Genomic DNA, 288358 nt, shown 5'->3' with positions numbered 1-288358 from the left:
GCAGTTTTCCAAAATGAACATGAGTAAGCCAAAATCCATCTGGAAAAGCATTTTGCGCACTGACGAGTCCAAGATAGAGCTTTTTGGTAAAGCCCAAAATCTTCTGTTTATTGAAAATGGAATGAGACCTACAAAGAAAAGAACACAGTTCCTACAGTCAAATATGGTGGAGGTTCAAAAATTTTTGGAAGTTGTTTTGCTGCCTCTGACACTGGGTGCCTTGAATGTGTGCAAAGCATCATGAAATCTGAATATTACAAAAGGATTTTAGATCGCAATGTAGTGCTCAGTGTCAGAAAGTTGGATTTGCTTACAAGGTCATTGGTTTTCCAGCAGGACATACTTCAAGAAGCCATCAGAAATGGATGAAAAAAGGAAGATTCTGAAGTCGCCAGCAATGAGTCCGGATCTAAATCTGATTGGACATTTGTGGAGACATCTTAGAATTGCTGTTAGGAGAAGGTGCCTTCCAATATGAGAGACATGGAGCAGTTTTCCAAAGAAGACTGGCTCTAAATTCCACTTGAGTGGTGCAAAAAGTTTATTGATGGTTATAGTAAGTGATTGATTGCAGTTATTTAAACCAAAGAGTGTGCAATCAAATATTAAGTTGAGGGTCCCAATAATTTTGTCGTGCCCAATTTTGGAGTTTTGTGTAAATTTATGTCCAATTTGTGTTTTTTTTCTCTGTTTATTTTTGTACTGTTTCAATACACACAAACAAAATAAACATGTTTCTGACAAAAACTTTAATTGTGTTAATTTTCTAGAGAACACTTCATTTCCTGGAGCAATTTAAAGGGTGCCAACACTTTTGGCCATAATTGTATGAAGTAATTTCTTTCAACTGCAGCAAAATGTTACAAGTGGTTGAAAACTACTGTTTAGTAGAGATGAGCGAACCAGTCGTGGTTCGGCTTGAGTTCGGTTCGCCGAATGGAGGTCTCGTTCGAGTTCGGTTTGTCGAACGTTCGACGAACCGAACTCGAACCGCATAGGAAACAATGGCAGGCAATCACAAACACATAAAAACACCTAGAAAACACCCTCAAAGGTGTCCAAAAGGTGACAAACAACTCACAACACAACATAAACACATGGGAAAGTGACAAGGACATATACTTATGCGAAAACAAAGGAACTGGACAAGGAAAAAGAGGAGGAGACACAGATATGAGTATATGCAAGGGAACGTCGATGCCATTACTGCGCAACTTGAGCCCTGCTCATTTTAGGTTTCCAATCTGGATAAATTGCCTGAGCTCACCACGTACGCCTTGGGGATCTTGTTGTGTCCCGCAGCCAGCGTTTTCTCGGAACGTGTCCTCAGTGCTGCTGGGGGTGTGCTGACAGCTAAGCACACGCATCTGTCCACTGACAATGTGGACAGACTAACGTTCACCAAGATGAACAAGTCATGGCTCTCAGAGGACTTTTCTTCCCCTGGCTCAGCCAGGGGAGGCGAAAGGCACGTGTATTTTTGAGAGTGCTTCATGCAAAGGATCTTTTTCATCTTGAAAATGGGGTCAACTGATGCCAGTCAAGTGGGGTGTGTGTGGCCCAATTAGTGGAAACGAGGTAGACTGTGGTTGGAGTCCCCTCGCTTTTGAAAAAAGAACCAAGATGAACAAGTCATGGCTCTCAGAGGACTTTTCTTCCCCTGGGTCATCCAGGGGAGGTGAAAGGCACGCGTTTTTTTGAGAGTGCTTCATGCAAAGCATCTTTTTCATCTTGAAAATGGGGGTCAACTGATGCCAGTCAAGTGGGGTGTGTGTGGCCCAATTAGTGGAAACGAGGGAGACTGTGGTTGGAGTCCCCTCGCTTTTGAAAAAAGAACCAAGATGAACAAGTCATGGCTCTCAGAGGACTTTTCTTCCCCTTGGTCATCCAGTGGAGGTGAAAGGCACGCATATTTTTGAGAGTGCTTCATGCAAAGCATCTTTTTCATCTTGAAAATGGGGGTCAACTGATGCCAGTCAAGTGGGGTGTGTGTGGCCCAATTAGTGGAAACGAGGGAGACTGTGGTTGGAGTCCCCTCGCTTTTGAAAAAAGAACCAAGATGAACAAGTCATGGCTCTCAGAGGACTTTTCTTCCCCTGGCTCAGCCAGGGGAGGTGAAAGGCACGCATATTTTTGAGAGTGCTTCATGCAAAGGATCTTTTTCATCTTGAAAATGGGGTCAACTGATACCAGTCAAGTGGGGTGTGTGTGGCCCAATTAGTGTAAACGAGGGAGACTGTGGTTGGAGTCCCCTTGCTGTGTTTTACATGCTTTTAGAAGGGCATGACATGGCTTAGAGCTTGACTTTCAGCATCTGCAAACTGTTGGCTACCAAAATGCTTCCTTTCCAACCTTTTTAACCAAGGATTTTCGAGACCTTATGCCCATCGCAGTGCCCCAAGAGCCGATGCCCAGGCGCCACTTCTTCTCCAACAAAGGCGTGCACGCGCTACACCAGCATGTCGCACCAAACATCACCACTTCTTTGAGAAACTGTGTGACAGGGTTCATTTCACCACAGATACATGGCCCAGTAAGCATGGTCAGGGGCGTTACATGTCGCTGACTGGGCAATGGGTTACTATGGGGAGAGATGGAGAAGGGTCTGCTGTACAAGTCTTGCTGTCCCCACGAGTTGTATCAATCCTTCCTCTGTATGTAGAAGTTAATACACTGCTTCGGCCTCCTCAACCTCGTGTGGGTCCTTCACCTCGGCCCAAACCCTGTGTGGTCAGGGCACCCTTCCTTGTAACTGCGCACAAAAAAAACCACACACCTCCTTACAATGCTGGCAGCAGAGCTCAATGCCATCATGCGGTAAAAAGTTTACTTTGAAATGTATGGGAAATGTGAGTCACACCGCTGAGAAGTTGTGGACGGTTAGCTCTGGAGACCGAGTTTCATCAATGGTTGTCTCCACTCAACCAGCAGCCAGGGAAGACCGGGTGTGACAATGATGCCAACATGGGTGCGGCCCTTCGCCGTGACAATGTGACACATGTGCCTTGTGTGGCTCACGTGTTGAATCTAATTCTCCAGCAATTTCTAAAACACCTTCCCGGCCTACATGGCCTTGTGCAGCGGGTACGCTCGCTATGTGCTCACTTCCATCGTTCGCACACAGCAGCTCAACAACTTTCATCGCTCTAGAAGTCTTTAGGTATGGTGGTTAAACGCCTGAAATGCAATGTGCCGACATGCAGGAATTTGAATCTGCACATGTTGCAGCGTTTGTGGCAGCACCGCCGAACCCTGCTGCAATACGTTATGACATATAGCCTGGCCTAACTTGATCCAGAGGTGGTGCAGATCACGCTGCTGGAGTGGTGTCAGATCAAGGACCTATGCACCCTTCTACACAGTTTACAAATGTCGACGAAGATGTTTAGCACTGGCAATGCCATTCTCAGTGTGACAATTCTGGTCATCTACAAGATGGAGCACACTGTAAGCATTATTCGGAGTTAGGTGTTGGGACAAGAGGAAGGGGAGGAAGTACTGGAGCAGTCATATGCGGAAGGGATAACAAGATCTACGAGGTCCAGATGGTCAGCGGCACCTAGGCGGCAGCCACGGTGGGGGAGAGGGATTAACAAGGGCGCATAGCATCAGCAAAAAGTGTTGAGGAAGGTGTAGGAGCCCATGAAGAAATGGAGGACGAACTGGCGATGGGCATGGGAGACTCAGCAGATGAGTGAGAGCTTGCTCACATTTCGATTGTGTGAGGTTGGGGGGAGAGGGCAGAGGAAGGAGGCACGATTCTCACCTCTCTGCCACCAACACACCAAGGACTTGGTCCTCCTGGATGCACAAGACACATGAGCGCCTTCTTGCTGCACTACCTACAACATGACCCTCGGATTGTACGATTTCGAAATAATGCTAACTACTGGGTTGCCACACTGTTAGATCCCCGGTACAAGACAAAATTTGGCAAAACAATTCCTGCCATAGAAAGGGACGCACGTATACAGGAGTATCTGCAGAAGGTGGTACGCAATCTTCGATCTGCTTTTCCACTAAACACCAGTGCTGCACAGAGTGAATCTGAACGCTTTGTCATGGATAGGAGGAAATGGTCTTTTACTTGTCCACATCTGAGGGACCGAGGGCTGGCTGCTGTGCTGAGATGGCATTGAGTACGGTGTCCCTGCATAGTTGCTCTTTTGGTCATATACAAAATGAGTTGAAAAAGGACAGATGCTGGTGGAAAGGGGAACAGGTGTGTTTGAAAGGGGAAAAAAGTTTTGGTCCGTGGGTTTGGTGGTTAAGCAAAAGTAACATTTGCTGAAGAAACACCATCTGTTACGGTGGGACTGGCAGATTTGGATAAGGTGGTGTATACTATGTTACCGCTATATAACGAAAATTAATAAGAAAAGAAAGAGAAAGGTATATATCCCCATCAGCAGTCAGTGTCCACCATGCTCCCAGATGGAAAAGGAGAGGTTGGCAACTGGAAGGTTAGGTGGAGGATACAGAGCTGAGTGGCTATGAAACTAATAGTAGCCTGAACCGAGTTAGACGCTACTCGGATCTCGAGACTGGGAGCCCTGTTAGCGTCACAGGTTCCACACGCCCACCCAGCCCAGGAACTCCCTGTTAACATCACAGAGGCCACTGAGTAAGCTGACCGTGTGCATTGGGGCCACACCTGTGGACAGCAGGTGCCTCAGCAGCAGCAAGCCTGTTAATGCCACTGGGCTGCACAAGCAGGACTGGTAGGACAGGAGCTGGTCTTAACCGTTCTGCGTTACCAACTGTGATGGCGGCCTGCATCGACGCCCTATCCCTGCCTACCTCTGGCCTAAAGCCACAATGGGTTCAACACATGGAGGTGTGCTCTTTCGGAGCTTAATAGAAGACTGCGCACCTCCTTGTTGGCTCCAGCCCGTTTTATAACCTGGGTCCGCCCCAAACCAGGGTGGACCACAATGCACCTCCTGGAGACAAAAGCAGAGTGACACGTCATGAGTGGCATAACTAGCGTCCTATTTGGAACCGCAACTTCAATAATGACCTCATGGCTGCCACGACACAAACACCTCACCAGTCATCGTCTGACCATCAATAATGAGGTGACAAGTCATAGGGGCGGGCCTCTGCAAATCATTTGGGAGTGGCCTGGCCACATCATCAGGACACCTGATGCCCTGTGGTCTATATGGGCCCCCTACATCAGGGGAAGAGCCAAAGAGTTAATTACCGGACCTAGTCTCTGATGCAGTAAGTGCCTGAGCATGCTCAGTAGCATGAAATACAGTCTCTGAACAAAGACTATCAGCTTTAGCATGGTGTCTAGGCACAAAACAGTTAAAATACAAATGGTGTGAACACTGCTTAAACGAGTAAATGGTACTCTGAGGTGCTAGTGAGGGGACCAAAGTCCAAAATATGGAATTATCATTAAAGACACTGCACTCTCGTCAAGATGAGGTAGGAGTAAAGAAATCAACAGATTCGTTTTTTCATATGCAAAAATGATGGTGTGTTTATTTACAAATAATGTAAGTGGGAGGGTCTAAGGGGACGTTTCGGCCCAAACATGGGCCTTCTTCACGCCAAGTCACACTGGAAAAGGGGAAGAAAAATGGCAGTCACTATTTACATATATCACAAGGGGTACATATTTACAAATTTACAAACATTTAGATGTATATACAAAGTGAAGATATGTCATGCCACAATTAGATTTTCAGTGACTAGAGTAATAACATATTGGCAGACATAATGACGGCTTTTTTCAGAGCATTGTGAGAGATGAAATAGTAGTAGTAACACAGGAGCAGGAGAGATGAGATATGAAAGAAAATGACAAATAGCATACCTCCATATAAGGAAGAACTGTTTTTTTCAGAGAATTGTTGGTGCAGGGGTAGTGATAATGAGGAAGTCATCCCTGGGGATATTGATTTTGGTGGTCACAGAATACAAGTCCTGTAAGTAGAGGGTATGTCTATAAGGGGATCAAGTTTGTAGATAGAGTAAATGCAACACTATAGGGGAAAAAAAGGGATTACCTTACTGGTATTCTCAAAAAGTCTACTGTTACAGAATGACTTGTAGAAGAAGGGGAGTTTTGTGGCTCGTAGTCCCTTAAAAATGAAACAAACTGTAATCAGTACGGTAAAAGGTAGTATACTATGCTCCCATACAGTGCATAATATGTTGTTGCTAATACCTTGGATTTGCAGTAAGTAGTGCACGTAATGTGCTGTGAGAATTCACTTAGACAAATAAGGAGCTTATTCACATCTGAAATAATGATGTAAGGTTAGCAACAACTAAGTATCATGGGAGAGGAGGAACAGGCAAGGACATAACATTGGTGGCAGTTCATGGAGTGATACATATTAACTGTGGATTTCAAGATGAATACATGGGGGAGGGTTGCAGACTCCTCTAAAATGCAAAAGGAGGAATGTTGTATTATAAGAGTAAAGGTGCAGGAGATTAGGAGGAAGAGAATTAGTTGCATACCTTAGGCACAAAACAGGACATAGACCCGGCACGGAGTGCAAGTACCTGTGCAAAGAGGCTTTTCGCACTAAGTGTGGGAGCATGCGCTGTATCCCGAAATGAAGACTTAGCCTCAGGAATGGCACAGTCAGGCTGAGCATACTCACTAGGCGAAACACTGTAGTTAGGCTGCGGCTAGGGTAAATCGGCACACGCATGCGCACTAGCTGCCTCTCCACACTTAGACGTGGAGGAGAAATTGCTCTTCGGGTGTGGACTTGGAGATGCTGTCTATGAACAGAAGGAAAAGCTAAAGGTGTGTGTTACAGCTAGGAGCCACCGCGGAAACACTTCGTTCAATTGTAAAGGGAGTCATTTTGGAGTTTGGTGAGGAGTACCGTAACGCCAGTGAGCAGCATCCTGTGCCACAGACCAACATTCTTACGGTGCTGTCTATACTGCTTACTGTGAGAGGAGCGTAAAGTCTGTATTTCTGGCAACTGGACATCACAGTACCCGTTTACGGTAGGCTGTGCCCAGACAATAATGCGGGCACGCAACACTTTGTTTTACTAGCAAAACACATATCTGTTCTGGGTAGGCCGACTATTTTTAGACAATAATACTTTAAATCATAGAGGGACAGCGACACATGTTTGCATTGACTGTTGCTTTTCAAGATTTCCATGACTGTGTTGCAGAGCTGTGTGGTTTGCATTCACACTGTTATCATCTGCCTTATCTGTGAGGCTTCAGCTAACAAGGGTATTCAGGGGGGGGTAATGTGTTTTGTCTATGTTTAGGTAGATAACTGGTAAGCACTTGTGATGCGCCACTGGTAAGTCGTGTTCGCACACACACACACGCACAAACACACAATTACTGCTACGCAGAGGGATTAGCAGGTAGTAGGCAACAGAATAGATTGTTCAATTATTTAAATTGTATGCATGGTTCTTATTGTTTGTTTTGGTAAAGTTAAACAATCATTTATCAACCCAACTGACTAGAGTCCTTTTCCTGTTGCCTGGTTTTGCTGCATACTGGGGAACCCACCCTGTACACGACTTAAAATGAAGCATAAGTCGCAATGTGAATTTCACTGTGCTACAATGCGGCCTAGCGTGCCTGTTCAACCACCGCCTGCCCCATCAAGTGCATCTGCGTGCTCTTCATCCTCTGTGACTGTGGGGACAGCAGTCACACATGGTTTTTCACACTGAACTTCCACCCTTTTACACGCAACAGAGAGTGTGATTGGCAGGTCATCACCTGTTTTGGAAGTGGAAACAGATGGTATTGTTGAGCTGTCAGACATCGAGAAAACCAACATTGGATACAGGCTACATTATATCCACACCTGCACCTTCGTCACAGATTGGCTGGACTACCTGCAGTCAATAATTACATTCCAGAAATGGAAAGGAGTGTAGAATGCACATGTGTTGTACCTTGCTTGGCAGCAAAGGAACACTGACTTAGTATTACAGACAATTTTAGGAAGGCAGAAAAAGAGTCAGCTCTTTGGGCAAATTAAATAGCGTGGCCAAAGTGGACAGGTGGGTACAGTGTCTGTGTTTTGTGGGTACCAGGACAGTAAAGGAAGCCTCACTTTCTATCCCTCCGAATGATCAAATGCAGCAAGGAATTCCCTGAGTTTGCTATGAAATTAGCGTAGCAAAATGTGCATGAGGGTGTCATGCAGAGGTGCTGCAAATAGCTTTTCACCAGTGGGACACTAATGGAAGTCCAACAGCCACTTTTAGGATGCCACTAAGTTTACTCAGTGTTTGCTAGTATAATGGCGTAGTAACAATGAGTCTGAGTGTGCAATGCAGAGGTGCTGGAAATAGATTTGCAATAGTGGGACACTAATGGAAGTCCAACAGCCACTTTTTGTCTGCCACTAAATGGCAGCATTTTTGCTATTATTATAGCTTATTAAAAACAGAGCAGGAGGGTGTCATGCAGAGGTGCTAGAAATAGCTTGGCACCAGTGGGGCACTAATGGAAGTCCAACAGCCACTTCTTGTATGCCACTAAATGGCAGCATTTTTTGCTATTATTATAGCTTATTAAAAACAGAGCAGGAGGGTGTCATGCAGAGGTGCTAGAAATAGCTTGGCAGCAGTGGGACACTAATGGAGTAAAACAGCCACTTCTTGTATGCCACTAAATGGCAGCATTTTTTGCTATTATTATAGCTTATTAAAAACAGAGCAGGAGGGTTTCATGCAGAGGTGCTAGAAATAGCTTGGCACCAGTGGGGCACTAATGGAAGTCCAACAGCCACTTTTTGTATGCCACTAAATGGCAGCATTTTTTGCTATTATTATAGCTTATTAAAAACAGAGCAGGAGAGTGTCATGCAGAGGTGCTAGAAATAGCTTTGCACCAGTGGGACAATAATGAAGTCCAACAGCCACTTTTAGGATGCCACTAAGTTTCCTCAGTGTTTGCTAGTATAATGGCTTAGTAACAATGAGTTTGAGTTTGCAAGGCAGTGGTGCTGCACAAAGATTTGCACCAGTGGGACACTAATGGAAGTCCAACAGCCACTTTTAGGATGCCACTAAGTTTCCTCAGTGTTTGCTAGTATAATGGCTTAGTAACAATGAGTTTGAGTGTGCAAAGGGCAGGAGGGTACAGTGGCAGGGTTGTGGGTCTGGGTAGAGGAAAGGAAGCCTCCCTTTCTATCCCTCCTAATGGGGAAATGCAGCGAGGAAATCCCTGACCTTAGCTACACAGACGCTGTCATCTTGTGTAGCTGTTAAAATCTGTTTTCACGGACCTGACTGTCACCTATGGCTCTGACCCTGCCGGTATTAGCCCTTACAAGGGCTGAAAGAAACTTCTATCCCTATTCTGTATAGCGCTGTGTATAGAGCGTACACAGCAGTATCGGAGACAGGAGCTACGCCAGCGGTGACTGACACCAAGACGCAGAAGGCAGATAATGGCGTGCTGGAGGAAAATGTCCATTTTTATAATGCAGGGACATGTGACATGGACATCCTATCACACATGCCGTTGCTTCTCTGGCTAAAAGTCCACTTAGCTGTGTATGTGTCTGGGATTGGCTGACATGCTGGCCCGCCCCACTACACGCGCGCGCTTAGGGAAGGAAGACAAGGGAAAAAAAAAAAAATGGCGATTGCCATTATCCAAACAGCAGTGATCTGAATGCGCTGTTCCCGCACACTATACACTGAAATTTCATAATAGTGTGAGTCACAAAGTGACTTACACTATTACAGCGGAAAGCCAGCTAGGAATTAGCTTGTCTTTTTGCTGCTAGAACCGTTCTCGAACGCATCTAGAACTATCGAGCTTTAGCAAAAAGCTCGAGTTCTAGTTCGATCTAGAACAGCCCCCAAAATCACTCGAGCCGCGAACTGGAGAACCTCGAACCGCGAACCGCGCTCAACTTTATCCGTGACGCCACCCACGGTTTGTGGTGAAGGTGGGCACCACCGCTGCTGGTGACGGGGATCACGGGAGCGTTGTTAGGGAGCAGCTGAGATGTTTTTCCCCCCGTGGGTAGGGGGTTGGTGGTCCCGGGGCCCGGTTGAGGTGTTGGGGAAGCAGGGCTGGCAAGGTGCAGGGTCGCTTGGACTGCGCAGCGCGGTGCCAGCCAGCACGGTAGTACTCACTCAGCCACAAATGGATGCCCAGTCTCTGGTAAAACAAACTGCTGGATGGACGGGTCCCGCAGCTGGCTGCTGTGGCTTCTCCCGGACGGTTGGTGGTGGCTGCGTTTCCCTGCACCTTTTGTGTGTGTTCGGTCCCAATGGCTTCCCACCAGTAACCCGCTCCCCAGCGTGGATATGTGCCAGAGGAGCCCTTTTGCCCGCAGGCTCTGGCCCTGGGAACTCTAGCTGAGGCGGTAGCTGTATTTCCCTTTTGCTGTTTGGACGGTTGCCTTCAATCGGGTCTTGGCTGCTAGGAAACCCCTGGCGTTCTGGTCACTAACGAATTTGACCTGTTTAACGGCGACTCCAAGCCTGGTCGGGGTTCGCAGGCCCTGCCGGTTTGTGCTGGCTTCACTTCGCTCCCCAGTTCGGTACCGGTGGGCCACCGCCCATCCCCAGTCCTACGGTTCCACGTTGATCTGCCTCTCCTGCAGATGGCCACCACCGTCTGCCAACCTTGCTCTTGGTGCCTGGGCCACGTACCCGGACACGGTCAGTTTTGCTCCTCTCCTACCACTTCCCTAACTCAACTCCAACTCAACTCCAACTGGCTTCTTTTCCTGCCTCCAGGACTGTGAACTCCTCAGTGGGTGAGGCCAACCGCCTGGCTCCACCCCACCTAGTGTGGACATCAGCCTCTGGAGGGAGGCAACAAGGATTTGTGTCTGGCTGATGTGCCTATCTCGGGGTGGGGGGTGTTGTGTTGTAGTCCCTGTGACGACCTGGCTAGTCCAGGGCACCACAATGCACTATGGGTTAGGCAACTATGTACACTGTGTGCCTCATTGCTGCCATGGGGAAAACCTTTCTCAATATGTTGTACAAGCCTATTTTGATTCTCCAGCATGGTTGTGTCCCTTTCCAAGTGGGAAGCATGTGGCTAAACTCACTCTTGAACCAGGGATCTAACAGAGTGGCCACCCAGTAGTCAGCACTATTTCTAATCATAACAATATGGCCATCATGTTGCAAATAGTGCAGCAAGAAGATGCTCATGTGTCGGGTGCTTCCATGAGGTCCAAATATATGGTGTGTTGGTGGCGGGGTAACACTTAAGCTTGCTTCCTCTGTCCACTCCCACCAAACACAGACAGTAGAGAGGGGATCAATATCTTCTTCATATCCTGACTTTTCAAAAACTATCACCTCTTTCTCCTCATCCTGCATTTGGTCCTCATCTCTCTGCACCTTCAATAACAGTTTGTGTGGAACCCAAGCCCCCCTTGACCACTGTACTACACCCTCCCATGCCACCCACCTGTGCTTTTACAGTCTAGACCTTAGATATATTGATATCCCTTGCGCATCCTCATCTTCCTCTTGAACCACCACTTCCTCCCGCAGGCTATTTAAACTGTGCTTCCGCATGTAGATGACCAGAATAGTCATGCTGATGTCAGCATCATCAGTGCTAACCATCTTAGCAGCCAGAAAATTTGGCAGAAGGCTGCAAAGATCCTACATCTGTGCCCACTCTGCAAGATTGATTTGCTCCACACCTGGACTGTGTTGGCCCCGGCTATGGGACATTAAATACTGTACAAGGGGTCATTGCTGCTGCCACAGTGGTTGCAACATGTGCAGAGTGGAATTCTGATCTCTGTACACATTGCATATCAATTGGTTAACCAGTAGGCCTAGATACCTCTGTGGTGCTGCAAGTTGATGAGGCGTGGGGTGCAAACAGCAGAAGTGAGCACACAACAACTGTACCTTCTACAGCAGTGCATCCAGGCCAAGATAGTGTGCTAGAAATTACGTTACAGCAAGGTTGTGGACGTGAGCCATGCAAGGTACATGTGTGAGGATACCCCGGAATAGAGCCGCCACTATGTTCTAAGTGTTATTGCACATGACCTTCCCTGGCTCCAGATTCAGTGGAAACAGCCATTGCTGAAATGGCATGGATAGCTTTCCACAACTCTGCAGCTGGTTGACTGCATTCTCCATTGCATTCTATTTTAACATTGTCTGATTGCAGTGAGCACTGACTGCACTGAATAGAGAAGGTGAGGAATTCTTTCTGCTCTGTTGGAATGGGTGTCATATTAAGGGAGAGGTTCAGTGTGCAAGTGGAGGCCGTACATGAGGTGGAAGAGACAAGCAGTAGATAAAGTGGTAGATACAGAGGTTTGTCCTGAAAGCCTGGGGGATTTCAATAATGGCAGAATAGCACCTTTCACCCTGGCCTCCATGCTACCAGAGTGACCCAGTGCACAGTCAAGGAGATGTACAGTAATTTCCCTGGCCATGCTTGCTCATTTAGGTGTCAGTGGTGAAATGCACCACTTAGTATCAGATACAAAGTTTTTCACGGAATAGCTGATGTCTGTGAGATGCTGGTGCAGCGAAGGCACAGGTTTATTAGAAAAGTAAGGGCAACTAGTTTTGAGGGAATGCGATGGTTATCAGCTTTCAGAAACTGCCGCTATCCAACGGGTAGAAAGGCAGTATTTGTGCATCAACTAAGTGCATCTGTATGTCTACTTTAATTCTCCTAGACTGTATGTATGTATTTTTTCCTTACAGTATTGATTAAAGTCTCCAAGAATAAATGCATGAAAAAACATGATAAAAATGCAGCTTGGGCATACAGCCTTAGGCCTGCGACACACATCCGTGCTGCCGGCACGTGTTTGTCATTTTTTACACGTACCGGCGGCACGGAGACACGTTAACCAATGCTACCCTATTGTAGCAGGCACACACACGTAAAACCACACGGAACGTGTGTCCGTGTGCGTTTGTACGTGTGTGCGTTTTTCAAAGCGCTGACATGTCAGTGATTTCTCCCGCAGCACGGGTGTCACACGGCCCGCACCCGTACCACACGGGTGTAGTGTGGATGCGGTCCCGTGTGACACGCGCCGGAGAAAACACACATGTCAGTGAAAAAAAAAAAAACATTAACTCACCTTCTCCAGCCCTCCTGTCTCTGCCGCTGCTGCCTCTTGCTGCCGACCGCCGCTCATTATTCTCATTGAATATTCACTTCACTGCCTGGCAGCAGCAGCAGCGGGGAGACGGGAGGGCTGGAGACCGAGGATCAGCACCACGGACAGCAGCGCGGACATCAGGAAGGACCAGGTGAGTATGTTAATTACCGGTTCTACGTGTGCTATCGCGGATAGCACACGTAGAACACACGTGTCTCGCACGTACCAGAGACACGTACTTACCTGCACGCAACACGCAGGGAAAATACGTGTCTCTCGGCACGTGCGTGAATTTCACGTGAGTGTGGCAGAGGCCTTAGGGGTACTTTGAACGCTGCAACATCGCTAGCCGATGCTAGCGATGCCGAGCGCGATAATACCCGTCCCCGTCGAACATGCGATATCTTGTGATAGCTGCCGTAGCGAACATTATCGCTACGGCAGCTTCACACGCACTTACCTGCCCTGCGATGTCGCTCTGACCAGCGACCCGCATCCTTCCTAAGGGGGCGTGTCGTGCGGCGTCACAGCGACATCACACGGCAGTCATCCAATAGAAGCGGAGGGGTGGAAATGAGCGGGACGTAAATATCCCACCCACCTCCTTCCTTCCGCATAGCCGGTGGAGGCAGGTAAGAAGATGTTCTTCGCTCCTGCGGTTTCACACACAGCGATGTGTGCTGCCGCAGGAACAAGGAACAACATCGTATCTCCTATTGGTGCGACATTATGAAAATGTCCGACACTACACAGAGCACCGATTTAAGACGCTTTTGCAATCATTTATCGGCGCACCTAGGCTTTACACGTTGCGACGTCGTTACCGACGCCGGATGTGCATCACTTTCGATTTGACCCCGACGATATCGCAGTAGCGATATCGCAACGTGCAAAGTACCCCTTACTGTCGCTTTTACTCATTCTCATCTGGACTACTTAAACTCTCTACTAATAAGTCTCCCACTTACTAAACTCTCCCCTCTCCAATCCATCCTGAATGCAGAAGTCAGGACCTGATGCTTGTATTCTGTGCAACTGATTGCATTGGTTGCCCCTATGCTATAGAGTACATTATAAACTTATCACTTCAATTGCCCCACTCTACATCTCCTCCCTCATCTTTGTCTATCACTCTACCCATTCCCTCCATTCTGCTAATGATCTATGACTGACATTCTCTATAATCCAAAACTCTCACTACCATCTTCACGATTTCCCACAAGCTGAGCCAATTTTCTTGAATGCAATACTAAGAACAATTTGCTTAATTCGCAATACCCACATTTTTAAGTGTGCCCTACAAAAAAAACAACATTTCTTTAGAGTGGCCTATCAACTCACCTCACTTATCTGATTATTCCTCTTTTTGCCCTCATACAGTTTTGTTTCCAATTCTCATTCTTTTTATCATCTGTATACACCCTCCAAGCACTTAATAGCACTCTGTATTTGTACTTGTACATGTACTGGCTGTTAAACGGTTCATGCAGCGTAATTTTCATTCCCTATATATTATATTGATGGCTGGACCATACAACAAAAGCACATTTTACCATTTACCTTTTGTGCCTCCCATATTTCCTCATAGAGTGTATGCTTGCGAGCAGCTCCCTTACTTTTCTTGATATTTGTTGACTTGTGTTACTCTATAATGTCTCACATTGGCTGTACATGTTCCATTTGAATGGTAAAGTGCTGTGGAATATGTTGACGCTATAGAAATACATTTTTTACTGTTTATATTATTTGTTGTTCTCAGAAATCACAAATTTAAATGTGCATAGAGACATTTTCCAGCATACATGCTAAGACACGAACGTCATTATTTTTGCATCAGTATTTCATCAGTATTTGTATCCTAAATCCAAGAATGCCTCCACTGGTATACAGTGATTTTAGTGCAAACAATGTCTGAATGGTTTTTGTTATTACGGTTATGGTGCTAAGAATATGACTTTTGGTTTTGCCAGATTGGCTCTTGTTTTGAAGATATTTAATAGTTAATTAAGTAGCGCAACACAATTGAAATGCATTCAGAATTATAAGAGTATTCTTACTAGAATTAGTAAGTAAGTAGTCTAAAATCATACAAAGAAACAAGTTAAAACTATCTAACAGTGACAGGAAAATGTTATGTATGATTTGATTAATACGATATTAATTAATTGTTATTATATCAGTGATTCAAAAATCACTGTTTATGCATGCTGCTTTTATATGTGTCATCAGGACAAACACATTGGAGACCCCAACATTAGTCTGCCGTTAAGTGTACGTCCCATCTGCTATGATGTCTATGTCCCATCTAATATGATATCTCTCCTCGATCACCTTCATATCCTCTTGGAACATTTTGCTTTGTTCCTCACTGAAGTCTTCAAGGTAGGCCTAAGCCACAAGGTGAGAAAAATGGTGTGAGTGGAGTGCGATAAAAAAAATCGCATTCCCCTCGGACCAATATTAGCCTGTGTCAGCACACATGAGCGATTATTTTCTCAGCCCTAATCGGACCAAGAAAACAATCGCAGCATGCTGCGATAGTAATGCGAGACTCTTTCTCTCACACCCATTCAAGTGAATGGGGCGAGAAAAAAATCGCACTGCACTCGCGGTACACCGGTGTACCGCTAGTGCAGTGCGAGAATGGCAATAGCCGGCTACAGAGGAAAGAGGGAGAGAAATCCCTCCCTCCCCTCCTGAGTGCCGGCCCACCCCCCGCAGCTGAGGTCTGCTTGCACGAACGGACCTCAGTCGCAAGGACACACGCATGACAATCGGCTCTGCTGTACTGCCAGCGTGAGCCGAGTGTCATGCAAGAGGATCGCAGTAGTCCCCGTTTGGCCCCAGACGTAATCTGGAAATCTGTTTAAATGTCTATGGAGATAGTGCATCTTTATTCACATATTAATTCTCAAATTTCTGAAACTATTGAGAATATTTTGCACCAATTCTTCATAATTCTCTGCTCTGTCATTTCCCATGTAGTTCACAAGAGAAGCATCACTCTTCCAGGCCAAGGCATCAGTGTCATTCATGCATGTGGTAAAATTGGAATCATTTACCAGTTTACGAATAAGAGGACCATCAAATATTCGAGCTTTTAGTTATTCCAGGCTCTCTCTAAGGAATGATCTAGAAATGAACCTGAAGCAAATACCGATTTGTCCAAAGCCCTAACCCATTGATTCATTAACCCTAGCCTAATATGAAGTGGTGGGAGAATAATTCTGTACTTGTCCGCCAGCGGCTTGTTGATGATATTTGCAGCACCAACATCATTTCTTCCCTTGTAGGCTATGACACTTTTGTCCAGTGAACTTACTTTGCCTTACTATTCCAGAGGCAGTTGAAGCATTGGTGTTTTGTGTATCCAGACTAATGTACAAACAACAAGCTCACCATCCTCAGATCAACACAAATTGACCACGATGTTCATGATAATGGATTTTCTGTTATATGATTTTTATATTTGTATAATCTTCTCTAAGTTTTGAGTGGAAGAGATGCATATTGGTTACTATTGTGCAAGATAACACATTTCAAGCTACTGATGGAGCTGTCAAAAACTGCCAGTGTTCTCTTCGATATTCCATTAGATCCATTTGAAGTACAATTCTTGGGATATCATTGCAGGATACAAGTTATTTCTCTTGGTTGAAATATGAAAGAAGCCTCTTCTCTTGTCTGATGAGCTGTAATTTTAACTTCTGCCTTTATAAGATTTTGTTCTTTTAAGGGCGCTTCACACGCTACAATAAATCTTACGATGTGTCGGCGGGGTCACGTCGTAAGTGATGCGCATCCGGCATTATAAGTATGATTGTAGCATGTAAAACCTCCGTGCAATTGCGATTGAACGAAAATCCATTCATTGCATGCACGTCATTCATTTCTCAAAAATTGAACATGCGATTGTGCAATCTTGCCGAGGCAGCACACATCACAGTGTGTTACACCCCGGGAACATTGAACGACAGCTTACCTCCGTCCACGGCTCCCGCCGACAATGCGGAAGGAAGGAGGTGGGCGGGATGTTTACGTCCGCTCATCTCCGCCCCTCCACTTCTATTGACCGGCTGCCGCGTGATGTCGCTATGACGCCGAATGTCCCTCCCACTCCAGGAAGTGGATGTTTGCTGCCCACAGCGAGGTCGTATGGACGAGTAAATATGTGTGACAGCTTTTAATCGATTGTGTGGCACAGTCAAAAATTTAACGTGCCGCACATACGATGGGGGCGGGTCACATCGCATACGATATCGTATGCGAAATTGAAAGGTGTAAAGCAGGCTTAAGTCAGGACACTAAAAGTTTAGATGCTTGCCTGGACAGATTTAAAGGCCCCGTCACACTAAGCAACATCGCTAGCAACATCGCTGCTAACGAACAACTTTTGTGACGTTGCTAGCGATGTTGCTGTGTGTGACATCCAGCAACAACCCGGCCCCTGCTGTGAGGTCGTTCGTTGTTGCTGAATGTCCTGGGCCATTTTTTAGTTGTTGCTGTCCCGCTGTGAAGCACAGATCGCTGTGTGTGACAGCGAGACAGCAACAACTAAATGTGCAGGCAGCAGGAGCCGGCTTCTGCGGAGGCTGGTAACCAATGTAAACATCGGGTAACCAAGAAGCCCTGTCCTTGGTTACCCGATATTTACCTTTGTTACCAGCCTCCGCCGCTCTCACTGCCTGTGCTGCCGGCTCCTGCTCTGTGCACATGTAGCTGCAGCACACATCGGGTTAATTAACCCGATGTGTGCTGTAACTAGGAGAGCAGGGAGCCAGCGCTAAGCAGTGTGCGCTGCTCCCTGCTCTGTGCACATGTAGCTGCTGCACACATCGGATAATTAACCCGATGTGTGCTGTAACTAGGAGAGCAAGGAGCCAGCGCTCAGCATTGTGCGCTGCTCCCTGCTCTGTGCACATTTAGCTGCAGCACACATCGGGTAATTAACCCGATGTGTGCTGTAACTAGGAGAGCAAGGAGCCAGCACTAAGCATTGTGCGCTGCTCCCTGCTCTGTGCACATTTAGCTGCAGCACACATCGGGTAATTAACCCGATGTGTGCTGTAACTAGGAGAGCAGGGAGCCAGCGCTCAGTGTGTGCTGCTCCCTGCTCTCTGCACGTGCGGTGGTAACCAAGGTAAATATCGGGTTGGTTACCCGATATTTACCTTAGTTACCAAGCGCAGCATCTTCCACGCGGCGCTGGGGGCTTGTCACTGGTTGCTGGTGAGTAGAGATGAGCGAACCGGTCGCGGTTCGGCTCGAGGTTGGTTCGCCGAACGGACCTCCCGTTCGAGTTCGGTTCGTCGAACGTTCGACGAACCGAACTCGAACTGCATAGGAAACAATGGCAGGCAATCACAAACACAGAAAAACACCTAGAAAACACCCTCAAAGGTGTCCTAAAGGTGACAAACAACTCAAACACATTGGAAAGTGACAAGGACATATACTCATGCGAAAACAAAACAGCTGGACAAGGAAAAAGAGGAGGACACACAGATATAGGCATGGCACGCCCTTCTAAAATCATGTAAAACACCGCAAGGTGACTCCAAGCGGAGTCTCCATTTTTTCCAAAAATTGGGCCACACACACACCCACCCCTTCAGTGGCAGCAGTTGTGCCCCAGTTGTACACTTCACAGCTACATTTGCATCAAGCACATTCAAAAATACGCCATTCTTATCCATCCCCAGGATGACACCGGGGTAGGTAGCAAAGTCTTTGCTGACCCATGACTTGTTCATCTTGGCTTCTTTTAAAAACAATGTAAGCAAGGGTTACTCCAAGCGGAGTCTCCCTTTTTTCCAAAAATTGGGCCACACAGACACCCACCCCATCAGTGGCAGCACTTGGGCCCTAGTTGCAAACAGGATGTTTTGATTTGCATCAAGCACATTCAAAAATACGCCATTCTTATCCGTCCCCAGGATGACACCGGGGTAGGTAGCAAAGTCTTTCCTGATCCCAGCTCTGTTCATCTTGGCTTCTTTTAAAAACACATCAAGCAAGGGTTACTCCAAGCGGAGTCTCCCTTTTTTTCCAAAAATTGGGCCACACAGACACCCACCCCATCAGTGGCAGCACTTGGGCCCTAGTTGCAAACAGGATGTTTTGATTTGCATCAAGCACATTCAAAAATACGCCATTCTTATCCGTCCCCAGGATGACACCGGGGTAGGTAGCAAAGTCTTTCCTGATCCCAGCTCTGTTCATCTTGGCTTCTTTTAAAAACACATCAAGCAAGGGTTACTCCAAGCGGAGTCTCCCTTTTTTTCCAAAAATTGGGCCACACAGACACCCACCCCATCAGTGGCAGCACTTGGGCCCTAGTTGCAAACAGGATGTTTTGATTTGCATCAAGCACATTCAAAAATACGCCATTCTTATCCGTCCCCAGGATGACACCGGGGTAGGTAGCAAAGTCTTTGCTGATCCCAGCTCTGTTCATCTTGGCTTCTTTTAAAAACACATCAAGCAAGGGTTACTCCAAACGGAGTCTCCCTTTTTTTCCAAAAATTGGGCCACACAGACACCCACCCCATCAGTGGCAGCACTTGGGCCCTAGTTGCAAACAGGATGTTTTGATTTGCATCAAGCACATTCAAAAATACGCCATTCTTATCCGTCCCCAGGATGACACCGGGGTAGGTAGCAAAGTCTTTCCTGATCCCAGCTCTGTTCATCTTGGCTTCTTTTAAAAACACATCAAGCAAGGGTTACTCCAAGCGGAGTCTCCCTTTTTTTCCAAAAATTGGGCCACACAGACACCCACCCCATCAGTGGCAGCACTTGGGCCCTAGTTGCAAACAGGATGTTTTGATTTGCATCAAGCACATTCAAAAATACGCCATTCTTATCCGTCCCCAGGATGACACCGGGGTAGGTAGCAAAGTCTTTGCTGATCCCAGCTCTGTTCATCTTGGCTTCTTTTAAAAACACATCAAGCAAGGGTTACTCCAAGCGGAGTCTCCCTTTTTTTCCAAAAATTGGGCCACACAGACACCCACCCCATCAGTGGCAGCACTTGGGCCCTAGTTGCAAACAGGATGTTTTGATTTGCATCAAGCACATTCAAAAATACGCCATTCTTATCCGTCCCCAGGATGACACCGGGGTAGGTAGCAAAGTCTTTCCTGATCCCAGCTCTGTTCATCTTGGCTTCTTTTAAAAACACATCAAGCAAGGGTTACTCCAAGCGGAGTCTCCCTTTTTTTCCAAAAATTGGGCCACACAGACACCCACCCCATCAGTGGCAGCACTTGGGCCCTAGTTGCAAACAGGATGTTTTGATTTGCATCAATCACATTCAAAAATACCCCATAATTAACCGTCCCCAGGATGACACCGGGGTAGGTAGCAAAGTCTTTGCTGACCCATGACTTGTTCATCTTGGCTTCTTTTAAAAACAATGTAAGCAAGGGTTACTCCAAGCGGAGTCTCCCTTTTTTCCAAAAATTGGGCCACACAGACACCCACCCCATCAGTGGCAGCACTTGGGCCCTAGTTGCAAACAGGATGTTTTGATTTGCATCAATCACATTCAAAAATACCCCATAATTAACCGTCCCCAGGATGACACCGGGGTAGGTAGCAAAGTCTTTGCTGACCCATGACTTGTTCATCTTGGCTTCTTTTAAAAACAATGTAAGCAAGGGTTACTCCAAGCGGAGTCTCCCTTTTTTCCAAAAATTGAGCCCCACACACACCCACCCCTTCAGTGGCAGCAGTTGTGCCCTAGTTGCAAACAGGATGTTGTGATTTGCATCAAGCACATTCCAAATCCACAAGCATTTACTCTCCCCAGGATGACACAGGGGTAGTAAATTCCTTCTGGATCCATGACTTGTTCATTTTGATGAACGTCAGTCTGTCCACATTGTCACTGGACAGACGCGTGCGCTTATCTGTCAGCACACACCCAGCAGCACTGAAGACACGTTCAGAGACAACGCTGGCAGCTGGACACGACAAAATCTCCAAGGCGTAACTGGAGAGCTCTGGCCATTTTTCTATGTTTGAAGCCCAAAAGGAGCAAGGCTCCAGTTGCACAGTCATGGCATCGATGTTCATTTGGAGATACTCCTGTATCATCCTCTCCAGCCGTTGAGTATGTGTCAGACTTGTTGTCTCTGGTGGCCTTGCAAAAGAGGGTCTAAAAAAATTATGAAAAGATTCCATAAAATTGCTGTTACCGGCACCAGATACGGTCCTACTGGTACGGGTAGACTGGTGAAGATGACGAGACCGTCCCATGTTTGTCAAGTTACAACTGGGAGATTCCCTCCCTGCACCTGCACGGTTGTTTGGTGGAAAAGCCGAGCTAAGATCGAGTAACAGCTTCTGCTGATACTCCTGCATACGTGCGTCCCTTTCTATGGCTGGAATTATGTCACAAAATTTGGACTTGTACCGGGGATCTAATAGTGTGGCAATCCAGTAGTCATCATCACTTCTAATTTTGACAATACGACTGTCATGTTGGAGGTAGTGCAACAAAAAGGCACTCATGTGTCTTGCGCAGCCATGCGGACCAAGTCCACGCTGTGTTTGTGGCATAGAGGTGCTACCCGTTCTTTCTTCCTCTGACATCTCCCCCCAACCTCTTTCAACTGAAATTTGACCAAGGTCTCCCTCATCCGCTGAGTCTTCCATGTCCATGGACAGTTCGTCCTCCATTTCTTCATGTTCTCCTGCACCTTGCTCAACATTTCGCCTGCTACTATGCGCCCTTGTCGATCCCTGTTCCCCATGGTCCCATGCCTGCTGCGTTGGTGATGATGAACGTCTGGACCTTGGTGATGTTGTTGTCCCTTGCACATATGAATCCTCCTGTAGTTCCTCCCCTTCATGTTGTCCCACCCCCTGACTCCGAATAGTGTTTAGCGTGTGCTCCAGCATGTAAATGACTGGAATCGTCATGCTGATAATGGCATTGTCAGAGCTAAACATATTCGTCGCCATGTCGAAACTGTGCAGAAGGGTGCATAGGTCCTTGATCTGAGACCACTCCATCAGGGTGATCTGCCCCACCTCTGCATCTCGTTGGCCCAGGCTATACGTCATGACGTATTGCACCAGGGCTCTGCGGTGCTGCCACAGTCGCTGTAACATGTGGAGAGTTGAATTCCAGCGTGTCGCCACATCGCATTTCAGGCGATGAACCGGCAGGCCGAAAGACTTCTGTAGCGATGCAAGTCGCTCAGCTGCGGCGCTTGAACGCCGGAAGTGAGCAGACAGTTTTCGTGCCCTGTTCAGAAGGCCATCTAGGCCGGGATAGTGTGTTAAAAATTGCTGCACGACAAGGTTCAACACGTGAGCCATACAAGGTACGTGTGTCACCTTGCCCAGGCGAAGGGCCGCACCCAGGTTTGCAGCATTGTCGCACACGGCCTTACCAGGCTGCAGGTTGAGTGGAGACAACCATTTATTAAACTCGGACCGCAGAGCTGACCACAACTCCTCAGCTGTGTGACTCTTATTACCAAGACATGTCAAGCTAAAGACCGCCTGATGCCGTTGCGCTCGGCTGCCAGCATAGTAATGAGGCGTGCGTGATTCCTTCTGCGCAGTGAGAACGCTGGTGGCCTGACCAGGCAGGCTTGGGGCGGAGGTGGAGGACCCAGATGAGGTGGAGGATGCAGAAGCTGTGGCGGAACTTGGACAGACAGAGGATTGACACACAAGTCGTGGGGACGGCAAGACTTGTGCAGCAGACCCTTCACCATCTATCACCATAGTTACCCAGTGCCCAGTCAGCGACATGTAACGTCCCTGTCCATGCTTACTGGTCCAAGTATCGGTGGTGAAATGCACCCGTTCACACACAGAGTTTCTCAAGGAAGCGGTGATGTTGTGTGCGACATGCTGGTGTAGCGCGGGCACACCTTTCTTAGAGAAGTAGTGGCGACTAGGCATCTGGTACTGGGGCACAGCGACAGACATAAGGTCTCTAAAATCCTGTGTGTCCACTAGGCGGAAAGGCAGCATTTCGGTAGCCAACAGCTTACAGAGGGATAGAGTCAACCTCTTAGCTTTGTCATGGGTCGCAGGAAGTGGCCTTTTATTTGACCACATCTGAGGGACAGAGATCTGGCTGCTGTGTGTAGACGGTGTTGAGTAGGGTGTCCCTGGAAAAATGCAGGTTTGTGAGGAAAGTGCAGGCGGAGACATGATGTTGCCTTCATCCAACGTTGGTGCTATCGATGTCTGAGAGAGCTGTACACACTCACTTGTTTCCCCTTCCAAACCAACTGACGACCTTACAAGCAAACTGCCTGTTGCGGTTACAGTGGTGGAAGTTTTGCGTGGAAAAACAGGTGTGACAGCTGTCCCCACAGTCCTAGAAGATGAAGAGCGCGCGGATGCACTGGAAGGGGCGGGCGGTGGATGGTTCGCTCCGCTAGCCGGCATTGCAGCACGGTGAGCTTCCCACCGGGACTTATGATATTTATTCATGTGACGATTCATGGAAGAAGTTGTCAAACTGCTGAGGTTTTGACCTCTACTAACAGAATCATGACAAATGTTACATATCACATGAGTTGGGCGATCTTTTTCGATGTGAAAAAAGGCCCAGGCTAGGCAAGGCTTAGAGGCCATGCGACCTGTTGATCCACCCCGAATAATGCTCATAGGCAGAGTGGTGGCTGAGGATGCAGTTGTAGACGTGCTACCAGTGCTCCGACTCTGTCCAGGAAGGCGCAAGGTAACTTCGTCGTCGGTTGCATCCTCCTCCACCGCCTCTGTTGACCTCCTCGAGTGCCTGACTGGGGGTTGACAGTAGGTGGGATCTAGAACGTCATCATCAATTGTTGTGTTCGCACTCCCCTCCCCCTCAGACCGAGCCTCTTCTTGCCCTGACCGAATATTTAAGTTGTCATCCCAATCGGGTATCTGCGTCTCATCTTCATCAGTATGTTCCTCATTGTCTATAACCACAGGTGTTACAGTTTGTGACAAAGGGTCAACATTATGCTCAGAAACTTGGTCCTCACGGCCTGAATCTGAGTCACAAAGGTTCTGGGCATCACTGCAGACCATTTCCTGTTCTGTACTCACTGTAGCTTGGGAGCAGACCTCTGATTCCCAGGCTATAGTGTGACTGAACAGCTCTGCAGACTCAGCCATCTCAGTTCCACCATACTGTGCAGGGCTGATGGAGACTTCAGAGCTGGGAGAAATCAAGTGTGATTGGGATGACAACTCAGAGGAATGGTGTTTTTTGGATGCGGTACTTGAAGTGGCTGAGAGGGCACTTGTTGGACCACTTGAGATCCATTCAAGCATTTTCCTTTTTTGCCCATCATCTACCTTTGTTCCTCTTGTTCGTGTCCGTAAAAAAGGGAGAACATCGGATTGTCCACAATAAGTAGTAGACATCTTACTTTTGCTAGTAGATGGTCTATCTTCAGCAGATGATAATGGAGCTTTGGCACCTTCCCCACTGACAAAACCTTTTTTGCCTTTTCCACCACGCCTCTTCCCCTTTCCACCAGCATCTGTCATTTTGCCACTCATGTTGATTGCGACAAGATTGTGGACTGAAAATGTGGTAGTAAAAATTGAGAGGTGGTGAAGATTGCAGTGGTGGTCCAGCTTTATTAACAGCAGAATAATAAAGAATAAATATCCCTGACAATGTAACTTAGTTATAATTCGTTGGAGTGTGCAACGCAGGCAGATGCGCTCTGCAAATGTCTTGGCACTAGTAGGACTATAGCAAAGTCCAATAGCCACGTATAGGATGCCACTAGGTACACTGAGTGTGTGCTAGTATAATGGCTTAGTTATAATTAGTTGGAGTGTGCAACGCAGGCAGACGTGCTGCAAATGTCTTGGCACTGGTGGGACTATAGCAAAGTCCAATAGCCACGTATAGGATGCCACTAGGTACACTGAGTGTGTGCTAGTATAATGGCTTAGTTATAATTAGTTGGAGTGTGCAACGCAGGCAGACGTGCTGCAAATGTCTTGGCACTAGTGGGACTATAGCAAAGTCCAATAGCCACGTATAGGATGCCACTAGGTACACTGAGTGTGTGCTAGTATAATGGCTTAGTTATAATTAGTTGGAGTGTGCAACGCAGGCAGACGTGCTGCAAATGTCTTGGCACTAGTGGGACTATAGCAAAGTCCAATAGCCACGTATAGGATGCCACTAGGTACACTGAGTGTGTGCTAGTATAATGGCTTAGTTATAATTAGTTGGAGTGTGCAACGCAGGCAGACGTGCTGCAAATGTCTTGGCACTAGTGGGACTATAGCAAAGTCCAATAGCCACGTATAGGATGCCACTAGGTACACTGAGTGTGTGCTAGTATAATGGCTTAGTTATAATTAGTTGGAGTGTGCAACGCAGGCAGACGTGCTGCAAATGTCTTGGCACTAGTGGGACTATAGCAAAGTCCAATAGCCACGTATAGGATGCCACTAGGTACACTGAGTGTGTGCTAGTATAATGGCTTAGTTATAATTAGTTGGAGTGTGCAACGCAGGCAGACGTGCTGCAAATGTCTTGGCACTAGTGGGACTATAGCAAAGTCCAATAGCCACGTATAGGATGCCACTAGGTACACTGAGTGTGTGCTAGTATAATGGCTTAGTTATAATTAGTTGGAGTGTGCAACGCAGGCAGACGTGCTGCAAATGTCTTGGCACTAGTGGGACTATAGCAAAGTCCAATAGCCACGTATAGGATGCCACTAGGTACACTGAGTGTGTGCTAGTATAATGGCTTAGTTATAATTAGTTGGAGTGTGCAACGCAGGCAGACGTGCTGCAAATGTCTTGGCACTAGTGGGACTATAGCAAAGTCCAATAGCCACGTATAGGATGCCACTAGGTACACTGAGTGTGTGCTAGTATAATGGCTTAGTTATAATTAGTTGGAGTGTGCAACGCAGGCAGACGTGCTGCAAATGTCTTGGCACTAGTGGGACTATAGCAAAGTCCAATATCCACGTATAGGATGCCACTAGGTTCACTGAGTGTGTGCTAGTATAATGGCTTAGTTATAATTAGTTGGAGTGTGCAACGCAGGCAGATGCGCTCTGCAAATGTCTTGGCACTAGTAGGACTATAGCAAAGTCCAATAGCCACGTATAGGATGCCACTAGGTACACTGAGTGTGTGCTAGTATAATGGCTTAGTTATAATTAGTTGGAGTGTGCAACGCAGGCAGACGTGCTGCAAATGTCTTGGCACTAGTGGGACTATAGCAAAGTCCAATAGCCACGTATAGGATGCCACTAGGTACACTGAGTGTGTGCTAGTATAATGGCTTAGTTATAATTAGTTGGAGTGTGCAATGCAGGCAGACGTGCTGCAAATGTCTTGGCACTAGTGGGACTATAGCAAAGTCCAATAGCCACGTATAGGATGCCACTAGGTACACTGAGTGTGTGCTAGTATAATGGCTTAGTTATAATTAGTTGGAGTGTGCAACGCAGGCAGACGTGCTGCAAATGTCTTGGCACTAGTGGGACTATAGCAAAGTCCAATAGCCACGTATAGGATGCCACTAGGTACACTGAGTGTGTGCTAGTATAATGGCTTAGTTATAATTAGTTGGAGTGTGCAACGCAGGCAGACGTGCTGCAAATGTCTTGGCACTAGTGGGACTATAGCAAAGTCCAATAGCCACGTATAGGATGCCACTAGGTACACTGAGTGTGTGCTAGTATAATGGCTTAGTTATAATTAGTTGGAGTGTGCAACGCAGGCAGACGTGCTGCAAATGTCTTGGCACTAGTGGGACTATAGCAAAGTCCAATATCCACGTATAGGATGCCACTAGGTTCACTGAGTGTGTGCTAGTATAATGGCTTAGTTATAATTAGTTGGAGTGTGCAACGCAGGCAGATGCGCTCTGCAAATGTCTTGGCACTAGTAGGACTATAGCAAAGTCCAATAGCCACGTATAGGATGCCACTAGGTACACTGAGTGTGTGCTAGTATAATGGCTTAGTTATAATTAGTTGGAGTGTGCAACGCAGGCAGACGTGCTGCAAATGTCTTGGCACTAGTGGGACTATAGCAAAGTCCAATAGCCACGTATAGGATGCCACTAGGTACACTGAGTGTGTGCTAGTATAATGGCTTAGTTATAATTAGTTGGAGTGTGCAACGCAGGCAGACGTGCTGCAAATGTCTTGGCACTAGTGGGACTATAGCAAAGTCCAATAGCCACGTATAAGATGCCACTAGGTACACTGAGTGTGTGCTAGTATAATGGCTTAGTTATAATTAGTTGGAGTGTGCAACGCAGGCAGACGTGCTGCAAATGTCTTGGCACTAGTGGGACTATAGCAAAGTCCAATAGCCACGTATAGGATGCCACTAGGTACACTGAGTGTGTGCTAGTATAATGGCTTAGTTATAATTAGTTGGAGTGTGCAACGCAGGCAGACGTGCTGCAAATGTCTTGGCACTAGTGGGACTATAGCAAAGTCCAATAGCCACGTATAGGTTGCCACTAGGTACACTGAGTGTGTGCTAGTATAATGGCTTAGTTATAATTAGTTGGAGTGTGCAACGCAGGCAGACGTGCTACAAATGTCTTGGCACTAGTGGGACTATAGCAAAGTCCAATAGCCACGTATAGGATGCCACTAGGTACACTGAGTGTGTGCTAGTATAATGGCTTAGTTATAATTAGTTGGAGTGTGCAACGCAGGCAGACGTGCTGCAAATGTCTTGGCACTAGTGGGACTATAGCAAAGTCCAATAGCCACGTATAGGATGCCACTAGGTACACTGAGTGTGTGCTAGTATAATGGCTTAGTTATAATTAGTTGGAGTGTGCAACGCAGGCAGACGTGCTGCAAATGTCTTGGCACTAGTGGGACTATAGCAAAGTCCAATAGCCACGTATAGGATGCCACTAGGTACACTGAGTGTGTGCTAGTATAATGGCTTAGTTATAATTAGTTGGAGTGTGCAACGCAGGCAGACGTGCTGCAAATGTCTTGGCACTAGTGGGACTATAGCAAAGTCCAATAGCCACGTATAGGATGCCACTAGGTACACTGAGTGTGTGCTAGTATAATGGCTTAGTTATAATTAGTTGGAGTGTGCAACGCAGGCAGACGTGCTGCAAATGTCTTGGCACTAGTGGGACTATAGCAAAGTCCAATAGCCACGTATAGGATGCCACTAGGTACACTGAGTGTGTGCTAGTATAATGGCTTAGTTATAATTAGTTGGAGTGTGCAACGCAGGCAGACGTGCTGCAAATGTCTTGGCACTAGTGGGACTATAGCAAAGTCCAATATCCACGTATAGGATGCCACTAGGTTCACTGAGTGTGTGCTAGTATAATGGCTTAGTTATAATTAGTTGGAGTGTGCAACGCAGGCAGATGCGCTCTGCAAATGTCTTGGCACTAGTAGGACTATAGCAAAGTCCAATAGCCACGTATAGGATGCCACTAGGTACACTGAGTGTGTGCTAGTATAATGGCTTAGTTATAATTAGTTGGAGTGTGCAACGCAGGCAGACGTGCTGCAAATGTCTTGGCACTAGTGGGACTATAGCAAAGTCCAATAGCCACGTATAGGATGCCACTAGGTACACTGAGTGTGTGCTAGTATAATGGCTTAGTTATAATTAGTTGGAGTGTGCAACGCAGGCAGACGTGCTGCAAATGTCTTGGCACTAGTGGGACTATAGCAAAGTCCAATAGCCACGTATAAGATGCCACTAGGTACACTGAGTGTGTGCTAGTATAATGGCTTAGTTATAATTAGTTGGAGTGTGCAACGCAGGCAGACGTGCTGCAAATGTCTTGGCACTAGTGGGACTATAGCAAAGTCCAATAGCCACGTATAGGATGCCACTAGGTACACTGAGTGTGTGCTAGTATAATGGCTTAGTTATAATTAGTTGGAGTGTGCAACGCAGGCAGACGTGCTGCAAATGTCTTGGCACTAGTGGGACTATAGCAAAGTCCAATAGCCACGTATAGGTTGCCACTAGGTACACTGAGTGTGTGCTAGTATAATGGCTTAGTTATAATTAGTTGGAGTGTGCAACGCAGGCAGACGTGCTACAAATGTCTTGGCACTAGTGGGACTATAGCAAAGTCCAATAGCCACGTATAGGATGCCACTAGGTACACTGAGTGTGTGCTAGTATAATGGCTTAGTTATAATTAGTTGGAGTGTGCAACGCAGGCAGACGTGCTGCAAATGTCTTGGCACTAGTGGGACTATAGCAAAGTCCAATAGCCACGTATAGGATGCCACTAGGTACACTGAGTGTGTGCTAGTATAATGGCTTAGTTATAATTAGTTGGAGTGTGCAACGCAGGCAGACGTGCTGCAAATGTCTTGGCACTAGTGGGACTATAGCAAAGTCCAATAGCCACTGATATAGAAGGGTTAATAGTTTCTCTTTTTCTTTATTAAAGATTTATTGTTATTAGTAAGTATATCTGATGGTAGTTCATAGTCATTATGGAGCCTACGGAATAAGAGACAGACTCAAGGATTATTATGGTTTCTAAATGTTCTTCTTATCTCATATGCATGACTCTACATTTTTGTTTTGCTAAAACTTAAAGGTCATATGAACAATTAGTAAAGTTCAGCTCGAAGTTTTTTTCTTTTTCTTTTGCAATATCACATTGATCTGTAAATGGTATAAATAAACTGTACTTTGATGAAATAAACAGAAGAAATTGATCATGCCCACATGGATGCTGGTCTTTTCTCTCCGAGCGCTCGATCTTGATTAGGTCTGAAGAGGCCTAACTCAAGAGGACCTCACTGGTGATCCCATAAGCTGACTTGTGACAAAACAGAACAGCTACAACAGTTTGGTGCCCAACGTGGAGCCGTGGCCAACCAGCCTATTCGGAAGAAGTTTTGGGGACTCTTGAGACAGTGAAATTTCAGCTGCAGCAAGGTGAGAAGCTTTATTCTTACACTTCATTTCACTCTCTCTGATTTCCCGAATATTCTGGGTAAGGCTGTACACACGGTTCAAGAACTCTGGCATCACCAGTGAGTATTGTTTTTTTCATGCATGTCTGAATGAGAGTTGAAATATAGAGTAATAAGATAATCTGTTGTCCATCCATTAACTGATTGCATAGAGTGCATAGCACGGAATTTGGGACAGTCTCTGTATAATTACATTTGCTGTGTTGCTGTGTTTTGTGTTTTGCTTTGGTCATCTTTGCATCTTTGATGGGCAATACTCTGGTCTAGGGATATGTGTTCATAAGTGGTTTCATATTAATGCCTAGATAAAGTAGGGAGGCAATAGGTTGTTGTATATTGATGAGAAGCCTCTGAATAACAAAGTGACAAGTAATTGTGATAAGAGACTTGGTGAAATAATATGTATGTATAAGTCTAATGGTTATATGTCATACTGTGGACTGTGAAAAGATGTTCCGGTTGTGAAATGTCACAGGGCATAGCCATATAGAGTATTTGAGTGGATACCTGACATATGTATTTTTTCCCATCAGTATCAAGAGCGGTTTAGATAATTTTATTTGCATGTGAGGTTAACTGATCCTTGGAAGGTGTATTGTTACCTATGCTTCTGGAATCAATGAATGAGTAAGACAAGTGGTCCTGGGATCTGTCCTTATAGTGAGATATTGTGTGTTTCTTCCCCTCAAAATGGGGATGAAGGTTTTATAGTAAAGTAGAATATTAGTGCTGTGAAGGTATATAAGTGGTCTCAATTTTCTGCAGGGATTGTGTATTATACCAGTGGGTATTAGGATTGTGTTTTGGAAGCTGAATCTGAACGAGATAAGACTCTTGCTAAACAAACTGTGCGCTGCTGACATTCTTTTGGGAGGGGTCAAGTGAACAGCTGCGCGATTTTCTGCCCTCTGTGAGAAGTCAGCTCTGTTAATTGTTTTGGTTTAACTCTTACGTTTGTTGCTGAAATACTTTGTAAAGGACCAGCATGGAGTAGCCAAACTGCACACATCAGGTCAAGTGGGTTAGAGAGCCGTGTGGCCTTCCCACTTACATGGAGGTGGTCTAGCAGGTGAGAGGACTATCACACCTGGTCCTTCCTGCTTTAGTCATCTGGTCTATTGGGTGAGAGGTGTTTTTAACCCTTCCCAATACGCCCTACAAGTGTAGCAGGTGAGAGTGAATGCTGATTGAGCCTTCTTGCTACCACTTGAGAGCCCATTCTGACTTGCCAGGAGACGTGTGGCCTGTTAACAAGGTTCAGGGACACTGAGAGGGCATTTGCAGAAAGGTGGACTGTGTGGGAATAAGTTGAAGCCATGGGCAACTTGTTCAGTGTGCAGCGTGGGGCTCCAGCAGGATCCAAAACAGCCAAACAGATAGTGCAAGAAAGAGAAGGCAAAGAAGCAGTGAAAAATGTCAGACCGATACTCAAAAAGGCAGACATGCCAGAGTACGGATGTTTGGATGTTGAGAAATGGCACAGATTCAGGGAAGAAAAGAGAGGTTGGATAAAAGACAAGAGGGTAGAGCAACAAGTAAATAAATGGTGTCGTGTGGCTGAAGAGGTGCAGCATTGTGGATATAAAGAGACCACAGCGGGAGATAAGGTGTATTATGAATGTTTTAATGCACCAAAAGCAGGAATTGTGACTGCTACCGCCCCCCCTTCTCATAAGCAGAAACCCAGACCAGATGAATGGACTTGTAAACATTGTAGTCAGAAAAACCCAGACTGGAGAGGTACTTGTGCTACATGTAATGTTACTCGCCCTAAGCGGATTGCACTAAATCCTGTTCGAACCAGATCACATGTGATGACAGAGGACGCTGACACTGAGACAGAGGTAGTGAAGGAATTGAGTTTTGCGGAGGAAGCTGACGGTGAGGAAAGGAAAGAACGCGCTGGGACCAGTACAAAAAAATCAGATACATCCCGACCGAGGAAGGTCACAAGAATCAGACAGACACAGGAATATTACCCCTGGAGCCCCTCTGACCAGCTAGCTATGTTGAAACAGTTACCTGACCCTGAAAACCAACCTTTCCCATTTTACAGGCAAATACAGACAATACAGGTGACTTATAAATGCACTTGGGCAGACCTCGAGAGTTTGGTGACTGCAAAAGCAGGTGACGTGCTGGGACACATAATTAAGACGCATACTGATATGATGAAGGAGCAATCATGGGTCATGGACGTTGAGTCTGAGAGGTCTGGAATGACGTACTGTGAGGCATTGAAAGGATGGGCTACAAAGAAACAAACAGAGCAGTCTGTACTGATGACTGACGTGACACAGCAAAAAGGGGAGAGTATAGAGACGTACTTTGGGAGGTTACAGCTGAAGTGGACAGACATGGGGTACAGTGCAAGAAACGACCTTGATATCAAAATATTGGTGAATGCATTCATTGACGGTATGAATAAGTTTTTACGAGAAGCAGTACAGACAGCCAGACCTGAGTGGAGAAACATGGACCCAACAGACCTTCTGCAAGTAGCTAAGGGGGTTGAACTGACAAAATGCAAGCGACCAGTTATGTATGCTAGAGCACAAGGAAGACAGTGGAAACAGAGGGGGGGGGGCACCAGGTGACCGAGCGACCGTACAGTGCTGGAATTGTGGACAGAATGGACATTATGCCAGACAGTGCAAAAACTCCAAAAAGGAGAGTGAGCAGACTGATTTCCCTCCTCCCTTGCCTCTGACCTAGGAAACTGGCAACCCAGTGACAAATGTGTACCCTGTTTTCGTTCCCTCAGGACCTGGTCCCACCTTACTTACGACCATAACCATGCCAGGGGGGAAAGAGGCAGAATTTTTAATTGACACTGGGGCAGCCGGCACTGTGGTACATAAAGACCTGATAAAGCCAGATATGATCACTGACGAGACTGTGGAGTGTGTTGGGGTGGAGGGATTGGTGTCTGAAACTCCCTTGACAAAACAGATGAAGCTGAGATTACAAGATAGCCAGGAAATTCTCACAAAGCTTATTGTTAGTGAAAACACTCCTATGAATTTGCTGGGGGCTGATGTGTTAAGTGCTATCCAGGCTACCATACAATACACCCCAGAAGGTATTACAGTCACAAGTCCCCTCTCTGACAAACACTTGTGCAAGATTGCAGCAATGGTGTACATGTCCAAATCTGCGAGAGTGTCCGATACCAGAACTAGTGAAGACATAGCAATGCAACAAGTTCCAGACATTGTATGGGCAAAGGGAAAAACTGATGTTGGTCGGCTTCCTATTCCCCCAGTCATGATAAAATTAAAAGAGGGCTCCACTCCTCCTTGTTTAAAACAGTATCCCTTAAGTCCAGCCAAATCAATGGCCCTGACCAGAGATATAAGAGAATATGTGGAAGCAGGGGCTCTAGTACAAAGGTCCTCCCCCTGTAACACTCCCTTGTATCCAATCAAGAAAAAAGGGCCCAAAGGTTCCCCTGACACGTACAGAATGGTGCATGATTTGAGAGCTGTCAATGCTGTCACTGAGAGTGTAACACCAATTGTTCCAAACCCACATACCTTACTGTCACAAATCCCAGGGACCTCCAAATGTTTTACAGTAATTGATTTGGCAAATGCCTTTTTCTCAGTGCCTCTACACCCTGACTGTCAGTATCTGTTTGCCTTCACACATGAGGGGAAACAGTACATGTGGACAGTCCTCCCGCAAGGAGGAATGAATTCACCTACCATTTATTCTACAGCTATGGCAGGAATTCTGGAGCAGTGGCAACCGCCTCATCCACAGGTTACGCTATTGCAGTACGTGGATGACCTTTTGCTCTGCTGTCCAGACCAGACGTCCTGCAAGGAAGCCACAATTTCTTTGTTGTGTTTTCTGGCAGAGAATGGTTGCAAAGTTTCACGTGAAAAATTACAGTACTGTAAGCAAAAAGTAACATTTTTGGGTCACTGTATCTCTGAAGGTACGAGACACCTGACTGAGGAGAGAAAACAAGCAGTCCAAAATCTCTCCTTACCCAGGTCCCACCGGCAACTGCGCACCTTTTTGGGCTTAGTGTCATACTGCAGGCCTTGGATAAGGTCTGCCTCGCAAATGATGCAACCCCTCTATGATTGTCTGTCATCTGACCCCTTTGACCTCACTCAGGAAGCTATTGATTCCTTTCATTCCCTTAAACTACTCATTGTATCTGCCCCAGCCCTGGGTATTCCAAATTACGATCAACCATTTTTCTTGTTTTGCACAGAACAGGGAGGGCATGCGACAGCCGTCCTCACACAGCAACATGGTGACAAACAAAGACCAATAGCTTACTACTCAGCGCGATTGGACCCAGTTGTCAGAGGGTCACCCACGTGTGTCCGTGCTGTAGCGGCTGCTGCAGTACTGCTAGGGAAAGCTTGCGAGATCACATTGACATTTCCCTTAACAATTTACTCCCCGCATGACATTCATGCTATACTTGTGCAAGTCCAACCAAAACACCTGTCTATGGCCAGACAGCTCAGACTTGAATGTGCCCTTCTGATTCCTGAGTATGTCACCCTCAAGAGGTGTAATGTTCTGAATCCAGCCACCCTTTTGCCAGTAGATTCAGAAAAGGGGGAATTGGTGACAATGGTAGCAAGTGAGGATGAATACTTTGACATGACGCACGAGCATGACTGCATAGAGCTGATGAGTCAGGAGACAGCAGGTTTTCCACATGTCTATGATACACCTATTACTAATGCAGATTTTGAGTTTTTTGTAGATGGCTCCAGATACCACCTGGATGGGAGATTCTACACTGGATATGCAGTAGTATCCTCGCATGAGGTAATCCGAGCTGAACCACTCCCGCCGCACATGTCCGCGCAGGAGGCGGAGCTAACAGCGCTCATTGAGGCGTGTAGAGCGGGGTCAGGTAGGAAAATTAATGTTTATTCAGACTCAAAGTATGGATTTGGGATCTGTCATGATTTTGGCCCTATCTGGAGAAGTAGAGCTTTTCTTACGTCAGCTGGTAAGCCTATTAAAAATGCAGAATTGGTAAAACAGTTAATGGAGGCACTAATGTTACCAGTCCAGGTTGGCATCATTAAGGTGAAAGCACACACAAAAGGTGACTCACTGGAGGTAGCGGGCAATATAAGGGCGGATGCGGCTGCGAAAGCAGCGGCAAAGAGGCCTAGGGATCAGAGGATAGTGGCAGGGAGCCAGCAAGTCCCAGCCACAGTGAGTCTGGATGTCCTGAAATCCCTCCAGCATCAGGCTGCCCAAACAGAGAAGGAACACTGGGGGAAAATGGGAGCTGGGCTGAACTCGAATGGAGTATGGGAAAGTAAGGACAGGTTGTGTTTACCAAGGTCCCTGTTCCCTATGATGGCACAAGCAACACATGGCCCCACTCACGCCTCAAAAAGTCACATGTGTAACCAGGTGAATGCCTTCTGGATCGCTCCTGGCTTCAGTTACGTAGCCTCCAAACACGTACAATCCTGCATTATCTGCGCACAACACAACCCAGGTAAAACAGTAAAAGTCCCTAAGAAAGCAACACCCAAACCGCTCTATCCGTTTCAACGACTGCAAATAGACTACATACAACTACCCAAGGTAGGAGTGTATGAATACGTCCTGGTATGTGTAGATCTCTTCTCAGGATGGGTTGAGGCCTATCCAGTAAAATGTGCAAATGCTAAAACAACTGCAGAAAAACTGATGAAGGAACTAGTCTGTCGGTATGGCATCCCAGAAGCCATAGAAAGTGACAGGGGTACACACTTCACTGGAGAAATAATGAGGGACATTATGCAGGCCCTGGGAATAGAGCAGGCATTCCATACCCCTTATCATCCACAGAGCAGTGGAAAAGTAGAGAGATTAAACGGGACACTTAAACTAAAAATTCAAAAGGCCATGGCAGAGACAGGAAAGAATTGGGTAGAGTGCTTATCCCTGGCACTCTTTTCAGTCAGACACACTCCAAATAGGAAGACAGGCTTGTCTCCTTTTGAAGTCCTTTTTGGTAGTGCCCCAAAAACAGGTCTCTACTTTCCACAAGTGTTACAGATGCAACACGGCACTATGACAGCCTACGTCCAGGCCTTACAGGAAAGACTTAATGTGGTGCATAAACATGTCTTTTCATCCATTCCAGATCCCAATGCAAGTGCAGATGTGCATCAGCTGAATCCAGGTGATTGGGTGGTCGTGCGCAGACACGTGAGAAGGAGCCTAGATCCACGCTTTGATGGCCCATTCCAAGTCCAGCTGACCACATCCACCTCAGTGAAACTTGAGGGAAAACCCACCTGGATCCACGCCAGTCACTGTAAAAAGGTCACTCCACCGGCAGAATGACAGTCTTGCTAATTATCCTGCTAGGTGTAGCAGGGTTGCTGCAACAAACAAAGACACTGAGCGAACTTTTTAATACGGACTGGGATAATAAACTCATTCGCCACCATATTTCTCTTACTGAGGACATGGAGGGAGAAAAGCCAAAAGACTGTTGGATCTGCACACACAGTCCTATTTCTTCAAAGACTATGCCTTATTTAGCCTTACCTCTGGAACCACAGGAGGTATTGGTACCAGACGGTATACACAATGAAACCTGGACTCAATCTAGATTTTTGGGAGAAGATGTACCTCGTGATGTATCTGCTACATTGACTATAGTTGGATGGGTCACTAAACCCTGGTTCCAGCTAAATATCACTCGACCCGATGGATACTCGTGGTGGATGGAATACGATTCAGACATGGGCATAATTGCCAAAATAAAGACTAAGATTCCTCATTCGGGCCCCATTCCCCATGATGGATTATGGTTCAGTCTTCAATACAATGGTGTTGGAAATTGTGGAGAAGACAATAACTGTTTCTATATACATACACATGACTCAACCAAGGACAATGAGACAGTATATCAGAAGGGTATTGAGGGCTGTACATCATCATTTATTAGACGGACTTTTAGGAGGGAGCGGGGTAGCTGTATCTCGGGTATGACCGGAAAACAAATGAACAATACGTGGTGTGCTCATAAAGTCATGAAGGGGCTTCTGAATCTGCTTTATTGTGTACAAAGTCAAACTCACTTTTGTATTTTCCCAGAGGGAGTGTTTTTGGTTTGTGGGAATCGTGCTCACAAGTGGGTGAGCCCTGACATGAGAGGGGTTTGCACACTTGCCAGACTAACACCAGCCACTTTCATAGTTCCTCATAGTGAAGTAGATGTAGCAGCTGTCCCAATTCATACCTTGTATAAACGAGCAGCAGATAATAAACCCCGGCCAAATGGTAGGCCTCATGTAGTAAAATTGGGAAAAGCAAATAAGGTATTTAGTGCTATTTTCATACACCCTTTCTTAATGCAAATGTGGGACAAGCTAGTAGAGTCCACTGACTACCTGGATGATCAAATTTTTCGGGTTCTTGAGATTCTAAATGCTACCAATGCTATACAAAAACAATTAATTGTAGTCACTAACCAGCATACTATAGTGCTAGACTTTGTGACAGCAAAAGACGGCGGAATGTGTCAAATAATTGGTCCTGCCTGTTGCCATTACATTGACCCTGCAGGCAACCTCCAGGTTAGAGCAGATATACAGAAAACAAGTGAACTTAGGGATAAATGGTTAAAAGAGCACGATGCCAACAAGGACTCCTGGTGGGGAAATACATTTTCTTTTATGAATCCAGCCAATTGGTTTAAAGGCATAGCAGGTTGGGTTTCTGGCATTATACAAACCTGTATGCAAATATTGTTGTTCTGTCTACTGCTTTATATAGCTGTAAAAACATTGATATATGCATTACCTAAACTATTGAATAATGTATGTTCTAAGAGTCCCAGCATTGAACCCTCTGTAGTTTACTACGGACCCCAAATGGCCTCTGCTGACCGGGAGTAGGTGTCCACACTGAGGGTGGATGGGTGAAGTGGTAGGAAGACCCCTCATGGGTACTAGGCCCATGAGCCAGCAGCTCCTGTTTGGACGCCTACTGACCCTGTAGTGAAGGTTAAACCATTTACAAAAGGGGGAAATTGATATAGAAGGGTTAATAGTTTCTCTTTTTCTTTATTAAAGATTTATTGTTATTAGTAAGTATATCTGATGGTAGTTCATAGTCATTATGGAGCCTACGGAATAAGAGACAGACTCAAGGATTATTATGGTTTCTAAATGTTCTTCTTATCTCATATGCATGACTCTACATTTTTGTTTTGCTAAAACTTAAAGGTCATATGAACAATTAGTAAAGTTCAGCTCGAAGTTTTTTTCTTTTTCTTTTGCAATATCACATTGATCTGTAAATGGTATAAATAAACTGTACTTTGATGAAATAAACAGAAGAAATTGATCATGCCCACATGGATGCTGGTCTTTTCTCTCCGAGCGCTCGATCTTGATTAGGTCTGAAGAGGCCTAACTCAAGAGGACCTCACTGGTGATCCCATAAGCTGACTTGTGACAAAACAGAACAGCTACAACACCACGTATAGGATGCCACTAGGTACACTGAGTGTGTGCTAGTATAATGGCTTAGTTATAATTAGTTGGAGTGTGCAACGCAGGCAGACGTGCTGCAAATGTCTTGGCACTAGTGGGACTATAGCAAAGTCCAATAGCCACGTATAGGATGCCACTAGGTACACTGAGTGTGTGCTAGTATAATGGCTTAGTTATAATTAGTTGGAGTGTGCAACGCAGGCAGACGTGCTGCAAATGTCTTGGCACTAGTGGGACTATAGCAAAGTCCAATAGCCACGTATAGGATGCCACTAGGTACACTGAGTGTGTGCTAGTATAATGGCTTAGTTATAATTAGTTGGAGTGTGCAACGCAGGCAGACGTGCTGCAAATGTCTTGGCACTAGTGGGACTATAGCAAAGTCCAATAGCCACGTATAGGATGCCACTAGGTACACTGAGTGTGTGCTAGTATAATGGCTTAGTTATAATTAGTTGGAGTGTGCAACGCAGGCAGACGTGCTGCAAATGTCTTGGCACTAGTGGGACTATAGCAAAGTCCAATAGCCACGTATAGGATGCCACTAGGTACACTGAGTGTGTGCTAGTATAATGGCTTAGTTATAATTAGTTGGAGTGTGCAACGCAGGCAGACGTGCTGCAAATGTCTTGGCACTAGTGGGACTATAGCAAAGTCCAATATCCACGTATAGGATGCCACTAGGTTCACTGAGTGTGTGCTAGTATAATGGCTTAGTTATAATTAGTTGGAGTGTGCAACGCAGGCAGACGTGCTGCAAATGTCTTGGCACTAGTGGGACTATAGCAAAGTCCAATAGCCACGTATAGGATGCCACTAGGTACACTGAGTGTGTGCTAGTATAATGGCTTAGTTATAATTAGTTGGAGTGTGCAACGCAGGCAGACGTGCTGCAAATGTCTTGGCACTAGTGGGACTATAGCAAAGTCCAATATCCACGTATAGGATGCCACTAGGTTCACTGAGTGTGTGCTAGTATAATGGCTTAGTTATAATTAGTTGGAGTGTGCAACGCAGGCAGATGCGCTCTGCAAATGTCTTGGCACTAGTAGGACTATAGCAAAGTCCAATAGCCACGTATAGGATGCCACTAGGTACACTGAGTGTGTGCTAGTATAATGGCTTAGTTATAATTAGTTGGAGTGTGCAACGCAGGCAGACGTGCTGCAAATGTCTTGGCACTAGTGGGACTATAGCAAAGTCCAATAGCCACGTATAGGATGCCACTAGGTACACTGAGTGTGTGCTAGTATAATGGCTTAGTTATAATTAGTTGGAGTGTGCAACGCAGGCAGACGTGCTGCAAATGTCTTGGCACTAGTGGGACTATAGCAAAGTCCAATAGCCATGTATAGGATGCCACTAGGTACACTGAGTGTGTGCTAGTATAATGGCTTAGTTATAATTAGTTGGAGTGTGCAACGCAGGCAGACGTGCTGCAAATGTCTTGGCACTAGTGGGACTATAGCAAAGTCCAATAGCCACGTATAGGATGCCACTAGGTACACTGAGTGTGTGCTAGTATAATGGCTTAGTTATAATTAGTTGGAGTGTGCAACGCAGGCAGACGTGCTGCAAATGTCTTGGCACTAGTGGGACTATAGCAAAGTCCAATAGCCACGTATAGGATGCCACTAGGTACACTGAGTGTGTGCTAGTATAATGGCTTAGTTATAATTAGTTGGAGTGTGCAACGCAGGCAGACGTGCTGCAAATGTCTTGGCACTAGTGGGACTATAGCAAAGTCCAATAGCCACGTATAGGATGCCACTAGGTTCACTGAGTGTGTGCTAGTATAATGGCTTAGTTATAATTAGTTGGAGTGTGCAACGCAGGCAGATGCGCTCTGCAAATGTCTTGGCACTAGTAGGACTATAGCAAAGTCCAATAGCCACGTATAGGATGCCACTAAAAAACACTTAGTGTGTGCAAGTATAATGGCTTAGTTATAATTAGTTGGAGTGTGCAACGCAGGCAGATGCGCTCTGCAAATGTCTTGGCACTAGTGGGACTATAGCAAAGTCCAATAGCCACGTATAGGATGCCACTAGGTACACTGAGTGTTTGCTAGTAAAATTGCTTAGTTTAAAAAAGTTGTAGTGTGCAATACAGGCAGACGTGCTCTGCAAATGTCTTTGCACTAGTGGGACTATAGCAAAGTCCAATAGCAACGTATAGGATGCCACTAGGTACACTGAGTGTTTGCTAGTAAAATTGCTTAGTTTAAAAAACTTGGAGTGTGCAATGCAGGCAGATGTGCTCTGCTAATGTCTTTGCACTAGTGGGACTATAGCAAAGTCCAATAGCCACGTATAGGATGCCACTAGGTACACTGAATGTTTGCTAGTATAATGGCTTACTTAGAATGAGTTGGAGTGTGCAGAGGACAAGAGGGTACAGTGGCAGGATTGTGGTGCTCTGGGTAGAGGAATGGAAGCCTGCCTTTCTATTCCCTCCTAATGGTGAAATGCAGGGAGGAAATCCCTGACCTGGGCTACACAGACGCTGTTGCTGTTTGCAGGACCTGTCACTTATGGCTCTCTGACCCTGCCGCTTTGAGCCCTTAAAAGGACTGCTAGAATGTGCTCTCCCTAAGCTGTCTAACGCTGTGTATGCAGCGCATACAGCTGTATCGGCTATAGGACTCAGGAGGACGGAGCTGCGACACTGATGTCTGACACCAAAGACGCAGAAGGCAGATAATGGCGTTCGTGAAGAAAATGTCCGGTTTTATAATGCAGGGACATGTGACATGCAGATCCTATCACACATGCCGTTGCTTCTCTGGCTCAAAGTCCACTTAGGTGTGTGTGTGTCTGTGATTGGCTGACATGCTGGCCCGCCCCACAAGACGCGCGCGCTTAGGGAAGGAAGACAAGAAAAAAAAAAAAAAAAATGGCGATCGCCATTATAGAAACAGCAGTGATCTGAAGGCGCTGTTCACGCACACTATACACTGAAATGTGATAATAGTTTGATTCACAGAGTGACTTACACTATTACAGCAGAAACCAAGCTAGGATTTAGCTGTTTTTTGGCTGCTAGAACCGTTCTCGAACGTTTCTAGAACTATCGAGCTTTTGCAAAAAGCTCGAGTTCTAGTTCGATCTAGAACATGCCCCAAAATCACTCGAGCCGCGAACTGGAGAACCACGAACCACGAACCGCGCTCAACTCTACTGGTGAGCTCACCAGCAACTTGTGTAGCGACGCTCCAGCGATCCCTGCCAGGTCAGGTTGCTGGTGGGATCGCTGGAGCGTTGCAGTGTGACATCTCACCAGCAACCTCCTAGCAACTTACCAGCGATCCCTATCGTTGTTGGGATCGCTGGTAAGTTGCTTAGTGTGACGGTACCTTAAGTCTTGAATCAGGTCATTGAATGCTTTTTGGCTTAACGGTTGAGGCCTCAAAGAGCTTCCCTCAAATTAACTTCCCCTGCTACTACCTGCAATACACTTCAATTCCTGCCTCTCTTCAGAGACTGACAGTGGATGCGCTGGTAGTCTGCTAAACACTAGTATGGGACCATCATTGCAATGTAGAATAGATCACCTTGCTGATTACAAATAAGGTTAATCCCACTGAGCTTTCTTCTAAGGGCATATCAGTATGCTGCAGTTTTGTCGTAACCAGAAAAATGCACACCATGGCCCAAAAACGCATCTTGTAGCAAAAATAGCCCATTAAAATGCATGCGTTTTTGGTGCGTTTTTGATGCATTTTTTGACCATGTGTTGTTCATGTGGTTTTTTTTTTATCACCAATGGGTGAAAAATGCAAAAGGATACCCAAAAATAATTGACATGTTGCATTTTTGTGGTCTTCACAAAAATGCAGCCAAAAAACAGCAACTTGTGTACAGCAAATCTGACATCTCAAAGACTTTGCTGGGGAAGTAAAGGCATGCAGTTTGTGGTGACTAAAAGGTTACCAAAAGATGCACTAAAACCTTATCAAAAACTGGAGCGTGCTCATGGGGCCTTACAATTAAAGCTTGTAATCTTTACAAAACAAAAATATCAATCATCATGGGGGTTTCTTGGTTCTCTCCATATCATTGGCACACAAAGGTTTAAACTTTTTTTTCACCAGTTATTCACTTACATAGGTACACCATACATGTTCTGCAAACCATATGTGGAGCCTAAGGCGGGCTTTGCACGTTGCAACATCGGTAACAATGTGTTACCGATGCTGCAGCGATAGTCCCGCCCCCGTCGCACGTTCGATATATAGTGAAAGCTGCCGTAGCTATTATTATCGCTACGGCAGCTTTACACGCACATACCTGCCGTGCGACGTCCCTCTGGCCGGCGACCCGCCTCCTTCCTTAGGGGGTGGGTCGTGCGGCGTCACAGTGACGTCACACGGCAGGCGGCCAATTGAAGTGGAGGGGCGGAGATGAGCAGGATGTAAACATCCCGCCCACCTCCGTCCTTCTCATTGCAGCCGGGAGGCAGGTAAGGTGAAGTTCCTCGCTCCTGCGGCTTCACACACAGCGATGTGTGCGGCCGCAGGAACGAGGAACTACATCGTACCTGTCGCTCCCCCGGCATTATGGAAATGTCGGAGGCTGCAGCGATGATACGATGACGACGATTTTGCGCTCGTTCATCGTATCATCTAGGATTTACACACTACGACATCGCAAGTGACGCCGGATGTGCGTCACTTTCGATTTGACCCCACCGACATCGCACCTGCGATGTCGTAGTGTGCAAAGCCCGCCTAAGACTTATCCTGGTCTCCAAGCTGTACTATGATATTTCTTCTGTGTTTTTCAAGCATGTGCTCTCCACAGATGTAGCAGAATACATCAGGATTGTTGATGCAGGCTTTTCTTGACGAAGTCATAGGTTTTACATGTATTATTATACCGTATTTTTCAGACTATAAGACGCAATTTTTTTCCCCCAAATGTTGGGGGAAAGTGGGGGGTGCGTCTTATAGTCTGAAAGTAGTGCTGCGGGGAATGAGGGTGCTGCGGTGGAGCAGGTCATTGGAGGCACGAGCAGGCTGTGCAGCACCTGCCGTGACCATGTGGGCCGCTTATTTCATATGCATCCTTCCGATGATGGGCGGGAAATTCGTGCATAGTAAACAGCCGACCCGCGTGATCACCCCTGGCAACTACAGCCTGGAGTGATCATGTGCGGCTATATTTACTTCCCCTGTGCATCATCATCAGTGAGGGGGGCAGTGAATAAGTACAGTATACTCACTGGTCATTCCCTGCAGCACCGCAATGTCCTCCTGTCTTTCGACCAGCTGATCTGTGTAGAGAGCAGGGAGCACAGGGATGACGTCATCACTGTGCGTGCTCTCCACACACAGCAGCGGCTGCAGACAGGAGGACATTGAGATGCTGCAGCGGAACGGCTCTACACAGGTCAGCGGCGCTGCTGCTTACACAGAAAGTAAGACAAGCGATGCTGCAGGGAGTGAGGAAAGGTGAGTATAAATGTTTCTTTTTTTCTGTGCCATAGGATACAGGCCATATACCAGGATGGGGGCATATTATGAGCAGGATGGGGGTATATACCAGGATGGGGTATATTGCAGGATGGGGGTATATATCAGGAGGATGGTTTATGAGCAGGATGGCGGTATATGAGCAGGATGGGGCATATAGCAGGATGGGGTAATATATCAGAATGGGGGTATACCAAGATAAGGGACATATATACAAGGATGGGGATCATATACAAGGCAGGAGGATCATTACCAGGATGGGGTACCTTAGAAGAGAATTTGGGGACATTACCCCCATAACAGTGTCAGCAGCAGATCCTCGCCCAATAACAGTGTGTCATGATCACATTTTTTGCTTACAATTTTATTTTCCTATTTTCCTCCTCTAAAACCAGGGTGCATCTTATGGTTTAGTGCGTCTTATAGTTCGAACCATATGGTACTTATTAAGACAGAACTTTTGGGTTATAAACCAACACTGGGTTGACAATTTTTCCTATAGCTTACTTCCTTCCTCAGCAAATGCACGGTAAAATTTTGGCTTCAAAAAGTTGCTTCTATAGCATTGTCGGCCAATAAATTAAAATAGAAAATAATTATATGAGATATTTCATAACTTAAAACACTGTTAAAGAGTCGAAAGACAGAGCAAAAGCTATTGCATTTGTTATCACACATAAGTTCCATTTGGAGAATATTTTATTTTCATGGATGTTCATTATCTGAAAAAATAAAACTTGCAAAAGTAATGGGATGTTTTAATTCAGCATGCTCACAATACCCTACAGTAAATTCATTCAAGAAATCTTGGCAGCTGAAAAAAAAATTTTTGGTGGTAAACCTGTGTAGTTTTTCTTAGTAAGTTCCATTTCTGGCTGTGACATACTAACATTGATACTAAACTTGATACTAAACTACTGATATATCAATGAGGCATAAATAGAAACAAAAAAATGTGTGCTCTCAGAGGACACTTTTGTTTTGTTTTGTACTCTGCTGTCTCCGAAACAATGGGTGTCCAGGAAGTTGATAAGGATTTACCCTAATCCATCTAATCCATCTACTTCTTTCTCTCTCCCTGCATATATATATATATATATATATATATATATATATATATATACAGTGCCTACAAGTAGTATTGCAAGACTGCAGTGCTAACCACTGAGCCACCGTGCCACCCATTTACAGTGCCTACAAGTAGTATTCAACCCCCTGCAGATTTAGCAGGTTTGAAAATATGCAGATAAGTTAGAGCCTGCAAACTTCAAACAAGAGCAGGATTTATTAACAGATGCATAAATCTTACAAACCAACAAGTTATGTTGCTCAGTTAAATTTTAATAAATTTTCAACATAAAAGTGTGGGTCAATTATTATTCAACCCCTAGGTTTAATATTTTGTGGAATAACCCTTGTTTGCAATTACAGCTAATAATCGTCTTTTATAAGACCTGATCAGGCCGGCACAGGTCTCTGGAGTTATCTTGGCCCACTCCTCCATGCAGATCTTCTCCAAGTTATCTAGGTTCTTTGGGTGTCTCATGTAGACTTTAATCTTGAGCTCCTTCCACAAGTTTTCAATTGGGTTAAGGTCAGGAGACTGACTAGGCCACTGCAACACCTTGATTTTTTCCCTCTTGAACCAGGCCTTGGTTTTCTTGGCTGTGTGCTTTGGGTCGTTGTCTTGTTGGAAGATGAAATGATGACCCATCTTAAGATCCTTGATGGAGGAGCGGAGGTTCTTGGCCAAGATCTCCAGGTAGGCCGTGCTATCCATCTTCCCATGGATGCGGACCAGATGGCCAGGCCCCTTGGCTGAGAAACAGCCCCACAGCATGATGCTGCCACCACCATGCTTGACTGTAGGGATGGTATTCTTGGGGTCGTATGCAGTGCCATCCAGTCTCCAAACATCACGTGTGTGGTTGGCACCAAAGATCTCGATCTTGGTCACATCAGACCAGAGAACCTTGAACCAGTCTGTCTCAGAGTCCTCCAAGTGATCATGAGCAAACTGTAGACGAGCCTTGACATGACGCTTTGAAAGTAAAGGTACCTTACGGGCTCGTCTGGAACGGAGACCATTGCGGTGGAGTACGTTACTTATGGTATTGACTGAAACCAATGTCCCCACTGCCATGAGATCTTCCCAGAGCTTCTTCCTTGTTGTCCTTGGGTTAGCCTTGACTCTTCGGACAAGCCTGGCCTTGGCACGAGTGGAAACTTTCAACGGCTGTCCAGGCCGTGGAAGGCTAACAGTAGTTCCATAAGCCTTCCACTTCCGGATGATGCTCCCAACCGTGGAGACAGGTAGGCCCAACTCCTTGGAAAGGGTTTTGTACCCCTTGCCAGCCTTGTGACCGTCCACGATCTTGTCTCTGATGGCCTTGGAATGCTCCTTTGTCTTTCCCATGTTGACCAAGTATGAGTGCTGTTCAGAAGTTTGAGGAGGGTCTTTATTAGTCAGAAAAGGCTGGAAAAAGAGATAATTAATCCAAACATGTGAAGCTCATTGTTCTTTGTGCCTGAAATACTTCTTAATACTTTAGCTGGAGCCAAACAGAATTCTGGTTGATTGAGGGGTTGAATAATAAATGACCCTCTGAATAAACTTTTCACAATTTAAAAAAAAAAAAAGAAAGAAATAACATTCTTTTTTGCTGCAGTGCATTTCACACTTCCAGGCTGATCTACAGTCCAAATGTCACAATGCCAAGTTAATTCCGAATGTGTAAACCTGCTAAATCTGCAGGGGGTTGAATACTACTTGTAGGCACTGTATATATATATATATATATCTGTCGCTGTCTCCCCTGTAGCGATTGGGCTCCTGATCTTTTACGGCCTTGGCAATGCCCATATTGTGAATTATTCGCCTACTTACTAGAGATGAGCCAGCCCCTAGCGTTTGAGTTTGGTTCGGTTTGTCGAACGGCGGCTCCGTTCGACGAATGTTCGACAAACCGTTCGACGAACCACTCGAACCCCATTGAAAACAATGGGAGGTAAACACAAACACATAAAAACACATTATACATGTACACATACAGTTAATAAACATTGCCATAACACGTACGGGTCCCCGCAATGCATCCTGCACTTTGTCTCCTACCGCTTTTCCTTCCGATAATCACTGCATCCTCCCGGTAACCAGCACTGATGATAGGACCTATCATGACATCAAAATAGCATGTGACCAGTATGCTGAGCCTTGTAGTTCTACAGCTGCTGTTTGCTCTCCTGCATACACTAGTGAATGGAGCATGCTGATTCTTGTAGTTCTGCAGCTGCTGTCTGCTCTCCTCCATACAGACAGACAGCAGACAGCAGCTGCAGAACTACAAGGCTCAGCATACTCCATCCAGGGCTCCGCAAAAAAATTACGTGGGCTTCGCCATGTTTTTGTATGCTAGCCAGGTACAGCAGGCAGCTATGGGCTTCCCCCAAACCCCAGCTGCCTATTTGTACCCGTCCTGGTACCACAAATATAGGGAAGCCCTTTTATTTTTCATTATTTCAGGAATTTCATGAAATAATTAAAAAAAAAAAATGACATGGGCTTCGCCCCACTTTTGTGTCCAGCCAGGTACAACTAGGAAGCTGGGGATTGACATCCGCAGCTCAGGGTGCCCAAGCTTTCTGGGCACCCCTGTTGCGAATTTCAGTCCGCAGCTACCCCAGAAAATGGCGCTTTCATAGAAGCGCCATTTTCTGGCGCTGTATTCAACTCTTCCAGCTGCCCTGGTGATGGATGGCTCGCTAGGTAATAATGGGGTTAGAGCAAGCTGTATATTATCAGCTGGCCTTAAGCCCGAAATTCATAGTGTCGCGCCAATATTAGACATGGCCACCATGGATTTCTAGTACAGATAAAAAAAACACAACACAGAGAAAATATTTTTATTAGAAATAAAACAACACAATTAGTGACTCCATCTTTATTGAAATAAAGAACCCCCCTCCGCAGTAATCCTGGGTCAAGGGTCCAAGAGAGAGAGAGAGAAAGAAGAGAGAGAAGATAGAGAAAAGAGAGAGAAAAGAGAGAGAGAGAGAGAAAAGAGAGAGAAAAGAAAAGAGAGAGAGGGAGAGAGAGAAGAGAGAGAGAAGAGGAGAGAAGAGAATGAGGAGAGAGAGAGAAGAGAGAGGAGAGAGAGAGAGGAGAGAGAAGAGAGAGAGGAGAGAGAGAAGAGAGAGGGAGAGAGAGAGAAAAGAGAGAGAGGGAAGAGAGAGAGGAGAGAGAAGAGAGGAGAGGGGAGAGAGGAGAGAGAGAGTGAGAGAGAAAGAAAAAGAGAGACAGAAAAAGAGACAAAAAGAGAGAAAGAGAGAAAAAGAGAGAAAAAGAGAGGGGAGAGAGAGGGAGAAAGAGAGAGAAAGAGAGAATAAGAGAGAGAAGAGAGAAAGAGAGAGAGAGAGAAAAAGAGAGAGAGAGCGGGAGAGAGAGAGCGAGTGAGAGAGGGAGAAAAGAGAGAAGAGAGGGAGGAGAGAGCAATGCAGCCTCATTCCGTGAACTGCTCTGATTTTAGAGGTGTCTCCCGCGGCTCACAGCGGATGTCCAGCTCCTCCCCTCAGTGCATATTTAAATTAAATTATAATTATAAATAAATAATAATTATAGTTTAAAATTAAAAATAAATTAAACTCTTAACCGGGGGGCCGGGACTTGAACTCGTGAACTAATGCTTCTTAGGCGAGAACTCTAACCATTGAACCACTGGCTCTAATAAGAAACATAGGCAGATCTGGTAATCTTTCGCTCTATACTGCAGTAGAAACTCTAGAAGCAGATTGTTCAGCTGCAAGGATGGATGGATGGATGGGTGGGCAGATGGGCGGGCAGATGGGCAGGCAAACACCTGCAGTACCACACTAATCACAGCACACACGCAGGCACTACAACCACCATCATCACCGCATGCACTACAACCCCCATCATCCTCCCTTCAGTGCATAATTAAATTAAATTATAATTATAAATACATAATAATTATAATTTAAAATTAAATTTTTTCCCGGGATGGCCGGGACTTGAATGCGTGAACTAATGCTTCTTAGGTGAGAGCTCTAACCATTCAGCCACTGGCTCTAATGAGAAACATAGGCAGATTTGGTAATCTTGACGTCTGCATTGCAGACTGAAGTCTCTGCTGACAGCGCGATTCACTTCCGGTGCTACGTGGAGAGAACACAGCGATCGTGTTCTACGGTGCTCCCTGTCATCTTCATGTAGCAGAGCTGACAGTGTCGTGTGGATTACTTCGGACGTGGAGGGGTATTTGGGGATTTTAATAAAATGGTGAACGAGGGTGTTTTTTTGTCTTTTATTCCAAATAAAGGATTTTTCGTTGTGTGTGTTTATTTACTTTCACTTACAGTTTAATCATGGAAGGTATCTCGGGAAGACACCTGCCATGGTTAACTCCTTATTACCACGATTGCCACCGCACAAGGGCAATTCAGGATGAGCTGGGTAGAGTCCCGGGACTGCTGCATCTAATGGATGCGGTAATTCCGGGCAGCTACTGGGTGATATTGTTAGGGTGGTGGGCTCCCCATGACGTGGCGCTCTCCATCCTGACAATACCAGCCTCCAGCCATATACCTTTATCCTTAAGGAATAACGTTTGGAACTCCATTCTATGTCTGAACTGGGTGCAAAAAACCTAAAAAACATCACTATGGGGAGATAAGGTATGCACACCAGTGACTATGGAAGGGGAATACATGAAATAGCAGAAACTGCTGTGTGAATACTGACATGAAAAATTCAATAGCTATTTGTAAGAATGAAATGTGAAAAATGGAACCTGCATTACTGCCATGAATATATGAATAAAGAGAAATTTAGCTACTGAATTGATCAATGCAATAGAGCCCCAACACTACGCCAAAGTATTTCTCTACGTTGGGGTCCCTAGCTTGTGTGTGTCCTCTCATGCAGTTAAAAAACTTACCGTGTATGGGAGGCTGAGACCCAGGCTATATATACGATGTGGATTGGCAATAGGTGTGTATGGGGAGGGTTCACAAACGAAAAACTACTAACATTAAGGAATAACGTTTGGAACTCCATTCTATGTCTGAACTGGGTGCAAAAAACCTAAAAAACATCACTATGGGGAGATAAGGTATGCACACCAGTGACTATGGAAGGGAAATACATGAAATAGCAGAAACTGCTGTGTGAATACTGACATGAAAAATTCAATAGCTATTTGTAAGAATGAAATGTGAAAAATGGAACCTGCATTACTGCCATGAATATATGAATAAAGAGAAATTTAGCTACTGAATTGATCAATGCAATAGAGCCCCAACACTACGCCAAAGTATTTCTCTACGTTGGGGTCCCTAGCTTGTGTGTGTCCTCTCATGCAGTTAAAAAACTTACCGTGTATGGGAGGCTGAGACCCAGGCTATATATACGATGTGGATTGGCAATAGGTGTGTATGGGGAGGGTTCACAAACGAAAAACTACTAACATTAAGGAATAACGTTTGGAACTCCATTCTATGTCTGAACTGGGTGCAAAAAACCTAAAAAACATCACTATGGGGAGATAAGGTATGCACACCAGTGACTATGGAAGGGGAATACATGAAATAGCAGAAACTGCTGTGCGAATACTGACATGAAAAATTCAATAGCTATTTGTAAGAATGAAATGTGAAAAATGGAACCTGCATTACTGCCATGAATATATGAATAAAGAGAAATTTAGCTACTGAATTGATCAATGCAATAGAGCCCCAACACTACGCCAGAGTATTTCACTCCATTGGGGTACCTAGCTTGTGTGTGTCCTCTCATGCAGTTAAAAAACTTACCGTGTATGGGAGGCTGAGACCCAGGCTATATATACGATGTGGATTGGCAATAGGTGTGTATGGGGAGGGTTCACAAACGAAAAACTACTAACATTAAGGAATAACGTTTGGAACTCCATTCTATGTCTGAACTGGGTGCAAAAAACCTAAAAAACATCACTATGGGGAGATAAGGTATGCACACCAGTGACTATGGAAGGGGAATACATGAAATAGCAGAAACTGCTGTGTGAATACTGACATGAAAAATTCAATAGCTATTTGTAAGAATGAAATGTGAAAAATGGAACCTGCATTACTGCCATGAATATATGAATAAAGAGAAATTTAGCTACTGAATTGATCAATGCAATAGAGCCCCAACACTACGCCAAAGTATTTCTCTACGTTGGGGTCCTTAGCTTGTGTGTGTCCTCTCATGCAGTTAAAAAACTTACCGTGTATGGGAGGCTGAGACCCAGGCTATATATACGATGTGGATTGGCAATAGGTGTGTATGGGGAGGGTTCACAAACGAAAAACTACTAACATTAAGGAATAACGTTTGGAACTCCATTCTATGTCTGAACTGGGTGCAAAAAACCTAAAAAACATCACTATGGGGAGATAAGGTATGCACACCAGTGACTATGGAAGGGGAATACATGAAATAGCAGAAACTGCTGTGTGAATACTGACATGAAAAATTCAATAGCTATTTGTGAGAATGAAATGTGAAAAATGGAACCTGCATTACTGCCATGAATATATGAATAAAGAGAAATTTAGCTACTGAATTGATCAATGCAATAGAGCCCCAACACTACGCCAAAGTATTTCTCTACGTTGGGGTCCCTAGCTTGTGTGTGTCCTCTCATGCAGTTAAAAAACTTACCGTGTATGGGAGGCTGAGACCCAGGCTATATATACGATGTGGATTGGCAATAGGTGTGTATGGGGAGGGTTCACAAACGAAAAACTACTAACATTAAGGAATAACGTTTGGAACTCCATTCTATGTCTGAACTGGGTGCAAAAAACCTAAAAAACATCACTATGGGGAGATAAGGTATGCACACCAGTGACTATGGAAGGGGAATACATGAAATAGCAGAAACTGCTGTGTGAATACTGACATGAAAAATTCAATAGCTATTTGTAAGAATGAAATGTGAAAAATGGAACCTGCATTACTGCCATGAATATATGAATAAAGAGAAATTTAGCTACTGAATTGATCAATGCAATAGAGCCCCAACACTACGCCAAAGTATTTCTCTACGTTGGGGTCCCTAGCTTGTGTGTGTCCTCTCATGCAGTTAAAAAACTTACCGTGTATGGGAGGCTGAGACCCAGGCTATATATACGATGTGGATTGGCAATAGGTGTGTATGGGGAGGGTTCACAAACGAAAAACTACTAACATTAAGGAATAACGTTTGGAACTCCATTCTATGTCTGAACTGGGTGCAAAAAACCTAAAAAACATCACTATGGGGAGATAAGGTATGCACACCAGTGACTATGGAAGGGGAATACATGAAATAGCAGAAACTGCTGTGTGAATACTGACATGAAAAATTCAATAGCTATTTGTAAGAATGAAATGTGAAAAATGGAACCTGCATTACTGCCATGAATATATGAATAAAGAGAAATTTAGCTACTGAATTGATCAATGCAATAGAGCCCCAACACTACGCCAAAGTATTTCTCTACGTTGGGGTCCCTAGCTTGTGTGTGTCCTCTCATGCAGTTAAAAAACTTACCGTGTATGGGAGGCTGAGACCCAGGCTTTATATACGATGTGGATTGGCAATAGGTGTGTATGGGGAGGGTTCACAAACGAAAAACTACTAACATTAAGGAATAACGTTTGGAACTCCATTCTATGTCTGAACTGGGTGCAAAAAACCTAAAAAACATCACTATGGGGAGATAAGGTATGCACACCAGTGACTATGGAAGGGGAATACATGAAATAGCAGAAACTGCTGTGTGAATACTGACATGAAAAATTCAATAGCTATTTGTAAGAATGAAATGTGAAAAATGGAACCTGCATTACTGCCATGAATATATGAATAAAGAGAAATTTAGCTACTGAATTGATCAATGCAATAGAGCCCCAACACTACGCCAAAGTATTTCTCTACGTTGGGGTCCCTAGCTTGTGTGTGTCCTCTCATGCAGTTAAAAAACTTACCGTGTATGGGAGGCTGAGACCCAGGCTATATATACGATGTGGATTGGCAATAGGTGTGTATGGGGAGGGTTCACAAACGAAAAACTACTAACATTAAGGAATAACGTTTGGAACTCCATTCTATGTCTGAACTGGGTGCAAAAAACCTAAAAAACATCACTATGGGGAGATAAGGTATGCACACCAGTGACTATGGAAGGGGAATACATGAAATAGCAGAAACTGCTGTGTGAATACTGACATGAAAAATTCAATAGCTATTTGTAAGAATGAAATGTGAAAAATGGAACCTGCATTACTGCCATGAATATATGAATAAAGAGAAATTTAGCTACTGAATTGATCAATGCAATAGAGCCCCAACACTACGCCAAAGTATTTCTCTACGTTGGGGTCCCTAGCTTGTGTGTGTCCTCTCATGCAGTTAAAAAACTTACCGTGTATGGGAGGCTGAGACCCAGGCTATATATACGATGTGGATTGGCAATAGGTGTGTATGGGGAGGGTTCACAAACGAAAAACTACTAACATTAAGGAATAACGTTTGGAACTCCATTCTATGTCTGAACTGGGTGCAAAAAACCTAAAAAACATCACTATGGGGAGATAAGGTATGCACACCAGTGACTATGGAAGGGGAATACATGAAATAGCAGAAACTGCTGTGTGAATACTGACATGAAAAATTCAATAGCTATTTGTAAGAATGAAATGTGAAAAATGGAACCTGCATTACTGCCATGAATATATGAATAAAGAGAAATTTAGCTACTGAATTGATCAATGCAATAGAGCCCCAACACTACGCCAAAGTATTTCTCTACGTTGGGGTCCCTAGCTTGTGTGTGTCCTCTCATGCAGTTAAAAAACTTACCGTGTATGGGAGGCTGAGACCCAGGCTATATATACGATGTGGATTGGCAATAGGTGTGTATGGGGAGGGTTCACAAACGAAAAACTACTAACATTAAGGAATAACGTTTGGAACTCCATTCTATGTCTGAACTGGGTGCAAAAAAACTAAAAAACATCACTATGGGGAGATAAGGTATGCACACCAGTGACTATGGAAGGGGAATACATGAAATAGCAGAAACTGCTGTGTGAATACTGACATGAAAAATTCAATAGCTATTTGTAAGAATGAAATGTGAAAAATGGAACCTGCATTACTGCCATGAATATATGAATAAAGAGAAATTTAGCTACTGAATTGATCAATGCAATAGAGCCCCAACACTACGCCAAAGTATTTCTCTACGTTGGGGTCCCTAGCTTGTGTGTGTCCTCTCATGCAGTTAAAAAACTTACCGTGTATGGGAGGCTGAGACCCAGGCTTTATATACGATGTGGATTGGCAATAGGTGTGTATGGGGAGGGTTCACAAACGAAAAACTACTAACATTAAGGAATAACGTTTGGAACTCCATTCTATGTCTGAACTGGGTGCAAAAAACCTAAAAAACATCACTATGGGGAGATAAGGTATGCACACCAGTGACTATGGAAGGGGAATACATGAAATAGCAGAAACTGCTGTGTGAATACTGACATGAAAAATTTAATAGCTATTTGTAAGAATGAAATGTGAAAAATGGAACCTGCATTACTGCCATGAATATATGAATAAAGAGAAATTTAGCTACTGAATTGATCAATGCAATAGAGCCCCAACACTACGCCAAAGTATTTCTCTACGTTGGGGTCCCTAGCTTGTGTGTGTCCTCTCATGCAGTTAAAAAACTTACCGTGTATGGGAGGCTGAGACCCAGGCTATATATACGATGTGGATTGGCAATAGGTGTGTATGGGGAGGGTTCACAAACGAAAAACTACTAACATTAAGGAATAACGTTTGGAACTCCATTCTATGTCTGAACTGGGTGTTTTTTAACTGCATGAGAGGACACACACAAGCTAGGGACCCCAACGTAGAGAAATACTTTGGCGTAGTGTTGGGGCTCTATTGCATTGATCAATTCAGTAGCTAAATTTCTCTTTATTCATATATTCATGGCAGTAATGCAGGTTCCATTTTTCACATTTCATTCTTACAAATAGCTATTGAATTTTTCATGTCAGTATTCACACAGCAGTTTCTGCTATTTCATGTATTCCCCTTCCATAGTCACTGGTGTGCATACCTTATCTCCCCATAGTGATGTTTTTTAGGTTTTTTGCACCCAGTTCAGACAGAATGGAGTTCCAAATGTTATTCCTTAATGTTAGTAGTTTTTCGTTTGTGAACCCTCCCCATACACACCTATTGCCAATCCACATCGTATATATAGCCTGGGTCTCAGCCTCCCATACACGGTAAGTTTTTTAACTGCATGAGAGGACACACACAAGCTAGGGACCCCAACGTAGAGAAATACTTTGGCGTAGTGTTGGGGCTCTATTGCATTGATCAATTCAGTAGCTAAATTTCTCTTTATTCATATATTCATGGCAGTAATGCAGGTTACATTTTTCACATTTCATTCTCACAAATAGCTATTGAATTTTTCATGTCAGTATTCACACAGCAGTTTCTGCTATTTCATGTATTCCCCTTCCATAGTCACTGGTGTGCATACCTTATCTCCCCATAGTGATGTTTTTTAGGTTTTTTGCACCCAGTTCAGACATAGAATGGAGTTCCAAACGTTATTCCTTAATGTTAGTAGTTTTTCGTTTGTGAACCCTCCCCATACACACCTATTGCCAATCCACATCGTATATATAGCCTGGGTCTCAGTCTCCCATACACGGTAAGTTTTTTAACTGCATGAGAGGACACACACAAGCTAGGGACCCCAACGTAGAGAAATACTTTGGCGTAGTGTTGGGGCTCTATTGCATTGATCAATTCAGTAGCTAAATTTCTCTTTATTCATATATTCATGGCAGTAATGCAGGTTCCATTTTTCACATTTCATTCTTACAAATAGCTATTGAATTTTTCATGTCAGTATTCACACAGCAGTTTCTGCTATTTCATGTATTCCCCTTCCATAGTCACTGGTGTGCATACCTTATCTCCCCATAGTGATGTTTTTTAGGTTTTTTGCACCCAGTTCAGACATAGAATGGAGTTCCAAATGTTATTCCTTAATGTTAGTAGTTTTTCGTTTGTGAACCCTCCCCATACACACCTATTGCCAATCCACATCGTATATATAGCCTGGGTCTCAGCCTCCCATACACGGTAAGTTTTTTAACTGCATGAGAGGACACACACAAGCTAGGGACCCCAACGTAGAGAAATACTTTGGCGTAGTGTTGGGGCTCTATTGCATTGATCAATTCAGTAGCTAAATTTCTCTTTATTCATATATTCATGGCAGTAATGCAGGTTACATTTTTCACATTTCATTCTCACAAATAGCTATTGAATTTTTCATGTCAGTATTCACACAGCAGTTTCTGCTATTTCATGTATTCCCCTTCCATAGTCACTGGTGTGCATACCTTATCTCCCCATAGTGATGTTTTTTAGGTTTTTTGCACCCAGTTCAGACATAGAATGGAGTTCCAAACGTTATTCCTTAATGTTAGTAGTTTTTCGTTTGTGAACCCTCCCCATACACACCTATTGCCAATCCACATCGTATATATAGCCTGGGTCTCAGCCTCCCATACACGGTAAGTTTTTTAACTGCATGAGAGGACACACACAAGCTAGGGACCCCAACGTAGAGAAATACTTTGGCGTAGTGTTGGGGCTCTATTGCATTGATCAATTCAGTAGCTAAATTTCTCTTTATTCATATATTCATGGCAGTAATGCAGGTTCCATTTTTCACATTTCATTCTTACAAATAGCTATTGAATTTTTCATGTCAGTATTCACACAGCAGTTTCTGCTATTTCATGTATTCCCCTTCCATAGTCACTGGTGTGCATACCTTATCTCCCCATAGTGATGTTTTTTAGGTTTTTTGCACCCAGTTCAGACATAGAATGGAGTTCCAAACGTTATTCCTTAATGTTAGTAGTTTTTCGTTTGTGAACCCTCCCCATACACACCTATTGCCAATCCACATCGTATATATAGCCTGGGTCTCAGCCTCCTATACACGGTAAGTTTTTTAACTGCATGAGAGGACACACACAAGCTAGGGACCCCAACGTAGAGAAATACTTTGGCGTAGTGTTGGGGCTCTATTGCATTGATCAATTCAGTAGCTAAATTTCTCTTTATTCATATATTCATGGCAGTAATGCAGGTTCCATTTTTCACATTTCATTCTTACAAATAGCTATTGAATTTTTCATGTCAGTATTCACACAGCAGTTTCTGCTATTTCATGTATTCCCATTCCATAGTCACTGGTGTGCATACCTTATCTCCCCATAGTGATGTTTTTTAGGTTTTTTGCACCCAGTTCAGACATAGAATGGAGTTCCAAACGTTATTCCTTAATGTTAGTAGTTTTTCGTTTGTGAACCCTCCCCATACACATCTATTGCCAATCCACATCGTATATATAGCCTGGGTCTCAGCCTCCCATACACGGTAAGTTTTTTAACTGCATGAGAGGACACACACAAGCTAGGGACCCCAACGTAGAGAAATACTTTGGCGTAGTGTTGGGGCTCTATTGCATTGAACAATTCAGTAGCTAAATTTCTCTTTATTCATATATTCATGGCAGTAATGCAGGTTCCATTTTTCACATTTCATTCTTACAAATAGCTATTGAATTTTTCATGTCAGTATTCACACAGCAGTTTCTGCTATTTCATGTATTCCCCTTCCATAGTCACTGGTGTGCATACCTTATCTCCCCATATACCTTTATCCTGGCTGGTATCAAATCTGGGGGGAATCGCATTTTTTTTTTTATTATTATTATTATTTATTTATTTTATTGCACGATATAGAGCCGCTCGCCGGCGGCTGTGATTGGTTGTAGTTAGACAGTTGTCACTCATCGTTGGGGTGTGACTGACTGCAACCAATCATGGGCACCGGTGGGTGAGGAAAGCACGGAATAACTAATTGAATAATGAAGCGGCAGCCATTTTCAAAAGAGGAAATGCCGCTGGAGATTTGTGACAGCCGTGCAGAGAGACGCCCGTGATCGGTGAGTAGGAAAGAGAGAGGGATTGTGCTGGGGACGCAGGACACATGTAGATATGAAAGGTGCGCACATACTTACTGTGAAAATCCACGCTTTTGGTGCTTGAACCGTTCTCGAACGTAACTCGAACTGCCGCACTTTTAGCAAATAGTTCGAGTTCGTCGAACGACTCGAACACCCCCCAAAATCATTCGAACATGAAATTGGCGAACCTCGAACATTGAACATCGCTCATCTCTACTATTTGCCACATTTTAACTTTTTAAGTCACAGGTTTTTTGATCAGTGCTTAAAGATCTTTTCTATCAAAGATAAAGCAAGAGTTAAGCAATGACAGTACCATAGAATAATGTTGCTAATGGATAAGTTGAAAAAAAAAATGAATGCTTAAGAGATTTCATCTACTTACCATGATCAGGAAGTATAAATATAAAGGTCGAGAAGTCCATTACTCACTTTGCTTTCTGCTTCTCTCTTTTCCTCAAGGATGATTATGACATTATATTGCACATCAATTTTCAATGCCTATCCCTTGAATTCCTTCCATGACATATCTTTTCACAAGATACGCCTGTCCATACATTGCTTATGCATACTTTTCATTTCAGTATATAGCATTATCTCATAAAAAATATACATTGTTTTTTATTCATCAATATATACTAGCTACTTCTCAGTATAATGGTTGGATAATGCTATATTCTGTATGTGCATTTTAACCGTCCTGGGCAGCATACATAGAAATAAATGGATCAATGTTAAATGGTTAGAAGGCAAACCAATATCAGCACATACTCTAATGTTATTACTTATTTTCTTTTGAAGATGAAAGCACTGCATCATCTACTTTCAGTTTCCAATGCCTTAAATCAATGTAATGCACCTGAGATATAAAAAGATATAACTACTTTAAGAAATGAATGGAAGAATTTCAATAGATCTTAGAAACCTTTCAGTGGGGTTTATGAATGTTTAACAAAACAATGAGCATCCAACCATCTTTTTCTCGTTGATTTTGTAGGAATTCATTATTTATGTATCGACAGACAAGATAGTGTGAATCGCTGTATGCCCAGATCATGCACATCACATAGAATCGCTATACAGTATATTGGTACTACTTGTACCAGCATATGACGAGTTTTATTGACCCCTACAAGCAATGTTTGTAAGGCAAGAATGATGGTGCCTTTCCAGTGCACCAAGCAAACAAATGCTTGCCGATCAATGGTCGTTTATAAGCCTGTTTATACTAACCAACCCGGCTTTAGATAAGCATTGAACGATCAATAATAAATCATTCACTGCATGTAGTCAGTCATTGTTCTCAGCAATGCTACTCTTGTTTATACAGAATAATGTGCTATCAAGAAAAATAATCTTTTGTACAGCCAAAAATACAATTTCACAAAAAGAATGAGAATTTTGGTCATTGGTAGATAGCTTAGACTTTATGAAATAACACTTTGGTGCTAAATTAAAAAAAAGAGACAATTTGGTCAACTTTTAAATGGATATGAAATATCTGTGTCTGAGGCTAGTTTCCCATGATGAAACTATAGGGCTGCAGATTTTCTGCAGCATTTCTGCATCAAAATTACTTGCAATTTTTTTTTCATTCAGTCTAGGAGTTTGCATTTTTTCTTACTTGTTTGTCCTGATTTTGACTCATGTTAAGGCCTGTTTCACATGACAGTGATTCTGGTATGTATGTGCTTTTTTATACGTCCCAGAATCACTAACATACGCAGACCCATTATAATCAATTGGTCTGCGCACACATCAGTGATTTTTCACTGACCGTGTCTCCGTGCAGCGTACACGCGTGTCCATGATTGCCGCACGGAGACAAATCCGTTTTTTTCTGGCATCACTGATGTCCCACAGACCACACTATGTTGTGGTCCATGAAATATGTACCAGAAAAAAAAGGGCATTGAAAATAAAAAGCATTTTCATCTCACCCAGCTAGAGCAAAACTCTTTGCAGCTTCTGCTCTCTGCAGCTTTCAGGCCGGCTCATTATGGCATGCATATTCATGAATGCAGCCAGAGCTCACCCGGAGGTAGCTGCAGAGGTGAGAGACAGCAGCGGCCAGATGCTGCAGAGCTGGAGACTTCAGCACCATGGACAGTCGGAGCATATGTCCATAAGCAATCACGGAGTATGTATCAAGTATCATGGATTGCAATTGTACAACCCATGTGTGTCGTAAGTCATGGCACATGGAGAACCATATGCATTTTTTCCACATCAGAGAAAAAGTCTGTGTTTTTCACTGACGTGTGAAACAGGCCTAAGGCTACTTTCTTTTTGATACTTCCTGATATTTGGCTGTCAGTATTTTATTGGTAAAGTCATGCAAAGTTTTCATGAGTTTTTAATGCATTTCCATTAAAAAAGCATATTCGTTTTTTACCTGCGAAATTGTAGATGCAATTCTGGAGAGAAAATCTGTGCATAAAACACAGCATTCTTAACATGTAACATACAGTATGTGAAACACGCACCTCAAATCACTTACCCAGCATGAAAAAAAAGCCCCGTGGTTATGAGTCTTCTATAAAGCTCATCCACTTACCTGGAACTTTAAGACACTGCATTTTTCGCATGTCAATAATATACAGCATCAAATTTCACGAAAAGCTCATTGCGAAAACTTATCCTATCACTGTTTATAAGTAATTATTTTTATATCAACACTTTGTGAAGAATAGTATACAGTTTCTAATAGTTGTATTTTCATTACATATTTATATTGTATCATTTACATTAGAGTGTGGCTTATTTGCTATCACATTACAACCTGCCTGCATGACTGTACATCTGAGTACTAGTAAAGTGAATTAAACACATGGGATAAACAAAAATTGGGAGACGGACCTAGATGTGTAACCTCACTGCTTGATCTAGCTTTTATTTTTTGCTTTTAATATAAAAGACGCACTTTTTTTTTTACTTGTAATTTATGGAATACAAATGCATTTGAGACATTACAAGTAGGATAGTTTCTCTGTACATAATGGTATAATATACAGTATGTATTTTACCTAACAGATCAAATAAAATAATGTTAGGTAATCCAATTATACTTTATATACTTTATATTTTCTGCATCCCTTATATATGAATGGCATCACCTGACTGCTTCACCTTATAAATATTATTTTACTACTTGCCTTTTCACACCAACTGTGAAAATCAAAATCTCTTTTAGCCTATAATAATTTTTTTTCTGCATTATTTAAATGCTTTAATTTGGGCGTACTTTAAAGAATCAAACTATACTAGGATTAGTATCAGAAAAGTAAAAACTGAATGGCCATAAGGTATAGTTTATATCTTGTAAGGGACAAACAGCATGGCATGGCATGCTTCATTAATGGCACTTCTCTTAGCAGCTGGCCCAAAGATTGCAACAATGAATCACTCATCTTATGCTTTTTTGGTCCCCTTACTTACAATGTTAAGAAGCATTTAAGAACAGCTGGAACTCCCTTCTTAAATTACAAGCATTTACGTTTCTTGTTTTTGTTAAATGGAATAATAATCAGATTAAAAGGAGGTTTCAAAAGTGAAAGGTGAATATATATGTGTATATATAGATATGTGTATATATATATATATATATATATATATATATATATATATATATATATATATATATATATATATATATATATATATATAAATTTATATGGTGCCCAGAATGAATGATTGCATAGCAACAGATATGTCAGAAAGCATTTAGTTCCCCTTCAAATTTAACATTTTCTATGTGATACCAAACTACAGAAAACTCCTACAAATGTAGGCCATTGAATTGCACAATTATTTCTTATTTTGCGCTACCAAACAAGACCATGCTGGAAAACCGAGTACACCCCACGATAGTTTTATGAGCAAAGTTTTATGAGTCAGGCAAGCCTGCATTAAAGGGACAGACATGGGCAAGGATGTATATATACATCCTTGGTCAGGAAGGGGTTAAATCCAAGTTCCCTGCACCAAACATTATACTTATCCTTAGGCGTTTTCATGCTTCATGTATTGCTCCTGCAGTGCCATCTTGTGCCTGTAACATTTGACTGGCCGGAAATTAGAAGTTACTCACAAATGTTTAACTCTATGAGCCCAAGAATGAGGCTCTCAGAGTTGTATTGATTTATGTCATTTGGCATGCTCCATGAAACACCGGAACTGCCAGAAATTCATAGATCTCCAGAGACTGACTCAGCAGCAGTAATAGAAGATGAAGCAGCGAAGGATGACTTAGATTTAATGCCCCAGCAGTGCAATAAAGTGGAGTGGTGCTTTAATTCTATGTGTAGAATAGGTCATCAATGCCTGATTAGTGGGCGTCCGATACCCGACACCCCCCACCAATTAGCTGTTCCTAGGGTCAATCAGTTGCGAAGCTGAATTGCAGACATCCATCGATGGGATAGTAGCTGCGTCTGGGTACTGCATATATGCCCACTATTTATTTCAATAGGGTGAAGATATGCTGTGCCCAGCCGTGACAGAGCTGTGTTGTGCAGCTGCACAACTTAGTAGTTCCAGAAGGTGGCGGCACATGGAAAGTTGATTGGTGTGGGAGACGCATGTTGCACCCACACCGATCAGACAATAATGAATTATCCTAAGGATAGGTCTTCAAAGTTAAAGTCCAGAACAACTCCTTTAACAAGAATTCAAACACAGGTAGATTTAATTCATTAATGAAGTGTCCAGCAGACAATTGACTTTAAAAAGGGCATTACTTAACAAAGAAAATCCTTTACCTTTTCATGCTATTAGCAAAGGAACCACATGTAAGAGAAATGTCATAATGCCTGAGAAAGTAATTTATTTATACCAGGAAGGTGAAAACTATAAGACGATCTGCAGAGCTTTACGTTACCATTTAGGACACTGATAACATATTCACAAACCAGAGAAATAAGTGTGTAAAAATAAACCATAAATCTTACAAATGATGTATGATATTTCAGGATAGTAAAAAATATTTTATTTCATTAGAACTATTAAGAAAACAATGGTGAAAAGACACAAGGTGCAATATAGGGTCTTATCCTCGTGGGAGAGAAGGATGACAAACAGGGAATTGCTCACCTTGGTGGCTTGTGATCAGACACAAATGCAATATTAGCTTTGCCAAAGCAGTCTCCGTAGATTAGATGTATTGTGAATGGAGAAGTGAAGGGGTTAACACCGTGCTGCCAAGTTCATGGATTAGACAGAAATGATTGAAGGTGACTTTATTCAATGTATTTTGAAGACTATGCCTCTTTCTTCAGGACAAATAAAAAATAGCTATGGTATATTATGGTACCGTATTAAAACTATTAAAGATATATTACATTCAAATATATGTATGAAAGAAAATTTAAAATTTGTATTGGATGACTAGTAAAGGTAAGAGTAAAATAAAGTACCAGATTATAAATAAATCATATTAATAAATAAATTACATAAATAAATCATGTTGAATAGTACAAAAATAACAAATAGTAAATAGTAATAAATAGTGATGAGCGAGTATGCTTGTCACTACTCGGTACTCGCACGAGTATCACTGTACTCGGGCTACTCGGCGGGTACCAAGTAATTTCACGATACTTGTGCTGTACTCGTGGTCTTCATCCCTGCATGTTGGCGCTCTTTTGAGAGCCAGCCCTCATGCAGGGATTGGCTGGCAGACCACTGCAATGCCACAGCCCTGTTAGTTGTGGAATTGCAGTGATTGGCCGGCCCGCACAGCGTGACCGAGCCTTTATACCGGCGGGCGCGCTGTGCTCTGCACACAGCCATCTCGTATTCCCTGCTTTCCTCACCCACAGGCGCCTATAATTGGTTGCAGTGAGACACGTCCCCACGCTGAGTGACAGGTGTCTCACTGCACCCAATCACAGCAGCCGGTGGGTGTGTGTATACTGTGCAGTGAAATAAATAATTAAATAATTAAAGAAACGGTCCCCCCAATTTTAATACCAGCCAGATAAAGCCATACGGCTGAAGGCTGGAATTCTCAGGATGGGGAGCCCCACGTTATGGGGAGCCCACCAGCCTAACAATATCAGTCAGCAGCCGCCCAGAATTGCCGCATACATTAGATGCGACAGTTCTGGGACTGTACCCGGCTCTTCCCGATTTGCCCTGATGTGTTGGCAAATCGGGGTAATTAGTAGTTAATGGCAGCCCATAGCTGCCAATAAGTCCTAGATTAATCATGTCAGGCGTCTCCCCGAGAAACCTTCCATGATTAATCTGTAAATTACAGTAAATAAACACACACACACCTGAAAAAATCATTTATTAGATATAAAAAACACAAGCCAATTCCCTCGTAACCAATTTAATCAGCCCCAAAAAGCCCTCCATGCCCGGCGTAATCCACGGACCTCCAGCGTCGCTTCCAGCTCTGCTGCATGCAGGTGACAGGAGCTGCAGAATACACAGCCACTCCTGTCAGGTTCACACAGCAACTGAGGTGAGTAGCGCGATCAGCTGCTGTCAGTCAGGTAACTCACGGCCACCGCTGTATCCAGCGGTGGCCGCGGATAAGCTTTGTGACAGCTCAGCTGATCGCGCTACTCACCTCATTTGCTGCATGGAGCTCCCAGGAGCGGCGGTGTCTGCTGCAGCTCCTGTCACCTCCATGCAGCAGAGCTGGAAGCGACGCTGGAGGTCCGTGGATTACGCCGGACATGGAGGGCTATTTGGGGCTTATTAAATTGGTTGCGAGGGAATTGGTTTGTGGTTTTTATTTCTAATAAGTGATTTTTTCATGTGTGTGTGTGTGTGTTTATTTACTGTAATTTACAGATTAATCATGGAAGGTATCTCGGGGAGACGCCTGACATGATTAATCTAGGACTTATTGGCAGCTATGGGCTGCCAATAACTCCTTATTACCCCGATTTGCGAACGCACCAGGGCAAATTGGGAAGAGCCGGGTACAGTCCCAGAACTGTCGCATCTAATGTATGCGGCAATTCTGGGCGGCTGCTGACTGATATTGTTAGGCTGGGGGGCTCCCCATAACGTGGAGCTCCCCATCCTGAGAATACCAGCCTTCAGCTGTATTGCTTTATCTGGCTGGTATTAAAATTGGGGGGACCGCACGCCGTTTTTTTAAATGATTTAATTATTTATTTCACTGCACAGTATACACACGCCCACCGGCTGCTGTGATTGGGTGCAGTGAGACACCTGTCACTCAGCGTGGGGGCGTGTCTCACTGAAATCAATCATAGGCGCCGAAAAGCAGGAAAGCAGGGAATACGAGATTGTTTAATGAGCGGCCGGCTTTTTCAAAAGAGGAAAAGCCGCCGGAGTTTAGTGAACAGCTGTGCAGCGCCGCGGTAGTGATCGGGGAACGGTAAGTATGAGAGAGGGGGGAGCCTGACCGACAGACTGTGAGAGGGGGACAGACAAGACAGAGAGAGACCAACAGACAGACAGAGAGACCGACCGATGGACTAAGGGAGATAGAATGAAAAAAAAAATGACCGACATCGCTAGTAAAAAGCACAAAACGTGCGTTTTGGACATCGGAGTGCCACACAATGTTTTCACATAAAATCTTTCATGTAATAATCTCAAAAAGTAACATATACCAGCTCTATCTCACTATTGGGTATGTGCCCTTAACATTTCCGCCATGAAAATTCATTTTGGTGTCATTTTGGAAGGTTTTCTGGTGAGTCCATAAAAATGGCATAAAACTCGGACAAAATTATTCACAGCTGTGACTTTTGAGTGATAAATGCTTCAAGGGGTCTTCCCCATGCTGTTGCCATGTCATTTGAGCACTCTTCTAAGACTTTTGTGACATTTTTAGGGTTTCTACATGCTGCTGGGGGTCATTTCATAAAAATACTCGGGTCTCCCATAGGATAACATTGGGCTCGGTGCTCGGGCCGAGTACACGAGTATCTTGGGATGCTCGGCCCGAGCCTCGAGCACCCGAGCTTTTTGGTACTCGCTCATCACTAGTAATAATACATAGTCAATCCATGAATTAACATTTGATGCAGATATACACATTTAAACAAGATACTTTATCAAACAAATCATGATAATTAATATAATAAATAGCAGAGTTAAATAAGAAATGGCCACATCCAAACACATGATTTGCACACTGCTTTTTCAATGAGACCAAACTAAATGTGTAAACAAAATTCCGTTTGCTTAAATCTACATTATAAATTGATTGATTGACCATGTATTATGAATATTAATTGTTATTTTTTGCACACCTCAACATGATTTATTTATCATTGATTCTATGATCTGGTACTTTATTATTTCTTTACTAAAGACAAGAGATCCCGAACAGTAAAGTTTGGTGTTCGTACCAAACACAGACTTTACAAAACAATCAGTGTTTGAGTTTGCGCTTTGGGTGCTTTACGTATGCTAACCAACCAATCGATTGAGCATCACTGTGCTCGGGTGCGCTCGATACTTGACCCAGTGCGAGCCGATGGCAGTGTTTGAATGACTTGCACTGCAGGTAAAAACAGCGTGTACAAATAAATATAAATCCTTGCACTCCCTCACCAGAAAGTGCTCTGTTTATGGTTAACTTTGGGTGGAGAGCTGAACCACCTAAGCAGTGACTTCCTATGGGGTTCAGGTCCAGAAGAGAACTTTATCTGAAGTCCAGCCCAACCCGCTGAACCCAAACTTCATTGGGTGCACTCCTCTCTAATACTTACCCTTACTTGTTCACCTATGTATATTTTTTTGCATTTTCCTGACATACATATATTTGAATGTGATATAATACATTTTGTAATATTTCTAAAAAAAAAGAATACATTTTTATTATCTTAAAGTGTGGTACATCCTTTGTAGGATTTATCAGCCAGAATATTGCAGAAAAAAGTGATACATACATTTTACAAAGATGAAACTGCAACTATCTCACAGAGAGGTCCAGACAGACCATGGAAGTTAATACTTAAACAGAATAATCTGGGGTATTTCCCATGACATAATGTGGCATACACTGCATAGGAATGACATGCATTGGTGTCGTACGCAAACGAGGCCTCTCCTAAAGACGAGGAACAAAAAGCCCAATTATAATTTGGAAGAGTGAATGCTGAAAGATTTGCAGACTACTAAAACTCTATATTCTGGAGTGGTAAGACCAAAATAAAGGTTGGAAACAACAATAAGAAAAATGCATGGTCCTTAGAGTGAAACATAATGGTGACAGTGTCCTCTTGTGGGTCTGCATGGGTGCTGCTGATGTCAGGGAGCTACATTTTATTAATGCTATAATGAATTCTCAGATTTTCTGCTCTATGTTGAAATTGAAGATCCGTGCTCTTGGAAGACATGCACTTTTCCAACATGACAATGATTCAAAACACACATCTAAGGTCACTAATTGAATTTCTCAAGAACAGGGTGGAATTGGTCAGTGAACAAGTGTATCTCCTTATTAGGAATGAGTGAACCTGAACTATAAAGCTCAATGTGCGTACATATCATGGCTGCTGTGGTGAGTCTGTGGTGACCTCCACACATGTCTGATGATCCGCAATCCACCCGTGCCTGTTAACCTCTTAAATTGCACAGTCAAAATGTGACAGCACAATTTAAAGCACTGCAGCGGGGAACGCGCCTTTCCCTGCTGCCGTAGGAGACCCTGTGATGCGATCATGGGAAGCCAATGGTAGCACAATGTCATGTGATGACTCCTGTCACTATCATGACATAGTTCCTGTTAAAGCCAACAGAGTGCCAGCTCTAACAAGATTGTAGGATTTCTCCTGATAGGAATGATGCTGCTCTGATCAGGAGAAATGAATAAAGAATCAGGCTGCTGATCCTTATAGTCCCTTAGGAAGACTAGTAAAATAAAAAAAATAAAGTTCAAATTACCCCCCATTCGCCCGATTGAAAAATTAAGGGTTAAAAAAATATACACATATATTGCCAGTTCATAAATGCCTGATCTATGAAAATAAAATATCAATTAATCTGATTGGTAATCTGCGTAGTGGCAAAAAAAATCCAAAAGCCAAAATTTTTTAGTTGTCGCAAATTTTGCAGAAAATGCAATAACAAGCGATCAAAAAGTAGCGTTTGTGGAAAAATTATACCATTAAAAACATCAGCTCGATACACAAAAAGTAAGCTGTCATTGAGCCCAATATCCTTAAAAATGAGAATGATACAGGTCACAGAAAATGGCAAACAAAGTGCTCACTTTTTGTGGACAAACATCTGAATTTTTTTAACCCCTTAAATTAAAGTAAACCTATACATCCATGGTGTTATTGAACTTGTACCAACCTGAGCCATTACACCAAAATATCAGTTTACTATATAGTGAACATGGTGAATAAAAAACTCCCCAAAAAAATCGTGCAATCACACTTTTTTGCAATTTTTCCGCACTTGGAATTTTTTTTACTGTTTTCCAGGACACTATATGGTAAAACTTATATTTTAATTTAAAAGTAAAACTCATCTTGCAAAAAAAACAAGCCCTCATATGGCAAGAGTGACAGAGAAATAAAAAAGTTACGGCTCTCAGAAGAAGAGGAGCAAAGGAGAAAATGAAAAAGGGAAAAGGGGTGAAGAAGTTATTGGCTATATATCAATACTGATGCAAGAGATAATGCTTGCTAACAATACTGACTTCCCTGTTATTTCTCTCTTTGCTTATTGAAAATTAAATATTTTATATGTACAGTACAGACCAAAAGTTTGGACACACCTTCTCATCTCTAGAACAACTGTTAAGAGGAGACTTTGTGCAGCCGGCCTTCATAGTAAAATAGCTGCTAGGAAACCACTGCTAAGGACAGGCAACAAGCAGAAGAGACTTGTTTGGGCTAAAGAACACAAGGAATAGACATTAAACCAGTGGAAATCTCTGCTTTGGTCTGATGAGTCCAAATTTGAGATCTTTGGATCCAACCACCGTGTCCTTGTAGAAAAGATGAACAGATGGACTCTACATGGCTGGTTCCCACCTTGAAGCATGTAGGAGAAGGTGTGACAGTATGAGGGTGCTTTGCTGGTGACACTGTGTGGGATTTATTCAAAATTGAAGGCATATAGAACCAGCATGGCTACCACAGCATCTTGCAGCGGCATGCTATTCCATCCGGTTTGCGTTTAGTTGGACCATCATTTATTTTTCAACAGGACAATGACCCCAAACACCTCCAGGCTGTGTAATGGTTATTTGACCAAGAAGGAGAGTGATGGGGTGCTACACCAGCTGACCTGGTCTCCACAGTCACCAGACCTGAACCCAATTGAGATGGTTTGGTGTGAGCTGGACCGCAGATTGAAGGCAAAAGGGCCAACAAGTGCTAATCATCTCTGGGAACTCCATCAAGACTGTTGGAAAACCATTTCCGGTGACAACCTCTTGATTCAGCTCATCAAGAGAATGCCAAGAGTGTGCAAAGCAGTAATCAAAGCAAAAGGTGGCTACTTTGAAGAACCTAGAGTATAAGACATATTTTCAGTTGTTTCACACTCTTTTAAGTATTTCATTCCACATGTTTTAATTCATACTTTTGATGCCTTCAATGTGAATCTACAATTTTCAGAGTCCTGAAAATAAAGAAAACTCTTTGAATGAGAAGGTGTGTCCAAACTTTTGGTCTGTACTCTATGTATATATATATATATATATATATATATATATATATATATTTTTATATATATATATATATATATATATATATATATATATATATATATATATATAAAAGGAAAAGGGATGCAGCAAATATCAAGAGGTCCAGTTGGCATAAAACTATGGATTTTGCACTATTTCCTGCAACTTATTATTTACAGCTTTGTTATGTTTTTGAATTTTTCTACCAAAAAATCCATAGTTTTATGGCAACCAGCCCTCTTGAAATTTGCTGGATTTCTTTTACTTTTCTACATTGTTGAAGACCTACTCCTGGGCTGGATCCATCCGTGCAATATTCAGGATAACAGGAGGAATTAGTCATACAGAGCTGTCACGAGTGAGTTGGTCTACATCTCTCTCTCTCTCTCTCTCTTTCTCCCTCTCTTCCTCTCTCCCTCTCTCTCTCTCTCTCTCTCTCTCTCCCTCTCTCTCTCCCTCGCCCTCTCTCCCTTTCTCTCTCTCTCACTCTCTCTCTTTCCCTCTCTCTCTCTCCCTCTCCCTCTCTCTCCCTTTCTCTCTCTCTCTCTCTCTCACTCTCTCTCTTTCCCCCTCTCTCTCCCTCTCTCTCTCTCTCCTCTCTCTCCATCTCTCTCTCTCCCTCTCTCTCTCCTCTCTCTCTCTCCCTCTCTCTCTCCTCTCTCCTCTCTCTCCCTCTCTCTCTCCCTCTCTCTCTCCTCTCTCTCTCTCTCTCTCTCTCTCTCCTTAACTTGGTTTTATTTTGCTGATTTCAGTCAGTAATTTATGTGAATTAGCTTATACTAGTTAAGCATATTTTAGTAGGACAAAATAGTTCATTGGTAGAATTTAATATGTTTATTATGGCTATTCACCAGCCAGGGCTCTATTTAATATTCTTTGAAATTCATATTCTATAATATTTGTTTTCAAACCTTTTGGCTCTAATATTATATTTTATATTTTATAATGGAGAAAAGTCTTTGAGGGATGACCCTGCTGTATATATTTGCAGGATCTGAATTTATTTTAAGGTAATTACTATATAAAGTGAACTTAGCCACTAGAGCATTTTTTTTGCATTTATGTATTTTATCAAACTGAGTATTTGTTAAAGAAATTTCTGTGCCTGTGCCATAAATTTAATAGGGCGTCTATTACAAAATCTATGTTTGTGTTGCAGAAATAACTCAGTTTAGTTATATTTAACAGATTTTCAGTTTCAAATAGTTATGCTAGAAATCTTATATTAACATTTATAACATTGGCACAATTCAGGCAGCTAAATGTATGCTCATATTTACCACTGATCCAAAGTAAACATGACCAGATTCATTTGTTCCTGATGTCAACCATTTTTAGGACAATTATTTAGATAGGGAGTGTTTTTGAATTGTTGATACTGAACTCACTCAGAATGAATGGTGCTATAATAATAAATAATGATAATATTTTAAGTTTGGAGCTTCTTCATTTACCATTTTTAAACACTTATTAACAACATTAATTTCCAGTTTGTCTTTTTTTCCAGCTTATTTAATGTTTTTTTAACATTTTACACAATTGTGCTTCCTGGTAATTCTGAAGTTCTACAGTGAAATGTCATTAACATGTCAAAAACGGAGCTCGTTATGTTTTAGCAAAATAACATCAGTTACTTTTTAAATCACTGAGTAAAACTGTAATTGAAAAAGACTTGAGTGTATCAGTGGACAGTAGTGATGAGCAAGTGTAATTGTTACTATTCGCTACTCGCACGAATAGTACGGTATTCAGGTTACTAGTTATATTGCGAATCTTTGTGTATTAGCCTTGCTATATTTGTATGTCCCATCCAGCATGTTGGGTGCCTGATTTGCAGTTATTAAACATGCTGGGCTTCTTACCCAATCACAGTAATGTCGAAGCCAGTGATTGGCTGGCCACGCACCATCATAGGGTCTATAAAAACCCTTCTGTCACCATTTTGCGCAAATTGCATCCAGAGCCAGCGTTGTTTGAATATAGAGATAGAGCAAACAGCAGCGAGGGAGAGTGTAGGCCTTTTAATAACACTAAAAGCCCTTTTTAGAACTATCTGCAGTGTATCAATGTAGCTTACGGAGGGACAGATTTTTGAGCAGGGACAGAGTTTAAAGAAGCGTGTAACCACCTCCATAGTACTGTCCACAATACATTAGCTCTTTTAAGAGCTGAAATCACTGAACAAGATCACATCAGGGAAGGAGAGATTGTGGATTAGGTAGTGAATAAGGACCTGTTTCCATAATATTTAGGGGTTCACAGCCTGGCTTGTGAAATCCACATCAGCCACATTAATACATTGCTAGTGGCCTTTGCACATAGTTACAAAGCAGTACTCTAGCACTTACTGCTGCCTGATACACTAAATTGTCTGCTCCTGTTTCCACAATATTTATGGGTTCACAGTCTGGCTTGTGGCGTCCACATCAGCTGCAATAATACGTTGCTAGTGGTCTTTGCAAATACAAAGCAGGACTATACCATTTTGTGCTGCCTGATACACGAAATGCACCAGTAATATATCCACAATAATTTGGAGTTCACAGCCTGACTTGTGCCATATGTCCATATCAGGCACATTAATACATTGCTAGTGGGCTTTGCAAATACAAAGCAGGACTCTACCATTTTGTGCTGCCTGGTACAAAGTAATCACTGTACTCATTCCACAATATTTTTGGGGTCAGAGTTTGCTTGGCTTGGGCCATCACCATCTATAAATATGTCACAAAAACCCAAAATGACCAAAAATACAGTTGTTAAGGGGGAGGCACGTGGATGTGGGCGTGGTGTTATCAGTGGTGGGCGAAAAAGCACTGAGTCTATTTGTCATTAGAGGCCCTTGTGATGGTGACTCACTGCATCAACAATGATTCAGGCCATAGGACTAATATTTTTAAACACTAGGCACATTGTGCACTGGACAAACCAGGACAGTAGTCCTACCAAACCAATATTTGTCATTGGAAACCCTTGTCACGGGTTGTTCCACATTGTGACTGAGATAGGGGATACATATTCAATAGAAATCTACTATCAGCCACCATAGGTGGCAAAAAAAAATCCCTGGGTTGTCCCACATTGTGACTGAGATAAGGGATACATATTCAATAGAAATTTACTATGATTGTTGATGAACAACTAATGGCCCTCTGAAAACTTGAATTAAGGCCTGCAGAATGACATGGAAGAGGAGGAGGGTAACACCCAATGCTACAATGAGCGAATTGTAAACTGCTATGGAATATACAGTCATATGAAAAAGTTTGGGCACCCCTATTAATGTTAACCTTTTTTCTTTATAACAATTTGGGTTTTTGCAACAGATATTTCAGTTTCATATATCTAATAACTGATGGACTCAATTATATTTCTGGATTGAAATGTGGTTTATTGTACTAACAGAAAATGTGCAATCCACATTTAAACAAAATTTGACCGGTGCAAAATATGGGCACCCTTATCAATTTCTTGATTTGAACACTCCTAACTACTTTTTACTGACTTAAGCACTAAATTGGTTTTGTAACCTCATTTAGCTTTGAACTTCATAGGCAGGTGTATCCAATCATGAGAAAAGGTATTTAAGGTGGCCACTTGCAAGTTGTTCTCCTATTTGAATCTCCTATGAGAAGTGGCATCATGGGCTCCTCAAAACAACTCTCAAATGATCTGAAAACAAAGATTATTCAACATAGTTGTTCAGGGGAAGGATACAAAAAGTTGTCTCAGAGATTTAAACTGTCAGTTTCCACTGTGAGGAACATAGTAAGGAAATGAAAGAACACAGGTACAGTTCTTGTTAAGCCCAGAAGTGGCAGGCCAAGAAAAATATCAGAAAGGCAGAGAAGAAGAATGGTGAGAACAGTCAAGGACAATCCACAGACCACCTCCAAAGACCTGCAGCATCATATTGCTGCAGATGGTGTCAATGTGCATCGGTCAACAATACAGTGCACTTTGCACAAGGAGAAGCTGTATCCGAGAGTGATGCGAAAGAAGCCATTTCGGCAAGCACGGCACAAACAGAGTCGCCTGAGGTATGCAAAAGCACATTTGGACAAGCCAGTTACATTTTGGAAGAAGGTCCTGTGGACTGATGAAACAAAGATTTAGTTGTTTGGTCATACAAAAAGGCGTTATGCATGGAGGCAAAAAAACATGGCATTCCAAGAAAAGCACTTGCTACCCACAGTAAAATTTGGTGGAGGTTCCATCATGCTTTGGGGCTGTGTAGCCAATGCCGGCACCGGGAATCTTGTTAAAGTTGAGGGTCGCATGGATTCAACTCAGTATCAGCAGATTCTTGACAATAATGTGCAAGAATCAGTGATGAAGTTGAAAATACGCAGGGGATGGATATTTCAGCAAGACAATGATCCAAAACACCGCTCCAAATCTACTCAGGCATTCATGCAGAGGAACAATTACAATGTTCTGGAATGGCCATCCCAGTCCCCAGACCTAAATATCATTGAACATCTGTGGGATGATTTGAAGCGTGCTGTCCATGCTCGGCGACCATCAAACTTAACTGAACTGGAATTGTTTTGTAAACAGGAATGGTCAAATATACCTTCATCCATCATCCAGGAACTCATTAAAAGCTACAGGAAGCGACTAGAGGCTGTTATTTTTGCAAAAGGAGGATCTACAAAATATTAATGTCACTTTTATGTTGAGGTGCCCATACTTTTGCACCGGTCAAATTTTGTTTAAATGCGGATTGCACATTTTCTGATAGTACAATAAACCTCATTTCAATCCAGAAATATTACTGAGTTCATCAGTTATTAGATATATGAAACTGAATACCTGTTGCAAAAACCCAAATTGTTATAAAGAAAAATGGTTAACATTAATAGGGGTGCCCAAACTTTTTCATATGACTGTATATTTCACTATCTGAGTCTCAATGAGGGAGAGACCATCCAAGTGTAAAAGTAAGACCAGTATCTCTAAAATGTATGTTACTGGTCCACCTCTGTGTGCTCACAAAACTCAGGTTTCCTGACACCTGCAGCCCCTCTTAAAACTTGAATTGAGGCTCGAAGAATCATATGGAGGAGGAGCAGGGTGCAATGGGCACATTGTAAACTGTTATGGAATATGTATTCCACTATCTGTGTCTCAATGAGGGAGGGACTGCCCAAATGTATAACAGCAGTTCCTCCAAAACATATGTTACAGGACCACATGAGGCCCCTGAGGTCAAAGATCAACATCCTAATAGGCATGTTTTAGCTGGCCTAGTAAAAGTGCTGGGGAATAACTAACTAGAAATTAGGTATGACAGAGGGACCTAAAAATATTTAAATCAGGTCCCTCCTAATTGTAAAAGTAAACAAAAAGCCAAAACACTACATGTGAACAAAAAATGCTAAAAGGAATATTTTTTCTCTAGTTTTTTAGCCTTATGTAGAAGTGATTGTGCAAGAAAAACTGTTTCTTAACCTTTTTGGCCTGTAAAATGCAATTTAGGCTAGGTTTGGTAGGTGTTCTTGTGCATCTGTAAAAGTGGTGTATTACTGTGACATCCTTATTCCCAGAAACCATATGAGTCAGATATGCATGCAGGCATATTCTCCAGGTTCTCCCTATTCAGTTACATCACTTTACCATTCATTTCAGCCTTTTTCTTAGGCCCCAGACCTCTTTGTTGGGTCCAGCAGAAAATTACTCTCATTTCCCATTGACTTGCATTGTACTCGCAATTCAGAACGAATACGCGAGTATTACAAAGTACTCGTTTGTAATTTTTTACTTTTAACAGACATGCAAAAAAATCATTCAGGTATAAGTAATATTTAAAAACAATTTATATAACTATTTTCATATATGTGCAAATAACCATATAGAGGAAAAGAAAGACAAAAAACACTAATTAAATCAATAATGTAAAATGAGATTTTCTCAGCTGTTATTACATATTCACAGGCTTGGTAATATGGACATGTGAATAGCCCGAATGACTATAATGGGTGAGTAGTCTATCCATGATAAACAGATACAGGTGCATCTCAATAAATTAGAATATCATCAAAAAGCTAATTTAATTCAATAATTCAATACAAAAAGGGAAACACATTATATAGGGTCATTATACACAGAGTGATCTATTTCAAGTGCTTATTTCTGTTAATGTTGATGATTATGGCTTACGTCCAATGAAAACCCAAAAGGCATTATCTCAGAAAATTAGAACCTCATATAAGACCAACTGAAAAAAATATTTTAAACTCAGAAATGTTGGCGCCTACTGAAAAGTATGTACAGTAAATGCACTCAATACTTGGTCAGGGCTTTTCTTGCATGAGTTACTGCATCATTGCAGCGTGGCATGGAGGCAATCATCCTGTGGCACTGCTGAGGTGTTATGGAAGCCCAGGTTGCTTTGATAGCAGCCTTCAGCTCGTCTGCATAATTGGATTGGGTGTCCCTCATCTTCCTCTTGACAATACTCCATAGATTCTTGATGGGGTTTAGGTCAATCGAGTTTGTGGGTCAATCAAATACAGTGACACTGTGGCTTTTACACCTGGTATTAGTACTTTTGGCAGTGTGGACAGAAGCCAAGTTCTGCAAGAAAATGAAATTCCCATCTGCAAAAAGCTTGTTGGCAGAGGGAAGCATGAAGTGCTCTAAAATTTCCTGGTAGACCTCTGAGCTGACTTTGGTGTTGAGAACATACAGTGGGCCTACACCAGCAGATGACATGGCTCCCCAAACCATCACTGATTGTGTAAACGTCCTACTAGACTTCAAGCAGCTTGGATTTTGGCCTCTCCACTCCTCCTACAGACTCTAGGACCTTGATTTCCAAATGAAATGCAAAATTTACTTGCATCTGAAAACAACAACTTGAACCACTGAGCAACAGTCCAGTTCTTTTTCTTCTTGGCATTTTCTATTGGTCATGAGTGGCTTGACACAAGGAATGCGACAGTTGTAGCCCATGTCCTGGATACATCTATGTGTGGTGGCTCTTGAAGCACTGACTCCAGCGGCAGTCCACTCTTTGTGAATCTCCCTCAAAATTTTGAATGGCCTTTTCCTCACAATCCTAGCAAGTGTGCCATTATCCCGGGTGCTTATGCACCTTTTTCTACCACACTCTTTCATTTCATTCAATTTTCCATTAATATGCTTGGATACAGCACTTCATAAACAGCTAAAATATTTAGCAATGACCTTTTGTGGCTTAACCTCCTTTTGGAGTGTGTCAATGACTGCCTTCTGGATATCTGTCAAGGCAGCAGTCTTCCCCATGATTTTGTAGCCTACTGAATCAGGTTAAGGGACCATTTTAAATGCTGAGGAAGCCTTTGCAGGTATTATGTGGTAATTATTCTAATTTTCTGAGACAATGACTTTTGGTTTTTCATTGGCTGTAAGGCATAATCAACAACATTAACAGAAATAAACACTTAAAATCGATCACTCTGTTTGTAATATATGTGCTTCCTTTTTGTATTTAATTACTAAAAGAAATTAACTTTTTGAAGATATTCTAAATTACTGAGATGCACCTGTAAATCTCCTACTTCGTAAATAACCATATTAATAAGGCTTTAGGCCTCTCTCACACTTGTGCATATAGATTTATAATTGAACTCGATACATCATTATTCAATCACTACTTCTTGAATATTCAATCAGTTTTTGAATCTATATTTGTAATCATTGTTTTTATTTTCTAGAAAAAAATATTTTTGCCCTATTGGTTTACATTAGCATTATATTTGAATCAATGAAAAATTTATGAAATACAAATGACAAATATGCTCACCTGAAAAAGCTTTTATATGTTTCTTTTTAAGTAGTTTCTATTTTATGGTTAAAATAGAAATGTTCATTTGTAAAGTGATTATATTAAATTCATTTACATTGTTACCTCATTTAATAAAATGCAGTTTGACGTTTTCTTGGTATCTGACATGAATATATACCCTACTAACTATCTCACTAATTAAGATTGACCTATGTCATGTAACCAGTCATGGTTAAATTTTGTTAATTGCTTATATTTGCATAAAATGAGATAATTTAACATGTTATGATTGCTGATATAGGAAAAAATTATATTGTGTGTGTTTTTTTCCTTTTTATTAGAATTCCGTATTTTTATGTGCTGTTTTTTCCAAATATTTTAAAGAAAAGGAATGTTGCAGTTGTAAATTATATAATTTATTTGTCATTAATTTTGCTTGCTAATATAGTGCCAAGATATTCTTCAATGTTTTTCAGTCATTTCTATGACTCACTGTCATGTAATGTTCTGCTTTATACGCACCAAGGGACATGGCAACTTTAGCCTATGTTCATACTAGAGAGTCTGACACGCCACCTGCTGCTTTTGTGTTGCTTAGTCAGAGCCATGTGTTGAACAGTTATTTGCTCATTGGTGGTCGGTCTGCGAGGAGTTAATTCCTTCTAGCCTGTGAGCTGCTGCTGGGGTCACAGGGGTTTCTTTATTTCCCCCCTGAACACATATTGTCTTTACCAATGTGAGTGACTGCTATGAGTTAGACTTTTAGTTCTTCCCTGTCTGTCTATTAGTGTGGTAATTTATCAGTCCAGTCCTGGCCGCCTCCCCGAGTGGGGGAAAGAGGGGTATTAGACTAAGGCTTCTCAGGAGTTAGAGTTATGATACTGGTCCAGACCTCACCACCATCAGGTTTAACTCTGGGATGAGGCACAGTTAGTGGTGCCCCTAGCCTCAGGGCCCGTTTAGGTGTACCAATTGCCAGTCACTTCATTACTATCGTGACACTCACTCTTCCCATTCGACTTCACAATCTAATTTCCCAATAACTGTAGGTATCAACATTTAAAGAATGAAAGAGGGACAAAGTATGTCATGCACATAAGGCACCAAGACAATTTTAAAGCAACACCCCTAGCTACACCAATATTAATTCCCCAACCACACCCTTTCAGCACTCCTAATCACATTCTCGCCACATGATGTATACAAAAGGTCCTTGAACAGAGGATTTTGTACGCCTCCCTGGTCTGATGAAGCATGACATATACAACACGTGAAACGTGCGTTACCCCCCGGGGAGGATTCCAGGTCTTCCAGTCTTGCACTATTGGATGAGAAATGGTTATATATTTGGTCTTTTGGAGCACTGATGAAGATATTTGCAAGAGGTTTATTTTAGAGACAAAATTTATTAGCGGTCTCTCAAACCACAACGCGTTTCAACAATCTACTGTTGTTTTCCTCAGGTGCCAGAACGGGAACTCCGTGACCTGCGGTGTAGGTGGAGACTGGAGGTGTCAGGAAAGCAGTAAATCCGGATCAAGTTTCTCCACACACAGTGCTCCAGGGAGGTGAAGAGGATTGCCTCCATATAAAAACTTAACTCTTTACTGGGTTGTGCGGGGGTCGCACAACCAAAATAGGTGAGCAGTGGCAATAAGTAATAAGACTTTATTATATACAGGTGCTTCTCATTGCGCTTTCTTTTTTAATTATACAGTCTTGCACTATTGGCACTTTACTCGGTGATTTTTTACAGTTTACAGCTGTTGGTATGTATTACTGAGTTTATTTTGTGGTTAACTATGTGGGCTGGCCAGCAATTTCACCATACAATTAATGAATCTCTTTTGCTGTAGTATGGCTCCCACTCTTATCTTCATATACCAATGATCTCTATCTTACTATTTTTGTAAAACCATTGTTGCCATGTGGCATCCATTTGTGCCAATGTCTCCTTTGTCTTTGCATCTATTTGTCAATTGTTTGTCAAATATTTATATGATGTAATAAATCCAAAAAAGTTTTTGGCACAAAATGCACCCTTGTCCTCCTGTTTTTCCCTATATGCTTTTGGTGGATTGCATCACCTTCATGGATTTCTATACAGGATTTTCCATGTTTATTTTAAGTGCCTTTTGCACGAAGTATATATTGTGAACGTGATTAATCATTTGCTCTTATGGATATTTTTGCATACTCTCCTAATCACATTGTCTTATAAACAATGATTAAAACAGAAAAAAAATGTGATTTTTTTCAACAAGTAATGAATTAAGATATAAATTCAAAGTTGGTAGTATTACAATTTAAATAAGATTTTTTTTAAACTACAAAATCCTATTTTAAAACACATCTATCACCTCAATAATCTACACCGTATGCAGAGTTATTAGGTAAATGAGTATTTTGATCACATGATACTTTTTATACATGTTGTCCTACTCCAAGCTGTATAGGCTTGAGAGCCAACTACCAATTAAGTAAATCAGGTGATGTGCATCTCTGTAATAAGGAGGGGTGTTGCATAATGACATCAACACCCTATATAAGGTGTGCTTAATTATTAGGCAACTTCCTTTACTGTAGCAAAATGGGTCAGAAGAGAGATTTGATGGGCTCTGAAAAGTCCATAATTGTGAGATGTCTTGCAGAGGGATGCAGCAGTCTTAAAATTGCCAAACTTTTGAAGCGTGATCACCGAACAATCAAGCGTTTCATAGCAAATAGTCAACAGGGTCGCAAGAAGTGTGTTGGGCAAAAAAGGCACAAAATAACTGCCCATGAATTGAGGAAAATCAAGCGTAAAGCTGACAAGATGCCATTTGCCACCAGTTTGGCCATATTTCAGAGCTGCAACGTTACTGGAGTATCAAAAAGCACAATGTGTGCCATACTCAGGGACATGGCAAAGGTAAGGAAGGCTGAAAAACGTCCACCTTTGAATAAGAAACATAAGATAAAATGTAAAGACTGGGCCAATAACTATCTTAAGACTGATTTTTCAAAGGTTTTATGGACTGATGAAATGAGAGTGACTCTTGATGGGCCAGATGGATGGGCCAGATGCTGGATCAGTAAGGGGCAGAGAGCTTCACTCCGACTGAGACGACAGCAAGGTGGAGGTGGGGTACTGGTATGGGCTGGTATCATCAAAGATGAACTTGTGGGACCTTTTTGGGTTGAGAATGGAGTTAAGCTCAACTCCTAGACCTACTGCCAGTTTCTGGAAGACAACTTCCTCAAGCAGTGGTACAGGAAGAAGTCGGTATCGTTCAAGAAAAACACGATTTTCATGCAGGACAATGCTCCATCAAATGCATCCAACTACTCCACAGCGTGGCTGTCCATTAAAGGTCTAAAGGATGAAAAAATAATGACATGGCCACCTTGTTCATCTGATCTGAACCCCATAGAGAACCTGTGGTCCTCAAAAAATGTAAGATCTACAGGGAGGGAAAGCAGTACACCTCTCGGAACAGTGTCTGGGAGGCTGTGGTGACTGCTGCATACAATGTTGATCGTAAAAAGATCAAGCAACTGACAGAATCTAAGCATGGTAGGTTGTTGAGTGTCATCATAAAGAAAGGTGGCTATATTGGTTACTAATTTTTTGGGGTTTTGTTTTTGCATGTCAGAAATGTTTATTTCTAAATTTTGGGCAGTTATATTGGTTTACTTGGTGAAAATAAACAAGTGAACCTTCAAAGCAAGAAGGCCTGCGGAGACACCATCACATGTTTCTCAACGCTGGCAGGAAACTAGCCAGGTCCTTCACCGGAAAGGAACAACCACGGGAAGGGCAGTCTCCAGTCAAGGAGACCACCTATGCCAAACATGGTATCCATCCACAGACAGCCGTTTCGGGGTATTTGCCCCTCATCAGTGTGGAGTAGGAATCTGGCTAGTGGGACATTGCCTAGTAAAAGACTATGTGAGCAAGGATGGTTGACCTTAGGGAGATCAACATCCACCACTGCGGAGACATCATCACGTGTTTCTCAACGCAGTGATTCTAGAGCAATGCCCCCTGGGAAATATTCAAAGCAAGAAGGCCTGCGGAGACACCATCACATGTTTCTCAACGCTGGCAGGAAACTAGCCAGGTCTTTCACCGGGAAGGAACAACCACGGGAAGGGCAGTCTCCAGTCAATGAGACCACCTATGCCAAACATGGTATCCATCCACAGACAGCCGTTTCGGGGTATTTACCCCTCATCAGTGTGGAGTAGGAATCTGGCTAGTGGGACATTGCCTAGTAAAAGACTATGTGAGCAAGGATGGTTGACCTTAGGGAGATCAACATCCACCACTGCGGAGACACCATCACGTGTTTCTCAACGCAGTGATTCTAAGCAGGTAACCTGTCAGGTTTTGCTACATCATCTAAGAGCAGCATGATGTAGGCAAATAGATCCTGAATCTAATGATGTATCACTTAGATTACTGGCTGCAGCCATTCTGACACAGTGAAAGATTTCATTTTTTGTATGCAGCATAGCTGAGAGAGTTGCTTCTGCCCACACCAGACTTTTAGTGTACATTTCCATAGACAGAAACTGCTAATCACAGAAAGGGTGGAGTCAGACTATAACTCAAGTGCAACTCAGATCCATTAATCATAAAGATAAGAGGCTGAACTAACATTGCAGGTAAACAAAGGCATTCTTTGACATAAAAAACAATACAAACAAAAAAACCCGCAAAATAAAAAACTAAAATATTACACCAAATAAAAAAAAATGTATATGTAAAATTAAAATAATAATATACACATATTTGGTGTCACCGCTTCAAGAACAACCCAATCGATAAAACTGTCCCACTATTTTACAACTACAGTGAACACCAGAAAAAATGTATAAAAAATAGCAAAACATATGGTTTTCATCATACTTCTAAAGTAAAACTGGAATAAAATGTGATCAAAAACATGAATGAAAATAAAAATGGTACCACTGGAAATGTCATGTTGTCCCTCGAACAAAAAAAAAAACCTCCATCAATGGAAAAGTAAAAGAGCTACAGCTCTCAGAATACAGTATTGAAAAACAATACTGTTTCTCTAAAATTTTTTTTAATGCGTAAAAGTGGCAAAACATAAAAACATTTATATAAATGTAGTATCACTGTAACTGTACTGACCCGAATAATAAAACTGTCTTTTCACTTTTACCACAAGGTGAATGGCATAGCAAAAAAAAAAAATTTCTGAATTTCTGGGTTTTTTATTCTGCAATCAGAATAGAAAGCAATCCATAAATGTTATGTTTACAAAATTGATACCAATAAAAATGTCATCTCATCCCACAAAAAGCAAGCCATGACTCATGATAGAAATATTACCGCTCTCAAATTAAGGTGATGCAAAAACTTTTTTTATGTAAAAGAGCGTATTTAGTGTGTGATAAAAGCCAAACTAAAAAAAAAAAAAGCAATGTAAATCTGGTATTGCTGTAATCGCACCAACCCAAAGAAGTAAGCTGCCTAATCACTTATACCACACACTGAACAGTGTAACGTACAAATATTTATTCTGCTTCCCAAAGATTGCAGTGCGGCCCAGCTCACATTTTTCCTATGCTTTATGCTGAGCACTTTTATCTGGGTTTCCATGTAAATCTCTGAAAAATGCAATTCAGATGGAGCCCCGAATGGAAGATTCCCTATAATGAGGCAGATGGAGACAATTTAGATTCTCTCTGGTCTATGATCCCGCTGTGACCATCTTTTTAAGAAAAGCATAAAAGTGCGGCCAACCACCTATTTTGTGCAAAGCCAGATACCGATGAACAGAAGCCACACAGAGTCCAGAGTGTCTCTGCTGCCTTATTAATGAATGGATCTTTCGGGAGTTTCACCTGAAGGACGTACTTTGTAGATTTAGATGAAAAGCCAACTGTAACGTAGAGCATAGTGTAAATGGGAACTAATCCAAATTGGTCTGTATGTCCAAAGGTCACCAATGAAAGCTTCAAATCAACCTACAAACAAAAAGGTCCCCACTCAGGTCTATTGTCTGTTAACAGAATTATAGCGGGCTTCCACAATAGTGGCATCACAAAGCTCTGGAAAAGCACTATAGCTCCCTCCAGAAAAGAAATCAAGCGAACTCTGGACTCCCAATTCCAAATGCCCCCTCGATTCTAAAGGGTACTTTGCACGCTGTGACATCGCTATCATCGGCTAGCGATGCCGAGCGCGATAGTACCCGCCCCCGTCGCACATGCGATATCTTGTAATAGCTGCCGTAGCAAACATTTTTGCTATGGCAGCTTCACACGCACTTACCTGCCCTGCGACGTTACTCTGGCTGACAACCCGCCTCCTTCCTAAGGGGGCGAGTCGTGCGGCGTCACAGCGACATCACATGGCAGGTGGCCAATAGAAGCGGAGGGGCGGAGATGAGCGGGACGTAAACATCCCGCCCACGTCTTTACTTCCGCATAGCCGGTGGAGGCAGGTAAGGAGATTTTCCTCGCTCCTGCGGCTTCACACACACCGATGTGTGCTGTCGCAGGAACAAGGAACAACATCGTATCTCCTATTGGTGCGACATTATGAAAATGACCAACGCTACATAGATCCCCGATTTTCAACGCTTTTGCGATCGTTTATCAGCGCATCTAGGCCTTACACGTTGAGACATCATTACCGGCGCCGGATGTGCATCACTTTCGATTTGACCCCGACGATATCGCAGTAGCGATGTCGCAACGTACAAAGTACCCCTAAGCCCCACAGTTATCGTCTACACCACAGTTAATGTTCACACATTTGGCATTACTGCAGTGAGGAGAGAGCACTTACTTTACAGTGTGCAGGTCTCCAAAAGCATGAGCTGGGCACAATGTACTGGTAAAAAAAATATAAGGCAACCATAGCGTATTATAATAATACAGCATACTAGTGAACGATAGTGAATACTGATAGTCAGCGCAAATTGAACTGCTAATCATTAGAGTTGAGCACGGTTCGAGGTTCGCCAATTTCATGTTCGAGTGATTTTGGGGGGTGTTCTAGATCGAACTAGAAATCGAGCTTTTTGCTAAAAGTTCGGCAGCTCGAGTTACGTTCGAGAACGGTTCGATCAGCAAAAAGCCAAGCTAATTACTAGCTGGCTTTCCGCTGTAATAGTGTAAGTCACTCTGTGATTAACACTATAATCAAATTTCAGCGTATAGTGTGCGTGGGGGAAGGGGTTTAGATCTGTGTTGCTGAGAGAATGCCGATCGCCATTTTTTTCTTCCCTAAGCGTGCGTGCCGTGGGGCGGGCCAGCATGTCAGCCAATCCCAGACACATACACAGGTAAGTGGACTTTTTGCCAGACAAGCAAGGGCATGTGTCATAGGTTGTGAATGTCACATGTCCTTGCATTATAAATATGGCCATTTTCCCTCACGGCGCCATTGTCTGCCTTCTGTGTCTGGGTGACAGTCACAGCTCACGCAGCTCCTGTCGTCGGTCCTGCTGTGTACACTATACACACAGCGCTTTACAGAATTGGGACAGAAGATTAATTCAGCCCTTTCCAGGGCTCATTTCCTCGGGCTCAGAGCCATAGGTGACAGTCACGTCCGTGGAAACACTGTATACAGCTTCAGATAACAGCGTCTGTGTATCTAAGCTCAGGGAATTCCTTGCTGCATTTCACCATTAGGAGGGATTGAAAGTGAGGCTTCCTTTCCTCTACACTGAACCACAGCCACTGTACCCTGCTGCCCTCTTTTGCAAAGCTATTTTAATAGCAAAGAGTGCTGCCAGTTAGTGCCATCCAAAAAGGGGCTGCTGTACTCGATTAGTGTAACACTTGTGCCAAGCAAGTCCCACCACCTCTGCATTGTACCCTGCTGCCCTTTTTTGCAAAGCTATATTAATAGCAGAGTGCTACCAGTTAGTGCCATCCAAAAAGTGGCTGCTGTACTCCATTATTGTACCACTTGTGCAAAGCAAGTCCCACCACCTCTGCATTGTACCCTGCTGCCCTTTTTTGCAAAGCTATTTTAATAGCAAAGAGTGCTACCAGTTAGTGCCATCCAAAAAGTGGCTGCTGTACTCCATTAGTGTCTCACTTGTGCCAAGCAAGTCCCACCACCTCTGCATTGTATCCTGCTGCCCTTTTTTGCAAAGCTATTTTAATAGCAAAGAGTGCTGCCAGTTAGTGCCATCCAAAATGTGGCTGCTGTACTCCATTAGTATCCCACTTGTGCCAAGAAAGTCCCACCACCTCTGCATTGTACCCTGCTGCTGTTTTTTGCAAAGAAATTTAATAGCAAAGAGTGCTGTCAGTTAGTGCCATCCAAAAACTGGCTGCTGTACTCCATTAGTGTCCCACTTGTGCCAAGAAAGTCCCACCACCTCTGCATTGTACCCTGCTGCCCTTTTTTGCAAATCTATTTTAATAGCAAAGAGTGCTACCAGTTAGTGCCATCCAAAAAGTGGCTGCTGTACTCCATTAGTGTCCCACTTGTGCCAAGCAAGTCCCACCACCTCTGCATTGTACCCTGCTGCCCTTTTTTGCAAAAGTATTTTAATAGCAAAGAGTGCTGCTAGTTAGTGCCATCCAAAAAGTGGCTGCTGTACTCCATTAGTGTCCCACTTCTGCCAAGCAAGTCCCACCACCTCTGCATTGTACCCTGCTGCCCTTTTTTGCAAAGCTATTTTAATAGCAAAGAGTGCTACCAGTTAGTGCCATCCAAAAAGTGGCTGCTGTACTCCATTAGTGTCCCACTTGTGCCAAGCAAGTCCCACCACCTCTGCATTGTACCCTGCTGCCCTTTTTTGCAAAAGTATTTTAATAGCAAAGAGTGCTGCTAGTTAGTGCCATCCAAAAAGTGGCTGCTGTACTCCATTAGTGTCCCACTTCTGCCAAGCAAGTCCCACCACCTCTGCATTGTACCCTGCTGCCCTTTTTTGCAAAGCTATTTTAATAGCAAAGAGTGCTGCCAGTTAGTGCCATCCAAAAAGTGGCTGCTGTACTCCATTAGTGTTCCACTTGTGCCAAGCAAATCCCACCACCTCTGCATTGTACCCTGCTGCCCTTTTTTGCAAACCTATTTTAATAGCAAAGAGTGCTGCCAGTTGTACGGCCATAGTTGCAGTCAGGGATAGTCAGTGTTGTTTCTTGAGCTGTCAATAAAGGTAGACCACGTCTGCAATATACACCACCTCTCAATTTTTGCTACCACATTTTAAGTGGCCAATCTTGTTGCTAACAAAATGAGTGGCAAAAGAACAGATGCTGGTGGAAAGGGGGACAGGCATCTTGGAAAAGGAAAAAAAAGTTTGTGTCCGTGGGGAAGGTGGGAAAGCTACATTAACATCTGCTGAAGATAGGCCATTTCCAGCAAAAGTAAGATTTCTACTACTTTTCGTGGACAATCCGATGTGCTCCCTTTTTTACGGAACAAAACAACTGGAACAAAGGTAGATGATGCACAAAAAAAGCACATGCTTGAATAGATGTCAAGTGCTTCAACAAGTGGCATCTCCTCCACCTCAACTTCTAAATCCAAAAAACAACAGACCTCTTAGTTGTCATCCCAATCGCACTTGCTATCTCCTAGCTCTCAAGTCTCCACCTGCCCTGCAGAGTAAGTTGTTAAAGAGATGGCTGAGTCTGCAGAGCTGTTCAGTCACACTATAGGCTGGGAATCAGAGGTCTGCTCCCAAGCTACAGTGAGTACAGACCAGGAAATGGTCTGCAGTGATGTCCAGAAGCTTTGTGACTCAGATTCAGGCCCTGGTGACCCAGTTTCTGAGCATAATGTAGACCCTCATTCACAAACTGTAACACCTGTTGGTGGAGACAATGAGGAGCATACTGATGACGATGAGACACAGATACCAGATTGTGATGACAACTTAAATATTCGGTCAGGGCAGGAAGAGGCTAGGTCTGAGCGTGAGGGGAGTGCAAACACAACGCTTGATGATGAAGTTCTAGATCCCACCTACTGTCAACCCACAATCAGGCACTCGAGGTCAACAGAGGTGGTGGAGGAGGATGCAACTGATGATGAAGGTACCTTGCACCTTCCTGGACAGAGGAGGAGTACTGGTAGCACGTCTACAACTGCATCCTCAGCCACCACTCTGCCTCTGATCACCAGTCGGGGTGGTTCAGCAGGTCGCATGTCCTCTAAGCCTTGCCTAGCCTGGTCCTTTTTTGACCTTGCAAAGGATCGCCCAAATCATGTGATCTGTAAAATTTGTCAGGAATCTGTAAGTAGAGGCAAAAACCTCAGCTGTTTGACAACTTCTAACATGAATCGTCACATGCATGGACAGGGACATTACATGTCGCTGACTGGGCACTGGGTAACTATGGTGATAGATGGAGAAGGGTCTGCTGAACAAGTCTTGCCGTCCCCACGACTTGTGCGTCAATCCTCTTTCTGTCTTAGTTCCTCCAATGCTTCAGCCTCCTCAACTTCGTCTGGGTCCTCCTCCGCTGCCCCAAGCCTGCCTGGTCAGGCCACCAGCATTGTAACTGCACACAAGGAATCACTCACAACTCATTACTATGCTGGCAGCAGAGCGCAACGGCATCAGGCGGTCTTTAGCTTGAAATGTCTTGGAAATAAGAGTCACACAGCGGCTGAGTTGTGGGCAGCTCTGGTGACCGAGTTTGGTAAATGGTTGTCTCCACTTAACCTGCAGCCAGGTAAGGCCATATGCGACAATGCTGCAAACATGGGTGCGGCCCTTCGCCTGGGCAAGGTGACACATGTGCCTTGTATGGCTCACGTGTTGAGCGTTGTTGTCCAGCAATTTTTAACACACTATCCCGGCCTAGATCCCCTTCTGCACAGGGCACGAAAACTGTCTGCTCACTTTCGCCGTTCAACCACCGCAGCTGAGCGACTTGCATCGCTCCAGAAGTCTTTCAGCCTGCTGGTTCATTGCCTGAAATGCGATGTGCCGACACACTGGAATTCGACTCTTCACATGTTACAGCGACTGTGGCAGCACCGCCGAGCACTGGTGCAATACGTCATGACGTATAGCCTGGGCCAACGAGATGCAGAGGTGAGGCAGATCACCCTGATGGAGTGGTCTTAGATCAATGACCTAAGCACCCTTCTGCAAAGTTTCGACATGGCAACGAATATGTTTAGCGCTGACATTGCCATTATCAGCATGACAATTCCAGTCATTTACATGCTGGAGCACACGCTAAACACAATTCGGAGTCAGGGAGGGGGACAACAGGAAGGGGAGGAAGTACAGGAGGATTCATATGCACGAGGGATACCAACATCTACCATGTCCAGACGTTCATTATCACCAAGGCGGCAGGCATGGGATGGTGGGGGAGAGGGATCAACAAGGGCGCATGGTAGCAGGCAAAATGTGGAGGAAGGTGCAGGAGAACACGAAGAAATGGAGCACGAACTGTCCATGGACATGGAAGACTCAGTAGATGAGGCAGACCTTGGTCAAATTTCAGTTGAAAGAGGTTGGGGGGAGATGTCAGAGGAAGAAAGCATGGTTAGCACCTCTATGCCACAAACACAACGGTTTAGACTTGGTCCATATGGATGCGCAAGACACATGAGCGCCTTCTTGCTGCACTACCTACAACATGACCCTCGGATTGTCAAAATTAGTAGTGATGATGGCTACTGGATTGCCACACTATTAGATCCCCGGTACAAGTCCAAATTGTGTGAAATAATTCCAGCAATAGAAAGGGACGCATGTATGCAGGAGTATCAGCAGAAGCTCTTACTCAATCTTAGCTCGGCTTTTCCACCAAACCCCAGTGGTGCACGGAGTGAATCTCCCAGTTGTAACTTGACAAACATGGGACGATCTCGTCATCAACAGTCTAACTGTACCAGCAGCACCGTATCTGGTGCTGGTAACAGCAATTTTATTGAATCGTTTCATAATTTTTTTAGACCATCCTTTGCAAGGCCAACAGAGACAAGAAGTCTGACACATAGTCAACGGCTGCAGAGGATGATACAGGAGTATCTCCAAATGAACATCGATGCCATGACTTTGCAACTGGAGCCTTGCTCATTTTGGGCTTCAAATCTTGAAAAATGGCCTGAGCTCTCCACTTACGCCTTGGAGATATTGTCGTGTCCAGCTGCCAGCCTTGTCTCTGAACGTGTCTTCAGTGCTGCTGGGTGTGTGCTGACAGATAAGTGCACGCGTCTGTCCAGTGACAATGTGGACAGACTAACGTTCATCAAAATGAACAAGTCATGGATCCGCAAGGACTTTACTACCCCTGTGTCATCCTGGGGAGAGTAAATGCTTGTGGATTTGGAATGTGCTTGATGCAAATGTACCTGTCAAGTTTGCAACTGGGGCACAAGTGCTGCCACTGAATGGGTGGGTGTGTGTGGGGCCCAATTTTTGGAAAAAAGGGAGACTCTGCTTGGAGTAACCCTTGCTGTGTTTTTAAAAATGAGCCAAGATGAACAAGTCATGGTTCAGCAAAGTCTTTGCTACCTACCCCGGTGTCATCCTGGGGACAGTTAAGGTTGGCATATTTTTGAATGTGCTTAATGCAAGTCAACCTGTCCAGTTTGCAACTGGGGCACAAGTGCTGTCACTGAAGTGGTGTCTGTGGGGCCCAATTTTTTTTAAAAAAGGGAGACTCTGCTTGGAGTAACCCTTGCGGTGTTTTTAAAAATGAGCTAAGATGAACAAGTCATGGTTCAGCAAAGACTTTGCTACCTATCCCGGTGTCATCCTGGGGACAGTTAAGCCTGGCATATTTTTGAATGTGCTTGACGCTAATCAACACATCCTGTTTGCAACTGGGGCACAAGTGCTGCCACTAAAAGGATGTCTGTGTGGCTCAATTTTTGGAAAAAATGGGAGACTCCGCTTGGAGTAACCCTTGCTTGCAGTGTTTCTAAAAATGATCCAAGATGAACAAAGATGAAGATCAGCAAAGACTTTGCTACCTACCCCGGTGCCATCCTGGGGACAGTTAAGGATGGCGTATTTTTGAATGTGCTTGATGCAAGTGTACAACTGTGGCACAAGTGCTGCCACTTGATGGGGTGTCTGTGTGGCCCAATTTTTGGAAAAAAAGGGAGACTCCGCTTGGCTTCCCCTTGCGGTGTTTTGCATGATTTTAGAAGGGCATGCCATGCCTATATCTGCGTCTCATCCTCTTTTTCCTCATCAAGCTGTTTTGTTTTCGCATAAGAATTTGTTCTTGTCACTTTCCCATGTGTTTGTGTTGTCTTGTGAGTTGTTTGTCACCTTTTGGACACCTTTGAGAGTGTTTTCTAGATGTTTTTATGTTAGTGATCGCCTCCCATTGTTTCCTATGGGGTTCGAGTGGTTCGTCGAATGGTTCGCCGGACCGAACTTGAACGCGGTTTCCATTCGTCGAACCGACTCGAGCCGAACCGCGACTGGTTCGTTCATCTCTACTAATCATGTAAGAAAGAATAGAGCAAAACGACTATATACAACTATATAAAATTCAATAATTTTATGAGAAATACAACAAAAAGAGGAATAAATATGCCTCCACTTAGTGGGGTTTAGTTGTATCCTGGTAGAGTATTAGTTTTTGGCGTGGGCGATGTACACACTGCAGCCCATCTTTGCTGTAAGTAATACTTAATTTTTGTAGGATATTTATTCCTCTTTTTGTTGCTATTTTTATGAATAGTAAGTTCCTTGACAGTAAGAAGATATCTAACTTCCTTCGTAATGATGTTCTTCTCAAATCCTTTTTGAAGCATTTTGGATAACTCTTCTCTATGAGATGACAATGGATTACATATCAGTTTTTATAGCATGACTGATCTCTTAGTAAACGAAGGGCCTATGCCTCATACATATGCAAGGTGACACCACAATATTTTTTTTTACATTTTTTAGATTGTTAAGGCTTTTTGAGCTGATATGTTTAGATGATGATAAGTTTTCCTTGTAAACCTTAGTAGGTACACTGGTAAAATCATTGGACACTAAATGGACGAACACTTTCACATAAAAGCATCAGGATATAGGTGAGAATTTCTTTGATTTAGGCTGGACGACGTCTGGAATTTTACCTAACAATGGATTATTGTGTTCAATTGCATACTCCTCCAGAGCTTGGTTTGCGAGTCACCACAGATTGCTGATACATCTCTGCTGACATGCGCCAATCAACAGCCATATCTGTACAGATAGTCAGCACTATCTGTCAGATACAAAATGTTTGGCCCAGGGACTATGTTTAGTGCAGCTAATCTGGGCACTAAGAAATTCCCCAGGAAGAAGGCACAAGCGACGAAACGTCTGTCCGAACCTGGACCAGTTGCACTACCGCACTTTACATGGTACGTATGCCCTATTCAGTAACTATGCACACAGTATTTTACCTTTTTCTACTTTAGATTGGGTCACATGTATGCCATCATCCATAGTTTGAATTTACTAATGTGGCGCCCCTGACCTGGTCGAGCACCACTGAGTACTGCACCCATGCTGGGTCAGTACAACACAGGTAATCCCAGAGGCTAACTAGGGTGTGGACACACGAACACTAGTAACCAGGACACACGTACAGCGAGAGGGGACCCCTTAACAGACTCAGGGAGGGGGTATGGCCCTCGCCTCCGAGCTAGTGGTGGGTGGTGTCACTGGGAACAAGGGAGTTGTGCAGAGGCAGCCAAAGGAGAAGGAAGTGGAGGAGTCACGTCTGGAGGGCAGATCAGTGAGCAGGGCCCTTCCAGACATTGCACCGTTCGTGGCTGCTGGCGGGGGAGAAAGGGCTACTTGGTAATGCCGTCCGAAAACCACCTGGTGCAGAGAGTGGCTGAGTATGGGGACTGCCAGTAGACCCTGCCCGCACGGGGTACAGGTCCCCAGAATAGGGGCCCATTCAGTTTCCCTGTTCAACCAGCCAGTGAGGGCACTTTATGCGCCTCACCAAACTTACACAGAGTCCACAGCTACAGCAGCAACGAGTGGCCCATAAGTGACTGACGGCAAGCAGCCAGAATTACTTGGTCCACACTGCCCGCAAATGGACCAGAAAGGGGAAAATGGCATATGCGACTTCCCTGGGTGATCCCAGCAGGACTTCAGGTCGGGGTCACCCCAAAACAAGAGGGACTTGGAAGGCAAGTCAGCAGTAATCCCTACAACAGCCGAAGGGATACCTGGTTCTTCCTTGTCCACCACAGCAGCGCCCGGGTTAACTCACCCTTGCCATCTGAAGTGAGTAAAAACTCTGAAAGACATTGCTGTTTTGTGTGTGAGTTCTTCTGCGACTTGTGGTACTACACACCTACACCGGGCCCTAGGGCCAGCCTCACTCTCGGGAGGCCACCACATCTAACTGCACCCAACATCAGCCCCAGGCTTCTCCTAATCTGCAGTGGCGGTCAACCTGACTGCAATTACCGAGAGTGGCATCATGAATCCCCCATTGAAGTTAACCTACCTGTGACCAGAAGATTTCCAAACCCGTGGAGACCCTGTGATGACCTGCACCTGAAGGTAATGCGGGGCTACACACTAACTTCTTGTGGTTATTGCAATTTTGCTCTCTTTGTGTCCCACCTGCAGGACCATACTCTACATATACTACACAGCATAGTATGTTGCAGTAGTATGTGGTCTTTGTCAGGTGTAGTTTTATATATATATATATATATATATATATATATATATATATATATATATATCTAGAAGGAAATACTGCACTCTCTTTGCAACCTTTGCAAGAAAAGAGAGTGCAGTGTTCCCTTCTAGATATATGACTTGGACCCTGATCCTTTCACTAGCACCTCTGAAGAAAACTCGGGCGAGTGCACACCAATATTACATTGGACTTTAGTTTGATTTATAGTCATAGGTTTACCATAGTCTTTTCTAGATCTATGCTTTACTGTGCATTGACTTATTCCCTTCAGTTTCATTTTCTAGCTTTGCATTTTTTGAGTGCATCCTGGAATTTTAGTGCTGTGGTCCACTTGTGGCTTTGCCGCACTGCACCAATCCACTATTTTGTAACTCTACCCTTTGTCTTTTAATATATCATTAATAAAATGATTGATTTTTTTATAGTCATTTTGTGGTATTCCTTCTTTTATGATTCACAATGTACAGGCAGTAAAATGTACTGGCACTAAAATGGTAGATAATCATTTTCACTCTGCAACATGCATTGCTCTTTGTTTCTGGAAAATACCTACAGAGTAAAAATGATCACTACACCTGTAGATGAATTCCAAGACGGGTTAAACTTCCAAATTAGTGTCACTTGAGGGTAATTTCTGCTCTTCCCGCACTTAGGGTCTCTGTATATGGAGTCTGCAGTATATTTTGGTAAACTCTCTGCTTCAGAAGTTAAATAGCGCTCCTTCCGTCCTGAGCTTCACTGTGTGGCCAAACGGTGCTGTACATATGGGTATTGTCAAGTTTACGAAAAGTTGTGTTTCATTTTTACCTATTTTTTCTTGTGAAAATGTAAAATCTTTGGGTGAATGAACAAGCATATGTATCACTAAATGAAATCATCTAGTGGTATAGTGAGCATTTTGACATCACATACAAAATAAAAATAAAAATTAGTTTTATTCAAATGCTCATCCCTTATAATTGTTGAATATAATGATCTGTAATATCCTTTACAAATTTGTTTTTTTTAGTTGTGTTTAAAATTGGCTCAATGTAAGCCCTTGAACACTTAATAGGTATTAAAATAGGATTTGAGTAGTTTTAATATACAGCAGTAATAAGGGCTTCACCGCTCCTTGATACGAGCTCCAATTTACTTGTAATTTGTAAAGAATATTTAATATTATTGATATTAGTTTAAATTTACCATTTCAAAGTAAACATTCCAGATTGCAGACAACAGTCAGTATTACTCACTATTTTAGGTGTCTAATTTGTAAATATTTACGCAGAAGACTATACCTCTCCCATTATGTGTCTTTCACTGTCTAATTACATTTTTACATTTTTTTTCAAAGACATTTTCACTTACTTTACTTTATAATAGTAATTTGTATGTGTTGATGAGCAATATTAGGAGATTTTCAGCAACTAGGGATGAGCAGATCACTGTTTATTCGGCTTCGGCCGCATTGGTCAGCTGTCCAGCCTGTCCTGGGAAGTGAATGGAGTCTAAAGTGAGCATGTGCAGTAGCTCACACTCAAACTCCATTCACTGTTCTGGCTTCCATCTTTTATAATAAAGTTTGTTGAAAGGCTGCAGGTTCAGCAGTCAACATCATTGGCTCAACTGTTCAGTAGCAGTTGCAGTGACTCCGGTGCTTCTGACAATGATAGTGATCAAGGGGAAAGGCATTTTAGTCCCAGGAAATGTAAGTCGATAAGACCTGTCAACATTGTGATTCAGGAAGTTGCTGCAGCTCTAGACAGAATAACAGCAATGATGGAAAAGCGACCTATTTGCTTGCTGATGTTTCTCAGTATCTTGGCCATAATGCAGTCCCACATTGAACATGTAAACTATCAGTTAAGCTCATCGTTGACATCATGAGATAGCAGCAAATGCTGTCAAAGCTTACTTTGATAGCAGTGGTCCACTGACTGTACACTGGGATGGAAAAAGGTTTGCAAGCCAAACTCGCAATGAAACTGCTGATAGACTGGAAGTACTAATGTCAGGAGAAGGAACTGAGAAGTTATTGTTGATTCCAGAGATACCTAACAGCACAGGAACAGCACAAACTAATGCTGTATATGAGGTTCTTGTGATGAGGAGACAAGGATGACATAGGGACGCCTAAGCTGACCCTAAGACTGGGGACCCTTATCCCGGTGGTAGACTAGAAGGTAGTCAAGTAGATCCAAGGATTCCAGCACAGAGTTGAGGTGGATATATTAAAATGTAGACATTTATTTAAAGCATATTAAAAAGTCCAGACATGGTTCAGAGCAAGGAATTAGAGGACGCGTTTCGAACTAAGTAGTTCTTAGTCTGTGAGACAGACTAAGAACTACTTAGTTCAAAACGCGTCCTCTCATTCCTTGCTCTGAACCATGTCTGGACTTTTTAATATGCCTTAAATAAATTTCTACGTTTTAATATATCCTCCTCAACTCTGTGCTGGAATCCTTGGATCTACATGTGTTCAAAGACTGCCAGCTCTATTTTTCCCTGCACGTGTCTTGGATGCAGTGGTCTCCTGTTATTTCAGGTGAGCGGATACAAATTTTTTTTCTCTTTAGAAGGTAGTCAAGGTCAAGCCTCCAATGTGGTTCTGTCTCCTATCCTGGCCCTGATGACTTAGAAAAGGGGGTAGTAGAAACAGACATGTCCTCTCTGCTCGGCTGGCTACAACTGAGTTGAATATCCAGCAACCTCTCTATGAAGCAGAATATATACATGCCAGAAATGAGCAACTGCTGGAAGCTGGGTAAGTCTGTTTCAGCACCAGAGAAAGTTAACCCTAGAGTGCCCAACGGCAAACAACACTGTTTAAATGTGCATGGTCTTAGATGGTAAAATAAAACTATGATCCTGTGCCTGTTTTATACATGTGACAGTACCTTCCCCTTGAGGAAAGACCTCAGGACACTCATAACCATGCACAGACAAACACCTCAAACAGACAAAGTGAACCACCACCTAAGATTATTTGAGATTACACCTCTAGAGTACTGACCTGGTTATGACATTTTGCTTGTTGATTACAGGAGTAGAATCTAGAAACATGACCGCAGCGTTCCTAAAATCCACAACAGGATAAGGATCAAGATTGTCTACACTCAGTCCCCCAGACGCACCCCTCCACTTGATATGATTAGTGGTTATCCATGCAAAGTCATTTTTCCACAGCTCTTGACCTGCACGTTTATTAAGAGAGTGTTCACATTTGTGAAAAACAGGATGTACATACATGCACCCAGATACTGCAGCCGGCCCCTTCTTATTACCTCTCTGAGGAGAACACCAAGGCCTGTGATTATTAATACTCTCAGATACCACAGCCACCCCTTCATACCACCTCTTCAATGTCTGCTCAACTCATGTGCAACTTGCCGAAGACCTTGTGTCACACAACAAGCTTTGTAACATCAACACAAAAAATATTTTCTTCATCAAGATCCTTGTCTATGGCACACTAATTCAAGTTACATTGATGTATCCCCAAAAGTCGCCAGATTGAAAATCATTAATGATGCCGCCAAACACTCCATTGCAGTCATGAGTACATTCATCACGTAGCACTCAAGAAGACCAGAAAGAGTTTATTCTTCAGTGTGTGGAAAAGCTTTGCCATGACTAGCCTGAACTAAATAAAGCAAGTTTCCTTAAAAAAAGGGAAACCATGAAATTACTGTAAAAATTTATTATTTATTATTTACCTTACTACAAAACATTTACTATAAATATGTATTAGTTTTGTGATGATTGAGCTACCACTAAACAATGTTTCAATGCCACCATTTTCTTTTTGTATGTTACAATCACACCAAAGGAAATTATTCCCAGGGGGAGACCTAAAATGTACACTCACTGCAGCCACCTTTCTGAGGTGGGCACTACAGAACTATGGAAAACAGGAATGACAGCGTCCACTGGACTGAAAAATCTTCCTTCTTTTTATTCCATCAAAGTGCAAAAACAGTTACAGCACTGTGGAGTTTGCCAATACTGAGTTCAGGCAGAGACAAAAAGGACTCCAACTACCTCAATACAGTAGTTGTCAATGTCGAGGATACATCTGAAACTCCTTTTTCATGGCTTTATACAGTGGCCCCAACAGAGCAACTGACATGAGGAAAAAATGAAATATGAATATAGCATTAGGCAGATTATTGACATGACAACATCTTTAGATAATAGAATTTAAAAGAATAGCTGCAAATTATACATTGGGACCACACATTGCGCAAAACATGATAAAATTAACTGCGTAAAAATATATATTTTCTAATCCATCATCATCAGTAGTAGCCGCTTGTGCACAACTAGGCTCACACTGTATGTGTCATGAGGCTGTCCTGCTCGGGGAGACCCTGGGTGAATCTGGTATCAGAAAGTCACAGCGCCTTGTCACTGGCAGGTTCACTATTGTTACTTGATAACACCTCCTTGCTAGTGGTGATGTAAGAGTTCAGCACCCTTTGCTGCCTGGCTGCTGGTAGTAGCTTCCAATCCCAGGGGTGGCTTTTGGTATCACTTCCATTCACTATTTAAATCATGTGACCTGATCAGCTGATGCCTGTGATGTAAACGGAATCCCTAATTTCTCTTTGGTCCACTTTGGAAGGAGTTATCTCAGGAAGAAGAATGTCATGTTGTGTGCAGCAGTGGTGTTTTGCTGTACTGAAGCTCCCTGGAGTTTTTCCTTTTCATATCTATTGCCCCTGTCTGTTTTCCTACCCTTGTGTTTCTGTATTATAGTGGCGAGACTAGTGCTCTCGCCGGCTGCTCTCTAGATAGTGTAATTGTAGAACTAGCTGAGGGCCTAAGGTATCTGGCTTGTCATAAGACTATGTTTGCACGTAAATGCTGAAATTTCTGCAGCAATTTGACAGCACATGTGCACTTCAAATTGCTGCCAAAACACTGCGTAATGGATGCAGTTTTTCAGCATAATAAATGCCGATTTCATGCGCTATGGCTGCTGCCCCCACCATAGTCAGAGTGGGAGCTGCATCCAGAACACACAAATTAATTGACATGCTGCTTTTATGAACGCATGGATTTGGGTCAAAATTTCAGCATTAGGGATGATCGAATACCCTATTATGCGCTTCGACGGCTATCCGCCTAATACTTCACAGCTATTCGAGTATTCACAAATATCCAACGCCCAATGCAAGTCTATGGGAAACTCGAATAATTTTATGTTGGACCCGTGGGTGACCTGTGGTAACTGAGGAAAAGGCTGAAATGGATGGGAAAAGGCAGACACAGTATGGGCATAGCCTGTAGAAGGTGCCTCACTGCATTTCTGCCCCCTCCCGATTCATCCAAGGTGACAGGACGAGCACAAACGCGCCGCCCGCATTCACCCTCTTCCTCTGATCTGAAACTACTCCCCGGGTCCAGCTAAGTCCCCCCAAACCCTCTTGGTGTCTCCCAGTGATCCCCCGCTGTTTTTACCTTTTTTGCAGCGCTGATTCCTCGCATCCCCCCTCCTTCACAATACACGGTATGCGCATGCGCAGAGCGTTGCTGTCAGCTTCCAGTGTTCACTGAGAATGGCTGTGGAGCTGCGCTGGCTGCACGGACACTGCTGCTGTGACTCGGGGAGTGTGGGTGCAGATTCTTCGCACCCACACTCCTCACATGGAGGGTCTGCACTCCTAGAAAATGGGGGACACGTTCCCTGAGCGTGTCCCCTATATTCTAGAAGGTCCAGAGTCGTCGTGGGACTTCCAAAATGGATAACAGGAGATTTTTTTTTTCTTTACAATAAATTGGTGTAGGAGGGAATGTTTTGGGGAGGGTTTTTTCAAATATTTTTTTTTTGTCGTTTTTTTTTTCTACTTTTATTACTGACAGTTTGTGATGTAGAGTATCTGATAGACGCCATGACATCACCAACTGCTCTGCTTGATGTCAGGCGACATTACACATCTGGTATCAACCTCATTTATTACCCCATTTGCCACCGCATCAGGGCAACGGGATGAGCTGGAGCAAAGTGCCAGGATTGGCACATCTATTGGATGCACCACTTCTGGGGTGGCTGCGGCCTGCTTTGTTTAGGCTGGGAAGGGCCAATATCTATGGACTTTACCACCCTGAGAATACCAGACTACTGCTGTCCGCTTTACCTTGGCTGGTGAACCAATTTGGGGGGAACCCCATTTTTTTTATTACTTATTTATAAATAATTATAAAAAAGAGCCTGGGGGTCCTCCAAACTGGATCCCCAACCAAGGTAAAGCTGCCAGCTGTGGTCTACAGTCTGCAGCCATCTGCTTTACCCTAGCTGGCTATGAAAAATGGGGGGATCCCACGTCGCTTTTTTTTATTATTATTTTTTTTTTGCTAAATACAAGGCTAGGCACCTTTTAGTGCCACGTGAAAGTCATTACAGAGTGCCAGCTTAGAATATGCAGGAAGGTGGGACATTATCTATGCGTTTGACATCGGTCTGCCTGTCTATCTATCTATCTATCCATCTATCTTTTTATCTATCTATCCCTCTATAATACTAATTTTATTCATTTATATAGCGCTATTAATTCCACAGCGCCTTACATACATTGGCAATGCTGTCCCCATTGGGCTCACAATCTAGAGTCCCTATCTGTATGTCTTTCAAGTGTGGGAGGAAACCGGAGTACCCGGAGGAAACCCACATAAACACGGGGAGAACATACAAACTCCTTGCAGATGGTGTCCTTGGTGGCATTTGAACCCAGGACCCCAGGGTTGCAAGACTGCAGTGCTAACCACTGAGCCACTGTGCCTACCTATCTATCCTACTATCTGTCTGTCTGTCTATCTATCTATTTATCCATCTATCCATCCATCCATCTATCCATCCATCTATCTATCCATCCATCTATCTATCCATCTATCTATCCATCTATCTATCCATCTATCTATCCCTTTATCTATCCCTCTCTCTCTCATCTCTCTCTCATCTCTCTCATCGCTCTCTCATCTCTCTCTTTCTCTCTCTCATCTCTCTCTCATCTCTCTCACTCTCTCATATCTTTCTCTCTCTCATATCTCTCTCTCATCTCTCTCTCATATATCTCTTTCTCATCTCTCTCTCATTTCTCTCTCTCTCATCTCTCTCTCACTCTCTCATCTCTCTTTCACATCTCTCTCATCTCTCTCTCTCTTTATCTCTCATCTCTCTCTTACTCTCTCTTATATCTCTCTCTCATCTCTCTCTCTCATCTCTCTGTCTCCCTCATCTCTCTCACTCTCTCCTCTTTCTCTCTCTCATCTCTCTCTCTCATCTCTCTTTCATTTATCTCTCTCATCCATCTCTCTCTAATCTCTCTTTCTAATCTCTCTCTCATCTCTCTCTCACTCTCTCTCATCTCACTATCTCTCTCATCTCTCTCTCACTCTCTCTAATCTCTCTCTCATTTCTCTCTCTCATCTCTCTCTCATCTCTCTCTCTCTCTCATATCTCTCTTTCTCTCATATCTCTCTCTCTCTCATATCTATCTCTCTCATATCTCTCTCTCTTTCTCTCTCTCTCACTCATCTCACTCTCTATCTCTTATCGCTCTCTCATCTCTCTCTCATCTTTGTAGCTGAATAATCTGCTTCTGGTTTCTCTGCTGCAATACAGAAGTCAAGATTACCAAATCTTCCAATGCTTTTCATTACAGGCAGTGGCTTAATGGGTAGAGCTGCTGCCTGAGGAGAGTTAGTTCATGATTTTGAGTTCCAGCCGTCCCGGTAAAGAATTTAATTTATTTATAATTATCATTTATTTATAATTATAATTTAATTTAATTTTGCACTGAGGGGAGGAGCCGGACATCAGCTGTGAGCCGCGGGACACACCTCTAAAATCGGAGCAGTTCACGGAATGAGGCTGCACTGAGCACTCGCTCACAGACATCGCCGAGTGTGGATTACGCCGGACCTGGATATTTGGGGGGTTAATAAAGTGGTGACAGAGGGGCTTTTTGGTGTTTTATTTCAAATAAAGGATTTTTCGCTGTTGTGTTTATTTACTTTACTTACAGATTAGTGATGGTGTTTCATAGACGCTGCCATTACTAATCTTGGATTTAGTGGCAGCGATGCGCTGCCATTAACTCCTTATTACCCTGACGGCCACCGCAACATGGCAATCAGGAAGGCCCGGTGACACGCTGGGACTGTTGCATCCAATGGATGCGACATTCTCGGGGCAGCAGCGGGCTGATATTCTTGGCTGCGAGAGGGGGGCCGCAACCATGGCCCCCGCCCTCCCCAGCCTGAAAATACCGGCCCGCTGCTGTGTGCTTACCTCGGCTGGGTATCATTTTGGGTGGGACCACACGTCATTGTCTTACATTATTTATTTATTTATTTTACTACACGATATAGACCCGCCCACTGGTGGCTGTGATTTGTTGCAGTAAGGCAGCTGTCACTCAGCATGAAGATGTGTCTGACTGCAACTAATCATAGGCGCCGGTGGGCGGGGAAAGCAGGGAATACAAAATGGATTAATGTGCGGATGGCATTTTCAAAAACTGGACCACAGTGTGAGAGTCGTGCAGCGACGCGCCCATGAACGGTGAGTAAGAAAGAAAGAGGGAGAGACCGACTGACCATAATGGCCGCTGGCTCATATAGCCCCTATGGTGCCATGCAGTTATGCCAATCACAGTAACACCACAACAAAGATGGCTGCGGCGTTACTGTGAGGGCAAGCAACGTCAGATGTGTTCATTGGCTAGAAAATGGCGGCAGGAAGTCCAGAAATGAAAATGAAAGTACCGGAGCGAATACCATATTAGCCGTTGGATAGCGGATACCTCGGATACCCTATTAACCGTCAGATACCGAATAGTGGCGAATACATTCGCTCATCCCTATTTAGCAAATCGCTGTGTTCAAAAAAGCAACCTGCGCACGTCTCATGCAAAATCTTCATAGATTGTGCAGGGGACACAGGACGCATGCATTTACGCTGCAGTTCCAAACGCAGCAAAAAAGCATGCTATTATGCAACGTGCGCACGAGCCCTAAAAGAAGTTGTATAGCGACACTAGGAAGCTAAGGAATCAGCTTGAGGTTAGTTCAGGAGGTGTCCCATCACCCCTCTCGTTAGTGGCAGGGTCCTCTGTTATATTTTGATCCCTTTTTTCCCAGTGTGTTGTTACATGTTCTGGAAGTTTACCAGGTAAACTTTGCTAGTCATGTGCCTGACAGTATGCTAGCTTTTTGGTCACAGATGCCATTTATACATTCTTTTATACTGTTATGTACTGTCTCTTTAATTCTTCAGCACTCTTACCAAACTCTTACCTCTTTCACCAAACAACAATGCTTATTTCTTTGTGGAAAACATTGTCTTCAATTTTTTGTCTACCTTACCTGTAGCTTCATATTACTGTTTCCCTGAAAATTAGGCCTACCCTGAAAATAAGCTAAAGCAAGACTTTTTGGCCTTTTTTGGAATAAGTCTCAAATATAAATCCTACACCAAAAATAAGCCCTAGTTGCGGTTCAATAATGAAGTGTACATGCAGCGAAAAAAGTTAACTTATACTGCAGGACACTTCATTAAAGAAAGTAGATGCTCCCAAAAGAGAGAAAACCACCCCAAAAAAGAGAAGACAGGAAGTGAGTCATGTGAGCTACAGGAGTCACCACATGACTCTGTTGGGCCATAACAACCATCGTATCGACGTGATCACGTCCCATGACTTCCAGTGCTGAGTGGTGAGGAAACATTAGCCACAACTGTGAGTAAAAAGGCGCCATTTAGCGGGTTAACAGGTACTGGCATATCGCGGATCTGCTTGTACCTGCTAGGCACACATGTCAACTGTACAAATCAGCTGACATGTGCACGAATCCCCCCAGCTGCCCGCGGTAGCCGAGTGGGGTTAACACTATGACCGCTGAGACGTAATTTTACTGCCCGTGGTCATTAAGGGGTTAAACATTTTGGAAAAATTGGGTAAATATCAACAATAGGGTCTTATGGACAATGGTTTTGCTGCATGTTCAGTTATTAGATGGACGAAGTGGGAGGGACAGCCAATACCATACATTTTTTGTTCTGACTAACTTTTCACAATATGCTAATATGTATTCATTGCAAAAATAGCTGCATTATGGGATGAATATGTTGCACACATATTCCAGTCTATATTATGTTTTTTTAACATGGTATCCACAGCATTAAAAAGATCTTTGTCTTTACCAAATGGGCATTATACTATATTTAAAAACTTGATCAAGATCAGCCCTGTTGACTTGTACTTTTGAATGAAACCATTAGTTTTACCATATAGTGTACTGGAAAACGGCAAAAAAATTCCAAGTGCAAAAAAAAGTGCGACTGCCCGATTGGTTTTGAGATATTTTATTCACCGTGTTCACTATATAGTAAAACTGATGTGTCAGTGTGATGTCTCAGGTCGGTATGAGTTTGTAGACACCAAACATGTATGGGTTTACTTTTATCTAAAGGGTTAAAAAAAATCACAAGTTTGTCCATAATAAGGCACACTTTTTGTACCATTTTCCGCGATAAGCCATCCATGGCTCAGTGATGGCTTATTTTTTGCATCTCGAGCTGATGTTTTTAATGGTACCATTTTTGCGCAGATGCCACTTTTTGATCGCCTGTTATCGCATCTTGCGCAAAATATGCGGCAACCAAAAAAACAATTTTGGCGATTGCATTTTTTTGCAGCTACGCCGTTTATCAATTAGACTAATTGATTTTATATTTTGATAGATAGGGCATTTCTGAATGCGGCAATACTAAATGTGTGTATATATATATATATTTTTTTTTAACCCTTTAATTTTCAATGGGGCAAATGGAGGTGATTTGAACTTTAAGGTTTTTTTATTTTTTTCAATTTTTAAAACTTTTTTAACTTTTCTTTTTATTTCACTAGTACCCCTAGGGGACTATAATGATCAGCAGTCTGATCGCTTGTTCATTTCTGTAGTTCACAGGTACACAGAGATCTGCAGAAAAGCTACTCTTCTCTCACACATGGCCCTCTACCAGGTGAAAGAGGAAGTGACTCATCATAGCTACAGGAGTCATCACATGACCCTGTGCTACCATGACAACCATTGGATCCATGTGATCATGTCACATGACATCCGATAGTGATGGGTAAGTGAATACTTACTGTGGCGCGCTGTTACATCTCACTGTCACATTTTGATAGCAAGATGCAAGGGGTTAACAGGCACAAGTGGGTAGCGGATCCACTCGTGCTTGATAGCCGCACATGTCAGGTGTTCAAAGCAGCTGACATGTGCAGGGATCATGGGGATTAACCTGACACGATCAATGAGGTACCCAGTATGAAATTTGTCGTGAAGAGGTTAAGACTTGGAAGGTTTTATGATGTTATATTTTATGACAATGTAGAGTGAGTGCACCGAGACCATCTACTGGCCGGTATAGAGTATGACATTGTAATGTGCTGTATGGTATTGCACGTTATGTACGCTCACAGGTTTTAGGTGGAAAGGGGAATGTTAGATGCAGATTTGGTAGCATGGTTCACAGGTGTAAGCAGAGCTAGGACAGTTGCTAAAGAGATTGGGTTGTGAATTGCAATAGGGCTGAGTAGCTCAGCTGCATTGGTACTGCAGGTACACCAGGGGTTATTCGAAGGGTTTTGGCCCTGGGAGGAATTGGGGGCACTAGATCCCTGGGAACTGGGAAGTGTTCAGGGAGTTAGAGTTTGGCTGCTATAAGGGCAGGGTGCAAGGTGCTGTGAGTGGCAGCACTCCCTTATAAGCAGGTTTGTTGTCGGCGGCCTGCTGGGCGATAAAGGGGATTAGCGAGACCCATCGGCCACAAAGGAAAGTTGACTGGAAACAGAGGGTAGCCAAACGATTGGAGACAGACAGAAGTACCAAGAGAGAAAACAAAATTAGGGCCCCAGGTGAGAAATGGGGTGAACCTTGCTGGCTGGTAATATAGTGCAGCCAAGGGAACTGAGGAAGTCAGAGGAAGTGCAGCATAGTGATAGAGGGCACTTGAAGTGAAACTAAACCTGAAATGACTATTTAAGAAGTTTTAAGTGCCTGCATTTCTTGTCTGTGAGCTGTGCCATCTTTTGAAAGCTACAGTAAACATTGTGTTTGAAAGAAAAAAATCTCCTTGCCTTATTGTACCAGAACCAAAAAGACCGGGAGTGTTTTCCTCAGAGTGTAAAGTAAGTGAGCGAAGCCCATATATTCATGGGATTCATGGGCCTGATTATCTGCCTGTAGCAAGGGTCAGAGAGTTGCATGACACATGACCATGACTACAGCACCCCCTGTGCCACTTGTTTACAGATGCACATACGTATCTATCAGGACTCTTAGATTCCGGAAATATTCTCCTCACGAAAGGCCATGCATAGTTGAGATTGTTACATATTCACCATGACTTTCTCCTTTGCTGGTCGCTTCTGTTACCAGGAGCCATTGGAACCTTAAGCTCTGGACAGCTCAGGCTCTGTCTACTTACTTTGATGTGTGGCTGGGACTAGAGTTGAGCGCGGTTCGTGGTTCGTGGTTCTCCAGTTCGCGGCTCGAGTGATTTTGGGGGCTGTTCTAGATCGAACTAGAACTCGAGCTTTTTGATAAAAGCTCGATAGTTCTAGATACGTTCGAGAACAGCTAATTTCTAGCTGGCTTTCCGCTGTAATAGTGTAAGTCACTCTGTGTGACTCTGTCACACTATTATGACATTTCAGTGTATAGTGTGCGGGAACAGCGCATTCAGATCACTGCTGTATGTATAATGGCGATCGCCATTTTTTTTTCCTTGTCTTCCTTCCCTAAGCGCGCGCGTGTAGTGGGGAGGGCCAGCATGTCAGCCAATCCCAGACACACACACAGCTAAGTGGACTTTTAGCCAGAGAAGCAACGGCATGTGTGATAGGATGTCCATGTCACATGTCCCTGCATTATAAAATCGGACATTTTCCTCCAGCACGCCATTATCTGCCTTCTGCGTCCTTGGTGTCAGACATCACTGGCGCAGCTCCTATCACCGATACAGCTGTATTACGCTCCATACACAGCGCTGGACAGCTTAGGGATAGCACTTTCTATCAGTCCTTTTAAGGGCTCATACCGGCAGGGTCAGAGCCATAGGTGACAGGTCCTGAAAACAGAGTTTAACAGCTACAGAAGATGACAGCGTCTGTGTAGCTAAGGTCAGGGATTTCCTCGCTGCATTTCCCCATTAGGAGGGATAGAAAGGCAGGCTTCCTTTCCTCTACCCAGAGACCCACAACCCTGCCACTGTACCCTCCTGCCCTTTGCATTCCAACTCATTGTTACTAAGCCATTATACTAGCAAACACTCAGTGAACTTAGTGGCATCCTAAACATGGCTATTGGACTTCTGTATAGTCCCAGTAGTGCACAGATATTTGCAGCACGTCTGCCTGCATTGCACACTCCAACTCATTATAACTAAGCCATTATACTAGCAAACACTGAGTGAACCTAGTGGCATCCTAAACAAGGCTGTTGGACTTTTGTATAGTCCCAGTAGTGCACAGATATTTGCAGCACGTCTGCCTGCATTGCACACTCAAACTCATTGTTACTAAGCCATTATACTAGCAAACACTGAGTGAACTTAGTGGCATCCTAAACGTGGCTATTGGACTTCTGTATTGTCCCAGTAGCGCAAAGATATTTGCAGCACGTCTGCCTGCATTGCACACTCAAACTCATTGTTACTAAGCCATTATACTAGCAAACACTGAGTGAACTTAGTGGCATCCTAAACGTGGCTATTGGACTTCTGTATTGTCCCAGTAGAGCCCAGATATTTGAAGCACGTCTGCCTGCATTGCACACACAAACTCATTGTTACTAAGCCATTACACTAGCAAACACGGAGGAAACTTAGTGGCATCCTAAAAGTGGCTGTTGGACTTCTGTATAGTCCCACTAGTGCAAAGATATTTGCAGCACGTCTGCCTGCATTGCACACTCAAACTCATTGTTACTAAGCCATTATACTAGCAAACACTGAGGAAACTTAGTGGCATCCTAAAAGTGGCTGTTGGACTTCTGTATTGCCCCACTAGCGCAAAGATATTTGCAGCACGTCTGCCTGCATTGCACACTCAAACTCATTGTTACTAAGCCATTATACTAGCAAACACTGAGGAAACTTAGTGGCATCCTAAAAGTGGCTGTTGGACTTCTGTATAGTCCCACTAGTGCAAAGATATTTGCAGCACGTATGCCTGCATTGCACACTCAAACTCATTTGTTACTAAGCCATTATACTAGCAAACACTGAGGAAACTTAGTGGCATACTAAACGTAGCTATTGGATTTCTGTATAGTCCCACTAGCGCAAAGATATTTGCAGCACATCTGCCTGCATTGCACACTCAAACTCATTGTTACTAAGCCATTATACTAGCAAACACTGAGTGAACTTAGTGGCATCCTAAACGTGGCTATTGGACTTCTGTATAGTCCCAGTAGTGCACAGATATTTGCAGCACGTCTGCCTGCATTTCACACTCAAACTCATTTGTTACTAAGCCATTATACTAGCAAACATTGAGGAAACTTAGTGGCATCCTAAACGTGGCTATTGGACTTCTGTATTGTCCCACTAGCGCAAAGATATTTGCAGCACGTCTGCCTGCATTGCACACTCAAACTCATTGTTACTAAGCCATTATACTAGCAAACACTTAGTGAACTTAGTGGCATCCTAAACGTGGCTATTGGACTTCTGTATAGTCCCAGTACTGCACAGATATTTGCAGCACGTCTGCCTGCATTGCACACTCAAACTCATTGTTACTAAGCCATTATACTAGCAAACACTGAGTGAACTTAGTGGCATCCTAAACGTGGCTATTGGACTTCTGTATAGTCCCACTAGTGCAAAGATATTTGCAGCACGTCTGCCTGCATTGCACACTCAAACTCATTTGTTACTAAGCCATTATACTAGCAAACACTGAGGAAACTTAGTGGCATCCTAAACGTGGCTATTGGACTTCTGTATAGTCCCACTAGTGCAAAGATATTTGCAGCACGTCTGCCTGCATTGCACACTCAAACTCATTTGTTACTAAGCCATTATACTAGCAAACACTGAGTAAACTTAGTGGCATCCTAAACGTGGCTATTGGACTTCTGTATTGTCCCAGTAGTGCACAGATATGTGCAGCACGTCTGCCTGCATTGCACACTCAAACTCATTGTTACTTACTAAGACATTATAATACCAAAAATTGAGTAAACTTAGTGGCATACAAGAAGTGGCTGTTGTACTCCATTAGTGCCCCACTGGTGCAAATCTATGTGCAGCACCTGAGCAGGACACCCTCCTGCTCTGTTTTTAATAAGCTATAATGATAGCAAAAAATACTGCCATTTAGTGGCATTATAGAACTGGATGTTGTATTCCATTATTGTCCTACTGGTGCCAAGCTATTTCTAGCACCTGTGCAGGACACCCTCCTGCTCTGTTTTTAATAAGCTATATTGATAGCAAAACATACTGCCATTTAGTGGCATCATAGAACTGGATGTTCTATTCCATTATTGTCCCACTGGTGCCAAGCTATTTCTAGCACCTGTGCAGGACACCCTCATGCACATTTTGCTACGCTAATGTTATAGCAAACTCAGGGAATTCATTGCTGCATTTGATAATTCGGAGGGATAGAAAGTGAGGCTTTCTTTAGCTTTTCCTTCTGTTCATAGACAGCATTTCCAAGTCCACGCCCGTAGAGCAATTTCTCCTCTACGTCTAAGTGTGGAGAGGCAGCTAGTGCGCATGCGTGTGCCGATTTACCCCAGCTGCAGCCTAACTACAGTGTTTCGCCTAGTGAGTATGCTCAGCCTGACTGTGCCATTCCTGAGACTAAGTCTTCATTTCGGGATACCTTGCATGCTCCCACACTTAGTGTGAAAAGCCTCTTTGCACAGGTACTTGCATTCCGTGCCGGGTCTAAGTCCTGTTTTGTGCCGAGACACCATGCTAAAGCTGATAGTCTTTTTTCAGAGACTCTATTTCATGCAACTGACCATGCTCAGGCACTTACTGCATCAGAAACTAGGTCCGGTAATGAACTCTTTGGCCCTGCCCCTGATATGGGGGGGCCCATATAGATCACAGGGCATCAGGTGTCCTGACGATGTGACCATGCCACTCCCAAATGGCTTGCAGAGGCCCGCCCCATGACTTGTCACCTCATTATTGATGGTGAGACGATGACTGGTGAGGTGTTTGTGTCGTGGCAGCCATGAGGTCATTATTGAAGTTGCGGTTCCAAATAGGACGCTATTTATGCCACTCATGACGTGTCACTCTGCTTTTGTCTCCAGGAGGTGCATTGTGGTCCACCCTGGTTTGGGGCGGACCCAGGTTATAAAAGGGGCTGGAGCCAACAAGGAGGTGCGCAGTCTTCTATTATGCTCCGAAAGAGCACACCTCCATGTGTTGAACCCATTGCGGCTTTAGGCCAGAGGTAGGCAGGGATAGGGTGTCGATGCAGGCCGCCACCACAGTTGGTAATGCAGAACGGTTAAGACCAGCTCCTGTCCTACAAGTCCTCCTTGTGCAGCCCAGTGGCATTAACAGGCCTGCTGCTGCTGATGCGCCTGCTGTCCACAGGTGTGGCCCCAATGCATACGGTCAGCGTACTGAATGGCCCCTGTGATGTTAACAGGGAGTTCCTGGGCTGGGTGGGCGTGTGGACCCTGTGACGCTAACAGGGCTCCCAGTCTCAAGATCCGAGTGGCGTCTAACTCGGTTCAGGCAACTATTAGTTTCAAAGCCACACAGATCTGTATCCTCCACCTAACCTTCCAGTTGCCAACCTCTCCTTTTCCATCTGGGAGCACGGTGGACATTGACTGCTGATGGGGATATATACCTTTCTCTTTCTTTTCTTATTAATTTTTGTTATATAGCAGTAACATAGTATATACCACCTTATCCAAATCTGCCAGTCCCACCGTAACAGATGGTGTTTCTTCATCAAATGTTACTTTTGCTTAACCACCAAACCCACGGACAAAAACTTTTTCCCCTTTCCAACACACCTGTTCCCCTTTCCACCAGCATTTGTCCTTTTTCATCTCATTTGGTATATGACCAAAAGTGCAACTCTGCAGGGACACCGTACTCAATGCCATCTCAGCACAGCAGCCAGCCCTCGGTCCCTCAGATGTGGACAAGTAAAAGACCATTTCCTCCTATCCATGAGAAAGCGTTGAGATTCACTCTGTGCAGCACTGGTGTTTAGTGGAAAAGCAGATCTAAGATTGTGTACCGCCTTCTGCAGATACTCCTGTATACGTGCGTCCCTTTTCTATGGCAGGAATTGTTTTGCCAAATTTTGTCTTGTACAGGGGATCTAACAGTGTGGCAACCCAGTAGTTAGCATTACTTCGAATTCGTACAATCCGAGGGTCATGTTGTAGGTAGTGCAGCAAGAAGGCGCTCATGTGTCTTGTGCATCCAGGAGGACCAAGTCCTTGGTGTGTTGGTGGAAGAGAGGTGAGAATCGTGCCTCCTTCCTCTGCCCTCTCCCCCCAACCTCGCACAACCGAAATGTGAGCAAGCTCTCACTCATCTGCTGAGTCTTCCATGCCCATCGCCAGTTCGTCCTCCATTTCTTCATGGGCTCCTGCACCTTCCTCAACAATTTTTGCTGATACTATGCGCCCTTGTTAATTCCTTTCCCCCACCATGACGGCCACCTAGGTGCCGCTTAACGTATGGACCTTGTACATCTTATTATCCCTTCTGCATATGACTCCTCCTGTACTTCCTCCCCTTCCTCTTGGACCAACACCTGACTCCGAATAATGCTTACAGTGTGCTCCATCTTGTAGATGACCAGAATTGTCACGCTGAGAATGGCATCGCTAGTGCTAAACATCTTCGTCGACATTTGTAAACTGTGTAGAAGGGTGCATAGGTCCTTGATCTGACACCACTCCAGCAGCGTGATCTGCACCACCTCTGGATCAAGTTAGCCCAGGGTATACATCATACCGTATTTCAGCAGGGCTCTGCGGTGCTGCCACAGACGCTGCAACATGTGCAGATTCCAATTCCTGCGTGTCGGAACATCGCATTTCCGGCGTTTAACCGCCAGACCCTAAGACTTCAGGAGCGATGAAAGTTGTTGAGCTGCTGGGTGCGAAGGATGAAAGTGAGCACATAGCAGCGTGCCCGCTGCACAAGGCCATGTAGGCCGGGATGGTATTTTAAAAATTGCTGGAGAATCAGATTCAACACGTGAGCCATACAAGGCACTTGTGTCACATTGACCTGACGAAGGGCCGCAGACAGGTTTGCATCATTGCCGCACACGGCTGTTAAGTCACCAACGTAGTCCACTCAATCAATTTGTACTCCGGTCGCCAGGTGACAACGTGTTCCTTTCGTGCATAGTGCTGATGATGGGAAAGGAGTCGATGCCAGCGGCGCAGGTGGACGCAGGTTATGGTCACCCACTGGGTTGCGTTACCTTGACAGATACAGAACCACAGGCTGAATGTAGGTGGTGGGTATCTCACAGATGAAGTACCATCATTCAGCTACAACCAATGGGAAGACACCACACCCTTTTTTAGGCCCCTCCTGTCTGCAGACCACTGCCAGACAAAGCTATGAACCTTTTGTTACTGTTACCCCCAGTTCAGTTTTATGAGTTTGTGTGCTTGTTACCTGACTACTTTTCCTGCTTGCTGTTTATGTACCTCGTTGGCCGATCTGCATTTCACCTCTGCTTGTTTTCTGATTAAGTCCTGGCCATCCCATTCTGTTCCTCTTCCTCAATTAATGTTTTTGACCCTGCATGACTACTATTCTCTGGAACTGCAGCCTTCCACAGGTATTGATCAACTTGGGCCCTGTGTAATTCCAAATCACTGTATAGGGGTTAAAGGGTTTCAGGGTTCTGGGTGTCCAGCTTGGTGAGTGGCTTGCCTCTAGCCTATCCTTTACAACCCATCTGAGTGTGTCGATCCAGGCAGGCGTTACACCGTGCCCTGGTCAGAAGGCCATGTAGGCCGGGATAGTGTTTTAAAAATTGCTGTACAACCAGGTTCAACACGTGAGCCATACAAGGCACGTGTTCCACATTGCCCTGAAGAAGGGTCGCAGACTGGTTTGCATCATTGTCGCACCCGACCTTCCCTGGCTGCTGGTTGAGTGGAGACAACTATTGATGAAACTCGGTCTCACTCTCCAGAGCTAACCGTCCACAATTCCTCAGCGGTGTCTCACATTTCCCCTACATTTCAAAGTAAACATTTGACCGCCTGATGGCCTTGAGCTGTGCTGCCAGCATAGTAAGGAGGTGTGTGGGATTCCTTGGGCGCAGTTACAAGGAAAGGTGGACTGACCACACAGGGTTTGGGCCGAGGTGGAGGACGCACACGAGGTTGAAGAGGCAGAAGCAGTGGAGGAACTTGTACATACAGAGGAAGGATTGACACACAAGTCGTGGGGACGGCAAGACTTGTACAGCAAACTCTTCTCCATCTCTCACCATAGTTACCCAGTGCCCAGTCTGCAACATGTAACTCCCCTGTCCATGCTTACTGGTCCAAGTATCTGTGGTGAAATGCACCCTGTCACACACAGAGTTTCTCAAGGAATCGGTGAGGTTGTGTGCGACCTACTGTGGTAGCGCGGGCACGCCTTTCTTGGAGAAGGAGTGACGACTGGCCATCGGCTCTTGGGGCACTGCAATGGGCATAAGGTCTTGAAAATCCTCGGTCTCAAAAGGGTGTAAAGGCAGCCTTTCTGTTGCCAATAAGTTGCAGATGATGAAACTCAACCTCTTAGGCATGTCATGCCCTTCGAAAATCATGTAAAACACAGCAAGGGGACTCCAAACACAGTCTCCCTCGTTGCCACTAATTGGGCCACACACACCCCACTTGACTGGCATCAGTTGACCCCCCTTTTGAAAAAGAAAAAGATGCTTTGCATGAAGCACTCTCAAAAATACGCGTGCTTTTCCCGTCCCCTGGCTGACCCAGGGGAAGAAAAGTCCTCTGAGAGCCATGACTTGTTCATCTTGGTTCTTTTAGAAACACAGCGAGGGGTCTCCAACCACAGTCTCCCTCGTTGCCACTAATTGGGCCACACACACCCCACTTGACTGACATCAGTTGATGCCCCTTTTCAAAAAGAAAAAGATGCTTTGCATGAAGCACTCTCAAAAATACGCGTGCCTTTCCCATCCCCTGGCTGACCCAGGGGAAGAAAAGTCCTCTGAGAGCCATGTCCACATTGTCAGTGGACAGACGCGTGTGCTTATCTGCCAGCAGACCCCCAGCAGCACTGAAGACAAGTTCCGAGAGAACGCTGGCTGCAGGACACAACAAGATCCCCAAGGCGTACGTGGCAATCTCAGGCAATTTATCCAGATTGGAAGCCTAAAATGAGCAGGGCTCAAGTTGCACAGTAATGGCATCGATGTTTCCTTGCATATACTCATATATCTGTGTGTCCTCCTCTTTTTCCTTGTCCAGCTCTTTGGTTTTCGCATGAGTATATGTCCTTGTCACTTTCCCATGTGTTTGTGTTGTGTTGTGAGTTGTTTGTCACCTTTTGGACACCTTTGAGGGTGTTTTCTAGGTGTTTTTATGTGTTTGTGAATGCCTGCCATTGTTTCCTATGCAGTTCGAGTTCGGTTCGTCGAACGTTCGACGAACCGAACTCGAACGGGACCTCCATTCGGCGAACCGACCTCGAGCCGAACCGCGACCGGTTCGCTCATCTCTAGCTGGGACCTGTATTGCCATCCAGTCTGGCAGTATAGGTTTGTGTGCTGTCCAGCTGAAGTTATCAGCTCCCTTCTCCAGCCAATTGGAGAGCCCCACACCCTAGTTTAGGTTTCAGTTTACTGTTGGAAACTATGAGATATAGTCTTGCACGTCTATGGTTCAGTCCTGTCTGTTAGCTCCTTGTTGTTTTCACGGCTCCTTTGAGGTCGATATATGTTTTTTGACTATTCTAATGGATCCTGATTTTTTTCCTTTCCAAGACTTCTCAACTTTGATACTGCTTGGCGACCATTCTTGGCTCTATATCACAATTCTGGATGACAGACTTTCATTGGACACTTTTGGAAATCCAGATCCCTGAATATGGGTTAACGGGTGTCAGGGATTTTCTTGAATCTGCTTGATTGGGTGGCTTATTCCAAGTCTTTCCAAGGTAGCCTTTTAAAACCAGTGGTCTCAGACAGATATTATTGAGATGTAATGCTTAACTAAAGAAAAAGTACATAAGATTTAAGCTTTCATAGATGTTTTCTCCAAATTTGCAATTGGAAGCAGGCAAGAAGGGATACACTGGTTTTAACTATGCAAACGCCTATTTAGTGATCGTAAATGCTTGTCAGTGCTAATATTATAGCCACCATGACTTTCTAAAAAATCTGCTGAACAATGTTCACCAAAAGCATACAAAGCTCCTGACTGTGACGACTTTATAAATTCGTAATCTTTCAACAAGACATCTTTATTTTAACAGAGCCTTTTTGCCTTTTTTTTTTCAGGCGATTCACAGTATTCCTTAGAAATGATGATTTCTGGAGCACCTTTGATAAATTGAAAGCTATTGGTTTCGGAAAGAGGACCAAAGAGAATCCATTACATTTAAAAAAGATAATAACTTTATTTAAAATAAAGAACTATTCTAACAAGAAAAATATGATCTCAACAGATGTATGGGAAGGTTAGATCTACATGTGCATTTTTTTAACCCTTTTTTGATCTACCAGTGGAGCAAAATTATAAAGAGGAAAGTATTATACAAAGACCAGTTTCACAAAAAAGTATTATGTGCTCTTATAATACAGAGTAGACTACAATGAGTTTACAGGCCAGACTTTTTAGGCCCAGATGTTCCTATAGTATGCTTACATAAGCACCTTAATATATTTTTGTGAGAATAGCCTAAAAGTGTAACAGAAAGTTCCCGAGGCCTTTGCAAAATCTACTAAAGGCCTCTACCTTCTACGTGTAATTTCAAATATTGATGAGCTTTTTATATGGCAAAGATGACTTTAAGCCACTTCAGGTGCCAGGCCCAATGGTCACTGTGGCCTATGAGGGGCACTGCAGCCAAAATTTGAGATGCTGCCACCTGACTGCAGGCCCCCTATGCTAATGCTAGGTGGTTTCTCCCCCTGGAAAGACTCACCAGCTACCCCCGGCTCCTGTGGTATGACCTGATCGGATATAGGTCACTGCGCTGCCCAGCTTCCGGTCTCTTTGTTCCTGGACCCGGACCTGTTTGGGCGGCCGGTGGCGTGTACCCACTTCGGAGGGCGGTAAGAGAGCTATCAGCAGGGAGGGAGAGTTTTGCCCACGGTGCTTTAGAAGTGAGCAGCTCCCTCCCTGCTGAGGAAAAAGTGACATGTGCCGGCGAGCGGTGTTTTCAGGGAAATACCCGTCCGCCGGTCCGCCTGTGCTCGCCGTCCATCGCAAATCCCCCATCAGCAGGGAGGAAGCGTCATACTCACAGCGCTGTTAGTTGTGAGCGGCTTCCTCCCTGCTGAGGCTCCAGCTAGGTGTGCCGGCGAGCGGCGTTCTGAGTGAACTACCCGCCCGCCGGTCAGCTGGAGCCCGCCCCTCATTTTGAAAAAGAGCGCGAAAGCGCTCTTTGCTTATGGTGCCGGCCGCCAGCCGCCCTGCCTCTGCCAGAGGTGGGTGCGAGTGCAGGCTGTGAGCCGGGCGGTCCCTGATGCAGCACAGGTGGAAGCGCTGCAGCGGAGGAACCGCCAGTTTTTGTGGGAATAACAAACCCCGTGCCCCTGCTCCCTCCACTGCCCTGTCACCGCTGCCCTGTCACAGCCAGTACAGGGGAGCGGGGAGAATGCGGGGGCAGGCTGTGGATGGGCACAGCCTCTGATGCAGCTCGGATTGGAGGTGCTGCATTGGTGTCTGTGCTGTCTGCAGAAGTCAGCAGGATCCACCCATCTCCATCGGTATCCCCAGACAAGTTAAAATAAATAAATAAATTATAAAAAATAAATAAAGAAATTAGAAATAAAAAATAAATAAATTAAGTAATTAAATTATAAATAAAATAAATAAATAAATAAATTGAATAAATAAATTATAAATAAAAAAAAAAAAAAGCTGTTAGTCATGAAGGATCTAGGGGTCATCTGGGTATCCCGGCCAGTGGGGTGAATTACGGGGTGTGGTCAGGCCTCACTCCAACTGTGCAGGGTGGGGGGGGAGGTAAGCTGTGACATGTGTATTGTTCAACCCTCACTCACTTGTATAATCCCCTACCTCCCCTTCTGTGGGTAGCGGCTTGGATCGGACTCTGTCCCCCTCCCCCCACCTGGGGATATGCACGGGCGTTGGGGCCCCGGGCGCATGAGTCACATGTAGATTTAGACCCCCCTTTTTTCTTCAGACTAACCCCTGGTGGGGTCCTGCGGCGGGATGATAAGCATCAGGGTGTACATTGGCCTGGACAGCGGAGTGCTGTTGGAATTGGGCAGGAACATCCGGAGTCCGGCCGCCCCCTTTTTATTCTGCACATTATGGCAAGTACCGTTACGTGGGATTGCGGGGTGGAATAAGCGCCCTGGGGGGGGTCACGTGATGTCACCAGGCAACAGGTTTTCCTCCCTATTCAACATTATTTAATTAAGTTATGTTTGACCGACACTATAGGTGTACTGAGGAAATCATACACCCGCCTTAATAGGCGCTATAGTAGCTGCCATTACTACCTCTTGTGGTCGGCATTCCGCAGTCTGATTGCTTTTACTGTAAAGAACCCTTCACATTTAGCTGCGGTAGGAGGAAGTAATGTTCCAGTCCTTTATAGTGACCACACACGATTTATGCAAAAAAAAAAAAAAAAAAAAAAATGGAATCTCCTCCTCCATTCCTCGCAATAATCTAGTTGTCTTTTTGAACCGACTAATCTCAGAATGTCCCCCACCGCCTTTTTTGATAAATAAAAAAAAAAAAAAAAATTTGGGAAAAACTGGATCCCAGATTTTAGATGTGGCCTGTCAAGTGATTTATAGGAGGGTTACATTATGTGGGCTCACAGGAGATCACCTCTCCTTGGTATACACTCTAACTTAGTGCTGTAGTTAACAGGGCGTAAGCTATGTTCGTCACTGATAACTTTATGGTAATAGCAAAGTGTATTTCTGTGCATTTTCGTGTTTGTTGGAGTTTCAGTTCAACAGACGAAAATGAACATGTGAGATGCAAAAATGGTCATTTTATGTAAGTGCATAATTATGCCCACTAATATTTCCTGAGCAATTAGGTCCACATGAATAATTACTTACAGCATTGCTGTAAGTAATGATATTTTCTTTTTTGCTTTTTTATATTATATATAGTGTAGGGACCTACAAGCATGAGGTTCCCGTGATGAGGGTTGTAGGCTTACGTCTTATGGCCATAACGCTAACAAAAAACCTCAAAAACTTTTTTGTACAGGATACAGCCAGGCCCCTTTTTGTTAGGCCTTGCTATCAGAGTTTCTGTCCCTACGTAGCGCGCAGTGGGGGTACGGCTTGGCAGCCCGCCTGATCTAATAGTATGGGCGTCACCTAATAGGCTGCGAGTTTGTGACTGTGCGTCTGCTAGTGTGAACAGTGCTCTATGCAAGCCACCAGTGTGCAGTTTTACCATCCAGCCATCACCTCCTCCATATTTGGAGGTGAGTGTGAATGGCTCCACCTGCACCTGTGTTGCCTCCACCTAGTGGGGGTTTAGCTGTATCCTGCTGGAGTAGTAGTAGTCTTTTGGCCTGAGCAATATACAGCTGCAATTCCATCTTGCTGTAAGTAATGATATTTTCTTTTTTGCTTTTTTATAGTCCACATAAATAGCCTCAAAAAAAAAAAAAAACAATTACACAATTTTAGTTTAGGTCTCAGGTGTGCAAAACTGACAAGTGCTTTCCCATGTGCTAGTAGACAACAATCATTCTAATACTAGACTATAGAGGGTGTCAAGTAGCTTTATTATTTGAAGCACCTATTATGAATTAAAAAAAAAAAAAAAAAAAAAATTATGGAAAAGCCCCTCCCTTTGGGTTTGACTTTTGTTTTGGAAGGTTTTGCCGCATGAAAATAGCGTTTATCGGCTTTTACCCATCGTATGGAGGTTTATCTTTCGGCCCCTGCGGTTCCATAGGTATGAACTTCAACTTTGCGGTTAAGGTCATTTCTATTGCTGTCATTGTTTCCAAGGCGCCTTTCCTAGGCTTCCGGTGTAGGACTAAGCGGCAGGATCACGTTACCCGGTATCGGTACATTGGTCCAACCCTAGGTGCGGTAAGATTAAACTTTATTTTCCGCTACATGGAATCAGGCACCTGAAAAGGAGGAACTGATTGGGTAGCTGAATTTTTCTTTAAGCTTCAACGGCTACATTCGCTTCAAGAGCAGTAACGGGTGAACCGATAGGGGGTGTATTTAACAGCAGCAGGTTTGGCTGTTTGGGTTTGCTTTCAACACAACGTTTTTTAAAAAAAAAAAAAAAAGTGGTATTATCAGTTGGTTACCAAGCCCGGGGGAAAAACCCGTCTAACCACCTGTTTACGACTTTCCTTATCAGTAGTGGGCTGTTTAGGCTTTTCGGTTTTTAAAATGTGCATAAGTTAACGAAAGGTTAAAGTCATACCAGGTATCCAGTTGCCGTGATAGTATTGTTTCCTCCCTATTGATTTTCCAATTCCAGGTATCCTCCTTAACTCCGTCCGCTGGCAGGTCCAAAGGGTTTTGATTCCTTAAATTCGTAATGGTACTCCCATCGAAAGGAGGCCGATGACCCGGCCTCTCGTTAAAACACAGACATGATGGGCATATAGTAAGGTATGCAGCGAGGGGGGTTTACCAGGCGGGTGAAAAGCATGATGATTTTCAAGCGATCCCTTGCTAATGTATAACCGGCAGTATTTAGTGATTCTACTTCACCAACGGGTACCATTTTTTCCTGTTGTGAGCAAACTGGTACGGGATTTTTGCCCTGCAAATCTTTAGTTGCGAAACTGGACCTGCGCGACCAAGGCCTAGTGGGACCCACGGTATGGAATGGGTAGTGGTTTAGCGGCAGGTGGGTGGATGTCAGGAGGCCTAATACTCCTGGCTGTTTGTCGATCTTATAAGGTGCCGGGTCGGGTGGTTACGCCCATTGTGGTTTTGATCTTAAAGCTTAGTCACACAGGCTGAAGAAAGGCCTAGGTCTATCTAGCCAAGCCTGTCTTTCCTCACAGTTTTGGGATCTTTTTCCCCACCTCTGTTTGGTATGCCTAAGGTGTTAGTGATAGCCCTCAGACGAACAGGGATGACGGTGAGCATTTTTTAACCAGGAAGAATTTTTCCCATATTTGGCGGACAATTTCATGGCGGTAAATTGGTGTGATTGTTATTGTGGGTGCGCTAGTCGCAGTACCTGGGATGTAAACACCCCTCCCTTCCCCCCCCAGAACTGGGGTGCTTCTGAAGCTTTGGGGCAAGTGTGTATGAGCGTGGTTTCAATGGGATGGGTTTGGGAACGCAAATGCATTTTGAGGAACGTCCGTACCGAGTTTGTTTTATAAACCGTCACTAGTAGAAGGGCAAGAGGCTACTGACTGTCATATAGGCTAGCGTAACATTACATACGTTCCAGATTTGTGTATTGATAAAAAAAAAAAAAAAAAAACGCGAGTTTTTGCCAAATCACCCCAAGGGAAAGGGGGTCTGCTGGTTAAGAGAATTTTGATGGTTTCGAGAGTTTTTCCTTTCTGACAATGTTTTCCTTATCAGATGTAAGTCGGCCTAGGTTTCAAGCTTAGGTCATGCCCATACTTTTCGGGCAGCGGGAAAAGGTGATCCTCGCCCTGGTGGTTGGTCCGTGGTTTCCATTGGCCTGGATGTGATTGGAGAAGTTGCCGGGAGCTGGTTGAGCTGAGTGTGCTACCTGAGGTGTTCAGGATTGGTGAGCCGCCCTCCACAGTTGACTTGGCGACACAAGTAGATGTCACAGATTTGGTCTCCTGTAACCTAGCTGCGCTTTGCCTTGTACCCTCATCCGGTCAGAGATGGTTCAACTTTTCCTGTTATTTTCCTAATTTAAGATGGGCAAGGCAGAGGTGATTTTCAGCTCGTATTGGAACGTATCCAAGGAAGGATGTGTTACGGGGCTGTCCTTGGTGCACGGGCAACCAGTGCCTACCTGAGTTGATTGTGTAAAATATATATATATAATTACAAAAAAAAAAAAAATGGTGTGGTACCGCCAGCTGGAAGGTATTAACTTTGTTGTCCTTATAAGGGAGCTGGTGCATCTTCAATGATGCGGTTTCGGATGGGTTGATAGTGGGAATGTGCGAGGAGATGGCTCAGGTATTGTGGTTTTTGGGGGGGTCGCAGCTTGCTAGCGCTGTGCTGCTCCTTGGCGGAAGGGGTAGGAAAAGTGGTGGTGAAATACCCGCACCGGAGGGCCGGTGGCGGAAAATTTCCCAAAACCCCATGGTGTTGGCTGGTAATGCCTAATTTGAAAGCTGCGACCATAATTTACGCCAAAGTAAAAGATAAGAGTGTTTTTCCCTATGCCTCTCCATAAGTGAAAATAAAAGTAATTTAACTTATAATGAACTGTGTGGTGTCTTTCTAGGGGGGAAAAGGTGGTGGTTGGGTCCTGGCAGTCTTAATTATACAACTATATAAGTCAATTCATAAAGGAGTTGACAATGGGGTTATACATATTTTTGGGGCCAAGTAAACAGCACATATCTGACTGACACTGGCAGACATATCGCTGGTGCAACTGCACAGGGAACGTTAGCGGGAAGAGGGACCTAAAGAACTAACGAAAGTGCTTTTTCAGTCACAGAGCTGTTGGAGTATCACTACAAGCATGAAAGGTAGGGGGCTCATTCTCCATCAGTTTCAGTCATATGGGAGTGTGCCCACTGTGCTGCATACTGCAGATAATTATGCTGAAATGGGCCCCTATCCTGACATTTTAGTGTTGGATCTGCTGCAGGTTATTGTAATGTGGAGATGCACAGGACTGCAGGGATGTAGTGGCTCATGTTAAGGCTGAGGCCACTCAGGGATTACTGCGAGTCCTCGCATGACACTCAGCTCAGGCAGTACAGCGGGAGCCGAGTGTCATGCGAGGGTTATGCGACTGTGTTCCGATTGTGCAATCAGACCACAGCTACAGGGGGTGGCGGTGCTGCGAAGGGGAGGGGCAGTGCTGCGGAGGAGAGAGAGAGATTTAACTCCCTATCTCCTCCGTTGCCAGCTATTGCGATTCTCGCACTGCACTCGCATTACACCGGTGTAACGCGAGTGCAGTGCGATGTTTCTCTTGCCCCATAGACTTTAATGAGTGCGAGAGAAACAGGATCACATTACACTCGCAGCATGCTGTGACTGTTTTCTCGGACCGATTAGGGCTGAGAAAATAATCCCTCACGGGAGTGGCCCCATAGAGTAATATTGGTCCGAGTGGAATGCAGTTTTTTATCGCATTCCACTCTCTCCGATTTTCTTGCCGTGTGTCCTAGGCCTTAATCTTACAGTGTGTGATTCCCTAGTTACTGCTGACACTTTTCCTAAAGATCCACTGGAGCATGTGAGAAGGGGGGAGGATGCTGGGAGGGAGAAGTAAATTGCTGAAGCAGGATATTAAATGGCATATTGCTAGTGATGCCATTTAATATCCTGCTTCAGCCATTTAAATGCGGCACCCTGCTAGTGCATTAGTTTCTTAGCAGGTTATAACTGCTGCCCTCTATTTGCTGTAAGTAATTGCTGAATTTTTGGAGGAGATTTTTATCCCTCTTCTTGTTGCTTTTTCATACTAGCTGCATGTGGGCTGAGACCCGAACTTCTAATCAGTGACTTAAATGAGGTTCAGGTCAAGTCTGGGTACAAAACCGAAGTTTAGAAAGGTTTAGCTTGACCAGCAGAACCCGAAATATCCCGGCTCCGCTCATATCTACTCACGGCTAAGTGACTACCAATCTCAGCTATGACACTGTTAAATCCTCACAGTGTTTAGTGCTTACGATGTGAAGATTTACAAATCTGCAGTTACATAGAGTGACTGCAGACTTGTCATTTTAGACCAGACAACCCTTTTAAAAAAATACTTTAGCATTTTTAAGTTTTTGTAGATGTTGTTACACCAATCTCAAGGTGTTTGCTAGCCAAAGAATAAAATATTGAAAATGGAACATTTTTTTTAAAAAAATCAGTTGCAGTTCTTCAACTTTTCAAAAAAAACAGCAACCAGGGAACAAAAGAGCAGTGCCATACGATTGTTAGTGAAGTGGGGAACAGAAGTTTAATTTGAAAGAAAAATAAATAAATATGTAAAAAGACAGTATGTCGAATTGTGTGAAGATGAAATGCTCAGCGAATTTGATAATTATTTCTGGGTTAACATCTTTAACTTCTGCTTGGAGACAATTATAATGCTATAAAAACAAAGATTTTACAGTCTTAATGTAACAGTAAAAAAAACTTTCCATCAATCCTTCCCAGCTCACTTCTATCTGCAGCTAATAAGAACTTCATAAGGATGGAGAGAACCTTGTGAAGCATACACAAATAACTTTTCACCAGCTCGTCCTACACAACTTGTTTTCATTCAGACCTTGCTTAAAATCACAAATTGCACAGATGTCCACTGTGGTAGAAATTGCCAAGCTATTGTCTGTTGAAAACAGCGTACTAGTTCCAAGTTTTCCAGAAATGTGTCCTGCATATATTTTGTTCTTAACCTTACCAGTAACAGTGGCAGCACTGAATGTGCCTTCTCAAAATAAAGTTAATCAAGAACTACCTGAGGTCTCCATGGTTGGTTGACTGGCCAAAGAAAATCAACGTGCTAGAATGCTTGCCGTCTATAAACATTGACAAATTTGCAGAAAATAAAGCCATAAAAATGAGTTTAAAGGAAATCGTTCGCCCCTCAACAGGGTTTTGCTGTTTAAAATACATTTTTCAGTTCTAAATTCCAACATGTGTATGGTTGACTAAATCATAGTTGTCTTAATTTGATTTAGCAAAATTGGTTTTTACTATTTTGCAAAATAAGTTACACAGCATTGAATAATAATAATACTACTACTACTAATAATAATAATAATAATAATCTTGAAATTAATTGTCTGGAACTATTATATGTTTCTACTATGGGCCTAAGAACTAACAGGCAGGTACAGATGTCTGCTGGACCAGAGTGGTTACAGACCTGCCAGTAATTGTGCCGATTCCGCTGATGCTATGTTGACAGAGCAGCAGCTTCTCTTCTTCTCTGCTCTCATGATAAAGAGTGAGTGCTGATGCCATGCTGATTGACCGCTGGCCCCCTGCTGGATAACTGCGGGAAGCCTGCTGCCAATTAGCATGATTTTGGCAGCTGATGCTCATTGAAAGATGATCTTGGATGAGGAAAAATGATTGTGTTGATGTAATGCAGCAAACTCCCATATAGGAGTAGTATGTAATGACTGATCTGTGCCAGCACTGGATAGAACAGACAGGTAATTAGCAACTACCTGCCTGTTAGTTTTAAGGCTCAAAGTAAAAAAAAATATATAGTCTTGGACAACCCTTATAGGTTTTGAAAAGGAAATCACCTGGCTATACACACGGCCCTGTGACATCACAGTTTACAGCCAATCATAAGGGAAAATTAATCTTGGTCAAAGGCCCTTACATAAGCTGTCCTCATACCCTGTGAGGGTCTCTTTGCACTCTCTTCCTCTCTGGCTGGAGACACTCAAGGACAGCAGGCCCAACATGGATGTGTGAGCAACATGGCTGAGCATAGATATTGTTATGTGTTGGGAGGGAACTGTGTGAGTGTCTAAGTGGGTGGTATGTAATTGTGGGTTTAATAGTTTAATAGTAAGGTATTTACTGCTGTTTTCCTATATTGAATGTGTATATAATTTAGTATATGTTTTTCATAGTGATTACATGTGCTAGAATTATATAGTGTATTAAGTGTAGTCTTGTTAGTGAATAATAAACTTGTTATATTTTATTATTACAACAAAGTGACTCTGAGTCTGCATGTGTCTGAGATAGACCAGGTAGATAAGGCAAAGATAAATTAAGGAATAGTAGAAGAGAAATGATACCCTTGGAAATATATACAGTATATCTGTTATATTGTGAATAGCTCCTTTCTGCAGGCATAAGTATAAGTTTCCTATCCTTCCACAAAGGCTGCTAGGCCTTTGGCACATGTGGTAGAATTACTTTTCCTTGCACAATAGAAAAGAGTCTTTTCAACTTCCTTTTACACAGTTCCAGTGATTTCAATGTCAGCCCTCCCAGGCCATTCATTATGCTGTAATGCCACATGAGCCCTTAAGTCAATCAGCGGCCACTGTTATGCTGCTGTACTCTCAGTCCTTTGTCCGAAATGTGTACAGATGGAAGTAGTGAGAGCAAAGCATTGTAATAGTGGCTGTTGATTGGCTACAGGTGTCATGTGTGATAACAACATCATGCAATGCCTGGGAGAGCCAACACCAATATACCTGGAGCTGCATCAGTAGAGCAGAGTCTAAAATCTGGGACTTCCTACCAGGTTGATTTGTAACTGTCGCTATCACTATGATTTTTTGTGAAATCTGATAAGAAATCTATGAAGAAATAGCACCCTGAGATGGCCGTGAACCATAGCATAAAACTAACTTTAATATGAAGCCCATGTTCCGGTACTGCAGCCTTCACTGATGACTGATGCCCTTTGCTGTGCTCCACATCGGGTTTTGTAAGTTGTCAGATATATCTCTAGAGGCCTCTTAAGGCTCAGATAAAGCCACAAATATCTTAAGACTCTGGAGTTCAGCTGTTTGGAGTGCTCCATCATCTTTTAATATTGTACAAAACTATTTTATTGCTTCTGTGATCCTACATATCCTCAGACTTAGCTAGCCATCTCCTTCAATAACTCATCAATTCAAGTACGCTAGTGAATTGCTATTGGGTTATGTTCACAGTGTGCAGTCACCTTGCAAAGCTTCTCTAATCCTGCATACTCTAAAGGTTACTTTACACACAACAATATTGCAAACGATAAATCGTCGGGATCACGGTGTTCGTGACGCACATCCAGTGCCGTTAGCGATATCATTGTGTGTGACTAAAAGGAGCGACGATCAACGATCGCAAAAACGGCAAAAATTTTTGATCGTTGACACGTCACTCCTTTTCATAATATCGTTGGTGGTGCATGCCGCTGGTTGTTCGTCGTTCCTGCGGCATCACACATTGCTATGTGTGACACCGCAGGAATGACGAACATCTTCTTACCTTCATCCACCGGCAATGAGGAAGGAAGGAGGTGGGCGGCATGTTACGGCCTCTCATCTCCACCCCTCCTCTACTATTGGGCGGCCGCTTAGTGACGCCGCTGTGACACCGAATGAACCGCCCCTTAAAGGAGAGATTGTTCGCTGTCTCCAGCGACGTCGCTAAGCAGGTATGTACATGTGACGCTGCCGTAGCGATATTGTTCACTACGGCAGTGATCACCCCCATGACGAAACAGCGACGTGGGCGGGTGCTATCGCGCACAACATCGCTAGCTACCACTAGCGATGTCGTAGCGTGGGAAGCACCCTTTAGAGTTGTATAATGCTGGGAATTTTTCATTATTTTGCGATCCATGCTGTTGATTCGCAAGAGATTGATTCAATCATCTCATGTTGGGATCCTTTGCTGAGGAAATTTGACTTAGAGGGCTTTTCCAAAACTGGGAAACCACTTTTCAGTGTCCTTAATGTTAACAAAAAACTATTCAGAAAACAAAATAACAATTTAATGCTAGCCACCATATAATATTTTATGTGCACACATCATACTTCAGTTAGAACACTAAGGCGGGCTTTGCACGCTGCGACATCGGTAACAATGTGTTACCGATGCTGCAGCGATAGTCCCGCCCCCGTCGCACGTTCGATATATAGTGAAAGCTGCCGTAGCGATTATTATCGCTACGGCAGCTTTACACGCACATACCTGCCGTGCGACGTCCCTCTGGCCGGCGACCCGCCTCCTTCCTTAGGGGGCGGGCCGTGCGGCGTCACAGTGACGTCACACGGCAGGCAGCCAATTGAAGTGGAGGGGCGGAGATGAGCAGGATGTAAACATCCCGCCCACCTCCGTCCTTCTCATTGCAGCCGGGAGGCAGGTAAGGTGAAGTTCCTCGCTCCTGCGGCTTCACACACAGCGATGTGTGCGGCCGCAGGAACGAGGAACTACATCGTACCTGTCGCTCCCCCGGCATTATGGAAATGTCGGAGGCTGCAGCGATGATACGATGACGACGATTTTGCGCTCGTTCATCGTATCATCTAGGATTTACACACTACGACATCGCAAGTGACGCCGGATGTGCGTCACTTTCGATTTGACCCCACCGACATCGCACCTGCGATGTCGTAGTGTGCAAAGCCCGCCTAAAAATAATAGTGGGGTGAAGCTTAAAAATACAAAATAATAAGTCTGATGCTCTATATTGTAAGAAGCGAACCACCACTATTTAAGATACTATACAGTATACGTAAGTAACACGGCACTGAAGAGTAACGATAACTTGATAATCTATCATAAGTTTAAGATAGCCATTCAGACCCTGTGGTGGTAGGAAACCTCAACAAACATTTTTCCTCACTTGTTTATGGGGGTCTTTCTGCCACATGCTACCGTAGCTGTGTCATCTAAATGTTTTTTTGCAAAGGGCAAAGAGGACTTCTTATGGCTTTCTTTCAAAATGGATTTCTTCTTGGCACTTTTCTATAAAGAACAGATTTGTGTAATATATGACTAATAGTTGTCCTATGGACCGATTCCTTCACCTGGGCTGTGGATTTGTGCATCTCGCTTCACCAAAGTGATAATAGGCCTCTTGGCTGCTTCTTTAATTAGTGCTCTCATTGCTTGGGATGCCAGTTTTAGGCTTTTATCTCGACCTACTCTATCGTCTGCCTCTCTCTCCATGTGCTCTTACATTTAATCTACAGTCGCACTGGGAGGAAAGAGATAGCATTACGAGCATTGTAGGGGAGCACAGGCAGTATTCAGCTAACAACACTGGTTTGGCTATTCCTTTTGGTGCCACCCGTCAAACCAGGGTCAGTATACGTATGTGGTCCAGTTTCTCAAAAGTAATCAACTCACTTTTGGGGTCAGTTGGGCAGTACAGTATCTTAATTAATCTTCCAGAATCCTGCTGAGTTATAAGATATAACTTGGCTAAACTGAGATCTTAAATACAATTTGCTTGTTGATATCATGTTCCTGACCCGACTTGATTCATACCTTCTATTCTCTTTTATTCCTCCTTACTTTTCTCAGAGGAAAAATAAAAAGGCAGCTATATAGAAAGGGTCAAGAAAACTGAAAAATATGTTTCATATTTTATTTGATTAGTATTCTTTCCTACTAAAACATTTCAAAGGTGAATAACAACACAAGGCTAAATGTAAAACCCACAAAAATTAATCATAATAAGTGTCAGCATCAAAATTACCCTCTATCACACCATAAATAGTGGTTTACTGCATTATGCAATCCATATAAAGTGGAAAAAGAATGTGTGCAAAGCATGGAGGTCGAAGACAGTAATTCATAGAATCATAGAGAGTTGAATGGGACATTAGTTACTATTGGTAACTGCCCATTGTTCCAGTATATCTAGATGTTTCTAATTTTTTTCTCTGTCTCCTTAGTTTTAGCTATCCCTTCAAGTTTTGCATTGTCTGCAAATTGTATTAGTTTACCTTCAGTTTACCTAGTTGAAGCACACTAGAGTTGAGTATTGGTTTCCTGATTATTGTGTTTATTACATGTAACAATACATTTATTGTACTTGTCTTATTTCACCTTATGCATTGCTCGGTTGATAATGTTCTGGACATTTTTGTCTTTGATGCGCTTTGATTACTAAACAACTTTTTAGATTATACTTCAAATAAAAGATACTTTTTTGGCTAAAAAGTCCTTTCCTTGTTATTGTAAAAAAAAACTTTGGAGTGGCTAATGGAACCATTAAAAACAATAATCTGCCTTTCATTTTAACTTAATGACCAAATTTAGAATTTAATTATGTACCTGTTCATTAATTATGTACCTATTCATTGTTTCTAAAAATAAATTTATATTGCAATAGTGAAGTCCCACATTTTTGACCTGTTGCATGTCAAATGCCTCTATCTGGGTCTCCCATAAAGCAATAATGCATATGCCCCCTTTTCAATCTCCCTAAAAACATGTTTTTTGCGCATACTGTTACACAAAATGCTATCTATCTACCTGCAGAAATTTGTGTATAGCTATTATTGATGATAATGTTTGTCTTAGTACTGTGGTTGTGTCTTTTTTTTATTAATGATTAGTATTGTAGTATTATTTTGTCACTATGTTGTGCTAATTTGTTGCCAAGGTGTTGCTGTATTTATACATTGTATGTGGTATTATTGGCATATGTCACGCTTGTCGGGTAAGACAAGCGTGGCGGAAGCGTTTAGACCTACATGTGTCTGACGCGCAACAAAACACAACTAAAAAAGGGGACACCGGGGTTCACAATAACAGCAGGGGGTCCTGAAACTAGTGAGAAGGGATGGTGGGACACCTCCTATCTTCACCTGCAGCTGTCCCTATTCTCCTAGCCAATCCCTATACAGTCTCCACAACTGTCGCTGAACAGGAACTTGAGACCCTGGGAAGACCCTATAGGTGCCCTGGCGAGATGAGGTACACTACACCCAACTGCTGCACTAACCAGACAGACAGGGACAGGTAAGCCAAATGGGGAAAAAGCAACAAAAAGATTAAGCCTGAGAGTAGTAACTTCACAGCAGAACCTTCCTCCAAGGCGGCTAGAGACCAGTATATGAGTGAGTAAATGAATGCTACTACTGCTTACATGTAAAAATGTATTTATTTATTTTTTTTGTCCAAAATTATATACAGTAAGTCAACCAAGAGTGAAAAATTTATTTTGTTGGATGGAATCTATATCTATTAATTTACCCATGGCCATGAAAATCTGGGAAAGAGATAAAATTCGGCTTTAATTAAAACCTGACTGCAAAATATTTGTGAAAACAGTGCACAGACTAAAGAGGTTCAAAAAGATCAGCACAGCTACAGCATTAAATTAATAGGCAGGTGTACAATTATGCTATTGCCAATATACAAGCATATATGCATAAAATGTGCATCAGTGCACACCGATGAATGAACACATGAATTTCTATATTATTCACATAAAAGATATGAGGTAGTCAATAAGCATATAAACCATCCACCAGTAACAATTCTAATTGAAATAACCCCAAATATTTTTAATTACCTCTCTGTGAGAAAACTAACCTAAAATAAGCTGGACAAAAGAAAGGCTCCAGCTTGGCCCCAATTAAATTATGTTTGAGAAACCTGTCATATCCCCCAATCCTTCCCATAAATGTTTCAATTAACTCTTCCTATAGGACAAGTCTAGACAAGTCCCAGTGGCTTGAAACAACTTTCCCCAAAGATTTTTTATAATACATGTGACTTAAAAACCCGACTGCAAAAAAAATAGCTTATTTTCTCATTATATTTTCCCTTCGTATATTTCTGGATCTGATATTATTTTAGTAGCCTAACATATTGCCTCTAAATAGGTTTCATGCATATCCTGTCCACACATCTAGCCATTTAAGTACCTATAATCACAGATATAAGTATCTTGGGGTATGATTGCATTAGCTTACCACTTTAAGATACAAGGATATTTGAGCTGCTTTTGTCTAAAGCAGTCTTTAATGAATTCTCAGTTGTATTTTTGTCTGGCTTTAACTTAAGGTATTCTAAAAACTATTTTAGTTTATATTGAATCCTGACCTCTAGTCAAGTTTCTGTTGATGAAAGCATACCCCAGCATGTTACTGCCATCATCATGCTGCCACACGTAGCCTTTCTCATACTGGCCAAAAAAGTTTACCTTTAGTCTCATTTGGCCAGAGGTGTCAGTTTAATCTTATTGATTTGTGCCTGGTCTGTGGATTTTTTGTGTGCAGCCATATCATATTTGTAGTTGTGCCTAGAGATGAGCGAGTACCATAATATTCATAATTGCTATACTGGTAACGAGTACTTTGTAATATTTGTATATTCATTCCGAATAGTGAGTACAAAGCAAATCAATGGGAAATGCGAGTAATTTTTTGCTAGACCCAAGAAAGAGGTCTGGGGACCTGAAGAAAAGGCTGAAATGGATAGGAAAGTGATGAAACTGAATGGGGAGAGTTTGGAAAAATTGCCTGCATGCATTTATAGTTCACATGTGGTTTCTGGAATTTCCTGAAGCCACACGGAAGAAGTTCACTGTGGCTTCAGTCTATTGGTGTCCCTGCAGTGTATGTCGCATTGCCCTGGCCAGCCTTGCAGTGACTCACACTGCAGTGTGCAAGCAGCTACGGGATGATGAGCGCTGGCCAACATAAGGAAGTTAGCTCAGATCATTACCGGCTGTGATGATCTTCGCTAAACTCGTGACGTCAGTGCTCGACATCAGCGCTCGTCACTGACTTCCATGACAACACATTCTCACATCAAGGCTCACGGACAGCTCGAGACTGTGACTAGCGATGTCATCATGGGTTCACAGGACAGTTCCAATGAAAGTACAACGGCCATGGAACTCAGTGACAAGCGCTGACCTTACGAGTTCATGACGTCGGCGCTTGTCATGCTCTGCAGTGACCTGGCTTGACCTAATGATGTTAGCTCAGGTCACTACACTGCTCTCCCAGCCAATGGGAAACATTCTGTCCTTCATTGACTGGGACAGTGAGTATGGTATGGATCGTCGTGGGACCCACTTATTGGATTATGCTGGACCCTGGATTTGTTTTTCTTTTCAATAAACTAGTCAAAGAGGGAATGTTTTGGGGAGTGTTTTTTCAAATAATTTTTTTTTTGTTGTCTATTTTTTTATTACTGACTGGGTTTGTGATGTCGGGTATCTGATAGATGCTGTGACATCAATAATGCCAGGGCTTGATGCCAGGTGACATTACACAGCTGGTATCAACCCCATATATTACCCCATTTACCACCGCACCAGGGCAATGGGATAAGCTTGAGCAAGGTGCCAGAATTGGCACATATAATGGATACACCACTTCTAAGGTGGCTGCGGCCTACTATTTTAAGGCTGGGAGGGTCCAGTAACCATGGACCTCCCTAGTCTGAGAATACCAGACCACAGACGTCCGCTTTACCTTGGCTAATGATTCAATTTGAGGGAACCCCACATTTTTTGTTTTAAATTATTTATTTACTTTAAAATAACAGCGAGGGGTGCTCTCTGTTTTGGATTACCAGCCAAAGTGAAGCTGAAAGCTGTGGTCTGCAGGCTGCAGCCATCTGCTTTACCCGAGCTGGCTACAAAAAATAGATGGGACCCCACGTCATTTTTTATTTTTTTTTTGGGACTAAATACAAGGCTAAGCACCCTTTAGTGCTGCATGAAAGGCACCAAAGGATCAAAAATTACAAAATGTAAGGGAGTGACACAGTATATCTATCTATCCATCCAGCTATGTATCTATCCAGCTATCTATTTTTCTAGCTTTTGACTGTATGTAACAATGGAACGCACATGGATGTAAAACAGACCATATACAAAACGGATAGGATGTGGTTGTCAAACGGATGTGCATTGTTTAAAAAATTAGCCATATGGCTGAGGCATGGTTGACGCAGGAAGTCCCCATGACAAGGGCCTCCAATGACAAATAGTAGTTAGGCTGGAGTAGGAGTACTGTTCTAGTTTGTCCATCACTGCACAATGTGCATAGTGTTTACAAAAATTAGCCCTATGGCCTGAGTCATGGTTGAAGCAGCGAGTCACCATCACAAGGGACTCCAATAACAAATTGTTGTAACGCTGGAGTAGGAGTACTGTTCTTGTTTGTCTACTGCAAAAAGTGCATAGTGTTTACAAAAATTAGCCCTATGGCCTGAGTCATGGTTGACGCAGGAAAAAAATGGCTTTATATGACAAGGGGTGGACGTTAACAGCAGTAGCCAAAATAAACAATTTGGGGGAATTTAGTTATACTTGCGCTCATCTGGAGGGATTGCAAACTGTGGAGAAATCCAGTCCTTATTGAATTTAATCAGAGTAAGTCTGTCTGCTTTTTCTGTGGAAAGGCATGAGCACTAGTGATGAGCGAGTATCAAAAAGCTCGGGTGCTCGAGGCTTGGGCCGAGCATCCCAAGATACTCGTGAACTCGGCCCGAGCACCGAGCCCAATGTTATCCTATGGGAGACCCGAGTATTTTTCTGAAATGACCCCCGGCAGCATGTAGAAACCCTAGAATTGTCACAAAAGTCTCAGAAGAGTGCTCAAATGACATGGCAACAGCATGGGGAAGACCCCTTGAAGCATTTATCACTCAAAAGTCACAGCTGTGAATAATTTTGTCCGAGTTTTACGCAATTTTTACGGACTAACCAGAAAACCTTCCAAAATGACACCAAAATGAATTTTCATGGCGGAAATGTTAAGGGCACATACCCAATAGTGAGATAGAGCTGGTGTATGTTACTTTTTGAGATTAATACATGAAAGATTTTACGTAAAACATTGTGTGGAACTCCGATGTCCAAAACGCACGTTTTGTGCTTTTTACTAGCGATGTCGGTCATTTTTTTTTTCATTCTATCTCCCGTCGGTCGGTCTCGCTCTGTCTGTCTCTCTCTGTCTTGTCTGTCACCCTCTCACAGTCTGTCAGTCATTCTCCCCCCTCTCTCTTACTTACCGTTCCCCGATCACTGCCGCGGCGCTGCACAGCTGTTCACTAAACTCCGGCGTCTTTTCCTCTTTTGAAAAAGCCGGCCGCTCATTAAACAATCTCGTATTCCCTGCTTTCCTGCTTTTCGGCGCCTATGATTGGTTGCAGTGAGACACGCCCCCACACTGAGTGACAGGTGTCTCACTGCACCCAATCACAGCAGCCGGTGGGCGGGTCTATACTGTGCAGTGAAATAAATAATTAAATAATTTTAAAAAACGGCGTGCGGTCCCCCCAATTTTAATACCAGCCAGATAAACCCATACGGCTGAAGGCTGGTATTCTCAGGATGGGGAGCTCCACGTTATGGGGAGCCCCCCAGCCTAACAATATCAGTCAGCAGCCGCCCAGAATTGCCGCATACATTATATGCGACAGTTCTGGGACTGTACCCGGCTCTTCCCGATTTACCCTAGTGCGTTGGCAAATCGGGGTAATAAGAAGTTAATGGCAGCCCATAGCTGCCACTAAATCCTAGATTAATCATGTCAGGCGTCTCCCCGAGATTCCTTCCATGATTAATCTGTAAATTACAGTTAAAAAACACACACACCCGAAAAATCCTTTATTAGAAATAAAAAACACTAACAAAGTCCCTCATCACCAATTTATTAACCCCGACAAACCCTCCATGTCCGGCGTACTCCACAGTCCTCCAGCGTCACATCCTGCTGTGCTGCATGAAGGTGACAGGAGCTGCAGAATACACCGCCGCTCCTGTCAGCTTCACACAGCAATTGAAGACAGCCGCGCGATCAGCTGAGCTGTCACTGAGGTTACCTGGATCCAGCGGTGGATGCAGCGGTGGCCGCGGGTAACCTTAGTGACAGCTCAGATGATCACGCTACTCACCGCCGCACCGGTCAGCTCCACGCAGCAACTGAGGTGAGTATAGCGATCAGCTGAGCTGTCACTGAGGTTAATCGCGGCCACCGCTGGATCCAGTGGTGGCCGTGAGTTACCTGACTGACAGCAACTGATCGTGCTACTCACCTCAGTTGCTGTGTGAAGCTGACCGGAGCGGCGGTGTATTCTGCAGCTCCTGTCACCTGCATGCAGCAGAGCTGAACGCGACGCTGGAGGTCCGTGGATTACGCTGGACATGGAGGGCTTTGTCGGGGTTAATAAATTGGTGATGAGGGACTTTGTTATTGTTTTTTATTTCTGATAAAGGATTTTTCGTGTGTGTGTGTTTTTTAACTGTAATTTACAGATTAATCATGGAAAGAATCTCGGGGAGACGCCTGACATGATTAATATAGGATTTAGTGGCAGCTATGGGCTGCCATTAACTCCTTATTACCACGATTTGCCAACGCACTAGGGTAAATCGGGATGAGCCGGGTACAGTCCCAGAACTGTCGCATCTAATGTATGCGGCAATTCTGGGCGGCTGCTGACTGATATTGTTAGGCTGGGGGGCTCCCCATAACGTGGGGCTCCCCATCCTGAGAATACCAGCCTTCAGCTGTATGGCTTTATCTGGCTGGTATTAAAATTGGGGGGACCGCACTCCGTTTTTTTTAATTATTTATTTATTTATTTTACTGCACAGTATAGACACGCCCACCGGCTGCTGTGATTGGGTGCAGTGAGACACCTGTCACTCAGCGTGGGGGCGTGTCTCACTGCAACCAATCATAGGCGCCTGTGGGTGGGGAAAGCAGGGAATATGAGATGGCTGTGTGCAGAGCACAGCGCGCCCGCCGGTATAAAGGCTCGGTCACGCTGTGCGGGCCAGCCAATCACTGCAATTCCACAACTAACAGGGCTGTGGCATTGCAGTGGTCTGCCAGCCAATCCCTGCATGAGGGCTGGCTCTCAAAAGAGCGCCAACATGCAGAGATGAAGACCACGAGTACAGCACGAGTATCGCGAAATTACTCGGTACCCGCCGAGTAGCCCGAGTACAGTGATACTCGTGCGAGTACCGAGTAGTAACAAGCATACTCGCTCATCACTAATGAGCACCTATCAGTGATGATTGCCCCTGCAGAACTGAAAACATGCTCTGACATCACACTAGCAGGTGGGCAGGTCAGCACCTCCAAGGCGGATAAAGAGAGGTCGAGCCAAGTGTTCAGATTGGACACCAATAATTAAAGGGAACTGAAGCATCAGAAAGGATGCAGGTATGGTCACTTAAGTACCCCTTGACCATGTTGTGCAACGTCTCCCTCCTTGGCATTGTTACAGGCACAGATAGCCCTTGCTGATGTCCTGTTTTTTTGAAAATAGCCCAGTTTGTGCATATTTTCCCCCACCTCTGTTGGACCTGGTCTTGGTGTCTCTCCCTTGGTTTTGAAAAGAGCCGGTAACTCTACTGCTAGCGTTGCCTGAGGGTCATGTTTTCATCAAGTGATCTACAATGACCCTCTTGAAAGATTCCATTGTGCAATTCTTTAGTGAATCCAAAAGGAGAGAAGGAAATTTCTCCTTGTACCTTGGGTCCAGAAAGGTGGCCAACCAGTAAAGGTTGTTGGATATAATGTGTATCAAGAGAGGGTCTTGCCACAGACACTTATATGTGAACTGTGCATTGTCAGCCAAGCTGAAAACAGGCAAAGATTCTGTATCCTGACAAGGAGGATCAATACCCATTTTCGCCTCATGCTGACTCGCCTCCTCCTCCACTTCCCCATCTCCAGTCCATCCATGCTGGATAGACATGATGGTGGGATTGAGAATCCCCTGTGTACTGCGCACCTTCCCAAGTAGGTACAGCAAGTCAGGGTATGTTTTCATAAATTTCTGAACAACTAGATTCAGCACGTGAGCCATGCATGGCACGTGTACCAGCTTGCTGACCTTTAAAGCCACTACCAGGTTACGCCTATTGTCACAAATGATCACGCCAGGTTGGAGGTGCAGCGGGGAGAGCCACTGATCAGTCTGCTCTTTTATACCTTGCTACAGCTCTGCTGCAGTGTGTGGTTTGTGACCTGAACAGATCGGCTTCAGCAGAGCGTGTTGCCGCTTTGCCGATGTGCTGCTGCACAGCTCCCAGCTTGGCAGTGATAGGGAGGGTAATTCAGCAGAGGATGAGGAGCAGAAGAAGGAGGAGAAGGGCATACAGAAAGTGGCAAATGATGAGGCGGAAACGCTGGTAGAAGTTGGGCCCGCTATTCTTGGTGTGGGTAGGATGTATGATGTTACAGTTTGCGAGTATATCCTAGCCTCCACCAGGTTCACCCAGTGTGCCATGACAGTTATGTATCATCCCTGTCCACAATAACTTGTCCACATGTCTGTAGTTAGGTGGACCTTCCCGGTTACGGCGTTGGTCAGAGTACGGTTGAGATTGTTTAACATGTGCTTGTGTAATGCGGGAATGGCAAAATGGGCAAAATAGTGGCGGTGTGGAACACTGTATTGTGGGGCAGCCACAGCCAAGATATCACAGAAACACTGTGCTCCCACAAGCCTAAACGGCAATATCTCCACGGCTAGCAATTTGTGAATGTGCGGGTTTAGGTTTTGTGCATGTGGGTGCATGGCTAGGTATTTACGCTTCCTTTCCAAGATCTCAGGCACAACCAACTGGACGCTTCCCTGGGACAAGGAAGTGGATGTAGTTGATGTTTGCTGTGTCTGTGCAATTGCACCTTGTGGGCAGGAAGTATGAACACCTGCTTCCTGGACAGAAGATTGTGAAGGACATAGCAGGTGACATAACAGTGGTTTGACCTGCAGACACAATTTTGGTACCCTGGTGTTCGGTCCACCTACTGGGGTGCTTGACTGCCATGTGGTTCCACATACTGGTGGTGCTCAGATTGCCTTTGCCCTTGCCTCTGATCAACTTGGTATGGCAGATACTACAGATTACAATGTTTTTCTCTGAAGGACTTTTGGAAAAAGAATTCCAGACAATGACTGAACACCCCCTTGCCCTGATTTGGGCCAAAGTGTGTGGGGGAGGGGCTCTTGGGAACAGTTGACCCAGTTCTCACTTTGGGCAAACTACTACCCCTTGGTGCCTGTGTTGGTGCTACATATCCATTTTCCTCTGTGTTGCTGTGCTAGCTATGCATGTCAACGATCCAGGTTGGATCAGTGGACTCATCATCAACCACCTCGTCTTCCATTTCATTGTTCTTCCCACTTGAGATTGTAGGCTGACATGATGGCAACTGTGTCTCATCACCATCAGCCTCCACCTCAGGAGAAAGTAAATCAGGTATCTCAAAATGTTTTTCTTCTGGGTGTAGGTCCTCAAATACTTGTGCATCATTGCATGCCACCTCCTCATGTCCCTCTTCCATTCCTGCATGGCAAAAGGCCAGAGCCAACCAATGGGTACTTACACAGATCCTCAGAGTGGCCAAGATTGGGGTTATATGTCTCCTGTGCCTGATGAAAGGGGAAGGAAGGACAACCAGGTTAAGGATTGGTTGGGTCAGTCTTCTGTGTATCCACAGTAGACTGTGTGGTCGTGAAGATTGGTTGCTGCTTGACAAATGTGAAGGGGCCTTGTCTGCCACCCAAGACAGAATCTGCTCTCGCTCTTTTGGCTTCCACACATGTGTACGTTTCAAACCGGGAAATTTGGCAAGAAACATAGTGGATGCATCAAGCTTCTTCTGACCTGACACAGACTCAGTGCCTTGTTGCTCACCACTGACAACACGCCTACGTCCATGTCCCTTAACAACTGTTTTTTGTTTTTTTTTTTCATTTTGGGTTTTGCTGACATATTTGCACATGTTGATAGTCCAACCCAAGAATGCTTTGACTCAAAAAATATTGTGGAGAAAGGACAAGTGAGTACTTTGTACAAGGCAGCACAAAATGATAGAGTCCTTCTTTGTATTTGTAAAAACCACTAGTAAAGGTCCAGTCACACTAAGCAACTTACCAGCGATCCCAACAACGATAGGGATTGCTGGTAAGTTGCTAGGAGGTTGCTGGTGAGATGTCACACTGCGACGCTCCAGCGATCCCACCAGCAACCTGACCTGGCAGGGATCGCTGGAGCGTGGCTACACGAGTTGCTGGTGAGCTCACCAGCAACCAGTGACCAGCCCCCAGCGCCGCGTGGAAGATGCTGTGCTTGGTAACTAAGGTAAATATCGGGTAACCAACCCGATATTTACCTTGGTTACCAGTGCACGCAGCTACACGTGCAGAGAGCAGGGAGCAGCGCACACTGAGCGCTGGCTCCCTGCTCTCCTAGTTACAGCACACATCGGGTTAATTACCCGATGTGTGCTGCAGCTAAATGTGCACAGAGCAGGGAGCAGCGCACAATGCTTAGCGCTGGCTCCCTGCTCTCCTAGCTACAGCACACATCGGGTTAATTAACCCAATGTGTCCTGCAGCTACATGTGCACAGAGCAGGAGCCGGCACTGACAGTGAGAGCGGCGGAGGCTGGTACCAAAGGTAAATATCGGGTAACTAAGGACAGGGCTTCTTGGTTGCCCGATGTTTACATTGGTTACCAGCCTCCGCAGAAGCCGGCTCCTGCTGCCCGCACATTTAGTTGTTGCTGTCTCGCTGTCACACACAGCGATGTGTGCTTCACAGCGGGACAGCAACAACTAAAATATGGCCCAGGACATTCAGCAACAACCAACGACCTCACAGCAGGGGCCAGGTTGTTGCTGGATGTCACACACAGCAACATCGCTAGCAACGTCACAAAAGTTGTTTGTTAGCAGCGATGTTGCTAGCGATGTTGCTTAGTGTGACGGGGCCTTAACTCTTAAGTGTGGCTGATGTGGATGGACGGCACAAGTCAAGCTGTGAAACCCTGACTATTGTGAAACAGGAATGATGCTTTACTGTATCAAGCACCACACAATTTGTAGAGTCCTGCTTTGTATTTGCAAAGGCCACTAGCAACGTATGAATGTGACTGATGTGGATGGACGGCACAAGGTAGCCTGTGAACCCCTGACTATTGTGGAAACAGTTCCCAATTCCCTATCTAATACAGAATCTCTGCCTCACTGCTGTGACTGTTCAGTGCTATCAGCTCTTAAAAGAGCTATTGTATTCTGGTTTCTGGACAGTACTATAGAGGTAGTGACAACTTTGCTTTAAACACTTTCCCTGCTCGTAAATCTTTCCCTCTGAAAGCTACACTGACCTATGCTGCAGGCAGCCATAAAAAGGGCTTTTTTGTGTTATTAAGAGGCCTAGACTCTCCCTAGAAGCTGCACGCTCTATCCCTTCACTGATACAGAGAACAGGCTCCAGACGCAGTTATGGGCAAAATGGCGGCGGCAGATCTTTTATTGACCCTATGATGAAGAGTGACCAGCCAATCACAGTAATGCCACAACTAAAATGTCTGTGGCATTACTGTGATTGGTTAAGAAGTCCAGCATCTTTATTGGCTACAAATCAGGTGCCAAAACGGCTGGGCAGGACATCCGATTATAGTGAGGCGAATACACTATTTCTTGCAGTATAACAAATAGCCCGAGTACCGTACTATTTTGTGAATAGCGAATAGTAACGAATACACTCGCTCATCACTAGTTGTGCAATATTCTCCATTTAGCTAATTTTGCTAGAATAAATGTAATGTTTCTTTGGGATTTTCAAAGTTTCGTATGTTTTTATAACATAAGCTTGAACTGTACTTCCCTGTGCCTTTGTCACTGGCCACTTTGGACAGCTCTTTAGTTTTCATGTTGCTTGGTTAGTGAAGTTACAGTATCTTTTCAGAGCAAACATTTGTAATCACGCACTGTATACAAAATTGCTGAACCCCTTCTAGTAAGGTAAAAAAAAATACCAATGCTGTGTTTTCAATTAAAATTTACAGAATATCAACTAAAGAAAATCAGATATTGCTTTTTGAATCTGGTTCAATACAATAATTTATAAAAATAAAACATGTGAAAATGGTATGGACAAAAATTGTTTTATTTCTAGAAAAGATTGAAAGATCAGACCTCATACTTTGCACTGACGAGAGACAATCATCCCAAAACACTATGTCTGCAAATTGAGGTTCTGATCTGGCATAAATCCTAGGTCATATGAAAAGGCTTGTTATAGAGTCACTTTTGACTTTTAGGATTGCTTCTTCCAGTAGGTGGCACTAGAGTTCGCCTCCTTCCTCCCTGAAGAGACAATTTGAAAATATTTTGACATTATGGTGTGTACCACAATGAACCTGGAAAAAGAAATAAGGAGGTAGTTTAGAAGGATAACTATAGACAAACATATTAAAGATAATGGCTATAAGAAAATTTACAAGCAGCTAGATGTTCTTGTTACTACAGTTGCACATACTGTTCAGTTAAAAGTCTATACTATTGTAGCCAACCTCCACAGATGTGGCCACAAGAGGAAGACAAGGATTATTTGAGTGGTAACTAAAGAGCCCAAATTAGCTTTTAAACTGGTCAAAGGTGAACTCCAAGGTTAAGGTATATAGCCCGCTTTACACTCTGCAATGTATCTTATGTGTCGGCGGGGTCACGTCGTAAGTGACGCACATCCGGCATCGTATGGTACATTGCAGTGTGTGATAGGTACGTGCGATTGCGATTGAATGGTAAAACGTTCATCACACGCACATCGTTTATTTCTCTAGAATTGAACGTCAGATTGTTCATCCGGGGTAGCACACATTGCAGTGTGTGACACCCCCGGGAAAGATGAACAGATCTTACTTGCTCCCGGCCAGCAATGCGGAAGGAAGGAGGTGGGCGGGATGTTTACGTACCGCTCAGCTCCGCCCCTCCGCTTCTATTGGCCGGCTGCTGCGTGACGTCGCTGTGATGCCGAACATCCCTCCCACTCCAGGAAGTGAACGTTTTTCCCCCACAGCGAGGTCGTATGGACGGGTAAGTACATGTGACGGGGGTTAATCGTTTGTGCGGCACATGAAACAAATTGAACGTGCCGCACATACGATGGGGGCTGTTACGATTGCATACGATAGTGTCAGATTGCACAATTTGTTGCTGTCTTGACAAAAGTCGACAAAAGTGAGCTCAATGGAAGACGATCGAGGAGAAAACCACTGTTGAAAGCAAATAATAAAAAAGGAGACTGGAATTTGCCAAAATGTATATTCAATACTCCCTTGGTTAATACAACCTTCATTTACATTGATTAATGCCATTTAGCTAGAGATGAATGGATTTTTTGAAATTTTGAATTTGCCAACTGCTGCATTTCCCCCCCAAAAAATAGGTTTTTGTTTAACATATATTTGCAAAATGTAATATTTAAAAGCTTCTAATTACTTGGAAAATACATGGAGGAGAAGACAGAGAGACCCTGTTGACTATACTACCTTAAATTCTGCTTGAGAGAGACAGATTGCTGACCATAAGAGTTTACAGTATACAGAAGACACAGGCTTACCTAGTGAATCTGAAGATGGAGAATGACTTTGCCTTTCAAACTACTCTACTGGGAACTGCTAATCTGTGATAACCCAGGTACTGACCACCACTATACAACGTATGATAAGCAATAAAATGTTATAGATTTAAGGCGTTACGGGGCGGCCTGAGCAGCAAAGTCAAAGAACATTAGCCTGCTCTCCGTTGCTTCAGCACTGCGTGATATTGTGTCGGACAAGTTTTCGTTTTTTTTTGTGAACTGCAAATCGAATCGCAAGATGCTCAACTCTACAAGAAACTACAAATTTCATGAAACTCAACTCAAACTTTATTTTCTGAGGATCCAGTCGCTCATTTCTACATTAATCTTTTGATCTGAGTCTTGTCTGAATTCTCAGCACTGTGTCTTCTGATGTGTCCTACTCTCCTTGCTTGCATACCATCCAGCATTGTCTTAGTTTTTGATTCTATTCCATTGACCTCAGTCAATGCGCACATCTCGATCTGTGGCTCTACCTCACTACCTGACATGTTTGGTTTCTAACTTAACTTTGTCTTTTTTTTCTGGACAGCTTACCAAAAAATTATTTACAGGCAATATTTTTACAGAAACATTGGAGAAACAAAATAAATCATTTATTTATAAATTATACATCTCTATTATCCATAATTCTGATATAAAGACATTATCTGCATTCACTGAACACAGTAAAATGATAATAATGATAGTCAAAATTATATTTTTAAATCATGGCCTTAAATTTTTTCACAGACAGGCCAATAAATTAACTTTTTTTACAGACTGTCCTGTAATTTATTCCCAGTTGGCAACCCAGCTAGGTAAACACTAACACATGTCCACTGCAGTCAATCACTAGATACAATAATCACATGATATTCTCTGCTAGGAATAGTCATGTGTAGAAGACACATAATCACTACAGCCTAAAAAATAATACTCGTGGAAAGCCCTTGAGTGGTAACTTTTTTAACTCTAGGCATTTATAACAGCTGTATATATGTTATTTTGCTACTTGTTCAAATTCCCTACCGTTAGCTAAATTTTAAATACAATCATTTATTTAGTTTAATAGCATATAATGAATAGAGCCACATTTACTGAATATTTTTATTATATTTAACATTAAATAGTTGTTATATTTGTCCTTTGTTTAAAAAGGCATGTGATGCAAAACTATTGTCCCTTTTTATGCTCTGGTGTTTCTCTAGATCCAAGAACATGATAAAATATGGACGTAAAAAAACATAATATTTATACATTCATCGTCCTTCATCTGTCCCACTACCTCTGCAATTCGTTATCCAGTCCTCTACGCCTCTTCTTTTTGCCTACCATCATGCGCCATGAAGAAGATTTCAGCCTGGATCACCTTGGGCTGTGTCTTGTAGTTGACTAAAGGCTGCTTTACACGCAGCAACATTGCTAGCGATATTGCTTGTGAAAGCACCCGCTCACGTCGTTTGTACGTCACGGGCAAATCGCTGCCAGTGGCGCACAAAATCGCTTGTGCCTGTCACACATATTTACCTTCCTAACGACATCGCTGTGGCTGGCGAACAGCCTGTTTTCTAAGGGGGCGGTTCGTGCGGCGTCACAGCGACGTCACACGGCAGCCGTCCAATAGAAGCGGAGGGGCGGAGAGCAGCCACATGAAAGCCACGCCCATCTCATTGCCGGAGGACGCAGGTACGGCATTGTTTGTCGGTCCTGGGGTGTCACACATAGCGATGTGTGTTGCCTCAGGAAAGACGAACAACCTGCGTCCAAAATCAGCAACGATTTTTGGGAAATGGATGATGTGTCAACAATCAATGATTTGGTGTGTATTTTGCATCGCTAGCGGTCACTCGTACGTGTCACATGCAAGGACATCACTAACGAGTCCGGCTGTGCGTCACCAATTCCGTGACGCCAACGACATCTCATTAGCAATTTCATTGCGTGTAAAGCCCCCTTAAGTGTCTAACATCTTTGCACCTCATGCTGTCAATGAGCATCTTGAGAGACTCATGATATTACCACTATAATCACCAATTGCCTTGGTAGATGCATGCTGTGACTTTACAACATGCTCCATCATGGCACAGGGCACCGGGATTTAAGATAACTAGTACGTATCTAGTCATGCCAAAAGCCATGGCTCAGAGTTAAGCAGGTTGAGGATGTATGCAATGGAAAATTGTGAAATTAAAAAGTTTTAAAGCTGTGGGATGGGTAATGGAACAAGTCAATGGAGATTTGAATATTATTTTTTTTACATTTTGCCAGCACTCTGTAACATGGGAAAATGGCAGCCAGAAGGCTGCTATTTTAATGAATTTGTGTAAAGCAAATTGGAAAAAATGCACATTCTGGTAATATAAATTTTAAAATTATAAATTTTATTTTTAAAAAGTTGAGGATAATTCAATCCTCAAATAAATTTGATTATTTACATTAATATTAGATCAACAATTTTAGATTAGTAGGGATCTGAAATTCTGCACCCCCAGCAATCATGTGAAAATTGATCCGGCACAACTAAACAATGTTCACAATGGAATATATGGGAGATAAAGTGCTGCAATTACAGTAGTAGTGGCGAGTCTGGCGACTAAGCAATGAGGATTCTCTGTTTTGCCCCTTATAGTTTTAGTCTCTGCCAGAGCAATTTTCAGCTGATTTGTAAATGTGCTGATTGTCACATACCCTCTGATCTCATATTAATGACCTGTGGATATTTCATCAATCCTGGAATAGACTTTGATTGAAATAATGAATTTGAAATAAATACTGCATTAAACTTGTTTTGACAATGTAATGTATCATCAATTCAACACTATCTGTAAATGGAAAGGAGGCAATTAGAAGTAACATATTGAAATACATGAACAAGCTTTACAAAAATCTATAAATATAATTCTCAAAATTCACACCTTTCCTAGATAGCATCTGATATGTGAAGGTGCCGGAAAGATATATTATCTATCAGTCATCAAAACCCCTGCCACTGTAATGATATATGGAAGTGATACATCATAACCTCTCCTTCAGTTCTTTGATATATGACTTAGTATATTACACGGTGAGCTGGCAAAAATGATTCTGGGCATTCAGCAATTTTTAATATGTCATTTGAAAAGGATCATTACTTAATGAAGTATGCATGGATACATAAAATAATTTAATTTTATTAATTGCCACACTGAATACGACATTTATTAGATGCGACTTTACATTCTCTGCTTCAAGAGCTGAAACAATTAAGCTCTAAATGAGTTTTATCATTTTAGAGAATTTAAAGTTACTTATTTGCTTCTTATTTGAACTGTAGATTGGGAAGTTTAAAACTATTATGACTGATCCAATGCCATATACTGTATATTGTACATAGTCATCGAGACACAATAAGGTTGACAGTATTGATACTACTAGATATTATATCACCACAGATACATTTTTGAGTATGACATTTATGTTGGCTACTATATTAATTATTCTTTTTGAATAATTCTTACGAACTCTTGGATCGAATATTTACTAAATCAGTAAATAGTTAAAGTTTCCCAAACATTTTAAAAATATCATTTAAGATACTGTAAAATGCTCAAGACAAAAACATGGATATCTTGCTCTATCTTATCGACTGCTCTATCTTACACTATCTATATACATATATATAAATATTAGACTTAATAAAAGAAAATGTTAATTTTATTATATACAGTATATAATAAGTAAATACCAATGCAGTATATTATGTCCCCAAAAATTTACTTAAATTTTAAAACAATATAACCCTTAGTTTAGAAGTGCATTTGCCCATGGCAATGAACTTCCATTATCTCGAACGGCCTGATCTTTTCTACACATGGTGCCAAACCTTCCACTTGATGGACACTTAGATAGCAATGCGGTGTCATTTCCCTGTTCCTAAAATCTTTGCGTACTCTGCTTTATCGCACCTGCACAGTAGTATCCCACCTGAGGTAGAGGAAATGTGTTTTGCAAATGCAAGAAAAAGGTGGAATGCAGCGTGCTTGAGGAACAAAGCACTCATACAAAGAGGACACATACAGTATTTACATATTAAAATCTGGCAGAAAGTGCACTCTAAATGTTTATGCTTTTTTAAAGTGCATTTACAGTGGGGAAAAAAGTATATAGTCAGCCACAAATTGTGCAAGTTCTCCCACTTAAAAAGATGAGGGAGGCCCGTAATTGACATCATAGGTAGACCACAACTATGAGAGACAAAATGAGAAAACAAATCCAAAAAATCACCTTGTCTGATTTGGCAAGATTTTTTTTTTGCAAATTATGGTGGAAAATAAGTATTTAGTCACCTAAAACATGCAAGATTTTTGGCTCTCACAGACCTGTAACTTATTTTTTAAGAGGCTCCTCTGTCCTCCACTCATTACCTGTAATAATGGCACCTGTTTGAACTTGTTTTCAGTATAAAAGACACCTTTCCACAGCCTCAAACAGTCATACTCCAAACTCAACTATGGTGAAGACCAAAGAGCTGTCGAAGGACACCAGAAACAAAATTGTAGCCCTGCACCAGACTGGGAAGACTGAATCTGTAATAGGCAAGCAGCTTGGTGTGATGAAATCAACTATGGGAGCAATAATAAAAAAATGGAAGACATACAAGACCACTGATAATCTCCCTCGTTCTGGGGCTCCATGTAAGATCTCACACCATGGGGTTAAAATGATCACAAGAATGGTGAGAAAAAATCCAAGAACTACCTGCATAGAGCTGGGACCACCTTAACAAAGGCTACCATCAATAACACACTACGCCACCAGGAACTCAGATCCTGCAGTGCCAGACGTGTCCCCCTGCTTAAGCCAATACATGTCTGGGCTTGTCTGAAGTTTGCTAGAGAGCATTTGGATTATCCAGAAGAGTATTGGGAGAATGTCATATGGTCTGATAAAACCAAAGTAGAACTGTTTGGTAGAAACATAACTCGTTGTGTTTGGAGGAGACAGAATGCTGAGTAGCATCCAGGAACACCATACCTACTGTGAAGCATGGGGGTAGCAACAGCATGCTTTAGAGCAGTTTTGTCTGCAAAGGGAAAAGGACAACTGGTCCATGTACATGAAAGAATTAATGAGCCTATGTGTCGTGAGATTTTGAATGCAAACCTCCTTCCTTCAGCAAGGGCACTGAAGATGAAACATGGCTGGGTAAGGATGATAATGATCCCAAGCATACCACCAGGTCAATGAAGGTGTGGCTTTGTAAGAAGCATATGAAGGTCTTTGATTGGCCTAGCCAGCCTCCAGATCTCAACCTCATTGAAAACCTTTGGAGTGAGTTGAAAGTACATGTTGCCTAGTGACAGGCCCAAAACATCACTGCTCTAGAGGAGCTCTTCAAGGAGGAATGGGCCAACATACCACCAACAGTGTGTGCCAACCCTATGAAGACTTACAGAAAACATTTGACCTCTGTCATTGCCAATAAAGAATATATAACAAAATATTGAGATGAACTTTTTTTTATTGACCAAATACTTATTTTCCACCATAATTTGCAAATAAAATCTTTCAAAATCAGACAAGGTGATTTTCGGGATTTGTTTTCTTGTTTTATCTCTCATAGTTGTGGTCTGGCTATGATGTCAATTACAGGCCTCTCTCATCTTTTTAAGTGGGAGAACTTGCACAATTGGTGGCTGACTAAATACCTTTTTCCCCATTGTACATGATTCTAGTGCATTACTGGACTGATTTGCATATGGTTGTTACATAAGATTTTGCATGGCTGATCCATTGAATCCTTACAAATAAGATATTATTTTTATTGGAGTACAAGGAAATAAACAGCCATACCATTTTTTCATATACTAAAATATTCTGATAAGTTTCCTTTAACCCATTCCCAATGTTGGACATACCATATGTCCTATATTTCAATGCGTTTCTGCAAATAGACGTAAAACTATATCTTAGTGATCGTGCTGGCAGAGCAGCTGTGCTCACATAATCATCACCAGGAACTAGGCTTAAGTGAGAACTGGCTGTTTAACCCCCTAAATGCCAAAATCAATGTCAATTATGCTTTGAAATACATTACCCAGCGATCAGACTAATTAAAGTTCTAGTAATATATAGGGACTAAGTAAAAAAAGTGAAAAAATAAATAAAAAAAATGTAAAAATATTTTAAAAAATAAAAATATAAAGTACAAAGTAAATTAAAAATATAATACCAATAAATATGTATATTTCCATCAAAAGAAAAATAAACAAAAAAGTACACTATAAAAGAACAAAAAAAAGTGGAACAAATTGCTATCAAAAAGTTCATTAAAGCAAGTTGGCTACAGTTTTGTGCACTTTTAAAAAAAAGGTATATGGCCGAAGATAGGTAAGAGTCAAAATATATCTCTGCCTGCCTCATTATAGTGAATGGATCTGTTGGGGGTGTAATCAGAATAAGATTATTTGAAGATTAAGGCCATGTGCGCATGCTGCGGATTTGCCACGGATTTGCTGCAGAAAATGTTTCTAACGTTTCTGCAGTCATTACCCAGCAAAACCTATGGGTATAAAAAAATGCTGTGTTTTTTTATACCTGCGGAAACCTCGGTAATACCGCAGTTGCGTTATTAACACGTTTTTTGCCGTGGGTGCGGTATTCTGCCACAGGGTGCAGATTTTCTTAAGAAAAATCAATTTTCTAGTATGCACATAGCCTTAAATGTAAACCCCAAAGTAAGTGTAAATTAAATCTGATCCATAATGTCAGGCAAAATGTTCCAAGTAAAAGCTTTAACTCATTCCACATAAAAAAAATAAATATTTACTTGGTCTGCTATCTGTCAATGGAAATATAGGAGGCTTCCACATTACTAGTAATACAAAAAATTTTGAAAAGCACTATGGCTCCCCATAAAAGAAGTCCAGGAAAATCTACAGTCCCAAATCCAAATTGCCCCTCTCTTCTGAGTCCCATAGTGTGCCTAAACCACAAATTTGATACAACACATTTTGCATTTCTGTAGCGAGGAGAGCCCAACTAGCGCATCAGGTGCTTGAGCTGGGCACAATGTAACAGCATAATAATACAGGGCTTTTACAATGGCAAATTTTCAATTTCTACTAGGCAATGTCCATTTCTGCTTTTTTCTAGAAAACTTCAATGAATTCAAAATTGCCTCTACACCTGTGGATAAATTCTTAGAGGGGTGTAATTTTCAAAATGAGGATGCTTGAGGGGGTATCCTGCTCTTCTGGCACTTAGGAGTTCTGTATTTGAGTCCACAAACTATTCTAGGAAAATCTTTGCTCCAGGAGTCAAATAGTATTCCTTACCTCTTTAGTCCTCCCGTGTGGCTAAGTAATACTGTTTAGCCACATAAGGGGTTGCCATGCTCAGCAGAAATTGAGTAACAAATTTGGTGCCATTGTCACCCATTTCCTAATTTGAAAATTTAAAATATGAAGCTACACCAAAATTTTTCTGGTAAAAATGTAATTATATTTTCTTCAGTACTTAATGGTATAAAAATCTGTGACACACTTGTGGGGTCAATATGACCACTCCACCTCTAGATGAATTCACTGAGAGGTACAGTTTGTAAAGTGGGGTCGCTTATGGGATTTTGCTGTCCTACTACCTCAGGGGATCTTCCAGTGGGTCATAGTACCACAAACAACAAATGCAAAATCTGCACTATAATATGATGCTCCATCCCTTTTGAGCTTTACACCATGCCTCAAAACTAGTTCCAGATTAAAAATAATAACTGGCGCTCTAATCAATGCCTTATTAAAGTGTGAAGTGTACTTGTTAAATATTGTAGGAATGAAGCAGCTAGTAGGCACAGGGTATCGTGTATATCCCAACAATAAAAACCGTAAAACAATAATTTAAAATGCACTACTGCGCTAAACATTCACAATCTATTGATTGTATAGTATAATATAATTACCTGTAGTATAATTGAAGAAAAAAATATATTGATGGTGACTGCTGGTGGCAGATAAAAAAGTGAGACACCCTATTGTACAAAGCAAAAAAAAATTAAAAATGTGTTTAGTTGATGGATGCAACGATACTACAGCAGATATCTTTAAATCACATGAATAATAATTAGTATAATATTTACCATATCTAATTGAATTGGGCTAATATGTATAATGTATAATAGTCGATGTATAATTATTGTCCTGCACAGGATAAATCCCACAACGAAGGACACAGCTGTTCTGTGAGTTTTTAACCTAGTGAGCCTTTGGTTGTTTGGTTGTTTGTTTTAGTTACTTAAGTTGATAAATCACCCTTATATCTACAATTACCTGATACTAATTTCATTATAGATCATGCCTCTATTGTCATCTGACTCCTACTTATCTTGGAACACATCCAACTTAAGAAGTTATTGTGGTTCGTTTATTGAGGTATTTATCCTGTGCAGGGCAGTAATTATACATCGACTATTATACAATATACATCAGCCCACTTCAATTAGATATGGTAAATATTATACTAATTATTATTCATGTAATTTCAAGATATCTGCTATAGTATCATTGCATCCATTAACTAAACAGATGTTTAATTTTGTTTTTGCTTTGTACAATAGGGTATCTCACTTTTTTATCTGCCACCAGCAGTCACCATCAATAAATTTTTTTCTTCAATTATACTACAGGTAATTATATTATACTATACACTCAATAGATTGTGAATGTTTAGCACAGTAGTGCATTTTAAATTATAGTTTCAGATTACATGTAGGGAAATAGTACACTCAGGAGAGATTGCACAAATGCCGCGTGGTCCTTTTTTTTTTCCTATCAACCAATATAAATATTAAAAACTTAAGACTAAGATAACATTTTAGTCGGACAAATGTAATTATTCTTTCCTCACCACCCAATGGTATAAATTTCACATGTAGTATCAACTTGCTCACTGCACCCCTATATGAACTCATTGAGGGGTGTAGTTTGTAAAATGGGTTTACTTATAAAGAGATCTGCTTATCTGCCATGTCAGAACCATTCCAGCAAAATATTCACTTTAATATGGTGCTCCTTCCCTTCTGAGCTTTGCACTGGGCATCAAAAGTAGTTTTTGACCTTTGGGATATTGACAAGATCATGAGAAATTGTGCAGCCATCAAATTTGTTTCTTCTTTTGCCACTTTTGAAAATTAAAAACAATTGGGCCAAAGAAAAATTTTATTTGAAAAAATGGAACATTTTCATTTACTCAGGAAAATGTTATACGATTCTGTCTGGTGAATAATGCTAACTACACCCCTAGATAAATTCCTCAAGAGGCATAGTTTAAAAAATAGGGTTTCTTGTTGGGGTTTCTGCTGTTTTGGCATGTCAGGTGCTCTTTAAGGCCTGAAACACACATCCGTGAAACACGTGCATGTTTGGTCCATTTCCGTATATACCGGAGACACGGCCAAACGTGCACCAATGTTATTTAATGTTTGAGGACACATGTGCGTTTTTCATTAAGGTCCGTGGGTCCGTGTGCGTGCTATGTTTGTGTCTCCATTTTGCACAGAACCTTGTCCGTTTTCAGCACGCAACACGCAGCACGGACCCAATGACAGTCAATGGGTCTGTGCGCACGTCCGAGTGACACGGACGCATTTCTGTTTGCTCCCTGTACGTTTTGTGCTTTTTTCATGTGATGTCGGTCTTTTTTCTTTCTCTATTTCGTTCTCTCCCTTAGTCTGTTGGTCGGTCAGTCTCTCTCTATGTCTGTCGGTCGGTCTCTCTGTCTTATCTGTCCCTCTCACTCTCTATCTGTCAGTTCCCCCCCTCTCTCATACTTACCGTTCCCCGATCTCCGGCGCGGCACTGCACGGCTGTTCTCTAAACTCCGGCGGCTTTTCCTCTTTTGAAAAAGCCGGCCGCTCATTAATCAATCTCGTATTCCCTGCTTTCCCCGCCCACCAGCGAATATGATTGGTTGCAGGGAGACATGCCCACATGCTGAGTGACAGCTGTCTAACTGCAACCAATCACAGCCGCCGGTGGGCGTGTCACTATGGAGCAGAGAAATAAATAAATAAATAATTTAAAAAACCGGCTGCAGGCTGGTATTCTCAGGCTGGGGAGCCCCACGTTATGGGGAGCCCCCCAGCCTAACAATATCAGCCAGCAGACGCCCAGAATTGCCGCATACATTATATGCGACAGTTCTGGGACTGTACCTGGCTCTTCCCGATTTGCCCTGGTGCGTTGGCAATCGGGGTAATAAGGAGTTAATGGCAGCCCATAGCTGCCACTAAATCCTAGATTAATCATGTCAGGCGTCTCTCCGAGATACCTTCCATGATTAATCTGTAAGTTACAGTTAAAAAACAGACACACCCGAAAAATCCTTTATTAGAAATAAAAAACACTAACAAATTCCCTCATTACCAATTTATTAACTCCAACAAAGCCCTCTATGTCCATCATAATCCACGGACCTCCAGCGTCGCATCCAGCTCTGCTGCATGAAGGTGACAGGAGCAGCAGAGTGCACCGCCGCTCCTGTCAGCTCCACGCAACAAATGAGGTGAGTAGCGCGATCAGCTGCTGTCAGTCACATAACTCACGGCCACCGCTGGATCCAGTGGTGGCCGTGGGTTACCTCACTAACAGCTCAGCTGATCGCGCTACTCACCTCATTTGCTGCGTGGAGCTGACAGGAGCAGCGGTGTATTCTGCTGCTCCTGTTACCTTCATGCAGCAGCGCTGGATGCGATGCTGGAGGTCCGTGGATTACACCGGACATGGAGGGCTTTGTTGGGGTTAATAAATTGGTAATGAGGGAATTTGTTAGTGTTTTTTATTTTTAATAAAGGATTTTTCGGGTGTGTCTGTTTTTTAACTGTAACTTACAGATTAATCATGGAAGGTATCTCGGGGAGACGCCTGACATGATTAATCTAGGATTTAGTGGCAGCTATGGGCTGCCATTAACTCCTTATTACCCCAATTGCCAACGCACCAGGGCAAATCAGGAAGAGCCGGGTTCAGTCCCAGAACTGTCGCATATAATGTATGCGGCAATTCTGGGCGTCTGCTGGCTGATATTGTTAGGCTGGGGGGCTCCCCATAATGTGGGGCTCCCCATCCTGAGAATACCAGCCTGCAGCCGTATGGCTTTATCTGGCTGGTATTAAAATACGGGGGGACCGCACACCGTTTTTTTTAATTATTTATTTATTTTACTGCACAGTATAGACACGCCCACCAGCTGCTGTGATTGGGTGCAGTGACACAGCTGTCACTCAGCGTGGTGGGCGTGTGTGACTGCAACCAATCACAGGCGCCTGTGGGCGGGGAAAGCAGGGAATACAAGATTGATTAATGAGCTGCCGGCTTTTTCAAAATAGTAAAAGCCGCCGGAATTTTTATAACAGCCGTGCAGCGCCGCGCCAGAGATCGGGGAACAGTGACTATGAGAGAGGGCTGCTCAATTCAGTCACTCAGGGGATTAGCGGTCACTGGTGAGTCCTTCACAGGTGACTGCTAATCAGTACGCGGCACACAGACAGAGCCACGGCATGACAATGAAGTCGGGGGAAGTTCACCCGAGTTCATTCTCATCGCGCAACTCTGTCTGCTGTCAGCCGACATTTATCAACGACATTGTGCATCACACACACACACAGAACATTTCACACGGGCAACACACACACATGTCAGTTATTTCACTCACGCACACACGGACATTCCACACGCACATACGGCTAGCATACGGGATACACACGCAGGCCACACATACCATAAAAATGGACCTAAAAAACGGAAAACGGACCCGAAAAATGGCCCGTTTTACACTGACGTGGTTTTAACAGATGTGTGTTGGAGGCCTAAATGTGAAATAGCATCTGCAATCGATTCCAGCCAAAATGGTGCTCCAAAATTCAAAAAGTGCTCTTTTACTTCTGAACTCTGTCGTGCATCAAAAAAGTAGTTTTTTCACCACATATGGGGTATGGATGTACTCAGGAGAATTTGCTTAACAAAATAAATGGTCCGTTTTGCTCCTTTTACCCTTGTGCAAATTAACTATTTTGTGCAAAATGAACTTGTTTGCGGGTAAAATGTATTTTTTTCTTTTCACGGCTCAATGTTATAAAATTCTGTGTAGCACCTGGGGAAGTAAGGTGCTCACTATACATCTACATAAATTCCTTGAGTTTCTTAATTTCAAAATGGAATAACGTGTGGTGAGTTTCTATTGATAAGGCACATCAGGGGCTCTGCAAATGGGATATTGTGTTCCCTAGCTATTCGAGCCAATTTTGAGCTCCAAAAGTTAAACGGTGTGCCTTCCTTTTTGAGCCCAGGTGTGCATATAAACAGTAGTTTTTCACCTCATATGGTGTATACGTGTACACAGAAGAAAATGCACAACAAGGAAATGCACAAAAAATTGTATGGTTCATTTTCTCTTATTACCCTGTGAAAATTAAAAATTTGGGGAAAAAGCAACATGTTTGTTGGAAGTATGTACTATTTTTTTTTTCCATTTTCACGGCTCAAAGTTATAAAAAAGTAAAGCATCTGGCGTATCAAAGGGCTCTACACATGTCTAGATAAATTCCTTGAGGGGGTCTATTTTCCAAAATGGGGTAAATTGTGGGGGTTTCCACTGTTTAAGCACACCAAAGGCTCTGCAAACATGACATGGCGTCCCCTATCTATTCAAACCAATTTTGCTCTCCAGAAGTCAAATGGTATTCCTTCCCTTCCGAACCCTGTCGTGCGCCCAGACAGCAGTTTTCCACTACAAATGGGGTAATGGCCTACTCAGGAGGAATTAAAAAACAAATTGTATAGTGAATTTTCTCCTGTTACATTTGTGAATATACGAACTTTTAGAGCTAAAGGAACATTTTTGTGGAAAAAGTAAAGTTTTAATTTTTTCCATTCACATTGCTTTAATTTTTCTGAAGCACCTAAATAAACTTCTTAAATGGGATTTTGAGCACTTTGAGGGGTGCAATTTTCAATTTGGTGTCACTTTGGGGTACTTTCTTTCGTATACGTACCCCCAAAGTCACTTCAAATGTGATATGATCCCCAAAAAGACTGGTTTTGTACATTTTGTTGGAAAGATGAGAAATTACTGAAAATCTTTGAACTCTTTTATCTTCCTTCCCCCTAAAATTGTTTTAAAAATGATGTTGATATAAACTGGACATGTGGTAAATGTTATTTATTAACTATTTTCTGTGACATAACTCTCTGGTTTATGGGCATAAAAATTAAAAATTTGAAAATTGTGACATTTTAAACTTTTCACTAAAGTTATTATATTTTCACAAATAATTGTGAAAACTTGACCTAAATCAGTAATATGAAGTACAGTTCATCATGAAAAAAACATTCTGAGAATCCCTGAGCTAAATTGAAGCATTCCAGTGTTATTACCCCATAAATTGACACTTGTCAGAATTATACAATTTGGCCCTGTCAGGAAGTTGAAAGCAGGCTTTGGAGGAGATGGGTTAAAGTATATACACAGTGGGTGAGAGGCTTTGATATTATATGTTTTGAATTAATGGAATGAGTAAATTTGGCATGAGAACTACAGTACATTGCTGCATGCTCGGATTGGCAGTGTATCTCAGATCAAGCGCACACATACAAGTCTTTGGGTGCATATGAAATATTGGACTGCACTCAGATGTCATCTGAGTGCAGTCTGATATATGCCGAGTTGGATAATAGAGAAGATGCAAAAATGAATCTCTTATTCTCGTTACCTGTGAACCGATTCTCGCTGGTGAGAGAAACAGATCACAATAAAATGACACTCGGCTCACGCTCGCAGCAGATTCTCTCTTATTGGATGCTGTACACCAGTGTTAGCCCATGATTATTTTCCATCTCCAAAGTCTTATAGTCTGTGGAGTCCTCTCTTTTCTTTAAAGTGTAAACTTTTCTGTTCAACAAGGTTCTCCCTCTTTCTCACTTCTGTAGAGAGTAAGCTCTTATGGTCAGCGGGGTCCTATTTATCTTACGTATAAAGTGTAAGCCATTGTAGTCAGAGATGTTCTCTCTTTTTGCTATTCCTCACATGTATTTACTAGCAATTACATATATTCCAGTATCGAAATCAATGCAAATTTATTAGCTACAAATGAAATTTGTTGGGAAAATTCTGCAAAGTCGGCTAATTACAATTTCAAAAGATCCATTCATCTCGAATGAAAGCCAACATTTGTCTCAGTAGCAAAACTTTTAGGCATAGCTACATATTTATTTGTTCATGTTTGTGTTATTCAAATGATCCAGTGAATGCAATTCCTAAATTAATGACAGCATTTAGAGAAAGATTTGTTACTGTAACTAATACTAGTAAAAAAATACCCTTGAATATTTATGAATATGTCAAAGAAAATTATATCTCTGTACTGTATAGTGTTTAGAGATAAAATAACCTAGATGTAAGACAAATCAATTCAGTATATTGCTCAAAAATGAACCACAATAATGTGGTCTGCTTTATCTATTGACTGTGTTTCCTATAAATATAGATTACATTAAAGGAAGCTAATGTATTTTATCGGTGCACATGCTTTACTGGTAATGCATCTATTAATGGTAAATTTGGCACAGATGATACAGTGATCAAATAAAGGTTCCATTTCTATAACTCAGGTGATGATATAGTTCAGTTAACCATGGAAAGTAAAATGGGGATAAATGTTCAAATGATAAGATTGAAAGCAGAAATAAACATAAATTAAATTCTTTAAAGTTCAGAGATGAATTAATAAAATCTGTCTTTAATAGTGCAATGGTCAGTGAAGGAAAAAGAAACGCATTCATGTTTTTGACCTTATGACACTTAAATCTTTGCTGTGCACATAGAGGAAAATTAATGGTCAAGCAAATAAAAAAATGTGGTTGGGTAAGTAAAGTATATTATTATGAAGATCACAACTGTGTTCTGTAATGAGCACATGAAACATTAATGTGGTGGCAATCGCTAAAAAGTGAGTTTCATCAATGTCAATTGCTACTTATCTGCAATGCTGTGATTTACAATGCAACTAAGCAAGTGTACCATAATTTGGAGCGCTGAGATAAGGGCACGTGTTCTGCATCTAAATAATCGCTGCGCAAGAATGATTTTACCATCTGCTATGCACAAATTAGAATAATCGATCAGTTAGAAAAGTAATATGCCATAGAGTATACAAAAATAGTTTCTCTAAAATACTAAATACAATGTAAAACTTACAACATTGGTTTGGTGTGTGTAGATGTCAAATTTGACTAATAAAACAGGAGTGCAAGAAAAATAATTTGTGACATACTTCATGCTGTACAAACCATCTACAATGTATGTGCTTATCACTTTAAGGCTATGTGCGCATGTTGCGTTCAGTACCTTGCAGAAACGAACGCATCCTCTGGCAGAATTTGTCATTGTCAAATTTGGTTTTGACCACATAAATGCAGGAAATACGTATGCGTTTTTGCCGTGTCTTGACCGTGTTTTACATGCTCTGTCTGTGCTTAAATTGAGATGCGTTTTCAAAACAAATACACACATAAATAAAGTTTGAACATTCAAACAGTTGCGAGAAAATGAAAAAAAAAAAAAGATTACCTTTAAATCATACACTATAATGATAATTTCCTAAAAATATTTATTGAGATTTAATAGTGTTCCAAATAGAGTAAAAGTATTGTTTCACTCATTTTTTAAAGTTTGAATGGATGTGAGGGCAAATGGAAACCTCTTGTTCTCACTACAATGGCAAAATCGCATGCTTTAATTTTGTCAAAAAAGCATGCATTCTGCATCAAAAAAGCATGTAAAACGCCAGAAATTTCTTTTAGGATGTGTTTAAATACCGTATTTTTTGCTTTATAAGACGCACCTGATTATAAGACACACCCCCAAATTTGCTGAAGGAAAAGAGAATTTTTTTTTTAATGTTAAATGGGGTCCATCTTATAATGCCAGTGTCCGTCTAACAAATCATATAGGGTATATGTCCCTCATAGCCCCCCATCCTAAAATTAGCCCCCCTTAATCTGGATATAGCCCCCTTATATTGAATATAGCCCTCTTGTGCTGGGACATGTCCCCCTCTGCTGCCCATGGCCCCTATAGATGGCACACCTCCCCTGTGTTTGATATGGCCCCCATACTGCTGCCCATAATAAAATAAAACACTATTTCCTTACCTTCTCTGCTCTGTCCCTCCTCGTGTCTCCCTCCTTGCAGTTGAGCTCCAGCTTCCTCCACTTCCTGGTTCTTGCTGCCGGTCATGTGATCGGCATGGCAGAGTGATATCATCTCTGCATGCCTAATCACAGACAGCAGCAGCAGGAGACCGGGAGATCAGCGCGGGAGGTAAGTAAAGCTTTTTTTATTTTACTATGGGGGCCATATCTAACACAGGGGGATCATCTGCGATCAAAGGAGGGTGCAGGCAGATATAATATACCCCGCTGCCCCAGGCGATCAGCGCGATGCGGTTTCAGCACCAAGCTGATGGACAGCGGCAGTGCATATTATATGAGCAGGAGCAGGAGATCAAAGGCTCCCTCCCACAGCTTCACCAGCTCCCAACACCACTCCAGAGAGGATCCTGCAGTATATATATATATATATATATATATATATATATATATACACACCCCCACCCGTATATTCGGTTTATAAGACGCACTCCCTACTTTCCCCCAAAATTTGTTGAAACAGAGGTGCATCTTTTAAAGAGAAAAATACGGTAATTCTCCTTGACTTTAATGTTAGCAAAACGCTGCCAAAATGGCAAAAACAATTGACATGTTGCTTCTTCAAACGCAGAGATTTTGAAAAATTTTAGCCAACTAAATCGCTGCATTTTTAAAAGCATCGTGCGCAGAAGAAAGCCCTATTTTCCATAGACTTTGCCTGGAAATCAAAACGCATGCATTTTTGCATTAAAACGCTGCAGCTCAAAACGCTGCAGAAACCCATGAAAAAATGCAACGCGCGCACATGGCCTAAGTGTTTAGGTGACAACTTTGTATAATGTGACTTTTTTCAGGACTCTTCCGGTTTTGATATCATGCTGTATACATTGTGCACAACTTAGAGTGCTTATTATTTTTAGTGCTTCGGTTTCAGATTTTTATACCCTAATTTTTGTCAGTATCCATCATCAGGACTCTGGCATGTTTGGAAATGCACTTTATAAAGTATTTGCAATCTTTGGTGTGTATCAGTAGGGCACTGGAGTCCCAATATTATTGATACATGTTATATAGATGTCCTATTACCATTTCTAGTATCTTTTTTCTATGCCTTAATGCACTTTTTTCTAATGTCACCCTAAAGGCACTAGATTTACTGCATACTTTGTGGAAACATCTATTATCATAGGTACTTACAGGCATGGCCTGTACAGTCTAGTCACAGGAGTCTACTGCTGTTTGCCAGTGTAATAATTTGTCTGCAATCTATTTACCTGCATGGAAATGAAGCCACAGTTTGTAATTAGCTGACTTGGAGACCCAGCTGGATTTTTTCTGGTTCCCCTGTCCTATTCAATGCCTGCGGTTGGTTGCTGCTATCCGTCCCAGGCTACAGAGCTTCAATTTGGGAGAAATATACAGGCAGCCTCTAGTGTGGTGACCTGGCTCGTTCTTAATTTTTTTCTATATACTATAATAGTGACATAAACATGTACTTATAGGCAACTATCTTAAAATAATTACAATACATGAGCAGAATAATACACTAATGGCACTCATATTTTTAGAGCCATCTTGTAGAATTAGATGCACTCAGATTGTAATTGTAGTACAATCTATTACATGAATACAGATTAATATATTGACCTATCATATTACACCCAAGCAGTAGTTTGGAAAACTCTATGTGAGGAGGGGAGTGTCTGTTTCTTTGTAGCTACAGTATATCACAAAAGTGAGTTCTCCCCTCATATTTTTGTTAAGATTTTATTATATATTTTAATGGGACAACACTGAAGAACACTGATGTGACACTTTGATACAATGTAAAACAGTCAGTGTACAGCTTGTATATCAGTGTAAATTTGGTGTGCACTCTAAATAACTCAATAGACAGCCATTAATGTCAACAAAAGTGAGTATACCCACCTTCAAGTGAAAATGTCCAAATAGTGGACAAAATGTCAATATGTTTTGTTAATATCATTATTTTCAAGCACTGTCTTAAGTTTCTTGGTCATGGATTTAACCCAGGCTTCACAGGTTGCCACTGGAATACACTTCTACTCATTCCTGACATCACGAAGCTTGTGGATGTTAGAGACTTTATGCTCCTCCAGCTTCCATTTGAAGATGCCCCACAGACGCTCAATAGGGTTTAGGTCTGGAGACATACTTGGTTAGTTCAGCACCTTTACCTTCAGTTTCTTTATCAAAGCAATGGTCCTCTTGGAGGTGTGTTTGGGGATGTTATCAAATTGGAATACTGCCCTGCAGCCCAGTTTCCATAGGGAATGGATCAGTCTCTCCTTCCATATGTCACAGTACATGTTGGCATTCATGGTTCCTAACCCCTTCAGCCCCCGGGCATTTTGTGTTTTTCCCTTTAGTTTTTTTCTTCTCTTGCTTCCGAGAGCCGTAACCTTTGTATTGTTCTGTCAATCTTACCATATGAGGGCTTGATTTTTGCGGGATGAGCTGTACTTTTAAATGAAACCATACATTTTACCATATAGTATACTGGAAAATGGCGAAAAAATTCCAACTGCGGAAAAATTGCAAAAAAAGTGTGATCACACAATAGTTTTTGGGATATTTTATTCATCGTGTTCACGATATGGTAAAACTGATGTGTCACTGTGATGCCTGAGGTCAGTGCGAGTTTGTAGACACCAAACATGAATAGGTTCACTTGTATTTAAGGGGTTAAAAAAAAAATTCACAAGCTTGTCCAAAAAAAGTGGTGCATGTTTTGCGCCATTTTCCAAAACCCATAGCGTTCTCATTTTTTGGGATCTGAGGCTTATTGATGGCTTATTTTTTGCGTCTCGAGTTGATGTTTTTAATGGTACCATTTTTGCGCATATGCTACATTTTGATCGCCTGTTATTGCATTTTGCGCAAAACTTGCGGTGATCAAAAAACTTAATTTTGGTAATTGGAATTTTTTTTGCCGCTATGCTGTTTACTGAACAGATTAATTGATTTTATATTTTGTTAGATCTGGCATTTCTGAACGCGGCGATACCAAATATGTGTATATTTTTTTTATTTTTTTAACCCTTTAATTTTCAATGGGGTGAAAGGGGGGTGATTTGAACTTTTAGGTTTTTTTATTTTTTTTTAATTTTTTCAAACTTTTTTTTTTTACTTTTTTTTATTTTACTAGTCCCCCTAGGGGGCTATAGGGCAGAGCGATCGGATTGCTGAGCTACAGAGCTGAGAATTGCAGATTTGGTGCTTTAATTTCAATGCCGGCTATATTCCGGCATTGAGAGGAAGTGACTCATGTTAGCTACAGGCGTCATCACATGACCCTGTGCTACCATGGCAACCACCGAAAGTTACGTGATAATGTCACGTTGCTTCCGATGGGGGCGGGGTAAGTCACTGTCATGGCAGCGCGCATATACATCTGTCTGCTGGATTTTGGCAGCGATATGTAAGGGGTTAATGGTCGCAGGTGGAAGCAATTCCACCCGCGACTAGCAGGCACACATGTCAGCTGTTGAAAACAGCTGATATGTGCGCGGATTGCCATGACCAGCCCACAGCAGGGGGCGGGGATTAACCTCACACGATTCATGACGTACTCAGTATGTCATGGGTCGTTAAGGGGTTAATAAACTGCAGCTCCCCGTAGCCGGCAGCACTCATGCAGCTCCAAACAATGACACTCCCACAAACATGCTTGACTGTAGGCAAGACATACTTTTCTTTGTACTCCTCAACTGATTGCTTCCACACATGCTTGACACCATCCGAACCAAATATTTTTTTCTTGGTCTCATCAGACCACAGGATAGTGTTCCAGTATTCCATATCATTAGTCTGCTTGTCTTTATTAGAGTTGAGCGCAGTTCGTGGTTCGTGGTTCTCCAGTTCGCGGTTCGAGTGATTTTGGGGGCTGTTCTAGATCGAACTAGAACTCGAGCTTTTTGCTAAAGCTCGATAGTTCTAGTTACGTTCGAGAAAGGATCTAGTAGCAAAAACCCAAGCTAATTACTAGGTGGCTTTCCGCTGTAATAGTGTAAGTCACTCTGTGACTCACACTATTATGAAATTTCAGCGTATAGTGTGCGGGAACAGCGCATTCAGATCACTGCTGTATGGATAATGGCGATCGCCATTTTTTTTTTTTTTCCTTGTCTTCCTTCCCTAAGTGTGCGCGTGTAGTGGGGCGGGCCAGCATGTCAGCCAATCCCAGACACACACACAGCTAAGTGGACTTTTAGCCAGAGACGCAACGGCATGTGTGATAGGATGTCCATGTCACATGTCCCTGCATTAAAAAAACGGGTATCTGCCCGTCCGGAAGCCATTATCTCTTCTGCGTCTAGGTGTCAGTCACCGCTGGTGTAGCTCCTGTCTCCTATACAGAATAGGGATAGAAGTTTCTATTAGCCCTTGTAAGGGCTAATAACAGCAGGCTCAGAGCCATAGGTGACAGTCAGGTCCGTGGAAACAGATTTTAACAGCTACAGAAGATAACAGCGTCTGTGTAGGTAAGGTCAGGGACTTCCTCGCTGCATTTCCCCATTAGGAGGGATAGAAAGTGAGGCTTCCTTTCCTGTACAATGACCCAAAACCCTGCCACTGTACCCTCCTGCCCTTTGCACACTCAAGCTCATTGTTACTAAGCCATTATACTTGCAAACACTGAGTAAACTTAGTGGCATCCTGAAAGTGGCTGTTGGCCTTCCATTAGTGTCCCACTAGTGAAAATCTATTTGCAGCACCTCTGTATTGCACACTTAAGCTCATTGTTACTAAGCCATTATACTAGCAAACACTGAGTAAACTTAGTGGCATCCTAAAAGTGGCTGTTGGACTTCCATTAGTGTCCCACTAGTGCAAAGCTATTTGCAGCACCACTGCATTGCACACTCAAACTCATTGTTACTAAGCCATTATACTAGCAAACACAGAGTAAACTTAGTGGCATCCTAAAAGTGGCTGTTGCACTTCCATTAGTGTCCCACTAGTGCAAATCTATTTGCAGCACCTCTGCATTGCACACTCAAGCTCATTGTTACTAAGCCATTATACTAGCAAACACTGAGTAAACTTAGTGGCATCCTAAAAGTGGCTGTTGGACTTCAATTAGTGTCCCACTAGTGCAAATCTATTTGCAGCATCTCTGCATTGCACACTCAAGCTCATTGTTACTAAGCCATTATACTAGCAAACACAGAGTAAACTTAGTGGTATCCTAAAAGTGGCTGTTGGACTTCCATTAGTGTCCCACTGGTGCAAAACTATTTGCAGCACCACTCCATTGCACACTCAAGCTCATTGTTACTAAGCCATTATACTAGCAAACTATGCTGCTAGTTTAAGGGCCATAGTTGCATTGTCAGGGATAGTTATTGTCGTTTATTCTGCTGTTAATAAAGATAGACCACCGCTGCAATCTACACCACCTCTCAATTTTTACTAATACATTTTAAGTGCACAATCTTGTCGCAATCAAAATGAGTGGCAAAATGACAGATGCTGGTGGAAAGGGGAAGAGGCGTGTTGGAAAAGGAAAAAAAGGGTTTGTCCGTGGGGAAGGTGGCAAAGCTCCATTAACAACTGCTGAAGATAGACCATCTTCCAGCAAAAGTAAGATGTCTACTACTTACCGTGGACAATCCGATGTGCTCCCTTTTTTATGGACACGAACAACTGGAACAAAGGTTGATGATGGCCAAAAAAAGAAAATGCTTGAATGGATCTCAAGTGGTCCAAAAAGTGTCCTCTCCGCCACCTCAACTACTGCATCCAAAAAACACCAGTCCTCTGAGTTGTCATCCCAATCACACTTTCTTTCTCCCAGCTCTGAAGTCACCATCCGCCCTGCACAGTATAGTGGAACTGAGATGCTGAGTCTGCAGAGCTTTTCAGTCACACTATAGCCTGGGAATCAGAGGTGTGCTCCCAAGCTACAGTGAGTACAGACCAGGAAATGGTCTGCAGTGATGCCCAGAACCTTTGTGACTCTGATTCAGGCCGTGAGGACCAAGTTTCTGAGCATAATGTTGACCCTTATTCACAAACTGTAACACCTGTTGTTATAGACAATGAGGAACATACTGATGACGATGAGACGCAGATACCAGATTGGGATGACAACTTAAATATTGGTTCACGTCAGGAAGAGGCTCGGTCTGAGAGTGATGGGACTGCAAACACAACAATTGATGAGGAAGTTCTAGATCCCACCTACTGTCAACCCACAGTCAGGCACTCGAGGAGGTCAACAGAGGCGGTGGAGGAGAATGCTACTGACGACGAAGTTACCTTGCGCCTTCCTGGACAGAGGAGTAGTACTGGTAGAACGTCTACAACTGCATCCTAAACCACCACTCTGCCTCTGAGCACTAGTCGGGGGGGGCTCAGCAGGTCGCATGCCCTCTAAGCCTTGCCTAGCCTGGACCTTTTTTGACAAAGAAAAAGATCGCCCAAATCATGTGATATGTAAAATTTGTCGTGATTCTGTTAGTAGAGGGCAAATACTCAGGAGTTTGACAACTTCTTCCATGAATCGTCAAATGAATAAATATCATATGTCCCAGTGGGAAGCTCACCGTGCTGCAATGCGGTCTATCGGAGTGAACCATCCACCGCCTGCCCCTTCAAGTGCATCCGCGCGCTCTTCATCTTCTAGGACTGTGGGGGCAGCTGTCACACCTGGTTTTCCACGCACAACTTCCACCACTGTAACCGCAACAGGCAGTTTGCTTGGTAGGTTATCATTTGGTTTGGAAGGGGAAACAAGTGCGTGTGTACAGCTCTCTCAGACATCGATAGCATCAACGTTAAATAAAGGCAACATCATGTATACGCCTGCACTTTCCTCACAAACCTGCATTTTTTCAGGGACACCCTACTCACCACCGTCTACACACAGCAGCCAGATCTCTGTCCCTCAGATGTGGACAAATAAAAGGCCATTTCCTGCGACCCATGACAAAGCTAAGAGGTTGACTTGATCCCTCTATAAGCTCTTGGCTACCGAAATGCTGCCTTTCCGCCTGGTGGACACACAGGATTTTAGAGACCTTATGTCTGTCGCTGTGCCCCAGTTCCAGATGCCCAGTCGCCACTACTTCTCTAAGAAAGGTGTGCCTGCGCTACACCAGCATGTCGCACACAACATCACCGCTTCCTTGAGAAACTCTGTGTGTGAATGGGTGCATTTGACCACCAATACTTGGACCAGTAAGCATGGACAGGGACGTTACATGTCGCTGACTGGGCACTATCCAGGCTCAAAATATCAAAATGGAGATTTCTGGATCCCTTTTCTGAATCACCACAACACTCCTACGTCTAGTATCCCAACAAATCATCATCAGCTCTGTTAAACAACAGTTGAAATCAGCCACACCAAAGGAGCAATCTATTACCTACATCAAGTCATTGCAAACATAAACAAAAAGAAAATATCTTTACAATAAAATCTTTATAAAACTTACTTAATGCTATAAAATATAAAGAGTAATAGCCAATTTTATCCCAAAGGCATTGGTAATTATATGTAAGAATATAATTTATAATCAATTTTAAGACCCACAGGCTGCAGACTAATGTTGAAATCCATTTTAATTATTTCCTTTAGAGTAAATGAACCCTATCTCTCAACCCTTCTCAGAGAGGGAACGTGGTCTATGACCCTAGCAAGAAATTGGCTAATCAAGTGTGATATATTTTTAAAATATACTGGGATATGTAACTCTGCTGATCCTGTACGCATTATCTGAGAGAAACTTGAGACATTTGCTGTATTTCATCATCAGAATGACTTTTCTTCAAGGCAGGTTATTACTATATCAGGTGTATTTTCATCTAAGCACCTGAAAGTCAAGTGAATTTAGACACCTGATGTAGATGATTTGGCGGGGGTCAATGTCCCAGTTGTAATTAATGTTTTGTTAATGATTAGGGATGATCGAATACCTCAAATATTAGGCTACGCCCATATTCGACGAATAGGTCGCCGCTATTCGACTATTTGCGAATATTCGATGTGCAATGTAAGTCTATGGGAAACATGAATAGTTGCCGAATAGCAACTATTCGGGCTTCCCATAGACTTACATTGCGTATCGAATATTTGCGTAGCGGCGACTTATTTGTCGAATATTCGTGAAGCCAAATATTTGTGATATTCGATCATCTATATTAATGATGTATGTATATAAACTTTACGTGTTTAAACACCTTTATAAACTTGATAAAGACCATAAAGCTTGAATCATCACTTTGTGAAGAAATAAGCCTTTGCCTATAATTTTTGTAAAACCTTGGTGAGTGCTGTCAGCATTTGTTCTTTTTTGGCAAATCTAATTTGTGTCAAAATTTGGGAAATTTCCTGAATCCCATGAGTTCAAACAATTTGCATTTCAATTTGTGTTATTCACCCAAAATGCTCAATGCCTTTTTCTACAATGAGGAAAATTCCAACTACCAGAAAAAGCTGGCATGACCTCAATCAGGACCAGTCAAGCTTCCTCATAATGCCTTGAAGCTATCACATCACATCGTAGAGCACAGCCAGTCCCGAGGGACAATCATAGGTTGTATAAAAGGTGATCACAATTGCAGCAGACATTTTAGGATGTATCTGGATAATGAGAGGATGTCACAGCTCATAATAGAAATATGATGAGCATGCCAAAATACACTGGATACAAACTCAAGACTGTAATGAATTATACAAAGGCAGCAGTGAAGAAGATGAGTTTAGCAGTCTGTGAATAATATTGAGCTTTAATTTATGGTGAAAAGGAGTACCAAACTTAGAATTATTGATCAGTGATATGGTATAGCTGGCATTTGTCTGAATACATTTGTTTTGCAGGTAAACACTTTTTTCTTTATTTCTAATGCACAAGCAAGCACTGGAAAGCAGCAGCAAGGCAGAAATATATATTTTAAAGAATATTAAAATAAACACAGTACTGCACTTCACGACATATACTGCATACAATCATGGGTGGGATTAAAATTTTTAACAAGTTCTCTATAAACCCCGCCCATTTGAAAACCGCACCCATTATGTAACCACACCCACTTTGTTAGCCACACCCATTTCCATGAACTTTCCTCAACCAAAAAATACAAGTAATTTAAAGTAAAATCTCTTTTCCCTTCTTACCCTCCTATACCTTTGTGTCGCCCACATGCAGCTGTCGCCTCAGGGACGTCACTCCACCTTCAGGGATGCCACAGGGTCTTCACTTTGGTATTTCTGGCTACGGGTCTGTCAGGTTTATTTACATGGGAGTCGTGACGCCACTCACGGTTTGCGGTCAGGGGTATGGGTGACCGCCACTGCACATTTAACGAGCGTCTGGGGCTGGTGGGGTCTGCAGTTAGTTTTTATGGCCTCCCGTGAGTGAGGCTGGCCCCAGGGGCTCGGGTGTGTAGAACAACAGGTTCCAGAATAACTCAGTCACAGTCCAAGATGTCTTTCAACTTGTTTTACTCACTTTCAGTTGTTCTGTGAGGAACCCAGGTGATGCTGAGATGAACCAAGTGGAACCAGGTATCCTTTAGGCTGGTCTAAAGGTAACCGTTAACTCGCCTTCCTAGCACTTCTTGTTTCGGATAACCCCTGACTTGAAGTACTGTGGGATTCATCCAGGGAAGTTGCTGCTGCCTTTTCTCCCCTTTTTGCACCGTTTGCCAGTAGCGTGGACCAAGAGAGATAGCTCCAGGCTCGATCCCCCTTTATGGGCCTCCTCGTTGCTGCTGAGGCTCAGACTCTAGTTGGTTGGTGTGGCTTGTGGTTCCCCTCACCGGCAGGTTTCGCAGATCAGTAAATGGACGTCTACTCTAGGGACCTGTTCCCCATGCGTGCCTAGTCACCAGGAGTCTCCGTACTCGACCAGCTGACTTCCTCATCGTTTTTCTGACCGACTTGCTGGTTACTGTTCTCCCCCGCTAACGGTTACTACACGTGTAGGGTCTGACTAGCGTGTCAGCGCGCGTCCCTCTCTTGCCACTTCTTGCGCTTCACCGCCCCAGACTGGCTAACTCCACCTACTTTCCTGACAGCCACTGCCACCTTAGCTTACAGCCCCTCCCCTGCACCCCTAGATGAGATGTGAAGGAAAGCTCCCTCTTTACTCTGCCCAAGGGTCCCCTCTAAGGTGTGGGAGACCTGGTTGCTATGTGTTTATGCATACACACCCTATTCCAGCCTTTGGATTACCTGAAGGTACAGCCCCCAGCATGGGTGCAGTACCCAATGGTGCCTGACCAGGTCAGGGGCGCCACACCTTCACTCTCCTGTCCAGTAGCAGTTTTTCCAGTCACTGTCAGTCATATTGTACTAAACGGTTTTTCTACAATTTTTAAAAGTTATTACTAAAGGAGCCCTGCTAAAATTGAACAGACAACCTTCCCCATGCAGATCTCATCCCATGTGGCTGCTTTTCCAGTGCAGATCCCATCCCATGTAGCTCCTTTCCCCCTACAGATCCAATACCATGTGGTCTCTTTCTCCTGCAGATCCCATCGTATATGGCTCCTTTCCCCCTACAGATCCCATCCCATGTGGTATCTTTCCCTTGCAGATCACATCCCATTATGGCTTCTTTCCCCTGCAGACTCCATCCCAATATGGCCTCTTTCCCCAGGAAATCCCATCCCATTATGGCCTCTTTCCCCTGCAGATCCCATCCCATTTATGCCTCATTCCCGTGCAGATCTTATCCCATTATGGCCTCTTTCCCCTGCAGATCCCATCCCATTATGGCATCTTTCCCCTGCAGATCCCATCCCGTCATGGCCTCTTTCCCCTGCAGATCCCATCTCATTATGGCCTTTTTCCCCTGCAGATCCCATCCCATTATGGCCTCTTTCTTCTGCAGATCCCATCATGGCTTCTTTCCCCTGCAGATCCCATCATGGCCTCTTTTCCCAGCAGATCTCATCCCATGTGCTCCTTTTCCTCTGCAGCTCCTGTCCCATATGGCACCTTTTCCTACATAGTTCCCATCTTATGCGGCCTCCTCTCCCCTCCAGATCCTGTTTCATATGGCTCATTTTCCTATATAGTTCCCATCTTATGCGGTGTCCTCTCCCCTGCAGATCTCGTCTTATGTGGCTCCTTTTCCCATCTTATGCGGCCTCCTCTCCCCTGCAGATCCTGTCCCATGTGGCTCCTTTTCCCATATAGTTCCCATCTTATGCGGCTCCTCTCCCCTACAGATCTCGTCCCATGTGGCTCCTTTTCCCATATAGTTCCCATCTTATGCGGCCTCCTCTTCCCTGCAGATCTTGTCCCATGTGGCCCCTTTTCCCATATAGTTCCCATCTTATGCAGTTCCTCTTCCCTGCAGATTCTTGTCTCCCTGAATCTTCGGCTCACTGAGCACTTAACTGCTCCAAGCACCGGCGGCCTCTCCTCTGTCTTCCGCTCTCCTCCACGGCACTCTGCAGGCCATGCACACTGATGCTGGCAAGCGGCAGCAGGATAAGCAACCTCACCACGCTGCCGTGATCTCTGAAGATTCAGCACGTTGCTGCACGCTCGCTAAGGGAGCAGACAGGCTCCACTGAACCTGGAAGTATGGCGCGTTCGGAGAATGGGGATTAATTTGTGTTACTATGCTAAAGACACTAACGCAAGTGAATACAGAAAACTAGAGCGGTTCCTTCCGGGTTTGCTATTTTAACAACCGGTTTGCCCGAACTGGACAGAACCGGCTGAATCCCACCCCTGCATACAAAGAAGACTGCTACTTTAGTGCCCTAGGGAGTCTCAGGTCTATGGAAAATGGGACAGAGTTATTTAACTGCATGCTTGGGGACAAACCATGCTTAACATAGGCTGAACTGTGTGTGAATATATTTGTACTTGCCTGGGAGATGCAGGGGAGATGCAGTGCAGATAATAGTCACCTGGAGTCTTAAGTGTGACTACACTGGTGGAGTACTGATGGTGGAAAATAATCAGCAGTACAGGATGGCCTAGAATTGTGCAGGGGTTCAGGAAACAATTGAATTACATGGAATCCGGGTAGTGCGGCTCTAACAGGCAGTGTGGATGGCGAGTGGCAGAGAATAACATGAGTAACTAAGAGCCCCGGCCGGTGGCTTCCATAGTCACCTGACCACACGTATGGAGAGAGAGTTTCAACGTGTTTCAAAGACTAAACATGCATACTTCATCAAAAATCAAGTGGAAAGAGGTAGTCCTCTCGTAATCAGAGAAAATATTTTAAAATATTCTTTATTCAACAAATCTTAAAAATACATTACAATAGGTTCAGAGCTGAGCTAGGAGATTGATCTGTGCAATCATGCAACGGGTATGCATTTTGGCGCTATCTGCACGCCTTCATCATGCTGCACATTTCGTATCTTTGTGTCATTTTTTTACACCGCATTAACATGCCCCAATTGAAAGAGCGTAAGCAGTAAACAAATATTATTATTATTATTATTATTATTATTATTATTTATTATTATAGTGCCATTTATTTCATGGCACTTTACAAGTGAAATGGGTACACATAAAAAATAAGTACAACAATCATTAACAATACAAAACAGACTGGTATAGGAGGAGGAAGGGCCCTGCCTGCAAGGGCTCACAGTCTACAGGGAATGGGTGATGGTTCAATAGGTGAGGGAAGATCTGGTTGCACTTGGGAGCGAAGATTTCCTGCTCAAGCCATCTTCCCCAAGCAAGGAGGGCACAAAAGTGAAGCCCCACCCCCAGAAGAAGGAAGTGCTAGAAAGAACCAAGGGGAGGTGGGTGAAAGCTTGTCTGATGTAACCGAAGGGATAAAGAGCAGGGACGCCAGGACTCTGCTATCCATCCGGTTCCTGGAAGCACACGCGCCAGTATGTCCGTCCCGTCCGGCAATTCTGAGATCCCGGAGCCCACGCCAGGAACAGCGGCGTGGGTGAAGGCCCGGACCGTGCAGATGTGCTGCCGCCTGCAGGCCCAATTACGGTTCTTAATGGAGCGATGGGTGGCCGAAATGGAGGAAGTAGCGGCAGCCGTGCAGAGACGCGAGGTGGAGACAGTGCTGGAGGAGCGGGTAAGCGACCCACGCCCCTGTGTCCTTGAAGGACCGGTCGCTGCGGCTGAGGTGCCCGGTCTGCGTCCGTTCGCCCTGCTGCCTCCCCCGCCATCCGCATCGGTTGTTGCTGCCCCGCCACTAGGTCCGCTGCCCCCAACACCGGTAGTGGAGTTCAACCCGTCCGCCCTAGAGGACCGGCACGTAGGCGTTGCCTGTGAACAACCCGCACCGATCCCACTGCCGTGGAAGCAAGGTCGGCAGACGGTGGTGGCCCTCTGCAGGAGTGGTGCAGGTCAGCGGAAACATAGGTCCGGGGACGGGCGGTGGCCCGCCGGTACCGAGCCGGGGAGCAGATCTGTACCAAGCACAAAGGCAGGGCCATCAGACCCCGACCAGGCTGGGAGCCGCCGAAAAGGTCAAATCCGATAGTGACCGGGACCCCAGGGGTTCACTCACACCCAAGACCCGACAGAAGGCAACAGTCCACACAGTGAGGATAAAAAGCCACTGCCAGAGGCTAGAGATCCAAGGGCCAGCGCCTTCGGGCAAAGCGGGCTCCTTCGGTACACGCCGGGGAGCGGACTACCAGTGGGAAACCATCGGAGTCAATACATTCACAGCGGTGCAGGGAAAGACAGCCACCATCAACCTGTCCGGGGAGAGCAAAGACACTGCAGCCGGCTGCGGGACCCGTCCATCCAGCCGTTTGGTTTACCAGAGACTCTGTGAATCTGTGCCTGAGTGAGTTCAACAGTGCCATCCAGCACCATGCCGCGCTGCCCCCGCAACCCTGCACCCGGTCTTCCTGCCTCCTCGTCCACTACCGGGCCCGGGATCACCGACCCCTACCCACGGAGGGCTTAACACCTAGCTGCTCCCCACCATCGCTCCCGGGAGACCCATCACCAGCAGCGGTGGTGCCCACCATCACCACGACCCGTGGGTGGCGTCACAAACTATCTCCCCAAAAACCACCCAACACCCCTTTTAACTCGGGGGCGAGGAGTGCTGTTCGAGTCCCCGAGTCCGGCCCACCGCTCGAGCCACCGAGCAGCAGCAGCCCTGGACCCGAGCATAGCAAGCGCGGCCCCTCCGCCCGTAACAGATCCTGTGAGATTCAGTAATACATTGCATTTTTCAGAAACAAGGACTCAACTGTCAACTTTTTTGTTGTGAAACAAGGCAAAATTAACGCTCACCACGCTTGCTTGGCAATGTCAGGCTGAAGAGAACAAACCAGTGAGTGCCAGATCCCGCTGGTGCATCAACAGCAATGTCATGCAGATAAAATGGGTTGGGCTGTGTTGCGGCACAAACATTCAATGAATATAAAAAATAAATGAAGATAATAAATAAAATTAAGGACGCACATCGTGCCAGAAATGCATCAGTTTTTTTTGTTTTTTTTTTTAAATTAGTCAATATGGGTTCACTTGTTTTAATGATTTTACAATAAATTTTTGTTATTATTTTCATCAGGTGGTTCTGCCGCAAATGTTCCCAATCTCTTTTTTCTGCATATCTCTATTTTTTCATTAGCTGTAAAATTATAAATCATAAGTAACATTTTGGGCATTTATACCATGCAAAAGGTATATGTTACTTTATTATTATATATACATGGGTATACAGATCCTTTTAAATATTTATTTTCTGCTCCATATGCATGCTGTATACAGTAGTTACTTATTGAAACTCCAGCCAAGTTTGTGTAGATAAATATTTAATTCTACGTATTGCTACTTAAAAGCATTGAAATATTGTGTCTAACCTGCATGTCCCAAATATGATGTCCTCACGCTTACATTTTGTAAATGTTATGTACTTCTTTTGCTTTCAGAAAGGGCGGACTCATGTCGGTCTAATTTTAGGGTTTTGCTTTGTGGTTAGATGTTTGCACTTGCTGCTCACCTCCAGTTTCAAAGTAAGAGCTTCACACAATCTTTCAAGTCATACGACTACAGTATCGTATACAATATTTTCTTGTTTGGCATTGTTTTCCTATTGATATAATTTGATGTATTATCTTTCAGAGCAAAGAGCCTGAAGGAAGGAAATAATTGTTTGCTAGAATTTGAATGATGCTTTCCTTACTTGCACAGTCTGTGAATGTTGTTGTGTATTGTGAGAGTGCAGTATGCCATTAAAGGCTGATGATAGGGACCAACTTTGATAAGCATGACTTTGTTGCATAGATCCAAGGCCTCCACCAGGAATTGTAGGGCTCCAACCTGGCAACATTTTTGGGCCCCCTTGAGTCTCTGACCAGGTTCCACCCTAGCCCTGCCTCCATCCAGCTCCGCCTTCAGTCCTCAAACCTTCCACAGTCCCACTGTCCACTCTGGAAAAATTCCACATCTGCACTCCATTCCCTCCCCCAAAGCGATCTGAGAAGTCGTCATGTGACCAATCATTCATACAGTATGTCATTTTCATACTTAGAGTCATGTGATAACAAGCTGCTCTTTCTAATTCTTTCAATCTTCAGTGAAAAAGAGAGTGGTAAGACGGAAAGATAATTATCACATGACCATAAGTATGAAAATTACATACGACTGGAGTGGTCATGTGATGACTACTGGAACCAGCAAGCAGAGCTGAATCCTGACAGTGAGTGACATGCCCTGTCCCAGGGCCAGGGGTACTTGGAACCGGACTGGACTAGTCCAGGGATGTCAGCGGTGGAGGGGTCCGGCTCCGCGACATTGGCGGTGTCTTTTAAATAATAAAGGGGATGATGATGGGAGTTGTATTTTTAGAGATTTTAAAGTTCGTAATGCCACCTGTGCTTTTGCGGCTATGTGGACAACCGATGCGCTGTGTGTTCCCCGGGGTAGGTGATGATGGCACAGCTGAAGTAATCTTTCTCACCCCAGGTGATGCGGGACCCTGGGGTGACCATAGGAAATATGAAAAGTCTATGAGGGCAGGCTGTGACGCAGGAGGAATGGAGATGACACCGTGGCTTTGCAAATACAGTCTTTTACTCCCTGTACCGGTTCTCAGTTGGCAGCCAGATTAGTCCACCACGGTATGTTGGGATTCCCAGTGATGGGCATCCGCTGATCCCGAGTAAGTCTGATGCCAGTACCGGTTCTCCTTTGTTTGCCTTTTCTGGTCGTCTCGTCTGTACTGACTCTCTCCTGCCGGTCCTGCGCCTCCACACACAGAGCGCCCTGAGCCAGGGGTCACGGACTCTCAAAGGGAATTTGGACTGCTTCGCTCCCTGATCCTCTGTGACCCCCTTCCAGTAAATTCGTGGGCTGCTTGTGGCCCAAAGGTGCGTAGAGCCACCCTGGCCTCCGGTGTTACCAGAAAGTCCTGAAGTCTCCTTCTAGCCTAGGGACCGGGACCCTGTTTGTGACTAAATCCCTCCATTGGGAGATGTTGCTTGTGGAAAAAGACTTTACGGGAGTCTGACACCCCTCCCCTAATTCCCTAGGATTCTCTTTTCAACGTCACCAGTGTTGAGGAAGACCCCTAAGGTCCGGACCCCTAGTCGGTCTCCTCCCCGCACCTGACTGACTCTGTCAACAGTCAACTGTCAACTTTTTAAACTTAGCCCTGCCCATTTTACCTCAGACAGCTCACCCACCAAGCTCCACCCCCTGGCTGGTTCTAGAGACAGTGCACAGGGCTTAAGTGCCATAACCAGTTTTCTGGTTGCTAAGCATTAATGGGACCTGCCCCGACCCTGATCTAATGTGTGAGCTAACAATCGGGTCTCTGCAGGCTTTTGGTAAGTGAACTGGTAGATGGCCTCTTTCTTAACCAGGATGGGGCACCACACCTCTGGCTGAGGTGCAGTAGCTCTGTGGCGACAGTACCCTCAGGGGCGCCACATGAGAATATTACAAGCTGTTAGGATTGGGCATGCTATAGGGCTATATTTTAGAATCAACACTAGGACTACTGGACTTGTGAAACCTACTAGAACTACTTAATGTAGTCATTTTGACTACTGACGTGTTTTCGTTTATTTTTAGAGTTTCATTTGTGGTTATTTATTAATAATTATATTTTTTAATGTATTATTATTGTGAGATCGAACAGTAATGCTTTGGAATGGTTTTTTTCTGATTTTTTTTCCTACAGGAAATAACAAAAGTAAACTAAGTAAAACAATAATAATAGACATTTTAAAATAATTTATTATTAAAGTGCACACATATAAACAACAACTCAAGAACAACAAGCAGAGAAAATGTAAGTGAAGGAGAAGAAAACTGAAAATATGGCGCAGAATCTGAATAAAATCGACCAACCGTAATTATGAAGTACAACCGGTAACATTCTAAACATTTGTTGATTCGCATTTCAGGCATCGTCTTTCAATTACAGCGGTACATTGCCCACACAAAGACTTATGGCAAGTCAAACAATTTCCAACAGATCGATTATTTTTGCATGTTGCTTTTATCTGGCAAAATTTTTTTTGAGACATCACATCTGAATACCATCCGCTGAAACTAGTATTCCTGGAGATTCGCCTTCTGTGGTGTTGGTTGCATCGCCTTCGCCGCCATCGTCTTCTGTTGTGGATACATGTCTGGGACGTTTTGCAGATTTTTTCTGTCCACGACCGGAAGGATGGTCACGAGGCAACATCAACGCATGAGCCTGATCCCCAGTTGATGAGCTTGCAACGTCTAGCAAAAAAGTTAATGAATATTTAGAATTTTTGTTTAGTAACTCAGTGTGTGGAAGAACAAATAAATACACATAACTACTTACCTTCCAGATTTGTTTCTTCTGAGTCTTCAGATTCACTCGAAATATTTTGAGGATTGAAAACTTCATCACTGTCCGTATCAATTTGAGTATCCTGACATTCGGATTCCGATTCATCCTCTGGTATGGATTGCAAAATAGCCAGAATATCTTGAGGCTTTACCGCATGTCTTTTAGCCATATTAGTAAACTGGAGAAATTCCACTTGAGAATTCACTGGTTCACTGCTGAAAAATAGAAATGAAATGAAAACTATAAGAAATAATACATGTTCTTCCACCTTCAAACGTAGGTGGGTTGAATCAGTTGACAGACAGCTAAAGTCTTTCCTAAAATAATCGAATAATATGACAATAAAATGTTGTATATACCTGTAACAGTTTTCAGAGCTCTTATGTCTGCATCTGTTGTCTTTGTCTCTCCAAGTGAAAAGAAAGTAATTTAGTATCCAGACTTAGGGTACCGTCACACTTTAGTGACGCAGCAGCGATCCAACCAGCGATCTGACCTGGTTAGGATCGCTGCTGCGTCGCTACATAGTCGCTGGTGAGCTGTCACACAGGCAGATCTCCACAGTGACCAGCCCCCAGCCAGCAGCGACGTGGAAGCGACGCTGCGCTTGCAGGGAGCCGGCGTCTGGAAGCTGCGGACACTGGTAACTAAGGTAAACATCGGGTATGATTACCCGATGTTTACCTTAGTTACCAGCGCACACCGCTTAGCGCTGGCTCCCTGCACTCGTAGCCACAGCACACATCGGGTTAATAAGCAAACCTTTGCCTATTTACCCGATGTGTCCTACGGCTACGTGTGCAGGAAGCAGGGAGCCGGCACTGGCAGCGTGAGCGCTGCAGACGCTGGTAACGAAGGTAAATATCGGGTAACCACCTTGGTTACCCGATGTTTACCTTGGTTACAGCTTACCACAGGCTGTCAGATGCAGGCTCCTGCTCCCTGCACATTCAGGATTGTTGCTCTCTCGCTGTCACACACAGCGATGTGTGCTTATCAGCGGGAGAGCAACAATAAAAAAATTAACCAGGGCTGTGTGTAACAAGCAGCGATCTCACAGCAGGGGCCAGATCGCTGCTTAGTGTCACACACAGCGAGATGGCTAATGAGGTCACTGCTGCCTCACAAAAACCGTGACTCAGCAGTGATCTCAGTAGCAATCTCGCTGTGTGTGAAGTACCCTAAGGGGTGCTTCACACACAGCGAGCTCGCTGCCGAGATCGCTGCTGAGTCACGCTTTTTGTGACGCAGCAGTGACCTCATTAGCGATCTCGCTGTGTGTGACACTGAGCAGCGATCTGGCCCCTGCTGCGAGATCGCTGCTCGTTACACACAGCCCTGGTTCGTTTTCTTCAAAGCCGCTCTCCTGCTGTGACACACAGATCGCTGTGTGTGACAGCAAGAGAGCGACAAATGAAGCGAGCAGGGAGCAGGAGCCGGCGTCTGACAGCTGAGGTAAGCTGTATCCAAGATAAACATCGGGTAACCAAGGTGGTTACCCGATATTTACCTTAGTTACCAGCATCTGCAGCTCTCACGCTGCCTGTGCTGCCGGCTCCGGCTCTCTGCACATGTAGCTGCTGTACACATCGGGTTAATTAACCCGATGTGTACAGCAGCTAGGAGAGCAAGGAGCCAGCGCTAAGCAGTGTGCGCGGCTCCCTGCTCTCTGCACATGTAGCTGCATTACACATCGGGTTAATTAACCCGATGTGTACTGTAGCTATGGTAGGAGAGCAAGGAGCCAGCGCTCAGTGTGCGCGGCTCCCTGCTCCCTGCACACACAGCTGTGCGCTGGTAACTAATGTAAACATTGGGTAACCATACCCGATGTTTACCTTAGTTACCAGTCTCCGCAGCTTCCAGACGGCAGCTCCGTGCAAGCGCAGCGTCGCTTGCACGTCGCTGCTGGCTGGGGGCTGTTCACTGGTCGCTGGTGAGATCTGCCTGTTTGACAGCTCACCAGCGACCATGTAGCGATGCAGCAGCGATCCTGACCAGGTCAGATCGCTGGTCGGATCGCTGCTGCATCGCTAAGTGTGAAGGTACCCTTACTGTCTACTGCTAGGACCAGAGAATAACACCTCCCTTCGTTAGCATAAGATAAGATAAGAGCCTACAGTTTTATAAAAAAGCTCTATTCAGATCAGCATTACACAGTAAAGGCCCCGTCACACTAAGCAACATCGCTAGCAACATCGCTGGTAACGAACAACTTTTGTGACGTTGCTAGCGATGTTGCTGTGTGTGACATCCAGCAACAACCTGGCCCCTGCTGTGAGGTCGTTGGTTGTTGCTGAATGTCCTGGGCCATTTTTTAGTTGTTGCTGTCCTGCTGTGAAGCACAGATCGCTGTGTGTGACAGCGAGACAGCAACAACTAATGTGCAGTGAGCAGGGAGCCAGCTTCTGCGGAGGCTGGTAACTAATGTAAACATCGGGTAACCAAGAAGCCCTGTCCTTGGTTACCCGATATTTACCTTTGATACCAGCCTCCTCCGCTCTCACTGCCTGTGCTGCCGGCTCCTGCTCTGTGCACAGATAGCTGCAGCACACATCAGGCAATTAACCCGATGTGTGCTGTAACTAGGAGAGCAAGGAGCCAGCGCTCAGTGTGCGCTGCTCCCTGCTCTGTGCACATTTAGCTGCAGCACACATCGGGTTAATTAACCTGATGTGTGCTGTAACTAGGAGACTGGGGGCTGGTCACTGGTTGCTGGTGAGCTCACCAGCAACTCGTGTAGCCACGCTCCAGCGATCCCTGCCAGGTCAGGTTGCTGGTGGGATCGCTGGAGCGTCGCAGTGTGACAGCTCACCAGCAACCTCCTAGCAACTTACCAGCGATCCCTATCGTTGTTGGGATCGCTGGTAAGTTGCTTAGTGTGACTGGACCTTAAAGGCCCCATCACACTAAGCAACATCGCTAGCAACATCGCTGGTAACGAACAACTTTTGTGACGTTGCTAGCGATGTTGCTGTGTGTGACATCCAGCAACAACCTGGCCCCTGCTGTGAGGTCGTTGGTTGTTGCTGAATGTCCTGGGCCATTTTTTAGTTGTTGCTGTCCTGCTGTGAAGCACAGATCGCTGTGTGTGACAGCGAGACAGCAACAACTAATGTGCAGTGAGCAGGGAGCCAGCTTCTGCTGAGGCTGGTAACCAATGTAAACATCGGGTAACCAAGAAGCCCTGTCCTTGGTTACCCGATATTTACCTTTGATACCAGCCTCCTCCGCTCTCACTGTCAGTGCCGGCTCCTGCTCTGTGCACATGTAGCTGCAGCACACATCAGGTAATTAACCCGATGTGTGCTGTAACTAGGAGAGCAAGGAGCCAGCACTAAGCAGTGTGCGCTGCTCCCTGCTCTGTGCACATTTAGCTGCAGCACACATCAGGCAATTAACCCGATGTGTGCTGTAACTAGGAGAGCAAGGAGCCAGCGCTAAGCATTGTGCGCTGCTCCCTGCTCTGTGCACATTTAGCTGCAGCACACATCGGGTTAATTAACCTGATGTGTGCTGTAACTAGGAGACTGGGGGCTGGTCACTGGTTGCTGGTGAGCTCACCAGCAACTCGTGTAGCCACGCTCCAGCGATCCCTGCCAGGTCAGGTTGCTGGTGGGATCGCTGGAGCGTCGCAGTGAGACAGCTCACCAGCAACCTCCTAGCAACTTACCAGCGATCCCTATCGTTGTTGGGATCGCTGGTAAGTTGCTTAGTGTGACTGGACCTTAAAGCTGGTGTCACACTAAGCGACAGCGACAACGACGTCGCTGTTACGTCACCATTTTCCGTGACGTAACAGCGACCTTGTAAGTCGCTGTTATGATCGCTGCTTAGCTGTCAAACACAGCAGAAGCAGCGATCATAACGTCGCTGTGCTACATGTGCAGAGAGCAGGGAGCCGCGCTTAGCGCTGGCTCCTTGCTCTCCTAGGTACAGTACACATCGGGTTAATTAACCCGATGTGTGCTGCAGCTACATGTCACAGTGCAGAGAGCAAGGAGCCGCGCGCACTGCTTAGCGCTGGCTCCTTGCTCTCCTTGCTACAGTATACATCGGGTTAATTACCCGATGCATACTGCAGCCACATGTCACAGTGCAGGAGCCGGCACTGGCAGCAAGAGCGGAGGCCGGTAACCAGCGTAAACATCGGGTAACTAGGGAAAGGTCTTCCCTTGGTTACCCGATGTTTACGCTGGTTACAGCTTACCGCAGCTGCCAGTGCCGGCTCCTGATCGCTTCATTTCGTCGCTCTCTCGCTGTCACACACAGCGATGTGTGTGTCACAGCGGGAGAGTGACGACCAAAAAATGAAGCTGGACATTCAGCAACGACCGGCGACCTCACAGCAGGGGCCAGGTCGTTGCTGGATGTCACACACAGCGACAGCGACGGGACGTCGCTGCAACGTCACAGAAAATGGTGACGTAGCAGCGACGTCGTTGTCGTCGTCGTTATGTGTGACACCAGCTTAAGGCTAGGTTCACACACTGCGTTTTTTTTTTTTTGCGGCAAAAACTGCACAAAAACGCACCCGCGTCAAAATAACGCGGCAAAAAACGCACGCGTTTTGCCGCGATTTGCTGCATTTTTTTGCTGCGTTTTGCTGCGTTTGTGCTCACTGTGTCTTTATGCATTTTTTATCAGTGAACAAAAAAAAAAGGTCTGATGTCATTTCCTTCTTCAATGTGTTCTTCATTCTCCACTAGTGTATGCAGAAGAGCAGACAGCTGCAGAACTACAAGGCTCAGCATACTCCATCCAATAGCGTATGCAGGAGAGCAGACAGCAGCTGCAGAACTACAAGGCTCAGCATGCTCCATCCAGGACTGTATGCTTGAGGGAGAGTCAGGGGGAGCAGACCTACAAGGCTCAGCATCCTCCATCCAATAGTGTATGCAGGAGAGCAGACAGCAGCTGTCGAACTACAAGGCTCAGCATCCTCCTTCCAGGACTGTATGCAGGATTTCTTTGCCCCCCTCAAACAAAAAAAATGACGTGGGCTTCGCCATATTTTTGTATGCTAGCCGGGTACAGCAGGCAGGTACGGGCTGCCCCCAAACCCCAGCTGCCTATTTGTACCCGGCTGGGAACCAAAAATATAGTGAAGCCCTTTTTTTTTAAATTATTTCATGAATTTCATGAAATAATTTAAAAAAAAAAATGACGTGAGCTTCGCCCAATTTTTGAGTCCAGCCGGGTACAACTAGGCAGCTGGGGATTGGAATCCACAGTGCAGGGTGCCCATGCTTTCTGGGCACCCCCGCTGTGAATTGCAGTCCTGCAGCCACCCCAGAAAATGGCGCTTTCATAGAAGCGCCATCTTCTGGCGCTGTATCCAACTCTTCCAGCTGCCCTGATGCCGGGTGGCTCGCTGGGTAATAATGGGGTTAGGGCTACCTGCATAGCTGGCCCTAAGCCCGAAATTCATGGTGTCACGCCAATATTAGACATGGCCACCATGAATTTCTAGTAAAGATAAAAAAGAACACAACACAGAAAAATATTTTTATTAGAAATAAAACACAACACAATTAGTGACTCCATCTTTATTGAAATAAAGAACCCCCCCTCCGCAGTAATCCTGGGTCAGGGTCCCGCGCTGTCCAATCCGGATCCAATATCATCTGATCGGTTTGCTGGGAGGCAAAGCGATCAGATGATGTGTCAGGATCAAGTGCCTGAATCCCATCACACATCAGCTGATTGTATAAAAGCATTTTTTATACAATCAGCAGATGCATCGGTGCAAAAAAAATAAAAATAAAATAATACTCACTTATGTGCTGATTACCGGCAGCTCCTGGAGCGATGGGGCGGGAGTCTGATCCTGTCCGATCGCTGCAGCAGCTGCCGGTAATCAGGGATGAAGTCTCCTGACGCATCCGCTGATACCGGCCGGGCGCCCGCGTCACCGCGATACTTACGATCACCTAAAGCGTCAGGTGACTGCATCAGCTGATCCATTGCCAGGTCCTGCATCCATCGGAGGTTTCCCGGCCGTCTGCACACAGCCGGAGCGGGGGTGGCGATACCGTGAGAGGAGATGGGAGCGGGCATGGCACCGGGAGTCTGCAGACAGGTGAGTATAACTTTTTTTTTTTTTCTACTGTTAACTTTTGTTTTCGCAGCCGCTTCCACCTCCCGCCCAGACATGGCGCCACACAGCAGCATACATGCCCAGGACGGGAGGTGGAAGCGGCGGTGACGGTACCGGGAGGATTCACGCTTCTGTATACACTGACAGAAGGAATCCTCTTCCTGTACACGTCACTTTACTACCCACCTCCTGCGTTTATAGCTGCGTTTTTGGTCTTAGAAACGCACCAAAACGCACCAAAACGCAGCTATTTGCGTTTCTCATTGCGTCTTTCAACATCCCATTGAACTCAATGGATGAAAAGCGCAGTGAAAAACGTGGGAATAATTGACATGCTGCGTTTTTGTGGCACCACAAAAACGCAGCTGAAAAAAACCGCTGTGTGCAGACAGCAAAAATGAAAACTCATAGACTTTGCTGGGGAAGCAAAGCCATGCAGTTTTCTGAGCAAAAACGCACCCGAAAACTGCGCAAAAACGCCGCGAAAAACGCACTATGTGAACTTACCCTTATATAACCAGGTAACACAATAAAAATGTGAAAAGTTGACATCTGAATTGAACTACATCTATATGAACATCAGGGTAAATAAGATACAGTGAAAAAAATATGCACAAAACTTTACAGCAACTTACAGCAACTTTTAGTGACAAAAGGACAGCAAAATATAGCAGGTAGTCAAAATGACTACCTTTTAGTAGTTATAGGTGAAGGTTGAAATAATTGCGCAATTTTTGCACCTAAATTATTTATTGCCACAAAATCTTTTTTAACATCCTATTTGAGGAAATGTTACTGATTCTCAAGCCGGAATTCCAAAAAATGTAGTCACAGAGGAGAAATACATAGTGCAAAGTAGTCAAAATGACTACCTCAGTAGCTCTAGTGTTAAAGGACTTGTCCGGGTTTGAAATGATTATCTGCAGTCACTTTAGTTGACTGCAGGTTTTTGAATTCTCACAGCACTTGCACTGCACGCGTTTAGGATTCTCTGGTGCTAATGGTGAGATTGGACTGTCATATGAGCACAAATACTCGATTTGTACACTTCTGGTCACATTCTGACTAGACGTGTCCGGCCTCACACAATTAATTTTCATTTATCAAGACCATGCATGTCTAGTCGGCATATGACCACATGTATGTCAAACTTGTGGCTTTGTGACCTCCCACTCTCACCGCCAGCGCCACAGAATACTGACAGCGTGAAGTGTGCGCACTGTGATAACTCAGAAGTCTGTAGTCACATAGAGTGACACATAGAGTGAGTGTAGACACATCACAAACATGGGACAACCCCTTTAATGCTCCTAACATTAAAAAAAATAGTAACTCTTCAATTGGCAGATGGTACATTACTTTATTAACCCTAGCATGAGTGACGTCACAAATCTACACTTTTACGTAATAGGGGCCTCTTAGGCCCCCTTGCAATCATATGGAGAAACTCACATAAATAACTTTTACAAGTTTATTTTTAAATTGCAAAATAACATATGAATAATGCACAACATTTTAATTATAATTTTTTGCAGAAAACACCAAAAAACATTTTTTTGCCAATTTCAAACAAAGATATGAAAAACACACAAAGGTATATACATCTAGAGTAAACTGGCTGCAGCTACATTTCTTTTCTAACTTTTTCTTTCAGTTTTATTGGTCTTCCAAACAATTTTCACATGTTATCTTTTCTGAAGAATGTTGTATACAGACATATTCCCCACAAAGGGTACAATATCACTCAGTTTTCCTTTCTAAAGGCCGCTTTACACGCAACGACATCGCTAACGAGATATCGCTGGGGGTCACAAAATTCGTGACGCACATCCGGCCTTGTTAGCGACGTCGTTGCGTGTGACACGTACGAACGACTGCTAACAATCAGAAATACTCACCAAATCGCTGATCGTTGACACATCAATCATTTTCCAAATGTCATTGAACTTCTGGGACGCAGGTTGTTCGTCGTTCCTGAGGCAGCACACATCGCTACGTGTGAAACCCCAGGAACGGCGAACAATAGCATTCCTGCGTCCTCCGGCAATGAAGTGGGAGTTACATGAATGCGGCTGCTCTCCACCCCTCCGCTTCTATTGGTGGCCAGCTGATTGACATTGCTGTGACGCCGCACAAACCACCCCTTTAAAAAAGAGGTTTTTCGCCGGCCACAGCGACGTCGCTAGGAAGGTAAGTACATGTGATGCGTATCTCTGATATTGTTCGCCACGGGCAGCAATTTGCCTGTGATGCACAAATGATGGGGGCGGGTGCAATTCCTAGCGACATCGATAGCGATGTCGCAGCGTTTAAAGCGCCCTTAAGTTTCTTGAACAAATAAAACAACGCTTTTGTTTTCTTTCTCCTGGCTCTGGAATATCTTGAAACTGTATGCCACACCGTTTCATTGCTTATTTAGTTTGCTTTGGCAAGCATTTCATGTTGCTTTGCTCCATCATGTGAGCCATTACAAGTTCATGGCAAAGGTCCTTCAAGAATAGGCGTCTTCTGTCCTTCCTCCTTGCATGGAATTCTGGATGAGTTTCTGTATAAATAATTAATGAATTCAGGGCTGCTACATCAAGCATATTTGAAAAAATTACTACAGGCCAATGTCTTGTTTGCCTCTTGCATGATTATTCTTCCTCCATTTCTTCTATTTTGTCTAAACCTTTTTTAGTTTTATTGTAATGCAGGATAATTTCTGGTTGCAATTTCCTGTCATAGCTGTCAATACAGCAATCATGATGCATGGTACTGAGTAATATAACGTATTTCTCCTTCTTTGCTTTGTAATATACCAGTGTCGCTTTGTTGTTGAAACCAAAGACACTCTCATAAAGTGCTCATTGTAGATTGTGTTTCATTGCTTGAGGAAGTTCTTGTCAGTTTGGCTTCATAGTACCAACAAGTGTAACAGCTTTTTCAAGCAGAAAATTGCCCAGTGCAACATTGATAAAATAATTGTCCATGGTAATGTTTCTACCTGAATTGTATAGTGGTACAGCAAGTGTTTTCACAATCTCAGACCTTAGATCTTTCTGTACTGGTGCATCAACTTCTTTGCTACAGTAGATAAACCCATTTATGCCATAAACATTTGCAGAATCACACATTCAGAAGATTTTTATTCCATACTTGGCTGATTTACTGGGCATGTATTGAAAGACCTTGCAACGTTCTCTGTAGGGTACAAGTTGCTCATCTAATGTAACATTAGTACTAAGATTGTAAAGTTTGGTGTAATTTTTGATAAATATGTTCCAGATATAAATGATAGGGGCTAATTTGTCTGTTTGGAACCTCGCTGCATGAGTTTGCTTATCATCAAATCAAATGTTTCTTCTCATTTTCTCATATCTGTCCACTGCCATTTTCGCTTTATAGTGTGGATCAGAAAGTGGGTCCAGAAATAATTCTCTGATTGAAACAAAATACGATTTACTGCTGGCAAGGAGTCAAAAATGTCCAATATATGCATAAAGTTCCTCTTTTGAGATGTTTTTCCAGGACTTATTTTTTGCAGCAGTGATACGTCTTCCTTCTAGGTTTCAGCATAAAAGGACCTCTTCTGCAATATTGTCAGAAAAAAAAGTACAGAATACGGCTTTAGGGAAAAGTACCTGGGACTTCCCACAGCTCCTTGAGCATGTCTCACAATATTATGTATTGGAGTACGTCCGACTAATGAAGGATTACTGTCCCAAAAAAACATTTCTTTTGGATGTTCTTGTTATCATTTCTTCAGGATTCACTGGATCCACTTTTTCATCATCAGAAGAATCACTGGATGAGGATGTTTGATCAGCTGGTGGCAGGTTCTCTTCATTGGACAAAGATAGTTTACTTTCCTCATCACTTTGAAACATAATTGCTTCAATAGTTTGGTCAGTCAGACGCTTGGAGGAAGACTGTGCCATTGCTAACTAGGTGTTGGCAAACTAAAAGAAAAAACAATGAACACAATCAGGATTGTCCACTATTTTCTTGTGTGTGACACACTGTAAGGGTAAAGTGCCCCCTTCCTCCTCTCACCCTCAGCAGCTCTTACCTTTTATACTTTCCTTTAGGTGGTGTACAATTTTTGGGATTTTTGGGGCTCACAAGCTCCACTCTTTGCTAGCTTCTTATAGAAACAAAGAGACTGAAAATGAGTCAGACTTCCTCCCAACATTATATCATCACAGGTCCTGCAGCAATTAGCTCACAGTGCATACTGTCCTAAGTACTCTCTATACAGCTTATTACTCTGTTCGGAAGAACCTGGGATGATGTCATGGCCTTATCACTCCCTCCCAAAATCATATGACATCCTCACATGGCATGATCCACCCCCCGGCTCCTTCACTAGCAACCTTGACTACAAATAAAGTAACTTGAGACACAAACACTTCTGAGTACATGATACAAATAGCAGGGGCCTAAAATGCCCCCATTACCAACAGATGTGGTTTTCCTCAAAAAAGCATTGTTACACCAAAATGCCTATCAAAAAAATTATATCAACAACTGGATATTACCAACAACGACATAAACTAGAGGTACAGAAATACATCACTAGAGCCCCTATAAGTACAGAAACACAGCATCAAAACCCTCATCAATACAGAAACACATCACCAGAACCACCATAGGTACAGAAACAAAGCATCAAATTGCCCATTAGTACAGAAATACATCACCAGAACCACCATAGGTGCAGAAAGAAAACATCAAAATGCTCATCAGTAGAGAAATTCATCATCAGAACCCCCAGCAGTACAGAAATACATCCATTTAACCCTTATCCGTACAGAAACCGCATAAAAACCCTCATCAATACAGGAATACTTCACAAGAATCAGTGCATGGTTTATCAATTGTAATGTTAGGTGAGCCATGTATATATATTTATTGCATGAACCTAGAAATTCCAGTATGTCCTTAACAAATGTAAGAAGATACTGAGAGTTGTAGGTATCAGTCCTTATCAGACCATACAGGAATTACAGTACTGATGAGAATAAAGGCCCAGTCACACACAGCGACTTACCAGCGATCCCGAAAACGATGCGACCTGATAGGGATCGCAGGTTAGTCGCTGGGAGGTGGCAGGTGAGATGTCACACAGTCAGATCTTACCAGTGATGCAGGAACAATACAGGTCGCAGTAGCGACCTGTATAACGATCTCAGCAGTCACTGTGACCCTGTCACACAGTGTCAAACACAGCAATGTGTCCTGCCCAGCAGGACATCGCCTTTGAAGAAAATGGCCTGGACCATTCTGCAACGACTAGAGATCTCACAGCAGGGGCCTGATCGCTGGTAGGTGTCACACATAACAAGATCGCTAACGGGATCGCTACTGCGTCACGGAAACCGTGACTCAGCTGCGATCTCGCTAGCGATCTCGTTATGTGTGATGGTACCTTTAGTCAGTATCACAAATAAACATTTACATCCAGGTACCTGATAGATGATGTTGTCTCTGAAGAGTCGTTCTTTTTCTTTTCTTTATCTTGTCCAGATACCATGATGAATTTTCATGACCACAGCTCATCTCTATAGACTTACATCTTCTTCTGTTTTCTGCAGCATATCCCGACACGAGGACTTAAAAATAAGAGTGTTATAATTAGAGTTGAGCGCGGTTCGTGGTTCGAGGTTCTCCAGTTCTAGGCTCGAGTGATTTTGGGGCCTGTTCTAGATCGAACTAGAACTCGAGCTTTTTGCAAAAGCTCGATAGTTCTAGAAACGTTCGAGAACGGTTCTAGCAGCAAAAAACCAGCTAAATCCTAGCTTGGTTTCTGCTGTAATAGTGTAAGTCACTCTGTGAATCACACTATTATGACATTTCAGTGTATAGTGTGCGTGAACAGCGCCTTCAGATCACTGCTGTTTCTATAATGGCGATCGCCATTTTTTTTTTTTTTCCTTGTCTTCCTTCCCTAAGCGCGCGCGTGTAGTGGGGCGGGCCAGCATGTCAGCCAATCCCAGACACACACACAGCTAAGTGGACTTTTAGCCAGAGAAGCAACGGCATGTGTGATAGGATGTCCATGTCACATGTCCCTGCATTATAAAAACGGACATTTTCCTCCAGGACGCCATTATCTCTTCTGCGTCTTTGGTGTCAGACATCACTGTCGCAGCTCCGTCCTCCTGAGTCCTATCGCCGATACAGCTGTATGCGCTGCATACACAGCGTTAGACAGCTTAGGGAGAGCACTTTCTAGCAGTCCTTTTAAGGGCTCAAACCGGCAGGGTCAGAGTTAAGGTGACAGGTCCTGAAAACAGCGACAGCGTCTGTGTAGCCAAGGTCAGGGATTTCCTCCCTGCATTTCCCTATTAGGATGGAATAGAAAGGCAGGCTTCCATTCCTCTACCCAGACCCCACAATCCTGGCACTGTACCCTCCTGTCCTCTGCACACTCCAACTCATTATAACTAAGCCATTATACTAGCAAACACTCAGTGTACCTAGTGGCATCCTATCTGTGGCTATTGGACTTTGCTATAGTCCCACTAGTGCAAAGACATTTGCAGAGCGCGTCTGCCTGCATTGCACACTCCAACTCATTATAACTAAGCCATTATACTAGCAAACACTCAGTGTACCTAGTGGCATCCTATCTGTGGCTATTGGATTTTGCTATAGTCCAACTAGTGCAAAGACATTTGCAGAGCGCGTCTGCCTGCATTGCACACTCCAACTCATTATAACTAAGCCATTATACTAGCAAACACTCAGTGTACCTAGTGGCATCCTATCTGTGGCTATTGGACTTTGCTATAGTCCCACTAGTGCAAAGACATTTGCAGAGCGCGTCTGCCTGCATTGCACACTCCAACTCATTATAACTAAGCCATTATACTAGCAATTTTTGCTGCCAGTTTAAGGGCCGTAGTTGCATTGTCAGGGATATTTATTCTTTATTATTCTGCTGTTAATAAAGCTAGACCACCACTGCAATCTACACCACCTCTCAATTTTTACTACCACATTTTCAGTCCACAATCTTGTCGCAATCAACATGAGTGGCAAAATGACAGATGCTGGTGGAAAGGGGAAGAGGCGTGGTGGAAAAGGCAAAAAAGGTTTTGTCCGTGGGGAAGGTGGCAAAGCTCCATTATCATCTGCTGCAGATAGACCATCTACCAGCAAAAGTAAGATGTCTACTACTTACCATGGACAAGCCGATGTGCTCCCTTTTTTACGGACACGAACAACAGGAAGAAAGGTAGATGATGGGCAAAAAAGGAAAATGCTTGAATGGATCTCAAGTGGTCCAACAAGTGCCCTCTCAGCCACTTCAAGTACCGCATCCAAAAAACACCAGTCCTCTGAGTTGTCATCCCAATCACACTTGATTTCTCCCAGCTCTGAAGTCTCCATCAGCCCTGCACAGTATGGTGGAACTGAGATGGCTGAGTCTGCAGAGCTGTTCAGTCACACTATAGCCTGGGAATCAGAGGTCTGCTCCCAAGCTACAGTGAGTACAGAACAGGAAATGGTCTGCAGTGATGCCCAGAACCTTTGTGACTCTGATTCAGGCCGTGAGGAACAAGTTTCTGAGCATAATGTTGACCCTTTGTCACAAACTGTAACACCTGTGGTTATAGACAATGAGGAACATTCTGATGAAGATGAGACGCAGATACCCGATTGGGATGACAACTCAAATATTCGGTCAGGGCAAGAAGAGGCTCGGTCTGAGGGGGAGGGGAGTGCAAACACAACAATTGATGATGAAGTTCTAGATCCCACCTACTGTCAACCCCCAGTCAGGCACTCGAGGAGGTCAACAGAGGCGGTGGAGGAGGATGCAACCGACGACGAAGTTACCTTGCGCCTTCCTGGGCAGAGTCGGAGCACTGGTAGCACGTCTACAACTGCATCCTCAGCCACCACTCTGCCTCTGAGCATTATTCGGGGTGGATCAACAGGTCGCATGGCCTCTAAGCCTTGCCTAGCCTGGTCCTTTTTTGACATAGAAAAAGATCGCCCAAATTATGTGATCTGTAAAATTTGTCATGGTTCTCTTAGTAGAGGTCAAAACCTCAGCAGTTTGACAACTTCTTCCATGAATCGTCACATGAATAAATATCATATCTCCCGGTGGGAAGCTCACCTTGCTGCAATGCGGCCTAGCGTAGCGAACCATCCACCGCCTGACCCTTCCAGTGCATCCGCGCGCTCTTCATCTTCTAGGACTGTGGGGACAGCTGTCACACCTGTTTTTCCACGCACAACTTCCACCACTGTAACCGCAACAGGCACTTTGCTTGGTAGGTCGTCAGTTGTTTTGGAAGGGGAAACAAGTGAGTGTGTAAAGCTCTCTCAGACATCGATAGCACCAACTTTGGATGAAGGCAACATCATGTCTCCGCCTGCACTTTCCTCACAAACCTGCATTTTTCCAGGGACACCCTACTCAACACCGTCTACACACAGCAGCCAGATCTCTGTCCCTCAGATGTGGTCAAATAAAAGGCCACTTCCTGCGACCCATGACAAAGCTAAGAGGTTGACTCTATCCCTCTGTAAGCTGTTGGCTACCGAAATGCTGCCTTTCCGCCTAGTGGACACACAGGATTTTAGAGACCTTATGTCTGTCGCTGTGCCCCAGTACCAGATGCCTAGTCGCCACTACTTCTCTAAGAAAGGTGTGCCCGCGCTACACCAGCATGTCGCACACAACATCACCGCTTCATTGAGAAACTCTGTGTGTGAACGGGTGCATTTCACCACCGATACTTGGACCAGTAAGCATGGACAGGGACGTTACATGTCGCTGACTGGGCACTGGGTAACTATGGTGATAGATGGTGAAGGGTCTGCTGCACAAGTTTTGTCCTCCACCTCCGCCCCAAGCCTGCCTGGTCAGGCCACCAGCGTTCTCACTGCGCAGAAGGAATCACGCACCCCTCATTACTATGCTGGCAGCAGAGCGCAACGGCATCAGGCGGTGTTTAGCTTGACATGTATTGGGAATAAGAGTCACACAGCTGAGGAGTTGTGGTCAGCTCTGCGGTCCGAGTTTAATAAATGGTTGTCTCCACTCAACCTGCAGCCTGGTAAGGCCGTGTGCGACAATGCTGCAAACCTGGGTGCAGCCCTTCGCCTGGGCAAAGTGACACACGTACCTTGTATGGCTCACGTGTTGAACCTTGTCGTGCAGCAATTTTTAACACAGTATCCCGGCCTAGATGGCCTTCTGAACAGGGCACGAAAACTGTCTGCTCACTTCCGCCGTTCAAGCGCCGCAGCTGAGCGACTTGCATCGCTCCAGAAGTCTTTCGGCCTGCCGGTTCATCGCCTGAAATGCGATGTGCCGACACGCTGGAATTCAACTCTCCACATGTTACAGCGACTGTGGCAGCACCGCCGTGCCCTGGTGCAATACGTCATGACGTATAGCCTGGGCCAACGAGATGCAGAGGTGGGGCAGATCACCCTGATGGAGTGGTCTCAGATCAAGGACCTATGCACCCTTCTGCACAGTTTTGACATGGTGACGAATATGTTTAACGCTGACAATGCCATTATCAGCATGACGATTCCAGTCATTTACATGCTGGAACACATGGTAAACACTATTCGGAATCAGGGGGTGGGACAACAGGAAGGGGATGAACTACAGGAGGATTCATATGCGCAAGACACAACAACATCACCAAGGTCCAGACGTTCATCATCACCAAGGCGCCAGGCATGGGAGCATGGGGGACAGGGATCAACAAGGGCGCATGGTAGCAGGCGAGATGTTGAGGAAGGTGCAGGAGGACATGAAGAAATGGAGGACGAACTGTCCATGGACATGGAAGACTCAGCAGATGAGGGAGACCTTGGTCAAATTTCAGTTGAAAGAGGTTGGGGGGAGATGTCAGAGGAAGAAAGAACGGTTAGCACCTCTATGCCACAAAAACAGCGTGGACTTGGTCCGCATGGCTGCGCAAGACACATGAGTGCCTTCTTGTTGCACTACCTCCAACATGACCCTCGTATTGTCAAAATTAGAAGTGATGATGACTACTGGCTTGCCACACTATTAGATCCCCGGTACAAGTCCAAATTTTGTGACATAATTCCAGCCATAGAAAGGGACGCACGTATGCAGGAGTATCAGCAGAAGCTGTTACTCGATCTTAGATCTGCTTTTCCACCAAACAACCGTGCAGGTGCAGGGAGTGAATCTCCCAGTTGTAACTTGACAAACATAGAACGGTCTCGTCATCTTCAACAGTCTACACGTACCAGTAGGACCGTATCTGGTGCTGGTAACAGCAATTTTATGGAATCTTTTCATAATTTTTTTAGACCCTCCTTTGCAGGGCCACCAGAGACAACAAGTCTGACACATAGTCAACGGCTGGAGAGGATGATACAGGAGTATCTTCAAATGAACATCGATGCCATGACTGTGCAACTGGAGTCTTGCTCCTTTTGGGCTTCAAACCTAGAAAAATGGCCAGAGCTATCAACTTACGCCTTGGAGATTTTGTCGTGTCCAGCTGCCAGCGTTGTCTCTGAACGTGTCTTCAGTGCTGCTGGGTGTGTGCTGACAGATAAGCGCACGCGTCTGTCCACTGACAATGTGGACAGACTGACGTTCATCAAAATGAACAAGTCATGGATCCAGAAGGAATTTACAACCCCTGTGTCATCCTGGGGAGAGTAAATGCTTGTAGATTTGGAATGTGCTTAATGCAAATCTAGCTGTGAAGTGTACAACTAGGGCACAAGTGCTGCCACTGAATGGGTGGGTGTGTGTGGGGCACAATTTTTGGAAAAAAAGGGAGACTCCGCTTGGAGTAACCCTTGCTTACATTGTTTTTCAAAGAAGCCAAGATGAACAAGTCTGGGATCAGGAAAGACTTTGCTACCTACCCCGGTGTCATCCTGGGGACGGTTAATTATGGCGTATTTTTGAATGTGCTTGATGCAAATCTAGCTGTGAAGTGTACAACTGGGGCACAAGTGCTGCCACTGAATGGGTGGGTGTGTGTGGGGCACAATTTTTGGAAAAAAAGGGAGACTCCGCTTGGAGTAACCCTTGCTTGCTGTGTTTTTAAAAGAAGCCAAGATGAACAGAGCTGGGATCAGGAAAGACTTTGCTACCTACCCTGGTGTCATCCTGGGGACGGTTAATTATGGCGTATTTTTGAATGTGCTTGATGCAAATCTAGCTGTGAAGTGTACAACTGGGGCACAACTGCTGCCACTGAAGGGGTGGGTGTGTGTGGGGCCCAAATTTTGGAAAAAAGGGAGACCCCGCTTGGAGTAACCCTTGCTTACATTGTTTTTAAAAGAAGCCAAGATGAACAGAGCTGGGATCAGGAAAGACTTTGCTACCTACCCCGGTGTCATCCTGGGGACGGTTAATTATGGCGTATTTTTGAATGTGCTTGATGCAAATCTAGCTGTGAAGTGTACAACTGGGGCACAAGTGCTGCCACTGAATGGGTGGGTGTGTGTGGGGCACAATTTTTGGAAAAAAAGGGAGACTCCGCTTGGAGTAACCCTTGCTTGCTGTGTTTTTAAAAGAAGCCAAGATGAACAGAGCTGGGATCAGGAAAGACTTTGCTACCTACTCCGGTGTCATCCTGGGGACGGTTAATTATGGCGTATTTTTGAATGTGCTTGATGCAAATCTAGCTGTGAAGTGTACAACTGGGGCACAAGTGCTGCCACTGAATAGGTGGGTGTGTGTGGGGCACAATTTTTGGAAAAAAGGGAGACTCCGCTTGGAGTAACCCTTGCTTGCTGTGTTTTTAAAAGAAGCCAAGATGAACAGAGCTGGGATCAGGAAAGACTTTGCTACCTACTCCGGTGTCATCCTGGGGACGGTAATTATGGCGTATTTTTGAATGTGCTTGATGCAAATCTAGCTGTGAAGTGTACAACTGGGGCACAACTGCTGCCACTGAAGGGGTGGGTGTGTGTGGGGCCCAATTTTTGGAAAAAAGTGAGACTCCGCTTGGAGTAACCCTTGCTTACATTGTTTTTAAAAGAAGCCAAGATGAACAGAGCTGGGATCAGGAAAGACTTTGCTACCTACCCCGGTGTCATCCTGGGGACGGTTAATTATGGCGTATTTTTGAATGTGCTTCATGCAAATCTAGCTGTGAAGTGTACAACTGGGGCACAACTGCTGCCACTGAAGGGGTGGGTGTGTGTGGGGCCCAATTTTTGGAAAAAAGGGAGACTCCGCTTGGAGTAACCCTTGCTTACATTGTTTTTAAAAGAAGCCAAGATGAACAGAGCTGGGATCAGGAAAGACTTTGCTACCTACCCCGGTGTCATCCTGGGGACGGGTAATTATGGCGTATTTTTGAATGTGCTTGATGCAAATCTAGCTGTGAAGTGTACAACTGGGGCACAACTGCTGCCACTGAAGGGGTGGGTGTGTGTGGGGCCCAATTTTTGGAAAAAAGGGAGACTCCGCTTGGAGTAACCCTTGCTTACATTGTTTTTAAAAGAAGCCAAGATGAACAGAGCTGGGATCAGGAAAGACTTTGCTACCTACCCCGGTGTCATCCTGGGGACGGTTAATTATGGCGTATTTTTGAATGTGCTTGATGCAAATCTAGCTGTGAAGTGTACAACTGGGGCACAACTGCTGCCACTGAAGGGGTGGGTGTGTGTGGGGCCCAATTTTTGGAAAAAAGGGAGACTCCGCTTGGAGTAACCCTTGCTTACATTGTTTTTAAAAGAAGCCAAGATGAACAGAGCTGGGATCAGGAAAGACTTTGCTACCTACCCCGGTGTCATCCTGGGGACGGTTAATTATGGCGTATTTTTGAATGTGCTTGATGCAAATCTAGCTGTGAAGTGTACAACTGGGGCACAAGTGCTGCCACTGAATGGGTGGGTGTGTGTGGGGCACAATTTTTGGAAAAAAAGGGAGACTCCGCTTGGAGTAACCCTTGCTTGCTGTGTTTTTAAAAGAAGCCAAGATGAACAGAGCTGGGATCAGGAAATACTTTGCTACCTACTCCGGTGTCATCCTGGGGACGGTTAATTATGGCGTATTTTTGAATGTGCTTGATGCAAATCTAGCTGTGAAGTGTACAACTGGGGCACAACTGCTGCCACTGAAGGGGTGGGTGTGTGTGGGGCCCAATTTTTGGAAAAAAGGGAGACTCTGCTTGGAGTAACCCTTGCTTACATTGTTTTTAAAAGAAGCCAAGATGAACAGAGCTGGGATCAGGAAAGACTTTGCTACCTACTCCGGTGTCATCCTGGGGACGGTTAATTATGGCGTATTTTTGAATGTGCTTGATGCAAATCTAGCTGTGAAGTGTACAACTGGGGCACAACTGCTGCCACTGAAGGGGTGGGTGTGTGTGGGGCCCAATTTTTGGAAAAAAGGGAGGCTCCGCTTGGAGTCACCTTGCGGTGTTTTACATGAGTTTATAAGGGCGTGCCATGCCTATATCTGTGTGTCCTCCTCTTTTTCTTTGTCCAGCTCTTTTGTTTTTGCAGAAGTATATGTCCTTGTCACTTTCCCATGTGTTTGTGTTGTGTTGTGAGTTGTTTGTCACCTTTTGGACACCTTTGAGGGTGTTTTCTAGGTGTTTTTCTGTGTTTGTGATTGCCTGCCATTGTTTCCTATGCAGTTCGAGTTCGGTTCGTCGAACGTTCGACGAGCCGAACTCGAACGGGACCTCCGTTCGGCGAACCGGCCTCGAGCCGAACCGGGACCGGTTCGCTCATCTCTAGTTATAATGTCCCTGAATAAAAATATCCACCCCATGCTGCGCTCCTGAATAAATAATTTCCCCTCACTGTGTTCCCTGCACAAAATATGATGAACACACAGTGCCTCTTATGGTACGTGCCCTCCACATTACCCTCTCCTTTCCATACTGGGCCCTCACTTCATACTCCTCTACATTGTCTCCTCCTATACTGACCAGTATCTATACTGTTCCCTCTCATCACGCTCTCCCATTCACACCATTCTATCCCCTACTTGCTGTGGCCTCACACTATCTGCCAATGAAGTTATTTCTCCAAACTGCCCCACCCACACTTCCCAGTCCTGTCTGCATCCATCCCATCCCCACTCCACCCAGTCTTTATTATGTGCCATTTTTCCCATCCCATACAGTCTCATAACGACCTATGTAGTCATTACCTGTTTGCTTCCCTTACTTTGTCTGCACCCATACCCTTCCTCATACTGTGTCCTCACCCATCCCCCCCCTCCTCATACTGTGTCCACACCCATCCCCCTCACTCCTCATACTGTTTGCATCCATCCCCACTCTCCTCAAACTGTGTCCGCACCCATCCCCCTCACTCCTCATACTGTGTCTGCACCCATCCCCCTCTCATGTTGTCTGCACCCATCCCCCTCACACCTCATAGTGTGTCTGCACCCATCTGCCCTCTCATGCTGTCTGCACCCATCCCCCCTCTCTGTATACTTTGTGTGCACCCATCCCCTCTTCCAATACTATGTCTGCACTCATCCCCCCTCTCTGCATACTTTGTCTGCTCCCACCCCCCTCTCTCCCAATGCTATGTACGCACACATCCCCCCTCCTTATAATGTGTCTGCACTTATCCTCCCCTCACTTTTCATACTGTGTCCGCACCCATTCCTCCCACTTTTCATACTATGTCTGCACCATCTTCCCCTCACAATTCATACTGTGTTTGCACCCATTACCCCTCACTTCCTTCCCATACTATGTCCGCACTCATCCCCCTCATTTCCCATATGGTGTCCGCACCCATCACCCCCTAACTTTTAATATTATGACACACAGCCATTGAACGGTGACACACTGCTACTGCAGACATCTGCTGCTGACAGGGCCTCCATGATCACATATTGTGGTGATTTGGAAGGGCGAACTGCTTCGTATTCTGCAAGTGGCATGGGGTTCTGACCTATTAGCTGGGCCCCAATACAGATATCCAGGTTTCTTTAACTGCTCTTAGGGCAAATAAGAGGATTATAAGATTGATGGCCTAATCAATCGGATACATCTTGAGTCTTCTCTGTATATCCCCTGAAGAACCCCGATACGCCAGGGGGAAACACGTCGGGATCAACACCAGTCCCAGCAGTTAAGTAACTGGGATATTTAGGCCAACTATTTACATGTGGGTTAGGACCTTAATGATACATATCCCCTATATATTGTAGCCAGTTGATTTACTGTCCAATTGGGGATTGACACTTTCTTCTATATGGGACCGAGGTCTGACCACAAATAATTTCATGTAATTTAACTTGACATCTGACTGTGTGACAGGGGCAACGAGGGTCAGCCGCCGAGGAACGGGGGCACCCAAAACATTAAGGTGACTTAAACCTCCATTGTTAGGCAGGGATAATTCTAAGGAAGTGTAGGCCCTGTACCCTGAACATCGAGATGTCAATTCAGTCCGATAGCCCATTGAATAGAAGCGACACCATCGCACACTCTATTGCTCACTTCCCCATCCAGAACCTCACCAAGTTGTTATGCACTTTATGACACTTGTCTGTGACCTTACAAATGGGTATGGCACCTGTGTCTATACTCACTGACGGTTATTTTAACTAGAAATTAATAAAATTAATGTTTTAGAGGTTTTTTCTTTTTGGTTTTGCTTTAGTTGATCCTCTTTGATCAGATTATGGTTTTAATCTTACTGTGTCCACAGCCATCCCCCTCACTCCTCATACTGTCTGCATCAATTCCCACTATCCTCATACTGTGTCCGCACCCAACCCCCTCACTCCTCATACTTTGTCTGCACCCATCCCCCTCTCATGTTGCCTGCACCCATCCCCCTCACACCTCATACTGTGTCCGCACCCATACCCCCTCTTATGCTGTCTGCACCCATCCCCCTTCTCTGCATACTTTGTGGGCACCCATCCCCCCTCTTCCAATACTATGTCTCCACTCATTCCCCCTCTCTGCATACTTTGTCTGCACCCAACCCCCTCTCTCCCAATGCTATGTATGCACACATCCCCGCTCCTTATAATGTGCCTGCACTCATCCTTCCCTCACTTCTCATACTGTGTCCACACCCATCTCCCTCACTTTTCATACTGTGTCTGCACTTATCCTCCCCTCACTTTTCATACTGTGTCCGCACCTATCCCTCCCACTTTTCATACTGTGTCCGCACCCATCCTCCCCTCAAAATTCATACTGTGTCTGCACCCATTACCCCCTCTTCCTTCCCATACTATGTCCACACCCATCCCCCTCATTTCCCATACAGTGTCCGCACCCATCCCCCTCACTTTTAATATTGTATCCAAACTCATCCTACCCTCATGCTCCCAATACTGTGTCTTTAAATTTAATCCATTGCTCCCTTTACTCCCCCTCCATTTGGTCCACATACTGTGTGGGAAATTATCACCCCCTTGCTCCCTTTTCTGGGTTCTGAAATGGCCCCTGTTTGCTCTACGTACACACCCCCCCTCGTCCCCTAATTACAATAAATCTTCAGTGTCTTCCGCTCCATTAGAGCACTTTCGACCAGCTCTGTTCACGCCTTTGCAGCACCAAGTGACATCAGCAGCATGATCATTCAGATTCTGTGATCAGTCAGATTCTGACCAGATCACTCAGATTCTGTGGTGAGCTGCAGTCAACTTGACAGTGGCTCAGAAAACTTCTGACTCCCAGGCACCCGCTGGGGAGACACCGCAGGCCCCTGCATCAGGCACCCTCCTGCCAGCTGTGTATGCCTGCGTCCTCCACATAGAGCTCTGGTCCCCGCCCCTGGGACCCAGTGAGTAGAAGAATGAAAGAGGAGGCGCCTGGGCTGCCAGTGTGTCCAGGTGCACCATTTGATGTGCATCACCTCTCTCCAAGCCTCCCCTGCCCACCTCTTCTCCACTGACCCAGTCTTGAGTTTAGCACATGGCTAATTTGCATTTTCCGCTCCTTCACATAGAAATTATCCATTTATAGTAGTCAAAACAACACTGCAGGGCCTCTCTGCTGCGGCTGTGACTGGGGCTCAGTGAAGAGGGGGGCCTGGCTTGCCCAGGGCTTAATAAAGCTAAGTAATTACCCCAGGCTGAGTTGGACCCCCCTCGTCACCAGCCCCCTACACCAGTCATGGTTGTAATGCTCTGATGGTGGCTCTGTATAGATCTGCAGAGTAATTGTCAGTAATTGAGCTCAGTGATTGACAGACCTCTGTATCTTATCTTTTTTGACTCTCTTGTAACAGGATTGGTACCTCAGACTTAGGGTACCTTCACACTTTAGCGATGCAGCAGCAATCCGACCAGCGATCTGACCTGGTCAGGATCGCTGCTGCATCGCTACATGGTCGCTGGTGAGCTGTCAAACAGGCAGATCTCACCAGCGACCAGTGACCAGCCCCCAGCCAGCAGCAACGTGCAAGCGACGCTGCGCTTGCACGAAGCCGGCATCTGGAAGCTGTGGACACTGGTAACTAAGGTAAACATCGGGTATGGTTACCCGATGTTTACCTTAGTTACCAGCGCACACCGCTTAGCTTAGCTGTGCAGGGAGCAGGAGCCGGGACTGGCAGCGTGAGAGCTGCGGAGGCTGGTAACGAACGTAATTATCGGGTAACCACCTTGGTTACCCGATGTTTACCTTAGTTACAGCTTACCGCAGGCTGTCAGATGCCGGCTCCTGCTCCCTGCACATTCAGGATTGTTGCTCTCTCGCTGTCACACACAGCGATGTGTGCTTATCAGCGGGAGAGCAACAATAAAAAAACGAACCAGGGCTGTGTGTAACGAGCAGCGATCTCACAGCAGGGGCCAGATCGCTGCTCAGTGTCACACACAGTGAGATCGCTAATGAGATCACAAAAAACGTGACTCAGCAGCGATCTCAGTAGCGATCTCGCTGTGTGTGAAGCACCCCTTAGAGAATGGCTGACATGGTACCGAAATCTAAGGTTGATAAGAGGGTGGATCCAGGCAACTACAATCTGGTAAGTCTTACATCAGTGGTGTGCAAGGTTTTAGAAGGCATTTTAAAAGATGACATGGAACAATATATTAGGGAAAATAATATTGTATGTGGCACCCAAGGGTTTGGTTGCCACAGATATACCTGTACCTAGGGCAGGGAAAGATTTTTTTTTATTTTTAAACTTTGTACTGTTCTTTACTGTTGCTAAAGTTTAAAAAAATAGTTTGTGTTTCCAGACCAGGAGTACTGGATTTAACTAGGGGTGAATGTGGCACCCCAAGGTTCAGTTGCTACAGATATACCTGTGCCTGGGGCAGGGAAGGATCTCCACATCAGGTAATCCCACAAATAACATCTTTCACTTCAGGCCCAGAGGGGGAGCTCTACAAGCCCAGCTCCGGTGAGGTCCCTTATAAAATCCAGGCCTGGAGGCGGAGTCTGGCAGTTGAGTCAGGAGAGGACTGTGAAAACATCTGGGTTCACAGAGCTGCGCTAAGCCCGTACAAATATGCTGTGAGACAGACTGAGGGATCCAGGAGTGAGAGGCAAAAGAAAGAGTAAAGGGGGCTTTACACGCTGCGACATCGCTAATGCGGAGTCGTTGGGGTCACGGAATTTGTGACGCACATCCGGCCGCATTAGCGATGTTGCTGCGTGTGACACCGATGAGCGATTTTGCATCGTTGCAAAAACGTGCAAAATCGCTCATCGGTGACATGGGGGTCCATTCTCAGCAGTAACGATGTAGTTCGTCGCTCCTGCGGCAGCACACATCGCTATGTGTGAAGCCGCAGGAATGAGGAACCTCTCCTTACCTGCCTCCCGGCCGCTATGAGGAAGGAAGGAGGTGGGCGGGATGTTCCGGCCACTCATCTCCGCCCCTCCGCTTTTATTGGGCGGCCGCTCAGTGACGTCGCTGTGATGCCGCATGGTTCGCCGGTCACAGCAACGTTGCCGGGCAGGTAAGTATGTGTGGCGGGTCTGCGCGATGTTGTGCGGCACGGGCAGTGATTTGCCCGTGTCGCACAACAGATGGGGGCGGATACCCACGCTAGTGATATCGGGACCGATATCGCAGCGTGTAAAGTAGCCTTTACTGGGGAAGTGGAGCTAGAGCGGTTCATCCCAGAGGAACAGCGCTGACTACTGGACATCGGTCGGCGTCCGAGACTGTGAGGGATCTGATTGTTCAGCAGTAAAGACTGGAGGCCAGGGAGACTCCAAGTCTCCTGGCCACAGCAGCACCTGAAGGAAGAGCCGCTTCCCAGAGCTTAGGGATCGCAGTGAATACAATGGTGCCTCTCAGAGGAGCTCCTGCTGCCTGCCATACAGATGAAGACAGTAAGTAGGGGTCAGGGTGTAGCTCCAGGCAGCCTAGGACATAAAAGGGAGACACAGCGCAACAAGGAAGTCTCATAACTTGCCAGGAGTGGACATCCTGAACTGCTTCCAGATCATCCGGAATTGTTATATCTGAGAGTGTACACAGGACTATAACTGCAAGTAAAATAAGGTCAGAGTTAATGGATTGGTGTGACATACTTTATTTCTCTCGTCTGTGGAGCCATAGACTGCTGTACCAAAGTGACAGTTGATAAAGCTGTGAGGAAAACTGCCATTTTCTGTGAGGAGATGACTAAAACTGCCCCGGGGATCCCGCTTCACCTACGGAAAGCGTAATCAACTGGCTGACCAACCATCGCCCCGGAGGTCTGACCCGCAGCCCAGTAACCATACTGGAACCGTAGGTGGCATCACAAAAACACATATTTATTTACTAACCTTTAGCAACCATCAGCGCCACAGGACTAGACACAAGCCCTCGTGAAATAATCCCGTTAATCAATGCCCGGAATCGGGTACCCCATAGCCCTGGGGTGGGACATATACCTGATAACCAGCATAGATTCATGAAAGATAAGTCGTGTCTAACCAATATGTTGGGTTTTTTATAAGGAGGTAAGTGCAAATCTAGATATTAAAAATACAGCTGATGTGATTTGTTTTGACTTTACAAAGGCATTGTATAATATGTCACATAACAGTATTTTAATGGAGGTCCAGAAGCGAAGACTAAGGGAGACTATATGGCTATATGCAGATGGGTAAGAAAAATTGGCTAAAAGATAGGAAACAAGAGTAGTTATAAATGGCACATTCTCTAATTGGGCTATAGTCAGCAGTAGGATACTGCGGAGATCTGTGCTAGGACAAATTCTTTTTAATCTCTTTTTTAACCTTTTACCAACATTGGACATACTGGGTTTGTCCTAGTTCATGTCAGTATAATCATTACTTGCTGCTGCGGTGAGCCAGTGGTGAGTCCCACTCATGTCTGCTGTTTTGTACAGCAGACTTGTGTGGCCATGAGGTACAGATGGATCCACGATCCACTCATGCCTGTTAACCCCTTAGATTGTGTTGTCAAAATGTGACAGCACAATGTAAATGGCTACGGTGGGGAAAGCGCTTTTCCCCGCCACCATCGGAGGCCATGTGACATTATCATGGGGAGCTGATGGTTTCCATGGTAGAACAGGGTCATGTGATGACTTCTGTCACTATCATGATGTAGTTCATGTTACAGCCGACAGAGAACTGACTCTCAGAGGAGCACAGCATTTCTGGTAATCAGAGATTTGCAGCTATGATCAGCAGAAATGAACAAGCGATCAGACTGCTGATCCTTTTAGTCCCCTAATGCAATTATTAAAATAAATTAAAAAAGTAAAAAAAGTTTTAAAAACTTCATAGTAAAGTGTCAGTCTTAGCTGATGACACCAAATTATGTACAATATTAAAAAAAGACCTTGATAATACAATATTACAAAATGATCTGTATAAGATGTCAGAATGGGCAGACACTTGGCAAATGAGAATTAATACTGATAAATGTAAAGTAATGCATCTAGGATCTATTAATCCTACTGCTGCATATACATTAAATGGAAGTAAACTCAGGATTACAAAACAGGAGAAAGACTTGGGTTTTCTGTTTACAAGTAAGCTGAGCAGCAGCTCTCAATGTCAGGCAGCAGTTGCAAAAATAAACAAGATTTTAGGGTGTATAAAAAGAGAGTTTAGATCCTGTGATCCCAACGTATTGTTACCCCTCTATAAATCACTTGTAAGGCCACATCTGGAATATGGTATGCAGTTTTGGGCTCCATATTGTAAAAAGGACATTCAGAAGTTAGAGTCAGTTTAAAGGCAGGCAACTGGATTATTGCAAGGAATGGAAGGCCTCACATATGATGAGGGGTTGAAAAAGTTGGATTTGTTTAGCTTAGAAAAAAGACATCTCAGAGGAGATCTCATTTATATGTATAAACACGTGTGGTCAATACAAAAGACTGGAACATGACTTATTCCTTACAAAGACAATACTAAGGATCAGGGGGCACTCACTGTGAGTGGAAGTAAGGTGATCAGTTTAATAGAAAAGGGTTCTTTACAGTTACAGTAGTTAGTCTGGGGAATGCCCTACCACAAATGGTAGTAATGGTGGCAGACACTATGACAACTGTTAAAAAAGGGCTTGATGTTTTTATCAGTACACACAACATTGTTGGTTATAAAATATTTATTGACAAAATCTAAAATTGGTTTAGGAAGGTTGAACTAGATGGACTTAGGTCTTTTTCAACCTATGTAACTATGTAACATTATCATGGGATCCTTGGGAGTGCTAATACCAATACCACCGCAATGGCATTACCACTGGAGGTGGGTATACTGTAGGTATTATTATTTTACTGGAAGAAACATATGAGTTATGAAAAGGGTTGTCCGAATAGTGGACAACCCCTTTAAATTTATACTTACAGCGCTTGTCTAAGCTGAAATTCCTGATGTCATTAATAAGACAACATTGGTAGTCAGACAGTTGCTCCCTCACAATTAGAGATGAGAGAACTATAGGCTCGGGGCTCAGAGTTCGGGGCTCGGAAAATGACGTGAAAATCAGCCAGGTGAGTATCACACTATGCTTGTGTCTGAATGATGCATGCTGTGGGTACTATTTCTTGGCTCAAATTAGGTTTACATTTAGCATACTAGGATGTGTAGTTCACGGATAATTAAAAAAAAAAAAAAAAAAAACCCCACACGCCTCCGGAAGTGTTTTGCTATGAGCCAAAAACAAAACACTTCTGGAGGTCGGTGGGCGGTAATTTTTTTTTCTTAAATTCTCAGTGAACTACACATCTAAGGCTAGGTTCGCACACTGCGTCTTTTTGACGCTGCGTTTTTGTGCGTTTTTGGCCGCTAAAAACGCACAAAAATGCACCTGCGTCGAAAAAACGCGGCAAAAAACGCACGCGTTTTGCCGCGATTTGGTGCGTTTTTTTGCTGCGTTTTGCTGCGTTTTTGCTCACTGCGTCCTTATGCGTTTTTTATCAGTGAACAAAACAAAAAGGTCTGATGTCATTTCCTTCTTCAATGTGTTCTTCATTCTCCACTAGTGTATGCAGAAGAGCAGACAGCTGCAGAACTACAAGGCTCAGCATACTCCATCCAATAGTAAAAAAGTAGTTTGCCCAGCTCACCTGTGCAATGGAAGCCAGTAATTCTGGGCTGTGCACGGAGAAGAGATTTGGAGAGCCAGTCCATATGCATAGGAAGTGATTAAGGGATTTCACCAGCACAAAACTCCAGGCATCTTGTTCTTTAAAATAAAAACTTCTTTATTTTCTTATCATTAAAAAGTCCATGCTATAATGGTTAGCCCATGTCAGAGAGGACGCGTTTCGAACATCCAGTTCTTATTCAGTCTCTAAACCATCTAGTCACAGAACTGTTTAAAAAGGGCTGAACCCAAACATGTGATCAAATGCAAGGAGAGAGCAAGACAATTACAAAAACATTAACCCATTACGTTGGATCACTCCATATAGTGCCATAACACTTATATACATACATAGTATTTAAGCAAGATTAATATGCAAACATCAATTCATTTCTTTTATTTAGACCCTTAGGAAATCTTGTGCCCATTAAAAACATCCATTTTATTTCTCTCTGAAAAAGGATATCTTTCAAATTTCCACCTCTTCTAGGTAGTTTGATTTTTTCAATGGCATTAACTTTCATGCCTTTCAAATCACCTGCATGTGCGTCACGAAAATGTTGAGACGCTCCTGATAATTTTCTAGTGGTGGCATTATTCACATCATAGATGTGTTCAGATATCCTTTTTCTGAGGGAACGACAAGTGCTGCCTATATATTGTAACTGACAAATAGTACAAGATATTAAATAAACCACATGGTCTGAACTGCAGTTTATAAGTGACATTATTTTATAAGTTTTTTTGTCAGTAAATGAGGAAAAATCTTTTACATGTAACATATAACCGCATAGTCCACATGATCTGTGGCCACATTTAAACGAACCTGTACTAGGTAACCAATTGCCGGTATTTTTTTCTCCATTAGCGGAACCGCACCTGTTCATGTGATCACTAGGTGATAACATGGATCCCAATGTAATGTTCCTTTTTGAAACAAACTTAACTCCATTTTTTAAGATTTGATATAATGTGTCATCTGTAGATAAAATGGGTAAATATTTTTTGATAATTTTAATTACATCATGATAGTTCTTACTGTATGTTGTTGAAAAAACAACTGACAATTCTTTCTGAGAACTGTCTTTGATTTTATTCATGTCCAAATATTGTGACCTACTCACTTTATTCACCTTAGTTTTGGCTTTTTGGAGATTTTTCATTTTATAACCTCTTGCTAAAAACCTTTTTTCAATAATGTTGCATTCCACCTCAAAACCATTTTGGGTATTGCAACACCTCCTGGCACGGACATATTCACCTGTAGGGATGTTATTTATAACATGCTTTGGATGGCAGCTCCCCGCATGTAATAGCGAGTGGCCTGATATGGGTTTTCTATAGAGGCTGCAATTAATTTCTCCATTATCACCCTTCCCATGAAATTGTATATCCAAAAAATTAATTTTTGATACATCATGAAAAAAAGTGAAAAAAAGATTATGGGCGTTATTATTGATGTAAAATATGAAATCCTCAATTTTTTTGTTTGGATTTTGCCATACAATAAGTACATCATCTATGAATCTCAGATATAATGCTATATCCGAGAAAAAAGGATTACATTGATTAAAGATATATTGTTCTTCTCACCAAAACATGAATATGCCCGCTAATGGGGGGGAAAATCGTGCGCCCATTGAACATCCCTGCAACTGAACATATCCTTTATTTAGAAAGGTGAAATAGTTGTTCTTAAGTAAAAATTCAGTCACATCCACCAAATAATTTTGTAGTTCAAGTGAGTAGTCAGAATATTTGTTGAGCAAATCCCTCAAGGCCAAAATGGCAAGAGAATGTGGAATGGATGTATACAGTGATTGCACATCACAAGTTAACCAACTATAATTATCCTGCCATTTCATCTGAGAGATACTATTCAACACATGTTTGCTATCCAGGACATAGCCAGGAGACATTTTGGGAAGAAATTGGAGGTGGTTATCCAACCACTCTGCCAGATGTTCAGTGTAAGAATCGATACCTGAAACAATTGGTCTCATTTTTGGGGGAAATTGATTTTTATGTGACTTGGGTAAGGCATGTAATAGTGGTATTAAACAATGAGAGGGATTAAGATAATCTCTCAATTTTTCATCCATTAAACCCAAATGTAAGCCTTCCTCTAAAATTTTCTCCAAAGATTTTTTTATGCCTGCAGAGGGGTCATGATCGACTCTCCTGTAGGTATCACAATGCTGTAACATAGTCAATACCTCCCTTTCATAAAGTCCTGTGTCCAAAACTACGACTGCCCCCCCCTTGTCAGAATTTTTTATTATGATGTTCAAGTTTTTTTGCAGGGAAATAACCGCATCTTTTTCAGTTTTAGACAAATTTTGAACCATAGGTTCTTGTAAATGAGAAAGAGCAGTTAATTCTTTTTCTACTATATTCTGAAAGTCAGTCATCTGATCACACCTCGAGGGGATGGGATAAAAACTTGGATTAGGAACATTAAAATGGGAAACCGCACAATGTGAATTAGGTCTGGTACCACTATCACTTGACAAATCATGCAAACTTTGTAAAGCCATTTGTTCTTTGAATGACATAGGAGAGAAATATGTGTCGGCTGATGCATCTGAAACATTAGGAACATTAGACCCATTTTCATCTTGAAAGAAGTGTTTTTTTACTGTTAATTTTCGAATGAACTTATTAACATCTAATATTGTTTTAAAAAGATCAAACCTCTTATTGGGAACAAAATTTAAACCCCTTTTCAAAACACTTATTTCACTACTGTTTAAAATGCATGCCGACATATTTATGACAGAAAAATTATTATTATCAATATTCATTTCCTCTTCCCCCTCGTATAATGATTGTGTTGATACACATGACTTTCTATGTTTGCGGCCGCTCCTCCTTGTTTTTTTCGATTTTTCTGGAAAAACGGCTGATTTTTCAAGTTTTTTGACACACTTGATGAAGTAGATGGAGTGTCAAAATTAGTATCGGACGTGTCTGTATTGTAATCTGTAGAGTCCACATCAGTCGTTTCAAAATCTGTAGAAGAAAAATTTACACGAGTGGAATTATTGCGTCTTTTGTTATTTTTCAATATGGATTTAGGACCAGCTTGGAAAAATCTCCTAGAATTGTGCCAATTGTAGATTTTATTATCCTCATAGTCCCGCAAATCTCGAACAAACTTTTTTTCTTTAAATGCAGTGATTGTATCCTCAAGGGCAATAATTTTGACATTTATCTGATCTTTCATGGTCTTATAAGCGTCTAGACCCGAATATTGTGCAAGGGAAACTTTTAATGGGCACAAGATTTCCTAAGGGTCTAAATAAAAGAAATGAATTGATGTTTGCATATTAATCTTGCTTAAATACTATGTATGTATATAAGTGTTATGGCACTATATGGAGTGATCCAACGTAATGGGTTAATGTTTTTGTAATTGTCTTGCTCTCTCCTTGCATTTGATCACATGTTTGAATTCAGCCCTTTTTAAACAGTTCTGTGACTAGATGGTTTAGAGACTGAATAAGAACTGGATGTTCGAAACGCGTCCTCTCTGACATGGGCTAACCATTATAGCATGGACTTTTTAATGATAAGAAAATAAAGAAGTTTTTATTTTAAAGAACAAGATGCCTGGAGTTTAGTGCTGGTGAAATCCCTTAATCACTTCCTATCCATCCAATAGTGTATGCAGGAGAGCAGACAGCAGCTGTCGAACTACAAGGTTCAGCATCCTCCTTCCAGGACTGTATGCAGGATTTCTTTTTCCCCCAAACAAAAAAAATGACGTGGGCTTCGCCATATTTTTGTATGCTAGCCGGGTACAGCAGGCAGGGACGGGCTGCCCCCAACCCCCAGCTGCCTATTTGTACCCGGCTGGGAACCAAAAATATAGGGAAGCCCTTTTTTTTTTTAAATTATTTCATGAATTTCATGAAATAATTTAAAAAAAAAAAATGACGTGAGCTTCGCCCAATTTTTGAGTCCAGCCGGGTACAACTAGGCAGCTAGGGATTGGAATCCACAGTGCAGGGTGCCCATGCTTTCTGGGCACCCCCGCTGTGAATTGCAGTCCCGCAGCCACCCCAGAAAATGGCGCTTTCATAGAAGCGCCATCTTCTGGCGCTGTATCCAACTCTTCCAGCTGCCCTGATGCCGGCTGGCTCGATGGGTAATAATGGGGTTAGGGCTAGCTGTATAGCTGGCCCTAAGCCCGAAATTCATGGTGTCACGCCAATATTAGACATGGCCATCATGAATTTCTAGTAAAGATAAAAAAAACACAACAGACAGAAAAATATTTTTATTAGAAATAAAACACAACACAATTAGTGACTCCATCTTTATTGAAATAAAGAACCCCCCCTCCGCAGTAATCCTGGGTCAGGGTCCCGCGCCGTCCAATCCGGATCCAATATCATCTGATCGGTTTGCTGGAAGGCAAAGCGATCAGATGATGTGTCAGGATCAAGTGCCTGAATCCCATCACACATCAGCTGATTGTATAAAAGCCGATTATACAATCAGCAGATGCATTGGTGCAAAAGAAAAGAAAAAAAAAATACTCACTTATGTGCTGATTACCGGCAGCTCCTGCAGCGATGGGGCGGGAGTCTGATCCCGTCCGATCGCTGCAGCAGCTGCCGGTAATCAGGGATGAAGTCTCCTGACGCATCCGCTGATACGGGCCGGGCGCCCGCATCACCGCGATACTTACGATCACCTGATGCATCAGGTGACTGCATCAGGTGATTCATCGCCAGGTCCTGCATCCATCGGAGGTTTCCCGGCCGTCTGCACACAGCCGGAGCGGGGGTGGCGATACCGTGAGAGGAGATGGGAGCGGGCATGGCACCGGGAGTCTGCAGAAAGGTGAGTATAACTTTTTTTTTTTCTACTGTTAACTTTTGTTTTCGCAGCCGCTTCCACCTCCCGCCCAGACATGGCGCCGCACGGCAGCATACATGCACAGGATGGGAGGTGGAAGCGGCGGTGACGGTACCGGGAGGATTCACGCTTCTGTGTTTACTGACAGAAGGAATCCTCTTCCTGTACACGTCACTTTACTACCCACCTCCTGCGTTTATAGCTGCGTTTTTGGTCTTAGAAACGCACCAAAATGCACCAAAACGCAGCTATTTGCGTTTCTCATTGCGTCTTTTAACATCCCATTGAACTCAATGGATGAAAAGCGCAGTGAAAAACGCGGGAATAATTGACATGCTGCGTTTTTGTGGCACCACAAAAACGCAGCTGAAAAAAAACAGATGTGTGCGGACAGCAAAAATGAAAACTCTCAGACTTTGCTTGGGAAGCAAAGTCCTGCAGTTTTGAGGCCAAAAACGCACCCGAAAAACGCGCAAAAACGCCGCGAAAAATGCACTGTGCGCACATAGCCTTATAATGCTAAATCTAAGCCTAATTTGAGCTGAAGAAACAGTACCTGCAGTGCTCACAATGCAGGGCATTATTCAGACACGATCATAGCACGACACTCACCTGGCTAATTTTCAAGTCATTTTCCGAGCCCGAACCCTGAGCCCCGAGCCTATGGTTCACTCGTCTTTACCCACAATCCTATGAAAATAGTTTTGATAGCCATTGTATAGAAGTAGTGGCTCCTGCTAGCTGCTACAGCACATCTACAATTTAATAGAACTGTGCCAAAGTACCAGGCAGGCACCACTGTAAAGCAGCAGCCACCAGAGCTGTTTTCAGCTAGTCGTTGTGGGTACAGAGTCTCAGATTCCACAAATCTCACATTGATAACACATTCTAAAGCTGGGTTCACACTAAGCGACAGCGACAACGACGTCGCTGTTACGTCACCATTTTCTGTGACGTAACAGCGACCTTGTAAGTCGCTGTTATGATCGCTGATTAGTTGTCAAACACAGCGACGCAGCAGCGATCATAACGTCGCTGTGCTACATGTGCAGAGAGCAGGGAGCCGCGCTTAGCGCTGGCTCCTTGCTCTCCTAGGTACAGTACACATCGGGTTAATTAACCCGATGTGTACTGCAGCTACATGTCACAGTGCAGAGAGCAGGGAGCCGCGCACACTGCTTAGCGCTGGCTCCTTGCTCTCCTTGCTACAGTACACATCAGGTTAATTACCCGATGTGTACTGCAGCCACATGTGCACAGAGCAGGAGCCGGCACTGGCAGCAAGGGCGGAGGCTGGTAACGAAGGTAAATATCGGGTAACCAGGGAAAGGTCTTCCCTTGGTTACCCGATGTTTACGCTGGTTACAGCTTACCGCAGCTGCCAGACGCCGGCTCCTGCTCCCTGCTCGCTTCATTTCGTCGCTCTCTCGCTGTCACACACAGCGATGTGTGTGTCACAGCGGGAGAGTGACGAACAAAAAATGAAGCTGGACATTCAGCAACGACCGGCGACCTCACAGCAGGGGCTAGGTCGTTGCTGGATGTCACACACAGCGACAGCGACGGGACGTCGCTGCAACGTCACAGAAAATGGTGATGTAGCAGCGACGTCATTGTCGTTGTCGCTGTGTGTGACACCAGCTTAAGGATAGATCCTCATCAATTAATTCTGCTTTGTCAACCATTTTAATATGTATTCACTGTGCTAAGTAGTGATAAAGTAAGTCTGTCTAATAGAGAAAATGCTTATTGAGCTGGTCTATAAGCAGGTGTCAATATACATCTTATTAGAAAAAGATGTAGTTATCCAAATGAGTCACATATCGGCTCTCAATAGCCAATGCACAGTAAGCTCTACTGAATGAAGAGTGGACACATTAGCTTTATGTGAGGTCAATTTAATTTGAATCTAGATTTTCTAATATTTTTAGTATGTGTTATATATTTTAAGTGAATTGTCAATAAAAGATAATTTGTAATTGAAATCTTTAGAGTTTTGCTATTTACTCTGTCTGATAGATGTGCTTTGATGTTTCCACCCCAGATAAGCAGTACTGCTGAGTTGTTGAACAAGTGAAAGAGCATTTCAAGTTTTAAAAGGATTTCCAGCTATCATCCATTAAGAAAGTCAAGTAAAAATATGTCAAAGCTGATATCTACTATATTATACAGGAAAAAAAAAGTGTATTACTAAAGTGCATTTCCTAAATATTGACTTATTAGAATGTAATGCTATGGTGTCCATTTTTGTATGAATTATGTGTACCATATACGGATGTCCAACTATTTTCAAAACTTAGTAAGCTTATTTTTAGCAATCAATTTAATAAACTACAGAATGACTAGTGTGCTGGAAAATCAGCTTCATCTATAAACTAATTACCAGCAAAATTTAACAGACAGAAAACATTCAAGTGCAGGTAGATACTATCTTTTAGGTGCAATATAAAAAAAGTTTCCAAGAAAATGATAGATATTTTTCAATGTAAACCTTTTAACAACTAAGGCGGCCTTTACATGTTACAACATCGCTAGCAATTGCTAGCGAAGTACAGCGCGCTAGCACCTGCCTCGTCGCACATGCGATATGTGGTGATTGCTGCCGTAGAGAACATTATCGCTACGGCAGCTTCACATGCAAATACTGTACCTGCTCGGCGACGTCGCTGTGACTACCGAACAATCCCTCTTTCAAGGGGGAGGTGCGTTCAGCGTCACAGCGACGTCACCGCGACGTCACTAATCGGTGGGCCAATAGAAGCAGAGGGGCGCAGATGAGCGGGACATAACATCCCGCCCACCTTCTCCCTTCCGCATTGCCGTCGGGACGCAGTTTGTCGCTCCTGCGGGTTTACACACAGCAATGTGTAGAGCTGCAGAAACGACAAACAACATCGTACCTGCGGTCAACCTGACATTATGGAAATGAACAACATTACACAGATCAGCGATATTGTACGCTTCTGTGCTCGTTCATCGTCGCACCTAGGATTTACACGTTGCAATGTCGCTACCGGCGCTGGATGTGCGTCACTAACGACGTGACCCCGACGATATATCGGTAGCGATGTCGCAACATGTAAAGCCCCCCTTAGTAACGGAGCCAATTTTGTCGTTAATATTCAGGCGAAATTTTATATTTCTGACCAGTGTCACTTTATGACGTTATAACTCTGGGACCCTTCAATAGATCCGGTGATTCAGAGATTTCTTTTTTCATGAAAAATTGTACTTTATAATAGTGGTAAATTTAGTATTACATCTTTTGCATTTATTTGCTAAAAAAAAAATATGGATTTGGTGAAAAAGTTTTAAAATTTAGCAATTTTCAAAATTTGTACCAGAGAGTTTTGTCACATAAAATAAATGATATTTATCGCATGTCTACTTTACATCAGGACAATTTTTCAAGCGTAAATATTTTTATTAGGAAGTTAGAATAAATGAATATTTTTTAAAAAAAAAATTGGATCCCCTCAAATTGGATCAGAAGCCAAGGTGAAGCAGACAGCTGGGGTCTGGTATTCTCAGCATGGGGAGGCCCATGGTTATTGGGACCTTTCCAGCCTAAAAATAGCATGTTGCAACTGCCCCAGAAGTGTCACATGCATTAGATATACAAATGCTATACAAATGATATACAAAATATATATGCTTTGCCCCGGCTTTTCCCATTGCCCTGGTGCGGTGATAAATGGGGAATATATGAGGTTGATTCCAGCTGTGTAATGTCTGCTGGCACCAAGCTCAGGGGTTAGTAATATTGAGGCATCGATCAGATACCCAACATTACTAACGCAGTCAGTAAAAAAAAACAAAGATGACAAAAAAAATTTAATTTAAAAAAACACTCACCAACACATTCACTTTTTTACCAATCTATTAAAAAAAAGCAAGGAAACAAATCCTAATCCATCCGGTATAATCCATTTTGGAGGTCCCAATATGAATCCGTCTTCTAGGATATGGAGGGCATGCTTAGAGAATGTACCGCGATGTTCTGGAAGCGCAGGCACTCTATGTGAGGAGTGTGCTTGCAGTGACCTCATTGAGATTACTACAGGCATCCTCCCCAGGTTACACTGAGGGCAGTATGAACTGCAGTAACCTAAGTGATGTCACCACACTGATGTCACTGCAATCTTACTGCTTGCAGAGATCCAGCTAAGAGCTAGCTCTCTGTGCATGTGACTCGCCCACCCCAGGGCCTTAGGTGACTCAGTTTCGGGCCGGACTAGTCCGGGGTAGTCAGCGGTGGCGGGGCCCAATTCCGTGACCCTGACGGAGTCAGTTAATGTGGCGGTATTGGGGGAATGATTATAATAAAGTTTATGAAAGATTCGTGACGCCACCTGTGGTAAATTTCAGCTCCTTAGGGCCGCAGCTGCTGGAAGGGACCTCCGGGGCAGGTGTTATTTCAGCTGAGGTGTTTCTTGCTCTCCACAGGTAGAGCGGGTACCCCGGGGCAACTTTGGTGCTTGGTAAAGTCTATGGTGTTGTAGATGTAGTGCAGGATAAAGCAGACGACACAGGGCTTGCAGTTAAGATCTTTACTCACTGTTTTGGTCTTGGTGCTGCAGAAAACCGGTTGCCCACAGTATGCTGGGATCCACTGTCAGGGACCTCCGCCGATCCTGGGTAGTTCATGGGCCAGTACCGGTGCACCCCTTTTTGTGTCCTTTCCTGACTGACTTCTTAGCCTTGACTGTTTTAGCTGAGCTGGTCTCGGCCTCCACCACAGGGCCTGTACAAAGGGGGCTAACTGCAGTTGTATCTTGCCCCCTTCACCGTGGATCTGTAGTGGGTTGTGGCCCTGGGCGCTTGCAACCACCCCCGGGCCTTCGGTGTTACTTTTGAGGAATTGTCTTTCTTCCCTCTGTCTGGGGACCGTCCCCGAATGCAGCCTGATTCTACCACCCGATCTTTCAGTGGAACAGGCCACGAGATAATATGCCCTTCCGTGGCCCTGGGATCCCTTCTTTCTTGGTGTCACCTGGGCCTAACTAGACCCCAGGATCTCCACCAGGAACTTCCTTCTGTCACTTTCTCTTCAGACTTTACTCCTTCACTCTCCTGAGGTAACTACCTCCCTCCCCTTCCTCCTCTGTCAGGTTGTCTAACTAAACTTGAACTTCCTAGTTCCCTTCTTTTCTCACACTTTCTGACTCCTCCCACACACCCACTGACTAGGCCCCACTCACACTGTTGGGACCAGAAATGGGACTTACGGCCCCATGAATACATCTATGGGGGTTGCTGCCACTATCCCTGACCCCATGTATGCCTACCAATTGGTGTGTGCAAGTTTAGTCTGTGGACCGGTAGGTGACCCCATTCTTACCCAGGATGGGATATCACACCTCTGGCTGAGGTGCAATATCTCTGTGGCGACGGAAGCCTCAGGGGTGCCACACATGCACCTGCCATTTTTTGAGATGAACAGGAGAAATAGTAGTAAAAGGGGACTGTGCATGGAAGTACTGGGTGAGACCGGGGCAGGACAGAGAGTGACATAGGGGACCGGGGATGACTTTTCTCTTCCATCTGACATGTCATATGGGAGATAAATCGGATGTGGATGATTTTGGCAGGTGCATAACCCATGCACCAGCCGTTTTAGAAGATTAGGAGGAAGGAAGGCGGAGGGACCATGGTGAACTGTGGAAGGATATTTCTCTCCCATTTGACATGTTTGATCATATCATATGGGAGAGAAATAATTTTTTATCAGCGATGTGTTCTAATTTACATGATCGCTGTTATGGGGTGTATAACAGCGATCACGTGAATAAGCACGGAAAAATACAGTCCAAATCATAATCTCCAGATAGCTAAAACCCCATAGATTTTCTGCCTTTTTCTTACCAGCAGTAAGGAAGAGTACCCTTAACTGCCACTGTTTTAAAATGTACTGTATTGTAGTCGTTAAGGGGTTAACTTACTACTACAACTACTACTAATATTAATAACAAAGCCAAAGAACAGTGGCTTCTTAAAGAAGCACTCCATTTAACTTTTTTCTGCCCTAAACCTATGTAAATGAGTACGTGATCTAAATAAAAAAAAAAAAAGGGAAATACCTCAACATGCAACATTTTGAACCATCATTCCGATCTTGTACGTATATTAGTGTACAACCGCTGACAAACTATTAATATGCAAAAAAGAGAAAAAAAATGGACTTTGTCATCTGTGAATGAAATCTTCAGGCATTATTATTAAGGGTGGTAATGCCAGAATTGCATCGGAGTGGAAACATGTTCTTATCCACTGCCATGGTGGTCTTTGTTTTTATTAAGAACATGCTGCCACTCTAATGCTTTTCTGGCGTTACTGCTCTTAATCATAAAGCCTGAAGATTTTATTTACAGTCCATTTTTTTACTATTTTGAGTAAATAATGTAGTGTAAATGCATTATCAGACTTACCAACAATGGCGTCTTTGTTTTTCCTCACTACTCTGTTCTTTTCTCACTTACTGAGGTACACTGCAGTTCACACTTTCATTGTTTTGCATCAGTCACAATCCATCACCTTGAGGAATTACGGTATTCTGCAAAATATTTTGCAGGAATCCGTTTTTTCCCCATAGACTTGTATTAACGACGGATTTTGACGGATGGCCTTGCGTTGCATCTCCGCAGGTGTCCATCACAAGACGTAAAGAGCTATAATGGATGTCTATGGTGCTGGATTCCGTTGTAATCCATCACGCGACCGAATCCAGTGCTGGATTCCATCATTCTCTACTGAGCATGCCCAGCATGTTTGGCACAGCGGATGTAACGGATGCGACGGATCAGTTTTTTCACAGGATTCCTGTAAACAGAATCCTGTGAAATAACACATCCGTTCCATCAGTTGACATCTAAAAAATGACGGATCTATCATTGCGTCGCATCGACGGACTTGATGGATTTAAAACAACGGAAGTGTGAATGTAGCCTAAGAAGTCCATTTTATCATGTGATCCTATGGAGTCTTTCCAATGTAAAAACAATGTTCGGCTCACAAATAGATAAATAATGTGATCTGGCAAGTTGGAAATGCAGCCACATAAGTGAGTAGAGGACTGGAGAGACACTGAAAACTGGGGAAGATTGCAATCAGTAAGTGTATTAACACAGCTATACTGCATTACATTCACATTTTCACAGGTTTAAGGCATAAAACGTTTAATGTGAGTGCTTCTTTAAAGTGATTGAAGGCAATAATATTCTGAAACAGAAATTAATGAATAAAGGGTGGCTTATCAAAGACGACATATTCATAATAAATAATTCAGTGATACGGAACTGGAAGAAATTCAGCAAAGTTGCCAAAGAGGTGAAAATATTTCTGATTAAACAACTGGAGACACTGAGAAAGACACTCCATCAACGAGAGGAGCACACTATATTGTGAGAGAGGATGTAGGCAACTCTACAATAAGAACCACAAAAAAACATGCAGAAGAAAAAAGCCAAGAAAAAATGGATGGAATAATAATGGTGCATGCTAATATATCTATAAAAAGAAAAAAAATTGACCATACTGTGAGGAGAGCCAAAAAAATCTCCAAAAATTAAAGATATCAACAATGTAGGTGAAACTGTGAATATTACAACATTTGAAGCTACAATCCAGATCATGTACAGAACAGCAGTGATTGTTGCAAAGCAACTGGGTATTAAAATCCAAATATCAAAAACACAAAGTACATCTGTGCCAAAACTGAAACTTAGATTGGACCTAAAATTAAAAAAGTTAAGATCTGATGCCAATAATTTTAAAAACATGAAAGAGAAAAAATTAAACAATACAATGATTCAGAAATGGGTAATTAAAAATATACTGGTAACCCCCCTAAAAATTGATGAAGCAAAATAATATCAGAGACAGTCAGGAAAATTAAAAGATATGAAGCCTGTGTGTGACAGGGTGCATTTCACCACAGATACTTGGACCAGTAAGCATGGACAGGGGAGTTACATGTTACTGACTGGGCACTGGGTAACTATGGTGAGAGATGGAGAAGGGTTTGCTGTACAAGTCTTGCCGTCCCCACGACTTGTGTGTCAATCCTTCCTCTGTATGTACAAGTTCCTCCACTGCTTCTGCCTCCTCAACCTCGTGTGGGTCCTCCACCTCGGCCCAAACCCTGTGTGGTCAGGCCACCCTTCCTTGTAACTGCGCCCAAGGAATCCCACACACCTCCTTACTATGCTAGCAGCAGAGCTCAAGGCCATCAGGTGGTCAAATGTTTACTTTGAAATGTAGGGGAAATGTGAGACACCGCTGAGGAATTGTGGACGGTTAGCTCTGGAGAGTGAGACCGAGTTTCTTCAATGGTTGTTTACACTCAACCAGCAGTCAGGAAAGATCGGGTGCGACAATGATGCAAACCAGTCTGCGACCCTTCTTCAGGGCAATGTGACACACGTGCCTTGTATGGCTCACGTGTTGAACCTGGTTGTCCAGCAATTTTTAAAACACTATCCCGGCCTACAGGGCCTTCTGCAGAGGGCACGGTGTAACGCCTGCCTGGATCGACACACTCAGATGGGCTGTAAAGGATAGGCTAGAGGCAAGCCACTCACCAAGCTGGACACCCAGAACCCTGAAACCCTTTAACCCCCTATACAGTGATTTGGAATTACACAGGGCCCAAGTTGATCAATACCTGTGGAAGGCTGCAGTTCCAGAGAATAGTAGTCATGCAGGGTCAAAAACATTAATTGAGGAAGAGGAACAGAATGGGATGGCCAGGACTTAATCAGAAAACAAGCAGAGGTGAAATGCGAATCGGCCTACATAAACGGTTATTTTAACGGTTAAATTATGTTAAACGGTACATAAACAGCAAGCAGCAAAAGTAGTCAGGTAACAAGCACACAAACTCATAAAACTGAACTGGGGGTAACAGTAACAAGAGGTTCATAGCTTTGTCTGGCAGTGGTCTGCAGACAGGAGGGGCCTAAAAAAGGGTGTGGTGTCTTCCCATTGGTTGTAGCTGAATGATGGTACTTCATCTGTGAGATACCCACCACCTACATTCAGCCTGTGGTTCTGTATCTGTCAAAGTAACGCAACCCAGTGGGTGACTATAACCTGCGTCCATCTGCACCGCAGGCATTGACTCCTTTTCCATCATCAGCACTATGCACGAAAGGAACACGTTGTCACCTGGCGACCGGAGTACAAATTGATTGAGTGGACTACGTTGGTGACTTAACAGCCGTGTGCGGCAATGATGAAAACCTGTCTGCGGACCTTCGTCAGGGCAATGTGACACACGTGCCTTGTATGGCTCACGTGTTGAATCTGATTCTCCAGCAATTTTTAAAAAACCATCCCGGCCTACATGGCCTTGTGCAGCGGGCACTCTGCTATGTGCTCACTTTCATCCTTCACACCCAGCAGCTCAACAACTTTCATCGCTCCGGAAGTCTTAGGGTCTGGCGGTTAAACGCCGGAAATGCGATGTTCCGACACGCAGGAATTGGAATCTGCACATGTTGCAGCATGTGTGGCAGCACCGCAGAGCCCTGCTGAAATACGGTATGACGTATACCCTGGGCTAACTTGATCCAGAGGTGGTGCAGATCACGCTGCTGGAGTGGTGTCAGATAAAGGACCTATGCACCCTTCTACACAGTTTTCAAATGTCGACGAAGATGTTTAGCACTGGCGATGCCATTCTCAGCGTGACAATTCTGGTCATCTACAAGATGGAGCACACTGTAAGCATTATTCGGAGTCAGGTGTTGGTCCAAGAGGAAGGGGAGGAAGTACAGGAGGAGTCATATGCAGAAGGGATAATAAGATCTACAAGGTCCATACGGTGAGCTGCACCTAGGCGGCAGTTATGGTGGGAGATAGGGATTAACAAGGGCGCATAGTATCAGCAAAAATTGTTGAGGAAGGTGCAGGAGCCCATGAAGAAATGGAGGACGAACTTGCGATGGGCATGGAAGACTCAGCAGATGAGTGAGAGCTTGCTCACATTTCGGTAGTGCGAAGTTGGGGGGAGAGGGCAGAGGAAGGAGGCACGATTCTCACCTCTCTGCCACCAACACACCAAGGACTTGGTCCTCCTGGATGCACAAGACACATGAGCGCCTTCTTGCTGCACTACCTACAACATGACTCTCGGATTGTACGAATTCAAAGTAATGCTAACTACTGGGTTGCCACACTGTTAGATCCCCAGTACAAGACAAAATTTGGCGAAATAATTCCTGCCATAGAAAGGGACGCACGTATACAGGAGTATCTGCAGAAGGTGGTACGGATTCTTAGATCTGCTTTTCCAGTAAACACCAGTGCTGCACAGAGTGAATCTCAACGCTTTGTCATGGATAGGAGGAAATGGGCTTTTACTTGTCCACATCTGAGGGACCGAGGGCTGGCTGCTGTGCTGAGATGGCATTGAGTACGGTGTCCCTGCAGAGTTGCACTTTTGGTCATATACCAAATGAGTTGAAAAAGGACAAATGCTGGTGGAAAGGGGAAAAGGTGTGTTGGAAAGGGGAAAAAAGTTTTTGTCCGTGGGTTTGTTGGTTAATCAAAAGTAACATTTGATGAAGAAACACCATCTGTTACGGTGGGACTGGCAGATTTGGATAAGGTGGTATATACTATGTTACCGCTATATAACGAAAATTAATAAGAAGAGAAAGAGAAAGGTATATATCCCCATCAGCAGTCAATGTCCACCGTGTTCCCAGATGGAAAAGGAGAGGTTGGCAACTGGAAGGTTAGGTGGAGGATACAGATCTGTGTGGCTATGAAACTAATAGTTGCCTGAACCGAGTTAGACGCCACTCGGATCTTGAGACTGGGAGGCCTGTTAGTGTCACAGGGTCCACACGCCCACCCAGCCCAGGAACTCCGTTAACATCACAGGGGCCATTGAGTACGCTGACCGTGTGCATTGGGGCCACACTTGTGGACAGCAGGCGCATCAGCAGCAGGCCTGTTAATGCCACTGGGCTGCACAAGCAGGACTTGTAGGACAGGAGCTGGTCTTAACCGTTCTGCGTTACCAACTGTGGTGGCGGCCTTCATCTACGCCCTATCCCTGCCTACCTCTGGCCTAAAGCCGCAATAGGTTCAACACATGGAGGTGTGCTCTTTCGGAGCATAATAGAAGACTGCGCACCTCCTTGTTGGCTCCAGCCCGTTTTATAACCTGGGTCCGCCCCAAACCAGGGTGGACCACAATGCACCTCCTGGAGACAAGAACAGAGTGACACGTCATGAGTGGCATAACTAGCATCCTATTTGGAACCGCAACTTCAATAATGACCTCATGGCTGCCACGGCACAAACACCTCACCAGTCATCGTCTGACCATCAATAATGAGGTGACAAGTCATAGGGGCGGGCCTCTGCAAGCCATTTGGGAGTGGCCTGGCCACATCGTCAGGACACCTGATGCCCTGTGGTCTATATGGGCCCCCCACATCATCAGGGGCAGGGCCAAAAAGTTAATTACCGGACCTAGTCTCTGATGCAGTAAATGCCTGAGCATGGTCAGTTGCATGAAATACAGTCTCTGAAAAAAGACTATCAGCTTTAGCATGGTGTCTATGCACAACACAGGACTTAGACCCGGCACGGAGTGCAAGTACCTGTGCAAAGAGGCTTTTTGCACTAAGTGTGGGAGCATACGCTGTATCCCGAAGTGAAGACTTAGCCTCAGGAATGGCACAGTCAGGCTGAGCATACTCACTAGGCGAAACACTGTAGTTAGGCTGCAGCTGGGGTAAATCGGCACACGCATGCGCACTAGCTGCCTCTCCATACTTACACGTGGAGGAGAAATTGCTCTTCGGGTGTGGACTTGGAGATGCTGTCTATGAACAGAAGGAAAAGCTAAAGGAAGCCTCACTTTCTATCCCTCCGAATTATCAAATGCTGCAATGAATTCCCTGAGTTTGCTATAACATTAGCGTAGCAAAATGTGCATGAGGGTGTCATGCAGAGGTGCTAGAAATAGCTTGGCACCAGTGGGGCACTAATGAAATAAAACAGCCAGTTCTATGATGCCACTAAATGGCAGTATTTTTTGCTATCATTATAGCTTATTAAAAACAGAACAGGAGGGTGTCCTGCACAGGTGCTAGAAATAGCTTGACACCAGTGGGACAAAAATGAAATACAACATCCAGTTCTATGATGCCACTAAATGGCAGTATTTTTTGCTATCATTATAGCTTATTAAAAATAGAGCAGGAGGGTGTCCTGCACAGGTGCTAGAAATAGCTTGGCACCAGTGGGACAATAATGAAATACAACATCCAGTTCTATGATGCAACTAAATGGCAGTATTTTTTGCTATCATTATAGCTTATTAAAAACAGAGCAGGAGGGTGTCCTGCACAGGTGCTAGAAATAGCTTGGCATCAGTGGGACAATAATGAAATATAACATCCAGTTCTATGATGCCACTAAATGGCAGTATTTTTTGCTATCATTATAGCTTATTAAAAACAGAGCAGGAGGGTGTCCTGCACAGGTCCTAGACATAGCTTGGCACCAGTGGGGCACTAATGAAATACAACAGCCAGTTCTATGATGCCACTAAATGGCAGCATTTTTTGCTATCATTATAGCTTATTAAAAACAGAGCAGGAGGGTGTCCTGCACAGGTGCTAGAAATAGCTTGGCACCAGTGGGACAATAATGGAGTACAACAGCCACGTTTAGGATGCCACTAAGTTCACTCAGTGTTTGCTAGTATAATGGCTTAGTAACAATAAGTTTGAGTGTGCAATGCAGGCAGACGTTCTGCAAATATCTTTGCACTAGTGGGACAATACAGAAGTCCAATAGCCACGTTTAGGATGCCACTAAAGCTGGGTTCACACTAAGCGACAGCGACAACGACGTCGCTGTTACGTCACCATTTTCTGTGACGTAACAGCGACCTTGTAAGTCGCTGTTATGATCGCTGCTTAGCTGTCAAACACAGCGACGCAGCAGCGATCATAACGTCGCTGTGCTACATGTGCAGAGAGCAGGGAGCCGCGCTTAGCGCTGGCTCCTTGCTCTCCTAGGTACAGTACACATCGGGTTAATTAACCCGATGTGTACTGCAGCTACATGTCACAGTGCAGAGAGCAGGGAGCCGCGCACACTGCTTAGCGCTGGCTCCTTGCTCTCCTTGCTACAGTATACATCGGGTTAATTACCCGATGTGTACTGCAGCCACACGTGCACAGAGCAGGAGCCAGCACTGGCAGCAAGGGCGGAGGCTGGTAACGAAGGTAAATATCGGGTAACCAGGGAAAGGTCTTCCCTTGGTTACCCGATGTTTACCTTGGTTACAGCTTACCGCAGCTGCCAGACGCCGGCTCCTGCTCCCTGCTCGCTTCATTTCATCGCTCTCTCGCTGTCACACACAGCAATGTGTGTGTCACAGCGGGAGAGTGACGACCAAAAAATGAAGTTGGACATTCAGCAACGACCGGCGACCTCACAGCAGGGGCCAGGTCGTTGCTGGATGTCACACACAGCGACCGCGACAGGACGTCGCTGCAACGTCACAGAAAATGGTGACGTAGCAGCGACGTCGTTGTCGCTGTGTGTGACACCAGCTTAAGTTCACTCAGTGTTTGCTAGTATAATGGCTTAGTAACAATGAGTTTGAGTGTGCAATGCAGGCAGACGTGCTGCAATTATCTTTGCACTAGTGGGACAATACAGAAGTCCAATAGCCACATTTAGGATGCCACTAAATTCACTCAGTGTTTGCTAGTATAATGGCTTAGTAACAATGAGTTTGAGTGTGCAATGCAGGCAGACGTGCTGCAAATATCCTTTGCACTAGTGGGACTATACAGAAGTCCAATAGCCACGTTTAGGATGCCACTAAGTTCACTCAGTGTTTGCTAGTATAATGGCTTAGTAACAATGAGTTTGAGTGTGCAATGCAGGCAGACTTGCTGCAAATATCTTTGCACTAGTGGGACAATACAGAAGTCCAATAGCCACGTTTAGGATGCCACTAAGTTCACTCAGTGTTTGCTAGTATAATGGCTTAGTAACAATGAGTTTGAGTGTGCAATGCAGGCAGACGTGCTGCAAATATCTTTGCACTAGTGGGACTATACAGATGTCCAATAGCCACGTTTAGGATGCCACTAAGTTCACTCAGTGTTTGCTAGTATAATGGCTTAGTAACAATGAGTTTGAGTGTGCAATGCAGGTAGACGTGCTGCAAATATCTTTGCACTAGTGGGACAATACAGAAGTCCAATAGCCACTCAGTGTTTGCTAGTATAATGGCTTAGTAACAATGAGTTTGAGTGTGCAAAGGGCAGGAGGGTACAGTGGCAGGGTTGTGGGTCTCTGGGTAGAGGAAAGGAAGCCTGCCTTTCTATCCCTCCTAATGGGGAAATGCAGCGAGGAAATCCCTGACCTTAGCTACACAGACTGTCATCTTGTGTAGCTGTTAAACTCTGTCACCTATGGCTCTGACCCTGCCGGTATGAGCCCTTAAAAGGACTGATAGAAAGTGCTATCCCTATGCTGTACAGCGCTGTGTATGGAGCGTACACAGCAGTATCGGCGATAGGAGCTGCGCCAGTGATGACTGACACCAAGGACGCAGAAGGCAGATAATGGCAAGCTGGAGGAAAATGTCCAGTTTTATAATGCAGGGACATGTGACATGGACATCCTATCACACATGCCGTTGCTTCTCTGGCTAAAAGTCCACTTAGCTGTGTGTGTCTGGGATTGGCTGACATGCTGGCCCACCCCACTACACGCGCGCGCTTAGGGAAGGAAGACAAGGAAAAAAAAAAATGGCGATCGCGATTATCTATACAGCAGTGATCTGAATGCGCTGTTCCCGCACACTATACACTGAAATTTCATAATAGTGTGAGTCACAGAGTGACTTACACTATTACAGCGGAAAGCAAGCTAGGAATTAGCTGGTCTTTTTGCTGCTAGAACCGTTCTCGAACGTATCTAGAATTATCGAGCTTTAGCAAAAAGCTCGAGTTCTAGTTCGTTCTAGAACAGCCCCCAAAATCACTCGAGCCGTGAACTGGAGAACCTCGAACCGCGAACCGCGCTCAACTCTATTAAAGACTCCATGTGCCGTGATTTTGGCATACGAGTTTTCTCCATGTGCTATCCGTGATCCTTGGTAGCACAGGGAGATCACGGACTTTATACTCTCCTGACCACACCTCAGCTATCTGGGATGTTGAAGTTTCCATCGCTGCTGTCTCCAGCCACTGCTTTCTCCTCTTTGCTGTTACTTTTGGTCACGGTGCAGTGAATATTCATGAGCATATTTAGCCGGCCTGGAAGCAGGAGACAGCAGCACCAAAAACAACATCGCTGGAGACAGGTGGGTATAGAAAATCATTTTATTTCACAGATACATGATTTTTCTGGTACGTGTAACACAGATCACATCACTGCGTAGTTCATGTGACATCAGTGATGCTAGAGAAAAATGGACTTGTCTCCATGTGGAACATACGAACATGCATGCGCACAGCATGGAAACACATCAGTGAGAAATCGCTGATGTGCGCGCAGACCCATTGATTTTAATGGGTCTGAGTATGTCCGTTATTCTGGTATGAATAAAAACAATAAATACATGCTGGAATCACTGATCTGTGAAGGGGGCCTTATTCTACAATACTGTGATTTAGCTATCAATAAATCTGAAGAAAACAAATTTGGGTTTTCAAACCAGCAAGAAGTCAAAAAGAATTTTACATCTATTATTCCATGAATTATTTGAAGCTGTCTGAAAAATCTGATGCTGAAATTTAATTATTGACCAATGCTGTGATAATATTCAGACAGAAATTTGAGTGGAATATGGCCTTGGAAGAAAAAATGTGCTGCTGTGTTTATCAAGAAAGGAAAAATCATGAAAAGAAAGACATTGAATTGCAAAATGGAGATCTTATTAAGGAAAATCAATTCAAGTCTTATAAATACTGGGGAATTCTGAAGCTAGATAACATCAAGCATGGGCTGTCAAAACATATAATTAGCATGTAATAATATACATTATAAGAGTGCAAAAAATCGGAAAGACCAATTAAAAAGTAGCATCTGTCACTGTTCTCTGTGCAGAGCATCTCACAGACAGTGCCATAACTATAAACTTCGGGGTCCCGGGGAAAAACTTCATAGTGGGGCCCCTCAACATTTCAATAACTAGAGGTTGTGCGGAACATGGTGAAGCCTGCTACGCATTGTTGTATACAACACACAGGCTTCACCACGTTCTGCAAGACCTTTAATAAATTTGCAAACATCATGCAAATGTAACCAATCAAATCATACATAACTTTCTTATCATCATTCCCTGTCGAGTGGTTTTCAACATCCAGACATGCTGCTAAGTTCTTCAAACTTTTTTCAGCCTTCAAGTTTCTTCTTTTCGCAGTCTGTCTTTTTTTATTTCCACTTGGCTGCTGCCGAATTCGTTTCATAATAAACCATTTTATTAACACACACAATCACAGTACCATATTTTCTGGCGACAGCATATAAATATGACTACTTTTTAACCCCTGAAAATCTTCTCAGAAGTCAGGGGTCGTCTTATACGCCAGGTGCAGGGTGCCACGGCCACCTACTGGCAAAGAGACAGTGCGGCTGCCCAGGTTATGTGCACTGTGTCCAGCCACTCTCTCCAGGAGGAGAGAGACTGGAGCTGACATTTCTGCCTCCCCCAGCAGGTGCCAGATACCAAATACAACCCCCGACCGCAGGTACAGCAGCAGTCACTATTGCTCCCTCTCGATTGTGAGGAGAGTGGGGGTTGTACACAGCTCTGATTATTGAAAACAAGAGGCAGATGACTGAGAAGTTAGATACTGCATAACCCGGAGCGGGGAGGAATGTGTGATTATGGAGACTTCCCCTCTCCCCCCCCCTCGCAGCAGTATAGACCTGCAGACTGGAGAGGGGCAGGGCTTCTCACAGTTTGTCACAGAGATATTTGTGTCTGCTGAGACTGTCTGTCTCCTCTCAAAACAAGACCTCAGTGTCAGTGCACGTCACGTCGCAGCCACTGCCTGAACTATTGTCACCGCCTGGCACGACACCACACGATCAGCTAACAGTCTGTAGCTTCTGTAACTAAGCAAAAAAGCATTTTTCCATTTAAAGTAAACAAACAAAAAAAATTTACGCTTGTAATTTCATGGATCTTTTCGGGGTTTTTTTATTAACTTTAAACTCGAATAATATAGGAGCTGGGTATTTTATGAGAAATTAAAGTATTAAAATACAATTTTTTACCATCAGTTTGGGGCCCCTTGGGTGGTTTGGGCCCCGGGGCAGTGCCCCGGCTGCCCTGATTGTAGTTACGGCCCTGCTCACAGACCTGGAGATGCTCTGCGGCACTTACAGAACTAGCAGCTTGGTCACTATACTGGAGTCCAGGTTGGTTCTTGGAGGTGCTGGTTACTCAGCTGTTCCACCTTTTTGGTAATTGCTCAGGCTTCTTTACTGAGCATGCTCCTCCAGAACTCTGACAGTTGTATTATTTTATGGCTCTGTTGCTGCAAGCGACTGTCTCTTGGTGTAGTGACTGATCTTGGTACGCAACCCTGAACTGACCTCCTGACTTGCCTCTGTCTACTCCCCTCTTACTTTTCCTTTCTTGTCTGGCTTCTGAACCCGACTTTCTCTCCTGACTACTCTGTTGTCTGCCTCTTGTGTTAATGCTTCCTCTCCTGTTTACCTGACCTGCCGCTTGTCTTATGACCACTCTCCTGTCTGCTCCCTTTAACTCTCCGTGTCCTCTTGACTCTAACCCAGGCCTGCCTGACTTCCCTCAGACTCTAGGTATCCCCAGTGCCACCTAGTGTTCAGCCTTATTACTGCATCTCTCACTCCTCTGTGAGAGGGATTTTATAGCATCCCCATTAAACCATAAACAATCGGGCAGTATACATTGTGAGATACATAGCTGGGATAGTCGACTGTACTCTGGCTGATTTGGACAATCTCAATCAAAACTTGACAAATTAATGACCACCATCGTAGAAATGTAGGTAGACTGTACTGACCCCAAAAATATAATGATGGAGAACTATTACAAGTCAGAGAAACAATTGATGATTAAAAAGCTGAACTGGTGAACTTTGGTAAAGATAGCTAAGAGAATGAGCCAACTGAACTAAAAAAACTAACACTTATTGAAAGTCTTACAAACAAAACAAGAGTATTGGAAACATAACCAAAACATGAATGGATTACTGAAAAAAGGCAGTTTTTTGACAAAATGAGAGGAGAATTTCATGAGTAAAAATCATGAGTACAGCTCAGTCTTAATACTTCTGAATAAATAAACTGAACGGTTAATACTCGCTGCACAAAATAGGTTACTAAAATAAATGCCAGAGAAGCAAGGTTTCTTGAGTCTTTTGCCAAGTGCAGACTGAGGCCTCGGACTCGGAAAGATCGGAGTCCAAGGGCAGAAATAGGGGTAGGAGTAGAGGTAGTGGAGGTAGAAGATCTTCTCGAGGACGATGGATGAATTGGGGAGAAACCGCCAATATCCATAACATATGGGCAACTCAGGAGGTCAAACAGAACATTATACTGCTATGGGCTGGGCAGCACCCAGTGGTTCTGGAGATGGCTCCTTGAGGCCCTCATCTGCATCTGCATCGGCATCTTTTTTAAAGGGAGGGTCACTCCTGCGTTACGATCTGAGGAACCGGAAGTGAGTAGGTGTGATGTTAGATCAGACCAGGTAATAAATCTTTCTTCCTGTGAGCTCACTCCGGATATGGTCTCTCTTTTACAGAAAGGTCTTTCATTTGTGCCTCGTATTGGCTTTGACAAATTTAGATGGACAAAGGATATCCATCTGTTTGGTCGTAAGCTTAAATGGCACAGGTTTTATAAAAATAATGACCGAGAGAGATGTAAAGAGCTAGGCATTGACCTTGATGAATTAGAGTCAGTCAATACTCTAACTGAGCTACTGGAGGAGTGGGAGACAGCTAGAGGCCTGGGTCCATTTACCACTCTAAAGAAAAAGAGCCATAGACAACCACCATTCAGTGATCTCAATAGCATAGATATTTTTGTCAAAGTGGTAGAGAATGAATTAAGTTGAGTTCGCTTCTTTGAAGGCCCCGATAATCTGTCTGAGGGAGAAAGGTTGGCACTAGAGATGAGCGAGGCTCGAGGTTCACCAATTTCATGTTCGAGTGATTTTTGGGGGTGTTCGAAACATTCGACGAACTCGAGCTTTTTGCTAAAAGCTCGACAGTTCGAGTTACGTTCGAGAACGGTTCGAGCACCAAAAATCGTGGCTTTTCACAGTAAGGCTATGTACACACAATCCCTCTCTCTTTCCTACTCACCGATCACAGGCGCTTCGCTGCACGGCTGTCCCAAATCTGTGGCGTCTTTTCCTCTTTTGAAAATGGCTGCCTCTTCATTATTCAATCAGTTATTCCGTGCTTTCCCAGCACACCGGCGCCCATGATTGGTTGCAATCAGACACACCCCCACAATGAGTGACAACTGTCTCACTGCAACCAATCACAGCCGCCAGCGGGCGAGTCTATATCATGCAGTAAAATAAATAAATAAATAAATAATGCGGTTCCCCCCATATTTGATACCAGCCAGGATAAAGCCACACGGCTGGAGGCTGGTATTGTTAGGATGGAGAGCGCAACATCATGGGGAGCGCACCACCCTAACAATATCACCCAGCAGCCACCCGGAATTGCCGCATCCATTAGATGCGACAGTCCCGGGACTCCACCCAGCTTACCCCAAATTGCCCTGGTGGGGTGACAATCGAGGTAATAACGTGGTTAATCATGACAGGCGTTTCCCCGAGATACCTTCAATGATTAAACTGTAAGTGAAAGTAGAGAAACACACACAGCGAAAAATCCTTTGTTTGGAATAAAAGACAAAAAAAATCCTCTTTCACCATTTTATTAAAATCCCCAAATACCCCTGCAGGTCCGAAGTAATCGACAAGACACTGTCAGCTCTGCTACAGAACACGAGTGCTCTGTGTTCTCTCCACGTAGCACATGAAGAGAATCGCGCTGTCACCTCAGACTTCAGTCTGCTTTGCAGACCTCAAGATAACGAAATCTGCCTATGATCCTCATTGAAGCCAATAGCTGAATGGATAGAGCGCTCGCCAAAGAAGCATAACTTCACGAGTTCAAGTCCCGGCTGTGTAAGTAATTTTTTTTTTTTATTTTAAATTAATTAATTATTATTCTTTCTTTATAATTAATTAGAAAATATTATTATTTTAATTATGCACAGAGGGAAGTAGCCGGGCATCATCTATGAGCCACTTCACGGAATGATGTCTCTCTCTCCTCTCTCTCCTCTCTCTCCTCTCTCTCCTCTTCTCTCTCCTCTCTCTCTTCTCTCTCTCTCTTCTCTCTCCCTCCTCTCTCTTCTCTCTCTCTTCTCTCTCTCTTCTCTCTCTCTTCTCTCTCTCTTCTCTCTCTTCTCTTCTCTCTCCCTCCTCTCTCTTCTCTCTCTCTTCTCTCTCTTCTCTCTCTCTTCTCTCTCTCTTCTCTCTCTCTTCTCTCTCTTCTCTGTCTTCTCTCTCTTCTCTCTCTCTCAGACCTGGCGATGATCAGCTGATACGGTCACCTGACAGAATCAGCTAACACTCTAAATTGAGCGGTGTGGCTGGCTTTTTACCGCCCGGCCGGCTAAACTATCAGCTGATGCTGTTGGATAGGAGTCTGCACAGAAGTGTGAAGTTTTTTGTTTTTTTTTGCACTGATGCATCAGCTGATTGTATAAAAGCTGTTTATACAATCAGCTGCTGTGTCATGTGATTCAGGCCCTTGAACCTGACACATCATCTGATCGCTTTGCCTTCCAGCAAACCAATCAGATGATATTGGATCCGGATTGGACGGCACGGGACCCTTGACCCAGGATTACTGCGGAGTAAGGTTCTTTATTTCAATAAAGATGGAGTCCCTAATTGTGTTGTGTTTTATTTCTAATAAAAATATTTTTCTGTGTGTTGTGTTTTTTTTTATCTGTACTAGAAATTCATGGTGGCCATGTCTAATATTGGCGTGACATCATGAATTTCGGGCTGAGGGCCAGTTGATAAAATACAGCTAGCCCTAACCTCATTATTACTCAGCGAGCCACCCGTCACCAGGGCAGCTGAAATTCATGAAATAATTAAAAAAAAATAGGGCTTCCCTATATTTTTGGTTCCCAGCCAGGTACAAATAGGCAGCTGGGGGTTGGGGGCAGCCCGTAGCTACCTTCTGTACCTGGCTAGCATACAAAAACATGGCGAAGCTCACGTAAGTTTTTGGGGGGGCAAAAAACTCCTGCATACAGTCCTGGATGGAGTATGCTGAGCCTTGTAGTTCTGCAGCTGCTGTCTGTCTGTATGGAGGAGAGCAGACAGCAGCTGCAGAACTACAAGGCTCAGCATGCTCCAGTCACTAGTGTATGCAGGAGAGTAGACAGCAGCTGCAGATCGACAAGGCTCAGCATGCTCCATTCACTAGTGTATACAGGAGAGCAGACAGCAGCTGCAGAACTACAAGGCTCAGCATACTCCATCCAGGACTGTATGCATGAGTTTTTTGCCCCCCCCAAAAAAATGACGTGGGCTTCACCATATTTTTGGCAGCTGTGGATTGGAATCCGCAGCACAGGTTAGCCCGAGCTTTCTGGGCGCCTCTGCTGCGAATTGCAGTCCGCAGCCGCCCTAGAAAATGGTGCTTTTATAGAAGCGCCATCATCTGGAGCTGTATCCAACTCTTCCAGCAGCCCTGAAGCCGGGTGGCTTGCTGGGTAATAATGAGTTAATACTAGCTTTGTTTTACTAGCTAGTATTAAGCCAGAGATTCTTAATGTCAGGCAAGTTTGACCCGGCCATTAAGAATCTCCAATATAGGGTTACAAAAAAGATACCACAGAGAGAAAAAATACTTTAATAGAGATAAATACACAGACACACTTAGAGACTCCATGTTTATTACTCCCTGTCATCCCTCCACGATCCTGCTCTTCTATCTTCTTTCTCCTTCAATCCATGCAGCTCTGCTACATCAGACAGCACTGCATGGAAGGAAGAAGCTGCAGCTCCCCGTGCAGGCTAATCACTCAGTGAGAGTGAGCAGAGGCTGCGTGCTGTAAGCGGGGATGTCACCGCTGACAGGTGGGTTACAATAGCAACGGTGCTCCGATCACGTGATTCCCGGTGCCGATATTTACCGGCTGTGACAGCTAGTCCCTGCATGTGGGCTGACTCTATAAAGAGCGCACACATGCAGGAACGGGGAGTCAACCATGTGCCAGATCATTTCGCCGGTACACGGACATGCTGGAACGATCACCGCGTATTGGAGAGATGCACTGACAGGACCTAGCAATGACGTCTAGCCATGTAACCAGTCTGTAGCCAATGAGATAATAGACATGTGACTGGTCACATGCTATTTTGACATCACGATAGGTCCTATAATCAGTGCTGGTTACCGGGAGGACGCAGCGATTATCGGAAGGAAAAGCGGTGGGAGACAGAGTGCAGGACGCGTCGCGTGGACCTGCAAGTGTTAGGGCAATGTTTATTAACTATGTGTACATGTATAATGTGTTTTTATGTGTTTGTGTTTGCCTCCCAATTTTTTCAATGGGGTTCGAGAGGTTCGTCGAACGGTTCATCAAACGGTTCTCGAACGGGGCCTCCGTTCGACGAACTGAACCTAACTCGAGCCTTCAGAGGCTCACTCATCTCTAGTTGGCACTCACGAGTTTAAAGGAAAATTTGAATGTTATCATAAAGCCATCAGATAAAGGAGGGAATCTGGTGTTTATGGACCATGGGCCTTAAAGAGAAATGGGCATGGTTATGCTCAGAGACAAAAATACATATGACATTCTGGAGAGGGATCCAATGGAGGCCTTTTGTGAAGAAATGTTTGAAAAACTTAATAAAGCTCTTGATAGGTGATTATTTCCAAAAATGAATGAGTTTATGGCACCGGTGAATCCACTGATTCCCACCTTCTACACAACTCCCAAAATTCACAAGGAACTTGAACCCCTTAGAGGCAGCCCCATAGTCTCAGGGGTGGATTCAGTTACCCAGAATGTAAGTGTTTATCTGGAAAAGGTTTTGAGACTGTTCATCTCAGCACTACCATTCCACATCAGGGACACCTCTGATTTACTTTCGTAGATACAAGACATCAGTTTTGAAGATGATTTCTATCTGATCTCAATAGATGTTGAATCCCTTTACAGTTCAATACCACATGAGAAGGGATTGGCAGCGGTTCAACACTTTCTCCGCTAAAGAGCTACGTACTTGCAGGAACATAATGATCTGATAATGGACCTCCTGAATTTTGTGCTGACGCACAATTATTTTGTTTTTGACAGTAAGTACTTCCACCAGCCCAGGGGCCCCGTGATGGGGAGTTCTTGTGCCCCATCATATGCAAATCTACTCCTGGGCTGGTGGGAAGAAACCGTCATCTTCAACGTCGATACCCCTTGGTGGGCCCCACTGATTCAATATTGGGGAGATACATTGATGATGTTTTGGTTATCTGGGCGGGCACAATTCAGAAGTTCTAAGAGTTTATGACCTGCATTAATCAGAATGATCTTAATCTTAGGTGCACGTCGGAGATCCATCGGTCTCAAATTTCATTTTTGGATGTGGCTATAAGTGCTAGAGAAGGAGGGATGTTATCAACCAAAACCTATAGAAAACCCATGTCCACCAATAGCCTTTTACGCTGGGATAGCTTCCACCCAATGCATCTTAAAAAAGGTATACCGAATGGACAATACCTCAGAATCCGAAGAAACTGCTCAGAGGATCAGGATTTCTATAAACAATCTAGGGATCTTAGAAAGCAGTTCAAAGAAAGAGGTTTCCCCCATAATATATTACATGGTGTGTTTCATGAGGCCTTAGGTTGAGAACATGTTTCTCTTCTGTAGACTGGCAGGAGAGATAGGGAGAAGGCGGGACTCTACAGAATCATCGGCACTTTTGACAATCAGTCTGAGAAAATCTTTCAGATTTTATACAAACATTGGGGGATCCTCAGGGCGTACCCGGATCTGGTTGATTATACCTCCCCGTCATTTGATTACCTTTAGAAAGGGAGGTTCAATCAAAGACCAGTTGGTCCACAGCCACTACAGACGACTGACACACCCTGGCACATGGCTTGATAGGAAGCCTCTGGGCATGTTTTGTGAGGGACTTTGCTAATTGTAAAAGCGAGGGTCTCATTTATTTGGCAACCTGTAGCTGCCCACTCGACTATGTGGGTAAAACCACAAGAGAACTCAGAAGGCGAATGGGGGATGACATTGGGGACATTAAACATCAAAGGGATACCCCAGACATGTATGAGGAAGACATCAGGATGACCCCAAGTCCATATGTTTCTGTGTCCTTGAAGTCATTAGACCAAATCCGAGAGGGGGTGATTGGGACAACAGAATCTTGCGTAAAGAGATTCAGTGGATTTTCAGGTTTAAATCCCAATCCCCTCATGGTCTCAATGAGAGACTTAACTATACACCATTTATTGATTAATCTCTCGAATGACATACTTCTAGAGTGTTTTTGAATCCAGTTCATAGATGTAAAAACTGTTGCATCGACCCAAAAAGTGAGGTCCTTGGTTTATTCATGCTTATAGTATGGAGTATCTGTAGGAAATACTTGGGTGACAGATTACACTGGACTAGATAAATTTATCTCAATCCCATAAGTAATGTCTAAAAATAATTAATATAATATATGGCGAATTGATTTCATGTACGGTCCTACTAAGGGTTGGCCATAATGATATAAACAATCGTTAAGGTACCGTTAATAACAAGAGCTGATTACAGGGATTGATGATAGTTTGCTAAATGGTATCATATGACACATTGATTTATCCAATATTCGGTAATCCTATTGTATCTTTATTGATGGGGATTGCATTAATAAAGAAGTAGTTTTGGTGATCGCTATGGAAAATCAAACATAATCCTTTTGTGTTATTAATAAGCATTTAGCCTGACAGACATGTCCTGTTTGGCTGGCAGACATTATCTATAAATCACAGAAGGAAGATTATATCATCAATTTTGATGAATGAAGTAGTCTCTTAATGCTTAGCCAATCTATTGATAGTGGGTGGCATGGTAACATAATGATTTGTTCTTAGTGTTTCATCTAAATGTCTGTTTCTACTTCATAATGATTTCCCTGCAGGCATGCATGGTGTGGGATCGCGCATGGCTCATCTGCTAATGTCTGGCAGGCATGAGCTGTGGGTGATCTCCGGCATACATGCTCAGTTATGGGAGATGGGAGATGTGTCAGCCTGAGATACGACAGTTTGAGCGCTGATTGGTAAGTGCGCTCTATTGTATACCTATCTGGGGCATACACAGTTTAATTTTGGAGAGTGGAGCCTGGGAGAGCTCCAGGACAACTGTTCCTCTAGTGCCAATGTGAAATCCATAAATGTCTGTAATGTAATGGCGGCGGCCACTACCAGAATGACACCTGACTCTTCCTCTTTTCTTATTGTCCCCTGGGCCTCCTGATGATCCGAAAAGGGGCAGGCAAACGCGTTGAGGGCATGTGTATAGCACTCATCTCAAGGGAAGGGATTCTTCTTTATGGTCTATTATGACTAATACGATTATCTGGCTTTATTGTATATATTACATTTTTCTGGAGTTAGGGGTACTTCACACACAGCGAGATCGCTCCTGAGATCGCTGCTGAGTCACGTTTTTTGTGACCTCATTAGCGATCTCGCTGTATGTGACACTGAGCAGCGATCTGGCCCCTGCTGTGAGATTGCTGCTCATTACACACAGCCCTGGTTCGTTTTTTTATTGTTGCTCTCCCGCTGATAAGCACACATCGCTGTGTGTGACAGCGAGAGAGCAACAATCCTGAATGTGCAGGGAGCAGGAGCCGGCGTCTGACAGCCTGCGGTAAGCTGTAACCAAGGTAAACATCGGGTAACCAAGGTGGTTACCCGATATTTACCTTCGTTACCAGCCTCCGCAGCGCTCACGCTGCCAGTGCCGGCTCCTGCTCCCTGCACAAGCTAAGTTAAGCGGTGCATGCTGATAACTAAGGTAAACATCGGGTAACCATACCCGATGTTTACCTTAGTTACCAGTGTCTGCAGCTTCCAGACCCCGGCTATGTGCAAGCGCAGCGTTGCTTGCACGTCGCTGCTGGCTGGGGGCTGGTCACTGGTCGCTGGTGAGATCTTCCTGTTTGACAGCTCACCAGCGACCATGTAGCGATGCAGCGGCGATCCTAACCAGGTCAGATCGCTGGTCGGATCGCTGCTGCATCGCTAAAGTGTGAAGGTACCCTTAAAGGGGAGTTGGTTTTGTTTTGAGCTGATGTGCTATCTGTCACTATCAGCACAGACCTAGTGACTCTATTGCCAGGACATTGTATACAATTGTTTACTTTTGGTGTTTTGTCCCTGTGTAAAGTATACAACAATTAAGAGCTGTGAAAAGGCATTATTATTTGTTCACGTTAATAGAGGACTGGGATCTGAGCTATATCTTTCAAGGTACAGCTTTTTACTGTTATGCATGAACATTAGCAAGTAGTCTCTGTATAAAGGTCCAGTCACACTAAGCAACTTACCAGCGATCCCAACAACAATAGGGATCACTGGTAAGTTGCTAGGAGGTTGCTGGTGAGATGTCACACTGCGACGCTCCAGCGATCCCACCAGCAACCTGACCTGGCAGGGATCGCTGGAGCGTCGCTACACGAGTTGCTGGTGAGCTCACCAGCAACCAGTGACCAGCCACACGTGCAGAGAGCAGGGAGCAGCGCACACTGAGCGCTGGCTCCCTTCTCTCCTAGTTACAGCACACATCGGGTTAATTACCCGATGTGTGCTGCAGCTACATGTGCACAGAGCAGGGAGCAGCGCACACTGCTTAGCGCTGGCTCCTTGCTCTCCTAGCTACAGCACACATCGGGTTAATTAACCCGATGTGTCCTGCAGCTACATGTGCACAGAGCAGGAGCCGGCACTGACAGTGAGAGCGGCTGAGGCTGGTAACAAAGGTAAATATCGGGTAACCAAGGACAGGGCTTCTTGGTTACCCGATGTTTACATTGGTTACCAGCCTCAGCAGAAGCCGGCTCCTGCTGCCTGCACATTTAGTTGTTGCTGTCTCGCTGTCACACACAGCGATCTGTGCTTCACAGCGGGACGGCAACAACTAAAAAATGGCCCAGGACATTCAGCAACAACCAACGACCTCACAGCAGGGGCCAGGTTGTTGCTGGATGTCACACACAGCAACATCGCTAGCAACGTCACAAAAGTTGTTCGTTAGCAGCGATGTTGCTAGCGATGTTGCTTAGTGTGACGGGGCCTTAAGAGACACAATAACCCCACTCCAGAAAAATAGATATCTGTCACTATTGTATGTGGTTGGTGTTTTTTTCTATGTTGGTAGGGTGATCCAGGGGTGAGTGAAGGTGAGCCGACGTGGAACGGGGGCGGCCAGATAAGTTATGGTGTCATACCCTCCGTTGGTAGGCAGGGGTTACGACAGGGAATCAATAGGGAAATGATAATCCAATATTAATTGGCATTTACTCTTCTGCTCCAGCCTCAGAAGGTTTATGGCTACCTCACATCACATTGTGTCCCCCTTATTTTTTGGTATTTATCTGTTTACCCGGGCGATTTTAATTGATCTAATAAAGAAATATTTTTTAGGGATATGTTATATACTATTGTTAATTGACAAGTGCAGACTGTACAAGTAATTAGATGAAGAATAGTCCATGTAATCTGTTTGTGTTTAAAATCTCCCAGACTTACAGTACTTCAGGTAGCAACTTAATACTGTGGTAAAATGATTAATTGGAACATTTGTTAAAATTATCAGCTGCCCACTATGAGGAACTTGTAGGAACACAAAGAGGAAAAAAGGATTGAAATTGAACATTTGAAAATATTTTTGGACTACAAATGGACAAAGTTTTGTCCTGGAAAATACCCAACTTAAAAGGATGGTGTGCATTGTAGTCATAGCAATACCTGGAGACAGCATGGTGAATAAAAGGAAATTGAAAGGCTGAAAAATATCAGGACAAAATTCAGACTGTGGCATTAGGTTCTATCCTCAAAAACCTCAGTAGCAACCAATGTTGACAAAATCATCATCAGATAACTGTAGAAATCACCTATACTTCAATCTGCACATATAATTAGCTGATATATTACAATATTCTAGGTTCATGGGAAGAATCTGATGTGTATTGAAAGCCAGCACAAAATAGTGATCCAGCAGTTAGCAGTTTTGATTTATGAAGAATTCATAAAAACAACACTACACTGTTAAAACTTTACACAATGCCATCATTTATAAAAGGCTGGCATGACAAGTTACTCAAGTCTGGCATGTCAAGTGTCTCTTGATGAGAGAAAAGTGGCTCCATGCTGTGATTGTCAGCAAGAGCCACGTCACTTGCAACCATACAAGTCTATGGGTGTGACTGAAACATCGGACTGCACTCGGATGATATGTAAGTACAGTGTGATTATCATATCAGCTGACAATAGAGGAGATGGGAGATTAATCCCTCCCTCTCCTCCGCCGCTCCCACCCTCTTCTCCGCAGCTGTGATCCGATCGCAAGATTGGATCACAGTTGTATGACACTCAGCTCACGCTGGCAGCACAGTAGAAGCCAAGGGTCATTAGCATATCACACCCGATGCACTCGCATTGGTTGCCATACCATTGTGTGAATCCAGCCTTAGGTTATGTGAGCACACTGCGTCTTTTGATGCGTTTTTGGTGCAGTTTTGTCACAAAAACACATGTCTATGTTTATTCCAGTAAAGTCAATGAGAATTCTGAAGTGCCAAGTAAGCGCATCAAAAACACGTGTCTTTTACCTGCAGATTTTCCGCATCTAGTGCAAGTCTATGGGGAAAATCCACACCAAAAACTGAGCATTTCTGCAAGAAATATTGACATGCTGCTGCTTGGAAAAATGCACTGAGGGTCAGTTTACACAGTGCAAAAAATAAGCACAGTAGACATGAGATTTTTATTAATCCCATCCACTTTGATTATACTGTAAAATGAAACATTTTGCATGCAACAAGAATATGTAGTGCCAAAAATGCTGATCGTGGGGACGTATTCCTTATCAGTCCCCCCAGTTTGTTTTCAATACTCTATGCAGCGTAAAACTCATAGTCTAAGCCACCTGTATAAATTGTTTTAGCTGGTTTATAGGTTCCGACATTTTGGATTGATGCTGAATTGATACATTGACTATGACTATGCACTTCTGGATCTTTATATTGGCCGCACTTTATTAGCTTCTGTTCTTTTGACCATTCTACAATCACTGGGAGTGTGCAATTGCAAAGACAGGAAAGCATACTATGCCTTATACAAATTAGATGGGCGATTCCTTGCTGCTTTTTTCCATTTACAAAACAGTTATCTTGTCAAACAGCAGTTTGTTTAAAATCCAATAGATCCACATGCAATTTAACTAGTTTCGCCTTCTGGCTTTGTCTGAAATGTATTGCTTTTTACAAGCCTCAATTTGAATGGACTATCTGCAGGAAATTTCTAATCAGAATATCTAAAAATCGAAATTGCAGCATTTTAACATTCCCTACTAAACAGAAGTTACATATTAGGATTTATGCAGGACATATACACTGTACACCTCATTTTTATCTAATAACATAATTTAGATCAGGTTAATATTTAACCCTTTTGGCATTGAAAATCAATCCCTAGTTAGCGTGTCAACTCCTTCCTTCAGGGACAATATTTTGACATTTATTTGCTATCAAATTTTTCCACTATCCTTTAGATCTTTCAGGTGATGTTTGTCACAAAAATGTGCAGATAAACTTTGTAAAATAGGATCCTTTCTAGTTTTATTTACATGCTTGCTAATTTGGGTCTATAATTTCCTCTACATCTTTGCCACATAGCCAATTTCAATTGTAGTTTTCATATTACACACTACATTTTCTATGTTTCAATTAATTCATTACCATATTTTATGATTACTTCAATTCATATTACACTATTTTTGATTCTTCCATTTTACACTGAATAGAATTGTTATGCACATATTCCATTCTCTTTTCTTATTTGCTGTGTTTGAAGTTGGGATTCACAGGTTATCCATCATACCTCATTAACTCCTTCACGAATTGGGATGTATATGTACACCATAGATAATCATATGGCGTATATATACATGTGGAGGCTGTAATCCTTGCACATGTCTGATGATCCGATCAGTAGACAAGTGCGGTTAACAGGCACAGGTGGATTAGAGATCCACCCATGCCAACTAACCAGTTAGATCGCAAAATCTGACAGTGTGATTTAAATGGCCGTAAATAGCCGTGGAAGGGATTGCATTGTTCACCGTCACCATTGGTAGCCCCGTAATGCAGTCACTAATCTTACCATGATGCATTTCCTTTGACAACAGATCGGCACTCACAGAAACAGTGCATTTTCACTGATCAGAGGGATGCTGCAGCATAACTCTTATCACAAGCGATTGGACCGTGGAGTCATAAAATCGCCTTGGGGAAATCTATAAAATCAATAAAAAAAGTAAAAAAGAAGTTTGAAAAAATTAAGAAACCTAAAAGTTCAAATCACCCCCCTTTCACCCCATTGAGAGGAAAACAATGATAAAAAAAATATATACAAAGATTTGGTATCGCCGTATTCAAAAATACCTGATCTATGGACATATAAAATAATGTAATGTGATTGGTACACATTGGTACACAGCATAGTGAGAAAAAATTCCAAATGCCAAAATTACATTAAATGCAATGACAGAAGATCAAAGCATTGCATCTATGCAAAATGGTACAATTAAAAATGCCAGCTAAAGACACAAAAAATAAGCCCTCAATGAGCCCCAGATCCTAAAAATTTGAGAGTGCTGCGGGCTTCGGAAAATGGCGACAAACTTTTTTGGACAGACTTTTGATTTTTTTTTACCCTTTAGATAAAAGTAAAAGTATACATGTTTGGTATCTATCAACTCATACCAAAGTGAGACATCATACTGATGCATAAACTTTACCATGTAGGGAACGTGGTAAAAAAAATACCCCAAAACAATTTTGCAATTGCCTTTTTTCTGCAATTTTAAAAAACTATGATTTTTTTTCCCGTTTTAAAGTACACTATATGGTATATAGAGACTGATCCTATTGTGCTACAATTATAACTTCAAAACTCATAAAACTTGTATTTACAGCTTCTCAGAGCTGCTGATTAGCCCATTATCTGATGTATGCATTAAAAGTAGAGCTGGGTGGACTCGCAAAAAAATGGGACCGGCTGGTCCCTGCTCACTTTTAAAAACCCCAGATCCGTTCCAGATTTTGGCCCCTATTTAAGACTATTTAATTCAGAATCCAGAGATTAAAAATGGTAGTAGAAAGGATAGAGATATGGATGAGAAAGCGGTGGACTTATCAAGGCTCCGGCATGCATGTACTCTGCACCCAGGCCTCGCATTCACTTCCTTGGCTGCTAATCACAGTCAGACGCGCAGTAAGACATGCACCCACCCTGAGTGGCAGTGTGTCACCTGAGAAAGTAGTGTGACTAAAGACGCCCATACACTGTAGCATTTGCCATAAGCTTAGAATGTATAGGCTCATTCCAGGTTAGTGGGCGTGACAGGCTTGGTTGGTGGGCATGGTGATGCTTCCTCTCGTCCACCATATTCATGCAAGATGGGATGAAGCCCCCCTGCATTCTCTCTGGGGGTCTCACCCCCAGGCCCCAATTTCTATTATAAAAACGTCCATGCCCACGTAGACTTGGAAACATCAGATGGCATTTTGAACATGCCCCTATCATGTGATAGGTGTGTGTTGAAATACGTCAAACCTGGAAGGAGCCCATACACTCTAGCATCTACCATCCATATCATGGTATAAAAATAAATAAAACAATTTGTGCAGGGTCCCCCCCAGCTATTCTGATACCCAGGACAGATAAGCAGGCTGCAGCCCCATCCCTGCCCTTATCTTGGCTGTGTATCAAAAGAAAAGTAACCGCATGCGGCTTCTTTTTTTATTTATTTAAATAAATAATTAAAAAAAAAACCAACGTTCCCCCCCTCCCCCAATTTTGATGAACAAGTCCAGCGCGTTACCGGCTCTTTTAGATTGCCCTGGTGCAGTGGCAATTGGGGTAATAAGGGGTTAATAACAGCACACAGCTGCTAATAAACGCTAGGTTAGTGATGGCACAGGCGTCTATGAGACACCCGCATCACAACCTGTAAGTGATAGTAAGTAAACAGAAACCCAGAAAAAATCCTTTATTTGGAATAAAAGACAAAAAAGCCCCCTCTTTCACCACTTTATTAACCCCAACACCCTGCAGGTCTGACGTAATCTACACGAGATCGCACGACAACCAGGCAAATGTGAAACCATGTGGATCTGGACTTTTACAGTCCGACCAGCCCTAATTAAAAGTTGGTATTTCAAGAATGTTCACATTACACTGCAAACATCATGATTATCTCTTGTAAATTCCCCCAACATCTACATCCTGGTTCAGGCCATCTGTTTAACTCCTAATTTGCTTTCCTACAGTTCAAAACAGAAGTTTACATACAGTACACTATCTAAAATATATATACATATTTTTCTCACTATCTAACGTGAAATTAGAATAAACCTTTCCCATTTTGGGTCAATTAGGGTTACCAAAATTATTTATATTTGCCAAATGCCAGAATAATGAGAGAGAGAATGTTGTAAGGCATTTTTTTTACTTTCTGCAAAGTAAAAGGTTTATACATTTCATTAGTATTTTGTACCATTGCCCTTACACTGTATGACTTGGGTCAAACGTTTTTGATATCCTTCCACAAGTTTCTCACAATAGTTGGTAGGAATTTGGGCCCATTCCTCCTGACAGAACTGGTGTAACTAAGCCATGTTTGTAGGTTGCCTTGCTCGCACCTGCCTTGTCTCCCATCTCTCGCATCTGCCTCATCTCCTCATCTCTCACACCTTCAATAACAGTTTGTTTGGTGCCATTATTTCACCTAGATTGCTGTGCTCCACCCTTCCATGCCACCCGCCTTTGAAATTACAGTTCATACTTTAGAGATATTGGTATCTCTTTTGCTTGCTCTTCTGCTTCCTTCACTTCCTCTGGGTGATGGCATTTTCAGCGCTAATAAGTTTAGTAGCCATTTGAAAACTGGGCAAAAAGGGGCAGAGATACTTCATGTGTGCTTACCCCACAAGTGTGATTTGCCCCATGCCCGGACTGTGATGGTGTAGACTATGCGTCACTACATACTGCACCAGAGTACTTTACAGCTGACACAGTCACAGTAACATGTGCAGAATAGAATTCCACTTTAGTGTACTTTACACACAACGATATATCTTCGGGGTGTTCGTGCCGCACATCCGGCGCCATTAGTGATATCGTTGTGTGTGACTAAAAGGAGCGACGTTCAACGATTGCAAAAACATAAAAAAATCGTTGATCGTTGACACGTCGCTCCTTTTCATAATGTCGTTGATGGTGCATGCCGCTGGTTGTTCGTCGTTCCTGCGGCATCACACATCGCTGTGTGTGACACCGCAGGAACGACGAACATCTCCTTATCTGCGGCCGCCGGCAATGAGGAAGGAAAGAGGTAGGTGGGATGTTCCGGCCGCTCATCTCTGCCCCTCCTCTTCTATTGGGCGGCCGCTTAGTGACGTTGCTGTGACGCCGAATGCACCTCCCCCTTGAAGGAGGGATTGTTTGGCGGTCACAGCAACATCGCTGAACAGGTATGTGCATGTGACGCTGCCGTAGTGATAGTGTACCACACTACCACATGTAGCACGAACGATGGGGGCGGGTGCTATCTCTCGCGACATCGCTAGCAATCGCTAGCGATGCCACTGTCTGTAAAGTGCCCTTTTGTCCAGAAGTGGCAGAGATTGAGTGCACTGATGCCCAACTACTTGTTCAGTTTGAGGATGAGGATGTGGGAGGGCTAGTGCACATGGTCAGCTGACCACTACAGCACATCACTGATAATGACAAAACACAGATGCCAACAGCTGCAGCTATATGCAGTGTTCAGGCCACCAAGGAAGGCAGAGATGAAGAGTGGGCGGAAGATTATGTGGGAGATTATGAGGTCCTAGACCCTATAAGAAGTCAAGGCCATTTGATATATATGCTAAGTTTGGAGGAAGAGGTGGCAGTCATGCTGCCCTAGCTGCAAAGCAAAAAAGTAGTAGGTTGCAAAACTATAACAGCCAGCCACTAGCTAGTATGTCACCTGCTACTGCCCACCACACTAAAGAAGACAAACACCAAAGCAATCTCAAAGAAACTCCCTGATGTGGCATTTCATCAGGCAATGTTTTGATAGCAAGACCTGGGTGGTTTGTACGCTATACCCTTATAATCTGGACCGAGGCATAAATGTACTGAACCTGAGCACTACCTGCATGATGAGGCATTTGAACTCCAAGCATAAGTTGCAGTGATATATACACCTGAAAATACAGAAAACATATGAGGCTTTTTATTCTCCCTCTATGGCTATGGTTTCAGCCTCTTTTCCCACTAACCATTAACAGTGCCACCTACCTCCCCACAAAGAGAAGATGTGACAGCACTAGAGATGAGCATTGTTCGAATCGAACAGTTCGCCAATTTCAAATTCGAGTAGTTTTTGGCGATGTTCGAGTCATTCGACGAACTCGAACAGTTTGCTTAACGTTCGAGAGTTCAAGGTTATGTTTGATAACGGTTCAATCACCAAAAGCGTAGCTGTAGCTCTTTATAGCTACGTATGCAGGGAGCCAGCACTGGTAACCTGCGGTAAGCTGGTAACCAGGGTTCATATCAGGTATTTAAGCAAAGCGCTTTGCTTAGTAACCCGATGTGTACCCTGGTTACCAAGCACAGAGTCGTTACATGGGTCGCTGGTGGCTGGTCGCGATGGTGATCTACCTGATTGATAGCTCACCAGCGACCATGTAGCAACGCACCAACAATACCTGCCAGGTCGGATCGCTGGTCGGATCGTTGGTGCATCACTAAGTGTGACGGGACCCTAAGCATTTCTATGACTATAAACACAGCTATAAACGCAAGGGGTGGGTAGTTCACTCACATGTACACCAAGAGGATTCCTTGTGTTGGTAAACACAGAAGAGTGGATCCTCCCGCTACCACCACCCCTACTTCCACCTCCCGTCCGGTGCCATGTCCAGACAGGAGGTGGAAGCAGCTGTGAAATCAAAAGTTAACAGTAAAAAAAAAATATCATATTCACCTGTCTGCAGACTCCCGGTACACGTCCGCTCCCAGCTTCTCTTCATGGTACCATCACCCCTGCTCCGGCTGTATGCAGACTACCTTGACGCGTCCGGTAGATGCAGGACCTGGCGATGATCAGCTGATGCGGTCATCTGACGGAATCAGCTGACAGTATAAGTCCAGCGGTGAGGCCGGCTTTTTACCGCCCGGCCGGCTAAACTATCAGCTTATGCCATCTGGAGACTTCATCAGTAGAGATGAGCGAACCGGTCGCGGTTCGGCTCGAGGTCGGCTCACCGAACGAGGGTCCTGTTCGAGTTCGGTTCGTCGAACGTTCGACGCACCGAACTAGAACCAATAGGCTATAATGGGAGGCAATTACAAACACATAAAAATGCATGATAAATGTACACAAACAGTTAATAAACATTGCCATAACACTTACCGGTCCCCGCGATCCCTTCTGCACTCTGTCTCCTGCCGCTATTCCATCCGATGATCGCTGAATCCTCCCGGTGACGGCACTGCCAGCAGAGATGCAGTACCTGTCGTGACGTCAAAATAGCCATGTGACCAGTCACGTGGCTATTATCTCATTGGCTACAGACTGGTCACATGACTATGACGCGTCATGTAGGACCTGCGAGTGCATCTCTCCGGTACACGGTGCACATATGTGTATCGCCGTGTACCGGCGACATGCTCTAGCACACGGTCGACTCCCCGTTCCGTTAGGGACCGGCTGACACAGCCGGTCATTAACGGAGATCACCGTTGCCATAGCAACGCAGTTAGCGGTGACGTCACCGCTAACCGCAGCTCCGAGAGCACCGTTGCTATGGTAACGCGTCTGTCAGCGTTACCGCTGTTACCGCTGACAGCCAGCACTGATCACTCACGGAGTGAAGGCTGCACGCTGCTTCCCGATTGTAGTGAGGATTGTACTGAGGATGAGGTTCCCCAGCCCCAAGTGATGGGCTGGTGAACCTCATCCTCACTACAATCGTCACTACTACTACACTAGAAAGAAAGAAGACAGAAGAGCAGGATCGTGGAGGGCTGACAGGGGGTAATAAAGATGGAGTCTCTAATGTGTCTGTGTATTTATTTCTATTAAAGTATTTTTTCTCTGTGTGGTGTCTTTTTTTTAACCCTTTATTGGAGATTCTTAATGGCCGGGTCAAACGTGCCTGACATTAAGAATCTCTGGCTTAATACTGGCTAGTAAAACAAAGCCAGTATTAACTCATGATTACCCAACAAGCCACCCGGCTCCAGGGCTGTTGGAAGAGTTGGATACAGCGCCAGATGATGGCGCTTCTATGAGAGCGCCATTTTCTGGGACGGCTGCGGACTGAAATCCGCAGCAGAGGCGCCCAGAAACCTCGGGCTAACCTGTGCTGCGGATTCCAATCCCCAGCTGCCTAGTTGTACCCGGCTGGACACAAAAATGGGGCGAAGCCCACGTCATTTGTTTTTTAATTATTTCATGAAATAAGTGAAATAATTAAAAAAAAATGGGCTTCCCTATATTTTTGGTTCCCAGCCGGGTACAAATAGGCAACTGGGGGTTGGAGGCAGCCCGTGGCTGCCTGCTGTACCTGGCTAGCATACAAAAATATGGCGAAGCCCACGTCATTTTTTGGTGGGCAAAAAACTTCTGCATACAGTCCTGGATGGAGTATGCTGAGCCTTGTAGTTCTGCAGCTGCTGTCTGCTCTTCTCCATACAGACAGACAGCAGCTGCAGAACCGTAAGGCTCAGCATACTCCATCCAGGACTGTATGCAGAAGTTTTTTGCCCCCTGAAAAAATTATGTGGGCTTCGCCATATTTTTGTATGCTAGCCAGGTACAGCAGGCAGGTACGGCTGCCCCCAACCCCCAGTTGCCTATTTGTACCCGGCTGGGAACCAAAAATAAAGGGAAGCCCTTTTTTTATTATTTCATGAATTTCATGAAATAATTAGAAAACAAATGACGTAGGCTTCGCCCCATTTTTGTGTCCAGCCAGGTACAACTAGGCAGCTGGGGATTGGAATCCGCAGCACAGGTTGGTCTGAGCTTTCTGGGCCCCACTGCTGCGAATTGCAGTCTGCAGTCACCTCAGAAAATGGCACTTTCATAGAAGCGCCATCTTCTGGCGCTGTATCCAACTCTTCCAGCACATGCCTGCTGTACCTGGCTAGCATACAAAAATATGGCGAAGCTCACGTCCTTTTTTTGTAGTTTTAAAAAATGCTTCCCTGGATTTTCCATTGCCAGTGAAGGTAACACCAAGCAGTGGGGGTTAGCAGCCAGTAGCTGCTTGGATTACCCTTAGCTAGCAATACAAAAAATGCAGCGGGAGCCCATATATATTTTTTTTAATTATTTATTTAAATAACTAAAAATAAAATGGGCTTCCCTGTATTTTGATTGCTGGACATCACAGTGCTATAAAAATAAATCTTTAAAAAAATGACGTAGCGCTCCGCGGTATTTTTGATTCTCAGCAGATAAAGCAGACAGCTAAGGGTTGCCACCCCCATCTGCCTGCCGTTACCTTGGTTGGCAATCAAAATACAGGGAAGCCCATTAATTTTTTCTATTTAAAAAATAGTTAAAAAATAAAATGACGTTGGGTCCCCCCATTTTTGATAGCCAGCTAGGGTAAAGCAGACGGCTGTAGCCTGAAAACCACAGCTGGCAGCTTTACCGTGGTTGGGGATCCAATGTGGAGGTCCCCTTAGACTCTTTTTTATAATTATTTTATAAATATTAATAATTACACAATAAAAGTAGGGTCCCCCCCAAATTGGATCACCAGCCAAGGTAAAGCGGACAGCTGTGGTCTGGTATTCTCAGGGTGGGAAGGTCCATAGTTATTGGGCCTTCACAGCCTAAAAATAGCAGGCCGCAGGCACCCCAGACGTGGCGCATCCACTAGATGCGCCAATCCTGGCGCTTCACCCCAGCTCATCCCGTGCCCTGGTGCAGTGGCAAACGGGGTAATAAATCGGGTTGATACTAGCTGTAAAGTCACCTGAGATCAAGCCCAGCAGTTTGTGATGTCATGGCGTCTATTAGATACCCAACATCATAAACTGTCAGTACTAACAAAAAAAAATCGACAAAAGAAATTTATTTAAAAAAACAGTCCCCAAAACATTTCCTCTTTCACCAATTTATTGTAAGAAAAAAAATAAAGGGGTCCCACGACGACTCTGGACCGTCTAGAATATGGGGGGGAGACACTCAGGGAACGTATCCCCCATTTTCTAGGAGTGCGGACCCTTCATGTGAGGAGTGTGGGTGCAATGAATCTGCACTCACTCTCCCCGGGTCCACAGCAGCAAAGTCCATGTCGTAATGGTTGCTACCAAAGCTGCAATGCCCTGCTCATGAGGTAAGGGCATGCCTAATCAGCAGAACTACTGTAGAGGAAGCTCTGCTCACTGGTATATAGGTGCTCAGAGGTAATAATAGATAAAATTAGTGAGTAACCTCGGCACTCTAAATCTCCCAGACTAAGTCAGTAAGTCACAACGGATAGTAATGCAAAATCACTCTTTATTGGTCCGTATTAAGAAAAAAAATTTTTCATAAGCATATATGTTTTTGTCCAAAACAAGTTACAAATGACGTTTCGGCCTGAGCCTTCGTCAGATTGGACTTATCTGCATGTAATCATGAAAAATGACAATAATCAGTATCACATAAGAGTGAGAGAACAATAACATAAACTCGAACAATGTAGAGGTACAATTGGGATGCAGCAAAAAAATTGCAACACAGCAAGAAATGAAACACATGATACAAATGTCATAATACAGTACAAGGACAATATAGTAATGAGAAATATGGGGTCAGAGTAGGCTTAGACAGCTCTGGTATGAAAGAGATGTCAATCATAAAGTAACATGTGCAGTAGGTGTAGAGCTACAGTATGCATGGCAGAGCTAATGGGTAGACTGACCATAGAAAAAAATGGAGAAAAAGTGGAGAAAAAGGGGAGAAAAAGTGGAGAAAAAGTGGAGAAAAAGTGGAGAAAAAAATGGAGAAAAAGTGGAGAAAAAGTGGAGAAAAAGTGGAGAAAAAGTTGAGAAAAAGTGGAGAAAAAATGGATAAAAAGTGGAGAAAAAGTGAAGAAAAAGTGGAGAAAAAATGGAGAAAAAATGGAGAAAAAAATGTAGAAAAAGTGGAGAAAAAGTGGAGAAAAAGTGGAGAAAAAAATGGAGAAAAAGTGGAGAAAAAGTGGAGAAAAAGTGGAGCACCCTTTGGTGCCTTTCATGTGGCACTAAAGGGTGCTTAGCTTTGTATTTAGCCAAAAAAATGAAAAAAAAAATGACGTAGGGTTCCCCCTAGTTTTGTAGCCAGCTGGGGTAAAGCAGACGGCTGCAGCCTGCAGACCACAGCTGGCAACCTCACCTTGGCTGGTATTCCAAAATTGAGGGCACCCCACGCTGTTATTTTAAATTAAATAAATAATTAAAAAAAAAAAACACGTAGGGGTCCCCCAAAATTGGATCACCAGCCAAGGTAAAGCAGACAGCTGGGGCCTGATATTCTCAGACTAGGGAGGTCCATGGTTATTGGACTCTCCCCAGCCTAAAAATAGCAGGCCGCAGCCGCCCCAGAAGTGGCGCATCCATTAGATGCGCCAATCCTGGTGCTTCGCCCCAGCTCATCCCGCACCCTGGTGCGGTGGCAAACGGGGTAATATATGGGGTTAATACCAGATGTGTAATGTCACCTGGCATCAAGCCCTGGGGTTGGTGAGGTCAGGCGTCTATCAGATACCCGACATCACCAACCCAGTCAGTAATAAAAAAAAATAGACGACAAACACATTTTTATTTGAAAAAACACTCCCCAAAACATTCCCTCTTTAACCAATTTATTAGAATGAAAAACAAATCCAGGTCTGCTGTAATCCAAGGGGTTGCCATGACGATCCACACTGTCCCAGTCAATGAAGAGCAGGATGTTCCCCATTGGCTGGGAGAGCAATGCAGTGACCTGAGCTAACATCAATGGGTCAGCCCAGGTCACTGCAGGGCATGACAAGTGCTGCTGTCAGCGAGGTACATTACCTGCGCTGATCTCCAGCACACTGACAGCCCCTGTCACTGAGTTCAATGACCGGCGCCTTCACACCAAATATCGCGAGAGGCCCGTGACGTCACCGCTAGTCAGTCTCGGGTCGGAAGCGAGAGGTTATGTGACAAGCGGCAAGCATGGAGGACAGTGACAGCGCTGAGGTCGGGATGGCAGGACTTCATCACCGCAGGTAAGCCGAGCGGGACCGTGTGTGCAGAGTGTGTGTGTGTGTGTGTGTGTGTGTGTGTGTGTACGTGTGTACAATATATGCCGCAGGCAGGAGGGGGCGGAGCGAGCTGAGCGGGGAAGTGTCGGCTTCCTGCACGTAACTAGGATAAACATTGGGTTACTAACCAAAGCGCTTTGCTTGGATACCCGATGTTTATCTTGGTTACCAGCTTCTGGCAGGCTGCCAGCGATGGCTCCTGCACACTGTAGCTGTAAAAAGCCCTGCTTTTTGCTGCTAGAACCGTTCTCGAACGTATCTAGAACTATCGAGCTTTTGCAAAAAGCTCGAGTTCTAGTTCGATCTCGAACAGCCCCCAAAATCACTCGAGCCTAGAACTGGAGAACCTCGAACCTCGAACCGCGCTCAACTCTAGTTGTGACTATCACAACCTTTTCAGGTGAGTGTATTTTTCCTGATCTACCTCACTGATCTGTTGGTATTACACTATCAACGCTCCTTATTTTTCAGTATCTACGAAAGTAAATCAGAGGTGTCCATGATGTGGAATGGTAGTGCTGAGATGAACAGTCTCAAAACCTTTTCCAGATAAACACTTACATTCTGGGTAACTGAATCCACCCCTGAGACTATGGGGCTGCCTCTAAGGGGTTCAAGTCCCTTGTGAATTTTGGGAGTTGTGTAGAAGGTGGGAATCAAAAAGCTCGAGTTCTAGTTCGATCTCGAACAACCCCCAAAATCACTCGAGCCTAGAACTGGAGAACCACGAACCGCGAACCGCGCTCAACTCTATTCATCAGCTTATTATCGCCGGGTCCTGCAGCAATTGGACGGGAGTCTGCACAGAAGTGTGTAGTTTTGGTTTTTTTTTGCACTGATGCATCAACTGATAGTAAATGGCCTTTATAAAATCAGCTGATGTATCATGTGATTCAAATCCTTGAACCTGACACATCATCTGATCGCTTTGCCTTCCAGCAAACCGATCAGATGATATTGGATCCGGATTGGATGGCGCGGGACCCTTGACCCAGGATTACTGCGGAGGGGGGTTCTTTATTTCAATAAAGATGGAGTCACTAATTGTGTTGTGTTTTATTTCTAATAAAAATATTTTTCTGAGTGTTGTGTTTTTTATATCTGTACTAGAAAATCATGTTGGCCATGTTTAATATTGGTGTGACACCATGAATTTCGGGCTTAGGGCCAGTTGATAATATACAGCTAGCTCTAACCCCATTATTACCCAGCAAGCCACCCATCACCAGGGCAGCTGGAAGAGTTGGAAGAGTTGGATACAGCGCCACAAGATGGCGCTTCTATGAAAGCGCCATTTTATGGGGTGGCTGCGGACTGCAATTCACAGCAGGAGGGCCCAGAAAGCTTGGGCACCCTGAGCTGCGGATTCCAATCCCCAGCTGCCTAGTTGTACCAGCCCACATCATTTTTTTTTTAATTATTTCATGAAATTCGTGAAATAATTTAAAAAAATTGCTTCCTTATATTTTTGTTTCCCAGCCAGGTACAAATAGGCAGCTGCGAGTTGGGGGCAGCACATAGCTGCCTACTGTACTTGGCTAGCATACAAAAATATGGCGAATCCCACGTCATTTTTTGGGGAGGCAAAAACTTCTGCATACAGTCCTGGATGGAGTATGCTGAGCCTTGTAGTTCTGAAGCTGATGTCTGCTCTCCTGCATACACTAGTGGATGAAGAATGCTGAGCCTTGTAGTTCTACTCCCCCTGCCTCTCCCTCCAGCATACAGTCCTGGATGGACGATGCTGAACCTTGTAGTTCTGCATCTGCAGCTGCTGTCTGCTCTCCTGCATACACTAGTCAATGGAGCATGCTGAGTCTTGTAGTTCTGCTCCCCCTGTCTCTCCCTACAGCATAAAGTCCTTTTTTTCAACAATCTTTAAAAAAGCATGAAAACACAGTGAGCAAAACGCAGCAAAAAACGCACAAAAACGTATTTTTTTTTGTTGCGTTTTTTAAGATGCTGCATTTTTGTGCGTTTTTTGTGGGAAAAAAGCACAAAAATGTAGCGTCAAAAAACTTGTGAACTTACCCTAAGAGTTTCTATGACTTTAAACGCAGCTATAAATGCAAGGCTTGGGTAGTACAATCACGTGTACAGGAAGAGGATTCCTTGTGTTGGTAAACACAGAAGAGTGGATCCTCCCGGTACCGCCACCCATGCTTCCACCTCCCATCCGACGCCATGTCCACATAGGTATAGATGCTTGACCTCGGGAGATCAACATCCAACACCACGTCAAGGAAACCGCCCATGCCAAACATGGTATCCATCCACAGACAGCTGTTTTGACTGGTATTTGCCCCTCATCAGTGTGGAGTTAGAAACTGGTAAGTGGGAGCAATGATTAGTAGAAGACTACATAGGTATGGATGGTTGACCTCGGGGAGATCAACATCCAACACCGCGGAGACACCATCATGTGTTTCTCAATGCAGTGATGCTAGAACAAGGCCCCTGGGAAAATATGCAAAACAAGAATGTTGCGGAGACACCATCACATGTTTCTCAATGCTGGCAGGAAACTAGCCAGGTCTTTCACTGGGAAGGAACAACCACAGGAAGGGCAGCCTTCACTCAAGGAGACCGCCTATGCCAAACATGGTATTCATCCACAGACAGCTGTTTCGGGGTATTTGACGCTCATCAGTGTGGAGTAGGAAACTAGCTAGTGGGAGCAATGCCTAGTAGAAGACTACATAGGTAAGGATGATTGACCTCGAGGAGATCAACATCCAACACCGCGGAGACACCATCATGTGTTTCTCAGCGCAATGACACTAGAATAAGGCGCCATGTACAGACAGGAGGTGGAAGCAGCTGCAAAATCAAAAGTAAACAGCAGAAAAAAAAATATCTTACTCACCTGTCTGCAGACTCCCGGGACACGTCCAATGGCTGCAGGACCTGGCGGTAATCAGCTGATGCGGTCACCTGACAGCATCAGCTGATCGTATAAGTCCAGCGGTGAGGCCGGCTTTTTACCGCCCGGCAAGCTTAAACTATCAGCTGATGCGGTCAGATGAAAGGATCAGCTGATTACCTCCAGGTCCTGCAGCGATCGGATGGGAGTCTGCACATAAGTGTGCAGTTTTTTTTTTTCTACTGATGAATCAGTTGATTGTATAAACGGCTTTTATACATTCAGCTGATGTGTCATGTGATTCAGGTCCTTAAACACCTGACACATCATCTGATCGCTTTGCCTTCCAGCAAACCGATCAGATGATATTGGATCCAGATTGGACATTGCGGGACCCTCGACCCATGACTACAGAGGAGTTGTGGGGGTTCTTTAGTTCAATAAAGATGGAGTCACTAATTGTGTTGTGTTTTATTTCTAATAAAAATATTTTTCTGTGTGTTTTTTTTATCTTTACTAGAAATTCATGGTGGCCATATCTATTTTGGCATGACACCATGAACTTCCGGCTTAGTACCATCTGAGAATACAAAGCTGGTATTAACCCCTTTCTTACCCAGCGAGCAACCGCCATCACGGCCGCTGCACGAGCCGGAAAAAGTGCCTGGAAATGGCGCTAAGAAAAAATGTGCCATTTCCAGGGGTGCCTGTGGGCTGCTGAGAATCCAAGCCCCCAGCTGCCTGGCTTTACCTGACTGGCGATCAAAATACAGCGGGAGCCCACGCATTTTTTAACTATTTTTTTAAATAAAAAAAAATAATGGGCTTCCCTGTATTTTCATTGCCAGCCAAGGTAACGCCAGGCAGATGGGGGTGGCAACCCGTAGCTGTCTGCTTTATCTGCACTGAGAATAAAAAATACCGCGGAGCACTACGTCATTTTTTTTATAGATTTATTTTTACATTACTGTGATGTCAGGCAATCAAAATACATTAATTTTTTGTTAGTTATTTAAATAAATAATAATAAAAAAAAATACATGGGCTCCCGCTGCATTTTTTGTATTGGTAGCTAAGGGTAATCCAAGCAGCTACTGGCTGCTGACCCCCACTGCTTGGTGTTACCTTCACTGGCAATGGAAAATCCAGGGAAGCATTTTTTTTTTTTAAGTTTTTTGTCAAAAAAGTAAAAAAAAAAAAAATGACGTGGGCTTCGCCATATTTTTGTATGCCAGCCAGGTACAGCAGGCAGGTACGGCAGCCCCCACCACCAGCTCCCTTTTTGTACCCAGCTGGAAACTAAAAATATATGGAAGCCCTTTTTTTAATTATTTTATGAATTTCATGAAATATTTTAAAAAAAAAACAAACAAAAAACGACATGGGCTTCGCCCCATTTTTGTGTCCAGCCAAGTACAACTAGGCAGCTGGGGATTGGAATCCGCAGCACAGGTTGGCCCAAGCTTTCTGGGCCCCTCCGCTGCGAATTGAAGTCTGCAGCCGCCCCAGAAAATGGCGCTTTCATAGAAGCGCCATCTCCTTGCGCTGTGTCCAACTCTTTCAGCAGCCCTGATGCCGGTTGGCTCGCTGGGTAATAAGGGTTATTACTAGCTTTGTTTTACTAGCTAGTATTAAGCCACAGATTCTTAATGTCAGGCAAGTGTGACCCCACCATTAAGAATCTCCAATAAAAGGTTAAAAAAAAGACACCACACAGAGAAAAAATACTTTAATAGAAATAAATACACAGACACACTTAGAGACTCCATGTTTATTACTCCCTCTCAGCCCTCCACGATTGTGGTCTTCTGTCTTCTTTCTCCTTCAACCCATAAAGCTCTGCTACATCAGACAGCACTGCATGGGAGGAAGAATGCTGCTCCCTCGTGCAGTCTAATTACTCAGTGAGTGAGCAGTGGCTGCGGGTTAGTAAGCGGTGACGTCACCGCTGCCACCATTGCAATAGTAACCTGACAGGCGGGTTACTATAGCAACTGTGATCTCCGATCCCCTGATTCCCGTTACCGCTATTCATTGGCTGTGGCATCCAGTTCCTGCATGTGGGCTGACTCTGTAATGAGCGCCGACATGCAGGAACGGGGAGACAAGCATGTGCCCGAGTATCTCGCCGGTACTCCCCGAGTATACTGAGTATGGAGGTGCTCGGGCGAGCACTACATACTGGCGACATGCATTGACAGGACCTAGCATGATGTCATAGCCATGTGACCAGTCTGTAGCCAATGAGATAATACACACGTGACTGGTCACATGCTATGACATCACGGAAAGGTCCTATCAGTGCTGGTTACCGGGAGGACACATTGATTATCGGAAGGAGAAGCGGCGGGAGACAGTCTGCAGGACGTGTCGCGGGACCTGTAAGTATAATGGCAATGTTTATTATTAACTGTATGTGTATATGTATAATGTGTTTGTATGTGTTTGTGTTTGCCTGCCATTGTTTTCAATGGGTTTCAAAGGTGTTCGTTGAACGTTCGTCGAACGTTCGACGAACACACCCACCATTCCACAAATCGAATCAAACACTAGGGGGGTGGCTCATCTTTAGACAGCACCACCACCAGCAATGTCACCAAGCATCTCTACATCATCCTATGAAAGTGTTAAGCTGTGCTTACCCCAAACAATAAAGAGGAAGAGGAAGTCCCCCCTTCCACCCACGAGCCCTGGCCCTGAATGTCAGCATTTCCCAATTTCTGGCCCATGAAATGTTGCCTTTCTGGCAAGTAGAGATATACAGTTTTAAGAAACTTATGGAGATGGCTATCCTGAAGTATTGGGTTCCCAGCCACCAGTACTTTTCCAGGATGGCCATCCCTGCCCTGCATGACAATGATGTGGAGAAAATCAATGGTGCATTATGCAACATTATCAGTAGCAAGGTCCAAAACCCCACTGATACATGATCCAGTAAGTGCGAGTAGGGACATTGCATTTCCCTAACTGCCTACTAAGTGAATGTAGTGGGGGCTTGGCGTGAGGCGAAAGGTGTTCTGCTGCATGTCCTACCACCATCGAGGATTGCTATAATGCTCGTAGGTGCAAGAGAATACCTGAGGAGCATGACTATGGCTCACAGCAGTTTTTCACCAGAACTTTTGATGGTGAGGGTGTTGCACTGCTGGTAGCAACCAGGTGCCACCAATATGGTATGATGCAGCAGTGACCAGTAGAGAAGACTTGGCTGATAGGATATGATGCCACAGCACAGGACTATGAAACAGACAAGTGTAATTAAGATAATAAGAAACACATAAGTAAGGGACTTGCACAACTAGCAATGCATCTTCAGGAATAGACCACATTTCACAGGCACCTCCCTTAAGGGAAAGGTGCCTTAAATATGCTGAGGCTGAGAGGTACTTACAGGTTAGGGCATACTGGCTCTTTAAGAAAAAGTTCACGTTTGCACCTTAAATGCACTCCCAGGAAGCAGGGATCAAGAACTAAATTGCTGTCATTGGTGTGTGATGGATGATAGACAGTTATGTCAAGTCCTGCAAAGTAGGTCACAGTGTTTGGCTGCGTAAACTACTCCCTGACATTTTATCATTCCTTCTTGATGTATTTTTGTATCCTATGTCTCCCATCTGTTTTGTTTTCATCTCTGTCCCTTTAGGATCCAGCAGAGTTCCTCAACCGTTTAGCTGCTTTTCATCAGCACTTCTTTGGTGTCTACATATGCCCTCTTTTCCTCATACTCAGTGCTGGTGATAAGTCCTCTATCCTTAACAAGTCTTCATTGCAAGCAGTCAGCTCACATTCTTCTAGTGTAACCTGGTTGTTGTCTGCAGTTCCTTTTCCTGAGGCAACTAGAGATACGTTATTTCCGTCTCTTGTTTGTTATCCCTGTTTTCTATAGAGCTTAGTGGGGTGTACTAAGCACTCTTCCCATCCACTCCCTACCAAGAGCCCAGATGAGGGTCAGCCTAAGGCCAGGTATCCAGCTTAGCACATAGATGCCGAACATATCTAGGGTGGTGAGGAAACCCAGGCCCAAACGGTAGACTTTGTCAGGGGTAACCATCTCCCCCTTCCCTAGACACAGTGTCTCCCTTCCCTTTTGCAATTTTCTGGCTACTGCTCCATTCCTAGCATGACAGCCACCCCCACTGAGCAGCCAGGAGGGTGAGTGTGCCAACGTCCATGCTGGGAGAGGAGGACAGGACAGTGCAGAGATACCAGAAAAGGGGTTACAATTGCTAGACATTTCTCTGTCTTTGTTGCTTCCTCTTTCTTTGCTTCCTCTATCACCTCCTCATCTGGTAACTGGTAACACTTGAACCACCAACTTAAGCACAGCCAGGGGGAAACAATGGTAGACTGTTCTGAAACTCATCTGTTTTTTTGAGAAAAATCCCACATCGTGCAGGAGCTGTGGATGAGGATCAAGCAATCAACAAATGAGTGGTTGGTGCCTCTGAACCTCAAGGTCATCCTGGTAGTGTGCGATAACAGGCAAAATCTTGTAGCAGCTCTAGGCCTAGGCAGTTTGACACACATCCCTTCCATGGCGCATGTACTAAATTTGGTAGTTCAGAGCTTCCTTAAGTTACTTATAGTTGTCAGAGCTTCTGCGTAAGATGAAAGCCATATTTGCGCACTTTCAACATTCTCACTGTCATGACTATAGCAGGACACTGACACGGTTAAGTCTAGAGTAGTGGGTCTGCTCGGTTGTACCTCATTCTGGGGTTCACACCACTTTATCATAGTGTAGATTTCTCCAGATCGCCGCCAGTAATAGCTCCTGCTCTGCAGAGTGCGCAACTGGTTCTTATGAGTTAGCCCTGATCTGTCCTGCTACCCAGCTTTCCTCTTCCTGACCTCCGTTCCTTTGTACTGTTCATCTGCCCAGTCTATCTGATCCCTGTTCCGTTCTGTGTCTTGGTCTCCTCCCCCTCCTTGTACTTTTGCTCTCCCAGCCTCTGACCTTGGTAATGTTTACTGATCTCAGCTCTGTTTCACCTGTTCGGCTTTTGACGTGACTTATCGGCTCTTGACCCTTTTGCTTCAACCTTTTTATGGCTTGCTCTCTCCCCCTGTATTGACGTGACATCCTGGTTTAGATTTAGGCTTGCTGACTACTTTTTCTGGTGCTTGCGCCCTCTTGTTCGTGTTTGTCTAACTGCACTTTAGAGTTCCATTCAGCCTCTGCACCCCCTGGTTGAAGCCTGACACTCACCCCGCTGTGCTGCAGCATCTGTTCCTCATTCCTGCTCACAGACTCATATGCAATGTACCAACAAGGTGGAACTTAACCTTGCATATGATGCATAGACTCTATGAGCTGCAGCAGGTGATAGGGGAGTTTAAGCTGCAGCATGCACATGTGAGCTCCTCTGCGGTACCAGAACGTGTTTTAAGCATGGCAGGGGGCTGTACAGGATCATGGACAGGCACATCCAACTGTCCACAGCCAATGTGGCCAAGCTGATATTTTAAAAATGAATGAGACATGGATCACATAGGACTTGTCTGTACCTTTTGATTGAGTAGAGATTACAGAACAATTATCCAGTTATGGTTATACTCCACCACAGTTTGGGCATTTTTGTTAGTTGCATTTGCAATTTCCAATATTTTGGATTTTTTTTTCAAATTTTATAAAAAAATATAAATAAAAAAAAAATATAAAAATGTAAAAAAAAAATGTTTTCCTCCACCTCTTGTGTCAAGATTATGCATGATAAGCAGCAAAGGTAAAGCAGGGTGCTTGAGGATTGTAATTGAAGGCTGGGAAAGGGCCAATATCCATGACCTTTTCAACCCTGATAATAACGCTTCCCAGCTGTCTCCTTTACCTTGGCTGGTTAACAAGAATAGAGGAGAACTCTGTGTCTTAAGTAAATAAAAAATTGGCATGGGATTCAACCTATTTTAAATAACCAGCCAAGGTAAAGTCAACATCTAGAGGCTAGTATTATCAGGGTGTGAATGTTCATGGATATTTTGCCCTTCCCATTCAAAAACAGCAACCCACAGCTGCCCCATAAGTGGCACATCCATTAAATACGCTAATTCTGAAACTTCACCTGACTCTTCCTAATTCGCCTGTGATGGAAATCAGGGTAATGCTTTTAGAGTTGATGTCATCTGTGTAATGTCAGCTGGCATCAAGCCTATGGTTTAGTAATGGAGCGGTGTCTATCAGACACCCCCATTACTAACCCAGCAAGTAAAGAGTTAAAAAGACACAGACACAACAAAAACAAAACTCGACTTCACCGTTTTGTTTTTTTTTAAAGAAAAAATAATAATAGATAAAAAAATAAAATGGTAAATAAAGATGTGTCGTAATCCATGGAATCAGATGTAATCCAATAATGCGATCCTAAAACACATAAAAAGAGAGTGGTTAAATAAATAAATAAAAAGAAGACACAGTCCCCTTTATTAGCTCCTTTAAAACCCACCTGCAGGTCTAATGTAATCCAATGTGAATAGCAATCCCACGACATCTGGCCATTCTCTATTAAAAGCTATAGAGCCTGGTTGAAGTGAACAGGGCTCCATAGTTCACTCCCAGTTATTTCTCTTTAGCAGTCAGTGATTCACTGATGTCAGTGCTAGTGGCAAAATCCTTGTCTGTCGTTGCCTTCTGTGGTACCCTGCGAGAGCAGTGAGGTCATGTAAGATTACTGTCATCATCACCACTCCCACCGGGGGGCAGCTCTGTGTGACTCGGGGAGAGTGGGGATGACATCCATAACTTTACATGATCTCACCACTCTCGCAGAGTTTTGTGAGACTAAAGTTCTGTCAAACTTGGCAAATCCAAACATCCACCAGGTTCACTTATCCCTAGTTGCATGGGAAGAAGCAATCTAAGCCTTTTACAGTTACAATGATCTGGAGACAGCCAATTAATTACACTACCAAATTGTTATTTCTTTATCTAGCCCCCATTAGGAAAAGGGTTTAAATAAAAAAGTGGACATTGCGGTATCCAAACATTCCATCTGCACTACGCCCAGTACAACATACAGAAGACATGCCGGTTCCAAAAGCACCAGACATATTTTCAGTCAATTCAAGTGAGGAAGCATCTTCCTTTCATGACCCAGACTTTCTGTCAGTGACTTCATCTTAACCACACCTTACATCACAAAGTGAATTGAACAATCTGTTTAGAGATTTGGATCTGACCAATAGTAAAGGTCGCTTTACATGCAACGATATCGACAACGAGATATCGCTGGGGTCACGGTATTCGTGACGCACATCCGGCATCGTTAGCGACGTTGTTGCGTGTGACACCTACGAGCGTCCGCTAACAATCAGAAATACTTACCAAATCGTTGACACGTCGTTCATTTCCCAAATATCGTTGCTCATTCTGGACACAGGTTGTTCGTCGTTCATGAGGCAGCACACATCGCTACGTGTGACACCCCGGGAACGCCGAACAACAGCGTTCCTGCGTCCTCCGGCAATAAGGTGGGCATGTCGTTAATGCGGCTGCTCTCTGCCTCTGAAATTCTATTGGAGGGCCGCTGAGTGACATCTCTTTGATGCCGCATGAACCTCCCATTTAAAAAAGAGGTTGTTTGCCGGCTACAGCGACGTTGTTAGGAAGGTAAGTTGGTGTGACACGTACCGGCAATTTTGTTCGCCACGGGCAGTGATTTGCCCATGACGCACAAACAACGGGGGCTGGTGCGATTGCTAGCGACATCGCTAGCCATGTCAAAGCGTGTAAAGCGGCCTTAAGGCCTAAAGGCCACTTTACATGATGCGACATCGCTAGCAATGTCACTAGCGATCGCCCCCACCCCGTCATTTGTGCATCACGAGCAAATCGCTGCCAGTGGCGAAAAGTATCGCCGGAACGCGTCACACCAACTTACCTTCCTAACGACGACGCTGTGGCCGGCGAACAACCTCCTTTTTAAGGGGTAGGTTCGTGCGGCATCACAGCGATGTCACACAGCGGCCCACCAATAGTGGAGAGGCGGAGAGCAGCTGCATTAACAACACGCCCATGAGGACGCAGGAATGCTGTTGTTCGTCGTTCCCAGTGTGTCACACATAGCGATGTGTGCTGCCTTAGGAACGACGAACAATCTGCATCCAGAATGAGCAATGATAATTGGGAAATAAATGACGTCTCGACGATCAACGATTTGGTGAGTATTTCTGATCGTTAGCGGACGCTCGTAGGTGTCACACGCAACGACGTCCCTAATGACGCCGGAAGTGCGTCAAGAATTTCATGACCCAAGCGATATCTTTGCATGTAAAGCGGCCTTAAGACACACGGAATGAAAATCGGTGCGGGTGGAGTGCGATAAAGAAATCTCATTCCACTCGGACCAATATTAGCCTGTGTGTCAGCACACATGAGTGTTTATTTTCTCAACCCTAATCGGACCGAGAAAACAATTGCAGGATGCTGCGATTGTAATGTGATCATTGTTTCTCTCGCACCCATTCAAGTCTATGGGGCGAGAGAAAAATCGCACTGCACTCGCGGTACACCGATATACCACGAGTGCAGTGCGAGAATGGCAATAGGCGGCAACGGAGGAGAGAGGGAGATAAATCCCTCCTTCCCCTCAGCAGCACCAGCCCGCCCCTCCGCAGCACCGGTCCGCCCCTCCTCAGTGCTGGCCCGCCCCCGCAGCTGAGGTCCGCTCGCACTATCGGACCTCAGTCGCAGGGACACTCTCATGACACTCGGCTCCCGCTATGCTGCCAGCGTGAGCCGAGTGTCATGCGAGGGGATCTCAGTAATCCCCATGTGGCCCCGGCCTAAGACTGACCGCTTAAGCTTAGGCTGACTGCCTAGGTTTCAGGTTACAGCAGAGGAATCTCCTAGTGAGTGATCTTTAGATTTGTTTGTTTTGCAAACTATGGTAAAGGTTTTGTCCAATACTTCTTCATGGAGCACAATCTTGTGCCATGCAACAACATCAACAGTTGGTAAATCCTTGAAGATAAGTCATAATCAAGAGGAAGGAATACATTCTCTTCATTCAGTTGTCCAAAACAAATGTAATGCTTGTGCCTGGTGTAGAGGCAACAAGCAGGAGTATTGGACCCACTGTACCACAGCGGGGACTCAGGCTTACCCTTTAGTGGGAGGGGCTTAACTAAGTGCATACTGCAAGGCAGACTCCAAGTACCACTCCCAGAGCAGTGATCGGAACTGTGGCAGCTGACCCCAAGGATTGGAGACGGACTCGGGTACAGACACGAATGCAAGCAGATACAGGCAGGATGACTGAGACCAACAGGCTAGTGGGAACGGGGAGGTAAGGAGAGCACAACAGATTAGGTAGTTATGGGAAACCGGACACAGGTACAGGTGATGGACACAGGAATAATGGGACCTGACAACCAACTAGTTAGCAGACTGGTAGCCACACTAACTAAGTATGTTGCACAGGCACCTCAGCTAATGAGAGGGTGCCTTAAATACATAGTGCCTCTTAACCATAGGCTGAGAGGCATTTCCAGGATACAGCGCCCTGACCCTTTAATAGGTGGGCCGGTGCACATGCATTAGTACTAAGTATTTTCCCCAGGAACCTGTACTGGAATCGTAAGAGATGATCAAAGAGTACAAGAGACAAGCAAAAAAGTTGTCACTGAAAGATGACCAAATTTTGCAGTGCAATTTCTGTAACTACTTATAATTTGCAATTGTGTTTAGACATGTTTTAGTTAATGAATTGTTGCTAAGTTTCCTCTAAATAAATATCAAAACATGTCATAAAATATTCTGCATCTTTATATTTGTAAAAATAATAATGTTTAAAGTACTGAAACTTTTTTTGCAATAATGTTAAGTAGCAATAAAATAAACACTGTTGAACATAGAAACAAGAGACAAATAAAAATTTTCATCGTCAAATTTTAATTCAGGAGGTCAAAAGCATAAAGAAATGACTCATTTTGTACCTGAACCTGACAAATTTTGAAAATATGTAGAACAGTGTAATCGGACATCACTCGGGTTCAACATCAATATGATATTTTACTTTACTGACTAGAACGAGACACGTGAGAAATCAGTTGTTTTTGTTTTTGTAAAAACAAATGAAAATCTTGACACACTGACCAAATACTGATGAAAATTTGATCCAAAACACTTATAAAAATTGGTAATTGTTTTAATACAAAAAATACACTGATATCTACATCATGCTTAAGTTGAAATGGTTTCTACTTAAAAAGTAGTACATGAGGATTTGAACTATTAAAAAATTCTGTTTTATACTTTTTTGTGTTTAATAGCAAAAAGTGGTAATAAAATACATATTAAAGTTGTATCTCCGTTTCCTCTTTGTCATTTTAATAAAATGTGTTTTTAGTTTGGCATCATAGGTATTTGAATATTGCTGTGGTTTGTACTAGTGGTGTTACGGGGGGCTGTCTGATAATAACCTAAAGAAGTATCAGACAGTCAGGGTCCACCGTGCAAAGACTCTGCTGCAGACTATGGCAGAGTGCAATACCTCTGTTAACTCACAGAAGGATATAATAAGTAAGTAAAGCAATTCCTCCCTTACTTGGAGGGTGTGTGGAATGATCTCTGTTAATAATCACAGACACAAATGCAATGTGTGCGAAATGGCACCTACCTAGGTCCGCTCTTCTAGTGGTACAAAAGAGATGAACAGCAGCGTAAGCCGCACAAAGCTCCTACCTGCGTTCGCTCCACTAGTGTGCGAGGACACGAACCACTAGATATGGCACCTGCCTAGGTCCGCTCTTCTAGTAGTGCAAAAGAGACGAACAGCAGCGTAAGCCGCACAAAGCTCCTACCTCTGTTCGCTCCTCTAGTGTGCGAGGATACGAACAACTGCCAGACGCAGTATAAGGAACGTTACCCTAGCGGCAACGTCCACCTACGAGTCAAACCACAAGGCCCAGCCAGACCATGTGCCTCAGGCACCTGCCTATGTCCGCTCCCCTAAGAGGTAAGGATACGGACAGCAGCCGAAGCTGTAAGGTATAAGAACGCTACCCTGCCGGTAGCGCTCACCTAGCATAGACAGAGGAATGCCTAGAGGAACGCGCACAGAGCGTCTACTCATATGCATGAACCAAGAGGACTGAGCGCCATGCGGCGTGTGTCAGGGTCTTATATAGACTCTGTGCCTCATCCAAGATGGAGGACACCAGAGCCAATCCGCTGCCAGAACGACAGGAGTGACGTCATGCTGGCCTATCACCGAGCAAGGCATCACAAGCACATGACCAGCGACCAATCGGCATAGAAGGTGTCAGAGACATGTGACCTCGTGTCAGCGATGATGTCACCCGCACATGTGCAATGGCTCCAAGATAGGATTTAGTCTCCAGCGCTCGCACATGTGCAGTAGCAAGAAATCTGGACTTAGTCTCCAGCGCTCGCACATGTGCAGTAGCAAGAAATCTGGACATAGTCTCCAGTGCTCGCAGCAACTGTAACAAGTGGGGTCATTTTTTATTAGTTTTGTTATTTATTATTTTGCAATTATTTATTTTTATAAACATTCTCTTATAGGAGACATGAGTTGTCATTTTAATGTACTTTTATTTTTTTATTGCTGATTCACCCTGTAACTGGGTCAAACAAGTTAGCACTAGTTACATGGGAAAAATGACCTGTTAACTAAAAGTGTTAAAACCTAAATGCCTCTATAGCTACTTGACATCATTAGATATATGGTCTATGTAACTGCAACTGTAAAAAACACTCACCTTTGGTGTCATAGGTAGAACAATTAGGAAAGCAGGAATGGTAATGATAATATAGCTTGTCAAAAGGACCTTTTGACAAGTGCTTCTCTAAAAATAAAACTCCCAACACTAGTATATGTATAAGTTTTCTAACACCAGTACACCTACAAATTGTAGGTGTGCTGGTGTTGAAACATTTTTTTTCTATGTATACATAGACATGGGTGCTTATCTAGCCTTAAGCATGACAGCTTCATTTGTAACTGGATGCAAATTTTTGCTTATCTCATTACTTTGAGGATTGCAACAATAGTTTGACGATAGTACTAACTGATTTTACTCCACAAAAACAACACAATCACACATCATTTGCAAACTGATAATGTACTCAGTACAATAAAGCTGGGGTCACACTAAGCGACAGCGACAACGACGTCGCTGTTACGTCACCATTTTCTGTGACGTAACAGCGACCTTGTAAGTCGCTGTTATGATCGCTGCTTAGCTGTCAAACACAGCAGAAGCAGCGATCATAACGTCGCTGTGCCACATGTGCAGAGAGCAGGGAGCCGCGCTTAGCGCTGGCTCCTTGCTCTCCTAGGTACAGTACACATCGGGTTAATTAACCCGATGTGTGCTGCAGCTACATGTCACACTGCAGAGAGCAGGGAGCAGCGCGTACTGCTTAGCGCTGGCTCCTTGCTCTCCTTGCTACAGTATACATCGGGTTAATTACCCGATGCGTACTGCAGCCACATGTCACAGTGCAAGAGCCGGCGCTGGCAGCAAGAGCGGAGGCTGGTAACGAAGGTAAATATCGGGTAACCAGGGAAAGGTCTTCCCTTGGTTACCCGATGTTTACGCTGGTTACAGCTTCGCAGCTGCCAGACGCCGGCTCCTGCTCGCTTCATTTCGTCGCTCTCTCGCTGTCACACACAGCGATGTGTGTGTCACAGCGGGAGAGTGACGACCAAAAAATGAAGCTGGACATTCAGCAACGACCTGCGACCTCACAGCAGGGGCCAGGTCGTTGCTGGATGTCACACACAGCGACAGCGACGGGACGTCGCTGCAACGTCACAGAAAATGGTGACGTAGCAGCGACGTCGTTGTCGTTGTCGCTGTGTGTGACACCAGCTTTAGGATGGGACAATCAAATAAAACCTCTCTACATTGCTTTAAAATGCACATGTTCAAGCTAAGAACTACATTAATTCCTGAATCTTGCCTTATATGTGTCTACAGACAGTAGCACTAGGATATATTGCTGAGCCAAAGGAAGAAGTGATAGCTTTTACTATCTTATTTATTTTTCCTTCAGGCAGCAGTGAAATTTCTGTAACATATTGCTGTAGATATAGAGCTCTCAGAAGCCGCATTGATCTAGCAAGCGTATATCACTGCACTTCCTAATTATTATCTGCCTCTATTTGATTGCCAGCAGATAAATGACTTTGTCTATAGTTTAACTCCTGGCATCATCTACTTAAAGGTACAGGTGAACTAAGATTAAATTGGGCTTCAAGAATTTGTTATATTTTACTACCTTTTTAACAATAAAGGTACAATAATATTGTATGGTTAAACAGTTCTATTCATGTATATGGTTGTGGCAATAGAAAAAAACGTACAGCAGTCTGAGACATTTTAGAGAAGACTAATCTAATATATAAAGCTGAGTGCATGTGTGTGTTTATATGTGTATGTGTTTGTGTGTATGTCTGCTAAAGGATTCCGCACCGTCGCATTTACAATCACGAAACTTAGCACAGACACCCCATATGACTCAGTGAACGCCATAGACTATGTTTTGGCGGGAAAATTTAACCCCGCACTTTACAGTTATTCTCCAAAAAAACTACCTCCATTAAAGTCAATGGAGCTGCAAGCTATAGGTTATTAATAGCAGCTATGAGTGGTTTCTATAGGGACAAAATAAATTGTTAGTATAAGAAGCTTCTATGTGAGGTAATCTGATGTTGGTGGGGAGACGGATAGAGAGAGACAGAAAGAGACAAAGACAGACAGAGTAAGAGACAGACAGTGAAAGAGACAGTCAAAGTAACAGAGGCATACAGACACAGACAGAAAGAGACAGACAGGGAAAGAGACAGAGAGACAGACAGTCAAAGAGACAGAATCAAACAGACACAGACAGACAGGAAAAGCGACAGGGAAAGAGACAGACAGAGACAGACAGACAGAGACAGACAGGGAAAGAGACAAAAAGAGACAGATGTGACGCCCTGGCCTATCAGGTCGTCACAGGGTATTGTGCAATCTGCCCTTCTGCACGGTATCCTTATCCTCCTTGGTTATGGATCCCTGTCCTTCGGTGTTGCTAAGAACAGAGCCAATCAAAACCCTGGGAACACTCTGCACCACACCCACCAGATACACCATTGGGGGGCCTGAAGGGAGTAGGGCAGCCCACTTGGAGGGTTGGTTAGGGAAAGTTAGAAGTGTTAGGAGCAGTGAAGAGGAGAGAGGTGGAGTGTTGACTCTCGAAGTGAGAGCTCACAGGTTTGGGAGCAGGGCTCCTTGACACTGCTAGGTGGCAGACATTAGTCTGGGCCTGGTAGGAGCTGGAACCCAAGTCGCAGGGGATCGTGTCAAGGGGCACGGATCTGCCGAGGAGGGCAGCCGGCGGCCTTGAGCCATCTCCGGGCAGGGGCCAGGGAATGACGGGGTACGTGGACCCAAGGCCGGGAAGTAGCTTCACGCATCCTGGTAATTTATCCGACGAGGGTGAAGTCTTCAACATTCATCCTCCAGCCGCTCTAAAATCGGGGTACTAGCTTTATGGGGGTGATAGGACTTTCCCACTATATAGTCCAGAAAATCCCAAGCGTGAACCCTGAGAGAAAGCTCACTCCGTTACGGGAGAGCGGGACCCGACTAGTTCAACACTACAGGGTCCAACTAGTGAAGAAAGTGCCACGGGAAAGGTCACGGGCCAACAAGCAACACCAAGGGGCACGGATTCAAGCGTGCTCCCTCTCTGCTGCAGCGGTGCTCAGAATTCTGGTTTATAAGTTGTCAGTGTCAGTATTCTTGGACTGAGTGAATACGCAGAAACCCTTTCCTCCCCAAAGGCACCCCCTTCACTACCATCACCGGGCCCCAGGGCAAAACCCCCCTACCCACAGAGGCGTTAAACACCTTGCTACCACACCACCGTCACCGGGCGCTCCCAACAGCAGCGGTGGTACTACATCTTGCAACACACCGTGGTTGGCGTCACAAACTTCTAACCCCCCTTTACATATCCCCCCTTTTAAATTCGAGTGTGCGCGCGACCCCCTGGGTCCGGGAACCCCTTGAGCCACCCCGGTTCTTGATCCGAGTGGCTCGGCCGCTGACACGGGCGCGGTACACAGACAGTTAAAGACACAGAGGCAGAGAGACACAGACAGACAGGGAAAAAGACAGGGAAAGAGACAGACAGACAGGGAAAGAGACAGAGACAGGGAAAGAGACAAAGACAGGGAAAGAGACAAAGATAGAAAAAGAGACAAAGACAGGGAAAAAGACAAAGAGAGGGAAAGAGACAAAGACAGGGAAAGAGAAAGACAGGGAAAGAGAAACACAGGGAAAGAGAAAGACAGGGAAAGAGACAGACAGGAAAAATGACAGACAGGGAAAGAAACAAAAACATGAAAAGATACAGAGACAAGGAAAAAGACAGGGAAATTAGACAGAAACAAGGAAAGAGACAAGGAAAGAGACAGTGACGGAAAGAGACAGGAAAAGGGACAGAGAAAGATGGGAAAAGAGACAGACGGGGAAAGAGACAGACGGGGAAAGAGATAGACGGGGAAAGAAACAGACCTGGAAAGAGACAGGCGGGGAAAGTGACCGGCGGGGAAAGTGACAGGCGGGGAAAGTGACAGGCGGGGAAAGAGACAGACGGGCAAAGAGTCAGACAGAGAGACAGACACAGAGACAGACAGACAGACAGAGACAGACACCCAGAGACAGAAACACAGAGAATATCCAAGGCAACGCCTGGATACTACAGCTAGTCTCATATGAAGTAGGTCTCAGAGTATTTAAAAACAGAACAGCTAAAAATCATGTTGCTGCCATGTTTTCACACTTTTTTGGTAACATATTAGTAACGTATTGTGCACAAATGTTCCAGACATTAAAATTGACCTGTCAGGTGCAATATACAGCCAGAAGTATGAGCAGTTCCGGGTGCATAATGATAATCCCTGCCTAACCATCCCTGTATACACTAGCATAGATAAAAGGATCTTTAGAAATGTATTTCCAGCTTCCTATCTTTGTGGCCCCCATGTACATGCTGTACCCTGAATACTTTGTCTTATTATTTTATGTGCAAGGAATGATTTTTCAAGCAATTCTTTCGTTGAGATATATATATATATATATATATATATATATATATATACAGTACAGACCAAAAGTTTTGACACACCTTCTCATTCAAAGAGTCTTATTTATTTTCATGACTCTGAAAATTGTAGAATCACATTGAAGGCATCAAAACTATGATTTAACACATGTGGAATAAAATAATTAACAAAAAAGTGTGAAAAAACTGAAAATATGTCTTATATTCTAGGTTCTTCAAAGTAGCCACCTTTTGCTTTGATTACTGCTTTGCACACTCTTGGTATTCTCTTGATGAGCTTCACGAGGTAGTCACCGGGAATGGTTTTCACTTCACAGGTGTGCTCTCTCAGGTTTAATAAGTGGGATTTCTTGCCTTATAAATGGGGTTAGGACCATCAGTTGTGTTGTGCAGAAGTCTGGTGGATATATAGCTGATAGTCCTACTGAATAGAATGCTAGAATTTGTATTATGGCAAGAAAAAAGCAGGTAAGTAAAGAAAAACGAGTGGTCATCATTATTTTAAGAAATGAAGGACAGTAAGTCCGAAAAATTGGGAAAACTTTGAAAATGTCCCCAAGTGCAGTGGCAAAAACCATCAAACGCTACAAAGAAACTAGCTCACATGAGGACCGCCCCAGGAAAGCAAGACCAAGAGTCACCTCTGCTGCGGAGCATAAGTTTATCTGAGTCACCAGCCTGAGAAATCGCAGGTTAACAGCAGCTCAGATTAGATACCAGATAAATGCCACACAGAGTTCTAGCAGCAGACACATCTCTAGAACAACTGTTAAGAGGAGACTTTGTTCAGCAGGCCTTCATGGTAAAATAGCTGCTAGGAAACCACTGCTAAGGACAGGCAACAAGCAGAAGAGACTTGTTTGTGTGAAAAAAGACAAGGAATGGACATTAGGCCAGTGGAAATCTGTGCTTTGGTCTGATGAGTGCAAATTTGAGATCTTTGGATCCAACCACCGAGTCTTTGTGCGACGCAGAAAAGGTGAACGGATGGACTCTACATGGCTGGTTCTCACTGTGAAGCATGGAGGAGGAGGTGTGATGGTGTGGGGGTGCTTTGCTGGTAACATGGTTGGGGATTTATTAGGCATACTGAACCTGCATGGCTACCCCAGCATCTTGCAGCAGCATGCTATTCCATCCGGTTTGCGTTTAGTTGGACCATCATTTATTTTTCAACAGGACAAGGACCCCAAATACACCTCCAGGCCGTGTAAGGGCTATTTGACTAAGAAGGAGAGTGATGGGGTGCTACACCAGATGACCTGGCTTCCACAGTCACCAGACCTGAATCCAATTGAGATGGTTTGGGGTGAGCTGGACCGCAGAGTGAAGGCAAAAGAGCCAACAAGTGCTAAGCATCTCTGGTAACTCCTTCAAGACTGTTGGAAGACCATTTCCGGTGACTACCTTTTGAAGCTCATCAAGAGAATGCCAAGAGTGTGCAAAGCAGTAACCAAAGCAAAAGGTGGCTACTTTGAAGAACCTAGAACATAAGACATATTTTCAGCTGTTTCAACATTTTTTAAGTATTTCATTCCACAAGTGTTAATTCAGTTTTGATGCCTTCAGTGTGAATCTACAATTTTTAGAGTCATGAAAATAAAACTCTTTGAATGAGAAGGTGTGTCCAAACATTTTGGTCTGTACTGTATATATATATATATATATATATATATATATATAATGTGTTCATTTGTTTTACTCCCCTATATTGCCTTTTAATTCCATATGACTTTACAGCTGTGATCATCACAGTCCTCATTCATTTTGGCTCACTCTCTAAATGCCCTTTCAGTATGCCTTTGGAGTGTGGCAGGAAAATGAAATACTCAGTGAAGGACCATGCAAGAAAGGGAGAACATATAATCTCTTTGCAGATGTAGTTGATAAACGGATTTGAGCACAGGACCCCAGTGCTGAAAGAGTGCAATACTAACTACTGAGCACATAGGTACATATTATACATACTGAGTACATAGATACTTATTTACATATTATAAGATGGCAATAGAAATATGTGTCACCAGAGGTGGTTATCCCCTGAGATGTAAACCTGGAAGCTAGCTCCAGTATGCATAGTACGGAGAAGATTAGGGGGGACAAGCAGTTGGAGATGGGTGTGACTGGCTGCTTACACACCCCACCCCAGGGCGGAATATGGTGGAGCTAAAAAGTCCTCCTGGGTGAAATCTCCATGCTTGGACTTGTGCGCTAGATTAACACTGTAGTGTCTTTATTTGCACTGTATATACTATTTCGCTGCAAAGAAAGGCCAGTTGTTTTCCTTCTGGGTAGAGTTTTAATAAAGCAGCCTCAATGTTTTTATTTAAATTCGTCTCTCGTGCCTACATTAAATGCCACTGAGTTAGCCATGGAAAAAATATACTTTAAGATGCTGGTTGTTAATTATAGCCGAAGATGAGATAAGTGTGGCACCACCTTGGCCCAGCATTTCAACACATTGCTCTATGTGATTGACAGGTCTGTAGACATTAAAGAAGATAACATACCCAGGCACTCCAATACAGTGAAAAAAACTTTATTTTATAACAGCATTTGGTTCAAAACTAACAGACGTTTTGGTCAGTAGATCGACCTTTTTCAGTGAGAACTAGCAAATGAAAAAAGTGCAAATTTAAAAAAAGTCTTCATCAAAAAATTCTGAATAAAGATAAATGAAAAAGGATAATCTTCAATAAAATTGGAAATAAACAAAGGGAAAAGAAAAGAAAAAAAATAAACAAAGAGGGAATAAGTATGTAGAACAGTAGAAATTAGGGGGAATGAAAGAAGAAAATTACATTAAATGGGAGAAATGGTAGGGGATGAAAAGGAAAGAATTATAGCGCACTAGTGAATAAAGTGAAATAAATCCATCAAGTAGATCAGGTGAACTACTAGCTGTTAGAACCATGTATGATTGAAAATGTGTAGGATAATAGGGGTAGTAGTAACTCCAACTACTGAATAACAAAGTGATTTCAATCGCTATACATCGTGCAATTGAGAAAAATTCTGCAAGTGCCCATAGAATCACAGACCGGAATCTGACATGGTGCTTATCCTGCTGCATAAACTTGATCTGTCCAGATAATGGGGGTAGTAGGGGTGACACTAGTTAAAGAGGAATAATGTCACCGCAATTGTTATATACATGAAATTGACTGACAGGAGAGCACATAAAAAGGTAACACAGACTGCAGTCTGGCAGAATAGTTAAGGTCCAGTCACACTAAGCAACTTACCAGCGATCCCAACAACAATAGGGATCGCTGGTAAGTTGCTAGGAGGTTGCTGGTGAGCTGTCACACTGCGACGCTCCAGCGATCCCTCCAGCAACCTGACCTGGCAGGGATCGCTGGAGCGTGGCTACACGAGTTGCTGGTGAGCTCACCAGCAACCAGTGACCAGCCCCCAGTCTCCTAGTTACAGCACACATCAGGTTAATTAACCCGATGTGTGCTGCAGCTAAATGTGCACAGAGCAGGGAGCAGCGCACACTGAGCGCTGGCTCCTTGCTCTCCTAGTTACAGCACACATCGGGTTAATTGCCTGATGTGTGCTGCAGGTAAATGTGCACAGAGCAGGGAGCAGCGCACACTGCTTAGTGCTGGCTCCTTGCTCTCCTAGTTACAGCACACATCGGGTTAATTACCTGATGTGTACTGCAGCTACATGTGCAGAGAGCAGGAGCCGGCAGCACAGGCAGTGAGAGCGGAGGAGGCTGGTATCAAAGGTAAATATCGGGTAACCAAGGACAGGGCTTCTTGGTTACCCGATGTTTACATTAGTTACCAGCCTCAGCAGAAGCTGGCTCCCTGCTCACTGCACATTAGTTGTTGCTGTCTCGCTGTCACACACAGCGATCTGTGCTTCACAGCGGGACAGCAACAACTAAAAAATGGCCCAGGACATTCAGCAACAACCAACGACCTCACAGCAGGGGCCAGGTTGTTGCTGGATGTCACACACAGCAACATCGCTAGCAACGTCACAAAAGTTGTTCGTTACCAGCGATGTTGCTAGCGATGTTGCTTAGTGTGACGGGGCCTTTACCCTACTGCCTAATCTTGATCCACTTAGATGGGAACATGTTGAGAATGCACAGGGTCCTTGTACTGAACGCTGTTCACTGCAATACGCTTCCGGGTTTAAGTGTACAAAAGATGGCGGGTGACGTCACTGACCAGTGACTTTGTAAGTCAGTAGTGCGCATACATGTAAGGCCTGTTTCATACGTCAGTGAAAAACACTGACATTCTTCATTGATGTTTAAAACACGCACATGTCCCTCTGTGTTCCGTGATTCACGGCACACGTGGGTTGTTCATGTGCAATCCGTGATCCGTGATTACATATGGACATTACTCACCTGCCTTCGCTCCTGCTGTCCATGGTGCTGAACTACTCGGCTCTGCAGCGTCCGCCCACCACTCTCATTAGCTACTTCCGGGTTGGCTGTTCCTGCTTTCATGAGTATTCATGAGCCGGGAAGGAGCTGCAGAGAGCAGAGGCTGCACAGCGCGTCATTGGCAAGGTGAGTGGAAAATGTTTATTATTTTATATGTCAGTGTTTTTCTGGTACGTGTTTCACGGATTACACACGGATCACACCATAGTGTGGTCCGTAGGGTCACCAGTGATGATGCCAGAAAATACGGACTTGTCTCCGTGCAGAATTACAGACACGCGTGTACGCTGCATGGAGACACGTTCAGTGAAAAATCAAATCAAACACAAACACATACAAACAAATTATATATGTACACATACAGTTAATAAACATTGCCATTATACTTACAGGTCCCCGCGATGCGTCCTGCAGACTCTGGCTCTCGACGCTTCTCCTTCCTATCATTGCTGCGCCCTCCCGGTAACCAGCACTGATGATAGGACCTTTCGTGACATCGTCATAGCATGAGATCAGTCACATGTCTATTACACTGGGGAACGCAATTTTTTAGGAGTTAGGTCAGACAACTGTTTTAATTAATTTTTGGATGCTGATTCCAGAAATGATCTCAGTTTTTCTCTATCACATCAAGTTTTTGAACTATAGGATTTTTGTCTTCTCAAAAATATGTAAACTACTGTACCTAAAAAGTGTTTTGTTTTTTTTAAATAGTACAAATATGAACAAAAAATGAAATATTTAAGAAATAGGCACTGTCTCAGTTGTGACTACTCTTACAAGTTGACACGTAGCTCTATATGAGTCGAATTGTACTCAGATAACAAGTCTTATTACAGAAATCAGTGCAATTGTGCTTCTATGGCAGGTAAGTTGAGGAGGAAAAACTTGACGTGATAGAAAAAAACTGACTACATTTTTGTAATCAGCATGCCAATTTTAGTATAAATCAGCTTAAAAACCTAACTCAACAGAAAATTTTTTTCAAATTGTTCCCCAGTGTTATCTCATTGGCTACAGACTGGTCATATGGCTAGATGTCATGCTAGGTCCTGTCAGTGCATCTCTCCAGTACGCGGTGCTCGTTTGAGCATCTCCGTGTACTGGCGAGATGCGTTGGCATATGCTTGGCTCCCCGTTCCTGCATGTCGGCGCTCTTTACAGAGTCAGCCCACATGCAAGGACTGGATGCACCAGCCGGTGAATAGTGGCACCAGGAATCAGGTGATCGGAGATCACCGTTGCTATAGTAACCCGCATGTCAGATTACTATTTCATCGGTGGCAGCGGTGACGTCACCGCTTAAAACCCGCAGCCTCTGCTCATTCACTGAGTGATTAGACTGCACGGGAGCAGCTGCGTCTTCATCTCATGCAGTGCTGTCTGATGTAGCAGAGCTGCATGGGTTGAAGGAGAAATAAGACAGAAGACCAGGATTGTGGAGGTGTGAGAGGAAGTAATAAACATGGAGTCTCTAAGTGTGTCTGTGTATTTATTTCTATTAAAGTATTTTTTCACTGTGTGGTGTCTTTTTTTTAACCCTTTATTGGAGATTCTCAATGGCCGGGTCAAACTTGTGCCTGACATTAAGAATCTCTGGCTTAATACTAGCTAGTAAAACAAAGCTAGTATTAACCCTTTATTACCCAGGAAGCCACTCAGCTTCAGGGCTGCTGGAAGAGTTGGATAAAGCGCCAGAAGAAGGCGCTTCTATGAAAGCGCCATTTTCTGTGGCGGCTGCGGACTGCAATTCGAAGAAGAGGGGCCCAGAAAGCTCAGGCCAACCTGTCCTGCGGATTCCAATCCCCAGCTATCAAGTTGTACCTGGCTGGACACAAAAATGGGGCGAAGCCCATGTCGTTTTTTTTAAATAATTAAAAAAGGCTTCTCTATATTTTTAATTCCCAGCCGGGTGCAAATAGGGAGCTGGGGGTTGTGGGCAGCCGTACCTGCCCGCTGTACCTGGCTAGCATACAAAAATATGGCGAAGCCCACATAATTTTTTTGGTGGCCAAAAGACTCCTGCATACAGTCCTGGATAGAGTATGCTGAGCCTTGTAGTTCTGCAGCTGCTGTTTGCTCTCCTGCATACACTAGTGAATGGAGTATGCTGAGTCTTGTCGTTCTGCTCCCCCTGTCTCTCCCTCCAGCATACAGTCCTGGATGCAGCATGCTGAGCCTTGTAGTTTTGAAGCTGCTTTCTGCTCTCCTGCATACACTAGTGGATGAAGTATGCTGAGCCTTGTAGTTCTGCAGCTGCTGTCTCCTCTCCTCCATACAGACAGACAGCAGACCGCAACTGCAGAACTACAAGGCTCAGCATACTCCATCCAGGACTGTATGAAGGAGCTTTATGTCCCCCCAAAAAATTACATGGGCTTTGCCATATTTTTGCATGCTAGCCAGCTACAGCAGGCAGCTACGGGCTGCCCCCAACCCTCATCTGCCTATTTGTATCCAGCTGGGAACCAAAAATATAGGGAAGCCCTCTTTTTAATTATTACATGAATTTGATGAAATAATTTAAAAAAAAAATGACATGGGCTTCGCCCAATTTTTGTGCCCAGCTAGGCAGAACTAGGCAGCTGGGGATTGAAATCTTCAGTGCAGGGTGCCCAAGCTTTCTGGGCACACGTGCTGCGAATTGCAGTCCGCAGCCACCCCAGAAAATGGTGCTTTCATAGAAGCGCCATCTTCTGGCGCTGTATCCAACTCTTCAGCTGTCCTGGTGACTGGTGGCTTGCTGGGTAATAATGGTGTTAGGGCTAGCTGTATATTATCAACTGGCCCTAAGCCCCGAAATTCATGGTGTCACGCCAATATTAGAAATGGCCACCATGAATTTCTAGTACAGATAAAAAAAACACAACACATAAAAATATTTTTATTAGAAATAAAACACAATACAATTAGTGACTCCATCTTTATTGAAATAAAGAACTCCTCTCCGCAGTAATCCTGGGTCAATGGTCCCGCGCCGTCCAATCCAGATCCAATATCATCTGATTGGTTTGCTAGAAGGCAAAGCGATCAGATGATGTGTCAGGTTCAGGGGCCTGAATCACATGACACAGCAGCTGATTGTATGAACGGCTTTTATACAATGAACTGATGCATCAGTGCAAAAAAAAAACAAAAAAAAAAAACTACACACCTTTGTGCAGACTCCTGTCCGACAGCATTAGCTGATAGTTTAGCCAGCCGGGCGGTAAAAAGCCGACCTCTCCGCTCGACTTATAGTGTCAGCTGATTCCGTCAGGTGACCGCATCAGCTGATCATCACCAGGTCTGAGAGTGAGAGAGAAGAGAGAGAAAGAAGAGAGGAGCGAGAGGGAGAGAAGAGAGGAGAGAGAGAGAGAGAGGGAGAGAGAGAGAGGATAGAGAGAGAGGAGAGGAGAGAGAGAGGAGAGGGGGGAGGAGAGGAGAGGAGAGAGGAGAGGAAAGAAAGAGAGGAGAAAGAGAGAAGAGAGAGAGAGGAGAGAGATAGGAGAGAGAAAAGAGGAGAGAGAGAGGAGAGAGAGGAGAGAGGAGATAAATGAGAGAGAGAGGAGAGAGAGGAGAGAACAATGCACCTTCATTCCGTGAACTACTCCAATTTTAGAGGTGTGTCCCGCGGCTCACATCTGATGTCTGACTCCTCCCCTCAGTGCATAAATAAATTAAATTATAATTATAAATAATAATAATTATACTTTAAAATTATTACTAAATTAAGTTCTTAACCGGGACGGCCAGGACTCGAACTTGTGAAATAATTCTCTTTAAGCAGCAGCTGTATCCATTGAGCCACTGCCTGAAATGAAAAGCATAGGAAGATTTGGTAATCTTGACCTCTGTATTGCAGTAGAGAATCCAGAAGTAGATTTTTCAGCTACAAAGATGAGAGAGAATGAGATGAGTGAGAGAGAGAGAGAGAGAGAGAGAGAGAGAGGAGAGAGAGAGGAGAGAGGAGAGATAGAAGAGATAGAGGAGAGAAAAGAGAGAAGAGAGGAGAGAGGAGAGAGCTGGAGGCGAGAGAGAGGAGAGAGGCGAGAGAGAAGAGAGGAGAGAAAGGAGAGAGAGAGCATAGAAAGAAGAGAGAGGAGAGAGAGAGCAATGCAGCCTCATTCCGTGAACTGCTCCGATTTTTAAGGTGTGTCCTGCGGCTCACAGCTGATTTCCGGTTCCTCCCCTCAGTGCATAATTAAATTAAATTATAATTATAAATAAATAATAATTATAATTTAAAATTATAAATAAATTAAATTCTTTACCGGGACGGCCGGGACTCAAACTCATAAACTAATTCTCCTTAGGCAGTAGCTCTAACCATTGAGCCACTTCCTGTAATGAAACTCACTGGAAAAATAATGCGCATATGAGGAGCACCCGTGGATGAATTTCTTTAGATTAAATTATAAACTGCTCACCTGAAGATGTTGTGCGCCCTCGCACAACCTCAGTGGTGGGTGTGTAATTCCTCTGACTCAGCTAGTACTGTCCAATGTTTAGCTGGGTGGATCTGGACAGTTCACCGTTGGTGGTTCCTGGTTCACCAACTCCTTGATTCCTGGAACTCAGAGCGGCTCTGCGTCCTCCCGCTGGGGCCAAACCGAACAAGTCTTGTGGCGTCCCTGAACAAGGGCCAGCATCCCTGGGGCACTACATATACATGGTGTGTACAGACTCCTCTCCTGTCCCCGAGCCGCACTGCTACACCGCACTAATGGGGCCGCTCTATACCGGAGCGCAGGGGACCCCGGGGTCACACTCACAGTGCTGAAGCGAGGAGGAGAGAGATGGGAACTGCTGCCTGGTCGCAGTGGAGCAGAGTCTGCGGTGTAGTGCGGCCTCTGATGCTGAGGTGCCGCCGCTCTGCACAGTCCATGGTATTGCACTTCTCACTTTGGTAGCGTCTAGATCAGAGTTTCACTTCCTGTAATGAAAAGCATGGGAAGATTTGGTTATCTTGACCTCTGTATTGCAGTAGAGAATCCAGAAGAAGATTATTCAGCTGCAAAGATGAGAGAGATAGAGAGGAGAGGGAGAGAGGAGAGAGAGGAGAAAGCAATGCAGTCTCATTCCGTGAACTGCTCCAATTTTAGAGGTGTGTCCCGCGGCTCACAGCTGATGTCCGGCTCCTCCCCTCAGTGCATAAATAAATTATAATTATAAATAATAAAATTTATAATTTAAAATTATAAATAAATTAAATTCTTTAACGGGATGGCCAGGACTCAAACTTGTGAACTAATTCTCCTTAAGCAGTAGCTCTACCTATTGAGCCACTGCCTGTAATGAAAAGCATAGGAAGATTTGGAAATCTTGACCTCTGCATTGCAGTAGAGAATCCAGAAGTAGTTTTTTAAGCTACAAAGATGAAAGAGAGTGAGATGAGTGAGTGAGAGAGTGAGATGAGTGAGAGAGAGAAGAGAGAGGAGAGAGAGAGAAGAAAGAGAGAAGAGAGACAAGAGAGAGATGAGAGAGAGGGGAGAGAGAGGAGAGAGAGGAGAGAGATAGGAGAGAGATAGGAGAGAGAAAGGAGCGAGAGAGGAGAGAGAGAAAGAAGAGAGAGAAAGGAGAGAGAGAGAGAAGAGAGAGTGGAGAGAGTGGAGAGAGAGGAGAGCAGAGAGGAGAGAGCAGAGAGGAGAGAGTGAGTATAGAGAAGAAAGAGAGAGAAGAGAGAGAGAAGAGCGAGAAGAAAGAGTGAGAAGAGAGAGAAAAGAGAGAGAGAAGAGAGAAGGGGGAGAGAGAGAAGAGAGAAGAGATAAGGGAGAGAGAGAGAGAGAGAGAGAGAGACATGAAGGCACTGCCACCCCATCCTCATCACCGCACACACAAGCACTACCGCACTCATCATCATCCTCGCACACACAAGCACTACCGCACTCATCATCATCCTCGCACACACACAGGCACTACGGCACTCATCATCATCATCATCACACAAGCACTACCGCACTCATCATTATCATCCTCGCACACACGCAGGCACTACAGCACTCATAATCATCACCGCACACACATGCACTACCGCCCCATCATCATCCTCGCACTCACGCAGGTACTACCTGGGTGAAGTCTCCAGTGACAGCGCGGCTCACTTCCGTTGCTGCGTGTACCTGACACAGAGCTGTTGTTTTCTATGGCGCTCCCTGTCAGCTTCATGTAGCAGAGCTGAAAGCGTCGTGTAGATTAATTCAGACCTGGATGGGTGTTTGGGATTAATAAAGTGGTAAATGAGGGGGTTTCTTTGTCTTTTATTTCAAATAAAGGATTTTTTCGGGTGTATGTGATTATTTACTTTCACTTACAGGTTAATCATGGAAGGTATCTCGGGGAGACGGCTGATCATAATTAACCTTATTACCCCGATTGCCACTGCACCAGGGCAATTCAGGATGAGCCGGGTAGAGTCCCAGGACTGTCGCATCTAATGAATGCGAAAATTCCGGGCGGCTGCTGGCTGATATTGCTAGGGTGGTGGGCTCCCCATAATGTGGTGCTCTCCATCCTGACAATTCCAGCCTCCAGCTGTGTAGCTTTATCTTGCCTGGTATCAAAATTGGGGGGAACCGCAGTTTTTTTTTTATTATTTATTTATTTATTTTACTGCACGATACAGACCCGTCTGCTGGCGTCTTTGATTGGTTGCAGTGAGACAGCTGTCACTTATCGTGGGGGCATGTCTGACTGCAACCAATCATGGGTGCTGGTGGGCGGGAAAAGCAGGGAATACCAGATTGAATAATGAGTGGCAGCCATTTTCAAAAGTGGAAAAGCCGCCGTAGCTTGGAGACAGCCGTGCATCGCCGCGCCCGTGAACGGTGTGTAGGAAAGAGAGAGGGATTGTGCTGGGGACGCAGGATGCATGCAGATACACAACGTGCGCACATAGCGTTACTGTGAAAAGCCACGCTTTTGGTAATCAAACCGTTATCGAACAGTAACTCGAACGGCCGAACTTGAAGCAAATCGTTCGAGTTCGTTGAACGACTCGAACACCGCCCAAAATGACTCAAAATTGAAATTGGTGAACGGTTCGATTCGAACATCGCTCATCTCTAATAATGAGTTCAGGCTCTGAATCATTATGGACATGGTTTGGACGCTATAAATCTAAATGTGTTTAACCCCTTTACGACATATGTCGTAAACTTGTCATATGTCGTGTCCTTTCCTTTGATGCGGGCTCCCACATCAAGTCTACATCGTCCCGTCCCGGCACATGAAGTCTGAATTAATCATGTGCCTTTAGCAGCTGTAAGAGGATTAAAGATCCACTGTAACCAGTTAAATCCCACTGTCAATAAAGACCTTGTGATGAAGAAACTTGTTGACTCTATTTTACCTTTACATCCTCCACCCCTTGGCTTTTGAATGGATGGATGGACTTTATTTAATATTTTTACAACTGTCATGGCACTCACATTATGCAGTTTGGCAATTTTTTTGACCGAGAGACAACTATTAATAAGCTGGATGAGGTTGTTTCTCTTTTCTTGGGAAATCTACTTCATAGATGCCCCATGATTCAAACCAGTAACATTTTGCTTAGGAATAAAAATAAAAACAAATGCAACAATATTTTCTTTTAAATTTCTGAATCCTTATTCACCACCTAATTATTAATAGAAATAAAATAATAAAAAAATAAAACAAACCTATACATGTTTATTATCTTTGTATTCATTAGTGTAATGACACATTTTTTTTTTTTATGAAACCATGTGCAATCGAGGAACTTTTATGGATAATTTAAGAATAAGTATTCCTTTTTTTTGTTTTTTAAAAAAAAGTTCCCCCTTTCATTCAAATGAAATAAGGCAAAAATTATTTCCCCCCCCAAAAAAGGACATGCAATTTTTGCATTATTGAAACGATAATAGTAATAACTAAGCAACTTTTATTATTCGTTTTTTAACAAATACGGTATAAAACAGTTAATTATAAGTACAATATGTACAAAAGAAGTGTTTAAAAATTATTTTTTCCTATGAATTTTAGATTCAAAAATTCAATTTTTTTCGATTTCGCATGTGATTCCTTCATCAGTTTTACAGCACGTTCAGCATTTTGGTTAGATCTGGGAATGTCAATTAATGACTCCTCGACCAACCAGTGCACCTTCAAACACTTAATTGCCTTCTTGCACTTTGTCTTGGTGAGTGAGGTTAACAGTTCATTGAAGAACGCTTCATTGTAGTGTTGTGACTGGAACCAGGCATTTGCCCATTCATAGCAGATGAAGTCACATGCTATACCGAGGACGAGGCGCCACTCTGGTATCATAAAAAATGCTATACAGCTCGCAAGTTCCATCTTGCCATGTGCAGGTTTGGGAGTTTCTTCCAACTGATTTAAGGCTAATTCGTTGACTCTGGAACAAGGAAATTCATGACGTGCTTCAGTAGGAGGTCGAGTACATGGTGTTGACAGCCAATGTATTGTGGCTTCTGAAAGCCCTTCCTCAAGACATCATCCTGTATCAGCGTTACAATACCGTTCAAACGACCAGTATTTACTGCTGCCGTGTCGCAGATTATCATGCGAATATTTTCCCAAGCGTCGTATTCATCAATTAGCTGATGTAGTTCCTTGTGAATAGCTGTGGCAAAACCATTCTCCCTTTTCAGAATACTGAGTTTGATTTCCGTTGTGGTATTTTTCAGCAGAACTACTTGATACTCTTCCCCTTGGATTCTTTTACCATCGAAGTGGAGACAATAGGGATCTTTGCTTTGAAGTTTTTCAAAAATTTTGGTTTTCATTTTCTGTCCTTCTGAGATTATTCGTCTCCAGACACCCGACTGACTTGGAACCGGTACATCATGACCTTGTTCAGCAATGGTTGCAAACACTTTATTTGCTTTATGTGTAGAAATGTTGTTTTTCAGTACCAGTAAACTCGCTGTTTGTAGTGCTTGCTCTTTTGTATTTCGGTGTGCATTCAGGAGAAGATGACGTGGAAGAAGAGCTTGGCTTTGGAGTCTCGGGTAAAGATTCAGAGACAGTATCATGTGTGGTTTGCGATTGCGAAGTGCTGGCTTGAGCTTGAAGTATTGATAGTCGGATTCGTTTTCTTGGATGAATTGATTCCAAAGGAGCTTGTTTGAGCGTCGAATAACCAACCTTGCCTCCACTCTCAACTTGCCTCAGGTAGAGCTCTTTATCCACCGAGTTTTTCCATTCTCCATTAACGTTGGTGACATCAAATAACTGAGAAAGTGTTATTATATTACTTAGAAATCTATAAACATTTACACTATTTATTTATTACGATAATTTTATCACTTATTCACTTCATATACACTTTTTAATTTAAAAAACTTATCCACAGTAAAATTCACTTTCTAGTATCCAAGATGTCTGCCTGACTCCAAATGTACCACATGCTTTTCAATTCTTTCAGCTCTTCTTATAGTACATGATTGTAAGGCTAGATCTAACTTTTAAAGAAAACGTTAAATACTACTACTCCCCAGCCTCGCCACTCTGCCAATCCCTTCATTGGCTTCCCATCACCCAACGACTCCAGTTTAAAACACTAACCATGACTTACAAAGCCATGCACAACCTGTCTCCTCCCTACACCTGTGACCTAGTCTCCCGGTACCTACCTGCACGCAACCTCAGATCCTCACAAGATCTCCTTCTCTGCTCCTCTCTTATCTCCTCTTCCCACAATCGCGTACAAGATTTCTCCCGTGCATCCCCCATACTCTGGAACTCTCTACATCAGCACATCAGACTCTCCCCTACCGTGGAACGCTTCAAGAGGAACCTCAAGACCCACCTCTTCCAACAAGCCTACAACCTACAATAGCCCTCAGTCCAGTAGACCACTGCGCAACCAGCTCTGTCCTCACCTATTGTACCATCACCCATTCCCTGTAGACTGTGAGCCCTTGTGGGCAGGGTCCTCTCTCCTCCAATACCAGTCTGTTTTGTATTGTTAATGATTGTTGTACGTATACCCTCTTTCACTTGTAAAGCGCCATGGAATAAATGGTGCTATAATAATAAATAATAATAATAATAATATAAATTTTTAATGGGTAACAATTAAAAATGTAATTTTTTCACTAGATTATTCTTATTCTAGATGTTCTAAATTATTCCTGAATATTCTAAATCATTCCAGAATCTTCAAAAAATTAAAACACGAAAAATCGTTTTTTGAAAATTTTGAAATGAAAAAGAGGGGGAACTTTTTTGAATATTTTACAAATTTGATGATACTAATGTAATTTGAATGCAATTGTTCCTCGAATGTAAGGGATTTCATTTTTGTTTTGCAAAATTTTTAAAATAGTCATCACACTAGTATTCATACTCATCTGGAGAATCATAGTGCCTGGTCAGTTTTGGATTTTTTTCTCATTTTCCAGTACACTATATGATAAAATGAATGTTGTCATTCAAAAGTCCAACTTGCCCCCAATAAAACAGACCCTTTTCTATATATTAATAGAAAATGAAAAACGTTATTGCTCTTGGTAGAAGGGGAGAAAAAACAAAAATGGAAAATGCCCATGATGTTAATGGGTTCATGTGCACTTACTATCTTCCTTCTCCTAGCTCTCATGGTAATAAAACTTTTCTAGTAGTTTGTTACTATCTATTGTAACAGGTGCTTATTCTGCTGCCAGTAAAAATGTAAAACAATGACCAACAAGATTAGGAATGTCACATAATAAGTAGAGATGAGCGAACCCGTTCGGGTTTGAAATGTCCAGCCGGACTTTAGATAAAGCTTAATTCAGGAATCCGACTTGACTTGAACCCCATTGGAAGTCAATGATTTGTCAGTTCAGGTTTCCACCCAGATAAGCTAGCCATAAGCAGAACATTTCCGGAAGGGGAAGGGAGAGGTTTTTATTTTTTAGAGAATCAAGAATCAAGAGAATGCCAAGAGTGTTCAAAGCAGTAATCAAAGCAAAAGGTGGCTACTTTGAAGAACCTAGAATATAAGACATATTTTCAGTTGTTTCACACTTTTTTGTTAAGTATTTCATTCCACATGTGTTAATTCATAGTTTTGATGCCTTCAAAGTGAATCTACAATTTTCAGAGTCATGAAAATAAAGAAAACTCTTTGAATGAGAAGGTGTGTCCAAACCTTTGGTCCATCCATATATATATATATATATATATATATATATATATATATATATATATATATATATATATATATATATATATATATATAATTTTTCTTTTCCTTTAACATATACCTATATATACATATATATATATACACACACACATTTTATATATATATATATATATATATATATACATATATATATATATATATATATATATATATATATATATATAGAGATATATATATATATATATATATATATATATATATCTCTATATATATATATATATATATATATATATATCTCTATATATATATATGTATATATATATATATATATAAAACAAAAGATATTATGCATATATTTAATTTATTATACATATAAAATAAACATATTACCGTATATGCAGTTAGACAGTATCCCTATTAAAATATTTAAGCATGATTTTCTATTTTCATATGATTTTGGCACAATTCCATTTGAATTTTGTATAATTATACATATTATGTTACATTATTTTAGAAATATTCCATGTGAACTATTTGTTAATAAAATTTAAGTCTTGATAATTGATATTTTATATATTTGGATCAGGTCTAATTAAGTTTCATGTCACTCAAGAAAATGTGATGCTCTTTATGGCCACAAATCAGCTTCACAGTGGGAAAAAATGGATAAACAGATGTGAGGAACGTTCTTACAATCCAGGCTATCACATTTTGTTTCTTCAAAAAGCTCCATAAAATAATCATATTTGGCCTTAATGTGGAACAAAAAGTCTGTGCTGTGTTCGGAACATGAACAACAATTAAATAAAAAGAGATGATTCCAAAACACAAACTATTTATGTTCTGTTTAACTTTCATTTTCGCGACAATTTGTATTACAGTGACTTGTGATTGAAGCATTAACAAATGAATGCTTGCATTGCTTAACATAAAACTCATACCAAATGTCCCTTTTTATAGGAGCAAATCAGAGGGAGATTTAGCATCCATCTGTTACAAATGTCAGAACCAGATTGCACTCAAATAATTTAGCACTAAGGTCTCCATGAACTTGCTGGGATATGTACGAAAAAGTGTGCTTTATTTACTCTAATTTTGACAGATACATTTCAAATCATGTAAAGGATGTTTTTAGATTTAGAGTTACAAAGGAAGTAATAAATAGCAAGGGAAAGTACAGATGGATGTTATGATGCCATGTGCATGGATGTTCTCAGTGCATCTGTTGAGATGTCATGTTTCCTCAATACAAGTTAACTATGTTTAGAAAAAAAAAATATATTTTTTTAAGGTTTAATTTTATTTAGGTCAAAAATTTAATATCAGTAAAATATATTATTTTTGTAATTTCTTGGGGGAAAATGTAATGAGAGCTGAATTATATGAGTACTTATGTGATAAATAAATAAATAAATAAAATATATGACCATCACATTACAGTTTCCATAAAAATTTACCTTTTATAAGGAAAATAAAATGTATATATAAAAATAGTAATTTTTTTTAGGTTTCCAATATTAAGAAATTATATTTAAATAAATAACATTCAGCTAAAATGTTGAATTTTTTCAAAAATTTACTCAGGGAGTATATTAGAAATGTATATAGCTTCTTGAAAGATAAACAGATCTGTTTGCTAAAACACTGCATATACTTACTTTATCCCATTTACTTTTTTTTGAGATTTGTCAAATGAATACATGGAAGTCCAATTTTTAGGTCCACACTTTATTTTTCTGAGGAAAGAGCATAACCATAGATTACTGGTTGTCTATTACTTTTTTAAAGTCACTGTTCAATATTATGCTTCTGATTAACACATCATGGCAAGATATAGCTATAATCAACTGTAGTTTCCACTTGAAATAGAAGCTGGTAATTAGAGATGAGCGGACCTGTTGAGGTTTCAGTTTGGTGGGTTCAGCTGGATGCTACATTAAGTTCAGTTTGGGACTCAGACTTGACCTGAATGCCATTGGAACTCACTGATTGGGCAGTTAAGCTCTCCTCCTACATACAGCCAACCATAAGCAAAGCACTTCCAGGGGAGGGCGGAATCGTATTAGTTTGGTACACACTATAACCAATAAAGCTGTTTTACCCCAATGCAAGCCAAACACTGCAAGCTGGCACTGAACTGACCATGAAGCGTACCCAAGCACATTGATGTTTGATTGAGTGGTTAACAAACGTAAAGCACCCGAACTTGAACACTGAGTTTTTTGGGGGTAAAATCTGTGTTTGGCACTGTTCGTATTCACTCATCTCTACTGGTAATAGGAAGGTCATCATTCAGAATTCAATCATTACAGGTAGGTAAGTTTTAAAGCTAGTAGAAAGACAAGAATTTTAAAAAATTATAAAAAAAGGGGCCAATTCATCAAGGGTGGCATACATTTCTGGAATACGTTATGCCACTTAGGGTATGTAACTTTCCTGAATTTGATGAGTAGATGTAGCTAAGTTCCATCCTCCCCCACTATGCACATGTTGGCGCCTTTCTTGGTCTGTTAGGTTGTGAAATGTTGCTGTCAGTTTCTGACAGTGGCATTTATCACATGCCAATGACTAACATGTCATTCCATGTGCCCATCGGCACCTGTGACGTGATCACGAGGCGACAATTAGTTTCCATTAAAGCTGAGGTATGCTGAAAACCCCTGCTGTTCCCCCAAAAAAAGACCAACCCTGAAAATAAGCCATAGCAGTAATTTTTGGCCTTTAAGAGTATGCTTATAATATAAACGCTACTTAAAAATAAGCCCAGTTAGGGTAGAATAAGGAAATATCCCAGCAGCTAACAAAGATATAGAATACAGCAGGACACTTCAGTAAAGAAAACATACACCTCCAAAAGAGAGTACACAACATTTTGCTGACTTGCAGAATCATATTGCCTGTTAATTTTTACGCTAGAGTGGATATGGTAAAAAGAAAACTCCTCAAAAAACATTGTGGAATTGCACTTTTTATGCAAATTCAAAGCACTTAAAACATTTTTCCCACTTTTCAGGGCATCACATCTCTTCTATATTCTCATTGATAGATGTTATTTTATGTGTTTTTTCAATCTTAGATTAACCAGATTATTGCCTATTTTACTTTACAGTATATACAATACTTTAATTATTTTTTTCCTCTATTTTGAGTCACAATTACCCCTTCCTAAAAAGTGCAAAAAATGCAAGCTATACTACATGCACTCCCTAAAATAACATATACTGCATCAGTACAAGTGTGATGTGTATAGATAGCAAATTTGTGAGACAGCCATTTCCGGAGGTGGAAAATTGCAAAGTTCAAAGTTCTTCTACTTCTCTTTTGTATATTTCTAACACAATTCTGACCTTCTCAATAGGAATTGAGCAAGAAATGCTATATAAACAGATTAAGAAATAGGCCAAAGTGTTAATGAGGCACAAAACTTATGAAGATTGAAATTATATTTTATTTATAAGAATTAGGGATGATCGAATATCACAAATATTTGACAATATTCGGCTTCGCGAATATTCGACGAATAGGTCGCCGCTATGAGAATATTCGATGCGCAATGTAAGTCTATGGGAAGCCCGAATAGTTGCTATTCAGCAACTATTCGGGTTTCCCATAGACTTTCATTGCGCATTGAATATTCGCAAATAGTCGAATAGCGGCGATCTATTTATCGAATATGGGCTTAGCCGAATATTTGAGGTATTGGATCATCCCTAATAAGAATGTTTTATTCATTCTAAAGCAATAATTACTAGAAAGAAGGGGATAAGTGTAGAATTGCCTTTGACTTAAATTTCTTGAAATTTGCAATTCTACACAAATTTAAACACATTGCGATTCAAATGATAAATTATCTCAAAAAAGAAAAATCTTGTATTGCATCATTTCACACACTGCTGAAGCCCCTACCAAGCAGGTCACTGATGTTTTACTTAGCAGGCTTCAACATAGCGCTCTGCAACTATTACATGACATTACATATATTTTAGCTTCTCCAGTGGATTATCATACTTTGGGTTAGACAGTTATTGGGATGATTCCTAGGTGGAAGAATGAGGAAACTTTCACTCTACTCTCTTATTAAATTTCTTCTCCAAATGCCCCTTCTGGTCCATAGTTTTAGGATCTCTAAGTGCTGTAGGTTCCTCTACTTCCTTATCATCATTGAGTTCAGAGATCAACAGATCCCAGTGGACAGTCAGACAGATGATACCCAGTTCATAAAGCAGAGTTGGATTCCATCTCCAAATTCTGTCAAAATCATTACAGTACGATAATTTTGTCCATCCCTCTATCTCTTACTTTTTAGTATTGCGATTCACAAATACTTAATTCAATGAAAACCAAATTTTGAGGAGAAAATTTGGTGAAACTGGTAAATTCAAATTTTAAAATACCCACGCATCTTTAATAATAACTAATATAGAAAATATGGATAGCATTAATATTATATTTGTTAGGTTGTTACTTTTAAATAAAAGAAGCTTTATTTAAGAAAAATGTTGAAAAATAATTGCCAAACTAAATATTCATTTCA

This window comes from Anomaloglossus baeobatrachus, chromosome 6 (genome assembly GCF_048569485.1).
Source record: "Anomaloglossus baeobatrachus isolate aAnoBae1 chromosome 6, aAnoBae1.hap1, whole genome shotgun sequence".
Taxonomy (NCBI): domain Eukaryota; kingdom Metazoa; phylum Chordata; class Amphibia; order Anura; family Aromobatidae; genus Anomaloglossus; species Anomaloglossus baeobatrachus.
This window is presented reverse-complemented; position numbering follows the sequence as displayed.